Source organism: Grampus griseus, assembly GCF_964374135.1.
Source record: "Grampus griseus genome assembly, chromosome: 19".
In the NCBI taxonomy this organism is placed as follows: domain Eukaryota; kingdom Metazoa; phylum Chordata; class Mammalia; order Artiodactyla; family Delphinidae; genus Grampus; species Grampus griseus.
The window spans coordinates 30948764-31234745 of record NC_139013.1 but is presented as its reverse complement, the minus strand read 5'-3'; the positions used below and the strand labels follow the sequence as shown (position 1 = coordinate 31234745).

The following is a 285982-nucleotide window of genomic DNA, read 5'->3' as shown; positions in this document are numbered from 1 at the left end:
GTTTGATCCCTGGTCGGGGAATTAAGATCCCGCAAGCTGCGCAGGGTGGCCAGAAAGAAAAAGATTAACAAAATTAGATGTTAAAGATATATTAGCACCAAAAAAGTCTTTCTCCTTGGCATAATCAGATTGAAAGTGAAATTAAAAACAAAGGACTCCTAATGAAGCATTTGAAGTATTTGATGACTACCCCTGGGCCATCAAAAATCATCTCACATCCCACACAAAGGTCTTTTCCAGGGGGATGCACTGCCCTCAGATCTTAAAGGGGATTCTTGTCAGTGATCCCCATTCCCCGAGCCTTTGCCACCCCTGTTTGGTACATTCTGGGCTGGGGTGGAGATGGCAATAGATTGAAAGCTGCTCTGGCCTCCACCTCCTGCTGGGGCTGGATGACAGAAGAGAGGGTAAGAAGGGGCAGAAGCGGATGGGGAGGCTGGAAATGGGAGGGGGATACTCAGGCAGGACTGCCTCTCTCAGGATCACTGCTGGGGATGAGAAGCTGTAGATGCTAGTTCTGCTGTTGCCTCTAATTCACTGGGTAAGTCACTGCCCTTTACAAATGAGTAAAACCAGTTGGTGAACAGCCTCTTTGGAAAAATGGTGCAGCCACTTTCAAAAACAGTTCTGTAATGTCTTATAAAGTTAATGATACACATACCACAGGATCCAGAAATTCTACTCCTAGATACATACCCAAGAGAAATAAAAACATGTTCACACAAAAAACCTGCATAGCAGTTTTATTCATAGCCGTCCAAACTGGAAAGAACCCAAATGTTCATCAACCAGTGAAAGGACGAAGAAATTGTGGTATATCAATACAATGGAATACATTTCTCTCTTTTTTTTTTTTTTTTTTTGCGGTATGCGGGCCTCTCACTCTGCTCCGGACGCGCAGGCTCAGCGGCCATGGCTCACGGACCCAGCCGCTCCACGGCATGTGGGATCTTCCCGGACCGGGGCACGAACCCATGTTCCCTGCATCGGCAGGCAGACTCTCAACCACTGCGCCACCAGGGAAGCCCCATGGAATACATTTCTTAATAAAAGGAAACAATCTACCTGTATGCTCATCAACATAGATGTGTCAATGAACAGTTAATTAATAGTCAATCTAAGAAAGAAATAGAAAATTTCATCCAAGCCAATCTGAGGATATAACTAGGCAGATAGCCTTTCCAAAAGCTCTGAGGACTGACTGTTCCACCTGTTAGAGGTCAAAGCAGAGTTATATACATTTTTGAGACAAAGGGTTATGCATCACATTACGTATTGACAGTTTACACAATCGAGATCTGCATGTACAAAGCAAGTAGTGGGTCATTGTGACCCCTTACAAGATTAAGAAGGAATGTTATCTCCTATAGAGGTCTGGTTAATGCAGACACACAATACACATTAAAAGGGAGGGAGGAGAAACATACGAAAAAACATTTTGTATTTAAATTTGTCTTGTCTTGCCATAAAATATGAATAAGTTTCCTCTTGCTGCTGTGACAAATTATCACAAATTCAGTGGTCTAAAACAACACATTTATTCTATTGTAGATCTGGAGTCTAAAATGAGCCTTAAGGGGCTAAATCAAAGTGTCAGCAAGGCTGGTTGCTTCTGGAGGCTTTAGGGAGAATTTGTTCCTTGCCTCTTCCACTTCTAAAAGCTACCGGCATTCCTTGGCTCCTGACTGCATCCTGTCAATCTCTATTTCTGTGCTCACATTACTGTTATCAAATCTCCCTCTGCCTCACTCTTATAAAGACATCTGTAGTTACATTTAGGGCCCACTCAGATAATCCAGGATAATCTCCTCATCTCGAAGTCTTTAATCACATCTGCAAAATCCCTATTTCCATAACAGGTAACGTTCACAGGTTCCAGGGATTAGGATGGAACATCTTGGCCTGCCACAAGTATATCATGTAAGATTCTATATGACATTCGGGAAAAGGCAAAACAACAATGACAGAAAACAGGTCAGCGGTTGCCTGGGGCCAGGGTGGAGGTCACAAAGGAACTTTTTGAGGTGATCAAAATGTTCTATATTTTAATTTTGGTCGTGGTTACATGACTGTCACATTTATCAAAATGCCACAGAGTGGGAGAAACAAAGTAGGAGAAAACAATAGCAACATACAAAAGTGACAATGGGGAGAGGGGATCCAACATATAAAAGGAGCTCCAAAAATTAAAAAACAACAACACAAACTGGGCTGCAACATTGGAGGGAGTACAGTACTCCACAAGACCGCTGTCACTTCTGACACAACTGCAGGGTTCGGGGGAGTCCCAAAACCACCCTCAGGTTCAATAATTCATTAGCTAGAAGGCCTCACAGAATGTGCCGCAAGCTGTTATACTCACAGTTACAGTATGTTACAGATAAAGAACACAGATTAAAATCAGACATGCGGTGATGGAAATGTTCTGGAATTAGACGGTGGTGATGATTCATTATAGGGAATACACTAAAACCACTGAATTGTATACTTTTTTAAAGGGTGATTTTTAAGTTCCAAAAGTGGAATGTCTGTTGTCCTCTCCCCAGGGAGTCACGGACTCCATGCATTACTTTCCCAGCACTGATGTGTGACAGTGTACATGGAGTACTGCCAACCAGGTAAACTCACCAGCTGCCTTGGTGGCCGGAGCCCTCCTTGGGATTTCATCACCTGGCCACGGTTGAGCTCAGTGTCCAACTCCTCCAGGTGGAGCTGCTTGAGCTGATGGACAGTGCCTCCACCCTAAGCAAAGATGTTCCTATCAGGCATGACGGTCCAAAGGTTTAGAGATTACCTCTCAGAAACTGAGGAAAAATGGCCAGACCACCCTTTGGGCAAATTTAATTCTTCACTACTCAAAGGCAAATGATTCAAACCTTAAATTCACAGAAAAGGAAATATGAAAGGCCAATATTCAGCCACACTAGCTAAGTATTAGGAAATACAAATGGAAACAATGAGACTTTTTTTATTTTTTAAGCTCACTACATATGACCATAGGGGCATGCAAATAGTTAAGCTCACTTACTCTTTTTTTTTTTTTTTAATATTTATTTTTTTATTATTTTTGGCTGAGTTGGGTCTTAGTTGTTGTGTACAGGCTTAGTTACCCAACAGCATGTGGGAATCTTAGTTCCCAGACTAGGGTTCAAACCCATATCCCCTGCATTAGAAGGCGGATTCTTAACCACTGGACCACAAGCGAAGTCCCATAAACTCACTTACTCTTAATGAGGATGTCAAAAATATGGTCTTTTGGAGCAATTTGGAAGTATCTCTTTAAAAAAAAAACCTGCAAATACCCTCAATCCAGTGGTTCTGCTTTGAAGACTGGAGTTATGTGTGTACAGAGACGCATAAATAAGAAGGCTTATATAATATTGAAACCTCATAACTCAGATGGGGTTCGAACCCAGCCAAAACTCAGATTAGGACTTGAACCCATGGGCTGGGACTTGAACCTACTGTCTTTTGAGATCACACACCTGGTTTCAGGACTTAACGAAGCTCAGGTTCTTTATGTCTCAGCGCAGAAGGAATTCAGGGAGAGGTGAAGTGATAGGTAAGAAGTGTATTTATTTAGAGAGATACATATTCCATAGACAGAATGCGGTCTGTCTCAAAAGGCAAGAGCAAATATGGAGTGGTTAGTTTTCATGGGCTGTGTAATTTCATAGGCCAACAGGTGGGAGGATTATTCCAACTATTTTGGAGAAGGGGCGGGGATTTCCAGGATTTGGGCCACCTCCCACTTATTGGCCTTTTATGGTTAGCCTCGGAATTGTTCTGGCTCCTGTGGGTGTGTCATTTAGCATACGCTAATGATTATAATGAGTGTATAATGAGGGTCAGGGTCTACTGGAAATCAAATCTTCCGCCATCTTGGGACTAATCAGTTCTAACCAGTTTTTGTCATATCCTCAATGGCTATGTCATTCTTTTAAAGCTTGTGTCCTGCCCCTTTCCTCCTGTTTCAATATTACTTGTAATGAGGAACTGTTGGAAACCACTTACCTTTTTACCAATAAGGGAAGGGATAATGTAATAGCCCTTCCATGAAATATTATACGACATATAAAAAGAATTAGGTCAGTCTTCAGGTGCTGTCATGGAGAAATTTCCAAGATATGTTAAGTGAAAAAATCAAGTTTCAATGTATACAGTATAATCCCATTTTTTTGTAAAAGTGTTTAAAAGTTACAAACAAAGCAAGTCTCTATATTTCAATATATTGTATGGTAGTGAATAACTTTATGTCCCTCCTCAAATACTCCAAAGTCTTTCCTGCCTCAGGGCCTTTGCATGTATGGTAGTTTTCTCAGCCTGGAATGCTCTTTTCCTGTCTGATTCTTAGGCATCCTTCAAGTCTCTGCTTAAATGTTTACACTTTCCCTGACCCAGCTATCTAAACGACACCCCCAAATCTCAATTATTCTTTCCCATGGCATCTTGCTTTTTCTTGTAGTAATATCATCACAATCTGTAATTATCTATTTATCTGTGCATTTGTATATCTAGAGGCGGTCTCCCCCATCAGATTCCTTGAGGGTAGGGTCTCTGCTTGGACGGCTCTCAGGGCTGTCCCCAGTGCCTGGCGCACCTAAGGTGCACACTAAACATCTGCTCAGTGCCAGAACCCCACAGCCTCACCAGTATGCTCCATCCCCACCCCAAGGGACAGCAGGCCCAGTACACAGCAGGGGCTTGGCCAGAGTAGGGAGCCTTCGTAGAATTAAGGAGAGGTGAGACAGGACAGGTGCTGCAGGTGATCTGTGTGGAGATGGCCTGCACAGACCCGAGGAGGGGGGACTAGCTCTGGGAACGGACAGACCCTCTCCTCCTCATCCCCAGCTGGCTCCCCCCCCATCCCAAGAGCCCAGGGTGACAGTGGGAGCTCTGGGTGGGCATCAGGTTCCAGCCTGGGGACAGGTTCCTTCCCACTTTTTCTGACTGGGGACGAGTGAAGTTGGTTTGGAAGAAAAGGTCGAAGGAAAAAACAATACAGTGATTGAGTCTTGCTCGCTGCCATTTGAAAGGAATGAAAGTGGGATTAACCAAAAACACAAAATCCAAACCCAAACCAAAACATCCTACTGTTTTAGAATCTGCCTCAGAAACAATGATCTTACTGTTTTCCGTGACACTGTAAAATTAAGGGTTTACCCAACAGCCTTGCTCTGCACTTGGGCTCACACAGTCTGCAGAGAGGCTGGGCTCTGGGTAATGATTTGGCAGCTGCCAAGAAGCACTCCTCATTCCCTGAGTATCTGCTGGATGTGTGGGGTGGAGAAGAGGGTCTCGGGTGCATTGGGGGTGGGGAGTGGGCGTTGAACCTCCAGCTGAGTAAATATCAAAGGGCACCTTCTCTGAGAGGTCATCTTTGACCACTCTGTCTAAAAGTTGCCTCCTGGTCATCTCTGTCACACTCCTCTGTTTTATTTATTTATTGTTTTATGTTTTGGCCACACCATGTGGCATCTTATTTCAAAGACCAAGGATCGAACCCGCCCCCAGCAGTGAAAGCGCTGAGTCCTAACCACTGGACCGCCAGGGAATTCCCTGTTTTATTTTAGTTACAGGATTTGTCACTACCTGAACTTATTTTTTCTCTCCAGTTTATTGCGTGTTACCCCCAGTAGAAAGCGGGATCCAAGAAGGCCTTGGGTGGTTTTTTGCTTGCTGTATTCACATGGCCTGGGGTAGGGTCTGACATATAGTAAGGTCTCAGCAATCATTGGTTGATGAATAAATGAATCAATTATCTGTGCAGGTCGATATGGCCTGAGGGATGTGTGTGTGTGTGTGTTTCAGGGTGCAAGTGGAGCAACGAAACCGTAAGTCCAACATCATCTCCCACCTTCTGACACCTTCACCGCCATCCCCCACCCCTGGCGTGGCAGGAGCTTTCCGTGCAGTATTTCATTTATTTTGCACAGCGGCTCTGTGGAGTGAGGTCCATTTATATCCCTATTATTGCAGACGAGGAAACTGAGGCTCAGCGATCTTCTAAGTTACTGCTCAATCAGTTCAGAAGAGAAAACCACATCAACTGAGTCATAAAAGGGCCTCCCCCTTCCACGCACACCCACAATTTATCCAGACCCTCCCCTCCAGGATGCTCGGTCACCCGGGACTCCTTGGGAGTCTCTGCACAGGGATGACGATCCCGCTTTACGGGGAGACTTCAGAGAGGGGCAAAGGCTCGCCCAAGGGCACACAGCGCCAGAGAGGCATTCGGCAGGGAGCCGGTAGTTGCCCGCTCTGCTAGCGGCCGCCAGTTTATCCCGAGGCTTGGAAGCCAAGGGTGAGGAGGGAGCGAAGGAGCGGTCAAAGCTGCCGCGAATGCGGGGGATATTGTCAGCAGGCGGCTTTCCCGGGGAGAGAAACTGGAGGCTATCTAGGCTGGTTCTGGTGGGGCCATCTCATTGACCACGGCCTCAGTTTCCGCGTCAAAGAGATGGCGACTTGATGTGGCTCCGGGATGGACCGGCGGGCGGTGTGCGAAGGGTTAAAGGGGAGGGTTTCGTGGAGAGGGCGGGGCCGGGATTCCGGCCGCACCTGGCGGCTCCGGACTGCTCGCCCAGACGCCGCACGTAGCCGCGGGAGCCGAATCGCGAGCGCGAGTCTCCTCGGAGGAGCCGCGCAGAAGCCGGCACCCGCCGCGGGGAGGGGCGGCGACGGCGGCGGGAGCAACCTGTGGAGGCGAGCGGAGCCGCCATGGCTGAATTCCCGTCTAAAGTGAGCACGCGGACCAGCAGCCCGGCGCAGGGAGGCGGCGCCGCGGTTTCGGCGCTGCGCCCAGACCTGGGCTTCGTGCGCTCCAGCCTCGGGGCGCTCATGCTGCTGCAGTTGGTGAGCGCGCGCTTGGGGCCTGGGGTCCGGGGCCGGGGGGTGGCGGGGTGTCCCGGGGGGCCAGGAGGGGTCGGGGGCTCTAGAGCTGCCCTTTTTGCTTGCTTCTCGCACACCCCCAACTCAGGTTCACATGCGCCCCGATGCGCCGTGCCTTCCTCGGGGGCGCCTCTAGGACGGACGCCCCCGAGATCACCCTGGAACCCTCTCACCCCGAGACGTCCTAGTTGCCGTCTCTTCGAGCACACACAAGGTGCACCAATGTCAGAGTGCCCACCTCAGCGCCCCATCACTCCCTCCCAAGTGGTCACCAAGAGCTCACCCACAGAAGCTCTCACAAAAGCCACAATCACTGCGCGCCACTCTCTCTCTCTCTGTTTCCCCGTCTCTGGCTCTCCCTCTGCCAGGACTAAGCCCCCAGCCCTCCAGCACCAGCCTGAGGCAAAGTTCACTCTCATCTGACCCTCTGCCAAGCTCCCAGCGGCTCCCCGTGGCTGCACCCCAGAGCACTCCTCGTCTAACCGAGCGGGCACATCCGGTCCAGCACAGACCCTTCGGCAGGGCCCTATGGGCTCCCGCGCGGGAGCCCGGCCCTTCTGGCTTCCACTGGGTAACCTGCCGGTTTCCGGCCGGTTTGACGGGCCCCTTGGGGCCGAGATACCGCGCCCAACGCTGGGGGAGGGATTTGTGGGAAGCCAGAGGCAGGACACCTCTATATCCAATACCCTTTGTAGACCCCAGCCGAGGCCGATCGATGGGAACACCCCTCCCCCCACACACCAATTTCAGGCTTGAAGGTGTTAGCTTTCTCCCCATGGTACCCTCTGGTGCGAGTCGGGAAGCTGGGGGCTGCCCTGTGGGAGGGGCTTGGTGCGTTTTCAGAGGACACGGGGGGAATTGGAGGTGGGCCAAGATCCATTTTGCATTAGGGCACCTCCTGCTGTCCCACTGCTGGGTCCTAGCTAGGCTGCCAGGTTTAGGACCGAAGGCAGGTTCCGAGACCAAACCTCCCTCCTTACCGCAGGTGAGCATTCTTCCCCCTGGGCCAGGTGTCTCTTTCAGAATTCCTCAAATCTCTTCCTGTGGGGCCCCTCCCCCACCTCAGCCTCAGACTCTCTCGGAGGTTTAAAATGTAGATCTTGGTCCCCACCCCCGGGAAAAATGTGGAATTGGAATCTCAGTCACTACAGCCCAGAAATCTACATTTTTAACTTCTCTCTGAGCAGTCTGGCAGATTCTTTGTGAAGGGGAGGGGCGGGGCGGGGCGGGGGAGAGGTCCCGACTGGGGCCTGATTTAAATCTGCAGGTAGGAAAAGCCTGTCCGGAGCGCTGCTGAGCGCTAGGCTCCCGGGTGGTTGTGAAGGGTACAGCAGCCAAGCAGGAAGGGAGTCCCAGTCCCAGGGGTGGGAAAGGGCAGAGGAGAGGGATGATCAATTCTGAGACCAGGGAGGCTCATGGAGGACAGGTGACTTTTGAGCAGGGACTTCACTGAAATCTGAGGCCGAGGTAGGGAAAGGGTGTTCAAAGGGCGGGCCACTGTGCGGGGCAAGCCTTGGGGCTGGGGAAGTGGAAGGGAAGTGGGGAGAGTAGCCAGCAGGTTGGTTTAGCCAGTGTAGGGGAGGAAGAAATTTTCCTCTACCTGTCTAGTTCTTCCGGCTGGTCTAAGAGTTAAATTGACATGAGAGAGATTAACAGGAGAAAATCAAAGTTTAATCACATGTACACATGGGAAAGACCCAGAAAAACTGAGAAACTCCCCAAATGGCCAAATCCCTCCCCTTAAACACCATCTTCAGCTAAAGACACAAGAGGATGTTGAGGATGGGGAGCGAGTTATGGGAGGTGAGCAGGAAAAGCACAGTAAACAATTGTGATTCAGATTTAAGTCGTTACTTTTTCCAAAGATACGTTTCTAGAGATTTGGTCCACCTCTTGGTACCGTGAGGGAGACACCCTTACAGATGGAGATTTCCCTTACACATGTAAATGTTTCTTACAAAAGGGTGAGAAACCTTGGTTTTCAGTTTTTCCCATGTCTGCTGTTTCTTAGATCAGCAGCTTAAAATTATTATGCCAAGAGATGAATTTTGGGGTGGCAAGTTTTGCTCCCCTACACTGGAGCTGAAGCACTTGTTTCTGGGTGGCCGGCAGCGAAAGGCTTGAATACCTTGCGAGAAGTGGTGACCATGTTCTGTTCACAGCCTTAGGGGGTGTGGAACAGCAGAGGGGTCCCTGCTGGGCTGAGCAGGATGAGGCTCCCTGGTGGGTCCCCAGGGTTAGCTCCCGGTAGACAGGACCTGAGCATCAGCCCCTTTTGCATTTGAACAATGAAACTTGGAATAAGGGGAACTAGAGGAAGGTCCTGCTGTGCCTGCAAGGACTGGGGTAGCTTCCTGTGGCAGAGGCTTGTGTCTCTGATTTGGGGGTCCCCGTGGGCTGAGCATCTGGGTCCCATCGTGCAAATGTAGACACTGAGCTGTCCATGGAATGCAGGACTGGCCTGGAGAGCTGTGGTGGAGCTTGGCACTTAGACTCCCAGGGACTGAGTGTGAGTGGGATGGCCTCCTTCTGCCCTCCCTGCAGTGCTTTTGGGGCCCGGGGAAAGGGGGACAAGGGTCTCCCTTCAGAGTTCTGAAGACCTGCACCTTTTAGTGCCTTCACCAATTGGCTTGTGGGAGAAGCTGCTTCCTGAACTGTTTCTCTGGCAACGGACAGTTCCACTGGGTCTGAGACAAGGAGGGTTCCACTCAACAGGCACCCCGTCTTCTGGGAAGCCATCATAGCTCCCATCACTCAGGTGCAAACTAAGCTCCAGGCCTTCTGGCAAGAGCTTCATATTCTCTTATTCTCCACTTTTCAGGTGAGGAAACTGAGGCTTAGGGGTCAGTTCTCTGCCCAAGAGCTCACAGAGTGATAGAGCTGGGATCTAAGCCCTGAGTGGCCTGACTTTTCTGATCCGTGCTCTATTACCACACTCTTCTGGGCTCCTACTGGGCACTGGGTGTGGTGCTGTTGTGGGAGTGATGGAGACCCCAGGCTCAGGGCCTGCTGTCCAGAAGCTCTTTGTCTGTGAGCTCAAAGGATGAGCTACCTGTGGAGGGATCAGGGAAGGCTGCCTGGAGGAGGCAGTACACGAGAAGGTGAAAGCTAATTCTCCATCAGACCCTTTTGTTTCCCAGGATCTGGTGAAGAGTTCCAGATGTGGGAGGAGGGCGGTGGGAAGGGAAGGAAGAAAGGCCCCAGCTTCTTGAGAAGATGTGTTCTTTGTTTATTTTAGTATTAAATGTGTCCTGAAGAACCAACCTCAGTGTTCACTGATTTATCGCTCCCCCAACCCCATCTAGCTCCAGAAAGAACATGAGATGGAATATGATATCAAGTCACATATGATGGAAGAGTTAACGTAATATATTTTTAAAAGTTGGTGGTGTATGTGTGGGTTGGGTAGGGATTGACTTAAAGAGAGCTAAAAGGAGATCCTGAATCTGTCGCAAGTTTAAGGCTGTCAATTCTTTGTTGAGTTTCCTAGCAGCCTAGGCAAAAAGGGAAACATGAATTTATGCAGATAGCGTCTAAAAATGGAAGCAGGCAAGTTTGATCTAGAGACAGCTCTTGGTCATTAAAAACCTGGAAGCTTTTTTTTTTTTAATACAGCAGGTTCTTATTAGTTATCTATTTTATACATATTAGTGTATATATGTCAATCCCAATCTCCCAATTCATCACATGTGGGAGGTAGGGTGCTTTGGACGGGAAGGAGAGGAAATTCAGGAAGGGGAACTCATCAGGGGCCAGGGCCACTAGGGAAGGCTTCCTAATGGAAGTGGGCCCTGAAGGGTTTAGTTATGTGGAAGGGGTAGTAAGGAGGTGCAGAGCAGATGAACCTTGGAATACCTCGTATAAAGGCCCAGCAGTCAGAAGGCATCCTTGAGGCTCAGGACATAGAAACCATATGAATGGCCTGTGTCGGTAGGGCAGTTGTGTTTGGCACCTTTTATCCTTCCCTCTTGCCCTATCTCCTGGGATTGGGGGTGGTCACATGATTCCCAGTTGGCAGATGAATAAGCAGATCAGAAGCCTCACCTGCCACTTGATCACAGTGATCCGTGGGTGCTGGTGAGAGAATTGGTGGAAGCAGAGAGGCTTGGGTTCAAATCCTGGCTCTGTCATCTTGGGCAAGTTCCCTAATATCCCTGAGCCTCAGTTTCCTTGTCTGTGAAATGGTGATGGTGGGATTGTGAGGAATGTGGAAGCTGATGCCTGCAAAGGGCTTAGCCCTGTATATGTTAGAACGAAGGGCAGTTAGGATTCACAGGGTCATAGAATCCTAGGCCTCTTATACTTGCTCCCAAAGGCCCCTCGGTGTGTCCTCAACATGAGCTTGCATTCTTCCAGGGACAGGGAGCTCAGTCCCTCTAAAGGCTACCTGCTCCATCCTTGTGCACCTGGGAGTGTGAGAAAGTTTTTCCTTGTGGTATTCCTGACTCTCTCCAGCCCCACAAGGCATGGCAGCCCCTTTTCAGGTTGGAGGCAGGGCAGAGGCTGAAAGTCAGCCCTTCAGGTTGGCTAGACAGGGTTGTTGGGATCTGCGAGGTGTGAGCAGAGGTTGGCCATATTGGGATCACAGTGTTGGGGACTCACAGCGTTTTCCATAGCACTGAGTTTCATGGGTTCAGCCTCCTTAGGGCAGCATTCCCCGCCCTGCATGCTACCCACCTTCCTTCCTACTCCACTGTACCCAGCAAAACAATGCCTGTATTGTTAGCTCCGCCTACCCGCCCCACTTTGTGGCTAGGAGAGTGTCGAGTGTTTGGAATCAATTTATAATTATGTAACAATATATGGACACATTATCCTTAAAAAGCAAAAACCTATTACAGGTAAGGCTAAAGTTATTCTTGGATCCCCTACCCCTCTCCCCAAGGGAACTGCTGTGTTGGGGTGTTTCTAGTTCTTTTTCCTGTGCATTTTAAAAAACATTGATGGTTTTATTCTGTATCCTTTGTTCGGTTGCTTTTCTCACACCCAAGGCACCTGCATCTCTTCATGTTATGCAGAGCTGTCTGCCTCCTTCCTGTTTCGGCCTATCCCAGGATGTCACGGTAGGGCCCGAGCTCATTTAGCCATTTCTCTATTGATGGGCCTGTTTTTATTCTTTGAAAAAATTATACAGACATACGGCAAAAATGTGCCAGCAGTCCAAAGCGTTATCAATGAAAATGTAATCTCTCATCCCAGTCGGGACACTCCTCCCATCCCCATCCCCTGCCCTTGCCCGAGGCATCATGGGTGTGGCATTCCAGGGTGAGTCAGTGCAGTTATTTCTACACATGACCCCTATCAAAACACAGGTAGGCGCACTCTGCCTGTGCCCCGCCATGCTTTTACCCCCTTGGCAATACACCTAGGGATGTTCTGTATCATTGCACATAGAGCTACACGTATCTTTCTCTTTTTAATCTTTTATTTCCTTAATTTCTTTAATAGGTAATGTATTTACAACAGTCTAGAATAAGACAGAGTGGGAAAGAACACAGTGAAAAATCTCTGTCCCCTTTGGTTAGAGTTGACCTCCCCCATGCCCATTCTTCTCCGTTTCCTGTGTAGCATTTTAGGCTTTCTTTAAGGAGATCTGCAAATGTGGCTATAGGTCCCCACCTCTCCCCACTTTACTCCAGGGCTGTAGGCTATACACATCCTTCTGCACTTTTCCTTTTTCACTTAAAAGCGTGTCATGGAGGTCCTTTCGTCTCAGTACCTGAAGCGTGATCGCTTCTCTTGTGGCTTCTGTAGCAGCCCATCCCGCAGCTGTGGTGTGAGTTGTGTGGCCCGTCCCTTTGTTGACAGACACTTGGGTTTCCACTCTTGCTGTTCCACACTGTCACGGTGAATGATCTTGCCCAAGCCACTGGGCGCATCTGTATGGTACATTTCTGGAAGGGGGACCGCTGGGTCAGGTTATGTGTGTTAGTGATTTTGTTAGAGATTGTCAGATGCCCTCCATAGGGGTCACATTTGTGCCCCTCAGTGAGCCTTCTCGTAGAGTGCCTGTTCCCTACAGCTCCCATCTGACAGGCGAAATGGCAGGTCAGGGTAGCATTGTTTTGCATTTCTCTTATGAGTTAGGTTAAAGAACCTCACTTTTTTTTTTTTTTTTTTTTTTGCGGTATGCGGGCCTCTCACTGTTGTGGCCTCTCCCGTTGTGGAGCACAGGCTCTGGACGCGCAGGCTCAGCGGCCATGGCTCACGGGCCCAGCCGCTCCGCGGCATGTGGGATCTTCCCGGACCGGGGCATGAACCCGTGTCCCCTGCATCGGCAGGCGGACTCTCAACCACTGCGCCACCAGGGAAGCCTAAGAACCTCACTTTTAAAAATATGTTTAAGAGCCATTTGCATTTCCTTGTATGTTTGCTTCTTTCCACATTCTATTAAGTTGTTGGTCTTTGCCCTGTCAATTGCTAGGAGTGCTAGATGATTTGCAAATATTTTTTCCCTAGTTTGTTTTTTGACTTTGCTCAGGGTATTTTTTTTGTTTGTTTTTTTATGGTGTTTTTTGTTTGCTTGTTTGTCTTGTTTTGTTTTTGCTCAGAAAGACTTATTTTTATGTGGCCGAATTTCTTGTTTTCTTTCCTTTCCCTTTTTTCTTTCTGGCTTCTGGAAACTGTCAGAGTTAGGACTTTCCCACTTCGAGGTAGTAAAGAAAGTCTCCCATGTAGGGCTTGGAAAGTGTTGTATCATCCACAGTCAATCACAGTCCTGGAAGATTGCTGGAGGAGACAGCCTCATCTGGGTGCTAAAGTGTTTTTAGTGCCTTTCCAACACTTTTTAAATTTAAATCTGGAGCTCTGGATCCTGGGAAGACAACTGTATCTATCTGGGATGTATTAATGTTGTTCATTTTTGTTGTATTTAATTTTATAGTTAGCTTCTATTGTGGTAGATAATGCAGGTTTTCTACTTTTTAGTGATTTAAAAGTTTCTTCTTAAAATTCTTATTTGTGTGATAAATCCACATTCATCAATGAGGACTAGTTAAATAAATTATGATACATTTATGCAGTGGCATACGATACAGTTAGTAAAAAGATAACTTCTTACCCCTCAACGAAAACAATAAGGCAGCTCTGTATGTGTGTAATGATGGACAGTCTCCAGGCTGTATGGTTAAGTGCAAAATGCAAGGTGAAGGGCTTCCCTGGTGGCGCAGTGGTTGAGAGTCCGCCTGCCGATGCAGGGGACGTGGGTTCGTGCCCCAGTCCGGGAAGATCCCACATGCCGCGGAGCGGCTGGGCCCGTGAGCCATGGACGCTGGGCCTGCGCGTCCGGAGCCTGTGCTCTGCAACAGGGGAGGCCACGTTGGTGAGAGGCCCGCGTATCGCAAAAAAAAAAAAAAAAAAAAAAATGCAAGGTGAAAACCCGTGTGTGTAGAATACTGTCGTTTGTCTGGAAGAAATACACACAGGCTATATAAATATACACACTCGCCTATCTGAAGTGTATGTGTGTGCATGCATGCCTAGGTAGTCTTCGGCAAGACACTTGAGAAATCACTCTTGGTTGCCCCCAGGGAAGAAATTGAGTATCAGGGGAAGAGGGAGACATGCTAAAAGCACCATTTTGTTACCTATCATGTCATATATATCATGCATTTTAAAAATAGAATAACTTATCAAAAAAATCTTTCAAATAAATGAAAATAGTGGGTAAAACAATAGGACAGGTCATTTATGGGCGCAGCAAAAGCTATGAAAATGGCACTCGAAGTCTCCCTCAGGCCCAAAGAGGGGAAGGCACTTTCCCAGGATCACAGAGCAGCAAGCAATGGCTTTGAGTTCAGCGTTACTGGCTGGGTGACCTTTTCTTAACCATCTGTAAGTGGAAAGAGGTGAGGGCTGCGGAGCTGTCCACGTGTGGTGGATGCTCTCAGTTTCTGTTGGAGTATCAGGGCCAGGTGTTGGTTGCTCCTTTTCAGCTGGTGAGTTGTTTGTGGTGGAACTCAGTGAGGATTATGCCCTGATTTCCTGCTCTTAGATGGTCTGAGGGAGCTGCAGGGGGTCCTGCCCTGGTCCCCGTGGCGATTTGGAACCTGAGTGTTGGGGGAGAGCCTGTTTTCCTTGGCAGTCCAGTGAGCCCAGCCCTGGATATAAACTGGTCCTTTGCTGTTGGGCTGAGTTGGCCCCTCCTGTTTGCCCAAGGGGTGGGAGGACAGGGTGGTACCACAGGGTCTCACGGAGACGTGAGAGCAGGAAGGCCGGGGCTGAAGGTCAGGCAGGGCCCAGCTGCTAGGGAACAGACCTGGGGCTGTTCTGGGATGTTTGAGTTTCATTCAGGTAGGAGCGGAGAGGTCAGATACCAGATGATCTGCCAGCCTGTATGAGATTAGCCAGATGGGGTCACTTGTCTGTCCTCGAAGTTTAGATGGGGTGGGGCTTGCTCAGTGTCACCCCAAACATTAGTGACAGAGTCAGGACTAGAGCTAGTGTCTGAGGAAGGAAGTCCAGGGAATAAGGAAGACCCTCACTTTAGGTGCCCCTCCCCCCAGCCCTGTTCCTCAGCAGGTAGAGAGGCCAGGCCTCATGGGGCTAATGAAGTTCATACGCTCCCCGCAGCCAGCTCTCTCTGGAGGGCCAACGGCCGGACGGGGACCTGCCTGGGGTGCTGAGAACATAAGATTCTGTCATCCCTCTCCACCTAGGGTTCAAGGACTGCCCCTGCCCCTTCTCTGCTCCCGCCTCCGGGGCAGTGATGCTCCCTGCAAACAAATTAGTCTCCAGGGAGTGTCCCTACCTCCTGGAATTTGGAGTTCTGTCCTCTTCTGGGCGTCTCTATCTACTGGGTCACAGAACTGTCCCCACCCTTACAGTGCATGACCTTGGGCCACATCCATCTCTTCCGAGAGCTTTGCTTTCCTCATCTGTGAAATGGGCCAAGTGCTACTTGAGAGAGTTGGGCTTCCTGGGAGTGAAGCGCTGACGGGGGCTGGATTTGGACTTGACCTGGGCTTTCAAGGGGACTAAGGCCTTCCTGGGAAAGCTCTGTGTCGCCGTAAGGGTCTTAGTGCTGGGGAGGCACCGGTTGACTTTCTGGGGAGGACCAGGAGACCCCCAAGGGAGGAAGGTGAGCAGGTCTTAATTTCTGGAACCTCACCCAGGGGGTGCGTTGCTGCTGGCTCTGGGAGCCAGGGAAGGCCTCGCGGATGCCTTGGGGATGCGTCTCTGTCGAGGGGACCTGCTTAGTCTCTGGCCCCAGAGTGCAGAGTGGGAACCAGCAAGGGGGTAGGCAGGAGGCAGCTTGAGCTTCATGTTGGGAAGATTTTTCTGGAACCCTGAGAGAGACCCCAAAGGCAGAGTGGTGGCAGTGGGCTCCTTGACGTGCAGGCTGCACACAGGGGCCGGAGGTCCTCATGAGGGGCTCTGGGGGCGCCGGGGCCATGGGGCCAGAAGTCTCTTTCGTCTCTAGCTCTGAGACTCAGGGACTCAGGAATAACAAGCAGTGTGATAAAGGCTGCATTTGGAAAGCCCTGGAGGTGAACCAGGCCCTGAGCCAGTGTTCCCATCCTCCTCCTCCATGGCAGCCCAGGCTGGGAGCGGGGTGCTCGTGGGTGGGGACCCTGGTTGCCTGGCTCCCTGCTGCACTTCCGGGGCCTATAACAGTGCCTGGCAGAGAGCGGGCCCTCGGGAGAGTTTGTTCAATGACTCGATTTGGTAACTCACGTGCCTGCTTTTCAGGTAACAAAAGGGAGGCTTGGCCGAGTTAAATACCACCCCGGACCGGGTCACTTGGCTCGGGCTGGGTTCTGAATGCCCTCGCACCTCCTGTAGAGCTGGGGTGTGATGGCCTAGGATTCTCGAAAGCTCGTAGTGTACAGAGCGGGAATTCCAAGGAGCCTTTCCCTAGAGCCCAGCCCCTCTGCACAGGGAGGAAGGAGGTGGTGTGTGGAGTTGTTGTGGCCACGCAGGCACCCGGAGCCTCTGTCCCCTGCGCCTTTGTCTCCTGGGACACAATGGGTGGCTTTTTGTCCCCATAAAGTCCCTTTCACTGTAGGGAGAAGGGCCAGGGCGGGGGTGGAGTATGGGCCTGGTCAGGCCAAGTTCTGAGTGTCCTCAGCTGCCCAGATGTGTCCCTGTGAGGGGGAACCCCGGGAAGGGTTCACGTGGTCCCCTGGACCTCAGTTTTCTGGATGGTGCAGTGGGGAGAAGGGAGTCCTGGGGGATCTTGGATGGACCCTGCCCTCAGATTGTTTCTAAAACATTTGGTTTCATCGCCAATGTTTAAAAAGCTGAAGATTTCACGTAGAAATTCGGATTTCTAACGTCTCCTGGAAAATCAGAAGTTCTTGGGACTGCCCTGGTGGTCCAGTGGTTAAGACTCTGAGCTTCCAGTACAGGGGGGCATGTGTTCAATCCCTGGCTGGGGAACTAAGCTCTGGCAGGCTGCTCTCAGCTCCACAGACCTCCCCTGCCCACCTTAGTCACTTCTGTGACCTGTGTGCCTTGACGGCTGCTGAGTTTAAAACCCTAATGTCAGCCTCCAGGCACTGAGGTTTTGTCCCCCGCGTGGACGCTGCGGTGTGGGGTTTACTCCCTCTAAGCTGTCAAACAGCCCTCCTAGCCACTCACAACTTCTACAACTTTTCACTTTTTCCTTTACAGTATTTTACTTGCATGACACACCTATGAGGTGACCAGGAGAGGTGTACTTGTCCAACTGCCTCACGTGTCAGATGAAGAAACAAACCAGAAAGGTTAGGTGCCTCTTCTAAGACCACACGCCAAATCTACAAGGGTCTAACTCAGCCCAGGAGGTGGAGAGGATTAAAAGGAGAGTTGGCGTGACCATCTTTGGGCGGGAGAGGAGTTAGCCAAGTGCTCATGGGATTGGTGGAGTCCCTCCAGTAAGTACAAGGGAGGGAAGGCTGTGGGCCCCCCTGGAGGAGCCCTGTGTTGAGGAGTGTCAGGCCTCAGACTTAGGGGATCCTTGGAGAACACTGAGCAGACCTCCCTGCTCCCATTGTACAGGGGGGAAGACTGAGGTCTAAAGGGGTGAAGTGTTCTGCCCAGGGACCCTTAGCCTGTGAGGAGTGGAGGGAGTGTAGCTGCAGGAGGTGTCCTGGGGGGTGGCTGGACTGGGTTCTGCTCCCTACCACCTGCGCACCTCCCTTTCTTTGGATAAGCCCAGCTGCCTTATCTGGAAGGTGGGCGGGGCCCCACTGGCTGAGGACCCTTATCTGCCAGAAACTGTGCCTGGTGCTTATTAGATGCATTATTTTTCCAAGGCCTCACACCCCTAGGAACTGCACACACTATTACTACTGCAGGAAACCAGCCACAGAGAATGGATCGGGAAACCCACGTTCTAACCTCTCAGAGTGATAACATTAGAGCACGGAGGGTGTTAAGCCTATGTTGGGCATCGGTCTAAGTACCTTACATATATTACTTCATTTACATCTACCCTGTGAGGTAGGCACATTTTGAATATAAGGACACTGAGGCACAGAGTGGTTCAGCAACTTGCCCGAGGTCACACAGCTAGTAAGTTGGCAGGGCCAGAGCTTGAACCCAGGGAGTTAATAGACCACCTTTCCATTAGAGTTAATGCCAACACCCCCCAGTTAAATCAGATCATAACAGCCGTTCGTAGACTCAAAGAGTAGCTAAGAAAGATGTATTCGTTTCCTACAGCTGCCATAACAAAATGCCACAAACTAGGTCGCCTAAAAAACATAACAAGGGGCTTCCCTGGTGGCGCAGTGGTTGAGAGTCCGCTTGCCGATGCAGGGGACACGGGTTCGTGCCCCGGTCCGGGAAGATCCCACATGCTGCGAAGCGGCTGGGCCCGTGAGCCTGTGCTTTGCAACGGGAGAGGCCACAACAGTGAGAGGCCCACGTACCGCAAAAAAAAAAAAACACACAAAAAAACCCCACCAAAAAACAAAGGGACTTCCTTGGCGGTCCAGTGGTTAAAGACTCCATGCTTCCACTGCAGGGGGGCATGGGTTTGATCCCATGTAAGATCCCACATGCCACGTGGTGTGGCTAAAAATAAAACAAGAATTTATTGTCTCACAGTATTAGAAGTTCAAAATCAAGGTGCTGGCAAGGTTGGTTCCTTCTGGAGGCACTGAAGGAGAGTCTGTTCCATGCCTCTCTCCTAGCTTCTGGTGGTTGCCAGCAATCCTTTGTGTTCCTTGGCTTGGAGACACGTCACTCTAATCTCTGCCTCCATCTTCACATGGTGTTCTCCCTCTGTGTCTCTTTGTCCAGTTTCCCTCTTATAAGAACTCCAGTCCCTGGATTGGGGCCCACCCTAACTGAGGAATGCCTCTTGGTCAGGCATTTGTGACTGATTCCTCTCCTCTCTGGCCCTGCAGGTGCTTTTAACAAAAATATCTCTGTTATCCAGTCGTTGAGAAATTTTTGTTTGGAGGTGCAAAGGTCCTGGGGCATGTGTGAATGAGACCTTTTTTTTCTTATATTTCTTGAATGTGACCTTTTTGACAGCCATCATTTAAAGAGAAAACCCCTAATCAGAAATCTTTAGGTTTTCAGGAAGACAGGGTTTGTTTGTTTTTTTCCTTCAAGATTTCCAGACCTTTCTCTTTGTTTATCTGCAGTGCATGCCTGAGGAGGTGTTGCTGGGGCCTCAGAGAGTTTGGAAGGACCAAGGGGATGAGGTTTGGTTCTGTGTATGTGTATGTGTGTGTGTCTGTCTTTAAGAGTAAGACACACAGATATATGTGTAGACCCCCATGGAGAAACATGGGGACAGATGAACACATAGGCAAGAGACAGGGACCCCCGGAGGTAAAGGCACAGAGTTCTGTTCTTCGTCACATGGCTCCCTCCCTTCACCTCTCGCATGCTCACATGTCCTAGTGAGATCTTTCTTGGCCTTATTATCCTTCTCAGCTGGATTTTCCCCCACAGCACATATCCTGCGTTTCCCTCATGTATTGGGTTTTTAGCTGCTACCCGCCCCGCTGTCCCCCGCCAGGAGAGCAGGGCTTTTCATGTTTTGGCTCACACACACAGTGGTAGGTGCTCAACAGATATTTGTTGAATGAGTGAACCCAGAGGGATGCACACGGCAAGGCCTGTGGTCAGAGAGGGTGTCAGAATTGCACGAGGGCCTGGGTGAAGCCCTGTGTGCAGGTGGCAGAGTTGGGGCCTCCTGCCTTGCTCTCCACCCTCGTCACCCTACTGCCCTCCCCCTGCACAGTGGGGTTTACTGTTCTGTACTGGACTATAAGACAAGTCCTCTGGCCTCTTCCAGCTAGACTGTGGGTCCACAGCAGGAGGGAGGGGTCCAGCAGTTCCTGCAGCTTCTGGAGATGAGGCCTGGGCCCAGCTCCCCATGCAGGGCCACCCCGGCCAGCAGAGGGTCAACACATGTAGGGGTGCCCTGTCCTGGGCTGGGGCACTTCCTGTAGATTCTTGGGGCTGGGGTGAGGGGACGGGAAAAACCAGTCTGTCTGGTTGAGGTGGGGGAGGGCAGAAACCAAGGCGGCTCCCTGGGCAGCAAGGCCAGAAGGAACCAGAAATTCCCACTGCTTATGCAGCAGCTTTGTCTCTCAGGCTGCGCTTGCTGATCCGGAAATCAGGGCTGGGCAGGAGGGCGAGGCAGAGACCAGAGAGCTGGATGCCTGCGGGGCCTCCCCCCCGGGAGCCAGCGAAGTGTCCTCATTTTTTATACATCACTAAGTAACTCTCAGTAGCCCAGGGTCCAGAGAACGACAGATCTGGGTTCACTCCTGCCCTGCCCTTTCCCCACGGGTGGCCGTAGATGACTCATTTTCCTCTGAGCTCCTGTTTGGAAAGTGGGGATAATACATAATACTGACTAATGAGAGGGTTTGGGGAAGTCAGTGAAATAAAAGGGAAGGTGCTTACCTGAGGCCTGGCACACAGCTGGAGGGCATTATGTGGTTACTGTGACCAAGCCCATGAGTAATACACCAACAATTGATAAGTGTACATTAGTGTAAACCCAGATCGATCCTTTCTTGATTTTTCAGTTCACCGCATTTTCTAACTTCCTTTCAGATAGTTGGAACCAGGCAACACGATGGCATGGAGGCCTGTAAGGACCCTGCTTTAAGTGAGGAGATAATTGTCTGCCCCTGACACGCTCAGTCCTCCCCTGGGAGGGTCCTGCGTCCTGCTTTGGGAGTGTCTGTCCTCCTTTGTAACAGTGACCCTCCCCCAGCCCTGGGGGCTCTTGCCTGCCGATGTGTCTGTTTCAGGCAGGGTGTCCTAAGGTTGGGTGGTTGGGGGGCTGTGCTGAGACACCCGCACTCTGGGTCCTCATGGGTCAGGGCTGTGCCCCCAGCGGTGTGACTGCCCTCAAGGCCCTGTTACCTGTCCCACCTTCCTCGCCTGCAAACTGGGCCCCATGGGCCACCCAGCCTGTTGGTGGTGGCTAGAGGAGAGCACTAGAGGCTAGAGGTAGGGCAGGGGAGGCTGGCAGGGTGCAGTGTGGGGTGGGCGTCCCTGGGGTCTCACCCCCCCACCCCGGAACGGGAGGAGGAGCAGGTGCAAAAATCTGGAGAGAGGGGGGAGTGGGCGCTTTCCCGAGTCTCCCACTCCCACCCCTGGGTGGAGGGAGGCAGGGCTGGGAGCACATTCACCGATTCACCCCTGCGTCCTCTTGTGACACACAGCACCTGTCGGGGGCAGGGGTCTGACCTCTGTTTCCTGGATAAGGAAACAGAGGCCAGTTACCTCTTGAGCATGTGTTTATCGAGCAGGTCTATGCGCCAGGCACTGCCGGGCACTGGAGACACAGCGATGACCAAAGAAGGATTCCTCGGGGGCCTGCGTTCTAGCAGGCGGACTCGAGTTGCCCTGGTGAGCCGCACAGAGCGGGAAGGCACTTGCCTGGTGTCCCATAGCCCAGGCAGGATGAAATCCCAGCTCCTGACTCCTAAGCCCAGGGCTCCACCTCTCACTTCCAGGTGGTGGGGAGAAAGGAAAGTCGTCACAGGGGCTGCTGGACGCCCGGCCTCAGCTAGGCTTATTCCTGCCCTGACCCCACAGGTGTAGGGGGATCGATACAGAAACTTCCCTTTTGGTCCTTGGCAGGGGTGCTTCGGTGGGGTGCCTGGCAGGCACCCATTCTGGCTGCTCTGGGGTGAGTGACAGCTCTCCCGTGTCTGGTCTAGGAGCTTGTGGCGGGGGGACTTTCTATCCCCCAAACCAGCAGCAGAGGTGGGTTTCGCTCCTGAGCCACTTCCCTGTGATCCAACTGATGGTTGGCTCATCCTTGAGACGGTGGCAAGGTCACTGGGAGCCTTGGTGTCACACACTGTCCATGGGAAGAAGAGTGACAGCTTTCTCTGTCTTCATCAGCAAAGCAGCCTTTCTCCACAGCCCCCCAGTTGATCCTCCCTCCCTCAGCGGCCAGTCCCGAGGCCTGCTGCCGGCCAGGGATTCTGGAGAATGCCCTTGTGGTGAAGGAGGACGTGCTGGCCTGTGGGGTCTCAGCCAGCAGGGAAGGGGCCAGGAGAGGCTTGGGGGAGGCTAGGATGGCCACAAGTGAGGTACCACCCTGCCAAGTTCCCCACGAGGCCATGAGGGGTTCAGCCAACCTACCCGTGTAAAATTCCCTGCAGCACAGCGTCCCCAGCTGGAATTGTTCGTTTATGTATACAAACCCCCATGGGTCCTGAACCTATGAGGTAGGTATGCTCTTTATACTCATGTGACAGGTGATGTGTCCAGAGCACAGAGTGGTTGTGAGCTTACCCAGTGTCACACAGCTGGTAAGGGGAGTGCGTTTTAAATCAGGCAGTTGGCTCCGGAGGCCATGCTGTCAGCCGCTACACACACTACAGGGATGTTGGGGCTCACCCTGCCACATAGGAATGGCGTGATAGGTCCTTTTGCTTTTCTGAGGCCCAGTTTCACCTGTAAGGTGGGGATGGTAACACCTGTATTGAGGTGCAATTAGAGTCGGAGAAGCTGGGGGTGGAAGGGGCTTGGTAGGGCATCAGGCAGAGGTCACCGTACCTCTGGGACTCTGTGCTTGTGTGTCCCTCCTTCAGGGATGTGCTGGTGACTTCATCTTTCTTTCAGAGGCTTTTACTAAGTTCCTGACCAAGCTCGGGTCCTGTACTGGGTGCTGAGATGCACCTATGAATGGGACAGTCATTGTCTTGCCCGTGGGGAACTGGGCAAGCTTGGGACACCACCCCTCCGGGGCTGCAGGGGTCTCACCCTGGAGGCAGCAGGGTGGAAGGCACTGCTGCTGTGGCTTCCAGTCTGGGGAAGGAAATAGAATTACAGTCTTGGGTGGTGGGTGCCTGGGGGGCCATGTGAGCACAGAAGAGAGTTCTGGAACCCAGACTGGAGGAGCAGGGAAGGTGCCCTGGAGCACATAACATTTCAGCTGAGATCTGAAAGGAGTACGTTACCAGGCAAGGGCTTGGTATGTATTGGTATGCAGTAGGAGCCAAATAAATTTTTCTTGGGCAAATGAGAAATGTGTCCTGCAGAGGGCGCCCCATGGCAAAGGCCTGGAAGCCTCTGGTCTGTGGCCTCCAGCCTGAGCGCTGGGGGCTCTGGGAGACGCTGGCCCTGTCTCGCTCCCTCCAGGTGCTGGGGCTGCTGGTGTGGGCCCTGATTGCCGACACCTCGTACCACCTGTACCCGGCCTATGGCTGGGTGATGTTTGTCGCTGTCTTCCTCTGGCTGGTGACAATCGTCTTCTTCATCCTCTACCTGTTTCAGCTGCACATGAAGCTATACATGGTGCCTTGGCCGCTGGTGGTGAGTCTGGGTAGGAACCCTGGGGGTGGGTCCAGGGTGACCCCTCTGCCTCTGGGTGTAGCTGTGACAATGCAGCCTTCCCTAAATGAGAAGTGGCAGGTGGGGGTTGGCTGAAGTCCTCGCTGGCCTGTAGCTCTGGGTCGGGGAGGGAGGATTGGTGGTTCAGGTGTCCAGTTTTTCTGAGCACTGAGAGCCATGAATCCAGGAGGACTTAGGCTTGACTTTCTCCCACGAAGGGAGTAGAAGTGAGGGGCTGTTGAATGGAGAGACTGGAGGCCATTTGGGATCTTGAAAGTATTTTTCCTTTTGGGGGGCAGTGGGGATTTGCATCTGTGGGTTCTGACTGGCAGCCCTGGGCCTGGAGGTTGGGCTGAGCTGGCAGGAATCACCGAGGCTGGGCCCGGTGTGTGCAGGGCTCAACGTGCCATCTCACCCCCCGCACCCCGCTGTCTGCAGGGTGAGGCCCCTGCAGCCTGGCAGAGGATGGTGTCCCGGGTTGCCCGGGTCAGTCTCCTTAGGACACAGAGCTGTGAGTGTCCATAGGAAGTACCCTGGCCAGACACAGAGAAAGCTGCTAGGGCTTTTTTCTCTGACCCGGAAAACCCCTGCAGCTGGGGTCTGAGGCTTTCAGTGAGCAGAGAGAGGCAAGAGAGGCACATGATTGTAAGACAAGCAAAGCTGGGACTAGGCAGCATTGTTTGCAATTCAATGACTTTTGAAGCTGAGGAAACGTGAGTCATCCTCAAGACAGACCGTGTTTGTTAGATCTTGACATCACTGGCAGGAGCCAGGTGGTGTTTGCGGCGGGCACTGGGCTTGGAGGGAAGATCCTGGCATGAGGAGGGGGCGGCCTGACTTCCTGGCTAGGGTCCAGCCCCTGCCTCGTGTCCTAGGAGCCTTGAAGAAAGACATCCCCGGAGATGGAGGGGCCTTGGTGTCTCTTAGCACAGATCTGGGGCCCAGCCACAGCTGCTGATGGAAGGAGGCTCCTTTCCCAGGCCATGATGGCAAGGCAGTGTCTCACCCTCCTAGAGGAGGCTGAATTATGATTGCCAAATTGGGCTTTTCTGGGATAGGGGCTACAAGCCCCCTTCCGGGCACAGGTAAGAGGCGTGGGTCAAATAGGTCAGGAGGGGTTCTGGAGAACCCGCACCCATCTGTCCATAGGAAGCCGCCTCTACTCAGCTCTGTTGTTAGTGGGAGTGCAAGTGCCAAATCTTGATATTTTAAGATTGAAAGTTTTATATGCAATCTTAAAGTTTTCGTATGAAATCAAATTTAAAATGTAATATTTTTAAAAAATCTATGGGATGAGCCAAATATGCCTGAGGGCCACCAGTTTGCGATCTCTGCTAAGTGTCAACTGGCTCCGGGGGCCAAGCGCTGGGGGAATGGGACCTGGGCCTGGTTGTCAGCCCAGGACCCTTCCTTGCCAGCCTGGCTTAGGGGTCCTCACCCTGGCATTTGACATGGGGCCTAGAGCCTAGGATGTGGCCGAAAGGCAGACATAGGTTCTTCCCACTGAGGGCAGAGAGGGACGTGAGGCACCACCACCCACGCCCCCGCCGCACGGGTCAGCCTCAGAGCCAAGTCCTCGGACAACAGGGAGGGCCGGGCCTGGCTGGGAGCCAACACAAGCAGGCCCCGGGTTCAGCTGGTGCACTCAGAGACAGGCTTGGTTTGGTCTCTTGCCATCAGGAATGGGTTTTGCCTTGTGGAACTGTTGCTGTCCTGACCAGGTCACTTTAGCAGCCCCTCCACAACCCGCCCGCCGCCCCCCCCCCCCCCCCGCCATCTCTCGGCCTTCGGTATGTCTACGTTCCCTGCTCATATGGCCTCCAGGCTGACCCTGTGTAGACCGCTGTCTCTTGAGGCCTTTTTAGAGGGAAAGACCCACGTGTCTCCATCCTTGAGCCCCAGCCCCTGTTCTGGCTACTAAAGGGATGTGCTCGTGGGGACCAGGAGGTTCCACAGTTACCGGAAGTGTCTCACGTCTTAAGACTTCTCTCCCCCACCTACCCCCAGTTAATGATATTTAATGTGGGCGCCACCGTTCTCTACATCACGGCCTTCATCACCTGCTCTGCTTCGGTTGAACTGACGTCCCTGAAGGGCACCCGGCAGTACAACCAGCGTGCAGCTGCCTCCGTGAGTATGGTTCCCTGGGGCACCCTCGGCAGTTACAGGGGAGACGGGCCAAAGCAAGGTCTGGGCCCCTGGACTCTCACTGCTCCCTGGTCCCAGGCCAGGCACCTGCCACGTGCTGAATTACCCTCCTCTCAGTGGGCTCAGTTTTCCATAATTAACAGCAAAACCCCGAGGAACCAGAATGCTTGGGAAATACCTGGGTGGCACAAATGAAGTTTGGGTTAATGCTGCTGTAAATCAGTCGTGCTGCAATGATTTAGGGTCATAGGTCCCCTTGGAGAATCTGTTGAAAGCGCTCTATCCTCCCCCCTGGAGAAAGGCACGCACAAAAACCTTTCGGTTTAAACCATCTGGGAGATCCTCAGGCTCTCCCATGCAGCTCAAACTCGGGCTCCACGTCAGGTAGCCAGTGAAGTATGAGTGAGCACGCCTCACCCACGAGCCCCTGCAGGCACTTCCTCACTGTCCTTCCACTCCCTCAGTGGGGAGGGGGACAGGGACTGCCAGTCCTTTCGACAGACCAGGAAACTGAGGCTAAGAGAGGTGAAGGGACACCACTAAACTGAGTCCTGGGTAGGGCGGGAGTTAGACCAGGACTTGGGTCTCCTCATTCTTTCTGGTGAGGATGGTTTTGAAATCTGTGAACTCAGTCACCAGGATAGAGACATGGAAATTCTGAACGTGGCCTTAGGTGCTAGTGTAGGGATACCTATGAATTGATTCCAGAAAAACTCCTAGGGTAGCTGAACATTGCCTTTTTAAAACTAAATCCCTGAAATGTGTCTATAAAGTAGCTCCTACCCCTTGGTGACTCTTAGCACACTGTCCAGTTATCCCTCAATCTAAGACACACCTGGCTTGTGTGGTTAATGGTTCCCCACTAGAATATAAAGTTGGCACCCCAGAACCTGGTACCCATCAGCCCCCACGGTGGTTAAATGGGTGTATGGTTAAGGAGGAGGTGGTGTGGCTCCAGAGCAGCTCATTCTGGTTGAGGGGCCCCGGGTTTCACTGTCTGCATCTACCTTCCTGGTGCTTGTATCACTGTCATAGCCCCCAGCCCCGTGTGCCGTGCTGCAGACAGACTCACCTCTGCTGTCTTCTCTTTCAGTTCTTTTCGTGTTTAGTGATGATTGCCTATGGAGTGAGCGCTTTCTTCAGCTTCCAGGCCTGGCGAGGAGTAGGCAGCAATGCAGCCACCAGTCAGATGGCTGGCGGCTATGCCTAAACCATTGGTGCCATGGGCCACCCTGGGCCTGAAGGCTGTAGCCTGGTCCCTGTGCAGGTGGCCCCGCAAGCCCGAAGCCTGAGCCCTGCATGGAGTCAGCCCGGAAGGGACTACACTTGCTCTTCTCTGCTCATCAGACTCCTTGGGCTCACCCCACACTCCCAAGGAATCAGGATCCTTCCTCTGGCAGGCGCATGGGCTGGAAGAGAGGCCAACAGCCAAGACCTCTCCATCCTCCATATTCAGCAGAAGGTGATGGGGGATACAGGACTCTCTCTGCTTTGTCTTTAGGACTTCGGTGTCCAAGGCTGGGAGCCAGCCTTCTCATTGGCACTAAATACACTAACAATGACTCCAGACTTGCAGCCCACCATAGAATATGCCTAACAAGCAGCAATTATTTATCTCTGTTTTTGTTCTGGGAAGCTGAGCAAATTCATGAAACCGTTCTGATTCCTTAAAACATAATCCTGGCCTGACCCTCCGCCAAGCTAGCACGTCACTTGTAGGGAAACATGTCGAAAGAGGGTTATGATGCTGACAGCATGGTCTTCCTTTCCTACATTTCAGACATACCAGTTATTTTAAACAAATCAGTTTTAAGTGACTTCTCAATGATGAAAAGCTTATCCAGGTTTCCCTCCCTTTCCCAAGCCTTGTTTGTAGTTTTCCCTTTGGGAAAAGCTAACATCAATGCCGACTGCCTCCTTGACACTGTTAATCAGGCACCTGGGACATGAGGGAGGGAGGGAGGTAAAGCAAGGCCTTGCTAGTGAGTTGTCCTGTGCTTGGTGGCGACTTTGTTGTTTTTGTTTTTTTACAAAAATAAAGATGAAAGAACTTATTTGGAAAAGATGTTGGGGAATCACGGTTATAGATGCTTATAAACTCCAGGTAGCTGCAGCATAAGTCAGTACAGTCAGCCCTCCATATCCGTGGGTTTCACATCTGAGGATTCAACCAATCAGTTGATATGCAGGGTCAGCTGTATTCAAAATACTCGCCATTTTACATAAGGGACTTGAGCACAGATGCTCAAGTCCCTTAAGCATCTGTGGGTTTTGGTATCCCCAGCGGTCCTGGAACCAGTGCCCCACGGATACCAAGGGACAACCGTACAAAGGTTCCAAATGCCTATTTAAAGGCAGTTCCAGTCCTGGAGTCCCTCAGCACCACCAGCCACTTCTTTGACCTGAGGTAGGATGACCAACTTCCTGCCTGCTTTGCTGGGACAGCCCCGTTTATGCCGCTTGTCATGGCATAAATTTAATAGCACCCCTTTTTATTTTGAAAAGGGTCTCAGTTTAACAGTAAATCATTTAGTCATCTTGATGAACTTAAGATTGCCATAATGTCACCTACCTTGACAGTTTGTGAACAGTAAATCATTTAGTCATCTTGATGAACTTAAGATTGCCATAATGTCGCCTACCTTGACAGTTTGTGAAGTTCAGAGATCAGATAATCCAAGTGCCTGATGCGCGGAGCTGCTACAGACAGTAGAGAGAGGGGAGAGCAGCAAAGAGGGGGAGTCCTTCTGAACTTATTTTCCCACCACAGCGCAACATGCTCTGAATAATGAGCCACAGGCATTTCTGGGCACCCCTTGGTCCTGTCTTAAAAAACTGGGAACAATTAAAATGTAACTAGATTCAAACAGTTGCAGATGAGCTGCTCCATTGCGAAGGGTGGGGGGGGAGGACTAAGTCTGATACCCATGTCCCATTTGGATCCCAGGCCTAGTTTGTGCCTGTTGTCCTGGTGTGAGTTAATAGCATCCCTTTTTACTCTCCAGTGTCTCAGAGTTTGAATAACAAATTATAGTCATTCTAGAATTAAGCCATAAAAGGATAGTTTTAAGGAAGACCAACCGATTTTCTTTTGAGGCTTAAGAGAAAACAAAACCCTTGGCAAGTCTTACCAGGTTTCTGACACCCTAAAACACAGCCTATTTTGGTGGAGATGTTAACACTCTTTGTCAAACAACTACCTGTTGGTTCAGGCCAATGCATCCCCCAGTCCTTAGCCCCTGGCCCTGCAGTTTGGGTGAACAGTGCTTCCCATGGCTGAGGAGGCCTAAGCAATAGGAGGAGGCAAATGTCTCCTGAGGCTAGGTCTGCACGTGGGGCCTTCTCATCCCAACCATCCCTGAGCCCCTCTGAAGGTGGGACATGATGAGCTAAGTTCCTGAGCAGACCGGAGAGAGTTCTAGTTTGTTTTAAAAAAATCAGAAAGCCTGTTTTCTAATGTGAAGCTACAACAGACGTGCCTGCTTTTTTTCTGAGTGGAAAAGGATGAAAAAGAACCATTTGCCTTTTTTGTTCACTTTTCATAATTTCATCTTTGTCCACCTGCCTTTTCTCAGCCAGACTGAATAGAGGGATTCTTCATCAAGTGCTTCCAACATGCCTGGCCTGCGATGGGCAGTCCCGTTTATAAAAAGAGCAAGAAGGGTAGGCAAGGCCAGGAGACGAAGTGTTTTAAAAGACTTCGTCTTGAAAGACCAAAGTACTGATAACCTGATGGCAGCAGCAATAGTAAAGAAGGGATGACTCATTTAGAATGATGGTTTTTGTTTTTTTCAAAACACCTGAAATTTTACTCATGGTACAAAAGTATTTAATAAGCGCCACGTTGGTACAGAAAAACGCACAGCCTACAGCTAGCTCATCCTTTAAAACCAGAACAGCCAAGTGAAAAGTCAGTAGAGAGTCTTATTTTTACTTTAAAAATAAAAAAAGCAACAAAAAAACAACTAAGGTATACATTGGGAATTGAACTACTATAGTTTTTCTTTCTAGAGAGGTGACATCCATGTTTTCTGGTCAGTAATGTTCTATCAAACATTGTACTAAACCAGTGTACTAAATCCAAGCAGACAGATGACCAGTAAAGCTGTTTGCTATCTCCTACTGAGCTAGACCAGTGGAACACTATCTTGGTAGGATTATTTTGACAGCAAGAAGGAAGTGCACAGCCCCTACCCCAACAGAAAACCTAAGGAGCTGTTCTACATAGAAAGGGTTTTAAGCAAACCTGCACAAATACTAACATGCTCTAAGAAAAGGAAACCTTTTAGACCACTTCCAGCATACATTCATTGGTGCCCAGTAAAACAGGAACACCAACATGGAAAGCACTTTTGCTTTCATAGCACTAACAGCTAAAAAGCACACAGCAATATAATACTTTGATCTTGAAGTGGGTAATCATGGAAGTTCCAAGATTATATCCACTAGGTTAGCCTGAGTATTCATTTATAAAAATGTTTTCAAAAACACATAAATGAGAGTTATAGAAACAATGGGACTACATCAGGACCAGTAGAAGACAGTAAAGTGATACCAGGACTGTACGTGTAAGACTAGGAACTGATTTTCACAAGTACCTTTTTAGGTAAAGGACAACTCTCTAAGTCGATTCCTACCTCCAAGACTAGCTGTGATAGTAGGAGTTTCAGAAATCTTGAGATGGGTACCTAGCTTGAGTTAAACCCTAGATAAATACTCCCAGTCAAAAACCCCACTGAGGCTGCAGGACTGAAACTCTGACCCATATAAAAAGCTGTGAGTGCACAAAAAGCCTGGTGGGAGGGCTTCCCTGGTGGCGCAGTGGTTGAGAGTCCGCCTGCCGATGCAGGGGACACGGGTTCGTGCCCTGGTCCGGGAAGATCCCACATGCTGCGGAGCGGCTGGGCCCATGACCCATGGCCGCTGAGCCTGTGCGTCCGGAGCCTGGGCTCCGCAACGCGAGAGGCCACAGCAGTGAGAGGCCCGCGTACCGCAAAAAAAAAAAAAAAAAAAAAAAAAGCCTGGTGGGACATGCAAGGCCTGCTGGGCCAAGAGAGTTGGTGATGGTGGGTTCTTCCAACAAGGACACACCAACACATATGCTGGGGAAGTGCCCCCCAGGTGGAATGCTGGACTTGGGCTTGGTGCAGGAGCCAGACTCAGAAGCTCCTGAAAGAGGTGTCTACTCAGGGCGGAGTACTAGGGTTACTGAAGACAAGCACGTGTCCCAGGAAGGTCGGGTCATTTTCTTCTGACCCATCAATACTTAACATTAACAAAGAGTTGCAGAACAGAGTCAGTGATTCCAAGATGTATTCTTCAGACAACATCAGCCAAAGCCTCTCCCAGTCTATTGGGCTGGTGATGTCTAGAAAGATCCCATTACCTGGAGGTGGGACCTAGGGCCGCAGATTGTTCTGGGAAGCTGTCATAGAAGATGATTTGCACAATGAAGTCACCACTAAACCGCTGCTTAAGTCCAGTCCCCGGCCTTCTTTTTCCTACATGAGAAGAGAGCAACTTTAAGAGGCAAGAGACAAAAAAAAGTCCTTTCTAGCTCATAACAGGGAAGGAAGTGTTCAGGGTGGGCCACCAGGGAGCACACAGGAAGAGGGAGTGATTTTGCATTTTTATTCAGAGCTGGTCACTCTTTAAAAATGCACCTCTTGGGGACTTCTCTGGCAGTCCAGTGGTTAAGACTCCACGCTTCCACTGCAGGGGGCACGGGTTCGATCCCTGGTCCCTTGGTTGGGGAACTAAGATCCCACATGCCACGAGGCGCAGCCAAAAAAACAAAAAAATGACCTCTCTTCACTGAAAAACATTTCTTTCTCCTATTAAGAACCTGTACTCCAAGAAAAGCAAGGCAATCAGACCTGTTTTTTGGCTTTGTCCTTTTGATTATTTAGGAACCCTATAAGGTGCCTGGGACCTGTTTCACCAAAACCATGAGAATGTAATTCCTTGTTAAGGGTCCCAGGCCCCGGCCAGCAGAGGACAGCAGCTCGCTCTGCTGATACTGGCCAGTCTTACAGAGAGGAGCACAGGGGGTGGTTTGTGCTCGACAGGTCTACTTGGAACTTTCTAAGCAGTTCACTGTGACTAAACAGACAGAGGAACTTACTGCTCTATAGTCCAGAAACATTTCTTTAAAAGCCAGAAAATCTGTAAACGTGAGCAGCATGTCGAAAATGTCACCGGCCACTTCATCTTTATGGTGCCTGCAAAAGAAAAGGGGCTGCTTCATGAATGAATGATGATACAGACTGTCTCTTTGAGATTTCCCTCAAAGGTCTGGAGGGCCTCCCACCCAGGACCTAACCAAGTGCTCTAAAGCTTGATATTCAAGCACTGAGGAAAACAAGGGGGAGTGTGTTCTTTCAGAGTTGAGGGTAAAAAGACGTAAGAAAGCAGAGTCAAGCTCAACTCACTGTAAAGTTGTAGTGAAAGCCGCCATGTTAAATCCAGGAATCCGCTCCAACAGCTGTTCTTCTATATACTTTTCTACCAAAGAAATCTAACAGTGGAAAGGATCTTGGTCAGACTGTGCTTTAAGAAAACAAAGCTTCTCTTCAGAAAGCCTGTCCTCCAGCCCTTTGAAAACATTTCCTAAGAGCCTATTCTGTGTGCCTGGCTCCCCGCGAGTGCTGGGAGAACCCAGAGAACCCAAACCCAAACCCAGCTCCTGTCCTCAGTGAGCACACCCCCTGTGCCCTGGCCCACCCGTGGGAGAGGCATTTGCAGGTAATTACGATGTAACAAGAGGAATGCTCCAAGGTGGGTAGGGATAGGGAGCAGAAGGGCTCCCACTCCCCACGGCGGGAAGGGAGGAGTGAAGTAAGTGGGGGCTTTTCTGCCTGGGTAGACAGAATCTGTGCGGAAAGAACATATAAAAAAGCACACAGTTGGAGGTAATCGCAGGTTCCTTAAAAGCTGAGGCTTGGCTTAAGAAACCTTCTTCGACTCTGCCACACTTCTATGTTAAGGGAAGAAAGTCCTGGAGGCTCAAACCTCTTCTCGGACCGATGAGATCATAACAGGAGGCTGCACGAGGCCTTGGCATAGGGCAAAGACCCAAGGGGTCAAGAGTCGAGGTCCCTGGGTTCTAGTCTTGGTTTTGCCACCAACTACTTAGTGATCTTGGTCTTGGTTTTCACTTTTATCAAACAGTCGTGCATACCTGGCTGGATTATGTAGTAGGAAAAAATAGTGTGTGAAAGCCCAAAAGGTCAAAAGTATGTAAGTGCAAGGTATGGTGAATCCACATACTGTAACTGAAAGCAGGATTATGATAAAGCCAAACATGTTTTAAAACAGAAGACGAAGTCATTAAATATTTGGAAAACAGCCCCAAGAACTGTGCAGAGGAAAACAACAGGAGGTGAAGACTAAATCAGATTCTAATTAGGCTTCCCGGCAGGGTGCTGATGGCAGATTAAGTTGAGCAGATTTCAACATCACTTGATCCTAAATTCATAATTTAAAGAAATCCTAATCTCCAGTAAGAGAAACAGGAATCCACTTACATATTCATTAAAAATAGGTGTGTAGGTGAGCTTATTCTCTTCTGTGTCTTCAAACTCCTGGTAGTACTTGTCCATGAAATTCCTCTGTAATAACTGGAACTCATCATCTGAACCGCAATAGGAAAAATGTACTCTTTTTAGTGGAGACTAAAAACCATTCTGATTTCTAAACAGGCAGGAAGAAATGTCAGCAGAACTGGTTTATGGATGGCCAGTCTCTAGGAGGGGAAAGCTGAAGGTGTTAACCGTACAGTTTCGCGGCATGAAGCGCCTTCACGCTGCTGTGCAACCACCACTATCCTCTAGTCCACTTTAACCAGGGTGGCTTGGGAACTCCACAAAGGGTTGTCTTAATATAATTTCAGCAGCAGTGGTGTAAACAGTGTAGTGATTAAATGCATGGGCTCTGATAGAGGCTAGACTACCTGGGTTCAAATCCCACCTCGGCCACTTACAACTGTGTGACCTTCGGCCTGTTACTTTATTTCTCTAAGCCCCAGTTTCTTCATTGGAAAAATGAGGATGATCAGAGTACCTATCCTGTAAGACTTGCTATGTGGAATTTAGATGAGAATTCATGTATAGAGATTGGTTCATAGCAAACATTAAGGTTTATGGTATTTAGGGTATTTTAACAACCAAACAGAATATAACTTCTAAAAATAAAAGGAAAGCTTCATAAATGACCTAGACTTTGGAATAAATACCCTGGGCTTTCCCACAGCACACAGGTTACTCATAGAGGCCAAAAGAAAGTATTCCTCAGCATTCCCCAGAAATCCTCAGATCCACATGGGATCTTAACAGTGAAACATTTGCATTTAGGAGTTAAGGGTATGAACCTTTACAGGACCCGAAGATATAAAAACTTGGTCAATGATTTTTCACTAAACAAGGCTAAGAAATACAGCTAGTAACACCAAACAACAGTGTTCTTTTCCTAATTCTCAGAAAACTTAAAGTCAACAGACAAGATTTTCTCAAATTTTTCTCTCCCACATACTTGTCTTAAATGGTTGGTGCCTATTACTGCTTATTACTTAGCAGGACTTATGGATGCCAAAATGAATCCACAAATTCGAACTCAGAACCCAGCTGAAGTATGACATCTTGTTCCTCACGAACATGTGTGCTATGGCTATGGTATTTTTAAATTAATTAATTAATTAATTTTCGGCTGCGTTGGGTCTTCGCTGCTGTGTGCAGGCTTTCTCTGGTTGTGGCGAGCTGGGGGCTACTCTTCCTTGAGGTGCACAGGCTTCTCATCGCGGTGGCTTCTCTTGTTGCAGAGCACAGGCTCTAGGGCGCAGGCTTCAGTAGTTGTGGCTCGCGGGCTCAGCAGTTGTGACACACGGGCTTAGTTGCTCTGCAGCATGTGGGATCTTCTTGGACCAGGGCTCGAACCCGTGTTCCATGCACTGGTAGACCAAATTAACCACTGCGCCACCAGGGAAGTCCCAATGGCTATGGTATTACACTGTGATTTATATCACAAAATATTAAAACACAAGACTAAAAATTGATTTTACTCTCTGAAATAAACTAGGTTAATATTTTCTGAAGTTTTGCCAAGAGCCCCATAACTTCAAGGTGCCCCATTACCTGAATAAGTCCCTTCAGGGGACTGAATCTATGGTTACTAGTTACTTAAAGGAGTAGGGGCTGTAGCCTGTAAAGCAAAGCACAATAAGGCTTACTTTGTATTACAGTACGTTACATTAAACATTACATGCAGCTTCATGTTTTCTCTCTTTTTGAAAATTAACTCTCCAAATGGATTTCAATGTCCTTAAAAGCAAGGGCCTAAAACCTAAAAAGCACAGGCAAGGAAGCTTACCCATGATAATGTCTTCTAAATATCCAACCACAGCATCAAATTCTGCATCAGAGGCGGAAGAGCTGAAAAATACGCCTGGATTAGGAGCTGTTTCAGATTAATTCCTCTTTTTTTCAAAATGTATTATGGACATTTTCAAATAAACTTCCCATCAACTAGCTTTAAAAATTAATAATGATTAGTGTCTAATTCAGCAATGCCACACAGAAGAAAACACATTTGACACATCTGTGACATCAAAGTTGAATGCAATGGCTCCACTTTCATAAAACATGATACGACCCAAGGACTTACAACAGGGACAAATAAAAGGGGCAAAGGCTCACAGCGGACATCTTAAGGCTCCTCGCATTTATTTCGTTGGGGTCCTACTCACCGCATTTTCGCTATCACCCCACACCAATCTGCTTGTGGGCGCGCGTAAACTTGGTGCGGTTAAGACACTGGCCGGGAAGGGGGGCAATTAGAACCCCTGGGGGTAGTGGTGGTGGTCTTCTGACCCGTGGTCGGGCCTCTGCAGCTCAAACTCGCCAGGTTTTGCTGACGACCAAGGATTGGAGGCGGGGGGGCATTGTGACAGAGGCGTGTATCATCGCATGACACCGCACTGCACTCCTGTCCTCCAGGGCTGAACCCCGCGGTCGCCGCGGCGGCAGAGCCGGCCGCGGGAACTGGGGCGGAGTCTTCTTGCTCTCCCACCCACACCGGGGATCCTGGTTTCGCAGGGCGGAGGCAGAGGCCGAGGCCAAGCGCCGGCAGCCCCGACCTTCAGCCTCCCGGGCTCGTGCGGCGTCACTCACAAGGACAGCGCGAAGCTCTCTTCCTCTAGAGCGTCCATCGCCGCCGCCGCGTCCATCGCCAACGCCGCATCCACCGCGCGCGGGGCAGCGGGCCCGCCGGGCTTCTACCCCGCCCGAGGCCCGGGAGCAGCCTCCGCTCTGCTCCGCAGAGCCCCAACCGGCATGGGGAAGGCCTCGCAGCCGAGGCCTCGGCCAGTTCACGGCCCAACCGAGTAGCGCCTGCGCACGACACCCCGGCCTCAGGCTCCCTGGCTGCTGCCACGCGCTAGCCGGGCCGCACTTAACTCGCCGCTGTCGCCTAGGGGGTCCCGGCGTCCGTTACCGCGCCCACTCCGCCTTCACCAAGGCCTCCGCGACCCTTCCGCCGCCTCGCGGCTCTCAGCAGCCAATCACAGGCGTGCGTTGCCAAACGCCAGGGGCGGGGCAAAGATAGGGAGAGGAAGTGAGGGAAAGGGATGGAGGGTCGCGAACGGAAGTCGGACCTCTTTGAGCAGGTCAGGGGCTCTCTCACGTATACTCACTCTGTGGGGTGATTAAATCTGACGTCGTCCCCATTTTGAAGAGGAAGGAATCCAAGCCCAGAGAGAGCCTTCATTTCCTCACTTGCAACTTGGAATGAATTACAAGATTTAAGATGAAGCTTCAGGTCGTTTAAAGCGGGTTTTAAGAGCACTGTAAATCGAAAATCTCTTGAGAGCCAATCCCTTAGCTTTTGAGCCAGATAATGAAGACCTCTGATTTGCGAGACAGTTACTCCCTCTCGTGGAAGGATCGCCCCACCGCAAGAAGTGGAGGTATTGTAATTTACATCATAAGTATAATATTCACATCAAAAAGATTATTCGGCACTAACTGGTTTCTTGGGTAATTAGGCAAGATAAAAGTTGACAGAACCACTTTGAGCAACTACATCAGGTGACTTTGCTCCAGGAAAAGTACCCCTCCAAAACTGACGAATTTTGCAAAAGGATACCCTAGATCTGTTTTCTCCTGATTGGATCACTAGACATTGTGTCTCTTCGGTTGCATTTTATTTTTTGGCCAAATGTCTGGTACATGTCTAGAGGAATTTTAGGTATGGCTTAAGTTTGATCTGTGGGTCAGATGGCCAGTCTGAATAAATTGACATTTTTGAATGGACATAAAATAGATATCAGTGGGATGTGGAACTAAAAATGGTTACCATGACACAGTTGTATCCAGAGTGAGATCAATTCTCAGAGGTACTACTTCTGCTTACCACCAAGTAGAAGGCAGGCATCCAGAAAGATTTGCTGAATAACTGGACGGAGTTCTGTAAGTCAAACACTGGTCACACAGCTCAAGGCAAACTCAGCAATTTCCTCATGACCTACTTTCTCTATAAACCACACTTACTTCTGCTGGACTAAATGAACTTGCCCACACGTTCTACTGCTAATACATATATGGGATCAGAGCAGAGAAGGAAACTTGATTTCATCTTTTCTGGTTATCTAATGCTGTTACGCCACCAGAAAACTTATTGGCTAAAAAAACTCAATTATTTTGCTCTCTAGTCTGCAATTTGGACAGGACTTGGTAGGGACAGCTAGTCTCTGTTCCACTTGGCATCAGTTAGGGTAGCTGGAATGGGGCTAGAGAAGCCTCTTCCAAGAAGCTTACTCATGTGGCTGGCAAATCAGTATTGGCTAGGGTAGCTCAGTTGTGGATGTTGAACAGAGGACCTGGGAGGTGGGAGGTGATCACCGTTCCTCTCCACATAGGTCTTCCCATGGATGCTTGGGTTTTCTCACACCATGGCAGCTAGGTCCAAGAGCAAATATTTCAAGAGACGGGACGTGGAAGCTGCCAGTCACTCAATGGCCTGGGACCAGAAACTGGCTCAGTATCCCTTCCACTGCATTCAGTTGTTCAAGCAAACATAGAGCCCACCCAGATTTAAGGGGAGGGGGCAGAAATTTCATTTATAGATGGGAGGAATGTCAAAGAATTTGTGGCCCTCTTTAGTCCACGTCACCATCTCTGGCTCTAAGAACAAGTGGGAATAAAGAATAATAGGTATCCACCTATTCAGGCATGTGCCAGATACTGTGATACACATTTAAAAACACATTGTTTCCTTTTAAAATACTTGAAACCCTATGAGAAAACCCCCCAAAACTCTAAAAAGTATTATCTCCATTTTACATATTAGGAAACTAAGGCCTAGAAGTTAAGTACTTGCATACAGGTAATAGGCGGCATAGCGGGGTTGGAACCTGGGTCCGCCCCACTCCTAAGAGCCTAACCATCAAGTTATGTATGGTCCCAATCCCCGAGTTGTCAAATAATATTCCTGGAAATCAGAACATGATGTTTTTCTGCTGAAAACAGAATGGCGGACTTTTTGTAGAAAAATAGAAAATTCACTTGTATATATGAAATATTTTCCATTAATAATACTTTCTTCATTCATTTTGGGTTGGCATTAAGAATTGTTTTATGTGACTAAATAGCAAGAAAATGGACAATCTTGGAAACTGCTGATCTTAGTTTTCTTGGTTACATAATCAAGATGGTTGAAATTCATGCAAAAGGCATTTTCTGCTAATGAAATTGTTTTGGTTTCTGTGATTGAATCATCATTCCCTGGCATTCTGCAAATGGCACCATGACTTTATCCTGCTCTATCAATATCATTCAAAAAACACAGCAATTATTAAAATCTTTTTGGCTGGAACCCCGGGGTCATTTCCCCAATGACTCATTGCAGAAATTACTACAAATTACCTATTTTTCCATCTACTTTTTTCTCTCTCCACTGAATTTACAGACCACTTTTACCTCTCTGCTGGACTACTTAAAAGTCTCCCTACTGGTCAAATTACTTCCATTTTTTGCTTGTTCTCTATACTGCCCCCCTTCCAACCCCACTCCAATTCCATTCTCCAAATAGAAGCCAGAGCCACCTTTAAAACTTATTTATCAAAGCATACTTACATGCTTAAACTCCTTTGTTTTCTATTGCACTTAGGATAAAATACAAAATCCTGAACATGGCCTTCACGAGCAGTTCCCTGACCTCTCCAACCCTGGAGCATGCTTTTCTACCCACTCAGTTCCTACCTTACTAGTTCAAGGGACTTCCATCTGATCCTGGGGCCTACTGAGCTCCTTTCCTCCTTAGTTAAGGCCTTTGCCTATAATGTGTTCACCTAGCTACCCAGTCCTAGAAGCCTGTCCTCAGTCTCTCTGCCTGGCTATATCCCTAGGTCCTACTTCCTCCTTTAAGTTTCTTTTTTTGTAATGGATTTATGATTTCTTTTTATTTATTTAATTAATTTATTTTTGGCTGCGTTGGGTCTTCCTTGCTGCGCACAGGCTTTCTCTAGTTGCAGCAAGCGGGGGCTACTCTTTGTTGCGGTGCGCGGGCTTCTCATTGCGGTGGCCTCTCTTGTTGTGGCGCACGGGCTTAGTTGCTCCGTGGTATGTGGAATCTTCCCGGACCAGGGCTCGAACCCGTGTCCCCTGCACTGGCAGGCGGATTCTTAACCACTGTGACACCAGGGAAGTCCCTCCTCTAAGTTTTTACCAATATTACTCCTTCAGTGAGTTTTCTCCCTTTCCCCTCATCTAAATTAGGTTCCCCTTGTTCTTTCTCAAAGGCACCCTATTTTCTTTCAGGGCACCAAAAATTTATTACAATAAGGAAAAATATAGTTTTCTCCCCACTACCAGATGTCAGCTCCACGAACAGATCTGTTTTGTATACCGTATAGGTGCAGTGCCCAGAACATATTAGGTGTCCAATAAAGGTTTGCTGGATGAATAAGTGATTAACCTTATTTCTTAATTCTAATACTTGATTCTGTCCTACCCTGGAAAGTATAAACCTGAGAGTATAATATCTTGGAACCTTAGCAGCAGGCACCAATGAAAGTTGTGAAATCTTAGTCAAAAAAGGCAACAAATGTTTTATTTCTTCAATGCAAATTACTGTATTCACCACAAGCTAAAGAAGAGAACATATATATATATATATATATATATATATATTTATATATATTTTTGAATTTACGGAAGACTAAAGACATGGAAAAAATCCAGCACCCCAACAAGTACGGCCAGGAAGGAAATCAGGTCTGTAATAGGACAATTTAATGAACTACAAACAAGAAAGGGTGGCAAAGGAAGAAAAAAATGTGCATTGAATTTAAGACACTGTAAAACTCAGAAGACATATTTACTATTCAAGTATAAACTCAGTAAGGACTTGGCATAAATTGAAAGGCAGCTGCTGAGGTACACCATTATAAAATAAGTTCTATGAATTTACAATTCTACCTTCCAATTTTCTGGGAGAAAAAACCAAACTCTTGAAGGTCTTCACCAGAGACCCTGAGAGGGAATAACACTTTGGATGAAGACATAGTCAACAATCCATGATTGAATTTCCTATTCAAAAACATGTATTTATTTTAAACAATAGGAATACGTGCTCTCAGACTGACCTCTAAGAGTTTTTGAGACTACTGGTTCAAGAGTTGCAAAGTATATTACTTCCCAAAACAATACTGATTAAAAAAAATTTTTTTAAACAAAAAACAGAGAGACCTCATTTGATGGTAGCTTAAAAATACCCTAAATACCAAATTTTCTCCAGTCTAACATTGCGATTAATTTAAGAATTCCTCCTGCGTTGTTAAAACATTTTTTCCTCACAAAATGTGGGTACTGAAATTGGATAAAAACACCATGAATGTGAAAATACCACCAATTTTCTGCAGTTAAAAAAAACTAGAATGTTCTTTGGAATCACTGAAATATCAAAAATTTGGGTTTTTTCCTACAGTCTGTGCACCTTCTTTCAGGCCCTCCATGTTGCTTGTAGTATTGACCTGTGTGATTCTAGTTTCATAGCTTCAAGTCTTGCAATATCCATGCTTAACACACCGGTGGCTCTCTGACCAATGGGAAGTTATGCTTAACCCAGAAACGCTGTCATTTACTTCTCCATAATGACTTCTGCCCAAAATAAAAACTTTAGAATATGAGACAAAACATCCTGTGTTAAACAATCAAATGAACCCAACCTGGAGAAATCCGGTGTGGTTTCAACACTCAGGAGGGCATTGTCTCCTATTGTTTCTCATGGAAGTACTGCAGGCCTAGCTGTTAGCATTCAGCTCTCCTTGGTCTTAAAAGGAATTTCTCAGGGCTGGCAAGTTGGGTTAGATTCTAGGAGAATTTTGTCTTTGACAAACTATCGTTTTTTAGCATAAAATCTGGCCATGGCTATAAGTTTCAATGTGCGTACAACTGATTTGAGAAATTTTTTTTCTTTGTTTTTCTTTTCAACATTGGCTGGAATTGAGTAGAAGTAAGTCCATGATGCCTCTTCACGTGTGTCATGAAATATGAGAAATCTGTCTGACTCTAGACACTATTTCTTTACGACACAATGGGCAGGTCTCCAGTTGCAAGGCACAATCCATGCACAGGTCACTGAGGAGAAAGACATAAACGCCAGTTAGGTCAGTGCTTCAAAAGGTCAGACTGACAATCTGCTGACTCCACCTAAAATGTTAACAAGCATGTTAACTGAAAGGGTAATAATCGCACATGGCTAAAACAAAAAGTAAATATATAAACAGCAAGTCTCTCTTCCATTTCTGATCCTCAATCTTCCTCTTCTGAGGAATAAGTTAAAAGTTCATGTGCATTCTTCCAGAAAGTCTATATGTACATAGCCTATACATACAAATGTGTATATGTAGGTAGAGATACAATGCTATTTTTTCCCAGACAGCTAGCCATCTATCCCAATATCATTTGCTGAATAGTCCTTCTCTCACCACAGATTTGACATGATGCCTTTATCATACGTTAAATTTTTCTTTGTAGTCAGTTCTATTTCTGGGCTTCTGTTCCATTGTTGTGTCATTCTTTTCATATACTGGGGCAAAACTATTAACCTTTCTTTAAGTATAGTTGATTTACATTATTGTATTAGTTTCAGGCGTACAACATAGTGATTAAAATTTTTTATAAATTATACTCCAATTAAAGCTAGGGACTTCCCTGGTGGTCCAGCGGTTAAGAATCTGCCTTCCAGTGCAAGGGACGCAGGTTTGATCCCTGGTCGGGGAACTAAGATCCCACATGCCACGGGGCAACTAAGCCCTAGCGCCGCAACTACTGATCCTGCTCCCCACAACTAGAAAGCCCCTGTACACTGCAACCACAGAGCCCTCACACTCTGGAGCCCGCACGCCACAACTAGAGAGAAGCCTGTGCACCAAAACGAAAGATCCTGCGTGCCTCAATTAAGACCAGACGCAGCCAAAAATAAATAAATAAATACATAAAAAAAAAAGATATTGGCTATCGTCCCTGTGCTGGACAATATATCCTCATAGCTTATTTATTTTATACATAGTAGTTTGGACCTCTTAATCCCCTGCCCCTATCTAGCTCCCGCCCTCTTCCCACTGGTAACTGCTAGTTTGTTCTCTATATCTGTAAGTCTGTTTCTGTTTTGTTATATTCACTCGTTTGTTTTATTTTAGATTCCACATATAAGTGATAATATACAGTATTTGTCTTTCTTTGTCTGACTTATTTCACTAAGCCTAATACCTTCCAGGTCCATCCATGTTGTTGCAAATTTAACATTTATTTTAATATATTTTAAGATGTGGTAGGTAGGGTTGGTCCTCTCCATAACTCTTCTTTTTCAGAATTTTCTTGTCTTAGTATCATAAACTTTTAAGTTAGCATTTCTATTTCCAGAAAAAAAAAAAACAACCCCGAAAACCCATGTTGTCCTTTTTTTTTTTTTTTTTCGGTACGCGGGCCTCTCACTGTTGTGGCCTCTCCCATTGCGGAGCATAGGCTCCGGACGTGCAGGCTCAGCGGCCATGGCTCACAGGCCCAGCCGCTCCGCGGCATGTGGGATCTTCCCAGATCGAGGCACGAACCCGTGTCCCCTGCATTGGCAGGCGGACTCTCAACCAATGCGCCACCAGGGAAGCCCCATGTTGTCCTTTTTATATGGACCAAATTAAACTTAGAGTTTAGGGAAAACTGTCACGTTTACGACACTAAGAGGTCTTCCTATCCAAGACCAGATCCAGTTATTCAAGTCTTCTTTACATTCCTTGGTAGTTTAAAAGTTTTCTTCAGATAGGCACCATATATTTCTTGGAATGTATTCTTAAGCTTTTTTTTTGTCTATTGTAAAAGGGACCTTCAAATATTTGTTCTAATTAGTTGTTATTTATATATAGAAAGCTATTGTTTTAAGTTATTTTTTGTAACCAGCTAGCTTATTCAATTGTCACAATGATTCTAATAGGCTTTTAGTCAATTCTCCTGATATCTACCTATGTAATCTATTATCTCCAAATGATGATTTTGCTCCTTTTTCCAGTTTTAATCCCTTTTCTCTTTCTTGTCTAACTGTTTTAGCTTATACAGTGCAAGTCACAGTGGTGATAGCAGGCATCCTTGTCTTGTCTCCAGCATCTCTTGCAATGCTTCCAGTGTGACACCATTAAAAAGATGCTAGTGTTTGGCTGAGATATATACATCTTTTATATTGCTAAGGAAGTATCCATCCATTCTTATTTTATACGATTTTATTCCCTACATCCATTTCTGTTTTGCAGTATTCCATCCATTTGGGATGGATACTGAATTTTAACAAATACCTTTTCAGCATTTTTGGAGCAAGTGTTAATTCTTTGCTCCACTGTCCCTTGGCCTATTTGGGAAATTATATGAATTGATTTCCTATATTGTACTAACCTTGCATTCCTGAAATAAGCCCCCTTGGTTGTGTTGCTGGGTCCTATTTGGTAATAATTTATTTAGGATTTTTAGGTTTATATTCATAAGTTTTCTTTCCTTTTTTTTTAAGATTTTTTTTTATGTGGACCATTTTTAAAGTCTTTATTGGATCTGTTACAATATTGCTTCTGTCTTACGTTTTGGTTTTTTGGCCGTGAGGCATGTGGGATCTTAGCTTCCGGACCAGGGATCGAACCCGCACCCCCTACATTGGAAGGCAAAGTCTTAACCACTGGACCACGAGGGAAGTCCCACATAAGTTTTCTTTTTTTGTGTGTTTTGTCAGCTTTTCATATGATTACGATGCAGGCTTTGTAAAAAGAATATTGTAGTTTTCCTATTATCTCTGTGGTCTGGAGAAGTTTAAATAGAATCTATCTATTCCCTGAAAGTTTGAAAGAATTCACCTGTGAAACCATCTGGGCTTAGTGCTTTTAGTGGCAGAGGCAAAGGTAGCTTTGATAATCATCTCAATTTCTTTTACGGTAACAGGAATGCTTAGATTTTCAGTCTCTTCTAGGGGTTGGCTCATGTCATTCCATTTAGCCAGATTTCTCTTCTTAACCTCTACCCTTCTAAAATTGTTGTTGTTGCTGAAAGTGGAGCTAAATTTTCTTATAATTCTTTTATTTCCTCTTCCAACTCTGTTTTGGATATATCTAGTAAGGAGACTGGTCATACTTAAGATACCTGGTTCTAAGTTTTTAGATTTCAGCCCTCTTTCATGAGCCCTTATTGTGCACAAAACCACCAAGAAGGGCCAGAAAGCTCAGAGATGAATAAGCCCAGATCCTCAGGCACTCTGGGCTAGAGAGTTGATACAGAGGAATAATCACAGCTGGAGTCACGGTGCCTTTCTTTCAGAAGAGAGACTGGTATAGCTAGTGGTGAAATGAGATAAACTCACTGCATGTATGTCCCTTACCAGACAATTAGATAACAACCCATTTAATAAGATGGCAAATGTACAGAGGCAGAGTCAGGGGCTCAGGCTGAGTCAGACCTGGGGGAGACAAACTGGGGTCCATCACTCCAGGCTCTGGCCCCGTAGGCGACCTGCTGGCTAAAGCTATGTCAAGAATAAGAGCAAGGCAGGGTATGGGATGTGATGAATTACAGGGAGCTGGCCTGGAACATCAGCATAGGTATTGCTCATATACAATCAGCACACAAGCCTGGGCTAGGCCAAGGCCAGCACACTGCCCAACTCCTCTTCCCCTTTCTAACCTTAGTTGGGATGGCCTTTTTAGGGACTGTCTTACTTGCTGCTCTTGCTGATGTCTTAGACACTCTGTTCTATAGGATCCAGGCTGCCCTTGTCTCATACAACTGAAATTTGGTTAGATGGCAGGGAGGTGCTGCCATCTCAATGCTTAGGAGGGTGAATAATAAGTAAATGAGAAGGCTCTAAAACTAAAAGGGATTTCCCAAGAGGCTCATAATTAGCATTAAACCTTTTACATTTTGTGAATAAAAACTGTTTAAACTATAGTGTTGAGTAAATTAAGTAAAACAAAAACAGGCCTTCCATATCAAGCAGCTTCTTCTATTTCAGGTACTTTCTGGAAGACAGCCATGTACTACTTGGCAAACTCTAATTCCTCATTCAGCCCACTTTGGATATTATAAACCTTGATGAACAGCTATGGAACTGGTAACACTGTAAAAAGCAATTCAGGAACAGGATGAAACTTTGTCTAATATAATGTACAAAAGAGGAAATGACCAAACAAACCCTCTTACCTGTGTCCACATGGCTTCAATTGTGTGTCTGCTACCTCATCGCAACACAGGGAGCAGCAGTTTTCCCGGATACTAACTTGCTTCAACAGAGCAAGACGCCTGTGCCTGAGTAGAAAACACAGTTTGAAACTCATTTTGTCAACAAATAAATGGGGCCTGTTAGCAGTGATGCATACGAAGTGCCTTGAAAATGCTCTGCACATGTGAGTCTACCATGTATTCCCTAAGCTTTGTTCAGTAAAGTTTTCACACAAGACATCTCATTTCAATCTTTCAATGATTTTCTAAAATAGAGAATGAAGGAGGCATGGTCATTCCCATTTTACAAAGAAAAGGGCAGGAAATGATTTGCATAAGGTCACAGACAAGGAAATGATTTGTATGGGTCAGACACAGTAAACAGATTCAGGAATCAAATTTAAGTCTTTTGGTTCTAAGTCCAGTGCTTTTTTTATTTTACCAGCAAATTAAAAAAAATTTTTTTGTTTACCTATCTATCTATCATCTATCTATCTATCTTGTCTATCTCGGCTGTGCCGGGTCTTAGTTTCGGCACTCGGAATTCTTGGTTACACCATGCATGCAGGATCTAGTTCCCTGACCAGGGATCGAACCCTGCATTGGGAGTGCGGAATCTTACCCACTGGACCACCAGGGAAGTCCCTACCAGCAAATTTTAACATTTTAAGTCACACACTCTTAAGAGTTTGAGGAAACGCATAGAGCATTTCCCAAGAAAAATGCACACACACAATTTTCAATGTGTTTATGACAGCTCATCATAGCCACCCTGGAAGTCCAGACACCTTGGGTTAGAAGCCTCGCATTATACTTTCACTCAGCTTGGAATGGAAAAGCAGACATGCAGAACTGCTCTGCTGAAGGTACAGCCTGATGGATGGCCAAGAGAAACAGGAAACATTCGTTCAATTCACATAAGGCCTTATTATGTGCCAGGCACTGTTCCAAGCTTTGGAGATTCAGCAGTGAAGAGAGGACTAAAAAAATATCCCTGCCTTCAGAGAGTTTACACTCCAGTGGGGGGAAAACAGACAATAAATCAGATTAAAAAGTAAGATAGGCAGATTTTTAAATGCTAATGAGTAGTGTGAAGAAAAATAAAGCAGGGAGAAGAATAAGGAGTGTGTATGTGAGAGGCAGGGAGTTATAATTTTAAATACGGCAGCTAGGGAAAATCTCACTAAGATGACATTTAAGTGAAGACATGAAGGGAGTGAGAGAGTGAGCTTGCGGGCATCTTGGAGAGAAATTGTGATTTATGATAAAAAATATATTTTGTTTACATCTGCATTCCTGGCACAGATTCCTAAAACCCTCGATGATTCATAAGTTAAGAGAGCTAGAAAGGTCTTTTGTTCTGTTAATGAGGCGGCTTTTAAAAAGCCCGCTAGGTACCTAAGGATGGGACTGGGAACCAACCAGGTGATTAGAAGGTTGGAACTTTTCAGTTCCCTCCTCTCTCCTCTGCCCCACCTCCTGGGATGGGAAGTGGGCTGGAGACTGAGTTCCATCATCAAAGGCCAATGATTTAATGAACCAGCCCTGTGTAATGAAGCCTCCCTACCAACCGAAAAGGACAAGGTTCAAAGAGTTTCAGGGCTGGTGAACAAGTGAGAGGCAGGGAGATTGGCATGCACAGATAGCCTGTTCCTGAGTTATATACTATTCTAATAAACCGGTAACCTAGTAAGAAGTAAACTGCTTTCCTGAGTTCTGTGGTGGCAGCTCTAGCAAATTAATCAAACCCAAGGAGGAGGTCATGGGAGCCTCCAATTTACAGCCACTTGGTCATAACCTGGACTTGTGACTGGCAGCTAAAGTGGGAGAAAAGGGCAGTCTTTGCAGGACTGAGTCCTTCACCAGTGGGATCTGATGCTATCTCCAGTTAGACAGTGTCAGAATTGAGTTAACTGCTCAGTGGTCCTGGAAAACACACATCAGAACATTCTAGTAGCAAGAAGCATTGCGACAGCAGAACATTCTAGTGCAAAGGCCCTGGGGCTACAATAGTAGACCTGGTATGTTTCAGGAGCAGCAAGGAGGCCAGGATGGCTGAAAGAGCAGGAGCATATGGGAGAGGGTCGGAGGTCAGAGAAGTAATGGAGGAGAGGAGGGGACAAATCGTATAGAGGATTTAAGCTTTTACCTTAAGTGAGAGGAAGCCACTAGAGTCTTTTCAGCACAGAAGTGCATGATCTGATTTATGTTGTAACAAAAACATTCTGGAGGCTGTGCTGAATAGACCGAAGGGAGTTAAGGCAGGAACAGGGAGACTACAGTTTAAGGGCAGGGCAAGAACAATCCAGGTGGAAAATGATGGAGGCTTCAACCATGGTGGTAGCAGGGAGAGGGATAAGAAGTAGTTGGATTTGGGATATATTCTGAAGGCACAGCCCACAGGATTTGCTGAGGGATCTGTCGTGGAAATGGCAGAAAATCATTCCCTGCCTTGTCAAGGATACTCTAGGATTACGGCCCGGGAAACTGGAATGACAATGGAGCTATTAACAGAGATGAGGGAAAACTGTAAGAGAAGCAGGTGGTCATGAGTGGATGACTTCTGTAGCTGAGAGGTGGGTACATGGTGCTTTATTGTACTATTCTTTTTTTTCTTTTGTGTGTATCTGAAGTTTTCCATAATAAAAAATTTAAGAAGAAAAAAAAAGAATGAATAGAAGAAGAGATAGAGACAGAGAGGATTTACAATATAGAACAATTTACAAAATGCCAGATAGAAACAGGACCATGATCTCCTACCCTGAAGTCAGAAAAGAATACTATTTCTATGAGTAAAAAAGGACCCCTTCGCATTAAGGAGGCCACTCAGTCTCCAACAACTCCTGTCTTGGTGTCACTGTCACAAAAGCAAAGTCTAGTGTATTATAGGACTGCCCGAGCTTGTAACTGCTGTTCTTATTCAAGGCAGGCTGCACTTTGGGCGCGAAAGTGATGTGGTACCAAGAGAAGCTGCCCATAAAAGACGACTTTCCGACAGTTGGCGCCTACTGCCATCTGACTTTTGGAAAGTTTAATTCTGCAGGGGTGGTTAACTAAATGCTGAAGCACTTTTAACCAAGGCCAGCCTCCAGGGGAACTCTTAGATGGATGGATTGTACCTTTCAGGGCGTGTGTGAGAAGGCAGACTTGTTTATGGGCCGCATCCAAGAAGACAGGCTACATAAAAAAAATGATGGGGCATGACAGATGAGAAAGGTGTTACTTCACACTTCCACTAAGAGGAATCTGAAGTTCAGAATCCCTGTCAGGCACCAAGACAAGGTGAAAGGAAGTTCTAAGAATGAACTTCAGATCTCTGAGCCGGGATACAAGTGGCCCTTCTGTTCCTGAGATATTATGGAGGCTCTGCCACTGCAGGGCTGTCATCACTGTGTGACATTTTCTAGTTCATCTGGAAACTGCTGACTGAGCCACTCTCAAGCCTTGGGACACTGAGTCCAAGGTGAAGTACACTGCAGAAGGGCTCGTTACAAACCTGCGTTTTGAGCCAGAACAGGAGCTAGGATTACAACATTATGTTACAGATACCTTTAAGACCATAAAGGCCCAACACTGGCTATGCCATGGCCAGTGTGGTCTCTTTGACTGCAGATTCCTTACCTAGGCAAAATGATTTTCTCTTCAGCTGTTAGGAAGGCGTAGTCATTAAAAGTGCTAAATTTCACAGATGGTGGATATTTGAATGGTTTTGCTCCAAAATTGAACTCACATTGTTGATATGACATGAAACTAGCTGCAGCAAAAAATCCAGATCTACAAATAAAAATAAACAGAGGTCAAGAGAATTCATAAAGCAAAGTAAAGCTCTTACACAAAGTGGTGTTCAGAAAATGGGAATAAGTCATACCCGAGCAGAAAGAAGGGTGACATTCTGTTTATTAACCTAGACAGGACTGTGAACCAGAGAACATCCTGCTCTTACTTTCCTATATCAAACTCTGGGAGGGTTTTAGGTAAGATCAAATGGGTCTCCAATTACTTGAAATACAGTGATTTCTCATCACAACTGACTACATAAACGGACAAAGTTTTTTTTTTTTTTTTTTTTTTCTGGAGAAAAGTACATTCCATGCATCTGCTCAAATTTTTGACTGAGAGAAGGTACTTACACAGTAGATGAAAAGACTTGCTTCTCAGGAGGCAGCTGGTTGCCATTTAAAAAGAAAATCATTTGCTTTTCATTCAAATCTAACAGAAATCCTACTGTGTCTCCTAGAGGATAAAGTGAAACACTGTTAGGATATGGAGATTCTGCTGTCTCAGGGTTTTAATGTCACTGTATTAAGTCTGTTTTTATAGCCCTGTACTCAACATATTCATCATTTTTGCTTCTTCTGCAACTGATCTGACCCATTTACATCAATATTTGGATGTACCATTAAGAGGAAAATGCTGCCAATTAATCTATGAAAAGTCATCAATTGTAAGATGCATCCCAATTTCAAAGATGTGAAAATGTGGGGAAAATATGCATTTGGGGATCAGTAAAATATGGTGAGATCAAAATCATGAACTTTTTTGCTTCTCTGGTGAGAGTTAAAACTCTCTGAGAGGGAATTCCCCAGCAGTCCAGTGGTTAGGACTCTGTGCTTTCACTGCCGAGGGCAAGGGTTCAATCCCTGGTCTGGGAACTAAGATCCTGCAAGCTGTGAGGCACAGCCAAAAAAACAAAACAAAACTAAACTGTCTGACATAACAACTGCCCCCAAACATGTTTTTTTTTTAAAGCATTCATATTCACTCATAAAGTTTTTGCTTTTTTTTTTTTTTTTGCGGTACATGGGCCTCTCACTGTTGTGGCCTCTCCCGCCGCGGAGCACAGGCTCCGGACGCGCAGTCCCAGCGGCCATGGCTCATGGGTCCAGCCGCTCCGCGGCATGTAGGATCCTCCCGGACCACGGCACGAACCCATGTGCCCTGCATCAGCAGGCGGACTCTCAACCACTGCGCCACCAGGGAAGCCCAAGTTTTTGCTTTTTAAAATGTCAAAGGGACTTCCCTGGTGGCACAGTGGTTAAGAATCTGTCTGCCAACACAGGGGATATGGGTTCGATCCCTGGTTTGGGAACAGCCCACGTGCCACAACTACTGAAGCCTGTACGCCTAGAGCCTTTGCTCTGCAACAGGGAAGCCATCGCAATGAGAAGTGCACGCACCACAATGAAGAGTAGCTCCCGCTCACTGCAACTAGAGAAAGCCCGAACACAACAAAAAAGACCCAATGCAGCCAAAAATAAATAAATAAAAAATAAATTTATAAAAATAAATAAATAGTCAAAGATAAATACATGAAATTATAAAGTAATGACAAGAAAAATTGACCCTCAGTGGTACTGGAGGAAAATCTGGCAATATATGGCAAAAGCCTTGAAATTCTGTATACCCTTTGCCAGAGAAGATTCATTTCTAAGGATTTATCCTGAGAAAATCCAGAATGGTTTATAATTTTTTTATAATAATAATTTTAAAAGGCAAAAAATGTAACTTCCAACCTTGAGGCATTGATTAATATAGTACTATTATATAATGGAATATTGAAAAGCCATTAAAAACAATGTTATTTAATAACCTGGAAAGCTGTTCAAGGCATAGTAAGTGTAACAACAAAAAATATACACCATACACAAAAATAAACTCAAAATGGATTAAAGACCTAAATGTAATGCCGGATACTATAAAACTCTTAGGGGAAAACATGGGCAGAACACTTTTTCACATAAATCGCAGCAAGATCTTTTTTGATCCACCTCCTAGAGTAATGAAAATAAAAACAAACAAATGGGACCTAATTAAACTTAAAAGCTCTTGCACAGCAAAGGAAACCATAAACAAAATGAAAAGACAACCCTCAGAATGGGAGAAAATATTTGCAAACAAAGCAATCAACAAGGGATTAATCTCCGAAATATACAAACAGCTCATGCAGCTCAATATCAAAAAAACAAAACAACCCAATTAAAAAATGGGTGGAAGATCTAAATCGACATTTCTCCAAAGAAGACATACACATGGCTAAAAAGCACATGAAAAGATGCTTTGGGCTTCCCTGGTGGCGCAGTGGTTGAGAGTCCGCCTGCCGATGCAGGGGACACGGGTTTCTGTCCCGGTCCAGGATGATCCCACATACCGCGGAGCGGCTGGGCCCGTTAGCCATGGCTGCTGAGCCTGTGCATCCGGAGCCTGTGCTCCGCAACGGGAGAGGCCACAACAGTGAGAGGCCCGCGTACCGCAAAAAAAAAAAAAAAAAAAAAGCTCAACATCACTAATTATTAGAGAAATGCAAATCAAAACTACAATGAAGTAAGAACTCACACCAGTTAGAACGGCCATCATCAAAAAATATACAAACAATAAGTGTTGGAGAGGGTGGGGAGAAAAGGGAATCTTCCTACACTTTTTGTGGGAATGTAAATTGGTACAGGCACTATGAAGAACGGTATGGAGGTTCTATAAAAAACTAAAACTAGAGCTACCATATGATCCAGCAATCCCACTCCTGGGCATATATCAGGAGAAAACCATAATTTGAGAAGATACATGCATCCCAATGTTCACTGCAGCTCTATTTACAGTAGTCAGGACATGGAAACAACCTAAATGTCCATCAACAGAGGAATGGATAAAAAGGATGTGGTGCATATATACAATGTAATATTATTCAGCCATAAAAAAGAATGAAATAATGCCATTTGCAGCAACATGGATGGACCTAGAGATTGTCATACTGAGTGATGTAAGTCAGACAGAGAAAGACAAATATCACACGATATCGCTTATATGTGGAGTCTAAAGTAAGGGTACAAATGAACTTATCTACAAAACAGAAATAGAGTTATAGATGTAGAAAACAAACTTATGGTTACCAGGGGGTAAGGGCAGGGGAGGGACAAATTGGGAGATTGGGATTGACACATACACACTACTATATATAAAATAGATAACTAATAAGGACCTACTGTATAGCACAGGGAACTCTACTCAGTACTCTCTAATGGCCTATATGGGAAAAGAATCTAAAAAAGAGTGGATATATGTATATGTATAACTGATTTGCTTTGCTGTACATCTGAAACTAACACAACATTGTAAATCAACTATACTCCAATAAAAATTTTAAAAAAATGTTAAAGGTAAATTAATAAAAAAAATACATATCTATATATACACACCAGATTGTGTTTTAAAGAAATCTCTGGATGGAGGAATTACATGAGATTTTGGTTTCATTTGCTTTTTACCCCTATTTTCCAAATTTTATAATAAACTTAAGAAATCTTTTAAAAAATCATTAAAAAAACAAACAAGACAGTCTTTGCAGACAGTACCTCTATCTTAATGCTTTGTTAAATGAAGAAGTGTTGGGACTTCCCTGGTGGCGCAGTGGTTAAGAATCCGCCTGCCAATGCAGGGGACATGGGTTCGATCTCTGGTCAGGGAAGATCCCACATGCTGCAGAGCAACTAAACCAGTGTGCCACAAACTACTGAGTCTGCGGTCTAGAGCCCGCAAGCCACAACTACTGAGCCCACGTGCCACAACTACTGAAGCCCATGTGCTTAGAGCCCGTGCTCCGCAACAAGAGGAGCCACCACAATGAGAAGGCTGCGCGCACTGCAATGAAGAGTAGCCCCCGCTCACCGCAACTAGAGAAAGCCTGTGCGCAGCAACGAAGACCCAACACAGACAAAAATAAATAAATGTATAACGATAACAAAAAAATATCAGAAAAGTATTTTTTTAAAAAATGAAGAAGTGTTATGTTCCTTTAACCTGCAAACCCTTAAAATGAGGGCTTATGTGGGCTTTGCAGGTTTTTTCCTTTCCACACTATTAGTTAATTGAGAAGCTGTCCCCTCACAGCAAGGGTCAAATTCCTGCTCTCTTAGCATGCCTGAAAATTCAGTTTACATCTATAATGCTGATTGTGGCAGGAAACAGAGAGAGGGCAGCTTGGAGAAGAAGCTGGGCTATATCCCCCATCTAGCTCCAATGCTGGGAATAAAATTTTTCCGGAGGTTCCATCCCCTACCATATGACTCTATATCTTCAGAACAAGGCAGTGCACCAGGAGGCCCCTTGAGAATACTACCCTCTGGTGCAGTGGTGCTGAAGCAGGGAAGCCCTGTTTTCACTGTATTTAGTTGGGGGTAAACACTCACCTTAAATTTTTTGGTATAAGTGTTTAACAAATCAACTGTGGCTCTAACTATGCTATTTGAATCTTTCATTAATAAATGTTTTCATGGGTCTAGGGCATTTAATATTGCAAAGCAGTTGGGAAAAAAAACTGAATTGGGCAAAAAAGATCATGCTGTTGATAAGATATATTCTTGCTAAAATCCTAGAGCCTTGATTGAGAGTCCTGGCCCTGCAGCATCCTGAGCCTGATGTCTGGAGAAATGAGGCTGGGCAGAAGTGTTTGAGGCTAACAGTACTCAAGTCATCTTTAAAAGCTGCCCTAGAGAGCCCCGGAATGTGTCCACTGAATAGTGCCAATTCTCTGAAAATAACCTTATTTTATTGGCATTACAATTTCAGTGTCCTCAATATCTCCACGGCTACTTTGATTTAAGACATATACCCAGAGAGGAAACTAGAATTCATATTAATCTTAAAATGATCATTTCCCCACTAAATTAAGAATTTTATAGTCTGAAATGTTTTGCTAAAGGAAGGGCTCCATCAGAGGTGAATATCAGGAGTACGGTTCACATCTATGGTAGGGGATACAAAAGCTAATATCCCTTTTCACATTTACTCTTTTTCCATTAAAAGATTTTAAAGCCTAACATAATAAATGCCTCATCATAACCAGATGTCTTAACCTAATTAATAAATTCATGATGAAGAGGAATGAATACCTTCTTTCCAGCAGGGGTGTTGGTGAGGCTTACTTCTGGCGTTGTACCAAATCAGCTGCCTGCAGCCATCGTATGCACAGGAGTATTCGTCGTCCCCAATGCCGTAGCCTTCCTGGAGGGAGAGAGGGCCCAGAAGATTAGCAAGGTTCTGCCTGCTGTGTTCCATTAACCTGGTGGCTAGAATTCTAAGCTTTTTGGATGAAGGGAGAGAGGCTACAGTTCTTGGAAGATACCAAAATTCTGACATAGAGTCAGAATAGAGTGTGACTTCACCAACAAATTTTTCCCAAGTTTCACATCTGTTAGTTCATTTAATTCTCATGAACCACCTTAAGGCTGGTGGTATTATATTCCATCTTAAGAGGAAATAAGACTCAGAGAAGTCAACCAGCTTGCCCAAGGACATGTTACTAAAAAAGTCAAGTTTGGACCCTGGAATTTTCTGATTCCAAGGCTGGTGTGGGCAAACACCTTTCTTTCATGTAGTACACTTCAAAACACCCACATGCTCAGAGATTTCAAAACTGGAGACAACAGAAGGTTATAGTGGGTAATCAGCTAACAGGTATTCTGAGATATCTGAACATCACACAGGTCCTTGGCAGCTTCTTTTATTAGTTCCTGCCTTTTAATTATTTCACAATTATTTTATTGTTAACATAAAAGGGGAGGTGGGATCTTAAGAAATTATTTTGAGCACTTATAAGAAGAAAATAGAAAATACAGAGGAAACATGCAGATCAGACAACTGCTATCTTTAAGGCTCAATGGTGAAAGATTATAGTGGAGAAAGGCATTGAAAATGTGGGCTGAATCCAAGTAAGATCTCAGATCCTGGTGACGGTCTGCTTATTCTATGCGACAATGCAGTGAGGAGATAGATTGGAAAAAGGGCTCCAAGATGCTTCTTGACTACTCGGACCACAACATACTGAATTCGGATGAGTGTTCTCCAAAGTGAGGCTTCTGAATTAGCTTCTGAATGCACTATTCAGACTACTCAAGAGTTAAATGAGCTTGCATAAGTTCTCAGCCTAAGGCCGAGAAGATATTCACCAGTCTATTAGAAAAAACACCTTGCTATTCCTTTCAAAGCCTGAACAAATAAGTAAAAACTTACTTTTTATTTGTGGAGTGTTGGGGCATAGGCAAAAGGCAAGCAATTCTTTTCTATCTTTCCTTTCTAATGTCCTAGGAAGTCCTCCACTGAACACTTGAAAGAAATTCCTAGAAGATTCCCAGCCACCAAGAATTGGTTAAGAGCAGACTTTACCATGCAATGTCTTCTATGCCTGGATGAATTTCACAGTAATGTGGCATTTGGAGACAGAGGGGAAACTCTAATCGTTTTAACCACAGATCAACTTCTACAGGCTAAGAAGTAGGTGCCTCTGCTAAGCAGAGATACACTTTAAAAAGCCCTTTGAGCTCACATACCAAAGAGCAGTCCAGATGTACTACACCCTCTTTCAACGTGAAAACATTCCCAGCGGAACTATAACTATGGTCTCCATCAGCTGAGGCAGACAAATGAGAGAACAGTGTAGCTAGCTTGGTACTTGGGGTGATTATTTTGATCTGTATGTTCTGGTCACGTATACTTTAGTAATGGCAACATTAATAAAAACAAACAACAAAAAAGCATTTATCCACAGTTTGTTGTTTACAGAATATATTGACTCCTTCCCTATGTGGTGGACACCATCCTTTCTTCTGCTGTCCAGTATCCCTACTACTTCCTGCTATGGGAAATGTAATGAAGATACAATGTCCTGCCTCCTGCTCTGGAGATGGAGGGGTAAGATGTGACCTTGGCCAACCGGACCCTCCCATCAGACACCTAGTGTCTGTGACCCCACATGGAGGAATGGTTAGGACCTTTGTGGCAGCAGTGTTGGCATCCTAGTCCCTAAAACACTGGCTGTTGTACTTCCTGTGTCTTGGCCTCTGATGCTGCCTTGGAGCCTGTCTGGTTCTCAAACCCCTCAATAGTCTGGGAGCTCCCAATAGGCTTCCAAGTCATTCTTTTTCTGTTTAAGATAGCAGAGTCATTTTCTCCATGGCAAGAGGCTTCAACAGGGAAAGAAGCACGGGCTGCCTTGACCAGGGTTTGAATTCTTCGCCAGCAGTTGGAGGCTAGGTGACTTTGGGCAAGTTTCTAAATTAATTTCTTTGAACTTCATTCTCATCTCTAAATGGGAGAATAATACCTTCCCAAACTCTCAAAAAGATTAGAGATGAGTATGTGAAAGACCTGTCACATGGCAGATGCTCATGAAAAGGCAAAAGATATTTTAGATAAGTCAAAATGCACCCTTGGAGACTTGCTCCTCCTAAACCCCCATAAATATATACAAGATAACTATTCTCTAAGTGACCTGAACAAGAACTATCCTTTAGCTTCTCAGATTAATGATCTATGTCCAAGCCCAACACTTTGACCATCTTTTCAAAACCGAAGCCCAAGCAGTAGGAGTTAAAATAAGTCTATGAACAGACTTCAAAGTTTTAGAAACTGCATGTATTCTAGGAATGACTTATTCCATAAAACCACACCCTATCTGTACAGGCAAAAGGATTCAGAATCACCAGAACAATGTCCATGTGAAGCAAAGTTGTAAGTATGGCAACATCATTAAAATCCTACATTTGGGGAAAGATACATCAGACTTCAACAACCAGTACTTGAATCAGGGAAAAATGTTTCATTTTTGTTTTTTAAAGAAAGAAATTAAGTCTATCAAGCAATCTGGAGGGTAGGAAGATAGTATGTTAAGCCTCTTAACTTGAGAAGCCGAAGTTTTTGCAACTATATGGCAGAAATTAGTTTCACCCATCAGATAAAATGATCCAGCTTCATTGGCCACTAAAAAAAAACAATCTGCAACATTCAGTCTCAAATATACTACACTCAGACCTGTAGTGTGCTGCCAAATTAGGAGAGGCACATTTTATATCGAAGCTTTCTCCCGAGAGGATTCCACATTTCTTCTAGTTCCCAAACAAATCTTTACTTCCAAATGAGACTAGCGACTTCTCTGAGACTCTCTCAATTTTCAAATGCAAAGAACACAACTATTGTAGAATAGGAAGGGGACTGAATTCTAGTCCTAGTTTCTTTTTGTCCCAGTCTTAGTCTCAGTTTTCTCATCTGTGAAATGGAAACTGTGACAGTAAAAACTGTTGTGGGAATCGGATGATAGGCTCTAAAATGAAGGTGCTCTGGAAATTAAGATTTTTTTTTTAACTCCTAAAAAATCCTCTTGAGGACATCATTTGGGGCAGGCTGTCAGTGTAACTGATACTGTCTTCTTTAAATTAGTGCCCAAGTTGGGCACTAAAAGACTAACTGGCATCGTTCTCCAGACCCACTTACTTCTGACTACATGGTGTCACAAAAAAGCCCCATTCTTCCAGGTTTTAATTAAGGCCTAGAGGACTAGGAGGCGCCGCATCAGGGAAGGTTCCCAACAAAGCAATGGCAGACTGGGGTCCAGTTTTCCATCCTGGACAAAAATCCAGACCTGACCTCTCCCTGGGCCCTCTTCCTCCAATTTGTCTCTTTCCAGCAAGGAGTTTAGTAAAATGCCATGAACAATTCCAGGATGCTGTACAGCCTTGTTGAAAGGGCACTTTAGAAACTAGCTGTATGGGATGGGAGGCTATTATTTAGATTAACATAAAAAAAAAAATCTAAGGGACTTTTCCCAGCTCAAAGGGTAAAAATCATATGTCCACAAAATATTCCTGATCAAAACTGGATTAATTCCAAACAGCTTATAATATGACTATGAGAGGAAAGCCGATTGGGTTGGGCATTAGAAGGGTATAAAGTGACAAGAAATTAACATTCGTAGGAAAGCGAAGAACCCCAACCTCTCACACCCAGGTAGAGGCAGCCCAATTCTGCTTCCTCTAGTGGACTTAATTTTCCCTTATAAATTACAGCTTTGTCTAGCAAAAGATAAATACTGAATACTGAAAACAAATGTGCCTACTAATTATAAGGTAAAAGTAAGAGGAGTCAAGACAACATTTAGTATTTTATGAAAGGAACAGAATTCCTACGAAGTTTCTAAAGCTTAAACGCAAGGTAAAAACCATCACTGGACCCAATATAAAAACTGAGCCAAACATGTGGCTGGGGCTGGAGCAGAGCCTAAAAAGAAAAAGAGGGGCTTCCCTGGTGGCACAGTGGTCAAGAATCCGCCTGCCAGTGCAGGGGACACGGGTTCAAGCCCTGGTCTGGGAAGATCCCACATGCCGTGGAGCAACTAAGCCTGCGCACCACAGCTACTGAGCCTGCGCTCTACAGCCTGCGAGCCACAACTATTGAAGCCTGTGCGCCACAACTACTGAAGCCCGTGTGCCACAACTACTGAAGCCCACACACCTAGAGCCTGTGCTCCACAGCAAGAGGAGCCACCCCAACGAAGAGTAGCGCCCCCCCGCTGCAACTAGAGAAAAGCCCACGTGCAGCAACAAAGACCCAATGCAGCCAAAAACAAAATTAATTAATTAATTAAAAAAAAAAAGAGGAAAAAGAGCACATCTAAATTCTGGGTGGAAGATTAACATGAACTTAAAACTTGAGGGGAAAAAAACAGCTGACGGGCAATTTCACCTGTGTTTTCCTATTTCTAAATCAGTTTAGAAAACCACTGTTAGGGATTTGGCACCATGTGATTCAGCCCAAGGAACGATTATTGTGCAAAACTATCTGAAAAATGAGTCTCCGCCACCCACTCGCCAAAAAAACTGCTGCTGCTCTCATCCACACAGGTCTCCAAGGTACTCACATGATTGAGAAACTTGCTGTCTCGTGTGGCCCAGCCGATCTGCATGACACCAGAAGTGACCACTGTTACTTCGTAGTACCACACCCCAGCATCCACACAAAAGGTGCAGCGCACACTTTCAAAAGAAGAGGCATCACAGCGAGCCTGGCAAAATCAAAGAGTATGGCAGTCCACCATCAATGCCTGAAGACCACCAGAGATAACCAAAGGCTCAGAAGGTAGAATCTATTCTTCCTCATTAAAGCTCCTGGTGGACTACTGTCTTCTTCCCTGTGCATTCTCAGTGACAAAAAGTATAAAACCGAAGGAAGGACACTCTATTTTATAGTTTAATTTCCAGGGAGTTCCAGATTGAAAGGATTGGAAGACCTCAAAGTAAGAATTAGTGAAGGCTACTGGCTTCATTTTTAAGTACTTACAGAGCTTTGCTCTTATAGTAGAATCTTTTCCAAATGCATAAACATTGTACTTGTTAGGGAGGGAGATGAGGGAGAGAAGGATATTGAAGTGTATTAGATGGAGTACCTAAAAATAATCTGAAGCGGAAAACTACATAAAGCATTTGGCAAAAAGATGTAAGATCAAAGAACCTATTTGCAGCCATTCTTCAACGGCTCTTTAATCTTGACATGTCTAGTGCCTAACGGTACCTTCCTGTATATAAGCAGCTCTTTCATTAACCTTCACCCCCAAATCAGCAACATTTTCAACATAAAGGGAGAAGGTGAAGCTCTAGACTGAATACAATTGGTTATGCAGGGATTTAAAAAAAGGAAGGGCCGGGCTTCCCTGGTGGCGCAGTGGTTGAGAGTTCGCCTGCCGATGCAGGGGACACGGGTTCGTGCCCCGGTCCGGGAAGATCCCACGTGCCACGGAGCGGCTGGGTCCGTGGGCCGTGGCCGCTGGGCCTGTGCGTCCGGAGCCTGTACTCCGCAACGGGAGAGGCCACAACAGTAAGAGGCCCGCATACCGCAAAAAAAAACAACAAAAAAAAACAACAACAAAAAAAGGAAGGGCCTCTTGTAGAAACACTAGTCTTTGTACCTTTAACTGCATAAAATGGCAGAGATGAAAATCAGACATATTTAAACCAGTCAATAAACATTATAGCATGTACTATATGTATAGGACCATGTTAGATATGAAAGAATAAATAATATCCCAAACACGCTCTCTCCCACCACTTCTACCTCTAAACACTCTTTGCGTATGTAGAAAATTTCCATCTATTTTGCAAGGATTGCTTTTGTTCAGAACCAGGGCAGGAAAATGAGGACAAGATTTTCTCCCCAGAATGGTCCATCTATGGAAGCTTTACCTCCAAGCCATGAGGCGAGATCTTCAGGTACTCACTGACATCGTTGCTATTTAGCATGGCCTTAATGCTATTCAAGTCCACTTTCTCATAGGTCAGCTGCCTACCTTCTTTTAAAACTGCAAAAGAAAAAGTGGGCACATTTCTAAGGCAGGCTGTTGTGGAGAAAAAAGCTACTGTCATCGCTAGTTGCCATTCTAGTTAAGAAGTGGAGGTGCTCATAAATGGCAGAATTGATAGACTTATAACCTTAACTTTGCTGCTACACTGCCATATGAAGATTAATTAAGCAAATGCTAGTAAAAGCAGCACTGCTAGGTTTATATTTCTGTTCCCTATAGTCATTATTTTGCATGCAGCAAAATCCAAATGGTACTTTTTCAGAATTATTCTTTAACTGGCACTACACAGGCTGGGCACTGAGTTACTCCATAATGCTGCAGTGGGAGCAGAGGGGTCACATGTCCAACTGTGCTTTCGCACAGTGCTACCTGTGGAAGGGGGAGTGAGGATAGAGCAGTAATATAGTTTTAGTTCTTGCAGCTCTTGGAGGAGAAAAAGAAAAGTTGGGAGCAACTCTCACGGTATAGGTAAGACATGACTTGAGTTTTGAAGAGCAAAGTTGGGACAAAGAGAAGAGTAAAGAGGGAATTCCAAGTGAGGGGAACATGCCCAGGGGTAGGAATGATTGGGAACTGCTTGTAGGACAGTGAGAAGAGTTTGTGTTGGAAAGAGTTGATTAGACAGTAGCATCTGATTAATGGCCTAGATGCAGGAGGAAACAGGGGACCAGTAAAAGCTTTTGAACAGGAGAGTGCTGCAATTAGAAGCATTCCATCTAATAGTCTGAAGAGTCCCTAGACTCTTTACTTTACTGCTAGAATATAGCCAACCCACCAGTAGAGGACCTTATATGGAAAAACTCACACTCACTGTCACAAAATAAAGACCTGTGATCCTATTTAAGAAGTGGATTTGGAAATGAAAACAGGCATTTTAATACAGGACAACTCCTACTTACAGAGATTGTCTAAGCTCCACTGGGCACAGAAACCAACTTGACGTTTCAGATAATCAGGATCATCAGCCCAGGACTCTAACGTGACAAGCCGCTCACTAATACTGGATTCAGATATAGTCAATTTATTTTCACCTGTTGGGAAGACATAAACCTTAAATTAACCATGAAAGAGTAGGATGATTTGCTGGGTAGATTAATGGAGGGAAAGAGTGAGGAGAGACAATTAGAGAACCTGGAAACTATACTAATGACAAAGCCCAAGAGCTCTATTTTCTAGAAAGTAGCAATATGATCACTAAATTTTTAGCTATAAAAAGTGGGTAATCACGGTCACCAAGTTTTGATTCTTTATATATATATATATATATATATATTTCTTTTTTAACATCTTTATTGGAGTATAATTGCTTTACAATGGTGTGTCAGTTTCTGCTGTATAACAAAGTGAATCAGCTATATGTATACATATATCCCCATATCCCCTCCCTCTTGCGTCTCCCTCCCACCCTCCCTATCCCACCCCTCTAGGTGGTCACAAAGCATCAAGCTGATCTCCCTGTGTTACGTGGCTGCTTCCCACTAGCTATCTGTTTTACATTTGGTAGTGTATATATGTCCATGCCACTCTCTCACTTCGTCCCAGCTTACCCTTCCCCCTCCCCGTGTCCTCAAGTCCATTCTCTACATCTGCGTCTTTATTCCTGTCCTGCCCCGAGGTTCTTCAGAACCATTAAGTTTTGATTCTTTAGGTGAGAAAACTCTTGCCTTTGTCACTATTACATCTTACTGGCTTTGAGATGTTTACCCAGACAAATCAGAACGTATGCATGCTTCTTATCTATTTATTTGGCTGTGCCACACGGCTTGAGGGATCTTAGTTCCCCAACCGGGGACTGAACCTGGGGCCACGGCAGTGAACGCCCAGAATCCTAACCACCAGGCCACCAGGGAATTCCCCAGAATGTATGCATGTTTGATGGGGTTCAAAAGCATCAGCTCATCCAGTAACTATGAAAAATAAGATTTTTAACAAGCGATATAGATCATTAATGTAAGAAGTCACTATACCTACTTGTCTGTGCAAACTTTTCCAGTGCGATAAGTGCAAAAAGCATGACTGTGGGGTGGGACTGTAATTTCTGAAAGACAACAAAAGGTAAAAAAAAAAAAAAAAAATCATTGCCCTGCAGAGATGGCAAGTTATCAATTTCCTCTTCTGACCCAATGTGTGCTAGATTTTTTTTTTGGAGCAGTAGGAGAAGTTTTACTCATTCAAGTCCATGATTATCCATTTGCTAATATTGTTAGTAATAAACCAAGATAGAGTCTCTTAAAACTTATATTATTTTCTTGAAGTTACCGTGTTCATTTATAGATATGGAAATTTCAAAAGTATCTTATTAAATGTACTATGTTATTTTACTTAGTATCATTTATATATTAAAGCTTTGTTAAATAAAATCATGCTGATTCTTATATTCCTTTAAGCAAGCCAAACAGAAGCCCAGAAATATAGCTAAAAATGGCTTTTTATTCAGAACCCTAAAAGGAGCCATTCATCACTACCAAGTTCCAAATTTATAAATAATGAAATTTACAACTTATGGCTTCATTTTCAACCTGTTCTCTGAAAGGAATTCTACAAATGCTGACGGTAGGTGGGATAGAGCAACAAGTGAGCTCTTTCAGTTACATTTAAGTTCATGTCACATGTGTTCACATTTGAAGGAAGGTCTAACTGCTTAACATCATATCTTCTCACAGCCATCCTTCCCCACAGCTATGCTAGGTGCCTGCAAAAGAGCTCTAGAACAACAGATGATTTCCACTCACTTTTCTGGTGCCCAACTGGGTTCTGCAGAGCTCATGTAACCATTGCCCTTCCCTGCTGCAAAGCCTGTTTAGCACCCTGCTTCTTGCCACATCCATCCTCATTCCCTCTGTCTGGTTTTTCAGGCCCTGAGCCCTCCCCACCTGGCTACTAAGTCTATGTCCTCCTGTCTCTGAACACTGTCTTCTGATCAGATAATTCTCTGTAATATGCTGGGAACATGGCCATTTCTGGCTCTGGGCTTCTGCCGGTGATGTGCCCTTAGCTAAGAAACCCATTTCTTCCTCCTGTGTGCACAAACAAATCCTAGCCCTGTGGTGTGACCCAGCTGAGGTCCCACCTTCATCAGGAAGTCTGCCTCCCATGACTCCCAGCCCCCTCCACCCGTTTCTCCCACCTCCCAACCACCTTCTCAGAACCCTTGGCACTTGGTCCGAAGGAAGCTATTTTGCCCTTGATCGTATCCTGTCATAAAATGGAGGCTAATTATCTTGTCTGAGTAGTTTTGTTCCCCTAACCAGGAAACTGCTTGAGGGCAAAGGACTGTTAGACTACTTCTGTATCCCTACAGTGCTTACTTAGCATAGTGTTAAGTGTTTTAAGTACATATCATATAGGTCCTGAAAAAAAGGGTCTTTCAGATTTTGAAATAAGGCCAACGCACAGTAGGCCTGAAAAATAACTTTAAAAAACATAGACCAGTCAAGACTGCAGTCAAGCAGTGTGAGAGATCCGATAGCACAGCCTTGGCAAACCACAAGCTTCACAGACGATATATCAAATACTCAACAATAGTTTTAAGAGCAGTAATGGTGGGAGGGATGGAGGAACAGAGATTTATATACACTGGGAATCTGACCTCACAGTTTCCTGTTGGAATGCCGTGTAATTTTGTTTCCACTGCGGAGGTTCCTACTACCATTTGGCAGACTCTAAGGACGCACACAAAAAAAGCCAATCATAGCACCTATCTTATGACTAAATTTAAAACCAGACCAACTCAGCTGTTTTTGCTTGCAATAAATTCCTATCCTGCCCTTACTTTTTTTTAAACACAGGAAGGAATAGATAAACACTCAGGAAACACCTGCAAATAAAATTTATAGCTGATTCCATTCTCTGTGCCAGTGGCTAAGGGGGCAATTTTAGAAAAATGCACAATTCTAGATGACTAAGAATAACTAGCTTTGATGTCTCACTTACCAGACACTGTAGCAAATATTCCAGTATTCCTGGGCTAAGTAAACCTATACTTGCAGGACCTAGATGAATACAACAAACACTGGATATAATTAAATGTGTTACATTATTTTGAATTTGTAACTAATACCAATAAAATTGTAGAGCTCTTTTACAAAGTACTCTCATGTGCATTATCTTATTCAAACCTCCTGCTTAAGGCAGGGAATAGTACTATCCCCATTTCACAATTGAGCAACTGAGCCCACTCCTGAGACACACTCCTGAAGTGACTTACTCCAGGGCACTTGGGGAGCACATGGTAGAGGTTGAACCAATACCCATGTTTTGATTTCTAATCCATTGTTTCTTCCACCATAAATGATGCAACTAGCTGGGTTATTCACCTATACTTTGATGTTAACTTTCGTAAAATGGGTAACATTCACAGACAAGTAAAAAATCTGCTTGTCTTCTCAGGAATTGCTCCAATTTAAAGTTCCTTTTCTTCCTCCCCTACCAAATATGTCTCTATTGCCTAGCTAAACTTTATAAAGTGTGTGTATATGTATATTACATATTACATACAATCTTTATCATATGAGCTTAGCCTTTTCTCTTATTTTAAAGCAAATAAGGAAAACTTTTTCTTTTAAATTTCCCTCTGAAAGTCCTCAAAGCTAAATTAGTTTGCATTTACCTCTGTGGCCTTGAGTAATTTTTTTCCAGTTAGACCCTGCTGCTCAATTTTATTTTATTTTTTTTAGAGACACGTCTTTGTGGTAAAGCAGGTTTGATCAAAGACCTGCAGTGCCATCTTCCCCTTGATGTTAAACAACTTAAGATCTTCCTTGATGGAGCTTCCCAGAGTTACCTGCTAGTTTCTCAGCCAAGCAGCCTAGGACTGCAGATGTGTTCCTGTGTTTGGCAGGATGACCTGAGTCCTGGCAAGCTACTTCTCCATTTAAGTTGAGAATTTCAGTCAATTTCTGGAGTGCATCCTAAAAACAAAAATGTACAAATGGATTTGATAAATGTATTACTTAGGTTTTTTTTCCTCAAGGTAATTCTTTGACACAAAAGCAATAACCATGTGTTAAATCAACTCAGAATGACCATACAAAAATGATACAAAATAGTCACAGGATACCATTATTTTTTTAATTTTTATTTTATTTATTTATTTACTTATTTATTTTTGTTTTTTGCGGTACACGGGCCTCTCACTGTGTGGCCTCTCCTGTTGTGGAGCACAGGCTCTGGACACACAGGCTCCGCGGCCAAGGCTCACAGGCCTAGCCGCTCCGCGGTATGTGGGATCCTCCCAGACCGGGGCACGAACCTGTGTCCCCTGCATCGGCAGGCGGACTCTCAACCACTGCACCACCAGGGAAGCCCAGGATACCATTATTGATGAGAAATATTATTTGATCAACCTGAAAGTTTTCTTAAATGAATTGCTAGATTCCATTTCATTCAAAATGTATCAGTTGTATCAAATATATGCTATATACGCGAGTCGTTAAACAGACTAAGTCCACCCAAATGTCAGTATGATTGATAACAATAGGGCCTAGTGATACTAAAGTAAAAAGTTTCTTACAAAATTTTTTTTTATCAATCAAGAACAAATATCACCAGAATTTTAAAGGCAAAGACTTTAAAAGACTAGGCAAAGGTCAATTCACCAGTGACAAGGCCAAAGACTTTTCCCTCTGTCCATGTTTTCCATGTTAGGCCCAAATGTCTGAGGCTTTAAACAAATGAAAGATGCCAGAATCCAAAATTTTAAAAAAAGGATTCCATAGACCATATGGAATAAGGCAATGAAAGTTAGATACTTTCAGTCTACATAAGGGATAATCAAAGTTATGCTGATATTTAATATGTTTAAGACTCAAAAGTACTTTTGGTATAACAGTGTTTTCTCTTAATAGAAAATGTTTAAAAAACTTTTGTTATGAGGAAATTGTCTGGAGAGAGAGAAGAAAATCAGCTCAGCAACTGAACATTCTTTTCTAGTTTCAAAGATTGCCATTTCAGATATAAATGCTTCCAATTTTAACATTTTTAAAATTTTAAACTAAAGTTTTAGAGTAAGCTATTGACAGAAAGAGGATGTAGCAATTTATTAGTAATAAAAAACAAGTTTACATAATGAAATTAACATTAAATAAAACAGACCCAAAATATATAAAAAGAAATGCATTATATCAAATGTTCTTTGTGGTCATTCATCCTGTGTTTAAGCGGAGATGTCAGTTTCATAAAAGATAAGTATTAACTTACTTTAGTGGGCAATGGACATTCATCTAGTAATAATGTTATAACAGCTGGTCCCAGTGGATCTTCCAATGGAATAACTCTAATTAAAGACTGGACAACGTCCAACCATCCTTCATCTAGGAGCAAATCAAGAAGATTATACGATGGAGCCATATTTTAAAAATGTGAATATATAACTTACAACACAAGATGACTTCACATTAAAATAGAAACACTCTTGGAAAACGGAAACATCCTATAGCTTTTAAGCAGCTAGTATTTGGCATGGACATGGTCATCAACTGCTAGTCATCACAGTAGAGACAAAGAATCCTAACTTACAGGAGTCTGGTGATTTGGGGGTATCTTTATTTGAACAACATTTAAGCTATGGTTCTGGGTTCTCAAATTATGATTAAATAGTTTCCAGCATCTTATTTATGACATAGGAGTTAACTGAGAAGATTAAGTATCTGAAACAGTTGGCTCTATTTTCAGAATGACATTTAGGAAATTGAGGGACAAAAAAATTATCCTCCCCATTCTAGAAGAGTTATAGTCGAAGATCTGTCAATGCCAAAAATAATTTTATTTTAATAATTTTAGTGAGATAAAACCATTACTGAAATATGCAGCATATACTCAGGATATAATACAGTGCTTATTAATTATTGTCCTTATACAAGAAAATTTCCATAGACTAGGGGTTTTTTTCTTCATCATATGTGTTAAGTATTTTTGAAGTCTTTTATTAAAAAAAAAAAAGTGGCTACACTTCTTCATGATCATTAATTAGGAAGTATTTTAAAAAACTTTAAAAATACCTGTTTCTGCCATTTCGTGCAATGTAATCATTGAATAGGGAGGTTCCTGATCACTGAAAAACAAACATTCAAGACATCAAACTTGAAGAAATGAGACATGACAATTTCAAATAAAAGTTCAAACTGGAAGTGTGGGGGTAGGAAGAGAAAGAAATGTACATTAGTGAGCGTAGAGAAAGAGATGGAGGAGACAACCAGAGCTATAATCTATAAGGACAAACGCACACCACGTGTGCTCATTTCCAAGGTTACTATCTATGATGGCCCACAAATAAAATGGGCAAAAGGGCACATGAAAGGACCACCATGTAGCCTGAAGTCAAAGCATGGGACTAATACTGGAGCCCAGAGCCCACTTTCAGCTTTACCTCTAGTGGCCCAATGCCAATAGAGACAAGCCAGGGAGGACAACATCATCTTCCTCACATGTACCTCAAAGAATCACCAGGAATGGAGATGACAATCCCAAATGAGGACTTACAGAAGCAAGGGCCTATGTAACATCTTCATTTTTAAGTGTTCTTCTGGTAAATATCACTATGTGCTTAAACTTCATAAAATGGTGTTAGAAGAAAAAGAAACCAAACTTAAGCTACTTAATCTTCTAGTCACTGCTCTAAAATGGCATTTTCCCCTTAATTCAGTGGACTTTCAAACTGTGATCTCAGGAATCCAAAGAGGTGCTTTAGGGGAACCTTTTTTTTTTTTTTTTTGCTGTATGTGGGCCTCTTACTGTTGTGGCCTCTCCTATTGCGGAACACAGGCTCCGGACACGCAGGCTCAGCGGCCATGGCTAACGGGCCCAGCCGCTCCGCGGCATGTGGGATCTTCCCAGACCAGACCAGGGCACGAACCCGTGTCCCCTACATTGTCAGGCGGACTCTCATCCACTGCGCCACCAGGGCCCCTAGGGGAACTTTTAATAATGAATGAAATATTTCCCATCAAACAATGATAATCTAATTATTTAAGGAGTATATTCACTGCTTATTTGTTTACATATCGTGGCTCTCTGTTTCACTGTGAAAAAAAACAAAAACAAAAACGATTGTCTTCAATCTTTTAATCCTCAGAATAACCTTGCAATATGCGAATTACTAAATTCATTTCAGGTACTCATTAGGTGCCTGTGTTTGACACATCCTGTGCCTTTTCATAATAAGGGAAAATTCTTATTTAAAAGAATTGTCTTAAATGATATAACTAACGGATACAAACGTTGCTCTGGGGCAATCTGGCAATAATGAAATTAAGTATGCATATACTCAACAATGCTAGAGAAGTTATTACACAGGTGCATATGAGGTTATTTGCTGCAATGCTATTTGTAGGATCAAAAAATTTAGAAGTAGTGACCTAAGTGACTGTCACCAGATTATATGATAACAAAATATAGTACTTTTGAGCATACAAAGGAATACTCTGTAGCAGTCAGAAGCAGTTGTAGCTTTATATACAGCAACATAGGTCTCAAATATAATGTTGAGAGAAGTTAAAACCAAACAGACTTCTCTGTTATGTAAAATTTAAAAATCATACACAAAACAATATTTATAAACTTCCTATACAGACATAAACAAACATATGCCAGGCATATTGGAAGAACATACCTTAAATTCAGTAGAATGATTACCTACTGATATTTGGAGGTGGGTGGTAAAAAGGACAATGGGATTAGGGAAGAAGGGCAAACGAATAAAAATATGACAAGATCAGTGACCAATAACGAATATGAGCACCTGAATTCTATACAGACACACTTACAGGACATACACATCTCTACATTCAAAAAAACAAGATAAAATTCTTTGTGGAACAGAAATAGAGCAGAAACTTCTGGTGGAAGACAAAAGCTAAAGTCATAAGACTACTGGGCTCTGGGTCAAGAACTAGACAGAGGTCCAGGAGCTTTATGCCTGCAAGGCAGGTAATGGGGACCAAAACCCCACCTGTGCAAGTGATGGAGCAGACTCACCAAATAAAGTGGGAACAGGGTACTGCTCTCAGTGAAAGGAGTTGCAGAGCTCTGAATGATAATCTGAGCTGCAACCGGTATAAACCTGCAAGTCTCTGGTGACAGAAAAAGGCAGAGAAAGCCATGCAGCAGGACCTGGGCTTCTTACAGTAGGATGGGAACTCAGAACCACCACTTTTAGGTTCAGCTGTGGACTGAAGGTCCCTGAGACCCAGATGGAGACAACAAAGGTGACAGAGAGAAAGGGAGAAAAAGACAGGGAACACACACACACACACACACACACACACACACACACACACACACAGAGTGAGGAAAAAAACTTCCATCAGGAGGAGCCTGCAAATTAAAATTCCAAAGTCATGTGAATAACATTAATACCATTAGCAATCTGAGGGTAAAGTTACTACCAAAAAAAAAAAAGCAAATAATCAAACTTCAAAATGATTTTAAAATAAGTGTATTTCAAGTGTATTTCCTATAGCAGGTCTCTCACTATGCCATTAAGAACTGTACTGTCCTCTCAAATCAAGGTCATCCTCTCCTAAGTAACAACGAGAGAGGAGAACAATAAATATAGGTCATTTTATAATTGTGATATCTGCATACACCCTTTTACATATATTCTTACTAAGCCCATCTGTCCTGTCTTTTATGTTTAGTTTTAATAGCCTTATAAACTTCGCAGGTTAAGAAATTCTTTTCTTTAGCAGTTTTAAAAAAATAAGCTATGTAACTATGTTTACAAACTGTCTGAACCCCGTTTTGCCATTATATTTTCCAACATGTCCCTTCATACTTGCTCTGCATCTGCCTAATTTTTCCATTCTCAGAAGAGTTTTAACTATAATTCAGTACAAACAGGTTTAAGGTAAAAGTTAGGCTGTTATTCAAGTGTACACTACTTGCCTCACATAAGTGGATTACGTGCTTTAGCAACAAGTTTTCTTATAATTTGTAATATTTTCCTGAAGCTTGGAATTAAAGCTCCTCCTGCTTTGCCCCCACACTCTCTTAATCACCCTTTTAAAAAATACAGCAAAGTCTATTCTGTACCTGTTTTTCCAATGGGCTTAAGTAACACTGCTGTGGTTTACTTCCTTACTTGGGAAGGACAACTTTTCATTACAATTTCACAGCACGTTTTAAATGTCACTGTGAAGAAACTTTACATAACAGCTTCTAGACCCTTGCTTGAATTTAGAGGATGTAAATGGCATAGATTTATATTCAACAGATATTTCCCACAAACATATAAAGATTACATTAAATTAATTCAGGTACCAGAACTACTTCAAAGGCAGGTTTTAGTAAACTTAGGGAGGCCTTTCTGAATTGGTTATGGTGAATATTTGTAAGAACTACCTTCCCCCAGCATGCTCTATGGCAGATAGAAAAATATGCAATATAAATTTATTTCTATGAGGAAAAAAAAATACCTCAGAATAATATGCACAGGTATACCTTGCTTTATGCTATACTTTCTCAGGAATAAACAAAACTGTGTTTTTATAAATGTGATTATCAAATACTTAGATACTTAAATATATACTAGCTGACCCTGAAGCAAAAAGAACCCAGATAGAACTTTTAAAAAAATACTGTCTTCTATTGAGCAATTGTTACATGCAAGGCACCGTACTAGATGCTTTATATATATTTTATCATGATAATCCTTGTAAGAAAGGTATTATTCTCCTTTTATAGATGAGGAATCTGAGGCTTAAAAGAAGTAATTTACTCAATGTCATGTAGCTAGTTAAGGGGCTGGCCTAGAATTTGAACCTGTGTCCACCATGCTTCTAAAACTTACTCCTAACTACTGTGCTATAGGGTTAAGTTAAAATATTTTTTTCAACTTGAACAATGCCCTTTAATTTCACTGTTATTCAATCTGGGATTTCGTACTTAGACAAAGCAGAGGGGAAAACAAAACGGGTACAGGTGTGTCCTGCAGTTTCTTTTAATTTACAAGCTTCCCAAATGGATCTAAGAGGGCCAACTGAGGGATAAAAAAGAGGGAGAAGGATGAAAACTCTCCTTGACTTAAGTCCTTCCATTGCCAACGGAAGTTGCATGCAGCTATGCTCTTGGTAAAACAACTCATCTTGAATCCCTGGTCAGTGGAGTAGTCAAGCAAGATAAGAGTGAGTCTTCGTGAAACCATTACCTCTTGTAACTTCAACACAAACTCACTCCATACTGACTACGTTCCCTAATAAAGATCATAGCTTTAAATAGTGTTTTCTGCTACAGAAATGTTTACACATTTCCCGACAGATGTACATGTTAGCAAGTAAAAACATCAAACCTTATAATTTACTCTGCCATCAGAGGAGAAATAAAATATTCTCCCCTTGCCCTATGAGCAACAAGGCTTGGTGAATATATCCTAATGAACGGAAGAAGTCCAAAAGTTATGGTTCCTGGCAGAAGGCTTTTCATTAGATAGGAGGTGACTGTGAGCCAGATACTTACTTATCTACAAGAGTCCGTATGACTGCCAGTGTGTCCAGCACTAGTCCGTCTACATTTTGTTTCTTTCTCCTTGGCTCGTGAGGTCCTCGGCCCCTCCTTGGTGGCCGAACAGGGTCCCGGGGTTGGCTCCTCATGTCAGCAGTGGGTACTGCACTGTCGGCCTGCTGCTGCTGGGTGTCAACGCTGTCTTCTGCTCCACTGTCGTCTCGGCAGATACAGGAATTACCCATGGTAGCAGTGGCACCTCTAGTCCCCAGGAAGCGGGCTATGTGCTCCTCAAGAGTCAACAGCAGACCCTGGCCAAGGCTTCTGCTCGCTAAGAACACAGCCCAACCAAAGATAATCATTTAGATAGTTTTCAGTTTTCCAAGTACTGTTGTCATAATCTGGATTTGAGGAACCTGCATCCTATTTGTTTTTAACAACTGAATGCTGAAGAAAGTTGCAGAGTTGATCTCCAACATTATCAATTACAAGGAATCCTGGTCATCCAGTGGCAGTTCTAAAAGAAAAAATGAAAAGGAAAATGAATAAAAGATTCTCGCCTACTCAATTACTCAAACTTTCCTACTTTGATATTATAGATATTAGGATTACAGTGAAGAATCATCTTTGGTTTTTTTATAGGTTTCTGACGCAAAGAGGTGTCTTTATATAAGAATTAACAACCAGTGGTTCCTTTCTATCATTGTAGTATAAAGATGATTGCTAAACTATATCCTTGTAAACCACAGGAGTTACCATAGATTAAAAAAAAAAAATCTCTATCGATACAGAAATACAAGAGAAGAATGTGTTCAACTGTTTTAAGGGCTCCTTTTGTGGATTAAAAAAAAGTCTCCTTTCTTAATTTAAGTGTATGAGAAATTTTAATATGTTTCAAATAAAAATATCTAATTACAGATGTTTGTCTATATGGGGAAGGATGGCTACATGTATATGTATGGCTGAGTCACTTTGCTGTACACCTGAAACTGTAACAATGTTGTTGATCTGCTATACTCCAATATAAAATAAAGTTTAAAAAAAGGACAGAAAAAAGTTATGATACCAACGTGATAGCACCCACTTTATAACAAGAATAATAAAAGGACAGAGTGTTCTGTTTTTTTTTTTTTTTGCGGTACACGGGCCTCTCACTGTTGTGGCCTCTCCCGTTGCGGAGCACAGGCTCCGGACACGCAGGCTTAGCAGCCAAGGCTCACGGGCCCAGCCGCTCCGTGGCACGTGGGATCTTCCCGGACCGGGGCACAAACCCGTGTCCCCTGCATCGGCAGGCGGACTCTCAACCACTGCGCCACCAGGGAAGCCCAGAGTGTTCTGTTTAAATTGCCCAAACTGCATAGATTTCCCATTTGGAGACACTCTTGAGAATTTACAGAAATCATATAAGTAGTTACAAAGTTTTTCTGTTATGTAAGCAAGACTCTGTTTTGGGGAAGGTAAATATATATCACAAGGTTACATTTTCACAATGATAAGTTTGTTGCACACAACTGCTACAAAGTTAAGAACAGGGATGCACCAATGATTTTTGTCTGAGCACCTCATATCGGGCACCAGGCTGGCACTGGGAGAATAAAGATGAACAAGATACAGTCCCCACCCTCCAGGAATTTATGGATGGCCATTCTCATCCCACACAGCATGTTTATCATAAAAAAAAAAAAAAAGCCTAATGATAGAGCCAGCTCTTCATTAAGCTGAGGAAATCTGGTTACATGTAAAAAGAAGTAAAGATTTGGAAGCAGGAGACTAACGTGGGGCTGGTAGCAAAAAGTAAAAAATCATGCTGAGACCTGAAGACTAGGACCCATAAGGACACAAACAGACACATAAGGATTAGAGACTGGTAGTCTCTACTCAACATTTGGCTATTTATAATTACATCCTCATATCTTGAGCACTGGCTCAGAAATAGATATAAATAAAATAATTTAGTGGGATCAGAAACAAGAGAAAACTTATTTCTGTTATTTTGGACAGATTTGTAGTAAATTCTTTTAAATATTTGCCCAGTCTAATTACTGCTCATAGGGGAAAAATGGAAGGGAAAAAATATATATATAATATTTAATCTAATCTAATATGTAGAGAGGGGGAGGGACAGGGTAAGGAAGGGAGGGAAGAAGAGGAGAGAGGAGAGGCAATGGATAGACATTATCTCCCTCCAGACTACCAAGACAGCAATGGCTGAGCCAAGCAATATGACAGATGTTCCTGGTTCTCCCAACATAGTCAGGCTGTGTTCAAAATTTGGAGGTTGTACTTTAAAGGATGTGACTGAAGTATAGGTAGGAATATGATGCAGGGATTCAGCTGAAAATAACCTTTTAAAAGAGAACACAGTGGAAATTCCCTGGTGGTCTAGTGGTTAGGATTCGGCGCTTTCACTGCTGTGGCCCAGGTTCAATCCCTGGTTGGGGGACTGAGATCCTGCAAGCCGTGTGGCACAGCCAAAAATAAATTAAAAATAAATAAATAAATGAAAGAGAACACATTCTAAAACAGCAAAGAGTGGAAGTAATACCATACCATTCCCATCACTGCAGGGGCCAGGGTATATAATTCCCTCCAGAGGGTAGATAACCAAGAGATTTCAATGCTTAAAAGGAGACAGAAATCAGAAATAACTCTTTTAAAGGGTCCTTGGTATAAATTTCTGTTGATCTTATAAATTATGCTGGTTTCTGAGAAAGACCAAAAAGCAACATTTAAGAAGTGATGCTTTGGAACTTCCCTGGTGGTACAGTGGATAAGACTCCGTGCTCCCAATGCAAGGGGCTCGGGTTCAATCTCTGGTCAGGGAACTAGATCCCACATGCATGCTGCAACTAAGAGTTCGCATGCCACAACTAAGGAGCCTGAGAGCTGCAACTAAGACCCAGCACAACCAAATAAAATTAAAAAAAAAAAGTGGTAAAATCTCAGACAGCAAACATTAGGTTAAAAAAAAAAAGTGATGCGTTGGCCCTTCTCACAAGAAAGTTCACAGAGGAGGCACTGCTAGAACAATTTGGATGACAGGAGGTAAGAATCCAAGGTTTCTGGCAGGCCTGCCACTGGGCAGTAGCTTAGCTAATGTCACTTCCTTGAAATCTTAAATTATTAGATTAAAATTTTTTCATCCATTGATTTTTTAAAATTAATTTTTATTGGAGTATAGTTGCTTTACAACATCCATTGATTTTTTTAAACATCTTTATTGGAGTATAATTGCTTTACAATGGTGTTAGTTTCTGCTTTATAACAAAGTGAATCAGCTATACATATACATATATCCCCCTATCTCCTCCCTCTTGCGTCTCCCTCCCACCCTCCCTATCCCACCTCTAGGTGGTTACAAAGCACTTAGCTGATCTCCCTGTGCTACGCGGCTGCTTCCCACTAGCTATTTTACATTTGGTGATTTTTAAAAAATAAAAAGTGAGAGGGAATTCGCTGGTGGTCCAGTGGCTAAGACTCTGTGCTTCCACTGCAGGGGGCACAGGTTCAATCTCTGGTCAGCGAACTAAGACCCCACATGCCGAAATGCGGCCCGAACAAGTAAACAAAACCAAAAAACATAAAAAGTGAATACATGTTCGTTTTATAGACCTAAATGCTGCAAAGGTCTTTTGCTCTTTTCTGAAAGGCTTTCTTCATAGCCCATTCCCTTCCTGGAGGTAACCCCTGCTAAAAGCTTCATGAATCTGTTTCCACACCTATTATTATGTACTTACGAACTGGCTTTAAAAAAATTAATTAGAACATCACCATATTTTCTATGATTTGCTTTTCCCCCCTTAACATCTTTCTATACCAGTATATATAAAACGACCTCATTCCGTTTAAGGCTGTACAGAAATCCATACTCTGGATTAACATAGTTTCTTAACCAATAGTCTATAAACGTCTGTGGCTAAGCCAGCTAATACTTTGCGGATGGCAGAATGTAGTGGTCCAAGATTTGATACAAGGGAACTCTACTTGGGAATGAACGCTCTATCTTCTGGGGAGGTGCTCTCAATGTTATCAGAGCAGGAGGGAATTCCACTGGCTTCTCTAAAGCTCCAGAACCTTTCCATGCAATCAGTATGGAAGTTGGGATGGACATGACATGCAAACAGTAGATTCAATCCAACATGACACATTAAATTGGAGAAGGCATACCTGAGGAAGGGAGACAAATCAGGTACTAAAAATATCGGCAATGATTTGAGGATGTCAAGGTGAGATCAAGTCTCAGAAAACAAAGCCCTGAAGGGGAGAGAACAGGGGATCCTATAAAGTTACAGTTTAATGCTAACACTTGTAGAGCTATTTAGAATAACTAACAAGAAACAATGTTGGGAGTGATTGTGAGGAAAACAGTGGGTTAAAAATAAGTTTACAGACATTGAAAAACCAGTGGAAAAGTGTGAGTCATGATATATACATGATCTGTTAGGATACAACTAACTATCCATGTAAGGGGAATGAGATTCGTATCATAAGCCATATTTGAAAATTCCAAATGGATGAAATTTTTTAATTAAAAAATAAATGCATAAGAAAGAAAGAAAGGAAGGAAGGAAGGAAGTTTGTTGGATCTCAAATTCTTTTTTTTTTAAACATCTTTATTGGAGTATAATTGCTTTACAATGGTATGTTAGTTTCTGCTGTATAACAAAGTGAATCAGCTATATGTGTACATATATCCCCGTATCTCCTCCCTCTTGCGTGTCCCTCCCACCCATCCCTATCCCACCCCTCTAGGTGGTCACAAAGCACCGAGCTGATCTCCCTGTGCTATGCAGCTGCTTCCCACTAGCTATCTGTTTTACACTTGGTAGTGTATATATGTCCATGCCACTCTCTCACTTCGTCCCAGCTTACCCTTCCCCCCTCCCCGTGTCCTCATCAAATTCTTAAACTTTATTCTATCCAAATATTTTTGCTAAGGCTTATTTAAACTGAATGTAGAATAATTAAATCCATGCAGATTTCCATTTAGTATATTTCAAAGCAAATGGAAGATATCCAATAATACAGGTATTTCTAAAAATCTGACTAATTTGGAGGTGAGGAGAATTAAATGTAGTGGGAGTTTGTTTTGTTTTGTTTTTGTTTTTTTTCTATTTCCAAATTGAACTCAAGTATAGTTCAGGTCAATTTTTTCCAAAAGAGTCATTTTCCTTAAATGACCTAGAAAATGATGTCAACTACAAAATTTGTCAGAGAAGGAAATGGAGTAAAAAAATACAAGTATTTTCAATATTTTAAAACCAAAGACTCTTTTGTAAGGACTATCTGTAAAGACCAGGTATAAATAAGTTAATTAGGGGGGAGAAGCCAGGAGGCATTTCAAAGCAAAGACTATGAAACATACAAGGAAAAAATAAGAGCTGTTATCTTTAATTTTTTTCTGAGGGTTACAGCCAAAAGCAGGACAAATAAGTGAACAAAGTGTATGATCTTTCAGATTTATTCAGCACTAAAAAATGTATAGCTTTTCATCTGGAAATGGCTGTCACTTATGACACTTCTCAGAGACTAAATTGTGAATACCTTAGGCAAAAGACTGGGTAGTGAAGCTAAACAATTACACTTTAGACAGCTTCATTTTATCTCATTCCAAAAAGCATTATGTGGCCCACTTTCCAAAGACCATTGTTTTAAGACAGGAACATTCAATGTACAGATCTTGTACAGGATGCCAGAGGCCACCTACAGTACAAGGGCACTGGCTTTGCAGTCACACAGTTTGGGCACAGGTCTCAGCCCTGCAATATTTCCAAATATGCATTCTAATTATCCTGACTACTGACACACTTTAAAACATGGAGGGCTTCCCTGGTGACACAGTGGTTAAGAATCCGCCTGCCAACGCAGGGGACATGGGTTCGAGCCCTGGTCCATGAAGATCCCACATGCCGCGGAGCAACTAAGCCTGTGCGCCACAACTACTAAAGCCTGTGCACCTAGAGCCTGAGCTCTGCAACAAGCACTGCAATGCGAAGCCCACGCACCACAATGAAGAGCAGCCCCTGCTCACCACAACTAGAGAAAGCCCGCACACAGTAACGAAGACCCAACACAGGCAAAAATAAATAAATAAATAAATTAAAAAAACAAAACAAAAAACATGGAGATAGTAATAGTTCTTACACCTCATAGTAGTTCTATGAGGATTAAATGAAATAGTACATGTAAAATACATGGCACAGTGCCCAACATGTAAAATGGATCCCAAAATGCAATATATTATAAAATGAGCAGGTAGCTAATCAGAAGTAACCAGATAACCTGGGAGGTGGGGGCTCTGGAATCAGATCTGTCTTAATTAAGAGCACTAAGATAACTAACAAACTCATCTTTTATAGAACTCATCTACCCTGTACTGAAATAATTATTACTTATCTATACTTTTAGACAAAGAACCTTGGAAAAGATTGTAGCTTAATAATTCCAAAGGTGATGGGCATTAGAGTCACTTAGGTACTTCTTAAAATCCAAATTCCTCGTTCTACTCCAAATAGCCAGCATCTGAATTTCTAGGATGTGGCCCAAGCAAGTGTTTCCTTAAAAGCTCCCCAGGTGATTCTGATGGTGGCCAGGTCTGGAAATCACTGTGCTATAGAACCCAACACAGAAACTGGCACCGTAGGCAGGACTTCCTGACTGAACGAAGGGACAAATTGAAATACTAAAGGGTGATTCTTCTGGGGTCTAAAAAGTTAATCTCCTTTTCCAGAAAAATGAACTGAGACTATCTTTGAACATAGTCTTTTGGTGAGGTTAGCCAAAATAACCATTAGGAAACAGTTACATCCATTAGTGATCATGTACAGTACATACTAACACAATGAAACAGCTCCCTGTATTTCCCACCACATCCATCCTATGAAGCATCATACTGGACCTAGACAGTACCCTGCTTATGGGTAATGTTATCCAAGGGTTGACAGACTGAATGGAATGGAAAATGAGTAAGACTAGAGATTATGTAAAGGCAACACATTTGTAATACCTATATACTTCACCTTAAGTTTGAAGACTACTTAGCATTAGATGGTCAAGTCAGTTTTGAAACCAAAAAAAAAAGCTAGTCACGTAATTTAAATATATACAATTATCAGATTTGCAGCTGTGGCAATCATCAACTGATTTCATGATAGTGATACCACTGGATGCCATTGCTTAGTAGAAATATTTTTCTTGGGCTTCCCAGGTGGCACAGTGGTTAAGAATCCACCTGCCAATGCAGGGGACAAGGGTTCGAGCCCTGGTCCACGAAGATCCCACATGCTACAGAGTAACTAAGCTCGTGCGCCACAACTACTGAGCCTGCGTTCTAGAGCCCGCGAGCCACAACTACTGAAGCCTGGGCGCCTAGAGCCTGTGCTCCTCAACGAGAAGCCGCGCCCCGCAACGAAGAGTAGCACCTGCTCGCCGCAACTAGAGAAAGCCTGCAGGCAGCAACGAAGACCCAACACAGCCAAAAATAATAAATAAATAAAAATAAATAAATTTATTTAAAAAAAAGAAATACTTTTCTTACCATCTAAATGGTAATGCTTTTTAAATCATTACACTGTTCATGACTATTTTGCTAAAAGGGCATAATTACAAACCTTTCCTTTGCAAATCTACTTCTCTGAAGTGTAGTAATATTTATTTTTATCCTCCCCCTTTGAAAAAAGAAAGTAAAGACTATTCTTTCCATTTCTATATCATTTATGATTTATTAATTTTACATTTTATATGTTTTAAAGCCGCTCTGAGAGGGGGAAAAAACAAACTTGGGCTCTCAGTAAGTTTAGTGTTAAAGGAGTGAGGTCTGGTTCAAAAAACACAGACCTCTACCATCATAAACAGCTCACCACAGAGACATCTGCCAAATGGCCTAACCCTCTCTAACAAATGGTCCAGGAATCAATGATTCATCTCTTCAAATATTTGCTTGCATTCAACCATAATACAGCTCAGTGACTTTAAGAATACTTTCTTTTCTCTGAAAATAAGACTTCAGGATTGTGCTGCCGAGACAGGAGAGGCTGGTTAAATGAATGACCATAGGAAGAAAAACCAAACTTTGGGCATAAAATTACTATTGCTGTCATCTTTACCTCATTGTTCCAAAACAGTGGATGCAGGACTTTTTTCCAATCCACCACTCAAAGGCTAAATTGTATAGCATGAACAATAACAATATATAATACACTGGAAATATTAATGATTTTCTCTCCTTAGAAAATGTTTTGGATTTTTCCCCTAAGACAGTGAATGCATTACAAGTGATAGCTTCTAGTGTTCACTATGCCCCTCGGACATTTTATTATGAAAAATTTCAAACATATAGCAAAGGTGAATTTTACAGTGAACACCTATATACCCAGCACCTAGATTCTACCATTTACATTTTACTATACTTGCTTTATCACATCTCTACACATCTCTATCCATCATCAATCCACCTATTTTTTTGATGCATTTCAAAGGCATCAGTATACTTCCCCCTAAAAAATTCAGTATGCATATCACTAACTGGACTTCAATATGTTTTGAGGTTACATTTATATGTAATGAAATGTACAGGTCTTAAGCATGTATGTGCTGAACTTTGTCTAGTGCGTATACCTGTATAACTCAAACCCTATCAAGATAGGGAAACTCACCCAGAAATATGTTTGCTTTTAAAATATCCTGCAGGACGCCCCAATGACCACAATTTTCTTGTATTTAAATGGGGAAAACTTGGAGGGCAACAAGATTCTTTGGTAGCAAAGTAGATAAGAACGGTGTATTGTATATCAAGACTACACTTGCCAGTTGAAACAGAAACCACCTAAAGACATTTTAACAAGAGCATTTTTTGTCTCTAGACTCTAAGGTATCTGATATTCAGGGGAAAGGGAAGTGAAAGATTGTGAAATATTTGGTTGGAACTTCACTTTTCCCCCAAAAGGAAAGGCAGCTCTGATAAGATATTTTTACATGTCGTCCAGGTGTCCAAAACTGTCTGCAGTGGCACTGGGCACTTGAGGTTTAAGTCACATAGAGTATTCTTATCCCCTGCATTGTAACCTTCAAGTTGTCTGGGAAAAGCACTGAATGATTCTGATATTTCTCTTATGCACTGAGGTTAGTTTAAGAAAGTACATCTTTGAGGTAAAAGTAGATAATTTTTCTGGTTGAACTGTTAGAGGAGTATTTATGGCTAGGACAGAGTAAGGGATTTCCAGAAGCAAATAACAGTAAAAAAGAGAGGGAAAAAAAAAAAAGAGAGAAATGAATAATCCCTGTCTGGTCTCAAAGTTTGAAAAATTTGCCTTGGACCCAAAAAGGAAATGCTAAGAAAGAAATGAGGTAAGTGCTAATGATGGCTACCACACAGAGGAGAAAAACAAATGTAATACTCCATGCTGTTTGGGATTTTCACCTCCAGGAGACCAAACAACAGGAAATAATATAGATGTGTCATTCAAACACATACATGATTAACAAATCTGAAGGAAAAGGACTTTTCTGTTATAGGAAACTCTTTGCTATTAAGAAAAGCAAACAAAATGTGTAAACAGTATGAATAGCAACATTTTCCTTAATGAGATCCACTTAAAGTGGTGTCTGAAAACACTCAATTGCACTCTCAACTGTATACCTACCAGAACCTAACAGGTATTCAATAAGCATTTTAAGTGAGTTTATTCTAAAATCTGTAAAGGGGATATATGTATATGTATAACTGATTCAGTCTGTTATAAAGCAGAAACTAACACACCGTTGTAAAGCAATTATACTCCAATAAAAATGTTAAAAAAATCTGTAAAAAAATATTTATCTCTTTGAGAAGCTGAGACAACATCACTCAATAAATATGAATCTAATGCTTATATGCCAGGCACAGAGCAAAGATGAAAAAAGGTCCCTCGTGCTCTTCTTAAAGGGATGAAGGACAGACAACACAGAGTGCCCAACCCATAATATAGCACCTGCCACAGAAGCCCATGCATATAGTGTCAGGTTCACTAGGAGGAGGCCTCTCGCTCCCCCATTCTTCCAGTGGAAAAGGAACTTAGTAACATTCAAGTATCTCCACAGGAGCAAGTTTTTAGGTGACTGTATAAATCAGCATTAGCAAAAGAGGAATGAAGGATTTATATTTGCACTGCAACACATTCATGTCTTAAATAAGCCAAAATATTGTTGGTACAAATATCCCTGACCACACAGTGAAAGGTTAACTGAAAGTCCATAAATTAAATTGCTAAAGATGAAGCTAACAGTAACTCTAATGAAAAATAAAGAGGAAACACGATGAAAAACCGAGATCAATTTGAGACAATACTGATGATGCATCCCAAATAAGCATCATCCCTTCCTGAATATTGTAGGAATCCCCATTCTGCATATGACATGTAAGAAGCTTTGCATTGGTGCCAAGTTTCCCATGACAGTACTTCCTGGAAGAAAAAGGTATTAGAGATAACAGTAAACTCAAATGTTGTGCCAGTTTTAGTTTATGAATATTATGTTTTAGTAATCCTCAATAATTTACTTGGCAGGTTATTAATAAGTAGCCTTTAGGCATAGGTAGGTATGAACAACTATGAAGCAATAAGAATTGAAAAAAAGGAGAGGGGCCAGGTAGGAGCCATACTTTGAGAATCATTGCATTAAAGGAGCACAGATGAGGAAACTTAATTCTTCAGGAGGTAGAAGGGGTAAGGAAAAAAAACTAACACTGAAACATTAAGCTGAGGTAATAATAAACCTGCCAAGTAAGGTATTTCAAAACCTTCTACTTGATGTATATATACATACATGAAATTATGCTTGGAAACTATAATTTCAAGCAATAAGAAAGCTACATACAGGGTTCATTCCTTAACAAACTTAAGGAGTGCATCAATCCTTTGCTGTCTCAAGTGCATTCTTAGTTTTCAAAAGCTTAGGGAGGGAGAAAGGGGAATATTCTCTAAGAGCTTATCACTATTAGATAACTTTATCTCATTTAGCCTTGTATATATCATAGTTATCTACAGTTAAACATGCTTTCACATACTGAACCAGCAAGCATTCCCTTTTGGAATGGACACTGAGAGTAAAATATAACAAATATGTACCTTTTTCTAATCATAAAGGTTGGCAAGAAAACTATATCAAAAGCCAACTTATTGAACAGATAAACCAAAGGGCACATATTCACTTTTTTGCATTCCTAAAAGTTGTGAAAGTCTCCTCCTAAGCTGGTGGCCCAAGTTATGGCATTTATTACTTCATAACTGTTCTGTTCTTTAATTTTCTAACTTGCATACCAGGAAAAAACTATCCAAATTCAATGGTAAATGCCTTGAAAAATGCCCAAGTATTTGAAGAGAAGCTAAATAGATACTTTACTACCCACCCTTCCCCGGCCATAACTCTTTTGAAATAGATTACCGTTGTTCTACCGTGGTTCCTGTCTGTGATGCCTAATGACTTTTCACTTACTTTTGCAACCCTGTGACGGTCACATCCTACTTTACAAGAATCCCACCACAAACCAGAAAATTTCCAATTTAAAGTAGCGTAATAGTGAGACTTCCCTGTGCAGTGGTTAAGAATCCACCTGCGGATGCAGGGGACACAGGTTCGATCCCTGGTCCGGGAAGATCCCACATGCCGCGGAGCAACTAAGCCTGCGTGCCACAACTACTGAGCCTGTGCTCTAGAGCCCGTGTGCCACAACTACTGAAGCCCGCGTGCCTAGAGCCTGTGCTCCACAGCAAGAGAAGCCACCTCAATGAGAAGCCCACACCCTGCAACAAAGAGTAGCCCCCGCTTGCCGCAATTAAGAGAGAAAAGACTGCACGCAGCAACGAAAACCCAACAACAGCCAAAAAAAATATTAATTTAAAAAAACAGTAGCGTGATAGTGATTACCATCTCAAGAATTCCTAATAATTTTCAAACTATATGGGTACTAGATTGTCCAAGAGAGTTGTATTTTAAAGAATTCAAAATGACTTCTCATTTCATTATAACAAATTACTTCATTATTAGGAAAAGCATAGGCAATTCCTGATAGACCGAATTAAGCTCATGAGTTGAAACAGACTGTAATAAATTCACTTTAGGAACACACAATGATTTTTTTTTTATTATACTCTTGCCAAAACATACTTCAAAGTTGTTGTTTTCCCCTATTCACTACAGAATAACATACTACTACATAAAATGCTAAGTTTTTATTTTCTCTTGATTCTTGGCCAATTTACTAACTGGAAAGTTATTTTGCTGACAAAGCAGAAAAAGTCCACATAGAGTATGCTGGAACACTTCCTACAGTCAATAACGTAAAAATAATCATGGAGCACAGAAATAATGAAAACAGCAAAAGCAGGACACAGACCTTAAGCAGTAGATCTGGACGACATATACCCTGGGAACCAGAAAGCTCACAAAATCACCACAGTGATTTTTTCAAAAAAGACTCATGGAACATAAGATTAGAAAAACAGGAAGTTCAAGTCGGCTTTTTGTTTTTAAAAAAAAAACTTCAAAAATCACAAATTACTAAATATTTGTTAAACCAGCTCTAACAAATGCAACTAAACAAAAATTAGGAAAATGTCAGACATGGGCACAGTATGTATACCCTCACAGAGGGAGCTACAAGGCAAGATGTCACCCCAGGAAATGCAAACTATATATGGTGAAAAGTAGAAAAAACCACTGTGGAAGAGAAATATAAAAGCAATAGCTAATGCGCCTCATAATCTATAGTTTGGGGCTACTACAGGAAGGCATAGTATTCATGGAAAAAAGAGGAGGTCTCATTTATAAAATCACAACTGAGGGAGGAAACATGATATTCACTACCTGTAGACATCCAAAGGCCACAAATACATATATATGGGGAAAGGGGAGGTAGTTTACAATATTGAGATCAAATTACCTACAAGAAAATTTCAGCTGTCAGAAAAAAAAACTCCCGAAGGAAAAGATTATATCATAGGGTTATCTTCTGCCAGTACCATCAGAAGTTCAAAGTAAATTAAAACTCTGGGAGCAAAACTGGAAATCCCTCTACCCCCATCTAAGCAGGGGTTGAAATCATGGGTTTAAAATTATATGACCTACAAAGCTGTAAACCTTGAAGCTTTCGGTACAATATGACTTCCAGCACTCCATAGGTGATCAACAAGTGTATTAAATGCTAATCCCTTACATCTACATACTGCTTTACAGTTTAGAAAGTGCCTTCACTTTCATTTCTCAACAGCAACCCCTTCGATGGTAGAATCACAATACTTTACTTCCACACAGCTTGTAGTCTGTAAAGTACTTTCACACACTGTGTTATTTTACAGAAGAGACCCAAGGAGGTTAAGGAGGAGGAGATGGTAGGTAAGGGGCCTGGACAACCAAGGGACTCTATTCAGTCAGTTAAATAGACACTTCTAACCTTTAGAAGTTCAAAGTACAACACTCCAGGGGGAGCAACCTCATTCAGACAGCTATACAGGATAGAACGCCAGAGTCTCAGTGGACTATTTCTGCCTCTACCACCGCCCCCCAAAGACAGGGAAACTGAGGTAGCAGGTAGAACAAAAGCCTGATCTAGAGTCACGCAGGGCGTGTTGGTGGGACAGACTTCCCCCACTCCACCTGCACTATACCCAGAAGCGGCTGAATCCTGTGTTTGAGAGGAAAACGCTTGCCATTCCCGCTTCCCTCTCACTATTCCCCACCCAGGCTTTCCTATGGATGGGGGTCTTCTCTTCCCGGAATCGCGCAGCAAATCCCCTCTCTCCAGGCCCTTACCCATTTGTCACATGGGGCCTCCGAGGTAGAACCCGCTAGCTCTGGCTCCCAACTCCTAGCCTCTCTCTCTGAGGCGTCTCTTGACCCTAAGGCACGTCTAAGCTTCCCCGGCTATGGTCTACCTCCCACTCGTGCCACCTAAACCTCAAACTCCACAAAAGGAAACCCTCCCCAAGCGTCCTCCCACCTACCTCCTCCACCCTGGGCACCCCTGAGGAGCACTCCTAAATATCAGCAGCCTCCCAGGAGCTACCTGCTTCTCACCTGGGCCCCTTTAGCCGCGGCCTCCTCAGAAAGGCGATCCCCAACAACCTCCTCGGTCAAGAACCCCCTAAAGGGGGAACACCCTCTTCCAGAAACCTCTCCGAGCGTCTTCAGCACGGGCCTCGCTGGAGGACCTCTGGGCTGTTTCCTGGGCTCTGCCCAACGCCACCCCCTCCCAGGCCCCTTCTCGGAACCTCCCCCGGCCCCAGTCCGGTCTCTCCGCCGCAGACTCGGGCGGCTGTTCCCCTCCCTCACGGACGTCTCCAGCCCTGGGATTCCCCCCGCTCCGCGTCCCCAGGGGCTTCCCGGAGCAGCGTGACTGGGCTGCGGCACTGACTTTCTCCAGCTCCCGGGCCCACCCGAGGGAGGAGGCGGCGGCGGCGACGGCGCAACTCCTTTGTGACAGGTCCGAGAGAGCGGTAAAGATGGACGCGAGGCCAAGGCGCTGCCATTACGTGCTGGGCCCACCCCCGCTTCGTACCGCCCAGGCCCTCCCTCAGTCCCCTAGGAAACGCCCCTTCCTCGGTGGCAATCCCTCTTCCTGAAAGCCAATCAGCTTTCAGGTAACACGTCACGTGACATCGCCACTCGGCCCGCCCCCCTGGAGGGAGCTGGCCAATCCCCTTGCTGACGTGTGAATGGCCCAATCAAGTCTCTTCCGCTAGCTTTCTAAGGACCGGATTTCCATCTGTCTCCTGCGGAGGAGGAGAGGTGCGGATTGGGTTACGCTGCCGGAAGGGGGGCGGAGCTCTGTTGTGGCGGTGAGGAAAAGGAAGCTCGGCGGGGTCGAAAGAAATATAAAAGCAAAGGCTATTTTCGTTCTTTCTTTCTGTTTTTACTTTCTTTCTGTTTCTTTTTCCTGAAGAGCGAGCGGCCCTTGCGGTGGCGTTTTGGGGTGGGCGCCGCCGAGGTGAGGGGGTCTCGCCTCCCGCACGCTGGTAGGTGAGTGCGGCCTGGGCCCTGGCCAGGCAGCGAGACCTGGGCTCCGGCTTCCTCGCTCCGGAGGTGAGGGGCTGCGTTTGATGGGAGGTTTAGGGCCAGGTCTGCCCTCAGTCCGCTCTCTCGCCCAGTGTTCTGAGTAACCGGGGACTGGGGCTTGCGGGGCCCAGCCTGAGGGAAGCCGAGGGAGCCCGCGAGAATGCCTTCAGGTCCTGTGGAGGAGGATGCCGACCCTTTCAAGGGGTCCTGGGACTTTGGGCCTCTAGTCGGCTCCCCTCTACCTTTTCTGTCAGGTGGGGCCACCCAGGCTCCAGGTGAGGAGCGGGCTCTATCCCAAACGTCTTGGAACGGCTCCAGGCTACTCGGGAGATGTGGGGGGTGCCTGGTTGGAAATGATTGAGTCACAGAATTAGTGCAGGAGGAGAAACATTTATTATGTACCATGTACCAGTAGATGTGCTCAGTGCATTTTCTTCTAATGGAAAACAAACCGGTGTGCTCATTTTGCAGAAAACTTAGGAAACTAAGACCGCGCGGGTTGAAGCGTCTTGTTTGAGAGTTGCTGGCCCAGGTGAATGTCAGTGCGCATGGCGGGAAAGGGGGAGTGCGCGTTCAGAGCACTGGTTCTTAAACTAGTAGAAAACAAGAGCTTCTGCGGCCCTTTTAAAATGCATATTCTCGGACCCCACCCTAGATAGTCGGACTGGGGTGTTGGGTGGGACCCAGGAAGCCAAGTGCGGGTCTGGTGGTCAGAATTCCCAATGACCTATTGTGTACCAGCTGTTGGGTAAGATTTGTTGATAATTCTTTCAGCTGTGTGCCTTATTGCTTTGTTAACAAGGACCCCGTTAAATGGTTTGGAAGGCACTGCTTTTGAAACACTTGAGAGGAATTAGTGTGTAGGCCCCTTTTTGATAACAAGCAATTGAGCTGAGGTAAAGGCAGCTTGTACAGTCTTTCAAATAGAGCTCGAGGTTAACAATTTGTAAGGGTCTGAAAGCAGAGGCTACCCAATTATCTTTCTCACCTGAGGTCTTGGTGCCTCAGGTGAGAAATTCTTCGTGGTTGTAAGAAAGGAAGAATTATGTCAATACCATTTACTTGGTTAACAGTGTTTAGCTTCTAAGAATCTTGCTGTTTTGGTTAGAATCAAGCTGCTGCTTCAGAAATTGAAAACCACGTATCTGGTAAATGAAGTAATTTAAGTGCATGGTTTAGCCATAGACTCAGTTGTGTGTAATTATGTCTTCGTGGCAGCTAAATTAAACAATTTCAGTGTGCTCACTGTTAATCACCTTTTGTACATGCTTTGTCTTAATTCTCAAATATGATCTGTGTCACTTTTTACTATAGAATGTGTTTTACAGATTATTTTGTCCTTGTCTTTGGTTTTCTGCATTTTCATTATGATGTATGCAACTATGGATTTGTTTTTGTTCAGTTTGGTGTTTATTACACTTACTAATTTGTGGATTGGTGTCTTTCATTAGTTCTGTAAAATTCTCAGCCATTTTATATTCATGTATTGCTTCTGCCCCGTTGTTTATCTTCCTTCTTTATTGATTTAACATAGACCTTTTCACTCTCTTCTTTATGCCTCTTACTCTTTTTATTTTTCTGTACTATATTCTGGATAATTTCTTCTTTATTAATTCTTTCATAGGTTACTTCTAACCTGTTATTAAACTCATCTGTTGCAATCTTAAATTCAGTTATTGCATGTTTTAGTTACTGAAGTTTTATTTTTCTTTTCTTTTCAAATGTGCCATGCCACTGTCTTACAGTTTCTTATTCTCTGCTATTAATTTTGAGGCTTGGTTTTTATTTCTTTAAACATGGTAAGCATAGTTGTTTTGTAATCTATATGTGTAAATTCCTTTGGGAATGTGAATTTCCTTTGAGTCTGTTTCTGTTACCCATTATTCTTGCTTTTTTTCTTACCAGTTCACCTTTACCTTCATGGTGTAGTTCTTTGGGGTACCAGATTAAGATGGAGAAAGAGGTGGTTGGTTATCAGACTCTGCACACCCTGGGTGGGCTCCCTGCTTTTGAGTTTTGCTTCGCAAGGGCACCAAAACAGTAACTTTCAATTTTCAAGATCAGAGAAATCCTTGGGATGAAAACCAGTTTGAATATTGGACTTAATCTGGTTTTCACCTTGTCTTGGATTTTTGGCCAAGTTCTTTACCATCTTGTTAGCTTTTCTATTTGTTTAAAAATTATTTTAAAAAATTCTTCCAGTTTTACTAATCATAGAGGTAGGGGATTGGTCTCAATTACCTAGCCCACTATTTCTGGAAATGAAGGCCCCCTTTGATTTTGATTTTAGAGTGTGAAATATGTCATTTCAGGCAAACTTGAGTTAAAGATTATTTTTCTTAATATATGTAAAACTTCCACCACTTTTCACTGTGCAGTGTCATAGCTGCAAAATTAAGCTTCCCCTGTGCTTTTTTCCTAGTCTTCCTTATCTAACTTCCATTCTCTGAGACCATTTAACCTCATTCTATACTTCCTTAAATTGCTCATGTACCAACCTTCTCTCTTTTATTGAGTGCAAGTTCCTCACTTGCTAAAAAGTAGTGCCAGTTTACTACCTAGCACTGTGCCTTGCACATAATAGGTTCCCTGTAAAGATTTAGTTCAAAAATACAGCTGAAGGAGTTAGTGGGCCTTGTATGATTGGTGTAATGTAAAACCTTTTTTTTTCTTTTTTAAATTTGGCCTTAGGAGATACATAAAGCCTGGAGGGTGGGGGTGGGAAGGAGTATGATTTAATGCGGGTTAGGTTCCAGAGTTAGCCCAGATCGTAAAATAGTGTGTAATCAAAGCTATCCTCGAAAAACTTTTAGGGAGGCACCATGTTGGATGTAGGTATACCAGTGCAGCAAAATTCCAGCATGGCCAGATTTTCCTCCGGCTTTGAAACAGATGCTGTTTTTCTTCCTTTGAGTCCCAGGTGAAGTAGTTGGTTTGCATTTAGGAATCACAATGTGTAAAAAAAATATAACTAATACTAGAATCACACGTAGTGAGGGAAGTGTTTACACTCTGAGAGGCACACATGAATTGCGGAGCTGAGAATCAGCTAAGGGAACCAATATTTAAGTTCTCTCTTTTTTTCTTCCAGTGGATATAGATGAATTCAGGGTAAATGCACATATGATATTTTGTTCTTGTGCTGTGGAAAGATAAATGTATATTTAGGTTTTTTTTTAACTTTTAACTTCATGTGTTTTTTAGATGCCTAGACAACCAGAAGTTTACTTCAAATTGCTCTTTATAGTAAACATTCTAAATATGAATTACACTGCTTATGGTGTACCCTCATTTTGAGATTCTTTTGTCTCCTTTGCTAGTGGAGTAGGTTAAATAAGCCTCAGTGTTAGAACAGTGACTAAGGATTACTTTGTCTAATAATAAGTGCTGACAAAGTGTTCTCTGTTAGTAGTTGTCATTCTCTGAAGTTTTATTTATTTATTTATTTATTTTTGGCTGAGTTGGGTCTTCGTTGCTGCCTGTGGGCTTTCTCTAGTTGCCGTGAGTGGGGGCTACTCTTGGTTGCGGTGCGCGGGCTTCTCACTGCTGTGGCTTCTCTGGTTGCAGAGCACGGGCTTTAGGCACGCGGGCTTCAGTAGTTGTGGCACGTGGGCTTAGTTGCTCCGTGGCATGTGGGATCTTCCCAGACCAGGGATAGAACCGTGTCCCCTGCCTTGGCAGGCGGATTCTTAACCACTGCACCACCAGGGAAGTCCCTGAAGTTTTATAATACAGGGAAAGTTGGCTTGATCTAAACTGCTGTAGCTTGGTAGAAGTGTCTCCTGGCCAGAAAGCAGTCTTTATTTGGAATATTTTTGAGTTTGCCAGATGGCAAATTCCTTTTAGTTGCTGTCCTGCATTTTGAAATCCCGTGTGACTTGAACATCAGGATAAAAATGTTGGAAGAGCAGTACTTAAATATATTTACTGACAGAAAGAAAGTGGATAGGCCTATCGTTTTTGCTCCCCAAAGGGAAGCCTTAGAACACTGTAACACAGAGATCTGATCCTCCCTGGTGTATTTTTACACGTACAGTGTATCTAATGTTAGAAATTAGGAGGGTATGGTGGCTAGTGATGTAAACACTTAGGTAGTCTGCCATCACAAAATTCAGTTCCATAGGAAACCAGATCTCATTAATTTGTATCATGGCACGAGCTAAATGGAATAATTTTCAGGTCAGCAATGGCAATTATTTTGGGAGCAGCAATGTAAGTTTTGTTTTTTAAAACTTGTATAGCATGGTATGTATGAGTCCATGCTGTCCCACCAACCTGGAAATTAAATACTACAGTCTCCAGTACAAATACAGTAGTGCAGTGTTTAACATTTACTTCAGCTTGAAATATAAGAACTTTGTTTCTTTGGCTGTCAAGCAAATTTGAAAACTCTTTGCATCAGTTTGAAACTTTTAAGTTGGGACAAAGTGATTTTGGCATGGTTTTGGTTTTCCATGAATTCCCTATTTGAAGAACTTAAATAATCCTTTTAAAAATAATGTAATGTTTAATTTGATAATTAAACTTGAGTCGCCATGCAGAAAAGCTATGTGGGTAAAGGAAAGTTGGCAGCATTTATTCTTTCTAAAATTAAACACAGTAAGGACAAAATAAGCATTCTCAATGTAAATCCTCTTCATCCCTAAATGAATTTTTATAATTAGATCCCCGGACCCCTGGGCTTTTGTTTGTTTGTGTTTTGTTTTAAATTATTTTAGCAAACAAAAGAGGAAAATAAGAGACTTGTGAAAATTTAGATAGGCTGTAGGAATTTGAAATAGACACTTTAATTTCTGGTTTCTCTGTCCACTTCCAGAAGAAGGTAAGTTGTGGGTACTCATCACCTTTCTAATGCAGAATAAACAGTCAGTGAATGTTGGACTCTTCAGAGAAAAATGCTTTGTGTGGGAAATATTTATTGCTTAGTGTGAGAGCATTTTTTTAGTCAGTTGAAATTAAAGGAAAGTAGCAAGAGTTGTTTTTTTTCCAAAAATAAATTATTTATTTATTTTTGGCTGCGTTGGGTCGTCATCGCTGCGCACGGGCTTTCTGTAGTTGCAACGAGCAGGGGCTACTCTTCCTTGCGGTGCACGGGCTTCTCATTGTGGTGGCTTCTCTTGTTGAGGAGCACGGGCTCTAGGCACACGGGCTTCAGTAGTTGTGGCATGTGGGCTCAGTAGTTGTGGCTCGTGGGCTCTAGAGTGCAGGCTCAGTAGTTGTGGTGTTTGGACTTAGTTGCTCCGTGGCATGTGGGATCTTCCCAGATAAGGGCCCAAACCCATGTCCCCTGCATCGGCAGGCAGATTCTTAACCACTGCACCACCAGGGAAGTCCCACAAGAGTTATTCTTAAAGAAGACGTCAGTTATCTAATATAGTAACGTGATGTAATCTTTGGTCTTGTGTTTCCTATTGCACAAGTTGTATAGTGTTTGAATAGAATTCCCTATGGGACAAAGACGCTTTGGTGAATATTTGTTTAATGACTACCATTTTCTATAATTTCCATTGGACAGTATCTAAGAATATTCATGTGAGAGCATTCCCCCCTGCTCAGATTCTTCAAATCCTCTCCATGGTTGGTTTATTCAATAAGTATGTCTTTATATTTCATGTATGGCAGACACTGTGCTAATAAGCACTGTGAGTAAAAAGAGCTGTTGGAATAGTCATAAATGGTAAAACACAATGGGTAAGTGCTATAGTAGAGTAATAAATAGCTGGAATAGGGACCAGAGGAGAAACAGGGAGACTAATGGAATGCTCTTGCAGTAGTTTATGCAAGATGAGGCCCTGCAAAGAAGAGATTAGAAAGGAAAGGACTCTTAAAGGAGAGGATGAATTAGAAAGAGATCATTATGAGGTAGAAATAACAGAACTTAGAGACTGGTGGCATGTAAGGGAAAAAGGAAAAAGGAGTCTAGATATATGCCCAGGTTTTCAGCCTGGGAAACTTGATTGATCCATATTTGTGCCCTTCATTACTGCCTCCTACCTGTACTGTTCACTTTGGTAATTCATTACATACACTATTGGTATTAACTAGTGCAAGAGTACTAACTCTTAAAGTTTATTTTCTTTATCACCCCATAGAATTTGGCACAGTGCTGGACACAGTTCAGCATTCAGCACAATGTTGAGTTTATTTAAATTGAATTAATAATAAACAGTAAAAGAGAGAACCACAGTAAAGGGGAAATATAGAATTACCAAATATGTATACATGTACATTTTCCCTAATTTCTGTTGTGGTCCCTTTCCCACTTCACATATCATGGTTGTTTATGTCACTGATTTATTTCTCCTGCACTCCTTGAGTGCAGACAGTATTTCTCTCACTCCCATAACCAGAGCTTAGCATAGCACTTTGTAGTAATGGCAAACCTTTCAAAGCATTTTTAAGCAGGTGCCAAACACTGTGCTAAGTGCTTTACGTGAATTCTCTTGTTATCCTCACAAAAGCTTTATAAGTTGTGCAGTACTATTTTAATCCCCATTGGTGAGTGCAATCTGTGGATTGGGAAACTAAGGCTCAGAGGAATTAAGTGACTTGTCCAGGATCATACAACTTGTAAGTGGCAGAACCGAGGTCTCTTGATCTCAGAGTCTATAGTCTTCATCATTACCTGTATCATTACCTCTTGTAAGGAGACTGCAACAGAAGGTATTTGTTATATATTGGTTGAATTAGATTAGGTTGTAGTGAAAGGTGTCTTGAAGTTAAGCTGACTTCTTGGCAATATTTATTGACAGTGAAGTTTTGAATTCTGAAAAGACAATATTTCTGGAGAAGAAATATTCTGAATATTATCCAGAATACTCAGGAGTATGACCACTTATTCATGAATATTTTCTGTACTTTAACCTCTCCTAATATAAAAATTAATTAGCCAGAGGGCCACTGGTGGCATTGAAGGCAAGAAGGGAACAACAGTAGTTGAAGTGCCAGGAAATGAGGACCTACAGAAGATGTGCAAATTGAAGAAAGAGACAGATAAAGCAGTCTATGGTTTAGTCTTGGCCCTTTTAAACTTACAGAAATTTATTATAATTAGGTGTGTCCATCTAGTTTTATTTTGGGAATGAGGGAATGTCAGGATTATATTAGCTTTAAAGAATAGAGTTTTGGACTTCCCTGGTGGCGCAGTGGTTAAGAACCCGCCTGCCAATGCAGGGGACACCGGTTTGAGCCCTGCTCTGGGAAGATCCCACATGCCACGGAGCAGCTAAGCCTGTGCGCCACAACTATTGAGCCTGTGCTCTGGAGCCCACAAGCTACTAACTAACTAAATAAATTTATTTAAAAAACAAAATAAAGAACAGATTTTTTACAAGTGTTGATTAGTTTTTACTGTGTGAGTGTTTTCTCAGGAAGTCAACCCTTTGAGAGAAGTAGAGTTTCTCTGTCAAATTCTAAATCCATTGTCTTTAAATTTCCTTTTTTTGGTGTGTTTCTGCCTTGTTTTCATTTTCATTAGCCAGCGGTGATCCTTGATTTTGTCCTTATTTATGAAAGATGGGGAAATAGCACAGGCTAAACTCTTTGGGTAGAAATTGAATTCTAACACTTTTTTTAAAAATCTCTTTATTTATTTATTTATTGGCTGCGTTGGGTCTTTGTTGCTGTGCGCAGGCTTTCTCTAGTTGCGGTGAGTAGGGGCTACTCTTCGTTGAGGTGTGCGGGCTTCTCATTGCAGTGGCTTCTCTTGTTGTAGAGCACGGGCTCTAGGCGTGCGGACTTCAGTAGTTGTGGCATTTGGGCTCAGTAGTTATGGCACACGGACTTAGTTGCTCCATGGCATGTGGGATCTTCCGGAACCAGGGATCGGACCCGTGTCCCCTGCCTTGGCAGGCGGATTCTTAACCACTGCGCCACCAGGGAAGTCCCGAATTCTAACACTTTTGAGAAAAAGATTGATGAAAAGGAGAGTAAGAATGTCTTGGAATCCCATAAATTTGTCTTTTCCCAAAAGTAATTGATAAATGTTGGGAAGATTCTTATTTTTCTAGAGTTTCCATTTCAAATCCAAACCCTTGTTTACATGTATCCTAAAGGCTTGTTTACATGTATCCTAAAGGCTCTGTCCCTTGAGTTTCAGGGATCTTTGTTAAAGTTAAGTGAACGTAGGTTCTTCTTTTTCCAAAAAGTCAACAGGCTATGAAAATTAAATGGTTTTACTTCCTTAATTTTACATTATAAGAATAATCTTAAGAGTCTGAATTCTTATTTAGATTGAAGCATGTAAGATTCTAGGTTTTTATTTTGGCCTTTTAGAAGAGTTCTTTCAGTATTAATATTTTCATTTTTTAAGTGTAACGAGAGTGAAGAGATGCATTTAATGGCATACCAGTTGCGTTACCATATCCTAAAATTTATTTACCAGGTTTAAATCATATGCAATTCGTTAAGTTCACTGCTTTGAGACACTTTTTTCTCTATTTTATAAGATTAAAGGAACTAGAAATGTTTGACTTAGAAAAGCGACAAATTAGGAGGAAAATGGGAGTTGTCTTCAAACAACTGCAGCATTGTCATGTTGAAAAAGGGATTTGGCTCCTTTTGTGTAGTCCCAGTGGATTGAACCTGTGTGTGGAATTTATAGGGAGACAGATTTCAGTTCAGTTTAAGGAAGAACTATCCTACCAGTCAGATCTGCTCAGAGTCAGCTGCCTGGAAGGGAGTACAGTTTTAAAGTATGGGTTGGATGAAAATCTCCTGGGTATGGATGGTGGGTTCTGCTGTCAGATGGAGAATTGTTTGAGGTGGACTATAAGGACCCGTTGCACTCTGAATTATTTACCAGGAAATAAGGGTGAGAGGACAGCCAATTTAGGGTGAGAAAGGAGAGCTACAGCTAAGAGAGGGGACATTGAGGGCCCAATATGTCTCTCCCATCCATTAGAGTTCTACATAGTTGATGTTTCCTCTGCCAGAGAGATTTAAGAAAATGTTGGCTCTTGTTCCATAAGAGGTCATTATGCAGAACTTGAGGAATTTTTGGCATGGTCACAGAGACAGAACAATTCTGTCTGTAATGCTAAATCAAATGCTAAGTAATGCTAAATCAAAAGTGTCCAGGTTGTGGGCTTTAGGTGGGAACAACAGCTTCTGTCAATTGATTTGGTTTTCTTTCTAGTAAATTTAAAAATTTTCTCATTGTTTCGTTGAACTAAACTTCAACAGTAGGATTTAGGCGGAGACTATTCTTTTGTTCTGCATGTTTGGATTTATTTTCTCAGTTTCCATTTTCGTCTTTACTAGAGAAAAATGTTTCATGAACATTCTCAGCACTGGAATTTGATGTAGGAAGAAAGCTGAAATTGACATGTCCTTCTTCTCAAGGAGGATCCCTGGTTTCTGGGAAGGGGTATGGTGAAGTGGGTAAGAGTATGAATTTTTGCTCTCAGGCCTGGATTTGATTCTCAGCTCCACCATTCACCACCTTTATCACCTTAGACAAGTGACCTAACTTCTCTGGGCCTAAAGTGCGTAAAATGGTTGAGGTCATTGTGGGAATGAGAAAAAAGAAGGATGGAGGATAGAATCTTAAGTGGGGCAGATTTGGAGTTTACAGGGAGGAAGGTCAGGAAGAGATGAAAGAGGAGTCATTTTAGTAGAGTACAGAGGACATGGAACCTGAAGTGGGGAGATCTGGGTTCTTCTAGTCTTACTTTCTCCACTTGTGGTCTGTGTGCCTCTAGGCATATCACTTCTCTGCTGAACGGACTAGACTCATCTCTAAGGCTCCTTGAATATCCGAGTTTCTCCTTTTGGAATCTACTTGGAAATAAAAACAGGTGAATCAAGGTGGTGTAATATCCCTGAAACAGGAATTTCGAGAAGGAACAATGTCAGGGTGCCCAGGAGGCCAATTTGTCTATATTAGAGGGACAGAGACAAATCTGGAATGTAAGATTTACTGTGGCATATCATGAGAATTATTCCAGGTCCTCTGCTGAGTTTGTAGATAACATAGATGTTGATAAAACTACTTGATACATTAGGAAAATGTAATCATGTGCTTTCATCAATGACCTGTAAATTAAACTGCTTGAGGATTTCTCAATTCAAGGTTGAAAGGAGTTTTGAGGTAGTCTATTGCTGGGGGAGACAGAGCTCAATCTTCTTGTTTCTCTTTAGAATTTTAATTGCAGTTCTCACTCGAAATGGTTTTTTGTTTTTTGGTTTTTTTTGTAGACTGATTGTTCCATTATGGATGGAGGGGATGATGGTAACCTTGTTATCAAAAAGAGGTTTGTGTCTGAGGCAGAATTAGATGAACGGCGCAAAAGGAGGCAAGAAGAATGGGAGAAAGTTCGAAAACCTGAAGATCCAGAAGGTATAGAGGCTTGTAGACCTTTAATCCTTACAACCCTGCGAAGTGGGTATTAATGTCTTCGCTTTAGAGTGGAGAAAATGAGGCTCAAGGGAGCTATGTAAGGCCTCCATAGCTGGGAGCAGAACCAGGGTCCTCACATCTTTGCCCTTTCCACTCTGCGACACTGTCTTCCAGGAGATTCTGCTAGTCTATTCCATCTATTCAGGTGGATCCAGGATCTGAACAGCTGAGAATGCTGCTACCATGCAGGGTTTGGGTGGATCCCTCATCCAGTTAACTGTCTCAAGCCATGGGCCCTATTAACATTGATAGTTGGCTTTGAGAACTGCTGGCCCCTCTCTGAGGTCCAAAGGGAAGCTGTGGACTTTGTACTATTTTTGTGTTATCTTTGCCCTCAGATCATGCAGAGACTTGACTTTATCTTTAAAATCCTTTGTGATTCCAAAATAATATGAAAGGATTCTAAAGTATGTATTTTTCCCCTCCCTTTCTTTCAGAATGCCCAGAGGAGGTTTATGACCCTCGGTCTCTATATGAAAGGCTGCAGGAACAGAAAGATAGGAAGCAGCAGGAGTATGAAGAACAGTTCAAATTCAGTAAGCTTCAGAAAACACAGTGTCCAAGGGACTCTGCAGGGCCTTTTTGGTGCACTTTTGCCCTGTGAACACTTTTACTAACCAGCCATGAAATTGTCTTGATTATCTTTAGATAAAATTGTCTGTAGATGCTCATTTGGTGGAAAAGAGACAACTTTCTACCATCTAGACCACATTGAACATTTTTGTTTAGAACTCAAGATACCCATTTTAATTTATGCTAATATCTAGTAATGGGAGAGATGCCTTGGTTTTATGTCATGTTATCTATCCAAAAGCTTTGGTGTTTACAAATTCTTTCTTCTAATCCCCTGAAGTATCTGCTATTTATTTAAAAATAGGACAAGGAAAATTCTTATTTGACTATATTTTTCCTTTAGCCTGTTAAGTGTTCCTTGTTTAATTATTTCCTCAGAAAACATGGTAAGAGGCTTAGACGAAGATGAGACCAACTTCCTTGATGAGGTTTCTCGGCAGCAGGAACTAATAGAAAAGCAGCGAAGAGAAGAAGAACTGAAAGAACTGAAGGAATACAGAATATCCTTTGTACTTTGTTAGGAATGTATAAGGTGTCAGTTTCTCATCAACATCTATGCATTTTAGTTTCTTCATAAGTAGAATGAGGGTCTTCTGCCTGGTGATCTCTAGTTCCCTTTCAACACTGATGTTCCTAGGACCCTGAATAACTGGTAGTGATATGTAGAGTTATGTTGCGTGCAGGAATCTCTTGCAATCAAAAGTCCAGATCCTTTAGGATTAACTAAAGGCCTAAATCCTAATAGTCAGTACCAGGTTATTCTTGCCTTGTGATATTAGACTCTGAAACAGGTGGACGATGCAGTGAACCTCATCCAGGGGAGAAACTGGCTTCTACGTTTTAAAAGGAAATGTTTAGCAGCCCTCCTGTGTCCTTAGTAAGACCTTCCCTACAGATACAGCCTGGTTTGTCCCCATAGGTGGGTAGAGAAAGCATCCAAGAGAACTTTGCTTTGGTTCACTATTGCCTTTTTGGCATCCACTTGAATGTCTTAATAGACATGCCAAATGTAACTTGGCTGAATCAAAATTCTCAATTCCGTGCCTCATTACCCCGACCCTCATCACACCACCTCCCTCCCCACCCCCCCCAACTCCTAATCTCTTCTTTTTCTGGTCTTCCCAATCTCAGTAATGGTACTCCTATACCCCCAGGTGCCTGGGCCAAAAACTACCTCCAAAATGTACTCCAAATCCTGCATTTCTTGCTTTCTCTGCTGCCACTGCAGTCGTCGTAGACCTTCTCTGGGCTACTGTGACCATCTAATTGTCTCTGCTTCTGCTCTCCTCCCCCACAATCCATTCTCTAGACAATAGTCTGGGGAACTTTTGAAAACATACGTGGGATCATATCACTTTCCTGTTTGAAACACTAGTGGCTTCCTGTTGCATTTAGTCTTAAGTCTACATTCTTTACCAGGTCCTACAAGGCTCTGCATGATTTCGGCCAACCCACCACCCTGTTGTATCTTGAACTACTCTTCCTCCTGTTTACTATACTCCAGCCTACTGGCCTGCCTTATGTTCCTCTCATACTGAGCTCTGTGAGGCATTTGCTATTTCCTCAGCCTGGAATGCTCTGCCCTCAGAGTTTACAAGGCTGGCATTTCATGACACTTGGGTCTCAGCTCCATTACTCATAGAGCACCCCATCTAAAATTGTACCCACCCCCATCACTGACTATAATGTCATTTTTTTTTTTGCGGTACGCGGGCCTCTCACTGTTGTGGCCTCTCCCGTTGCGGAGCACAGGCTCCGGATGCACAGGCTCAGCGGCCATGGCTCACGGGCCCAGCCGCTCCGCGGCATGTGGGATCTTCCCGGACTGGGACACGAACCCGTGTCCCCTGCATTGGCAGGCGGACTCTCAACCACTGCGCCACCAGGGAAGCCCTATAATGTCATTTTTTTAATGGTCTCTGTCACTACCTGAAAATCTTAATTTATATGCTTACTGGTTTGTGTTGTTCTTTATTGCTGGAATATAAAGTAAGCTCCATAAGAACAAGGACTTGATCACCACTGAATTCTCCAGTGCATGGCATATAATAAGTTCTTAGTATATGTGAATATATTAATGAATGACTCATAGGAGAGGTTAAAAGGGCCACCTTAGCTTTTTCCTTCTGTGAGAAAGCTAATTTGAGTATTTCATGCTTGTATGTTGAATAACCTCACTAGTGTGACTGAGCAGGCTTTACCTCTAAGATTGATAATATGACTGAGTGTATGTGCTAATTGGTATTTGTTGCAGAGAGTGTGCAGTAGGTTCCATTAAAAAGTTATGTAGGAAAAAATGTGGACAGATTCCCAGGGATTTGGTTTAAGACAAATTTGGTTTAAGGTGACTGACGGTGATCGAGATAAGGTGGCAGCGCGGTGCCGCAAAACCTGCTCTGAACTGGTAGCGAAAGACCTGGCTTCAAGTCCCAGTTCTTCTAGTGGAATTCTGGTATAACACTAAGTAAGATAGGAGTTGATGGAAAGTCACACCTCCATCCCAACTATAGGATTGAGCTTGATTTTTCTGAAGCTTCCCTCCCGAACTCTGTTCCGTGGTGACCCCAGGATGATATTATGCATTGATATATCTGAGATGGGCAGATATATGTATTGCATTGTTTCAGGCACCTGGCTTTTTCCTCTAAAGAAAAATATATTAATTACACTCTCATTTGAATTATGTCTTGTTTTATGTGCTTAATTTGGTAGGCAAGCAAATAAGACAGAGTGTCTCCCAAAGCAGCATTTTGGAGAGTATTGTTGGTGTGGTATGAGTGTGAGAGGCCTTTCGGTTTTCAATTCAAAGAGAAGAATGAACAGGGCAGCCATGAGGCAAAAGATACTTTTCTGTCCTGGTAACATTACAGCACAATATTGAAGAGGCTTCAGGGGTATTAGCTTTTTTTATGTATGTATATAAATTTATTTTGTTTATTTTTATCTTTGGCTGTGTTGGGTCTTCGTTGCTGTGCGCGGGCTTTCTCTAGTTGCAGAGATTGGGGGCTTCTCATCGCCATGGCTTCTCTTGTTGTGGAGCACGGGCTCTAGGTGCACAGGCTCAGTAGTTGTGGCGCACGGGCTTAGTTGCTTCGCGGCATGTGGGATCTTCCCGGACCAGAACTCGAATCCATGTCCCCTGCATTGGCAGGCGGATTCTTAACCACTGAGCCACCAGGGAAGCCCAGGGTATTGGTTTTTATTGGAAACTTGGAACGTTCTGACTGTCTAGAAAAACTGAAGCAAAGCAAGCCTTCCAACCCACTGACGTGCTAATCCCAAGCATGCATGTAGCCAGAGTCATGTTGAAATAGGAGTTGAAGGATTAGACATTTGTTTATTGAAGCTCTAAATCAGGAGCTGGTTCTTGGCTTTGCTTGGTTGCTATAAAATGATACATTTTGTAATGTGATACTTGTGAATACGAATAAGCTATGGTTTGTGCCAGTACAAACAACAGAACTCTTGTTTCTTTCAGGTTAGAGCAGCATTTATTAATATTATGTGTGTTGTAAAACAATGTGATTTTTAAAAAATGCTCATCTAATGCATTCTATGAGGTTTTTGAGATGTGTTTGTGTATTTAAAGCATTTTAGGGGGAGAGGGACTCGGGAAAAAAGGGCTTATGCTTTGGATATGGATCAAAAATATAACGACCACTTTGCTTCCTGCCCACCAAAAAAGAAGAGGTTGAGGGCTTCTCTTCACTTCAAAAGAATAGAAAGTTAAGTGTTGGTTTTTGTCTTTGTCTTGGTATTATAAATGTGTGGTTTTGTTATATTTTTTCCATTTTTGTTTTATTTTTCAATATTTAATATTAATTTTCTTTGAGAGTTTCTATCCTTTAGTGATAGAGTTGTAGGTTACAATCACAGCATGCTCATTGTTTTTGGTATTCTGTACTAGAAAGATGAAATTTCTGTTTCTTTCATTTTTATTCTAAAAAATGAACATTTAGTATTATCAGTTTCCATGATGACCTTAAAAACATTAAATTGATGAAACTCAGAATAGTACTGAGCATTATGCATAATCTGTATTGAATATTAAAAATGTTTAAGATAGGGCTTCCCTGGTGGCGCAGTGGTTGAGAGTCCGCCTGCCGATGCAGGGGACACGGGTTCGTGCCCCGGTCTGGGAAGATCCCACATGCCGCAGAGCGGCTAGGCCCGTGAGCCATGGCCACTGAGCCTGCGCGTCCGGAGCCTGTGCTCTGCAATGGGAGAGGCCACAACAGTGAGAGGCTCGCATACCGCAAAAAAAAAAAAAAAAAAAAAAAGTTTAAGATAACTGGTGCCCATAAGAATCGAGTTAGTGTCTGAAGAGTGATCAGAATTAGAATTTCCTAATTTCTGGTACCCAATTTCTCCATTATTCAAAGATACAGGAATAGCTTAGACCATATACCCCTACCCCCACCCCTTTGGGCTGATAATACATACTTAGATATCTTGGGCACTAGATGTCACTATTGTTCCAGCAAGGCATTACTGCATCTTAAGATGTTCCAATACATGTTTCAGTACTTATCTGTTGATTGATATGTTGTGGGAGAGCATGAAAAGGAAGGAGGGGAGGGGATTGGTGGAGAGAACAAAAGAAACTGGCAAAGCTTGAGGGCCAGAGATTGACATCAAGCATGAAAAAAGTATGTTACAAGTGAACTGGTTGCTTTATGCTTTTAAAACAACTTTTCATCCTGTGTTGTGTTGCATATGCACAGGGGTTTCTCATTAAATCACCTTGAGAGTGTTTAAAACAGGTTCCTGGGCCTCTGGAGGTCCTTATTCAGTAGGTTTGGGACAGGGGAGGGACTCTGTCTTTTAATGAGCCTTAAGGTGATTCTGATGTTGTCTTGCACCAGCAGAGTAGGAGTTAGTCTTCATGATGTCTAAAATTGAATGCCACTGGTAGTCATAGGACACTCCGCAAAATTTGATTTTTACCCTTGGGGGAAAAAGCAAATATTTTTATGTTTTCAGGGAAGCTACATTTTTTCTGTTGCATTCTTCAAGATCTTTGTTTTCTCCAGCAAGCATGATATTGGCCATGTCTTTGATAATAGCAGGTTTTCTGGCCGTACTCAGATTTTCATTGAGAATCAAAAGGAAAAAGTTTGCTTCTCTGTATTATTTTGGGCTTGATTTGCTGTTTGATTGCTAGTCACCTTTATTTATTTTTAAAATATATATATATATTTTTGGCTGTGCCGGGTCTTAGTTGCGGCATGCAGGATCTGGTTCCCTGACGAGGGATCGAACCCGGGTCCCCTGCATTGGGAGTGCAGAGTCTTAACCACTGGACCATCAGGGAAGTCCCTTCATTTCTTTTTAAATCAGCTGGATTTGACTGGCAGAATAAGGAGGGGAGGGCATTTTTAAAATAAGTAGGTTGAACATTCCATGGCAGAGCTGAAGTGCTCACGGGTTATATCTGCCTTCCATCTCTTGATTTATCATTGTCCTGCTGTAGCTCTTCTTTTTGCTTAGTTTGACCCTTAACCTGTAACCCACAGTAATCTCAGCAAGGTTGGAATTTCTCAAGAAAACAAGAAGGAAGTGGAGAAGAAAGTGGCTGTGAAACCCACAGAAACCAAGACCAAGTTCTCCCAGGCAAAGCTGTTGGCAGGAGCTGTGAAGCATAAGAGGTCAGCCCGAATTCACACAACTTTAATCTCCTTCTGACTGTGTGCTTTGAAATGCCAGATTAATGGTAGCCAGAACAAAAGGTTACCTAAGCATAGGTCTTGGTGAAGTTCCTTTGGTGGTCTTACCTCTCTCTCCCCTACCAGATTTGGTGTCTTCTATAGCCTTTGACCCTTGTCTCTCTGTTCATTAAACATAATAGCTACTCTTCATTGGATGCCTGCCATGTGCCAGGCATTGTGTTAAGTACTTTCCATACATGATTTCTTTTATTTCTCTCAACAACTCTGTGAAGTACAGGTTCTTATTATCAGATGAAGAGACTGAGAATCTCAGAGGTTGAGAACCTTTGTCCAAGGTCACAAAGTAGTAGGAGAGGTGGAGTTCAGTACTTGAGCATCTGTTTCTAGGCAAACAAGGTAGCAAGTTCTATGGAAGGATTTATATAGGGTGTACTTAGATCATGGAGGAGGAATAACTGCCTGGAGGTGGATATATGTGCTCATGTTGGGGAAGTTAAGGCCTTAGAAAGAAGAGATTGACTAGGTAAGACAACTAGGGCTTTGACGGGCAGACGGGGAGAGCAGAACATCCCAGGAAGAGAGAAGAGCTGGGGCAAGGGCACAATGATCTATAAGAACATGGCAGCTGTGACAGGGTTACACACCTGGCTGGGGCTCTGCTTGTTTGGTGTGGGGTGGCAGCACTGCCTTGTTTGCTCCTCTCTTTTCAAGTCTTGAAATGGCACCAAAGTAATTAAATCTGGTCATTTCAATTTGACCAACTGTACCACAGGCAAAAGGATGTTAAGCTTAAGTGCAGACTATTAGGAAAATCAATATAGTATATTGGCAACCAGCCACGTATTTTGAAGAAAGTGTGTTGATGCAGTTTTGTGGTTTGGCACACCTGTGTGCTGATGTTCCCAGGAACATTGCTAGGACTGTTGCTTACATGTAAAAATGTCATCGTGGTATAGCAGCCAAGGGGAGGAATATCAATAGCCTGAAAAGGGCCAGTTACCCCAGCCATGAATTATTCCTTTCAAGTTTTCATATAAGCTTTCTTGCTGGCCTAGTGTCTTTGAGGATTTGGATGTGGGTCAGTTGTACTGGGCTATACCAAGAAAGGGCTCTCTAGGCGGTCAGTTAGTTACCTCTCAGCAGTGTCTTGCTTCTAGCAGAATGTGTGTTGTAAGTAGCTCTCCGAGTCCTTAGATCAACTTTTATTAGATCATCCTTTATTGTTGTTTTGTGTAGCAAGGTGATAAATTAGTCTCCTGGGGCAGGAGTTCCTAATCTACCCAGCCTTGGGTTTATTAGAGTCACCTGGGAGTTTGTTAATACTGTAGATTGCGTCACACTAATTCTGTCTGGCTCAGTAAGTTTGGAGTGAGGTCTGGAAGTCTAATTTTTAAAGTTCCATGGATAATTCCGATGCTTGGTGAAAGTCTGATGCCTGATATATGTTATGAAGCATAGTAATAAAACAAGCCCCCCTGAACCCATCACCCAACTTAAGACCTAGAGCATTATCAACAATATGAGTCTGCCTCTGTGCTCCTCCCCATTCTGTCTCTGTGCCTTGACATCCTCACACCACTTTCCTATATCTAGTTTACCATTCTTTTGCCTCTCTCTTTTTTTTTTTAAGACGATGTTGGGGGTAGGAGTTTATTAATTAATTAATTTATTTTTGCTGTGTTGGGTCTTCGTTTCTGTGCGAGGGCTTTCTCTAGTTGTGGCAGGCAGGGGCCACTCTTCATTGCGGTGTGTGGGCCTCTTTTGTTGCGGAGCACAGGCTCCAGACGCACAGGCTCAGTAGTTGTGGCTCACGGGCCTAGTTGCTCCGCGGCATGTGGGATCCTCCCAGACCAGGGCCCAAACCTGTGTCCCCTGCATTAGCAGGTAGATTCTCAACCACTGTGCCACCAAGGAAGCCCACCTTTCTTTACTCTTAGTAGTTTTGGGGTTTTTTTTGTTTTTTGCTACCTATATAGGTACCCATGAATAATATAATAGCTTGCTTGTTTTGAACTTTATAAAAAATGATTTCATGGGCTTCGCTGGTGGCTCAGTGGTTGGGGGTCTGCCTGCCGATGCAGGGGGCACGGGTTCGTGTCCCGGTCCAGGGAGGATCCCGCGTGCTGCGGAGCGACTGGGCCCGTGAGCCATGGCCGCTGGGCCTGCGCATCCGGAGCCTGTGCTCCACGACGGGAGGGGTCATAGCGGTGAGAGGCCCGCATACCGCAAAAAAAAAAAAAAAAAAAAGATTTCATTATATACACACCACCTTCTGTGAATTTGGTTTTTCAATCAAATTGTTTCTCTGATTGAAACAGTTTTGTGTGTGTGTATGTATGTGTATGTATAGCTATAATTCATTCACTTTCACTGCTGTATAATAGTGCATTATTTGAGATTCCGAAATTTGTTCATTCTCCTGTGAATGAATGTTTGAATTATGACAAACGGTGCTGACAGGTCAAGGACATGCTTTGTTACATACGTACATCTGTTTCTCTAGAGCTGTGTGTCCAATATGTTAGTCCCTGGGCACCTGTGGCTATCTAAATTAATGAAAACTAAATGAAATTTAAAATCCAGTTCCCTAGCCACACTAGTCACATTTTATTTATTTATTTATTTATATTATTTTTGGCTGTGTTGGGTCTTCATTTCTGTTCGAGGGCTTTCTCCAGTTGTGGCGAGCGGGGGCCACTCTTCATCGCGGTGCGCGGGTCTCTCACTGTTGCGGCCTCTCTTGTTGCAGAGCACAGGCTCCAGACGCACGCCTGCGCGTCAGTAGTTGTGGCTCACGGGTCTAGTTGCTCCGCGGCATGTGGGATCTTCCCAGACCAGGGCTCAAACCCATGTCCCCTGCATTGGCAGGCAGACTCTCAACCACTGCGCCACCAGGGAAGCCCCACACTAGTCACATTTTAAGTGTTAAATAGTTACATGTGGCTTGTTGCTGCCCTACTGGACAGCACAAATACAGCAATAAAGTGATTTATAAACTAGTATCTCCTTATGGTCTTAATTTGCATTCCCCTGTTAACAAATGTAGTTGACATATCATATGTTGATTTGCCATTCATGTGTCCTGTTGTGTGGAAAGTCTGTTCATTTATATTGCCATTTTTCTACTGCGTTATTTGTATTCTTCTTATTGATTCATAGGTTTTGTTTGTTTGTTTTTAAACGTAGTCTTGATATTTTTTTTCTCCAGTTTATAGCTTATCTTTTTACTTTAAAGTGGTCAAATATATTTAATTTTAAGGTGGTCAGTTTTTAAAAATTGAGATATAATTGACATATAACACATTAATTTCAAGTGTACAACATAATGATTTGATAATATGAGATATATATATATATAGTGAAATGATCCCCATAGTAAGTCTAGTTGACATCCATCACCACACATAGTTACACATTTTTTTTTCTTGTGATGAGAACTTCTAAGATCTGTTTTCTTAGCAACTTTCAAATATACAATATAACATCATTAACTATAGTCACCATGATGTACACTACATCCTCAGTACTTATTTATTTTATAACTGGAAGTTTGTACCTTTTGAAGGTGGTCCATTTTAAGGTGGTCAAATCCATTAATATTTTCTTTTTATGGTTAGAGCCTTTTATATTTTGTTCAAGAAATTCTTTCTACTCTGAGGTCGTAATATAGTTTTTCTTGTAAAAGTTTTAGAATTTTTGTCTTTCACATGTTAGTCTTTAAATCTGGAATTTTTCTTTTTTACTGTTACAGTGAAAAAATAAAGATTTTTCTAATGTTTCATTCCTGGTGATAAACCCAACTTGTCGTGATGTATTTTCTTTTCTTTCTTTTTTTTTCTTTTAAACTCTGCTGGATTTGGTTTGCTAATGTTTTGTATAGATTGTTGCATCTGGAATCATGATGGAGACTGGCCTGTATTTTTTTTTCCCCCTACTTTATCTGATTTTGATGTGTAGATTAAGCCTAGCTTCACAGAATGATTTAGGGAGTGTTCCTTCTTTTTCTGTTTTCTGGAGGAGTTTGTATAGGATAGTAGTGTTAATTTGTGGCAGTTTGGTAGAACTCTGTAAAATCACTTTGGTCCCTGTTTTTTTTTTTTGTTTTTTTTTTTTTGAGGTACGCGGGCCTCTCACTGTTGTGGCCTCTCCTCTCCCGTTGCAGAGCACAGGCTCCGGACGCGCAGGCTCAGCGGCCATGGCTCACGGGCCCAGCCACTCCGTGGCATGTGGGATCTTCCCGGACCAGGGCACGAACCCGTGTCCGCTGCATCGGCAGGCGGACTATCAACCACTGCGCCACCAGGGAAGCCCGGTCCCTGTTCTTTTAACTTGTGATTATAGGACTATCTATGTTTTTCCATGTCTTTTTGAGTCAGTTTTATTATATTTTCTGGGAATTTGCTCATTTTGTCTTTTTTCAAGTGTGTTAGCTAAATTGTCAGTATTCCTTAGTTTTCTGATTGCTGTTCTGTCTGTAATTGTCCTTTTTTCATCCCAAATATTGATGAATTATACTTTTATTCTTATTTTCACTATTTTCATGAGAGGGTAGTCTCAGTTTTATTAGTCTTTTCAAAGATCTTTTGGGTTGGGCTTCACTGGTGGCGCAGTGGTTGAGAGTTCACCTGCCGATGCAGGGAACACGGGTTCGTGCCCCGGTCCAGGAAGATCCCATATGCCGCGGAGTGGCTAGGCCCGTGAGCCATGGCCACTGAGCCTGTGCGTCCAGAGCCTGTGCTCCGCAACGGGAGAGGCCACAACACTGAGAGCCCCGCATACCGCAAAAAAATAAAAATAAAATAAAATAAAAAAATAAAAGATCTTTTGGATTTACTCCTTATTTTTTCTGTTTTATTAATTTTTGCTCTTTAATATCTTCTGCCTTCTTTGGAATATTCTTTACTTTCTTCAAACTTATACTTTTATTATTTCTGTTATAAATAACTGTCAGATACCATGCTAATTAATTTTCAGCTCATTTCAGTTATAAGCATCTAAAGCTATAATTTTTCCTCAGCTTTCATTGTATACAATTTTGTATTTCCAACTAAGTACTTTTAAATATCCATTATGATTTCTTTGTTGACTCATGAATTAGAAACATTTTTTTAAATTTCCAAACATATTGAGGTAACTTAACCATATTTCACTGGTTCTAAGATGAACCTGTTTCTCCCTCACATTTTAATACCTTATAATCAGTGGTGTCTTAGAGTCTATGAAATATAATCTTTATCTTTTGTTATCAATTTCTCCCTTAACTGCATTATGGTTTACATGTGCTGATTCTTTTGAAATTGCTTTAGACTAGGTTTGTGACCTATTCCTGAGATTAATTTTTGTGAATGTTCCAAGTTGAGGAAAATCTGTGTTTTGTAATTGTTCTGGGTTCTATGTAGGTACAACAAAACAAACTAATTGATTGTATTGTTCAAATCATCCGTTTCTTTACATATTTGTCTGCTTGTTCTATCAGTACTTGAGGGGAGTTTTTGAAATCTCCCACTATAGTAATGATTTCTTGATCTTTTTTCAGTCTGTTGAACATAGTATATTTTTAAGCTCTTTTAGAAGCATAGATGTTCAGGATTGTTCTTTCTTCATAGTGAATTAAACTTTGTTTCCTTATAAACTAACTTCCTTTATCCCTTATAATACTTTTGGTTTTAAAGTCTATTTCCTTAATATTAATATAGATACCCCAGTCTTCTTTGGGTTAGTGTTTGCCGTGGTTAACTCTTTTTCCATTCCTTTACTTTCAGTCTTTCTGGGTCTTAAGTTGTTTGTTTTGCTTCTAAATTTTTAGGTGTGTCTCATGAATAGCTGATTTAAAATTTAGTCTGTTAAACTCTCTTTATAGGTAGGCTTGGATTTATTAGGATTTTTTATACAATTTCTGCTTTTTTTTAAAAATTAATTAATTAATTTTTGGGCCATGCCACATGGCTTACGGGATCTCAGTTCCCCAACCAAGGATTGAACCTGGGCCGTGGCAGTGAAAGCCTAGAATCCTAACCATTAGGTCACCAGGGGACTCCCCAGGTTCTACTATCTTAATGTTATTTGTCTTTTTACTTAAAAATTTTTTTCCATGTATTCTTTTTATAAAAATTGATTACCATTTTAAAATCTTTTATTCATTTTCTTTTCTTTCTACTTGTTTGGATTTTTGTATTCTATTTCTATTCGTTTGGTGGCTTACCTTGCAATTTATCAAGAATACTTAGTAAAACCTAAAGTAAATAGCTATCTTACTTCCCTGCAAAATTATCCATGGACCTTAGAACTTTTAGCTACAGTCACGTTCTTCCTTCCTTACATGCTGTCCAGGACTTTAGCATGGTCATGTTTAACACCACAAATTAGATGCTGTTTTTTTATATAGACTGTTTGTTTAGATTTGTATTTACAAGTTTCTTTGTTCACCATCCCTTCCTTCTGGGATTAAGGCCTTCCTCCTGGGACCATTTCCTTCCTCTTTGGAGTGCTTTCTTTGTTCTTTTTTTTTTGACTGTCCTAAATTTTTTATTTAGTAAGAATTTACAAACATTACTTAATATTAGTGGTAACAGTGGAGCTGGAGAGCATTGCGTCTTCTAGCTGCATGGCGAGAGAAGTACATTCTCTAGATATTCTTTTAGTGAAGGTCTTTTGGGTGACTTTCAGAATCTCTAGCCTGTCACTAAAGATATTTCCTTCAATCTTTAATAACTTAACTAAATTTTTGTCATATATAAATATGTCCAGGTATTCTTGAAGTCCATGTGTGGTTCTAACCAAGATGAATGATGACAACAAAGAATCTGATGTTTTGGTGATGCTTGAAGCTGTAATGCTTTACCCCTTGAATTGGTCAGAGGTTTAAATTATATTTATAACAATAATATAGCTGGAAGGAGATTAAGAACCTGAAATGAAGACTTTTCATTTCAGATCATCTCAGCTCCTTGAGGCTGCCTAAGACCCATATAAATAGTTATTGGAGCTCCTGATTCCCAAAGTTTGATCCCCAAGATTGGACCTAGCTCAAATCACCATATTTTTTTGTTACAGCTCAGAGAGTGGCAACAGTGTGAAAAGACTGAAATCGGACTCTGACCCAGATGACAAGAATCAAGGTGGGTGGCAGCTTTCATTTCGTTCTTCACTCATCATATACGTGAACCATGGTAAAAGGCTGGAATGCATTGTATCTGTGGAGGAATGCATGCATCTCTAAGCAAACCTACCTAAACTTACCAAACCGTTTTAGGCTGTGCAGGATTTAAACCTAGCAATATGTCAGCTGCCCTGCAAAGTAATATGTTAGAAACCAGTGGAACTGATAAGTGACAATTGTGTTGTCCCAGGAGCGCTTACAAAGCCAAAGCCCTGGTCATATCACCTCTACTCACAAAGTTTTTCTCTGTCTCCCTTAAATGTCAAGTTTCTTCATTTCACCTGGCTGGCTACCAGTGAGAGGTAGAATGCCTGGCTCCTGCTGTTGGTTGGATTGGATTGAACCGAGAGGCTACTAAATACAGTTTCCAGGAGTACACTTTCTTTGGTGGTTCCTTTTATGTGATCAAATCTGCTACTGTATTAAGTGGCACAAAGTTATAAGTGAAAGTGAGTGTTACTCAGGACTGAATCAAGGATAAGAAATTCAAGAGTGTTTTCAGTTCTTCTACTCCTGACTCCCTGTGGAATTGAGACTCTGAGCTGAACTCAAAGGGTCATCGATAAAACAGGGCTTACATTTATTTCTGTGTCACACACAAAAATGGATATTTTAAAATATATTTTTTCTTTCAAAAAAATGATTATTTAAAAAAGTATATCCACTGAACTCCAGTAATGGTGAGCTGTTGCTGATATCTTTTTCTCTAGAATTTACTTTTGAAAAAGATATTAAGCGAAGAGCCTCCCTTCTACCTGTATGTCCTCTTCCATCCAATTCTCCTTCCCAGTGGGAAATAGTATTATACATTTTTAATGTATATATGTATATATCCAGAGCTATTCTATGTATGTATAAGCAATTACACATATTCTCTTTTTTTAAAGTGTTTTATTATAGATAACTTAAAACATATTCAAATATTGAGATGAAAGTATAATGAACCCCATCATGTACCTTCAACAGTTTTTTAAAAATTAATTTATTTATTTTTGGCTGTGTTGGATCTTTGTTGCTACGCACGGGCTTTCTCTAGTTGCGGTGAGCGGGGGCTACTCTTCGTTGCAGTGCACGGGCTTCTCATTGCGGTGGCTTCTCTTGCTGTGGAGCATGGGCTCTAGGCACACAGGCTTCAGTAACTGTGGCACACAGGCTCAGTAGTTGTGGTTCACGGGCTTAGTTGCTCCATGGCATGTGGGATCTTCCCAAACCAGGGCTCGAACCCTTGTCCCCTGCATTGGCAGATGGATTCTTAACCACTGCGCCACCAGGGAAGTCCCAACAATTTTAAACACATGTTCAATCTTCTTTTTTTTAAAGAAAGTTTTATTTATTATTATTATTATTTTTTGGCTGCGCTGCACAGCTTGTGGGTTCTTAGTTCCCCAACCAGGGATTGAACCCAGGCCATGGCAGTGAAAGTGCTGAGTCCTAACCACTGGACCGCCAGGGAATTCCCCGTCCAATCCTATTTCATTTAAATCTCCCAACTGTAGTATTTTGAGGCAAATCTCAGACATCAGATTATTTCATCTATAATTCTTCTGTATGTATCCCTAAAAAAATAAGGATTCTTTGTTTTTTTTAACATAATTGCACTACTATTATCACACCTGAAATAATTATAATAATTACTAAATGTTATCAAGTATCAGATTAGTATTCATTTTCCTCAGTTTTCCCATACATTTTTTTTCTTAACAGTTGATTTTTGTTTTTAAGATTCAAATGCAACACTGTGATCACTTAATTGTTTTTTTAAATTGTATTGAAGTATAGTTGATTTATAATATTGTGTTAATTTCTTCTGTACAGCAAAGTGACTCAGTTATACATATATATTTATCATATTCTTTTCCATTATGGTTGGTCACAGGATATTGAATATAGTTCCCTGTACTATATAATAGGACCTTGTTGTTTATCCATGCTACATATTAATAGTTTGCCTCTGCTAATCCCAAACTCCCAATCCGTCCCTCCCCTATCCCGCCTTACCCTTGGCAACCACAAATCTGTTCTCTATATCTGAGTCTGTTGTTGTTTCATAGTTATGCTGATGTGTGCCATATCTTAGATTCCACATATAAGTAATATCATGTGGTGTTTGTCTTTCCCTTTCTGACTTACTTCACTTAGTACGATAATCTCTGGGTTCACCCATGTTGCTGCAAATGGCTTTATTTCATCTTTTTTTACGGCCAAGTAATATTCCATTGCGTGTGTGTGTGCGCGTGAGCACACACGCACCACCATACTGTTTCCCATAGTGGCTGTACCAGTTTACATTCCCACCAACAGTGTAGGAAGGTTCCCTCTTCTCCACACCCTCTCCACCATTTGTTATTTGTAGACTTTTTTTTTTTTTTTTTTTTTTTTTTTTTGCAGTACGCGGGCCCCTCCCTGCTGTGGCCTCTCCCGTTGTGGAGCACAGGCTCTGGACGCGTAGGCTCAGCGGCCATGGCTCACGGGCCCAGCTGCTCCGTGGCATGTGAGATCTTCCCGGACCGGGGCATGATCTCGTGTCCCCTGCATCAGCAGGCAGACTCTCAACCACTGTGCCACCAGAGAAGCCCTGTTATTTGTAGACTTTTTAATGATGGCTACTCTGACCAGTGTGAGGTGGTAACTAATTGTAGGTTTGATTTGTATTTCTCTAATAATTAGTGCTGTTGAGCATCTTTTCATGTCTGTATGTCTTCTTTGGAGAAATGTCTGTTTAAGTCTTCTGCCCATTTTTGGATTGGGTTGTTTTGTTGTTTGGTTGTGTGAGCTGTTTGTATATTTTGGTAATTAAGCCCTTGTCCGTCACATCATTTGCAAATATTTTCTCCCAGTCCATAGGTTGTCTTTTCGTTTTATTTATGGTTTCCTTTGCTGTGCAAAAGCTTATAAGTTTGATTAGGTCCCATTTTTTAATTTTTGCTTTTATTTCTATTGCCTTGGGAGACTGACCTAAGAAAACATTGGTACGATTTATGTCAGAGAGTGTTTTGCCTGTGTTTTCTTCTAAGAGCTTTATGGTGTCTTGTCTTATATTTAATTCTTTAAGCCATTTTGAGTTTATTTTTGTGTATGGTGTGAGGGTGTGTTCTAACTTCGTTGGCTCTAGGCATGCGGGCTTCAGTAGTTGTGATGCACAGGCTCAGTAGTTGTGGCGTGTGGGTTTAGTTGCTCTGCAGCATGTGGGATCTTCCCGGACCAGGGCTCGAACCTGTGTCCCCTGCATTGGCAGGCGGATTCTCAACCACTGCACCACCAGCGAAGTCCCACATACTGATTTGAGTATGTTGAACCATCCCTGTGACCCTGGGATGAATCCAACTTGGTCGTGGTGTATGACCTTTTTTATGTGTTTTTGGATTTGGTTTGCTAATATTTTGTTGAGAATTTTTGTGTCTATATTCATCAAAGATATTCGCCTGGGGGCTTCCCTGGTGGTGCAGTGGTTGAGAATCTGCCTGCTAATGCAGGGGACACGGGTTCGAGCCCTGGTCTGGGAGGATCCCACATGCTGCGGAGCAACTAAGCCCGTGAGCCACAGCTACTCAGCCTGCGCATCTGGAGCCTGTGCTCCGCAAGAGGAGAGGCCGCGATAGTGAGAGGCCCGCGCACTGTGATGAAGAGTGGCCCCCACTTGCCACAACTGGAGAAAGCCCTCGCACAGAAATGAAGACCCAACACAGCCCCAAATAAATAAATAAATAAAAATTTTTAAAAAATCAGAGAGAACATTTCCCAAAAAAAAGATATTCGCCTGTAATTTTCTTTTTTTGTAGTGTCTTTGTCTGGTTTTGGTATCCAGGTGACGGTGGCTTCATAGAATGTCACCTCATTGGGAGTGTTCCTTCCTCTTCAGTTTTTTGGGAGAGTTTGAGAATGATTGCTATAAGTTCTTTGTATGTTTGGTAGAATTTCCCAGTGCAGCCATCTGGTCCTGGACTTTTGTTTGTAGGGATTTTTTCTTTATTACAGATTTTATTTCATTTCTAGTGACTGGTCTGCTCAAGTTATCTGTTTCTTCTTGATTCAGTTTTGGTGGCCTGTATGTTTGTAGGAAAGTTGAACATTTCTTCAAGGTTGTCAAATTTGTTGGCATATAATTGTTCACAGTATTCTCTTATGGTTTGTTGCACTTCTGTGATATCTGTTGTGATTTCTCTGCTTTCACTTCTTATTTTGTTTATTTGGGTCTTCTCTCTTTTCTTCTTGTCGAGTGTGACCAGAGGTTTGTCAATTTTGTTTACCCGTTCAAAGAACCAGCTCTTGGTTTTATTGATTTTTTTCTATTGTTTTTTTAAGTTCTATTTTATTTATTTCCTCTCTGATCTTTCTTATCTCCTTCCTTCTGCTGACTTTAGGTTTTGTTTGTTCTTCTTTTTTTTCTAATTCTTTTAGGTGGTGGACTATGGTGTTTATTTGAGATTTTTCTTGTTTCCTAAAGAAGGCCCCTATATTGCTATGAACTTCCTTCTGAGAACTGCTTTTGCTGCATCCCATGGATTTTGTATGGTTGTGTTTTCATTGTCATTTGCCTCAAGGTATTGTTAAATTTCTTCTTTGCTTTCATTGTCATTTGCCTCAAGGTATTGTTAAATTTCTTCTTTTCTTTCATTGTTGATCCATTGGTTTTTTTAGTAGCATGTTGTTTAGTCTCCACATAATTGTTTTTTTGTTTTGTTTTGTTTTTGTTTCTTTTTCAGTGGTTGATTTTTGGTTTCATGCTATTGTGGTCAGAAAAGATGCTTGAAATAATTTCTGTACTCTTAAATTTGTTTAGGCTTGTTTTGTGCCCAAGTCAACCCTAGAGAATGTTCCATGTGCACTTCAAAAGAATGTGTGTTCTGCTTTTTTGGGATGTAATGTCCTGAATATATCAATTAAGTCTAACTGTTCTATCATTTAGGATCTCTGTTGTTTTATTGATTTTTTTGTCTTGAAGATCTGTCCATTGATATGAGTGGGGTGTTAAAGTCTCCTACTATTGTTGTATTCCTGTCAGTTTCTCCCTTTATGTCTGTTAGTATATGTATTTTGGTGCTCCTATGTTGGGTACATATATTTTGAAAAGTATAATATCCTCTCCTTTTATTGATCCTTTTATCATTATGTAGTGTCCTTCTTTATCTTTGTCTTAAAGTCTATTTTGTCTGAGTATTGTGACCCCCGCTATCTCGTCATTTCTGTTTGCACAAAAGATGTTTTTCCATGCCCTCACTTTTAATCTGTGTGTGTCCTTTGCCCTGAAGTGTGTCCCTTGTAAGCAGCATATTGTAGGCTCTTGGTTTTTTTATCCAATCTGCCACTCTGTGCCTTTTTAAAAAATTTTTTTAAATTTAATTTATATTTTTATACAGCAGTTTCTTATTAGTCATCAGTTTCATACACATCAGTATATACATGTCAGTCCCAATCACCCAATTCATCACACCACCATTCTGACCCCCCTGCGGCTTTCCCCCCTTGGTGTCCATACGTTAGTTCTCTACATCTGTGTCACAACTTCTGCCCTGCAAACCGGTTCATCTGTACCATTTTTCTAGGTTCCACATACATGCGTTAATATACGATATTTGTTTTTCTCTTTCTGACTTACTTCACTGTGTATGACAGTCTCCAGGTCCATCCACGTCTCAACAAATGACCCAATTTCGTTCCTTTTTATGGCTGAGTAATATTCCATTGTATATATGTGCCACATCTTCTTTATCCATTTGTCTGTCGATGGGCATTTAGGTTGCTTCCATGACCTGGCTACTGTAAATAGTGCTGCAATGAACATTGGGGTGCATGTGTCTTTTTGAATTATAGTTTTCTCTGGGTATATGCCCAGTAGTGGGATTGCTGGATCATATGGTAATTCTATTTTTAGTTTTTTAAGGAACCTCCATACTGTTCTCCATAGTGGCTGTATCAATTTACATTCCCACCAACAGTGCAAGAGGGTTCCTTTTTCTCCACACCCTCTCCAGCATTTGTTGTTTGTAGATTTTCTGATGATATCCATTCTACCCATGCTTTTGCTGCATCCCATAGGTTTTGGATCGTCGTGTTTTCATTGTCATTTGTCTCTAGGTATTTTTTGATTTCCTCTTTGATTTCTACAGTGATCTCTTGGTTATTTAGTAACGTATTGTTTAGCCTCCATGTGTTTGTGTTTTTTATGGTTTTTTCCCTGTAATTCATTTCTAATCTCATAGCGTTGTGGTCAGAAAAGATGGTTGATATGATTTCAATTTTCTTAAATTTACTGAGGCTTGATTTGTGACCCAAGATGTGATCTATCCTGGAGAATGTTCTGTGTGCACTTGAGAAGAAAGTGTAATCTGCTGTTTTTGGATGGAATGTTCTATAAATATCAATTAAACCTATCTGGTCTATTGTGTCATTTAAAGCTTCTGTTTCCTTATTTTCATTTTGAATGATCTGTCCATTGGTATAAGTAAGGTGTTAAAAGTCCCCCACCGTTATTGTGTTACTGTTGATTTCCTCTTTTACAGCCGTTAGCAGTTGCCTTATATATTGAGGTGCTCCTATGTTGGGTGCATATATATTTATAATTGTTATATCTTCTTTTTGGATTGATCCCTTGATCATTACGCAGTGTCCTTCCTTGTCTCTTGTAACATTCTTTATTTTAAAGTCTATTTTATCCGACGAGTATTGCTACTCCAGCTTTCTTTTGATTTCCATTTGCATGGAATATCTTTTTCCATCCCCTCACTTTCAGTCTGTATGTGTCCCTAAGTCTGAAGTAGGTCTCTTGTAGACAGCATATATATGGGTCTTGTTTTTGTATCCATTCAGCAAATCTGTCTTTTGGTGGGAGCATTTAATCCTTTCACGTTTAAGGTAATTATTGATATGTATGTTCCTATGACCATTTTCTTAATTGTTTTGGTTTGTGTGTGTGTGTGTGTGGTATGCGGGCCTTTCACTGTTGTGGCCTCTCCCACTGCAGAGCACAGGCTCCAGACACGCAGGCCCAGTGGCCATGGCTCATGGGCCCAGCCGCTCCGTGGCACATGGGATCCTCCCGGACAGGGGCACGAACCTGTGTCCCCTGCATCGGCAGGCAGACTCTCAACCACCGTGCCACCAGGGAAGCGCCTTGGGTTAGTTTTATAGGTCCTTTTCTTCTCTTGTGTTTCCCACTTACAGAAGTTCCTTTAGCATTTGTTGTAGAGCTGGTTTGGTGGTGCTGAATTCTCTTAACTTTCGCTTGTCTGTAAAGCTTTTGATTTCTCCATCGAATCTGAATGAGATCCTTGCTGGCTAGAGTAATCTTGGTTGTAGGTTCTTTCCTTTCATCACTTTAAGTATATCATGCCACTCCCTTCTGGCTTGTAGAGTTTCTGTTGCGAAATCACCTGTTAACGTTTTGGGAGTTCCCTTGTATGTTATTTGTCGTTTTTCCCTAGCTGTTTTCAATAATTTTTCTTCGTCTTTAATTTTTGCCAATTTGATTACTGTGTGTCTCGGCATGTTTGTCCTTGGATTTATTCTGTATGGGACTCGCTGCACTTCCTGGACTTGGGTGGCTATTTCCTTTCCCGTGTTAGGGAAGTTTTCGACTATAATCTCTTCAGATATTTTCTCAGGTCCTTTCTCTCTCTCTTCTCCTTCTGGGACCCCTGTAATGCGAATGTTGTTACGTTTAATGTTGTCCCAGAGGTCTCTTGGCTGTCTTCATTTCTTTTCATTCTTTTTTCTTTATTCTGTTCCGCAGCAGTGAGTTCCACCATTCTGTCTTCCAGGTCACTTATCCGTTCTTCTGCCTCAGTTATTCTGCTATTGATTCCTTCTAGTGTAGTTTTCATTTCAGTTATTGTATTGTTCATCTCTGTTTGTTTGTTCTTTAATTCTTCTAGGTGTTTGTTAAACATTTCTTGCATCTTCTTGATCTTTGCCTCCATTGTTTTTCCGAGGTCCTGGATCATCTTCACTATCATTATTCTGAATTCTTTTTCTGGAAGGTTGCCTATCTCCACTTCATTTAGTTGTTTTCCTGGGGTTTTATCTTGTTCCTTCATCTGGTACATAGCCCTCTGCCTTTTCATCTTGTCTATCTTTCTGTGAATGTGGTTTTTGTTCCACAGGCTGCAGGATTGTAGTTCTTCTTGTTTCTGCTGTCTGCCCTCTGGTGGATGAGGCTATCTGAGAGGCTTGTGCAGGTTTCCTGATGGGAGGGACTGGTGGTGGGTAGAGCTGACTGTTGCTCTGGTGGGCAGAGCTCAGTAAAACTTTAATCTGCTTGACTGCTGATGGGTGGGGCTGGGTTCCCTCCCTGTTGGTTGTTTGGCCTGAGGCAACCCAGCACTGGAGCCTACCTGGGCTCTTTGGTGGGGATAATGGCCGACTCTGGGAGGGCTCACGCCAAGGAGTACTTCCCAGAACTTCTGCTGCCAGTATTCTTGTCCCCGTGGTGAGCCACAGCCACCCCCCGCCTCTGCAGGAGACCCTCCAACACTAGCAGGTGGGTCTGGTTCATTCTCCCCTGGGTTCACTGCTCCTTCCCCTACTACTTTGTGTGTGCCCTCGAAGAGTGGAGTCTCTGTTTCCCCCAGTCGTGTCCAAGTCCTGCAATCAAATCCCACTGGCCTTCAAAGTCTGATTCTCTAGGAATTCCTTCTCCCGTTGCTGGCCCCCCAGGTTGGGAAGTCTGACGTGGGGCTCAGAACCTTCACTCCAGTGGGTGGACTTCTGTGGTATAAGTGTTCTCCAGTCTGTGAGTCACCCACCTAGCAGTTATGGGATTTGATTTTACTGTGATTGCGCCCCTCCTCCCATCTCATTGTGGCTTCTCCTTTGTCTTTGGATATGGGGTATCTTTTTTGGTGAGTTCCAGTGTCTTCCTGTCGATGATTGTCCAGCAGTTAGTTGTGATTCTGGTGTTCTCACAAGAGAGAGTGAGCGCATGTCCTTCTATTCTGCCATCTTGGTTCAGGCTCCCTTATTTATTTTCAGTTTGGATGATCACTGTGTCTTTTGATTGGAGAATTTAGTCCATTGACATTTAAGATAATTAATGATAGATATGTATTCATTGCCATTTTAAACCTTGTCTTCCTGTTGATTTTAAAATTCTTCTTTGTCTCTTTTTGTTTTTCCTTTTGTGGTTTGGTGATTTTCTTTCGTATTATGCTTCTGTTCTTTTTGGTTTTTGTGAATCTATTGTATGTTTTTGATTTGTGGTTGCCCTGTTTTTCAAGTATGTTAACCCCTTCGTATGTCTACTTGCTTTAGACCGGTAGATAGGCCCAAACACATTCTAGAAAAAAAAAAAAATCTACATTTTCTTACTCTCCTCCCCCACATATTATGATTTTAATGTCCCCTTTTGCATCTTCATGTTCATCCTTTTGCTGTTCATTGTGGTTATCATCACTTTCACAGAAATTTTTTGTTTTTTTTTTTTAATCTGTGTACTGTCTTATTTATGTGATTTACTTTCCAATTGTGATTTTCTCTTTCCTATAGATTCTTACTACTTTCTATTTAGAGAAGATCTTTCAATATTTCCTTTAGGATAATGTCAGTATTGCTGTATTCTTTTAGTTTTTACTTGTCTGGGAAATTCTTTGTCTCTCCCTCTGTTCTAAATGATAATCTTTCTGGGTAGAGTATCCTAGGTTGCAGATTTTTCCCTTTCAGGGCTTTGAATATATCTTGCCATTCCCTTCTGGCCTGCAATGTTTCTGTAGAGAAATCAGCTGGTACCCTTATGGGTGTTCCCTTGTGATTCTTTGTTTTTCTCTTGCTGCCTTTAGAATCATCTCTTTAACTTTTGCCATTTTTATTACAATACATCTTGGTGTAGGTCTGTTTGGGTTTACCTTGTTCAGGATCCTCTATGCTTTCTGTATCTGGATATCTGTTTCCTTCTTCAGGTTTGGGAAGTTTTCAGCTGTAATTTCTTCATTTTCAATCCCCTTTTCTGTTTCTTCTTCTTATGGGATCCCTATTATGCATAGATTGACATGCTTTATATTATCCCATAGGTCTCTTATATTGCTTTCATTTTTTTTCATTTGGGTTTTTGTCTGCTGTTCTAATTAGGTGATTTCCGTTATTCTGTCTTCTAGATCACTTATTCGTTCTTCTGCATTATTCATTCTACTATTCATAGCCTTTCAGCTTTCATCTCTTCAAATGAATTCTCTGATTTTTCTTGGCTTCTCCTTATAGTTTCTAGTTCCTTTTTACAGTAATCTACATTTCTATTGATAGCCTTTCTTAATTCCTTCAGTATTTTCATTATCTTCTTTTTGAACTTGGTGTGTATTAGACTGAAGATGTCTGTTTAATTGTTTATTCTTTCATGGGAATTCTCTTGATCTTTTAATTGGGAGTGGTTCCCCTGCTTCTTCATTTTACTTATATTTCTCTTGCTCTATGAGTTTAGGAGAAACAATTATCTACTGTGGTCTTAGAGGGCTATTTTTAAGTGGGAACATCCCCGTATAGCCTCTGTGGGTTTAATATTTTTTGGTGTGAGGGCTGCTTTTAGTATGGATGCTTGCCACCTCTTTTCTCAGTGTATGCAGGCCATTATCCCCTTGCTAGGAGGTGTGACTGATGCTGTGGTAATTAGAGCCTGCACTGGCTATTGAGCGGGCCTCCTCTTTGCTCTGTGGTTGTCACTGCCCTGTCCAGGGTAGGGCCTGCTCCCTAGTTGTTGGAGTAGAAGCCCCCAGCTCCATTTCTGAGCTGTGTTTCTGATCTGTGGTGTGAGGTAGGCGGGATTGGAGTGCTTCCACTGGGAGAGGAACCACTGAGTATTCCTCCGCTGGAGCCGTTCACCTGTGAGTGTGCTCTGTTTTGTCACCTTTCATCCGTTGTGTGGGCTCACAGAGTACACTGTTGTTGGCACTGCCCTAGGCCCCACCTCAGTTGTGGGTATGCCGGCAGTTGGCCCTGGTGCCTCTCAGACTTTGTTTTCACAAGACCACTAGTGCAGATCCACTGAAGTCGTGTCCCAGGACTGCAGTAGTTGCACGCCTTGACCTGCTGTGGGAGCTATGGAGGCAGCTCAGACCCCTGTGTGTACGCGCCCTCAAAGCCCATAGCTGCTAAGGCCAGACCTGTCCCAGCCACAGGAGCACCAGCTGTCCGTTCAGATGTTCCGCAGGCACTGAATTCACAAAGCCGGCAGTGTAGGTGTAAATCTGCGGTTTGCACGGCCGTGGGGAGAGATTTCAGCTCTGCTTCCTAAGTTGCACGACCCCTGGGGCTCAGCTGTAATTTCAGCCCCACCTCTGCGTGTGGGCAACCCACTGGCATCTGTTCCCAAGACCACTGAGGCAGCGGCCGGAGCTTGCAAGCCTGCTCTGGTGGGAGGGGGCCGGAGCAGCTTTAATGCCTGAGCTGGCCTGGGGTGGGGCCCCGCATGGAGCCCAAGGAAGCAGCAGATGGCAGGTGGGGAAAGAGGCTGCAATGTTGGCCCCACCCCTTCCTTTTGCATGCCACATAACAATCGCGCTTCGCTTCTCTGGCAGCCCAGGGTTCTGCCACCAACACTCCTGGTTGCAACACCCCACACTCCAGCCCCTTCAGGCTGTCTCCACACAGCCAACAGCAGTCTTCTCCCCAGGTCTGTCCTCTAAACCCCGTGTTCCAGCACCCATCCCCTGCCCATACCAGTGGACATGACTTTCAGGCTGGGGTGTGCAGAGTGGTGACACAGACTGTGTAGGTCTCTCTCTGTCCTGCCTGCCACTAACTAGTTGTTGCGCTCTCCTTCTGAGCCTCTGAAGCTTCTTTTTTGTCCCAGCTGATCTCCCCACCCGTGAGGGGACTTCCCAGGGTGTGGGAACCTCTACTTTCCTTCAGCTCCCTCCCAGGGGTGCCAGACCCGTCGTACTCTCTCTCTCTCTCTTTTTTTTTCCTTTTGTCCTACCTGGTTACATGGAGATCTTTTTTGTCCTTTCAGGTGTTTGAGGTCTTCTGCTAGTGTTCAGTAGGTGATCTATGAGAATTGTTCCATTTGTAGATGTATTCTTGATATATTTGCAGGAAGAGCTTGAGTTCTACATCCTGCTACTCCACCATTTTTATTCCAATCCGACAATTGGTTTTTTTTAAAAGTAGTATCCAAGGAAGGATTAGACATTGTATTTGGCTTATATGGCTTAAAAAAAAAGATTGAGATATAATCCACATACCATAAAATTCACCCTTTTAAAGGATGCAGTTCAGTGGTTTTTAATATGTTCAGAAGAATGTGTATTTATCACCACTATCTAATTCCAGAACATTTTCATCACTGCAAAAAGAAGCTCCGTGACCATTAGCAGTTATTCCCCATTCTTCCCCATTCTTCCCTCTCCACAGCCACTAGCAACCACCAGTCAACTTCTGTCTCTATGGATTTGCCTTTTCTGGACATTTTTTATAAATGAAATCATGCAATATAGGGCCTTTTGTGTCTGACTTCTTTTCACGTAACATAATGTTTTCATAGTTCATGTTGTGGCATGTATCAGTGCTTTTTACAGCTGAATAATATCCCATTTTATGGTATGCTACCTTTTTGTCCACTCATCAGTTGATGAACATTTGGGTTGTTTCCACATTTGGGCTGTTACAAACCATGCTGCTGTGAACATTCATGTCCAAGTTTTTGTGTTAAAAACTGTTTTCAGTTCTCTTGGGTATATACCTAAGAGTGGAATTGCTGGGTCATACAGTAAATCTATGTTTAACTTTTTGAGGAACAGCCACACTGTTTTCCACTGTAGCTGCACCATTTTTATATTCTACCAGCAGTATATGAGGGTTTCAGTTTCTTTACATCCTTATCAACAGTTGTTACTGTGTTTTTTATATCCATCCATTGGGTGTGAAGTGATACTTTATTGTGGTTCTGATTGGGGTTTCCCTAATGACTAATGATGTTGGCATTGTGTACTTAATGGCCATTTTTTTTATCTTCTTTAGAGAAATATCTACTCATATCCTGAGCCTATTTTAAAATTGGGTTATTTGTCTTTTTAGTTTTGAGTTGTAAGTGTTCTTTATATGTTCTGGATGCTAGACACTTGTCAGATGATTTATAAATATTGTCTCTCTGTGGGTTGTACTTTCACTTTCTTGATAGTGTTCTTTGGAGCACAAAAGTTTTACATTTTGATGACATCAATTTATTTTTTCTTTGGTTGCTTGTACTTTAAATGTCATATCTAAGAAACAGTTGCCTAATTCATGGTCATGAAGATTTACGCTTACATTTTTTTCAAAGAGTTTTATAGTTTTAACTCTTACATTTTGATCTTTGACCCATTTTGTGTTAATTTTTTGACTCAATAATTTGTTGAAAGGACTGTATTTTCTCCCACTGAATTGTCATGACACTTTGTTGAAAATCAGTTGAACAGCATGTTTGGATTTATTTCTGGACTAACTTTTCTCTTCCATTGATTTGTATGTCTATCCTTATGCCATCACCACACAGTTTTGTTTTTGTTTGTTTTTGTTTTGTTTTATTTTTGGGCCATACTGCACGGCTTGTGGGATCTTAGTTCCCTGACCAGAGATTGAACCCAGGCCCTGGGCAGTGAGAGCATGGAGTCCTAACCACGGGACTGCCAGGGAATTCCCTACCACACAGTTTTGATCATTCTAGCTTTGTAGTAAGTTTTGAAACCAGGAAGTATCAGTCCTCCAAGTTTGTTCTTTTTCAATATTGTTTTGCTATTTGAGGTCCCTTGCATTTCCATATGAATTTTGGGATGAACTTGTCAATTCAGGCAGCTGGGATTTTGATAGGGATTGCTTGAATCTGTAGATCAGTTTGGGAATATTGCCATTTTATGGCATCTTAACAGTAGGCTAATCTGCCTTTTCAGTCTCATCTAACCTATGGGTTCTTCCTCTTTCTTAATTTATTTTTTGTTTCATGTATATTTTACTTGTGAAGAAACTGGGCCTCTGCCCTGTGGAGTTTCCTGCACTCTAGATTTTGCTAATTGCATCCCCATGGGATTCCTTTATATCCTGTGTTTCCTATAAAATGGTAATTAGGTCTAGAGCTTGGTCAATTCACGTTGATTTTTTGGCAAGATTTACTTAATATGTTGTTTTGCATTTCCTATCATCATTTTTTTTTTTTTTTTTTTTTTTTTTTTTTTGCGGTACACGGGCCTCTCACTATTGTGGCCTCTCCCGTTGCGGAGCACAGGCTCCAGACACACAGGCTCAGCGGCCATGGCTCATGGGCCTAGCTGCTCCGCGGCATGTGGGATCTTCCCGGACCCGGGCATGAACCCGTGTCCCCTGCATCGGCAGGTGGACTCTCAACCGCTGTGCCACCATGGAAGCCCCATCATCATTATTTTAATTAACATACTCTTCTGTTCATTGCTTACTTACCTTGGGAATCATAGCATACCTGTGCATAAAGAGCTTCTTCATTCCTTTTTAAGGCTGTGTAGTAATCCATTGTATGGTTGTACCATAGTATATTTATTTTGTTTTTTATTGATGAACATTTAGATTGTTTCCATTCTTTCTCTATTATGATGTTTCATTAAATAACCCTGTACATGGATCACTGTTCACATTTGTAATATGTCAGGTTAAATACTTAGAAGGAGAATTATTGAGTCAGATATACATTTGTAACTTAGAAAAATATTGCCAAATTTGCCTCCTACGCTGGAAGGCAAAGTCTTAACCACTGGACTGCCAGGGAAGTCCCAGTTAACTGCTTTTGGAATGAAATTTGTTTGAGTTGCAATCTCTTTTCTTTCTTGAAACTTCCTAGATAATTGGGAGATTTGGTCCTTTTGCTTAAACTCTGCTAATGCTCCTGTTGTCCAGATTCCTTGGGTTACATTTCTGTGGCTGGCTTCCATCCTTCCCTTAGGCCGGCTCTAGTCCTCCAGAGGTACTCAGAACTTGATCTTTCTTTTCTAAGATAGACCCTAAAATTCAATTCACCCTTGAAGTACTTAATAAAAGGACACATTTCACTGAGTAACTTCACATAAATAACTTTTCCGAGTAACTGATTCATACCCTTATGATATCGGGTTTTTTTGTTTTTTTTTTTAAACAACCCGATTTTTCTCACAGAATACTGAAAGTATCCTTGTATGTGTGAAAATAGTAATACAATGAATGTTCAGGTAAATGAATGGTTTTTAATTTGATGTTATGTCCCAAATTTTCACATTTCCCCCACCCCCACTCCCACCCCTAAAATTTAGCCATTTGCAGTGAAACTCTGTTATGCATTTTCCTGCATTCTCACACATTGTGAATGTTGGCCTGCTCTGTGCCAGGCCGTCTGCTCTATGCCCAGGGGATGGGATAGAGAAGAAGGAGCCCTTGTCCTCCAGAGACTTACAGTCTGAGGAGAATATGGATAAGGAGAAGATAGCCATTAGGACTGTCAGTCTTCTACAGCCTTCCTGGCTATAATACAGGGATTACAGAGGTAAGAGGGGCTGGTCCTTCTGAATTGAATGTCCTAGGATACTCTTTGAATTGTGGCATTTGGCTTTCTTAACAGTTGTCTAAATAGGTAGTTATATGTACCTAATAGTAAATTGAAAAGGGACACAAGAGTGTGGAATAAAAAGTTAAGTTTTCCCTGGTCCTCAGCCACTCAGTTGCTCTCCCCAGAGCAGCCACTGTTACCAGTTTTTAATGTATTTTTTCATACATTATCATGCATATTTAATGTCCCCCCCCAGATTATAACTTGTACTCACCCTTGCCTTTTTCATTTAACACATGGTATCTTAGAGATCATTCAATACCATTACACACAGAGATGCTTTATTCTTCTTAATGGCTGAATACTAGTCCATTACACTGGTCCTCTATTAATGAACCTTTTGGTTTCTACTGTCAACAGTGCTGCATGAACATCATTTAAGTGTGAAGGACTTAGCCGAATTATCCTACGTTCCCTCAGCAACATATATAGATGCCTACTCCTCCTTATATTGTTTATTCTTCTATGTTTAAAAGTCATTTGTTTCTTTTTCTGTGAACTATTCGTGTCTTCTGTCTACTTTTCTGTTCAGTTGTTGGTTTGTTATTGGTTTTGGAAGAACTCTTTACATCGTAAAGAAATTAGCTTTTGTGATACTTATTGTAAATATTTGCCTGTTTTCTTGTAGCCTTGTTACCTCTTGTAGCCTCTGCAATCATTGTGAGCTCTCACTTTCCTACATCTCCATGTTTTCACATTACTTATCTATAGCAGCTTCCTTCCCTTATTAGTACTTCCTGTATAAGCAAATGAACTACGTATACTGGCTGTTGGAGATCTCTCTTTGCTTCTCAGTGATATTTTTTGCTTACTCCTGATTTCATATACTTGGAACCATGTATCCTTTTCACATTTACATGAAGTGTTAGGGGTTTGTTAAGGCAAAACCCTAGAAGGTAATATGCTTGTCAGCCTGATACAGTGTTTGAACTCCAACCCTTACTCTGTGGTGAGCTCTGGGATCATTTTAATACATTATCTTTTGATTCAAATTTAGTTTAATGTTTTCTACTCTAAGTGGCCTTTAACCTTAGCTGGGTTTTGGACCTCCCTCATCAGCAAAATGGGGGATATCTATATACCAGGTTGTTGTAGTGATTAAATGAGGCTGGAAACAGGGAAGAAAAAGTGGTGGAGGAGAGTTCTTAACTTTTCCTCTAACCTTCAAGTCCTGTGTTTTCTAGGTTGAGGCTTTCTGCATGGAGGTGCTGCTGTGACTCTGGGTTTTCTGGGGCAAAAAGAGCCCCAGCTACTTGGTGATATTCTGCATGGTCTTAAAATGTTCTCTGCTGTGGCTTCAGTTTTCTCAGTTGTAAACGAGGAACATTAATATGAGGATGGCAGGGCTTCCCTGATGGCACAGTGGTTGAGAGTCCGCCTGCCCATGCAGGGGACACGGGTTCGTGCCCCGGTCTGGGAAGATCCCACGTGCCCCGGAGCGGCTGGGCCCGTGAGCCATGGCCGCTAAGCCTGCGTGTCCGGAGCCTGTGCTCCACAATGGGAGAGGCCACAGCAGTGAGAGGCCCGCGTACCACAAAAAAAAAAAAAAAAATGAGGATGGCGATAGTGTTGACTACATAGGGTTGTTTTGAGGCTTCCAACATAAAGCCCTCTACACATGGAAAGCACACCATCACCTTTGGAAAAGGGTGATGAAGTAACAGTCCTGCCTCCTTTTTTGCAGAAGCCCCTTCCTGCGTGTCTCTTGGAAGCACATCTCTGAGTGGTCCCTCCATCCACTGCCCCTCCGCTGCCGTCTGTATCGGCATCCTCCCAGGTTTGGGTGCCTACTCTGGGAGCAGCGACTCTGAGTCCAGCTCAGACAGCGAAGGCACCATCAACGCCACTGGCAAGATCGTCTCCTCCATCTTCCGAACCAACACCTTCCTCGAGGCCCCCTAGTTCCTCTGTTCTTACCGCAGGGAGCTCCTCCCCAAGAATAGACTGGACAGTTTATTCTGCCTACAGGCATTACCTCCCACAGAAAAGTCCTTTGCCTGCTCCCTGTGCACACCGTGACATTTTTAACCTCATCTAAAAATGTGCCAGAATCCACTTGTGGCCCGACTTGTGTTTGTTTTCTCTTTCTACTCCAGTATGGATGCCCAAACCTGTCCCACAGCCTCTGTCCTCACTGTTGTAGTAGGGCAGAGGTCAGGGCCCAGCAGAAATTCCACTAAGAATGCCCTGGGAAGATAGGTACCAAGCGGCTTGCAAAGGGTTTGGGTTCTGTTGCTTTCTTGTTTTTTGTTTCTTTTTTTTTTTCTTTCCCAACGCCACAAAGAAGCAAGGACAGTTATTGAACAGGTATCATTTAAAACATTCTATTCTAGACGAAGGCGCCGTTTGACTATACTGTGTTGTGGAGTGTGCAGGGGGGAGAGAAGGTCCCAGGTGATGGAATGGCGCACTGCCCTGGAACTAACCTATTCTTGATGTTGTGTGACTAAGTAAAGGTTCTAAACTACATCTGCAGGGGGTGTCACTTAACACTCATGGTTTATTGTGAAGTTTTCCCTTACCCTTGGCTATTCCATCTCCCTCCACCTAATCCCATTTAAGACTCTAAACCTTAGAGAAACAAACATAGGCCTTATTTTGTTGTAGCCAGAGATCAGAAGTGCTGGTAGGTGTGTGGATGAGGTGACTTATTTCTGGCAGCTCCTGGAATTCTAATATGGCAAGCCAGGGGGACCCACCTGCATATTCTGGCTCTAACCTGTTGAGGCCCCTCTCTGTTGGCTACATTTCTAGTTGTGGCCTCTAACTATGGAAGCTGTTTCTAGACTAAAGGTGCTACGCTTGTCCTTTCCTCTGCTTTGACCTGCTGCCCTTCCTGCTCTTCCCTTCCCATACAGAGCAGCCAAGACCCAGACATGCTGCTCCACCTCCATCCCCTAAAGGGAGGCAGGGAAGGGCAGGGGGAGACAAGGTGTGGAGGCCCTGAGGACAGAGGTAGGCCATGAGCTTTTAACAACAACAAAAAGCTGTAGGCTCCCCTGCTTCAGAAGAGTGAGCCTGTATGGTTCTTTCCTCCGCTGGGTTCCTACGTCAATTGTTTCTACTTCCTTGGGTGTGAGACGGAGAGACACACACAGAATGTGTTGACACTGTGATGCTGGCAGGCAGAGAAGCTACTCAGTTTTAACGTGGGCACAGAGGCCCCTGGATCTCCTCCAAACCCACTCCTTTTCCCTCCCAAAGCAGTGACACTCTGGTGCCCGCTGGCAGATGGTGACTTCCCTTCACCCATAACCGATGGCTTGTGAATTCTTTTTCCTTTTCAGAGCTACTCTGTGCTAATTGTTCCTGACTGTCAGTACAGGCACATCAGCTCCATCCTTACAAACAAGACGTTGAGGTAAAACTGTGTAGGCACCTTCTGCTCCTCTGCTTCGTTGTTCTGCAATTGTGCTGTTGCTATTACAGCCCGTACCCAGAGCAACGTCAGATCATTTCAGGAGGCAGACCGAGGAACCAAAGTCACCATCTTTATGTGGTTTGACTTTTGGGTTTCTTTTGGCCGCACCATACAGCATGCGGGATCTTAGTTCCCTGACCCCAGGGATCGAACTCATGCCCCCTGCAGTGGGAGCGCAGAGTCTTAACAACTGGGCCGCCAGGGAAGTCGCTGGTTTGACTTTTAAGAGGCCATTACTATACCTCATTGCCTCTGTCGATGTTGGGGGAAGTTGACAAAGGGTTGCAGGGATTAAAAACCTATATTAATTTGAAAGCTAATAAACCTGTCAGAGAATAAGATCTTGCTTTTCTTATACGGGATCTTGTGCTCCCACCTCCGTCCCCATCTACTGTAACAGCTAGATTGTGTCAAGGAGGTTGAGACTCATCAGACTGAGATTTCTGCTCTTGGTATCTCAGAAAAAGTTGAGAATCACCAGTGATCATTTCATCTTTCACCGTACCTGTTAGCAGAGAGCCCTAGAGCTGAGGCACAGGTTCTGTAGAAACCATGAACAGCAAAGCAGGTCTCCCAGTGGAGGAAGTCTGGTCTCCCAGTAGAAGAAGTCACCTTGGAAAACATCTAGTGTAGACTGTGTGTTTCAAACCCAAAGAAGAATAGGAAAACCTGGGATGGAAGGAAACACTGCTTTAAATCACAAGATGCAGCTCTCCTGCCTTAATAGATAATTGGGATTTTATAACTAGGTAATAAGGGATAAAAACAAGGTTTGGGGTGGTTTCTTAAAACCTGCTTGCGTTGTCCTGAGTGGTAGTCTTCTTACAACTTTGAACCGTGTGAGGGAGAAAGCTTGTCTCTGAGGAATCCTATTGCCAGCTCTATCTGGATTATCTAGCTTGTGTCATACCACGGCCTCTCTCTCAAGCACTTCCTGCTAGCATCTACCTTTGGCCCTGTCACCCACCTGGGTGGGGAGGAAGGGAGCATGAAATCCACAGCATCTGTTTTTCCATCTATAAAAAGCAGGGAGGGCAATGTGACTGGACCCACAGAGCTGGCTGGTGACCTGTTTATGTCTGCCTTCCCTGGGCCCAGACCCAGGAGGAGAGAAAGCTGGCTTCTCAAACACAGAGTTGGGAAGGCATTCTAGACTTTTTCAGGAGCATTCTAGACTGAAAGCCCCTAACTAGGAGTGGTTTAGGCTAGTCTCTTGGGTCCTCATTTCTTTCTATCTCGTGGGTTCTTCCCTTCTGGCTACCCCTCAGGAATCTCAACTCGGTTCCCCCTTCTGTGGCTACACCACAGTGGCTATGAGCTTGGAGCCAGACATTTACTAGCTGGATCACTTGGGCAAAGTCCTTAACCTCTCCAGGCCTCTGTTTCCTCCTCAGTAGATAGGAATCAGGACACCAACTTCCTAGTGAGGGTGAAAGAGGATCTATAAGAGCTACTTGATGTGGTATCTGATGCTCAGAAAATGGTAACCATCCTCATTAGTACTGTTACCCTCAGCCTCCCCCATTTCTGGGTAGATCGTCTAGAGCTTCTGTGGTGTTTATGGCAGGTTTATCCATCCTACTGGCATTTCTCAGTTGCAGGTAGAACACTGACATGATGATGGGTTGGATCTGGTCATCAGAGCTCCAACCACCAGCTTCTGCTGTGTGCTTCCCTCTTAGCTAAATGTTAATTGCTCAGGCACACCCAGTTCCTTGGCTCGGGTGTCCTAACCGTGGGTATGTAGCTCAGCTGTCGTCTTAAGCCCCTCCAGAAAAACAAAAAGGAGAGAGAGCTCAGCGGCAGTGCACCATCACTTGGACTTGGATCTTTCTTGATTTCTTGGCGTGCCCAGCCCACTTACACGTAACAGTATGGAATGCAAGTTCTGCTTGGTGGGAGGCTAGATCTTGGCAACACTTTCATAGTGTTGAACACAAGAAGCCAGTTGCCCATTTATGCCTTAGTGATGCTGGCAAGGGCTGATATTTTGCTCCCTTACCTGCTGGAGCAATGGTTTAGGGAAAGAGGGAGCGTCATAGCACTAATAGGCAGAAGGTGGCCCAGCATCAGTTTCACAGAGCCGTGGGCAGCACAACCCAGAGACAACCTCCACTGTGAGCTTTAGCCATCAGCTGGGCATCTACCTCACTGTTTCAGACATGGTCATGCACATCATTATCCCTTATGTCGGTTTGTTTATCGGTGAGCATTTACTGAGGGCCCACTATGGACGAGCCAGGCACTGTTTGAGATGTTTGCAGACTGTAGTGTCTTTCATCCTGAAAAAAAGTCCTGTGAAACAGCCCTTCTCTACATTTTATAGAGGAAACCAAAATTCACAGTGATTCACTGACTTGCCCAAGGTCACACAGGTAAGTATCAGAACCAGAATTTTAATTTGAGCCTTTATTTCTAAGTCGGGTTTTCTGTGGTTTCAATGAAACTTTAAAACAAATGCCGGTGCCCACGCCTCAGTGGAGGTGATTCACGGGTAAAGGAGCCTTTTAGTCAGATTTCCAAGTTCACTTTTCATCCTACTGTCCATGTGCAAGAACCAAATAGCAGCACCAAGGCTTGGTTTGTTTTTATTGAAATACAGTTGACATATAACGTTAGTTTCAGGTGTACAATGTAATTATTAAATAATTGTATATATTGTGAAATGATCCATCACCACACATAGTTACCAAAACATATTTTTCTTATGAAAAATTTTGAGATCTACTCAGCAACTTTCAAATATACAATCTGCTATTATTAACTATAGTCACCATGCTGCACATTACATCCCCAGGATTTAACTTATCTTGGTTTGTTTTTTAAGTGGTGGTTTGCCTGGTCAGGAGTTCAGGACATTCCTTTCCCTGGTGAACTCAAACCAGCTGGGAGTAGAAGGCTTGTTTGACTGATCCACCCAACCTCAGGCAGAGAAGGGGGAAGAAAGATGGCTGGGTCTGCTCCCTCATGCAGCTGTGAAGTGGGGGCTGCCGGCACCACACTGAGGTAGGTGGTCCATAGGAGTTGGAGCATTTATGATGGGCCCTGATGCAAGGCAGGGAGTCTACCTTAACCCGGCCCAGTAGATGTCAGTCTCCATAGCTTCACCAATCTGGTAAATTATTCCCATGGGGGGGTGTAAGGGAGAGGTCTGCATCAGGTGTCGCCCCAATACACCCATCCCCTGAGGGGCTAAGGAGGGGATGTGGGGCTGGGAGGAGAAGGCTGTTCCACTATAGAGGCCTCTGGTCGATCAGAACTTGACAGATTCCCCCAGGCTGAGTTGGATACAAACTTCCCTGGATCTGACATCCAGCTAGACACTTCAGCTACGAAACGGGAGGGTAAAGGAAGCAGTCACGTGTTATTTCAACCATCACGCAGTCTTGCAGCTATCCTGAGCAAGGGCTGGGTGTGAACCAGAGGAGGCAGACGCGCTGGTCCTGGGTTTCTACCCACAGTGCCGAGCTGGCCTCTGGGCTTCTGTGCTGTGATTTCCCAAAGGTCCCTGAGGAAATCACGGCTCCCTGCAGTCCTGCAGCCCTCTCAGGAGAAGTGAAGGTGTCCCTCGAGGATATTTCAGCTGGCTTTTGGTGGCCACGGAATCAGAAGAGGATTGGAAGCCTAGGATACAGATGTCCCTCGCTTGCTCCCACCAGATAAACACCGACTCCTGAGCTTACCAGGCACCTGGAGCTAGGAACTTCCCTGGCGCACCAGCCAGGTCTAGCAGACCACTGGTAAGAATTGCTGACCTGGGAGAGTAGGTCGAGATGTCTGACTGCCCAGTTTCATTGGAGGGGAAGGACAAAGTCAGCAGCAGGTTGAGCAGAAGACTCCCCCATAGTCACGGGAAGACATTCAGTGCAGTAGAACAAGTGTGGGCTCTGTGGAGTTGGCCAGACATGGAGCTGAGTTCTGGCTCTGCCTCTAATAGATTCAGTTAGCCTCTCTGCTTGTTTCCTCATCTCTGAAATGGTCACAGGCAGGGGCTGGTGGAAAGGTTCAAGATTATGCCTGTAATGTGCTTATTAATATGAATGTGAGTTGTTGGTTGCACATGAGCCTGTGGCAAAGGGGCTGACTGGAGCTCTGAGGAGGAAGTAGACAAAAGAGAAAGATGTGTTCTTTGGAGGAGAGAAGGGAACAGGCCAGACGGCTGGGGTTTCAGAGCTACGTCACCTAGCTGGTTTCGTGAGGTTGGGCCCAAGCCCAGGGTGGGGTGTGTGATAGAAACCAACGGCTGCTGCAGCAGGGACAGAAGCAGCCCTGTTTAGCATCCTAAAGCCAAAGAGGCTTTCACATGCTGCAGACCACAGGGTGTACTCCAGTGCCTGAGAGACCTGCAGGAGGAGCACATGGGTGGCAGCGACTGCCACTGCTGTGGTGGAGTGGGGTACATAAGACAGCGTGGACCACGAGGAAGAAGGGTGGGGCACCGTGTGCTGTTGGCTGGGCCAGCATGGGCTCTGCTGGGGCCTAGAAGGCTGGGGAGGGACCGTGCATTTCATTGCCCCACAGATATTTATTGAGCAAGTATGATGTGCCAAATTCTGTGCCAGTTTAACAGCTGCATTACTGTTTGTGTGGAATGCATGTCCCCAAGTAGAAGTGATTATACCAATTTCACAGGCTTGCTGGGGGGAAGGGGTTTTCATGTTTCCTTTCCCAGATCAGTGAGCCCATCAGGTCCCAGCTGAGGAAGGAGCTGACACAGGGACATCTGAAACTCCTTTATTACCCTGAGTATAACAAGTAGAACACGATCACAGTATTAAAAAACAGAGTAGGAATTAGGTGCAGGCTACCACACAGCATGCACCAGGGGGACACATTCCTTTGAGTCTGCAGCTAGTTACTTGGAAAAAGCCAGTTATGATTGTAAAAATTTTATTCTCTTTAATAACAATTCCACTAAAATTATACAAAGTACATTCAATACTTAAGAGTGGCAAGGGTGGGGAGAGGAGGAGAGGAAGCCGGTTTGGCCTGGAAGTATCATCAATCGACTCCAATAAAGGAAGCCCAGCTGGGCTGCAGGAAGTTGGGGGTGTGGAGGTCCAGTTGTAGAAAATAAAAATGTGGATCAGTTTAAAAGAAAAAAAAAAAAGGCCACCCACAAGGAAGCAGGGTGAGCGTGCATGTTCCTGGGGAGGGTGGGAGGCCCAGCCGGCATGCTGCTGCTGGGTGGGGGCTGGCACTCAGGCAGGCTCCGAGTTGGTGGGGGGCAGGTTTTTATGCTTGAAATACTGAACAACTTGTTGGGGCAGCTCTGCCAGCACAGCTTTCGCCAAGGTCTCTTTTGCCGCCTGCAGGGTAGGGTGGAGAGAGGAGAGAGAAAGGATCACTGGATGAAGTGGTGAGGGGCACCATGCCCAGGGAGCTGGTATAGAAGGTGTCCCTGGAGGGCTTCCCTGGTGGCGCAGCGGTTGAGAGTCCGCCTGCCGATGCAGGGGACACGGGTTCGTGCCCCGGTCCGGGAGGATCCCACATGCCGCGGAGCGGCTGCGCCCGTGAGCCATGGCCGCTGAGCCTGCGCGTCCGGAGCCTGTGCTCCGCAACGGGAGAGGCCACAACAGTGAGAGGCCCGCGTACCGAAGGAAAAAAAAAAAAAAGAAGGTGTCCCTGGAGGACAAAACCAGAGCAGAGGACCAGAGCTGTCTAAAACTAGCGTTCCTCAGCCCAGCCCAGGCCTAAAATCCCACCCTTAGCAGTGCTCTCCTTCACATTAAGTGCAGCTCTTACCTGAGCACTCGAGGTGCCTAGGAGTAACGTTTCAGGATGAATCTGTCTATGGGAGGCTTTTGGGGGAAAGAGATGGTGGAGGTGAGCTGCACGGCCTACTCATCCGGCAAACATTTCCTGAGCACCTTCTTGGCTGGTATTAAGGGGTTGTGACTATCTGATTCACTGCTCGGCACCCAGTCACAGGCTGGGCACACCAGGAGCTCGTTCAGTGTCCATGCAGTGCCTGGGTGGCCAACACCCAGCATTTGTCCTCAGGAAGCTCACGTTCGAGAGGAAGGAACTGAACTAGCTCAGGCAAGCCCAGAGGGTACTGGGCAGAGATGTGAGCACCAGTGGTTACAAATCGGAGTGGCCAGTTCTTGCTGGGACTGGCTCCCAGGACCTGAGCCACAGCACCCTGAGGCTTACAGCTGAGGCAGCCGAGGCCAGGAGGAAAGGTCACGGACTTGCCCGAGGCTATACAGTGTGCCTCTGGTCAAATGAAAGCTAGGCGCCAGGCTGGCATCTGACAGACTGATCCCTCTGGGGCTGCCTGCGGGCCCAGCTGCAAGGACAGCAACCAGGGAGCTAATGCCAGCCTCCTTGTAAGCAGACCTGGGTCACCTGCAGATAGGACCAGAGCCACCTCCAGGAGCAAGGGAGGCCACCAGTTCCTCCTAGAGCGGCCCTCAGGGAGAGGAGGCCATCCTAAGATGGGCCCTGTTTTCCACCTGAAGAGGCGGCTGGCGAGGTTTGATTTCCTGGAAAGCCCCTCACGCCTCTGGGCCTTACTCTCATCTCTTTCTACTGGAGTGCTTTCCCCCGCATGGATGACGCCGACTTCTGATTCAGGTTTAGAGGGCAGGTCCTCCGGGAACCCCTGTCCTGGAGCCCCAGTCTGGACTGGGCACTACTCCCTTGAGTTCTGTCAGCTTGCTGAAGCAAGTGCTCATGCAACTGTCATATGGCCTCACCTGGGGGCAGGGCCTTGCATGGTGCCAGGCGGGTAGTAGGCTCTCAGGAGGTACGTAGTCAACAGAGCTGAGGGTAGAGGAGCCTAGGATTGGGCAGACAATCCCAGCGCCTTCATTCTGGATTATTAACTATGGTTGCTGGGGTCCTGTAACCGCCTCCTCCCCAGCCCGGGCCCACACTCACGTTGCGGAATTCTCGAAAGGGCACGAACTGCACGATATCGCGAGCTGCCTCCTCCCCTGTGTGGGAGCGCAGCATGCGGTTGTCCCCGTCCAGGAACTCCATGGCAGCGAAGTCGGCGTTACCCACGCCCACGATGATGATGGACATGGGCAGCTTGGAGGCCTGCACCACGGCGTGCCGCGTCTCCTCCATGTCGCTGATGACACCGTCCGTGATGATAAGGAGGATGAAGTATTGCTGTGGAGGGGGTCAACAGGCGCTCAGCACAGCCCTCGGCCCCTGGCCACCCTTCCCCTCCATCCTTTCCCAATCTCCCCAAACCCTCTGACCCCTGGGAGGAAGGTGGCTCGTCTCCCCGAGCTGTTGCTGAACCCTAGCCACCTCCCTAGGCAGCCACCTCTCAGTGCTTGGGCCCTGTAGGCCTCTCCTCCGTCACAGCTGGAAGCACAAACTGCTCTCTTCCTCCTGCCCTGTGTAATGTCAGACTCCCCAGCTTGGGGGTTTGAGAGCCCCAGACTCCAGGCCTGGCTCTGACAGTGGCTACACCGTGGGACTCTGGGCAACTGAGTCAACTCGCCGTGCCTCAGTTCCTTCGTCTGCAAAGTGGGAATTCCTGCACCTCTCAGAGAGACCACGCTGGCTCGGTAATCGACAGCTGCATCTGTGGCAGAGTGAGGCCCACCGCTGGTGAGGAATATGCATTCTGGCTTGTGGACTCTGGGAGCAGCCTCCCCTTCTCTGCTCCACCTTCACGTGAACACCTGTGATGCTGCTCGTTCCCCATTACCACAGCCGGCCTCAGAGACCCCTTGCAGGAGCTAAGCAGATCATCTAGGTCAGTGCTTCTGGGATTGTGGGACTCTGCTGGCAACAAGCAGACCTGGAGGCACACCCCAGACACAGCATCAGTCACAGTGGAAAGGGTATTGGTTTTTTTTTTTTTTTAAAGAAGATGTTGGGGCTAGGAGTTTATTTACTTATTTATTTTTGCTGTGTTGGGTCTTCGTTTCTGTGTGAGAGCTTTCTCTAGTTGCAGCGAGCGGGGGCCACTCTTCATTACGGTGCGCGGGCCTCTCACTGTCGCGGCCTCTCTTGTTGCAGAGCACAGGCTCCAGATGCGCAAGTTCAGTAATTGTGGCTCACGGGCCCAGCTGCTCCATGGCATGTGGGGTCTTCCCGGACCAGGGCTCGAACCCGTGTCCCCTGCATTAGCAGGCAGATTCTCAAACACTACGCCACCAGGGAAGCCCAGGGTATTGGTTTTGCAGTGGTCTTTGAATTCTACAAACTGCACCCAGGAGGCAGTCTCAGTTTGGTGCTTATGTGTCCCTCTTGCTAACCTTCCTTATTAAAAAAAGAGAGAAAAGGCAGGAAGCTCAGAGCTCCAGGGACAGCAGTCTCTAGGTAGACTTCGACACCACTCTGCAGCCTGGTGTATTTATTTTTACTGTTACTCTCTATGGCAAGTGGTAAGTAACTTTTCCCTTAGAGTGGGTTATAGTTTCTTTATAAAATTATTTACATGAAAAAAATATGAATAATTAGTGTAGGTGACAGGTGGCCATAGCATAGACTGGAGGTGGGGAGTGAGTGAATGAAGTTCAGGAAATCTCACTGGATGATCTCACTGGAAGCCCCAGCATTCCTAGCTGCCTAAGACCTCATTTTCAACTCGGCTCTGTGCTTAGCATCCTCTGGCCCCTTTTGGGGAACTCAGTTTTCCCCATACATAAGATGAACAGAAAAGCCCTTGTGGCCCTAATGTTCTCTGTTTGGGGCTTCTGCCTTCTCTTCTGACCCTTCTGATTCTCAGGAGAGGAAACGGGGACCCAGACTAGTCAACGTCATGGAGCTAAAAAGGGGAGAACCAAGCTAGCCCCCAAGTCATCATTTGGCCACCTTCTCACCCAGCAAAGCCATTTGCTCCCTGGGAAACATACAGAGACCACATGTTCAGCCATCGAGGATGCCTAGCTCTCCTGCCTATCCCCCAAGCACAACCTGAAAGGAATGAACCATGTGGAGGTACGAATGCCACCATCCTAACCCCCAACCCTCGACAGCAGTAGTCCAACTCCTCCTGAACAGTACCTTTAAGAGGCCGAAAGCTTGGCTGGGGATGGATACCTGTTGCTATGGAGATGGCAGCCTGAATTCCTGTAGTGGAGGGCTGCTGCTGCCAGTCCCCATTCCTGGGGTTGAGGGGCACCTCATAAGCTCATCCAGACCCTTGTCCCCTCATAGCCCACCATCATTCTAGCCAGCACCCCCTCCTTAAGTGGCCCTCTAACCCCACTTCCATCCCACCAAAAATAGTCCATGGCAGTATTTCTGGGGCACCTAGGCTGGCAGGAGGGAAGAAGGCATTGAGAGGCCTAGCAATGAGGACAGAAAAGAATACTTGGCCTTGGGTGACAGGCCTCACCACTCGGGGTGGGACTGGTCTCCAAGCCCCCTCCAGCTCCGATGGCTGTCTCCCACCCTCCTCCCCACATGGCCCTCTTGGCTCTCCCTTTCCACCAGCCACGTGTCTACATTAGGAGACTTGGAGCACGCAGGCCGAGGCCTCCCTCACAGCCTTGGAGCCTTCTTCCCCACGGCCTGGGTTCCTGCAGAACAGTAGGCACCAACTGAAAAGGTGAGTCACGGTGGTGGTGACTACACATGCTCCGTGTCATCCTCACGCTGGGATTCTCCTTTTGGAGGTTGGGGAGACAGGCTTAGGCTGAGAGAGGTTCAGTGACTTGCTCAAGGACTCACAGCCAGGAATGGCACAGCTGAGATTCAAGCCCAAGCCTTAACTCCAAAGTTAGGGCTCTTTCCACAATGGCAGCAGTGGCCAGTAGCTGTCTCTCCAATAGTGGGGCCTGGCAGGGAGAAGCGAAGTGCCACTGACCAGTCCTAGGCTTCATGCCCATCCCAGGCAAAAATGAGGTTGTCCAGTAGCCTCTAAGGTCTACTGCAACCCTAGGGGTCCATGATCCCATCCCCAAGACAGAGGGGAGGTGGCGGTGGGGGGGGGGCTGTGGAAGGGGAGAAAAGGGTGGAATCAGGCAGGAGGAGGTGGGAAGAGCCTCTGCTGTCCCCATGCATAGTCCTGGTCTACCCTACCCCAAGCTTTCCCACCTCCATGCCTTTCCTGGTTTACTTTCTTCTGCCTGGCGTACCCTCCCCAGCCACAGCTCCAAGACCTCTCTGAGCGTCTACTCCTCCATCCCGAGTGGATGTGAGGGCTCCCCCAAGCCCTGAGCTCTGCTTTCGCTGCCAGCGATTACTCCTTGGGGCAGGCTTCTCTGGATACTCCTCTCCCCCCATGCCCTTAGAGCTCCTCAGGGCAGCCCCTCCCCTCACACCTCTGCATCTCAGGGGCCTGGCACCCTGTGCGGGCTCCATAAACACAGCCAACTGCTGCCAGGTCGAACCCAAACCCCAAATTTCCAACACATTTCAAGGACAGAGTATCTCTAGCATTTACCCAAGAGGTTCTTCAGGCTTCCAGGGCTGTAAATAGCCACTTCCCCTAATGCATTTAACATGTGATTTGATTTATAAGAAACTGACTTGACCACAACAGTTCCAGGCAGAGTCCGGGGAAGCTGCACTCATCCCTAGCTTACTTCTGAGAAGTTGGCTGCTGAGGGCCTTGGGGAGTGGAGGGAAATTTCCAGGGTGCTGGCTGCTTCCCAGTTCCCCCTCCACTATGGCACCAGGTGCCTAGGTAGCCAACTATCAATGGGCCATGGATGGGAAGGCCCAAGTCACATGGGTCAGAGCAGAGGGAAGGATGAGGCCCCACAGTAGGAGTCCCCTGGTACCACCCAACCTCTTAATACCTTTCAGTGACTCCCCACTGCCCTTAAGAGAAAATCCAGATTCCTTACTGGCTTCAAAGGCATTTGTGGGAGCTGGCCTACCTTCTCAACCTCATCCACCCCCACCCACCCCTCTTATATCACACTCCTTCCCTTAGTTACACCACACACCATGCCTTCAAGTCTTTGCCTATGCTGTTCCCTCTGCCCGGGACACTCCACACATGCACACGCACACACATACACACCCTTTATGAGACTAACTCTTAAGCATCCTCCAAGTCTCAGCTTGGACATCACTTTTCCAGGAAGCCTGCCCTGAGCCCTCTGTCGGGTTAGATGCCACCTTCATAATCCTATAATTCTGTCATCACAGTTTTAATTGGCTGGCATCACAGCTGCTGTTCCTGGCCTGGCTCCCCACAAGACCACAGGTCCTGGAAGGGCAGAGGCTCTGGCTTGCGCATCATGGTCTCCCCAGTGCCGCAGAGAAACATACGCGGTAGAGATGAGCTGCGTGAATGAATGGGAGAACACAGGCCTGCCTAGAGAGATGCTTCCACCATCTGCTCTTGATTTCCTGTGCGTGGGTGTGCATGCATGCTCGTGTGTGGGGGACAGGGAGGATGAAGCCACACAAGCAGCTGTATGAAAGCATCAGGTAATGCACAATTTCCTTTTGCCTTAGGCCTACATGGGCTCAGCATCACCAAATGCCGGCCCAAGAGGTGTCCTAAGAAGATTCATCCGCTCACGTTTATTAGGTGCTATTGTGTGCCAGGCACTGTGCTGAGCAATTTGGATGCTGAGCTGGTTGAATCCTTGCAATGCTTCTATTAGGCAGGTACTGTGTTCCATCATCCTCATTGTACAGGTGAGAAAACTGAAGTTCAGAGAGCTTAATAAGCAACCTGCTCTGGGTCACACAGGAAGTGCGGGAGCTGGGGTCTGAACCAGGTCGATGGGCCTCCAAACATTGAGGCATCCCCACCTTCAGTGCACGGTGAGATGGACGGAGTAAAGGCAGGAGGTAGAGAATTATCTGTATCTTCTTGGACATCAGAGTAGGAGAGGCTAGTAGAGACCCCTGGCTCGCCTCCTGCAGCCCAGAGATGCTGGCCGAAAGTCACACAGCTGGGGTGGGTAACAGTGCTTCCCCAGTGTGAGGGAGCCAGGGAAGGCTGCCTCCTCAGGTTGGGAGGACCTGGTCATGACGAAAGCGGCTGGGGTACTGTGAGGATTAGGACTTGTTCACAGAAAGGGCCCAGTTCTTCCCTCTAGAGGGCCCTCAGCAGCTGTTCCCCAGAATGCAAAGACACCTTCCTGGTGGTCCCCAGGGCCCAAGCCCCTCCCCTAGGATCCAGCAGACACAGGCCCCTTCTCCCCAGGACCTCATCTCCTGCCCAGTCCTGCCCCTGCCTGGCAGGTGAAAGAGCCTGAGAGGAACACTGGCCTTCATTCCTGCTCCGCCCCTTTTTTTTTCCCTTAAACAAGAATGCAGGCCTTTCTTCCATCCCTCTGAAAGCTGGTTCAGGCAGATAAGTCTGGGCGGGACAATGGCCTGGCTGGCTTAGGCATCCAAAGGGTGTGCAAGCTGAGGGGCTACCCCTCACTCTGCCCCCTCCATCCAGCTCTAGCCCAGCACCCCAGGAATTTAAAAACACCACTCCCAGGTCCTCCCCACTTGTCCCAGTTCATAAAGGAAATAGGCTCAGGGCAGGAAGGGACTTGTCTCAGGCCCTCAGCTGCCATCACCAAGACCAGGACTAGAGCAAGTCACACTCCCTGAAGCAGAAACGACCAGGACCATCTTCAGTCTGACATCGTGCACTGACCTCCATCACTAGCATCTGCCATCCCCTCTGCCTGGAGGGCTCTTCCCAGAATGCTCTGCCACCTGTCCTTCCTCATCCTCAGGTCTCTTTGGGTGCCAGCTGTTGTGTTATCACATTTAATCCTAACACCACCTCCTTAAGGTAGGTCCTATTAGTATTCCTATGGTACAAACAAGGCTCAGAGAGGGTAAGTTTACCCAGGTCACCCAGTGAGGGATGGGCAGGGGCTGGATTCAAACCCTGGCAGGCTGACCCCAGGACCCCCTTTCCCACAGACCCTCTGCTGCCTCCCAGACAGACCACACATACTGCTGTCCTGCCCTCCCCAGGCTGGCCCTGGTGTCCTCCTCTCTTTCTCATAACCTCCCCTTCTTTTATCTTTGCCTCCATCTTCGGGAAGGCAACCTCTACCTCAGTGACTGAGCAGGTGCCTCCCTCCTCTGGGCAGTCCCAATGGGACCAGGTTCCTTTCCTTCTGAGAGAGGCCCTGGCTGAGTCACCTCTTCCCAGCTCCTCGCACAGTGCACAGCACACAAAAGGGGCCAACTTAAATCCATCCGTTCCCAGAACATGAGCGTCTGCCACAGCATGGGCCACCAAGTAGATGACGGACAACACTGTGGGGCTGAGAGGCCAACCAGGGAGACACCCAGTAGACAGAAACGTGGAGTATGTGAAGGAGATGTTGCCACCGTCATCAGAGTCCAGACGGGAATAAACAGAGAAGGCAGGAGATAGGTTTCAGGTGGGTGGGCAAGGAAGGCTGCAGGGAGGTGGCGTTTGAGGGACACTGAGGGATGGGACAGAGCAAGCCAGGGAGAGAGGAGAAGAACCTCCAAGCAGAAGAGACGGCAGAACAAAGGATCTGCTGGGAGACAAGCTTGGTGTCTTTGAGGAATAGGAACAAGGTCAGTGGTGGAATGGTCACAAGTAAAGGAAGGGGTGTGGGGTTGCGGGAAGGAGAGGCCAGGAGGGGGTAGGATCTGATGTGCACAGCTAAAGGACCCTCTAGCAGGAGCATGGATAGGAGGGGCAAGAGGGGTGAGGGGACGGCCGTGGTGTCCAATGAGAGATGACAGTGGCCGTGGTAATGGGGAAGCGAGCGAGTTGAGGATAGTATTTTGGAGGCAGAGTGAAAAGGACAGTCAGGAAAGGACTTCAGCACTTGTGCAGCAACCCTTTCCTTCCAGGGGAGGAGGAAGCCCACACAGGGGCAGAGGCTGTGGCGGTGGCTCGGGGGCCTGGTCAGGTGGGAGTTGGACCCACGTCCCAGCCCGGGCTCCACCACCCTAGGGCCGGGTGCTGGGTTCCCAGACTTGGCTCAGCTCCTCGGGGCCGTAGCCCTGGGGCAGGGGCTGGTGGATGGCAGGCGAGGTGGGCAAGGTGACCCTTGGTGACTCCAGCACTGGGCCTGGAGCTAGGTGCAGGGAGAGGACCTGGGATGCAGCTGCCCAGGATGGCCGTTTGCCATATATTCCAGATGCCACACAGCAGCCCTGGCAGCCTCAGGCTTGAGCCTCGTCACTGAGCGCCGGACCCGGGCCAGACGGTTCCAAACTCTTCAGCGTGAGGTGGCGGCTGCTCTAATGGGAACTGGGTGGCCCAGAGGGTCAGCCTGAGGGCTGCAGGGACTACAGTCTCCGGGTTTCCCTCTGCCTGGAGGCACTTCCCATTAATCACAGCCCCTATTTCCTACTAAGCACCGAACGGATGGAATTGCTGTCTGTCCTGGAGTCTGTGCTCCAGGAATCCAGAACCAGTCAAGTTGAGCTGCTTTCAACCCCCTTCCCATCCCTGCTAGTAAACTAAGGTGGAGAGGCCGGGGCTCACCTAGGATTTTAGAACAAGGGGAGGCAGAACATCCAGCTCGCCAGCCAGCCCCACGGGTGGGTAGGGTAGGAAGGACAGACCTCCATCTGGCAGGGAAGGCCCAGCCTGTGCCAGCCCTATCCTGCACGTCCACGCCAGTGATCACCTACTCACCATGGCTGTCTGCTGCTGCGTGGCTTGGGCCGCAAACCGGGCCACGTGGTTGACGATAGGAGAGAAATTGGTGGGACCGTAGAAGCGGATGTGGGGCAGGCAAGCCGAATATGCCTGGGCGATGCCGTCCACGCCTGCCTCGGGGAGAAGACTCTGGATCAGCCAGGTCCTCCCTGACCCTGCACCCACTCTCATCCCAATTGCTGCCCACCCCAAATGCCCCCTGCCGTGGCCAGTCTGGGCCCTGTGGTACTGGAAGCTCCGGAGGGCAGGGCCAGAGTGGTGTAAAGAGCCCTGAACGTGGAGTCTGACCTTAGTTCCAATTCCTGCCTTTACCACTTCTTAGCTGTGGGATCTGGGGGAAGTTATTTAAGCCTGTTTCCTTGTCTGTCAAGGAGACTAGTAATCTACACCCTCGGGAAGCTGGCAGGAGGGTGTCCAGCAGGCTCCTCCCAGCGAAGGCACAGGCAGAACCTGCGGTAATACTTTGGGGTCACAGGGAGCCACCTGGAGGTCCATTCTGGACACGCTATGGCTTCTCAGGGTTGCTGGGGGAACTGAGATGCTTGCACAGCTCTGCAGACAGTAGGTGCTCTGTAAATAGCCACCATTACAAGGCTAAGAATACCCCCCTGCTCTGCTGTCCTGTCCAGAAGGCCTCTGGCCAGAGATGAGGTTGACCAATCTGAACTTGGATAAAACATCTCGGCAGACCTACTCCAAACCAGACAGGCCCCAGCAGGAGGACAGGGCCACGCTTTCAGCCAACAGAGGCCCATGGCTTCTGAGTTACAGCATCATCCCCATCGTGGTGACTTGATGCATTTCCCTTCCAAGTACAAACCTGACCCAGCTTCAGGGATTCCCAGGGAAGGTAGATGCTACGCCCAAGGGAAGTCCTAGGCTGAAAGCTCTCATGGTGTCAGGAACCACCCTCTTCCATACCCACCTGGGAGCCCCTTCTCTTTCACTGTTTCTTAACTGACTCTGGGAGGCTCAGAAGTCCTCTTAGGCCTGGGGCAGGGAAAGCACAGACACCACGTACGCTGCCTGCCCCTCCCTCTTGCCCAGCACCCCCGCCCAGGCCATGCTCAATCCTTAGGTGCCAAGGCTCCCTGTGGAAGGTGGGGAAACAGTGGGGCAGGACAAGAATGGGCCCTCCCAGTGAGGGCAGAAGGGAGGTGAGAGGCAGGTGTGTCATTTGCTGCTCTCACCTCCTCCTGGTCTACACAGGGCTTTATGCCAGCACTTCCCTTAATTCTCACCTGACCACCCAGTGAGGTGAGCTACCCTGGTATCACACCTCCTTGAGGGAGGTGAGGAGGCAGAGGCCCAGTGGGGTGCAGTGATCTCTCCGAGGTCACACAGCCAGAAAAGGGCAGCAGCTGGCCTTGAATCCAGGGCCACCTGACTCCAAATTCCAGCTTCTCCCCATCTGCCACACTGAGCAAGTGCAAGGGGAGGGGAGAGAAAAGAACAGAAACCACTACTCCTCCCCCGCATCTGCCCAGGGAGATGGCCAGGCCTGGCGTAAACCCAGGGCAGATGCAGGTGGGCTTGACACTCACCTGAGCAGAAGGGGTTGGTGGGGTTAAAGTTGATGGCAAACTCATGGGAGACCTGAAATGCAGAGAAAATGATGAGCTGAAAGCCTCCTGGCCCAAACCTGGGCCCAGGCCCACCTGCTGCCAGGCAAGGCTCCCTCTGAGGGAACCTGGCTCTTTGCCACCCTGACCCCAGGTCAAGGCTACTGATACCCCTGCATCTGCTTTCACCTCCACTGCTGGGTCTGACCCACAGACAGGCCTAACCACCCTCAGTAACAGAAGAAACAGAAACTTCCACACCACCCCAATCTCTTCCGGGGGGTCAGGGCTGTCTATGCCTCCTCGCCCCCACTATAAGAGTCCCTAGGGACTTCCCTGGTGGTGCGGTGGTTGAGAATCCGCCTGCCAATGCAGGGGACTCGGGTTCAAGCCCTGGTCCGGGAAGATCCCACATTCCGCGGAGCAACTAAGCCCCTGAGCCACAACTACTGAGCCTGCGCTCTAGAGCCCGAAAGCCACAACTATTGAGCCCACGTGCCACAACTACTGAAGCCCGCACGCCTAGAGCTCAACAAGAGAAGCCACTGCAACGAGAAGCATGCGCACTGCAACAAAGAGTAGTCCCCACTCACCGCAACTAGAGAAAGCCCACAGGCAGCAACGAAGACCCAAAGCAGCCGGGGGGAAAAGAAAGAGTCCTTGAGTAGGGTGGAGATGCATCTGAGGGTGGCGGGTTCAAGGAGCAGTTGGAGTGCTCCCTCATCACCTGCTTTTTCTGTGGTGGGGCTATAACTAGAGTTCCACTTCTTCAGGCTTTGAGTGCTTTCCCCCACCCTACTAATAAGCACGAGTGCTTGGAAGGGAGCCCACCTTATGCCAGCGAGCCAAACTGGGGCTTAGCTGACAACCCACTTACAGCTGGACTGGGGGATCAGGAAGCATAATGGGGCCAGAAGGGCAGGGAATAGAGAGCCCTGTCCCAGTTCCTACAGACCCAGCCCCTAGCCCGGGGGCATCATCAGAGGCTGACCCTGCACACTCCCGGATGCCGCTGGCCTACAGAGGGACTGATAACTAGACCCCATTCAGGACTGTGGGTCAGACTTCAGTGGCTGCAGAACCCAGGGCCTCAGGAGAGGCCAGAGCTCAGATGGTAGGACCATCCTCCCTCCCTCCCCTGCTGCCTCCGTCAAAACCCCCACTCGGCCCCTTCCCTGTGAACCGTGTGCCACAGTCTACGTTCAGGGCTTTGCTAGCATCCCCTCACTCCTTCTTTGCAACAATCCAACAGACAAAGGCCTGGTATTACTCCCTTTTTCTGATGTAAAACCAAGACAGAATGGACCAGAATGTTTCCCCATTTACTGAAGGGGAGAGTTGGGACTAGAACTGAAATCAGGCTGCCTCCTGAGCTCACAATCCATAAACCCACTAACCTGAGAAGGTGTTCCTCCCCTGAGGAGTTTAAATGGGAGGGTCAAGAGATGTCCAGGGGGGAGGGACCTCCACCCTCGGAGGCTGGAGGAGCGCTCCAGTCCAGGCGCAAATCCCAGGCAGACGCTTTAGCTCCGAGACACTGCAGAGGGGTGCTGGGAGGCCCTACCGAGCCCGACATCCGCATTTTACAAGTAAACTGACTGAGGCCCAGAGAGGGGAAGTCAGGTGCTGAGGCCACACAGAAGAACAGACCTGAGGCCCAGGTCCCTCAAACCTGGTAAAGGGGTTGGGCCGCTGACCTTGGGGAGCCCTTCTGGGCCAAGACGGGAAGGACTCAGCAGAGGAATTCACCCCATCACTGCCCTGTGCCTGGCAGCCTGAGGAGAAGACCCCTACCTGTTCAGGGGAATGGGCTTTTCTGTTCTTTGCTCCCTCAGCCCTAAGTGCTTGACATGGAGCCATTCCCCTGATGCCCCTCTTGGGCCCTGTTCCTACCCAGGGGCCCTCTTCACCCTGTCCCCAGCCCAGGCTCCAGGTGTGGGGGCTGGAGGTCCTTGTTGCCATGGAAACTTCATGAGCCTCTATAGTGACTAAGAGGGGGGCTTGTACAGAGGGGGCTGAGAGAGGAAAATGGTTGCCAGGGAAACAGGCCTCCCTTGGGCCAACAACTTCCTGCAAAATCAGATTTTAGGAGATTTTACAGACCAAGGGGGAAAAGCCCCCTCCTGATAGGGATGGATTAATATTCTGTTTTCTCAGCCACCCAAATTCTAACTTCTCCATTTTTTTTCCTCTATTAAGGGGAGAGTGGGGCCTGGTGGTCAAGTGGGTGGGGCTGTGGGAGGTTACCCATCTACCCTGGAGGCCTCCCAAGTCATCTACTCCACCCAGCAGCTCCACTTCACAGGTGGAAAAACTGAGGTTCAGAGGGGGCCAAGGAATGCCCAGGTCACTCGAGTGAGCCACAGCAGAGCCGGGACCAGATCTGGGGGACAGGAGTTCACGTTGTCTGTAGCAGCCCAGCCCCCTCCCACACTTGCTGCCCTAGTTTGCCCGAGAAATGCCAGCAAACACGACAAGCTTCCTGGAGGCCACCCCAAGCCGATTAGGGGCCCCTGGGGACTGGCCAGCCACAGGTCTTTGCCCTGGGACTCCCTGCTGCCTTCTGACGATCAATGGTCCCGTTCACCCCACCTGGCCAGGCCCAGCCCATGGTCTTGAGTTACTTAAGAGGCTGTTCCCTCTGGTCCTGGCAGGGCAGTAGATGGTGGCATGGAGAGAGTCGAAGGGATCTCAGAGTGACCATCCTCTCTGAGCCTCAGTTTTCCCATCTATAAAGTGGGGAGAGTCATAAACTGTGCTCCTCTCCACCCCAGACCTTGTGCAGGCCTGTCCTTCAGCCTGATCCCTCTCTTCATCTGACCAATTCTGGCTCATTTTGAAAGGCCAATGTTTCCTGAGTCCCTCAGCCACTACCCAGGTCAGGGGTCCTCTTGGGGCTCACCTGGACCAGGCCCAGGGAGGGACTGAGGTCCTGAGGGCAGGCAGCTGAGTGGCACGCTCCTTCCAACTTCCCACACTCAGAGAAACAACACCTCTGCCTGCTCAGGCCCCTGGGCCCCAAATTTACTGTCAACAATCACGTACTGCATGCCTGGAGCCAGACACAGCAAGAAGGAGACCAAGTGCCCTCCCTGAGACAATGAGCAAATCAACACATACAAAGTGACCACAAAATTCCGAGGCAGGGAGGAGGGGCCCCATGTGCGCACGCTCAAGGTAGTCCTTCTAGAGGAAATGATCTCTCGGCTAAGCAGCAGCAATGGGAAGTCAGTGAAAGGGGGCAAAAGGCCAGGGGAAGACCACATGCAAAGACCCTGAGGTAGGAACGAACAGAAGAAGGTTCATGTGGCACGGCAAGGTGAGTTAGAATGAGAGGGAAGGTGAGGGGCCAGGTCTGGCCAGCTCCAGCAGCAGGGGGAGGTGGGATAGAGCATCTGCCCTTTCCAAGCCTCGTTCCAGCATCCCTCCTGGCACCACCGGGCACTCCAGCCTGGCCAAGCCCCAGCCTCCCCAGAATTGCCCTGTGACATTTCCAAGGAGGCTTTTGCACAAGAAAACATCTCATTCAGCCAGAGTTCTTTGGAAGCTGGCTGGTGTCCTAGCAACGAGATAGTGCTGGGCCTGGCTGCACCAGCCCGCCCTGCCCCCAGTGGCATCACCGTGTCTGCCCAGAGGCCCAGCTGTGGTCCCACAGGGTCCTGCCCCCTACCATACAATGGCCAGCAGGCCACAGAGCCACTCCCTGAAATTCTAGGTGAAAACTGCCCTCTCCGGAGAGGATGTGAGGGGAACGCTCACTCTGGAAACAGCATGTGGTACAGCAGGGCAGACAAGAGGGGCCGCTGGCTGACATACATGTAGATTGAGGAGTCCTCTATGCCCACAGCCCCAGGCTTCTCATCAGAAGGGTAGCACATTCTGAGAACAGACATGGGAGTCCACCTGCCCAGATGGAATTCAGGCTCCCTGTTTTGAACGTAACCTTGGACAAGTCATTGAGCCTCTGTTTCTTCACCTGTAATGGACATTGTCCCTTCTCTCCATCCCTCCATCTTGCCCACCATCACCCCAGCCAGTCCCCACTCAGCAGCCAGAGTGAGCCTTCAAAAATGCCAATAACACCCCATGTAGACCCACCCACTGCTTGCTGCACGGCTGGCTCCCCACCTCTCCAGCCACATCTCTCCCCATCCCGCCCATCTTTCATGGAGAGTTCATCACGCCCACCTTCTTTCAGTTCTTCCAAATACCCTGCTCCCTCTGCCTCCCAGACTTTGCACAGGCTATTCTCTCTGCCCTGAACTCTACCTGCCACATCACCACCTCAAGTCATTCTGCGAACTCCTACTCTCCTTTACCCTCTTGGCTTAGACCTGACCTCCTCCAGGAAGCCTTCCTGATACCCCCAGGCCAGGTTGGGGCCCTCCTCTAGGGACTGCTGCCCCGTTCAGCACTGATGGCACTGCCTGTCTTTAGGGCTGCCAGACAGTATACAGGATGCCCAGTTAAATTTGAATTTCAGATAAATAATGGATAATTTTTTAGTTTAAGTATGTCCCAGGCACTATTTAGGACATACTTAAACAACTTGTTTATATGAAATTCAAACTTAACTGGGTATCCTGTATTTTTATTTGCTAAATCTAGCATCTTCCCCACCTGACTGGGGTACCAGGGGACAGATATCATAACTTATTCCTTGTTCTAGCCCCACTGCCTGCACGAGGTTCAGGCTGAGAAATGCGTGTGGGTTTGGGGTAAACGCAGAGAAGGCAGGGCAGCTGGGCCATAGCCCAACCTTTCCAAAGCAGATCCCAGAGAGGCCATACGTGCAAATCCCATCTCAGCCAAAAGGAAAACAGTCTGGCTTCACTTACCTTCCAGTCTGGGGGTAACTGCGCCCCAAAGCCAAGAGCTGGAAACATCTTATCACTAATCAGAGAAAGGAGAAAAAAATACTATGAGACAACCAGACGCTACCCACGCTCACCCTCCCAACCCCCTACCCAGGGCTGGGCCCACTCTGCCTTGCATACCTCCACAGACAAAAAGAAAAAGCTCACCACCTCTAGAAAAAGCTCTGTTTGAATGATCTATTGAGCCCAAACCCACTTCTGGGTATCTGGTGAATAAAAGGCTTGACACCTATGGCAGACATTGCTAATCAACCACAGCACTCCTAACCATGGGCCTGAGTACAGCTTCTAGATCCTTCTCAAACGGGGACCTTGGCAATCACTAAACCACAGTCATGATGCAAGTGAAATGTACTGGCTGTTTCTTGACGTCCCTTTTATGGCTGGGAAAAATTCTAAAATGAGAACACTGGCTTGGCGTTCAAGACCCTTCATCATCTAGCCCAAGAGCCTAGTCTCATTTTCTACCTGCCCTCCCTCATTCCCCACTCCCCCAGCCCTGGCCACTGGCTACTCACTGTTCCCCAAACACACAGGGCATCTTCACGCTCCAACTTCAATCCTACTGCACCCCTTCTTGAACTACCTCTCCCAATCTGTTCCCTGTGGCAAACTCCTACTCATCCTCTAAGGCCCAATTCAAATGGCCCATTCTCTGTGGGTTTCCCTGAGACCCCAGGATGCCTCTCTCTTTGGTGCTCCCATAGCTCCTGTCTCACATGTAAACTGGTCTCTTGGAACCCCACTGATTTCTTCCCTATCTTCCTCCTCGAATGGGATCTCCCTGAGGGCAGGGACTGTATCTCATTTGTTCATTCATTCAACATGTATTTATTGAAGAATCCTCTGGCTGCTGTGTGGAGGACAAACTGTCAGGGACTAGGGCAGAAGCAGGAAGACCAGTGAGAAGGTTACTGAACCGCTCTGGGCAGGAGGTGATGGTGGCTCAAACAGGCTGGTAGCAGTAGGGGTGGGAGAAGAGGCTGGATTCAAGCATATTTTGAAAGGATTTCCTGAAGGAATGATGGGGGAGATGAGGGAAAGAAAGGAAGTGAAGGGTTTTCAGTGAGTGGTAGTGCCTCTCCCTGAGATGGGGAAGAGGGTAAGAGGGGTAGGGGTGGAGCAAGTGTCCAGTAACGCCTGAATGCCCATGAGAAGGCTCAGCAAAGGGGCTGAGTGGGTAGCTGGGTACAAGGGTCTCTGGAGCAGTAACAGCAGGCTCCTCCACCCGACCACGCAGGTGGGGACTTCCACCTCCCCTGCTCTGCATGCCGTACCTCTCTTAATGTGGCCTGGGGTCACAGCCACCCCTTAGGCCCTGAGCCCCCTGGGAGTCAGAAGCTGCACCTTAGGCTGCCTCTCTCAAGGAGGCTGAAGTGCACACAGGATTCCTGAGCCTGCTCTTGTTCCTACCAAATTTGTGGGACCTGCTCCTTTCTCCCCTGCTCCCCATGTGTCCTCCTGGTCATTCCACACTCTGATCTGCAGGTCCAAACAAGCATCATCTGTGACAATGACATCACAACCCTCATGTGACTTCTGGATCCTCCAAGGCCCTCTTGACTTTGCATCTGGCCCAGCCTGTTGGTGGCCACACCCTCTACACAGCTTTCCCTGACTCTCCACTGTCCCCACCCCACCCAAAGATCTCCAGGAAGCGTGGTCATGGGAAGAGGATCCACACATGCTGGCTGCTCCTCTGAAGTTCCCAACAGGAGTGAGACTGTTAGACCATTAGGTGGCGGGTACAGGAATCAAAATGTCTGAGTTCCAGTTCCTTGATCTGGGTGACTTTGGATAAATTCTCTATCTACATCCTAGGCCTGTTTTCCCCCAGCTCTAATAGTGGAGGTTGCAGCAATAGCAAACAAATTTCATTTTCTATCCTGACTCATTTTCTTACTCGGTGTACCGTGTGGAGAAGGATCTCAGTATGGATCTGGGCTCAGTAAGTCAGAGATCAGCAGTTGATTAGCAATGTCTGCCACAGGTATGCACAGGTAACTGCATGCATGTCCTATGCTACTCATTCCTAGGTTTGATGATCTCTGGGTCCCTTCTAGCTTTGAAAAGCTGAACTTCCCAGGATGGATGGAGCCCAAGCTGACTAGTCAGAGTCCCTCCCCAAGCTTACCTGTCATAGTCCTGAATGATCTGCCCAACAGCCCAGATGGCTGACAAATATTCATTGGTGCCCATGGGGTTGATATAGTGCAAAGAGGAAGGGTCGAGGGGATTTCCATTGGAGGCTGTGAAGTCTATCCCAACCTGCAGAGTGGGGGAAAAGGCCACCCAGTGTGGTCAGAGACTCCAGCTCCCTATCTCACCTCCAGGGAACAGACAGGCTGATGGGACACAGGAAGCCCACTTCATCTCCCAGCCCTGGCCCACCCTTCCAAAAGATGGTCCAAAACCTGGAAACTGTCTGACTGTATTACTCCTCTGGCTCTAATGCCGTCTGTGGCTCCCTGTTGCCCAAGCATAGTCTATTGCCCAGATGTGACACAAAGCCAACTTACAGCCCCAAATTCCTTTTCCCCCCTCACTGTCCCAACCCACACACTCATCTACTCCCATTTCGAGGCCTTTTTTCACTCTCTGCAGGGGAGGGGGGCTGTGGTGACCAGTGGGGTTACAGGTCAACAAGGCCAATCCTCTGCACCTCCTTATAGTCCTGCAGATGACTTCCAGCCCCCATGGGATCAGAAGCAGTGATAGACAGCAGGGAGGCTAGGTGGGAGGTGGGCAGAGTATGGGACCCTGGCAGGAGTTCTCCTCTGGGCTTGAGGCCCCCCTTCGGGTGAGGAACGGGAGAAGTCTATGGGGCATACACTCCAGGCCACCGGCAGAGTGACAATTCATTCTTCCAATGAGCATATACTGAGCAGGTGCTATGTGCCGGGCACTGAGTGATACACCGAGGGTGGAGGGAAAAAAAAAAAACAGTGGCCCCGCACTCAGGACACTCACAGTCACTAGTTGCTAGTGGGACAGGGACAAGTGAAAAATACTTAAGAAGATTCAGAGTGGCGAGTGCCCTGAAGATAATAAAACAGGAGAAGTGACGAGGAACAGGAGGCATCAGGGGGAGGTGACCTCTGTGTCACAGCCTGCAGGATGGCAGGGCAGCAGCCGAGAAGGTTCTGGGGAAGAGCATTCCAGGCAGTGGGAACAGCAAATGCAAAGCCCCAAGACAGAGCAGAGCTTAGTGTGTTGGGGGAGGATCAGTGTGGACGGAGCTGAGTGAGCAAGGATGAGGGCATAGCAGATGAGGCAGGAAGGGAAGTGGGGAGGAATTTGGCTTTTTTTCCTTCTGAGGAAGTGTAACCAGTGACATTCTGAGGGCTGGGCAGCCAGGCCCTGACCTGCAGCTAAGCCCTGACTCAGGCCCATCCACCTATACCCTCTCCTCTGGCCAGACACACCCCTTGCCCTGGGGAGGATCCTTCCTGAAGTTTATCCCAAGTCCCTCCTGCTGCAATCATGGCCCAAGCCCTTAGGGAGGATCCTCACTGGGGTGGGCTGGGATGGGGGAGAGCCTTACAGTGAACATGAGCTGGCAGCCTCCCAGGATGTAGTCCAGGAAGGAGTAGTCCCGGTTTATCTGGAAGAAATCAGAGGGGTGAGTGGGCCCCTGCCCTGTACCTGAGGGCTCGCCTTCACTTGGCCACACTCCACAGATGACCTTTGGGGAGTTGTTGCTCTGTGCCCTGACAGGGGTCAAGGAGGCGGAAAAAGGCAGATGGACCTGATCTGATTAAAACAAAACCCAAAGCACTCAGAGCAATGGTTACCAATAGGTGGGACACACACACACGCATGATGAGTCCAGGCAGTGTCTCTCTCACACACACACACGCATGATGAGTCCAGGCAGTGTCTCTCTCTCTCTCTCACACACACACACACGAATGAGTCCAGGCAGTCTCACACACACTCTCTCACACACACACACACACGCATGATGAGTCCAGGCAGTGTCTCTCTCTCTCACACACACACACACACACACACGCACGATGAGTCCAGGCAGTGTCTCTCTCACACACACACACGCATGATGAGTCCAGGCAGTGTGTCTCTCACACACACACACACACACACACACACACACACGATGAGTCCAGGCAGTGTCTCACACACACACGCATGATGAGTCCAGGCAGTGTCTCTCTCTCTCTCACATACACACACGCATGATGAGTCCAGGCAGTGTGTCTCTCACACACACACACACACACACACACACACACACACGATGAGTCCAGGCAGTGTCTCACACACACACGCATGATGAGTCCAGGCAGTGTCTCTCTCTCTCTCACATACACACACACGCATGATGAGTCCAGGCAGTGTCTCTCTCTCACACACACACACACACACACACACGCATGAGTCCAGGCAGTGTCTCTCACACACACACACACACACACACACGATGAGTCCAGGCAGTGTCACACACACACACACACACACGCGCGCACGTGATGAGTCCAGGCAGTGTCACACACACACACACACACACACACACACGCGCGCGCGTGATGAGTCCAGGCAGTGTCCCAGGGCCCAGTGTAGCCCTTACCAACCTCAACTTTGAACAGAGAGATGCCAGGCCTCTGGCTCAAGGCCTTCTGCTATAAATTAATAATTAATAAAGCTGCTGAAACATGGTTTGTTTGGATGGTCTTTGCCTCCTTTTGGCAAAGGATACTGGCCTTCCAATTTTGGTGGCGTTAGAAAGGTTCCTTTCAAAATAAATGTATTTAAGTAAAAAAAGACACCAAAATGGGGGGAGGAGGGGCTGAATACAAAACATAATAAGGCAGGTGGAAAAAATCATGAAGAGGGATGTGAATGACCCAAGTTTCAGAAATAAGGACCCGAAATCATGATGCTGCAACCTGTCAGCTTAACTTCTACAGGGCACTGCTACGTTGTGACCTCACTGAATGCTCACGTAAATCCTAGTCTCCAGACAAGGAAACTGAGGCCTGGGGTTGGCCAGCTGGTAGAGAGAGTGCCAGGACTTGGAACCTTCAGGCCCAGCATCCAGGGTCCTTGCTGCTCTGGCCTGGGCTGCCTTCCTTAACGTTCTACCTGATTCCAGCAGATACGTGGCCACCAGATATCCAGGGGGGCCTGGCCCCTGACCTCAGCCTGGCCACTGCCGGTGCAAACTTCATTGTCTTTGTGGACTTCAGTGGCCCCAGTTACACCACGGGCCAGTAACCTCAGCCCTCACTAGTGTCACTGCCAGAGCACAGGTCACCCTGGCCTGATATCCTCTGCCCCTCTGATGCTGAACATGCAATGGGCAAGCCTGGGAAGCAGTAACTCCCTATAGTTATGCTCCAACAAGGAAACCCTGGAAGGTCATCGCATGCCCTCCTTGACTTCCACAAAGGAATGTGATATGAGACTAACACTTTACATGCTTATCTTGTTAACCTTCCCATTCTATAGATGAGGAGACTGAGGCCCAGAGAGGTTAAGCTCAGGTCACAGTGCCAGGACATGGCAGAACCAGGATTTGAACCCAGGCCTTGCCGGCTCCAAACCCAACGCTCTGTCTCTTGTGCAGCGATATACCTCTGTGTGACCCCCAAACCGGGACTGTGCCCCATGCCCACCCATGCTGGCTCACCTTGCAGGAACGCAGGATAATGATGCCCGAGTTTTTATAGTTCTTCTTCTTCTTCTGCTTCTTGGGGTTGATACACTCAAACTCCCGCTGGGCAACACAGAAGAAAGAGGAGCTCAGCTTGGGGCTTCTGTGGGGACTGACCCTCTCCTGGGCCCCAGAATCTACTCCACAGGGGCAGCATGCCTCCTCCAGGAAGCCCCCCACCCCAGAAATGTTTCCTGCCACCTTAGGCTCATGCCAAGCTATATCTGCCCAAGGTCAGAAGATGTGCATCTGCCCTCCATCCCCAGACAACTCATCCATGTCATGTCCACTCATGCACCCAGAACTGTTGCCCAGAGCCTGGCTTCTCAGAGTTAAATAGACAGCTCCCCTGAGTACTCACTATGCACTAAGTACTTTACCTGTTTAATCTCATTTAATTCCCACTCTACTCTTCTGCCTCCACTTGACAGATGGGGAAACTGAGGCTCAGAGAGATTAAATGTCTTGCTCAAGGTCATAAGGCAGAGAGGTGGGATCTGGGCCCCAGTCTGCCTGATTCAAAAACCTGTGCCCCTTCCCCATCCCCTGCCGAGGTCCTGGGGTCACGCACATGTGCACATCTTACCGGGATGCCGTCACGAGCCTCACACATCTGTGACACCGAGGTCTGGAACTCACCGATGAAGTCATGGCCCCCGTCGTTGTCATAGTCATAGCACATAACCTGGAGTGGGTCCAGCGAGTCACCCCAGAGCTGCCCCACAGGAGGCACTCGCCAGCTCCTCTCAGCTCCCTGAGCAAATCCCATGCCTTTTTTGGGGGGTGGTACCTCCCTCTCTCCTCCAGATCTGACTAGCTGGCTTGGGATGATGCCGGTAGCTCCTGAACCGCCTCCTGCAGGAAGCCTTCCATGATTGCCGGGAAAAGGAGAAAGGGTGCCCGCTCTAGTAATGGAGGCCATTCCCTCTGGAGCAGGAAGCTGCACACCTCACACACCTGACACTGGGCTGCTAATCTATCTTGGGTGGTGGCCCACCTGGCCTCATGGGCCATGGTCTGGAGTCCTCCCTAGACTGCTATTTTTTTCCTGAGATGGGCACAAAAAGTCCCAGCTTGATATGCTCTCTAACTTAGCTGCCATGACACTCCTAGAAGGAAGGCAGGAATTGTTGTACCCATTGTACTGATGGGTAAACTGAGGCCTTGAGTGGGAAGCACTTGCCCAAAGTCTCACAGTGGCAGTAGTAGACCCAGAACTAGACCCCAAGTTTCCTGGTGCCCTGCCTGGGGATCCCTACATGGTCTCAGGGCCTCGCCCCACCTCGTCTGCTCTCAGACACGGCCCCTGAGGACTTAGGGCTTTCAGAGACTAGTAATCATCACCTTCATCACAGCAACAACACTTGGCTGTTTCCAAGGTGATTCTGCATTCATTATCCTAGCTAGCAGCACACAGCCCTCCGGAAAAAAAGAGCAGTCACTCTGTTCCCATTTGAGACAAGGGAATCACAGAGATGAGGGCCCTGCCCAGATCACTCAGAGGGTCAGGCAGACCTGGGACAAGGACTCAGGTCTCCTGCCCCTCCCCCCACAAGGGTTCTTTTTCCAGAGCTTTGCCAAGGCACCCCCAGGAAGCCTCAGGTAACCAGGAGGCCAGAGCTGGTAGGGTGGGCAGCAGGGTTCCCATAGCCCCCCTCACCTGAATGGGCTTCTCCACGTCCCCATCACACAGGGACACCAATGGCACAGTGAATGGCTTCCACACAGGGTCCAGAGTGTACTTGATCACCTGCAGGACAGTGAGAGGCAAGGGTGAACTCAGGCCCAGGGCCAGTACAGCTCTGGGGTGGGGCCAGCCCAATGGGACAGGGAGTGGCAAGGTGGAGAGACCCACAGCCATGCCTCTGGGGATGGAAGTGAGCATCCCTGTGATGGGGAGGGAACAAGTCCTTTAGGGGCCAGTTTGGGTTTTCCTGTGTACCGCAGGGCTGTGACTGCCTAGCCCCGTCCTGAGCTGTTGGGTGTGGCTGGACTACAGACCCACTGGCTCAGAGACCCCTGGAGCCCAACACACCCACCTCAGTCCTGTGGACCAGCATCCACTTGCCATCACCTCCTGGTTTATAAAACTCGAGAAATGGGTCTGACTTCCCAAAGAGGTCCTGGAGGAAGCGGGAGGATGTGGGTGAGGAAGGCATAATTCCACCGGATTCAGATGGGGTGGGGGTGTGGCCCCACTGCCTCCCACACCTGGCGTCAGGAGTGAGGGCTGTGGGCAGAGCCAGCCTGGCCCCTCTCCCCTCAGCCTCTGCAGGGCTCAGCAGACGCCCAGGGCAGTTGCAGCCCCCTGGGACCAAGCAGCAGCCCCGGGAGAAACTGCCCCATCCTGGGGTTACCAGAGCTTGGGCTCAGAGACCCTAAGACCTGGAGCCTGTAGACGTTACAATTCCAGCATCTTCAGTGGGGCAGGACGTCAAGAGGGAGATTGTTCCCAGGGCAGAGGGAGGCACCCAGCAGGATGGGATTTTAATTCATTTTAGTGGGATTCTGAAAAACTGAAACTATCCTAGCAGAAGAGTCCTTTAAAACTCCATTTATTTAAGCAAACATGGACTCTAAAGAGGCTATATTCAAGAGGGGGAGACATAAAATAAATGAGTAAGTAATACACAAGAGGCAGCAATTAGTGTTAAGGAGACAAATAAAGGAGGAGGGGGCGGGATATCAGGGACCACTGCAATTTCAGGGAAGGCCTCACTAGGAGGTGACATGGAGGTGAGAGAGGGGCCTGTCATGAGAATATTCAGGGTAAAGAACATCCCAGGCAGAAAAGACAGCAAGTGCAAAGGTCCTGAGGCAGGACGGTGCCTGGTTTAATCCTAGGACAATGAAGAGGCTGATTTGGCTAAAACAGAATGAAAGTAGGGAATGCAGAAGGGGTGAGGTCAGGGAGTCGGGGGGAGCTGAGGACACATCAGGTGGGGTCCTGTAGGTTACTGTAAGGACCCTAGCATTTACACTACGTGGGATGGGGAGCCCCAACGAGTGGGTTTCCAGCCATGTCTTGAATATCTCTAAGTGATAGGAAACTCACTACCTCAGTGGTGAAGCAGTCCTAATTTGGGGTGGCAGGAGGGCCGTGTGCTATGGACTTGTCCCTGGAGGGGCAATGAAGGTGGTGGCCAGAACCCCCAGGCCACACAACCCCAGGGCTGGGGGAGGGTTCCTGCTCCTTGATGGAAAGCCCCCTCCCTTGCCTGCCTCACCTTCTTGTCCAGCTTCCTGCCCACCAGGCTCAGCGTGATGACCCGATTGTCTGAAAGCTCCTGGGCAGCAATCTGTAAGGCCAGAGGAACGTCGGGGGTCGGGGTCTGTCCTGAGACTCCCTCTGGCCTCCGTTCAGGCAGGCTGGACACAGGTTGCCCCAGGAGTCAATTCTCCAGGGCTAGGAGGGGAGTGGTGGGGAAGAGTAGTGCCAGGTGACCTGGGACGAGTCTCTCGTCTTCCTCAAACCTCAGTTTCCATCTTCTGGAAGATGGGGGTAATAACCCTTCTGGATATGAGGAATCAGAAAGTGACCCCAATGTGGCTCAAGAGATGGGCCATGAGATGGGGGGGGGGGGATGAAGCAGGGACCAAACATGGAGGGTGGTCTTGAGCCCTAGAGAGAGGCTCTGGGCCAGCGAGCAGCCTGACAGACCCTCTCATGTCCCCACTGCAGATCCAGGGAGCACACACAACCACCTCAAAACACCAAGGTGTCGGAAATTCTAACAACTGCACTGTGCAGCCAGGGAAACTGAGGCCCAGGGCAGGCAAGGGACCACCCGAGCTCTTCTCTGCTGTCTCATCAGCTCACACCACTCATCTATCCTCCATGCCCTCCCCATCAGCCATGGCCCTCTGCCCCAGGCCAGCCAGTGATGCACCACCTGGGTGACCTCGAGGCTGCCATCTACCCTCTCTGGGCCTCTTCCTCTCACCTCCCCAGAGTGGCAGGGAAGGCCCTCTGGCCAACAGCAACCCAAGTGGGCAGGGCTCTCCCTCGGCTAGGACTTCCTCTGCTCCCACACCTCTGGGATGGCCTCACCTAACGAACTATTTGACCCTGAGAACCACAGACAGAGGCCAGGCTAGAGGCCCCTTCTCCCCTTCCCCTTCCCCCCCTCCAGCTGAGACCTGCTCAACAACCCCATAGGGTAGGCCCTATTACTGCCCCCATTTCACAGGAGGACAGAACCCAGGTCTGGAGGTGAACTGCTGGAAATGCTGGAGGTTGGCATACCCACTGGGTTGGGTCCTTCTGGGCTGGCTTCCACGTGGAGGGCAGCTGGCTTGTGAAGGCATTTAGATGGGGAGGTTTTAAACCCCAAGAGATGGGGGAGGCTGGGAGGGGACATTCCAGGTGGCAGGAACAGTGGATGAGGGCCTGGGGTAAGTGCAGGGTATGCTAAGAATTCAGTTTGCCTTGAACACAGGCCATGGACATGAACGGGGTAAAAAACAGCTGCGACTGCTGGGTCCCTCCCAGCCTGGAATGCATGGCTCCACAGGCAGTGGGAAGCCAGGAAGGCTCCAGGGCAGGGGAGTAAGGCCTGTGAACACACACAGGTACAGCCCTCCTCCCTCCAGAACCCCTGGCGTCACACAGGCTCTGAAGAGGGACAATCTAGGAGCGAACCTCACTAGCTGAACCGCCCAAGGGCACTTCCTCTCTGGGATTCAGTTCCCTCATCTGTAAAACCAGGTTTCCCCGCCTTCCGGAATTCTAATGACCGAAGAGCTCAGCCGCTCGAAGGGCCTGCGCATCGCAAGAATCACTGCGCTTCACAGGGATCACTGCGCATCGCAGGTATCATTGCGCATTGCAGCCACAAGCAGAGTTCCGGTGGGCAAGGCTCTGAAACGCCTGAAAGTCGCCCAAGAGGCCAGTGCTGGAAGTGGATGCAGGGAGGGCTCTGGAGGCCTCCAGGGAGGAGGAGTAGCGCCCCTGCCTGGGGAGCCACCGTGGGCACCCCTGGCAATGCCCCCCACTCCCTGGTTTGGCAGCCCCAACACATCATATGTGGAGCCAGGAGCCCGTTGCTAAGAGACCTGTTGCTAAGTTGTAAGTTGGGCCTTTTTACTCCAAACAAAGCTGGTGATTATCTGCCAGTGAAGTGGCCCATTGATGGGGGAGGGCAGTGGGCAGTGTGTGGGGTGCAGAGAGCAGAGAGCGGGGAGCGGGGCTGGTACCGTAATCAAGCCCTTCCCCGCAGGCTTGTCATTCATCAGCAGCAGAGGCTGAGTGATCTTCTTGCTGGAGACGATCTGGAGGGAGAGAGGAGAGGCACTCACTCTGAGGGCTGGGGAAGAGACCCAGGGAGGAAAAAATCCTCAACAGGCACTGCTCACAGCACGATGCTCCATGCCAGGCGCTGGCTAAACCTCCCCCTGCGTGATCCCCGCCATGGGAGGCAGACAGCAACCACTGCTAACCCCACCGGGCAGCTGAGGAAACTGAGGCCCAGAGAGGTTAAGACACTTGCCCGAGGTCCCACAGCTGGGACAGAATCCCAGCAGTCGGATTCTGCTGACCTGGATGTCCCCAGGAAAAGGCTCTTGTAAGGCTCACTTTCTGGAGACTGCTGAAGGGAGGTTAGCCACGTAACTGCCTCCTCCAGAGTCATCCAGAGACCCCCACCCTCCCTCAGGGTGTGACCCCTGATGGAGAGGATCAAACCCTGACGACTCCTATGTATTTTCATTGCTTTGAATAGTGAATACATTCACACAGAGTTCAAGGATCAATACAATATAGAAAGGACAAGTGGAACACATTGTAAGTCTCCCTCCCACCCGTCTCTGTACACCCCATTCCCACACCCTCCTTGTGCCACCACAGTTCTGTTTCTTGGGGAAAAGGCCAGTGTTTCTTTGTGCCAATGTGAGCATGTTCCTAGTCTCCCTGTGCTACTTTTTCTCCCTAGGTCCACTCTCTGCCCTTCTCCACCTTCTCTATGCCACTGCGGACTGCATCACCTGGCTCCCCTGTCTTACAGCTTGTTGGGGTCCAGCCAACGGGGGTGCCAGCAGGAGCTAGGAGAGCAGGAGGGGAGAAGGGCTGGGCGGAGCCTTGGCGGAAGCTTTGTTGCTCTTCATCGGCCTCGGCTCCAGTCCAGAGGCCTCCCCGTGGTGGCCACAGCTCTCCCCAGGACCTGGCGACACCACTTCCTGCCCCGCCCCTCCCTCCAGGCTAGGGGTGGCTGGGCTTCTGACAGGTGTCAGTCCTGTAAAGGTTTCCTCACCCCTTGTCGGTTCCTGCCCCTGCCCACTGGTCCTAAAGCTCTCTCCTCAGTTACCCTTTGAGGGTGTAGACACATGGCGGGGACCCTGAGAGACACACCCCACTTCTTACGTAACTGCTGGGCCCTTGCTTTTTTCATTGAACATCATCTCCTGGAAGGCCCAGGGCCTTTCAGTCTCCACTAGAACCTCTCGAAGCATTTTCCATTTTATTCACCCACCATCCCTATAGACTGGGCAGAGAGCTCATCACTATCCCCAAGTAAAATATGGGGAAAGTGAGGCTCAGAAGGGTGTGGGGCTCGCTCTAGGGCACACAGCCATTAACAATGATCGGAACTTGTATCAGGAGCTCTTAGCCCTGCAACCTCCATAAGCTCACCAAGGAGTGAGCTGGAGGGGGAAATGTGGCCCACAGAGGGAAAGGAAGATGCCCAAGGTCACACAGTGAGCCAGCCATCAAGTGGGACTATCGTGGGTGTCTTGGTTGCTGGTCAGATGCTCCCATCCCAGGAAGTCAAGACCACACTTGCTTACTTCTACCACTGAGCAGCTCTGGCCACAGGGCGCCCCACTCCTGTGTGGCACTGTGCTCAGTGTCTTCCGAGGGGAACACTTCAGCCTGGCCCCAACCGCACCTGCCTACTTCCCCCTTTCTGTGCCTGCTGGCCCCCAAGGCTGTCCACATTTGTGATGCCACCTCGGGAACCAGGCGGGAAAACAGGACCAGGGAAAGCAGGCAGCAGCAGACTCTCCAGGGGGCTGCCCCATCCTTGGGAGCTAGGTGACTTATGGCGGCACTGCACTGACCCCGCCCTCCTGGAGGAGCCCGGCTCACCGTGCCCAGGCTGCAGGAGAACTGGCCCAGGAAATCATGCTCCTCGAGCTGCGTGCTGGACTTGTCCTGGTCAAACAGGGCAAACTTGAGCTTCTGCACCTCCTCAAAATGGTAGTCAAGGACGAACTTCTTGGAGAAAGCGGGGTTGAGGTTGTTGACTGCAGTTTCTGTCCTGTCATACTGGCAGAGGGCAGGGAAACAGTTGTCAGAGTCAAGTAGCTGTTTCAACCCTTCTTGGGCTACAGGGAATCATGGTGCTTACTTGCTAAACACCCAATTCTGTGCCAGGCACTCATGGCCAGTTACCCAGATGGCTGAAACAATCATTACTCCCAGCTCACAGATAAGGACACTGAAGCACAGAGAGGTTAAGTGACTCACCCAAGGTCGAACAGCTAGAGGGCAGGGCCAAGATTTGAACCCAGTCCTGACTCTACCATTCACACTTTTTTTTTTTTTTTTTGCAGTATGTGGGCCTGTCACTGTGTGGCCTCTCCCATTGTGGAGCACAGGCTCCGGACGCACAGGCTCAGTGGCCATGGCTCACGGGCCCAGCCGCTCTGCAGCATGTGGGATCTTCTCGGACTGGGGCACGAACCCGTGTCCCCTGCATCAGCAGGCGGACTCTCAACCACTGCGTCACCAGGGAAGCCCACCATTCATACTTTTAACACACTGGTCCTGATTCCATACCCAGGTTCCAAGGTAAGAGGTCGGACCCTGTCCCTGCCTAGGTTAAGTGACAGAGGGAGTCCCTTTTCCCATCTGGACCTCAGTTTCCCCTTCTGTAAAATGAAAGGATTTGACACCTGTGGCTTTCATCCTTTATATTTGGGGAGAACCCTTTTTTCAAACCACATTTTACATGGAAGCTGAGAGAAGAAACAGAGAGAAGGAGGGGTACTTAGTGGGGAGGTGAGGTCAGGGGTTCCCCATCTCCCCGGAGGCAGGTGTCTGTACCTTCCTCAAACCATGGAATGTCAAAACCAGGAACCGAGCGTCCCCTACCTAGTGTGGAGACCGAGGCCTGGGGAAGGGCAGGGCCTTGCACTGTGGGTCTCTGGTGGGGCTGGGACAGGAACCCCGCCTCCCGGTCTCTCTGCACTGAGGCCCCAAACCGCGGAATCTGGGTGACAGTCTATTTTAGGGCCTGGGCTGTGTTGATTTTTCCTCCCACCCATCCCATTTCCAAGGGCCAGAGAGCAGCAGGGACGGAAGAGGTCTTGGCCCTGAGTTATTTTTAGCCAGGGTGTCTGGCCTGGGTGGGAGCGAGATTGTCAGGGAGGGTGGGGGGCATGTCATGAGTGGGGGTGGGTGCAGTGGGGGAGGACATCACTCCCCGAGGGGCAGGGGCGGGGGGAGTTCCGGAGACCTGTCAGAGGGGACTCTGGACATGCTGGCCTCAGGCCTGGGGCTTCCCCCAGCAATCCTCGGCTGACCTCATGCCCCACCTCCCACTTCTGGCTGTACCACCAACGTGCTCGGTGAAACAGGTAAGTCCCTCCCCGCTCTGGGCCCCAGTTCTCCTCTGTAAAATGGGTCAACAATCCCAGCCCATTTCCTTGGCATCACAAGAAGGAGCCAACATCTGTGGAAATTCTTTGTAAACCACAGTATGTTCTGTGGGACGCCCACCGAGGCCTCATTAAATAACTATGAAAAATAGAAACATATTTTGGAAAATTTATATGCATGTAAAACTGTCTGGAAGGCTGGATACCAAACCATTAACAGTTGGTTCTCCCTGACAGGCGGGTTCCCAACCATTTTGATTTTCTTCTCTAGGTCTACCTGGATTTTCTAAATTTACTGCAATGAATATAGACCCCTTTCGGAATAGGAAACAAAGCCATTTTTAAACGTTGAAAGTCTTAACAGTTTGGATTTCTTAATATCCTTCCTTAAGCTGCATCTTTCCCCAGCCCTCAGGCAAAAGTCTTCCAGCTCAGAAGTCGTTGGCTGTGGCACCATCAACATCCCCAGCTCTGGGACTCTCCAAGGTAGGCAGGGAAAGAAAATCCTCATTTCACAGATGAGGAGACAGGCTCAGAGAGGGATAGCCACCTGCCCAAGCCCACACAGCAGGGAGTGACAGAGCTGGGTCTTGGTCCAGCTCTGGGACCAAAGCCTGAGTTCCCTATTTCTCTGTTTGCTCCTCACTGACTGTGCTCATTTAGGAATAAGAGGAGAAAGTTATTTTAAAAATGAAAGCAAGCATTTGGCAAAACTCTAAGGTTTTAACTATATATTATAGTAACTTAAAATATTATAGAACACTAAATATAAAATTATATAAATATAAATCTATGAATTATAATAAACACAAATATAATTATTTTAAGTACTGTTATAAACATTTTAAATAAAATTTGATTTTCAGAATAACAATTTTCTAAGTAACCCCCGGCCCACACTGCAAGTACTTCCAAGGGCCTGACCCCAGGTCCCTGGGATACAGTGAGAGCCCCTCCCCAGCGACCGAGCCACCCTCCACCCATTGCAGCTGCACACAGAGGGGCCTCACCTCGCTCCACCTGCCATTATTCTCTGTGAAGAGGACACAGAAGGGGTCAGACTTAGAGGTGACGTCCCGGTCCAGCAGGTTCTGGCCGCTCACTGACAACTCCACCTTGCACACGCAGTACTGGGAGCCCACGGGGGCCACCCCCGGTGCTGGGGCACCTCCACCCGGCATGTAGGCCATGGGGGTCGGCAACGGCGGCAGCAGCTCCTCGCAGTCTGAGGGGACAGCATTGGGGGGTCAGAGAGGGGACAGACATCTGCTGCGCCACTCCACCCTGGGGAGGCGTCACCACCTGACCCTCAAGGTGTGGTTAAAGATGGAAGAAAAGGAGTGTGTGTGGGGCAGGGTGGCAGTGGGGAGGATGACATGGGCAAAAGCTTGGAGAAAGAATGCAGGAAATGCGTGAAAAAGGAGTCTCCGGTAGGTGTGTTTAGTTTGTCTTTAAAGTCATTCTCTGCTTTGGTCCGTCTTTACCTGTGAGATACACCCAGGTCCAAGCTGCCCCTGTCAGATCAGCAACAAATCACAGTGGACACAGGCATCCCAATCATTTTGCCAGGAAAACCTGGGCTTCTCCTGAGCAACTGACATATCGGCATCTTGCGGCTACGACAGAGCTTGTAATTGCTCAGGTTTCCCTCAGTGCTTTGGCCGCTAGGAAGCTACCTTCTGGTCACTTATACAAAACTTGACTTTGTTCATTATCTGTCTTGTTCATCCTGTATCACCAGCCTAAGCACAGTGACCGGTCCATAGGAGGCACTCAGTTTACATTTGTTGAATAAAAAAAAAGGTACGTGTATAAATCAACGAATGCACAAACGCTCCGTATCGCTCAGATCTTGCCTGAGTTGGTCCTTATCCTCAGCTCTCTGTGCCTCAGTTTCCTCATGTGCTAACGACACATCATGACACAGTCCTACGAGGTGTGGTCAGATCTTATTTCCACTTGCACATCTGAAGTTCACCCAGGCCCGCCTTCCAGCATCAGCCACCCGGCAAGATGTCCATTTTGGACATCCCTATTCCCCGCTCCCCGCGGCGGGTCACAGGTTTGCTCATCCCTCCCTGACTCGGCACGGCCACCCTGCGGCACACACGCAGCTCTCCAGCCCCTCCGATGGAAACTAGTTTTTACACGACAAGAATAAATACTGCAGGCAAACTGCAGTGCTGTGCTGATGCTCTGGGCTCGTGTGACTATAATGAGGTTCTGTTCTAGGGACAGACGGTGGGAGGGAGGAGGCTGAGCACCGGCTTTGTCACTGTCCAGGTCCTCTCCCTGTCAGGTATGCCCAGGGCGCTGTGTCTGGAGCGGAAGAGGGGACCGCGCTCGCGCAGGCCTCCTGCAGACCGGGGCTGCGTGTGCCCAGCGAGGGGCTGGGGTCAGAGGGAGAGGGAGCGGGCCCAGCAATGCCACTGTGGCTCGGTCCTTCCCGCTTGGATCACAGCCACCTCCTCGCCAGTCTCCCTGCTGCCTCTCCTTAGTCTAACCACCCCTTGTCCCCACAGGAACTAGAGTGAGCTTTGAAAAACACAAATTGGACCATGACACCTCTCTGCTTAAAACCCTCCAAGAAAAAAAAAAAAAAAAAAAAAAACCCTCCAAGACTTCCATCGCTCTCCGAATAAAGCCCCAGCTCCCTCTGGGAGCCTGGAGCCCGCAGGACCTGGCTGCCCTCTGCAGCTCTCAGCCAGCCTGGAACATGAGGTCCTAGAGGGCTGGAGCTGGGTAGTCTTCTTACCACAGGATCCCAGCTCTGGCACAGGTCTTGGGACTTGGCAGACACTCAGTCAACACTCTAGAGTGAATGAACGAGTCTCAGTGTCCCCCGCTGGAGGGTGAGGCAATTTTAGGAACTGCCCCGCCAGAGTGAATAAGGATCAGAGACATCATGCGGGTGAAGTGCTCAGCTTGTAGTCAGGGCTGGTCAGCATGGTCAGGTGGGTTCATGCTCTCAGAAGGAATGGCCTCCTCTCACCTCCCTCCTCTGGGGCAGCGCAGGGCCAGTTACCCACTCGACAGTCAGGGGATAAGATACTAGTCAAGGAGTTGGAACCTGGCCTTTGTGGGTAAGTATTTGGGGGCTGACTCGTCCACACAGAAGCTGAGAGAACACCTGTTTATGCTTACAACTACCTGGGGTGGGGTGGGGGGCACAAGAGTCACCCCCATTTTGCAGATAAGGAAACTGAGGCTCAGAGTAGAAGTCACCTGTACAATGTCACACAGTCAGGAAACAGAGGCAGGCTGTGAACCAATTTTCCAGACTCCCAGGCCAACGTACGGCCTTCTGGCCAGGGCCAGGGGACTGCTGGGCATGGTGGGGACCTAGAACCAGGTGGGGGCACCTGGGGAGTCAGCCAGGCCAAAGGGAGCCTGAGGCTAAGAAAACCCCGGCGCCCCCAAGGTCACCAGTTCCTCTGGCGTTACCCTGCCCGCACCCCTGTCTCTCCCATCATCACTAATGGGGTGGATTCCAGCTCACCCACCCCTCTCCACCTCACAGGCCCCCTTCATGACATGCTAGATGCCATTTGGGCCACCATCCCCCATACTGCCAAGTCAGACACCTCTGTTTTCATCCCGTACCTGAGGGGTATCAGGTACACACACCCAGGTTCCCACATTTCCTTGTGCACGTCACACCGATACGCACGCGCACACATGCCCGCAGGCTAACAGATGCAAAGGCAAGCGCTGGTATGGACACTCTGGGGCCACTTCTCCCCCGCCCTCCCCCTGGTCTGAGCTACCATCATCCCTCGCCTAGGTTACTGCACTTCCTCCTACCCCTCACTGGCTCCAGCCTGGCTGAGGGTGTGGCCAGGAGGGCCAGGCCCAGGGGACAGTCCTCAGAGCCCACTGTGGCCCCACCTGGATCAGCCTGCAGGCCCCAGAGAGAGTGAGTGATGAGTGGGCGGGGAAGGGGGCACTCCTCCCCCAGCTAGGGGCAGGTCCCCCATCCCCAACTCACCCTCTGCTTGGAAGCTTCTGGATCCCCGAAACGGGGAGCACATGATGTCTGGAGTTGGGGCAGGCGGGGGTCAGAGTGGGCCCCTCTGTGCCAGCCGGCAGCGGGCGGGCAGGCCAGACCCTGAGGCCTGACGCAATGGAAAAAGAAACCACGGCTTAGGCTGGGCCGGGCCCCCTCCCCTCCTACTCCAGCAGGAGGGCAGGCAGGCAAGGTGTCATTAAGGGAGAGTTGGGCCTGCCATGCGCATCTAGGCAAGATGGAAACGCTCCCTGGTGCATCACCGCAGTACAGGTAATTTGGGGTTGCAGGCTGGAGAGGGGGCCTGGGGAGCTGGGGCCTGCTCGTGGATGGTCCTGACTCCTGGCCCAGATGGACACAGGCCTTCTGGGGTGACCAGAGCCCCGGGGAAGGAACTGGAAGGCGGGGATACAAAACTAGCAGTCCCTTTTACAGATGGGTTAACTGAGGCAAAGAGCGGGCAGGGCTTGGGAATTCCCATTCATTCATTCAGCAAACATTCCTTGAGCACCCTCGGGCTTCAACAATGAACAAGACGGAGGCTTAAGCTCCCACAGGGTCCGCTGGCCCGGCTCCTAAGACATCTTACCCTTTAGGCAGAAGAACAGGATTTGGAGACTCTGGTGCTGAGTCACAGGTCTAGAACATTCCAGTTTTAGCCAGAAACCTAGGAACCCATCCTCCTTGACCTCTCTCTTTCCTTCACCCCCCATATCCTACTGCTGCTGTCGGTTCCACCGCCAAGATGCGTCCAGCATCGACCCCATCTCCCCGTTTCCACTTCCCTGGCCCATGTCAGGTCTCCCTGAGCAACCCCAGCCCCCAGACTCTCTCTTTTCCATGCCCCGCCAGAGCCAGAGGGAGTCTTTAAACATGCAAATCAGATGCTACCACAGCTCTTGCGGAAAATCTCCCAGTGGCTGCCCTTCCTTGTCACACAATCTGAATCCTCCCCAGGCCTACAGGGCCTGACCTGACCCCACCTTATGCCACACTCTCCGTCACTCCCTGTGCCCCAGCTGCACTGGCCTCCTTCTGCTCTGCAAATATGCTAACCTCTCTCCTGCCTCAGGGCCTTTGCACTTGCTCTTTCCCCAGCCAGAAATGCTTTTCTTCACGTGGCAGGTCTTTTTTTTTTTTTTTTAATTGATTTATTTGGCTGTGTCAGGTCTTAGTTACAGCATGCAGGATCTTTCGTCGCGGCACGCGGGCTTACTTTCCCCACGTCATGTGGGATCTTAGCTCCCCGACCAGGGATCGAACCTGTGTCCCCTGCACTGGAAGGCAGATTCTTAACCACCGAACCACCAGGGAAGCCCCATCACATGACAGGTCTTAGTTGTCAGCTTCACGTCACCTCCTCAGAAGCCTTCCTTGGTCACTCAAGCTAATGCAATCTCAGCCCCACACTGGTTCCTTCACAGATCAATGCAATCTACAACCATTTTTACTAATTTGTCTATTTGCCTTGTGTACTGTCTGGAATGTAAATTCCACAAGGGAGGGATCACTGTTTCCCCAAGCACCTAGAGCAGCACCTACACTGTGGCAAACGAATGAGGAAGGGAGCCCCTCAGGCAGGCTCTTTAATCTGCAGCCCCAGAGGAATCACAACCACCTCCTGGCTACACACAGCACTTGAGGGATCATGAAGCCCCTTCTCAGTCCCGGAACCATCATAACTGCTCCAAGAGGCCAGCACTAGAGGGGTTCATGTCCCATTTCACAGAGGTGGAAACCAAGGCCCAAGAAGGGGGCAGTGGTGCTTCTAAGCCAGGGAAGAATGGTGCTGAGGCTAAGAGCTAGGGCTGCCCTACTCCAACTTCCCCGCCCATCACTGGCCCCAGCAGCTCAGGACCCAGGAGCCCGGCTCTGCATCCCACCCACTGTGGAGAAGAGACACCAAGGTGGCCTGCAGGGGGGGCCCCAGTTCAGAGACGGGCAGTGACAGGAGACACCGAGAGAGGCAGGTGCAGGGAGAGAGCCGGTAGGGAGCGGGGGAGGCAGCGGCTGAGGTGGAGACCTGGAGGCCCAGATGGGGAAAAGGGACACGGGAGGGGCAAGGCCGAGGTGCCCCCCACTGCAGGGGCAAGTGCAACAGCGGGATGGCCTGTCAGAACTGGGGGGCATCCTGGGCCCTCTGAAAAAGCATGCTCAACCAGATACCTGAAAAATGAAATTCTGTTTTCAGTGCCAACTGCAGCAAGTAATGCTCTACAGTCTTGTTGGCAGCAGTTATGAGGACAGGGGTGCGGTCCTCTGGTCGGTACTGTGCTGAGGGTAAGAGCACTGACTCTGGACTCAGACTGCTGGGCTTGAATCCCTGGTTCTGTCATTTACCTGCTGTGTGATCTCAGGCAAGTTACTTAACCTCTCTGGTCTTTGTTCCCCTTCTATAAAAACAGGAACAGCAAAAGTGCTTTCATCAGGTATTGATGTCGAGGATTAAATGAGGTAAAGCATTTAGAAGGACACCATGCAGCTTGTGCTATTATCAGCGATTCTTGATGACTGGGGGCAGGGGGAGAGGTGTGTGAAGTTTACGGTGTATGTAAAGGGGACCAGGAGTGAAAACTCGTTGAGGATATCGTTCTAGGCTCCCTTTCTCAGCTGGAAGACACAGCTCAGAGATGCCAAGGGAGACCAAGGTGGTAGATAGGGGGCCAGGGAGGGAATAACAGACTCAGACCCCACACCCACACACACTTCAAGGTGCTACTCTCCTGGGCTGAGGGCTCCTGGGTCTTCATCATGCAGCAAATCCTGCTCAGTGGGGTCTAATCTGTGACAACAGAGGATCCTGGGGTCGCCTCAGGCTCTCTCCGCTCCAAGGGTGGTTCCCGGATGGGCCTCCTCAGCATCTCCTGGGAGCTCGTTAGAAAGGCAGGTTCCTGGGCCCCAAACAGACCTGCTCAGAGTCCCCAGAATGGCATCTGTGCTTTAACAAGCCCTCCTCGTAACACACAAATCCCAGAGGGGTGGGTAGGTGAGGCAGATTCTGATGCAGCAGGTCTGGGGAAGGACCCGAGAGTCTGCATTTCTAACAAGCTTCCTGGCGCTGCTGAGGCGGCCCATCTGAGACCACACTTTGAACACCAAGCTCCTAGGCGGGAGGCTGCTACACGGCCCACCAGTGGCTGACCATTCCCCAGGGATGGCTCTGGTTTAGCCCGCTCTTGGCCTAATTAGGCAGATGTCATGCTTGGTCCCCGTACAAGCCCTGCCAACTTCACACGCTGAGTTCCCGCGAGGTCTCGGCAGACGTCTGAGTTTGCAGCCTCTGGTCTAGATGGTGACACTCTGGTAACTGGAACTCTCGGCTAACCAGATGCCTGGTCCCCACTGGCCCTGATGGCTGCATTTACTGAACTTACAGGGTCAGAAGATGCCTTGAACGCATCCAGATCTAAGTTGCCTCCTTCACCCCATCTCTCAGATGAGAAAGATCCAGGAAGACAAATGGCAACTGTATTAGGGTTCTCCAGAGAAAACAGAACCAATAGGATATCTACATATATATAGAGAGATTTCTTTTAAGGAACCGACTCATGAGCTTGTTGGAGAAGACAAGTCTGAAATCTGCGGGGCAAAACTGAAGGCTGCAAATTCAGGTTAGAGTTGACATTGCAGTCTTCAGTCCGAGATCCACAGGGCAAGACAAGCAGGTTGGAAACTAGGCAAGGTTTCTATGTTGCAGTCTTGGGGCTGAATTCCTTCTTCTGGGAGAAACCTTAGTCTTTGCTTTTAAGGCCTTTGATTGGATGTGGCCCACCCACGTAACGGAGGATAATCTGCTTTAATAAAAGTCCACTGATTTAAATGTTAATCGCATCTAAAAAAATACCTACACAGCAACATCAGACTAGTGTTTAACTGAACAACTGGTCACGATAGCCTAGCCAAGGTGATACATAAGATTAACCACCGTAGCAACCTTCAGGTCCTAGAAGACCTGCCGTGGGGCAGGAAAATAGGGTGCTGAGGCTAGAGTTCTCTGCCAGCCCTTCCTAACTGTGGGAGCCAGGAGAGCCCACTCCCACCCTGTCAGCTGGCAGGGAAGAGAGGGGGTGGTATGGCTGTGGTGATGGAGACAGGATATAAAATGAGAGTAATAATAACGCCTGCCCCAGGCCCTGTGCCCAGTGTGTTATGGACTTTAACTTCTATAGCTTCACAACATCCTTGAGCGAGGTGTTATCACCACTCCCATTCTCCAGAAGAGCAAACTGAGGCTTGGAAGGATGTGCATTCCAGAGCCTCTGCTAATACGACTCAGGACAAGTCATTTGGTCTTTCTGAGTCTCAGTTTAGTTTTCTTATGCATCAAGTGTAAATTACAGGGGCTTCCCTGGTGGCGCAGTGGTTGAGAGTCCGCCTGCCGATGCAGGGGACACGGGTTCCTGCCCCGGTCCGGGAAGATCCCACATACCGCGGAGCAGCTAGGCCCGTGAGCCATGGCCGCTGAGCCTACGTGTCTGGAGCCTGTGCTCCGCAATGGGAGAGGCCACAACAGTGAGAGGCCCGCGTACCACCAAAAAAAAAAACGTAAATTACAAAATGCCTGACACACTGCAGGTACTCGCTCAAATGAGAAAATCCTCTCCGGGACTCCCTACTGTTCTCAGGACAATGTCCAAACACCCTGATAGCTGCCGCCCCCCGCCCACCCCCCCCACCGACTGCCTCAACACATTTCTGGCTCTAGCTATGCTGTTTACTACACAGAGTTCCAACAGTACTTTTTCATGCCTCTGTAATTTTGCACATGCTGTTCCATCTGCCTGGCATGCCCTTCCCTCTTCTTCACTTAGCTCTGTCATTCTTCAAACTCAGCTCAGCAAAACCAAATGAAATCAATGCCACTATGCCTTCCTGCCCCCACCCCCAGGATAAAAGTTAAAAAGCTGGCGATACCAAGTGTTGACAAGGATGTGGAGCAACTGGAACTCTCACATGTCACCAACAGGAGTGTAGATTGGTACAACCGCTTTGGAGAAATGTTTGGCAGCGACTACGAAGCTAAATAAATGCATCCCTTATGATGACCCAGCAACGCCCAGCAGAAACATGCAATATGTTCACCAAAAGACACACCGGAGAACTTTCAGAGCAGCACTATTTGTAATAGCCCCAGGCCGGGAGTCCCCTAAATGCCTATCATCTGGAAAAGGGATAAATAAATGGTGAACGTGCACACGGTGGACCACACTGCCACGAGCATGAAGGAAGCACGAGGACAGCCACAACATGAATAGGTCTTATGAACATACTGAATGCAGGAAGCCAGACGCAAAGGGGCGTGTCATCCTGTATAATCTCATTACGTGAAGTTAAACCCAGGCAAAACAAGTCTATGCTGCTGGAGGGGCACTGCAAGATAGTGGGGCAGGGTGTGAGTAACCGGACGGGGCTACCAGGGGGCTTCAGTGAGGGTCACGTTTGTTTCTCAATCTAGGGGCTGCTAACACGGATGTTTTGGGTTTGTGAACAGTCATTGAGCAGGAAGTCTGCTCTATTTTGTATATTATACTTCAAGAAAACGTTTTTTAAAAAAACACAAACTGGGGACTGCTCTACAAAGTGCCCCCTGAGCCCCTGGCCCTGGAGAGGGAAGCACTTACATTGTTACCATATTGCAACCACCGGCTTAGGAAATGTCACCCTCACTTGAGCTTAAAGATGGGACCAGATCTTATTTTCATCTCTGCTGTTTCCAGAGCAGAGAGGCATAGAACGGGAGCTTGACAAACGTTTGCTGAAAGTTGAAGGAAGAGTGAAGGTGAAGGGAAGAGGATCTGCGGCATCTTGGAATTGCAGAAGCCTACAGATTCACAGAATCCCAGGGTTTGGGAATTCTAGGATTTCGGAAATCAGGAGTTCTCTGAATCTCTGAGCTGAAAGGCTTTACAGTTTATCTGGTACCACCTTCTAGCCGCAGCCCTACCACCCCAATGTTCCACAGCGCTGGTTCTCTGAAATGGGGGGGGTCCATCCCCAAGCTGCTAATACTCCCTGGGGCCCTCCCTGCACACCCACTGCTGCACTGGCTCCTGCCATGTGGTGCACAGCCCCTCAGAGAGCAGACTGGTGCTCCCATCAAGGTGGGGGGTGGGCAGCATCTTGACACAAATCACTTCCCTATCTTAGCTAAAGCTGCTGAGCTCTGAAGACGATGCACTCCCAAAAGGCAGCCAGGCCGACATGGGGATAAATATAGATACAGACAGCATGGGGAGGAGGCTGCTGCAGGGGTCAGCCCTGACACCCCCCACCCCCAGCTCTCCTGAGGCTCCCAGCTGTGGCCAGACCACACCCAGAGGGAGGCTATTCTCTTTAGCCACCACCAAATGGGCTTGATCCTGGGGCATCTCCAGCCTGTTGCCCCAGGGGCTGGTCCAGCAGGCTGAGAGGCAGCCTCCACACTACCGCCCAAGGAGTCCAGGCACTGGGTTCTGCCCGCTTCTGCCACCCCTTCCCTCTAGGTCTCAGCTCCTTCATCTGCAAAGTGGGGCTGGCGACGCCCTGCCCTCTTGCCTCCCAGCAAGTGCTACAGGGGATGGGCGTGGATGGACTCTGGGATGCAGGAAGTACTTCGGGGACCTCGGGGTGAACCTGGCCAGGCTCAGAGAGGGGGGACCAAGCTAATGGAGGGAGGAGGGCATGGTGACAATGACCACCAGCTGAAGTCATTCCAAAGTAGCTTCATTTGAAGGGGACTGTGGGGCAGCCTCAGGGACTGGGACCCAGTCCTGGGGCCCTACCCCCTGGCATCCACACCCACCCAGGGGCCTACCATGGGGAGACTAGGAGACAGGGGCTCCCAACTCTCTATGTGAACTCCCCACAAGTCCCTTCCTCTCTCTGCCTCAGTTTCCCTGCCTGTCAGGGTTCAGGCCCCTTCTGGCTTTGGGGAGTTTACATATGCCCCTCAGTCTTTGCTGGGCTGCTCTGGGATTCTAGCCCCAAGCTCCCGCCCAGGAACTCCAGGCTGATTGGGCCTGAAAGGTCATCTGGGCTTACTCAGTACCCGAATCCCCCTGTGGGCACCTACAGTGGCTGGACACCCTCTGCTCACATCCCTCTGCAGACTGAGCTCCCCACCTTCTGTTAATGGCTTTCACCCCGCCACACTGAAGAGGCGCCCACCTGCCCCTTCTCATCCAGACAGCGGGGAGGGGCCTCTCTGAGCCTCCGCATCCCAGGCAAGAGGCCCACAGCCCAGCCCCAGGCCCTCCTCAGTAAGTCCTCCTGGCCAAGGACATTGCCAGCTGCTCCCAGGAAACCTTCACTGATAAGATGGAAATAACAGCATTGACTGTGTGCTTCCTGAGTGCCTGGCCCTGTCCACAGGTTCTCACCATTCTGTGTAGGCTATCCTGCAACCCCAGCAGAGGAGCCCTATTATTACCACCCCATTTCATAGAACAGAGAACTGAGGCACAAAGAGGTTATGTAACCTGCCTATTAGAGGTTGAACTGTGTCCCCCAGAAGAGGTGTTAAAATCCTAACCCCTAAGATCAGCATGTGATCATATTTGGAAACAGGTAGCTGCAGATGTAAAGAGTTAAGATGAGGACATGCTGGAGTACGGTGGGCCCTTATTCCCACATGACTGGTGTCCTTAAGCGCACAGAGGGAAGGCAGCCACGGGAAGGAGGCAGAGACTGGAGTGACGTCACCACAAGGCAAGGGATGCCTGCAGCTACCAGGAGCTGGATGAGGCAAGAAGGCACCCTCCCCTAGAAACTTTAGAGGGAGCGTGGCCCTGCCAACACCTTGAATTTGGACTTCTAGCCTCCAGAACTGTGAGAGAATACATTTCTGTAGTTTGAAGCCACCCAGTTTGTGGTGGCTTCACAGCAGCCCTTGGAAACTAATACACTGCCCAAGGTCACTTAGCCAGTCAGTGGCAAACCAGAGTTTGAAATGAGATGGGGTCCACTGTGCTCTTGCCCAGCACAGCCCTCAGACTCGGAAAGATTGTTGGGGGCCCAAAGGAGGGAGAGGTTGGATAGCATCATCTGCTGGGAGCTGAGCATGCACTCTCCTCCTGTGTCATGGGGCAGGGACAGCCAGAGCACAGAAGGAGGCCAGATGCCCCTAGCTCCTGACGAGACAAGGGCCACCAAAGGAGACACAGAGCTGCGTGGTGGAGAGAAAGGGCTCTTGGAATACACTGAGCATGTTCCCACCTCAGGGCCCTCGCACGTGTTCCCTCCTCTGCTTTGGGCACTCCTCCCTCCTTCATTCATTCAAAAATATCCATGGAGCATATCCAGGAAGTATCCTAGTTCCTGCTGGGATACAGCCATGAATGTCATGCCACAGATTAACATCTCAGCTTAAGTGTCACACCTCCTCCTCCAGACGTCTCCCTGATGTCCCCACTCCGCATCCCGCCAATCGCAATTACTTCACCCTGCTTCATTCTCTTTATGGCATTTCCACCACCTTAAGTTTTCCTGTCTCTTTGTCATTTGCTTGCCTCACTCTATCCCCCCAACTCCATTCAGAGCTCTGTAGCTGTACCCCAGCTTCGGCACAGTCCACAGGAGGAGCTGTTCAAAAAACATTTGCTGAGGAGCCTGCCCAGACAAGATGGTGGAGTAGAAGGACCTGAGCTCACCTTCTCTCCTGAAAACACCAAAATCACAACCAGCTGCTGAAGAACCACTGACAAAAAAGGATTGGAACCTACCAAAAGATATTGTACTTCCAAAGACAAAGAAGCAGCCACAACGAGATGGGGGCAGACACCAGAAGCAAGAGGAACTATAACCCTGCAGCCTGTGGGACTGCAAACACAGAAAGTTAGACAAAATGAGATGGCAGAGGAATATGTTCCAGATGAAAGAACAAGACAGAAACCCAGAAGAACAAGTCTGTGAAGTGGAGATAGGCAATCTACCTGAAAAAGAATTCAGAGTAATGACAGTGAAGATATCCAAGATCATGGAAAAAGAATGGAGGCACAGACCAAGAAGATATAAGAAATGTTTAACAAGGAGCTAGAAAATTTCAAGAAAAACAAACAGAGATGAACAATACAATAACTGAAATTAAAAATACACTAGCAGGGGGCTTCCCTGGTGGCACAGTGGTTAAGAATCCGCCTGCCAATGCAGGGGACGCAGGTTCGAGCCCTGGTCCGGGAAGATCCCACATGCCACGGAGCAACTAAGCCTGTGCGCCACAACTACTGAGACTGCACCCTAGAGCCCATGCTCCACAACAAGAGAGGCCACCGCAGTGAGAAGCCCACGCACCACAACAAAGAGTAGCCCCCACTCACCGCAACTAGAGAAAGCCCACAAGCAGCAATGAAGACCCAACACAGCCAATAAATAAATGAATAGATTAAACAACAACAACAACACTAGCAGAAATCAACAGCAGAATAAATGAGGCAGAAGAATGGATAAGTGAGCTGGAAGACAGAATGGTGGAAATCACTTCTGTGGAACAGAATAAAGAAAAAAGAATGAAAAGAAATGAGGACAGTTTAAGAGACCTCTGGGACAACATTAAAAGCACCAACATTCGCATTATAGGGTTCCCAGAAGGAGAAGAGAGAGAGAAACAGCTTGAGAAAATATGTGAAGAGGTAATAGCTGAAAACATCCCTCACATGGGAAAGGAAACAGTCACCCAAGTCTGGGATGTGCAGAGTACACCATACAGGATAAACCCAAGGAGGAGCATGCCGAGACACACATCAATCAAGCTGACAAAAACGAAAGACAAAGAGAAAATAGTAAAAGCAACAAGGGGAAAGCAACAAATAACATACAAGGGAATCCCCATAAGGTTATCGGCTGACTTTTCTCTGTAGGCCAGAACGGAGTGGCATGATATACTTAAAGTGATGAAAGGGAAAAACCTACAACCAAGCAAGGCTCTACCCAACACGTCTCTCATTCAGATTTGATGGAGAAATCAAAAGCTTTAGAGACAAGCAAAAGCTAAGAGAATTCAGCACCACCAAACCAGCTTTACAAGTCTAGGCAGAAAAGAGAAGCCCACAACTAGCAACGAGGAAATTATGAATGGGAAAGCTCACTGGTAAAGGTAAACATATAGTAAAGGTAGGAAATCATCCACACACAAATACGATATCAAAACCAGCAATCATGAGAAGAGGAGAATACAAATGCAGGATACTGGAAATGCATTTGAAATTAAGAGACCAGCAACTTAAAATCATCTTCTATATACACAGACAGCTATATCAAAACCTCATGGTAGGGCTTCCCTGGTGGCGCAGTGGTTGAGAGTCCGCCTGCCAATGCAGGGCACGCGGGTTCGTGCCCCGGTCCAGGAAGATCCCACATGCCGCGGAGCGGCTGGGCCCGTGCCTGCGCGTCCGGAGCCTGTGCTGTGCAACGGGAGAGGCCACAACAGTGAGAGGCCAGCGTACCACCAAAAAAAAAACAAAAAACAAAACCTCATGGTAACCACAAACCAAAAATCTACAGTAGATATACATACAAAAAAGAAATCCAAACACAACACTAAAGATAGTCATCAAATCACAAGAGAACAAAAGAGGAAGGAAAGAAAAAAGACCTACAAAAACAATCCCAGGGGCTTCCCTGGTGACGAAGTGGTTAAGAATCTGCCTGCCAATGCAGGGGACATGGGTTCGAGCCCTGGTCCGGGAAGATCCCACATGCCGTGGAGCAACTAAGCCTGTGCACCACAACTACTGAGCCTGCATTCTAGAGCCCGCGAGCCACAACTACTGAATTCCGCACACGTAGAGCCCATGCTCCGCAACAAGAGAAGCCACCGCAGTGAGAAGCCTGCACATGACAACAAAGAGTAGCCACTGCTCAGCAATGAAGACCCAATGCAGCCAAAAATAAAATAAAATAATTAATTAAAATAAAATCAATTATAAGAAAAAAACTGTAAAAAACACAGACACATGAAGGCTAAACAATATGCTACTAAACAACCAATGGATCACTGAAGAAATCAAGGAGGAAATTAAAAAATAGCTAGAGACAAATGAAAACAAAAACACAATGATACAAAACCTATGGGACTCAGCAAAAGCAGTTCTAAGAGGGAATTTTATAGCAATACAATCTTATCTCAGGAAACAAGAAAAATCCCAAATAACCAACCTAAACTTACACCTAAAGCAACTAGAGAAAGAAGAACAAGCAACACCCAAAGTTGGAAGGAAAGAAATCACAAAGATCAGAGCAGAAATAAATGAAATAGAGATGAAGAAAACAATAGAAAAGATCAGCGAAACTAAAAGCTGGTTCTTTGAAAAGATAAACAAAATTGAAAAACCTTTAGCCAGACTCATTAAGAAAAAAAAGGGAGAGGGCTCAAATCAATAAAGTTAGAAATGAAAAAGGAGAAGTTACAACGGATGCCAAAGAAATACAAAGGATCGTAAGAGACTACTACAAGCAACTATATGCCAATAAAATGGACAGCTTAGAAGAAATGGACAAATTCTTAGAAAGGTACAAAACTGAACCAGGAAGAAATAGAAAATATGAACAGACCAATCACAGGTACTTAAATTGAAAAAGTGATTTAAAAACTGTGATTTAGGGCTTCCCTGGTGGCTCAGTGGTTGAGAGTCCGCCTGCCGATGCAGGGGACACGGGTTCGTGCCCCGGTCCGGGAAGATCCCACATGCCATGGAGCGGCTGGGCCCGTGAGCCATGGCCGCTGGGCCTGCGCATCTGGAGCCTGTGCTCCGCAACGGGAGAGGCCACAACGGTGAGAGGCCCGCGTACCGCAAAAAAAAAAAAAAAAAAAAAAAAAAAACTGTGATTTAAAAACTCCCAACAAACAAAAGTCCAGGGCCAGATGGCTTCACAGGCAAATTCTATCAAACGTTTAGCAAAGAGTTAACACCTATCCTTCTGAAACTATTTCAAAAAATTGCAGAGGAAGGAACACTCCCAAACTCATTCTATGAGGCCGGTACACCCTAATACCAAAATCAGACAAAGATACCACAAAAAAAGAAAATTACAGGCCAATATCACTGATGAAGAAGATAGACACAAAAATCCTCAACAAAATACTAGCGAACCAAATCCAACAATACATTAAAAGGTCCATACACCATGATCAAGTGGGATTTATCTCAGGGATGCAAGGATTTTTCAATATCTGCAAATCAATCAGTGTGATACACCACATTAACAAACTGAAGAATAAAAATCATATGATCATCTCAATAGATGCAGAAAAAGCTTTTGACAAAATTCAACACCCGTTTATGATAAAAAATAAAAACTCTCCAGAAACTGGGCATAGAGAGAACATACTTCAACATAATAAATGCCATATATGACAAACTCACAGCTAACATCATACTCAACGATGAAAAGCTGAAAGCATTTCCTCTAAGATCAGGAACAGGACAAGGATTCCACTCTCACCACTTTTACTGAACATAGTATTGGAAGTCCTAGCCACGGTAATCAGAGAAGAAACAGAAAGAAAAGGAATCCAAATTGGAAAAGAAGTAAAACTGTCACTGTTTGCAGATGACACGTTACTATACATAGAAAATCCTAAAGAAGCTACCAGAAAACTACTAGAGCTTGTCAGTGAATTCAGTAAAGTTGCAGGATACAAAATTAATACACAGAAATCTGTTGCATTTCTATACACTAACAATGAAAGATCAGAAAGAGAAATTAAGGAAACAATCCCATTTACCATCGTGTCAAAGAATAAAATACCTAGGAATAAACCTACCTAAGGAGGCAAAAGACCTGTACTCCAAAAACCATAAGATGCTGATGAAAAATATCAAAGATGACACAAACAGATGGAAAGATATATACCATGTTCTTGGATTGGAAGAATCAATATTATCAAAATGACTCTACTGCCCAAGGTAATCTACAGATTGAATATAATCCCTATCAAATTACCAATGGCATTTTTCGTAGATCTAGAACAAAAAATCTTAAATTTTCTATGGAAACACGCAAGACCCCGAATAGCCAAAGCAATCTTAAGAAAAATGGCGCTGGAGCAACCAGGCTCCCTGACTTCAGACTATACCATAAAGCTACAGTAAGCAAAACAGTATATTACCGGGACTTCCCCGGTGGTCCAGTGGCTAAGACTCCATGCTCCCAGTGCAGGGGGCCTGGGTTCGCTCCCCGGTCAGGGAAAAAGATCCCACATGCTGCAACTAAAGATCCTGCATGCCACAACTAAAAGATCCCTCATGCCACATCTAAAAAGATCCCGCATGCCGCAACTAAAGATCCTGCATGCCACAACTAAAAGATCCCGTGTGACACAACTAAGACCCGGCGCAGCCAAATAAATAAATAAATATTTTAAAAAAACCACAACAGTATGTTACTGGCACAAAGACAGACTTATAGATCAATGGAACTGGATGGAAAGCCCAGAAATAAACCCACGCAGCTATGGTCAATTAATCTACAACAAAGGAGGCAAGAATACATAATGGGGAAAAGACAGTCTCTTCAATAAGTGGTGCAGTGGTTTAGAATCCTCCTACCAATGCAGGGGACAGGGGTTCAAGCCCTGGTCCAGGGAGATCCCACATGCTGCAGAGCAACTAAGCTGCCCATGTGCCACAACTACTGAGCTTGCGCTCTAGAGCCCATATGATCCACAAATCCCACTCCTGGGCACATAACCAGAGAAAACTTTGAAAAGATACATGCACCTCAGTGTTAATTGCAGCACTATTTACAACAGCCAAGACATGGAAGCAACTTAAATGTCCATCAACAGAGGAATGGATTAAGAAGATGTGGTACATATATACAATGGAATATTACTGAGCCATAAAAAGGAATGAAATAATGCCATTTGCAGCAACATGGATGGACCTAGAGATTATCATACTAAATGAAGTAAGTCAGAGAAAGACAAGTATTATATTATATCACTTACATGTGGAATATAAAAAAATGATACAAATAAACTTATTTACAAAACAGAAACAGACTCACTTATTTACAAAACAGAAAGAGACTTTGAAATCAAACTTATGGTTACCAAACTTATGGTTATATATATACTACTATATATAATATAAAACAGATAATCAACAAGGACCTACTGTATAGCACAGGGAACTCAATATTCTGTAATAATCTATATGAGAAAAGAATCTGAGAAAGAATGGATACATGGGACTTCCCTGGTGGAGCAGTGGTTAAGGATCCACCTGCCAATGCAGGGGACACAGGTTCGAGTTCTGGTCTGGGAAGATCCCACATGTCGCGGAGCAACTAAGCCCATACGCCACAACTACTGAACCTGCGCTCTAGAGCCTGTGAGCCACAACTACTGAGCCCACGTGCCACAACTACTGAAGCCCGCGTGCCTAGAGCCCACGCTCCGCAACAAGAGAAGCCACTGCAATGAGAAGCACACGCACCGCAAAAGAGCAGCCCCCGCTCGCCACAACTAAAGAAAGCCCGCGCACAGCAACAAAGACCCAACACAGCCAAAAATAAATAAATAAGATAAATAAACTTATTTTAAAAAATAGAATGGATATTTGTATATGTATAACTGAATCATTTTGCTATACACCTGAAACTAACACAAACTGTAAATCAACTATAATATAAGGTAAAAAATTTTAAGCCTATGAATAAACAAATCTGTGGCTCTACCTAAAATAGTAAATAAACCCTTGATATATTACGCTATTAAAACAAAACAAAACAAAACACATTTGTTCGGTGACGAAGAGATGGTTGCATGGTGAGGGAAACCTTTCTGGAAGGCAGGGACCCGAAGCCACAGGCGGAAGAGGTATCACGCCAACTGGGCAAAGTCCTCTTTGGTTTACAACCCCTTTCACAGCTGCCTTAAGAACCACATGAAAGGGGCTTCCCTGGTGGCGCAGTGGTTAAGAATCCGCCTGCCACTGCAGGGGACACGGGTTCGAGCCCTGGTCTGGGAAGATCCCACATGCCGCGGAGCAACTAAGCCTGTGCACCACAACTACTGAGCCTGCGCTCTAGAGCCCGTGAGTCCCAACTACTGAATCCATGTGTCACAACTACTGAAGCCCACGTGCCTAGAGCCCGTGCTCCGCAACAAGAGAAGCCACGGCAATGAGAAGCCCGCGCACCGCAACGAAGAGTAGCCACCGCTCACCGCAACTAGAGAAAGCCCGTGCTCAGCAACGAAGACCCAACTCAGCCAAAAATAAATACATAAAAATAAATAAATTTTAAAAAAAAGAACCACATGAAGAAAGCAAGGGAACAGCTAGCTTCTGGTCTAAAGCTCCCCATTTTCTAGATGAAGAAACCGAGGTCCAAGAGGTTAAGAGACTTGGCCCAGGTCACCTGGGGGATGGGTAACTCTCCCCAGCACACCCCAGACCTCTGGTCCTGCAGGCAACGGCAGCAGGTGACACCCCAACCAGGTCAGCAGCCACCATGACCACCTCCCCCAGAGCTTCAGTGCTGGGAGAATCCCACTTTGTCCCAGACTCACAACTTTCCCTTCTCCCAGGCCAGCACTTGCCCCTCCTCCATCGTTGCGCTCTGACAGTGCCCCAGCACTCAGTATGGTGAGACAGAGATTCCTCCGGAAACCCCAAAGGGTGAGCGCATGACTCTTCTAGGCTCCATCACCCAACATCACAGACCCATTCAACAGGAGGCTACAAGGAGGGGCGGACTCAGCCATTAAGCCAGTCAGTGCAGGGAAAGAGCCCTGAACAAGATGGACACAGGATGCCCTTGCCATTCCTGGAGCTGACCCCCTGGGGAGGAGGGCAGAGAACAAACTGACACATACTTGAATGAATCAGATGATGGGAGAGAGCGGCTAATGCCTTGAGAAAAATTAAGCAAGGTGATGTGATAGCGAGCGAGGGATCAGCGTCTAGTCTAGTTTCATCTCAGGCTCTGGAGGCACATGTGGACAAGGCTAGTGGAGAAACACTCCAGGACATGGGCCAGCAACAGCCCTCTTGACGCCACCACAGAGCAGAGGCCAGGTGGCCCAAGGAAGGGAGAGGACACCTGGCTAGGAGCCAGGAGGTGCCTCGGACCCCCGCTCATTCCTCAGGCCCTGTAGGACCTCAGGAAGCCATGAATCCCCTTGGGACCCCATACCCTATTTCTGGACAGCATGGGTGGGGCATGATCGTCTTCTCCAGTTGCTGCCTGCCAAGACCCTACGGTGACCTGGCCTCCTGGCTTCCAAGGAGCCCACCCTGTGTCCTGCAGGGGACCTGGCAGGAGGGGAGGAATCCTGCCCCCTCTCTGAGGCCATATTCTCCCAGCTGGAGGGAGATGGATTCCTGAAGTGACTGCCCTGACTCAGCAGCCCCTGCAAGGGTTAGAGGAGAGGAGAGCATCAGGCAGATGGGACCCCGGCCCTGGCTGAGGGCTTCACAGTAGGGGACCTTGCCTGGCAACCTTGCTCCTGCGGGAATTCCTAGAGAATGCTCTTCTGTTTTCCATCACCCCTTAGAGCCCTGCGAGGTCAGCCCAAGGTGGGGGAAATGGGACCACCCCACTGGATCTACCATCCCCCATGGTGTTCTCTTCAGCCTACTGGCACCTTCCTGTTCAGGACCCTGCCTGCCCCGGAACAGCCCAGAAGTCCAACATTTGGATTCTGAGGCTCCTCTCTCCAGGAAGGAAGTGGGAGAGAGAGAAGCGAGCTTGCCTGAGGAAATCCCAGAAGGAATCCTAAATCAGTGACCCACATCAGGCTTACTAATATTCTCATGAATAATGATAACGATGGTTAACATTAACTGAGCGCTTATCGGGCACCAGTCACAGCGCTGGTGCACAAGCCCTTTGTTGTCTAATTTAATCCTCACAACTACCTTTAAAGAACTACACAACTACCCTAAAAGATTATAAAGATGTACAGAGTATTGCTCTTACTACTTTACAGGTACAGAAACTGAGGCTCTAGCTCCGACCCTCTTCTTACGTCCCTGGATTTTTAATTCTTGTGGCCTCTGGGAGGGAGGTCCCATGACCACCAGTGCACCCAACTTTGCAGAACACCTGCCCCCTGGCCCAGGTTCCAGTCTCCCAGCAGTCCTGTAAACTGGATTGTGTCAAATTTTGCTTCATTTTACCAATGGAAACGCTCTTAAGCCCTAGGAGTGACAAGGCACCCAAACAGGACACGGCAGAGGGCCAGGAGAACTCAAGTGTCCACATTCTTAGCCCACAGTTCTTTCCATGGAGAAAACTGCCTGGGTGACCCCTCCCACTCCAGCCAGCTATGTCACATGCCTGGGACAGTCCCAGCGCTCACTGGGCTCCATACCAGAGGAACTGCAATAAAACCACTTTTTATGTTTGCACCCAGCCTCCATATGCACAGGCCCTGGACAATGAGCCCATTTTACAGATGAGGACCTGGGCTCGGAGGGGAGGAAGGTCTAGGCCAGGGGCCCACTGCTGGGTAGGCGTTCAGACCCAGGTCTCCCAAGCTCTCCATTAGGGCTGTGCAGCTGCCGAAGGTTACAGCTTGGCTCCTCTCCCCAATTACTGAAGCTGTGGGTGCTCCAAGAAACAGAAACAGCCCCCCATCCCTCAGTGACAGCCCACACCCCTAGGGGAGCAAACACTAAGGGCAGACAGACAAAGGGCCACTCAGCTAATTCTCCCAGATCCTTTGCCCTTGTCACTTCACCCAGTACATAACAGGGCTGGGGGAGTCCCAGACAGTAAGAAGAACTTGCACCTGGCTAACAGAGCCCTGGGTTCCAGTGCCACCTGTCACCTTGGGCAAACCACAGCCCCTTCCCCAAAGGGGCTTGTCCAACAAGGCTGGGGGATGACATGGGAAGAGGAAAGTAAGAACCCTCTATTTTTCAGAGAAGCAGCTCTGCGGGGTAACGAGGAACGGGAAGGAAGAAAGGGCCTTGCTCTCTCTCTCGCCATGCTTCCCCCTCCCCGCCCCCACCCAAAACACACAGGTGCCAGATAGCGTTTGAGAAAAAACTAGTTTGCAAACACACTCCGACTTCTGGGAAGCTGCCCAGTTCCACTCCCTCTCTTTGCTCCCCCTTCGCCCGCAGGGAGCTGACTCTCTAGCAGTTCTCTGGGGCCGGGGACGGAGGGGGGTTGGGGGGCTGGGAGTAGGGCACGGGGGGCGAGGAGCGGGCCCCGCGCCTGCCCAGAGCCAGCCCGAACTCAGCACTTCCGTAGCTGCGATGGTGGCGGGGCTCCACCTTCCTGACGCCCCCAGGCGCCTCCGGGAAGGTAGGAGGGTCCCTAAACCGCTGGGCTCGGACCCCGGGCGGCGCCACCGTCCTCTCGGCACCCTGCCCTCTGTTCCCCCGCGGTCGGGGCGAAGACGGAGCGCCCCCGCGTGGCCGGGTCGGAATTCAGTCACCCAAACGCCGGGGTCCGGGTGAGCGCGGGTGGAGGGATGGGGCTTGGGGTTCCGCAGTCCCCCGAAGCGGAACCCAGCTTCCTTACAAGCCGCCACTGGCACCAGAAGCCGAGCCCCAAGGCCGAACTTGAGCCCTCCCGCCAGGGCGCCCCGCCCGCCCCTTTGGGGCCCCACTCACCTCGGGTCCCGCTACCCTCACCGCGCGGCTGCCGCTCCCCGCACTCCGGGCCACCGGGGCATCCCCGGGAGCTCCCCTGCTCGGCTGGGCCCGCGGGCGCGGGACAGGCTCAGGGCGCTGCCCCCGCAGCCATGGCCAGCTCGCGTGCGCCCGCAGCTGCTCGAGGTCCAGTCCTCCTCCCCGGCCGGGCGGGTAGTGGCGGCGGCTGCTGCTCGGGCTCCTCCCTCGGCCGAGGGCGGGGGCGGGCGTGGGGCGGGAAGTGGGAGGCGAGGCGGGCGCTTCCTGGAGGGGCGAGCGCTCCCACGGGCGGAGCGGGGACGATATCCTGCCCGCCCGCCGCCCGCGGCTGGCGCGCCCAGGCACACCGGGTTGTCAGTGCCTCGGGGCCCCGAATGTTCGAGGCCGGGATCCGAGTGTCCGAACGTTCGAGGCCGGGATCCGAGGATCTGAACGTTCCAGGCTAGGATTCCGCGGATCGGAACGCAGCTGGTTCGCACTCGCCCCAGGCTGGCCTCGCCCGAGCCGCTGGCACCTCCGAGTTGCCCGCACTGTGCGCTCAGGGCTGCCGACGCGGGATCCGAGGGGTGGGGTCGGCCCGGACCTGCCAGGCCCTAGGGCGCCCTCTGCAGCCTCGACCCCAAGGGCTGTTCGGCTCAACGCTGCGCCCTCGGGGGATATACCACGGGGTTTGGTTCTGGGCTGTATCGGGCAGCACTAGGATCGCTGTGTTTTCTTCTTTTTTTTTTTTTTTCCGATAGTAAAAGAGCTCGGCGTTTTCTTGTTACCGCCAGGGACTGGGAAGATGACACAAGCGTTATTTCTCTGACAGAGACGATAAGATAAACAGTTCGAACAGTGCCTGGGGCTAGTCAGCGGGAGGGCGTCTAGCGGGTCCTTGAGACCTTAGCGCACCGAGTCCGCCCTTCGGCGGTGGCCTTCTTTTCCCTAGAAGAGGCACCAATTCTTAAGAAATTCGTCTGTCGCTGGGCGCTCGTGCTGCAGGCCACTCGGCAGTATTTATGTGCTCGCTCCCCCCGCCCCTCTCCCCTATCCAGTGCCTCAGACAAAGGAGCCTCATTTAACCAGATTGTGGGGGACAGAGCTGGCTCGGGGATCTCAAGACCACGTCCACAGCCCTTGGCCCCGGGGCTCACAGACTGGGAATCTGGGAGTTAACGCAGAACACTTGGGTTGTGGGTTTTCCATTCTAGGCAGGTGAGGGTTAACTGGGAGACTCACGCTGCATCCTGCGAACCTCCCTCCACGTCTGAGTCACAGGCACTTTGCAGCCTTAGAGGGCGGCTGCTAAACAGCCCCAGGGCTCTGGGCTTTGTTCTCTGCCTGCCTCCCCCCCACCCCCACCCCGACCTCCATCCATCCTTCTTTTCTCCAAACTCTCATCTTGCTTCCAATCAAAGTCCTCAAAGCCCTCAGCCCAGCTGTGGGGCAAACCAATCTAGAGGTGTTCTTAGACGCAGCTGTAGCCCCTCTTCCTCCAGGAAGCCTTTTCTGATTGATCTGGCCCCCAGAATCCCTCTCCTCTCCTGGCTCCAGAGCAGGAGAGCCAGGCACTGGGATGGACAGTGGTGAACCCAAGCAGAGAGTGCCTCCCCTCACGCTGCTCACCTCTTGGGGGCAAGACCACGGCCCAGGCAATCATATTACTGTATGAAAAGTGCAAAGGTTTGAGGCAGGGTTGTTCAGAAGACCCAACTCAGCCAGAGGAGTCAGCGAGTAGTTGGGCCTGCTGAGCGGGGTGGGGGGTGGGGGGGGAAGATACCTGATCCCTGGCCACGGGCGGAGTACAAAGGCCACAGGTCATAGCAATTCCACTCCTAGGAAAGGGAAATGAAAACATACATCCATACAAAAACTTGTACATGAATGTTCATTGCAACATGATTCAGAATAGCCAAAAAGTGGAAACAACCCAAAGGTCCATCAACTGATGAAGGATAAACAAAATATGGTCTCTCCATACAACAGAATATTATTCAGCCGCAGAAAGGCATGATGTATATACAACATGGATGAGCTTTGAGAACATTGTGTTAAGTGAAAGAAGCCAGTCACAAAAGACCACATATTGTATGGTTCCATGCATATGATATGCATATGACATGTGCATGGTTCCATGCATATGATATGCATATGACATGTTCCATGCATATGACATGTCCAGACAGAGCCATAGAGAAAGAAAGCAATGATTTTAAATGTTTTAAAATTATAGTGATAGTTACACAACTGTAGATAAAACCATTGATTGTATACTTTAAAGAGGTGAAGGCTGTAGTATGTGAATTATATCTCAATAAAGCTTTTTAAAAAAATGTCAGGGCTCAGGAGAGCCCAGAGGTCAGTTGTTTAAGGCCAAGTGTCCATCGTGGGTTGATTCTGCAGTCTGTCTTTAATCCACACACAATACAAGGCTGTTACTACAAAATGCTGAAGTCTTTCCTTGCCCTGATAGAGACTTCTCTGTGCACGATTGGGAGGCCTCAATTTCCCTAAATAGGCTGATAGTAGGGTACGTGCACACATGCGCATATGGCTTGTGAATTAGTGACTTGAAATAGCACCACCTGCGTAGCAGGCCCTGGCTGGACTCAGGTGTATGTGAGCTGGGAGAGGATGGAGGGTGTCCCAGTTATCTATGCTACATCTCAAATCACCCCAAGCATTATCATCTCTCATGGCTCTGGGGGGCCTCTGGGCTCAGCTAGGGCAGTTCTTGTTCAGGATTTCTCAAACAGTTGCAGTCAGACCATGACAGGGCCTGGAGTTACCTAGAAGGCTTTCACACACATTTGTCTGGAAATTGATGCTGGCTGTCAGCTGGGACCTCAGTTGGAACACCTACCCGTGACGTTCCATGTGGCCTGGGCTTCCTGGCAGCATGGTGGCTGGGTTCCAAGAATGAGTATCCCAAGGGAACCAGGTGGAAGCCTCATTATCTTTTACTGGACTTTGGAATTCATATAATGTCACTTCTGCCGTAGTCACTGGCTCTCTCCATAGACCCCGCCCCTAGGTGAGAGGAGTGTCATTGTCATTTGTAGGAAGAGCACGTGGGCAGGGAGAGGTTACAGTGGCCATCTTTGGAAAATACCATCTGCCCACAAAGGGGGTTGATGTGGAGACGCATCAGCGGTGGAGACATCCCCTCCGGGATCTCACGGAGAGAGGTGGGTGTGGCTCACCGCACTCCTACATCTCAGGCCTAGAGTCATGGCCCCGGCTTTGAATCTCAGCCTGTCCAGTTACTGCCTGGGTGACATCACTCAATGCTCTGGGCTTCAGTTTCCTCCTGTGTAAAATGTAAGGATGGATTTAGTATCTGGTGTCTAGCCTGGTACCAGGCATGCCTAGACCCCAGGGCTAGCATGTCGTTATTGCTACTTTTAAGATCCAGGGTTCTGGTCACTCTAATGCAGGGATATCCCCTTCCAGGGTCAGGATGCCCATGCCTCCCTCCACCTCCCCAGGCCCTCCAGTCAGCCCCAGACACCTCCATCAGCCCCAGTCTTGCACTATACTATGCATGTGCGTGCAGGGGCGGGGCCTATGGGCACAGCCCAGGAGACTGATACTTCTGGCTTAAGACACTCAACCTGGGGACCCCAGTTGGCCTCTGTTCTCTTGCAAAAGTTCCTCTTCTGTCACCTCCTCCTCAGGGCAAAGGTTGATTTCTGGGCAGCCAGGGCAGGGTTGGGGCTTGTGTGGGATGAGCAATAAGGTGTGGATTCCAAGGGCTGAAGGGGAGGGAGGACTCCAGCTCTGGGGGGCTTCGAGACACACTGGGGTGGTGGGGTGCTGTACTGGCGTGGCTGGGGGTTGGGAGGAAGACCAGCTGTCCCTGGGCCCAATCCTGGGAGGATCTATACCAAACCAGCCACTGCAAGGTCTTTTCTCGGAAGCTCCGGATATGTCCAGGGGGCATACAGAGCTCTGGCTGGGGCCACCGCCCTCAGGCCTGGCCTTGGCCAGGGAAGGGAGGGGCTGGGGGCCAGAGGCAAGGTCAGGAAGGTCATATGGCCCTCTCGCCTTCCTGGGGACCCTTCTCTTTGAACATACAGACCCACAGACCAGTTAAGTCCCCAGCCAGGATCACCCCAACGTCCTATCTCCCTTAGTGTTCCAGAGTTGGAATCTGAGCTCCACTGAATACTTGCTGTGGAATCTTGGGCAAATCTTGTTTCTCTCTGGGCCTTATTCGTAAAATGGAGGACATTGTTATTGAGGTTGTGGCTATGTGTCTAGAGGAGGTCCCAGAGGGTGAAGCCCTAAAGAACTGTAACCAGGTGAGGCAGGAGACAGAGGATTCAGATCCCACCTGAGGGTGTGTAGAGATGAAGCATAAAGTCATCTTTGCAGCTGGAGAAAGTAGGTCCTTGTGCTCTGACTCATTTTGCTTGTGCCCTCACTATACAGATGAGGAAACTGGGGCAGCACCTGTGGGATTAAGAGTCACAAAATTTGAAAGTTGTTGAGAGAGTAGATCCTAAGAGTTCTCAAGAAAAAAACTTTTTTTTCTTTTATTTGTATCTTATAGGACATGATGGATGTTAATAAACTTATCATAGTAATCATTTCACAATATATGTAAATCAAGTCATATCACACACCTTAAACTTATACAGTGCTGTATGTCAATTATATCTCAATAAAACTGGAAAGAAAAAAAGTTTTAAAAAAAAAGGTTGTGAAGACCCAGGTTCAATTCCTGGTGCTACCCCTTACTAGTTTTCACTTACTATACTTACTAGCTTACCTTTGGGCAAGTTAGGAAAAATCTCTGGGTCTCGGTGTCCTCATCTGAGAAAGGAGGGTCACCAGGATCTACCAGGACAAAAAATAAGGTAGGTGCAAAGGGTTACCTCGCCTCTCTGAGGGGCAGCATACTCCAGACTAGTGGGTCTCCAATGCTGGCTGCACGTCAGAACCACCTGCAGAGCTTTCTAAATACCACTCTAGTCTTAGAAAGGCAGCTTTAAAAGCTCCCCAGGTGATTCTAATGTGCAGTCAGGATTGAGATCTACTCACCGGTCTGCACTTTCACTAAGTGTGGGCCAGCAGCATTACTTGGGGGCTTCTTAGAAATGCAGAATCCCAGGCTCTGTCCCAGACCCGCTGAATCAGAATTTGCAAATTAACGAGATCCACAGATGATTCAATGCATGTTGCAGTGTCTGTAACTATGATTTTTCAGTTCGAGAGGTACTGGCCTGGACAGTGGATTTCAGACACGTGTATGTTTAGGGGAAGGACACAGGGGGCAATTTGGGAGGATTTGAGACCGGAGCGGGTGGGAAGGAAGATTCTGTGACTCCCATCAGAAAGGTGGATATTCAATCTGTAAAACCATAGGTTGGAGGCCAAGTGACAAAGCAGCAAAATGAGCTGATCCCAGCCTGGCAGTTAGACATGGGAACTTACCAGCCCGATTACCTTCTTAGCGGGAAGACTCACGTGTAGAAACAGGGAGCGCCATTTTGATTACACTGCTTACTGGCCCAGAGCCTTACTTTTCTTCGAATTTTATCTGTTTTCATAGATCTGTTTAAACTGAGCTTACTCTGGGGAGGAAAGGGGCAGGGAGACCTCATCAGCATGGGGTAGAAAAATAGTCCAGGCCTCCAAACAAGTAGGTGGCAGGAGAGGAAGTTTCTTAATGAAATGAGCATGGTGACCGCACCTGACTTGGACCCAGGCGGCTCTGCGGTGCTGACAGTACTGTGGTGTATTTCAGGACAGCTGCTGCAAGTTTCTTGGCGTTTAGAACTTGGGCAGAGCTAAAGGGGAAAGAAGAAGGGAAAAGGAAAACAAATAAGCAGCAAATGAAGTGTCTCTGAGCTCTGGGCTCTGCGTGGTGTGCGGTTCACCTGGGCTGGAGCTTCTGGTCGGTGCTCTGTTCCTTCCTCATCTGTGACCTTCCCGGTCAAAGGCTCCTCAGGCTTTGTGGAATTCATACTCCAGTCTTAGGCAAGGGGAGGAAGCAGTACAACCCTCCTTGGCGTGAAGGTGCACCCTGATGGCCTTGGCATCCTTTCCCAGACGGGAAAGACTGAATTGGGACTCAAGGTTTCCAGGTAAACTTCTTGGATCCTCTACCTGCCCATCCCCTCCCCCAGGACCAGGCTGATGGCCCCACTTGATGCCAGGTGTGCCCTGATCCTGGCCCGATAAAGAGTGTCCCTGTGTGGGGTGTGGGTATTTGGCACTTGGCTGGAGGACTTTCTCCTCATGCTTGGTGCGGGATCGAGGACAAAATGGAGGGTGGCAAAGGTCAAGGCCAAGCCATCCAGGTGAGCCACAAGCCGGCTGGGACATCCCAGGTTCCCAAGCCAGGTGGGAACAGCCTCTAGCATCACTTCCTAACTTCATTCTGGGTACAGTGGTGAAGTTATCTCAGGACTCGCCAGTGGGCCAGCCTGCCCTCCAGTGGTGCTCAGTAGTAACTGCACCCTCCCTGCTCCACTTTTTACAGTGGAGTGCAGCTCTGGAGGAAGGCTCCCCAGATATGGACTTGTTCAACCCACAGGTAGGTGATGGAGAGGCAGTGCTGTTCTCCTGCCATTTCAAACACCTCTTCACTTCATACGACATTCAGCCCTAAAAGGGAAGAGAACGAGCATGTAACCAGTACCTACTTCTTCATACTAGGGACTTTGTACACTTTGCTTCCCTGCCCCCTCTGAAAGTCCTGGGGGCCAGGGGTGTTACTAACATGTACAGAAACAGTTCCTGGCCTTGAGGACAGGCAGCAAGGGGTCAAGTCACGTTCCATTCCGTGCCCGTCTGACTTGCAAAGCCATGTTCTTGATGTACCACCTGCCTGTGGAAATCCTTTAGCCAGGAGTTCCCAGGCTCTCACAAGGACCAGGCAAGCAGCAATAGTGAGAGGGGATACACTGGGGAGTGGTGGGGACTGCGGCAAACTGACGGATGTCCGCCACATCTAAAGGACACAGTCATACGTCCCCAGCAGATTACTCTTGAGTGGGAATGCTGGACTAGCACCTACGAGAAGCTGAAAATCTGAATTTGGGGTCAAAGTTCCCAATTTAAAATACTGACAGTCAAATCAGAAAAGAGTGTAAATATAATGCAAGCCAAACAAAGACTGTTTCTAACACCATGAACTTCTACAATCCCCTCATGGTGCAGGTGAGCTCTGGAGAGAGGTCGTCACTTGCCTACCATCACATGACCACATATAGAGACAGAGTCTGGACTTGACCCCATGCCTCCTGACTCCCAGGCCAGTGTTCCTCTCAGCATTTCTCTCTGTAGTCTGCCCTGCTCTCCAGTCCCCAGGGCAGGGGGTGAACCACTTCTGACTTTGGTGAGGTGGTGGGACACATCAGACTCAGGCTAGAGGCTGGAAGATCACCCACATTTATTGGTCAAACCTGGCTTACAGTGTAGCAGGGCCACCCTTTGGCCCTCTTGGAAGTAATGAGAACACTGTGTAACACATGCAGCCCCTGGGAGCTCACTCAGATTCTGCTGAGGTAGTGGCTTGATCCAGTGGCCTCACCTGAATATTTTGGCAGTCCCCACCCCCTGCACCCTTAGGGCATAGCTTCGTCCCTTACACAGCACGGACTGGGCCTGTCCAAGGTCAGGCTGGCTCTACCTGGACCTGGGCCTAAAGTCCCTGGAAACTAAGGGAGAGTGGGTGATCCAATTCACAGATGGGAAAACTGAGGCTTGAGGCAGGAGGATACTCATCTGGAAGCCTCATGGCTAAATCCCTGGCTTGGCCCACGGCCTTGGCCCTCGGGCCACTGGGCTGGTCAGTGATGGGATGCTCTCCCCATCCCATTCTGGGCGGAAGACATTTTCTGGCTTAGCTGCTCTGGAAATGCAATTTATAAATACACACTTGGTTTAAAAAAGTAATAAATTAGATCTTGGACCTGCCTGAGGGCATCCGGCCAGCCACATGGCATGGACATTTGTCATGTCTTATATATTACATGTAGTGCTAAGACCCATGACATTAACCCACAGGCCACACTGCAGGTTTCATGCAATGTCACATGGAATGCTGTCACGTGTGACCTTCTGTGTCACGCATCACACCATGACATGCTCATTGTTACATGTTTCTGGCTGGTCATGCATGTCCCTTGGGATGTAGGGTAGTCTATTGGCTATACTAGGTCCTTTGTTGCCAAAAAAGTCCTCCCCGAAGACTGTTGCAGGAAAAACCTGTCTCCCCTTCGTGGGGCAGGGTACAGGGACAGCCAGCTGAGGCTCTTTTCCTGAGTCCTCTATCCCGGTGGGTGGAAGTTGGCATCACTCGGCTGCATTTGAAAAGTCTCAAGGGGCCATCAAGTGCCGTGAGGGACCTGTGGCTGGTTGTCGAAGAAAGCGAAGTCCAGCCTGGGCTCCTGGCTCTGCAGACGCTGGGCCATGTCCGGGGGGATGGGGTTATTCCAGAGGCTGTGGGGCACAGAGGCAGACTCTTCTCAGCACTGGGAGCTGCTCACTTATTGTCTTGTCTCTGCCCTCTGCCCAACCTACAGATGGGGAAACCAAGGCCCCAAAGGCTAAGAGCTGTTTCCAGAGTTACCTGGTAGGCAGCAGCAGGTATTAGGCCAACATGGCTACCTTAGGGAGATGGTATCCCCCATGCCCACCCGGACTTCTTCCACTCAATCTTTTTTTTTTTTTTTGGCTACAACGCACGGCATACCGGATCTTAGTTCCCTGATTGGGGATTGAACCCATGCCCCCTGCAGAGGAAGCGTGGAGTCTTAACCACTGGATCGCCAGGGAAGTCCCCTCCACTCAGTCTTCTTCCCCGGGAGCTAGCTTCTTCCCCAGGCCATGCTCATATGACACATTGGACAAATAAGGAAAAAGCTCCCTTTCTTTAGGACACTTTACTTCCATCGTCTGAAATTGTCATAATATATTGTTTTATAGAGCGAGGCGCTTCACTACTACTAGAAACCTAACACGTCTACTATGTGAGTGGTGTCCCTTAGATGCAATACCCTGATGTTCAGTGCACCACCTGTACAACTGGATGTGGTGGTCCTGATGACAGCTACCATTTTAAGTGCTTACTATGTGCCCGGCATTACGCTCAGTGCTTTATATAATCATTTACTCTGCAGAGCACCTCTCTGAGGTAGATACTATCACTACCTCCATTTTACAAAGGAGGAAACTGAGGTTCAGAGAGCTTGAGTTACTGATGCAAAGTCACGCAATCGGCAACTGGCAGCGCTGGGATTTGATCCAGGCCGGCTTGCTGCCAAATCCCTGAGGGTGCGGTCCAAGTCTCTTTGGATAATTCCCGACCCAGGTCCTGCCTTCTCCTATAGGAGGTGCCTTTACATTGTAGAGGTTGGTGTGCTCACCCCAGCCCCAACCATCCCTGCCCCTGCAAGTCCTGTTACCGAATGACTTGGATGCCAGACCCCTGCGCCAGCCCTTCAGCCAGAAGCCAGGCTCCATAAGCTGTGATCCGATTCTTCTCCAGGCTTCCCGACGGATGGCGGAGGAAGGGGAAAGAGACTGACGTGAGATGGTGAGATGGGGAGGAGGCGGCCGGAGGGGTGATTCCCTGTGTCCCTTCCCTGTGCCAAGTTGGGCGGGGGGAACAGAGGCTCCCCACACATGTGCTTAGAGAACTCAACATTCAGCAGTGCAGCGGGAAGGCGGAAGGCTGGGACCCAGGGAGAGCTAAGCTTGACAGGGGCTTGGAGTGCACCGGAGTGAGCAAATCCAGGAGGGCTTCCTGGGAGTTAGAGGCCTGACCCAGTGGACTCTTGGCTTTCCCCAGGACACGGGTCCCCCTCTGGTCCTCCCCACCCCCTTCTGGCTTCCCCGGATGTGCCCCTCATACTCCATTCTCTTCAGCCGGCCCATCTGCGGCAGGACCCGGGCCAGTTCAGCAGCTGCCTCATCCCCGAGCAGATTCCAGGACAGCCTGCAGGGTAGGGGTGCCAATGTCAGTGGCAGGAGAGCAGTGAGGGTAGAGACAGGGGGCAGGTGGGGAGGGCTGGGGGCCACGGGGATGGGGGAGCGCCACGGGGTCCTGCGGGCCCTCCCTGAAGGCTTTACAAGGCACGGGAGGCTCCTTCCTACCTCCCCACCCCATTCCCGAGCCGGTCATCCCTCAGAACCCAGAGAGCTTAGGAGCTGGCTGTCCTGAGAGTTCAGAACACGAGGTCTGTGGAAACATCATGATCCAAACTTCCACCGTGCGTACGCCTCCATCCTGACTTTGCTACATCCATGTACCGCCTGTATTATTTGTTTCATATTTTTCTTCAAATCAGTCCTCTGTCCCCTCTTTTTTTTTCACTTTAAGAAACTGATCTTAGGAAACATTTATCACTGCTATCAATGAAAGACTTGTGTTAAGGACCCTAAGTAGAAGGTAGTTACAAGGATAAATACAGTGCAAACAATGGTATTAACTTCTAGCTGGAACCTGCGTCCTTCCTAAGGCGCTAACCCTGTGGTCTGCCCCCTGCTGGCTAAAAAGGGATAATCACCAGTGTTTGGTGAGTTAGCCCTGATCTGAGACTTTCTCTTTGGTGTAAAGTAATGAGAAGAATTAAAATCTTCAGGATGCAAACCTAAAATCTTGTAATCCCTTGTGTCCTGGACTTAAGGAAATCCCATTTTCTTCCATCATGCTCAGGGTCCCAGGCTAGTCCTGGCAATCTAGTTTATCCCTGAGGCAGTACTGCCAGGCCCCAAGGTCTGAGCACCTCTGATGGCCAAGAGGGAGGTGGGCCTGGCCAGTGGGCAGGTCAGGGGGCCTGCTGCTTTCAGCCGCTCCTCACTACCAACAGCTGGTTCGTAAATCAAGGCTCCATAAACCCAGTGAGGTAGTCTATCCAGACGCTTCCCAAAGGGACAATGGGGAAATGGTCCTAACCATCTCCATCTGGTCCACTGCCCCTCTCACCCTCCACAGATGGGGAAATGGGCAGGAAAGGGTGAATGGCTTAGACAAACAACACTCGCAGCTCACGTGTTAAAACTTCCTCGAGAGGAGCTTGGAGAAGGAATGACCTTCCCTGTACAAGATGGGAAGACCTCCAGGGAGGAAGGAACCAGGCCCCCAGGTGCCCACTTTGCCCAGCTCAGGGCTCTCCCAGGCACTCACATGATTTCTTCCAGGGCCGGGCAGAGGATGAAGCTGGCAGTGAGGGGCTTGGCAGTCTGGTTGTCAATCTCACACGACACCAGGCTGGAGATGGAGACGGAGAAGGGGATGGGAGGGAGAAGGGGATGGGAGGGAGGTATCTGAGTCAGGGGCACCCTCAGCCTAGTGGCCCTCTCCCCACCCTGCAATCACAGCAGGAGGAAGCAGAGTGGTCAGCATCTGGGGCAGGCTGGGAGTCTTAGGAAAGTGCCCCCTCTTTTTTTAGTTCCAGGCTCCCCCCATACCTGAGGCCTCTGTCACTTCAAAAGCCTTCCCAGGTATCAGGCTCAGCCAGAGAAGGACTGCCCCCTACAGCACCCCAGCTCCCCGGGGAGTCAGAGGAGGCTACTTACTCGATCTGCCGGAGCAGTGGGAGCCCCAGACGGAAATGTGGGACCCCTCCGGCCAGGTTGTTCTCTGCCAAGCTGCAGGGCAGGGGAGACACCTGTGAGAGGAACACCAGACCACCCCCTGGGCCTGGCCCCCTGCCCAGGCTCTGCGGCCTCTACTCACCTGATCTCTTCCATGTGTGGGCATCCATCCAGGGCCTGGCCCAGGCTCAGTGCTCCCTCTGGGCCAAGATGGCTGGATGTCAGGCTGAGGAAAGGGAAGGGGTGAGGGGAGCCTGGGGGACCAGGTATGGGAACTGGGGGGGCTAGATCCCCCCACCCTGAGCCTTGTCTCAGGCTGCACTGCCAGACCTTTGACAGTCTCTGGGTAACTGCCACCCTAACCCCTCTCCCCCCCAACATAGGACCTGGGTGGGTATCAAGGGCCCTGGCTTTGGGGTCTGAGATCCCAAGTTCGAGGCCTGGCTCCTTGATGTATTCATAGGGTAAGCTTTCCACACCTCTCCGGGCTTTAGTTCCCTTGCCTGGAAAATGGAGCAAGTAGAAATCCCGGCCTCACAGGGCTCAGATGAGACCATGGACATAAACTGTAAAGTGGCAGGTCGCTTTTCTCCTGCATAGCCCTTTGCTGACACTTCCTCACTCCCCCTCGGAGACTGGCTCACAGGGTACGCTGAGCTATGAGGAAACTGAGACTCAGAAGGGGCAGGGGCTTGGCCAAGGGCCCACAGGGGGCTGGTGGCAGAGCCAGGACGAGGCTGGGTCTCCTGATCTCCCTGCCCCAGGCTCCAGAGGCAGGGGAGAAGCAGGTGGGGGAGGGGCAGCCAGCCCCAGCACACGCCACGGTTTCCCCTAAGGCAGGGCAGCTCAGCCGATGGGAGTCTCGGTCCCCTAGTGCTCCTTGGGGAACCCCTCCCGCTAACCCTGCACACACCGCGGGCAGGGGGCCACTCACTGCAGGACCCTCAGGTGCTGGGGCAGGCCCCTGGCCAGCCCCAGGGCTGTGGGGTCTCCCAGGGCGTTGTAGCCGAGCCTGGAAGAGGAGAAGGGATGAAATTGAGCACCAGGCTGGCCTGCTCCATACCCCTGCCCTGTGCCCACTGGGGGACCCAAGGGCCAGGTGGCCTGTGGGGACACAGTGGGCAGCCCACCTGGGCAGACACTCACATCAGCTCCTCTAGGTGCCTGCAAAGCAGGAGACACTCCGCCAACCGTGCTCCCCCTGCCGGGCCGATGCCATTCGCTGAGAGGCTGAGGAGGGGCAGACGTCAGACCCTTGACTCCCCCGTCCCCCGCCAACCCCACCACATCTGCTAGGGCCCTAAGAGACAGCATTCTCGCCACACGCTGTCCCAGCCTGATGGGACGGAGAGGCCCAGGGAAGAGCAGGGGCTGGGCTGGCTCAAGGTCCCCAGATCAACAGTTCCAGGAGGTAACCAGCCCCAGGGCCTGGACACTGAGGTTGGCGGGGGGGAGCCAGAGTCTCCCTGGACCGTGGTGTAGCTGCTGAGGACCCGTCAGGAGGGCTGGCCACTCACTCTAGCTTCCTGAGCTCAGGCAGTCCCGGCAAGACAGCAGCTAAGTTCTGGGCACCGGTGTCTCCAATCTGGTTGTGGCTCAAGCTTGGGGAGAGAACAGCAGGGGAATTGCAACCATCAGCCTGCCACCCATCTCATCTTGTGTGTGTCCTCATCCCAGAAGAGGAGGCCAACGTCTAGAGAAAGGCCTCAGCCACAGTGATAAAGTCCTCTCGCCCTATGTTGGGTGAGGACTCCAAACTCTTGTCTTCTGTTTAGGATGTTCTCCCTGGTGTCTGACCTGAATCCTTCTTGCTGCAATCAACACTCTCATATCCTGTCTTTGGGTTTCCCGAGGTTCTGGGTCTGGGGTGATGCAGTATATAAGTGGGTGAAGGTGACGACACTAGGAAGTGAGGAGTGTCCTCCAGGAGCCCCTTGCTTCTGTCACCTTCCCCTGCCAAAGCTGTCTTGGGTCTGGGGGAGGGACAGGCAACTCACCCTAGCTCCTCTAAGCTGGTGGCAGCTCTCAGACTGGAGAAGCAGGGCCAAGAAGCCTTAGTCAGGAGTAAAGGCATTTGCAAGTGCAGTGCTAAGAACTCCACAGTTTGCAAAGCCTTTACATTTCCAGGAACTCATATGTCAGTCACAAAACGTCCGAGGGAGGGGGATGGGCAAGGTGGGCAGACTGTACCTAATACCCAGAGGAGAATTCGGAGGCCCAGGGAGGAGGTGATGGGCCAAAGACCCCCAGGGCCTCACAGGCAAGGTGGAAATGAAAGGCCAGAGCCATTGGCCTGGAGCAGTGGCCACATTTTTTTGGTTCGGCCAGGCTTTGCCTCTGCCCCTATGTCAGGGATCTTCAGGCCAGCCCGGCTGAATGTCAGTTTCATGTGTCTCTCACAACTCATCCTGTTCTAATCTATAAAAATAGTGGGCTTTTCCTTAAACCCAGTCTATTTATGGTCTTTTCTGCACTTGACCACACCCTGCCTCTGTGAATGGGGGGAAGAGACAAACGAAACAGAACAGCTGATGCAGAGGTATTAGTCTGAGGGTTGTTTGTTTTGTTGCCTTACGTTTTGCAAATTAATTTTTAGGGAACTGCCTTTCGGTAAATTAATTTGGGGTGAAATGAGCTGGTCCCCCAAACTCTCTGAGCTCATCTCCTACATGCTCTACCCTGCCAGAGTGGGGGGCGGGGACTTGGATAAAAACAAAACAATGCTTTGTGTCATTGCTTACGTTTGTTTAGAGTCACAATATTTCATATTTTGAAAAATCACATGAAAAGAACGTGTGCTATTTGTTTCTCAAAGTGGCCAGGGGCACAAGGGCAGAATATCAAGGTCATCAGCTCTGAGGCTGGACCATCGCTACTCAAAGTGTGGTCTGTGGCCCCCAGAACTGGCATCACCTGGGAGCTTGAAATGCAGAATCTAGGCAACCCACAACCGTGAATCAGAAACATGAACAAGAACAGAGGATGAATTTGTGCACACGAAGGGTTGTCCTAGGACTTGGGCTCAGCTCCTTCAGGTCACTTGTGTAGCGCAGAGGAAGCTGGTGGCAGTAAAAGGCAAGAGCTGTGACACCGACCTGGGAGGGTTATAGGAAGGTGCCGAGGACAGGAGCCACAGAGGGTTCTCAGGGAGGTGCCCCAGTGTTTCCCTAGATGGGTGGTCCCAGCAGAACTTGGAAGTACTCCTATGGGGTCACTTGGTTACTCACCGGAGGCTCTGCAGGAGGGTCATGTGGCTTAGTCCTTGAGTGAGTGCAGCCAGGGTAGAGGCGCCCAGCGGGAGGTGGCTGAGGCTGAAGGAGACGAGGCCACAGGAGGACTTGGCATACTGGGCTTGGGTCCCTGACGCAGACCTTGAGCGCTCAGCAATGCCCAGTGATCTCCAAGACAGCCACTTACATCCACACAGTGTAAAAAAAAAACCCCAAAACGGTACAAACAAAACTGCACTGGGAAATCCAAATGCTGTTTTCTCTGTAAGAATGATTACAGCCATCCAGGCAGCAGTTCTGTATTCTGAATCACACTAGACCCAGACTACTGATCAGTCATCATAGCGACCACATACCAAGCACATGCTAAGGGCCATTTAGAGATGATATGTTATAGTTATCCCCATTTTACAGATGAGGCACACTGAGGCCCAGCAGTCACACACAGAAAGTGGCAGCATCAGGAACAGAACCCAAGGCTGTAGGATTCCCATTCCTGGGCCCAACCATGTGTTACCCATGGACCATGCTCCTTATGGCCCCACCTTGGGCAGGAGAGAGGAATAATAATAATAACAGTAATAATAATAACAGCAGCCAATACTTGTAGAGTGTGAATTCTGTACCAGGCTCTGTTCTGAGTGCTTCATGTGTGTGATCTCATTTAATCCTCACAGTCACTGAGGGGGTAGGTCCAGCTGTTATCCCCAGAGTTAAGATGAGGAAGAAGACAGAGAGAGGTTGAGTACCTCGCCTAAGCTCATACACTGAGGTACAACCCAGAGGTGACAACCGTCCTGGTTTGCCCGGAACTGAGGAGATTTCCAGGATGCGGGACTTTCTGTCCCAGCTCAACTGGGACAGTTGGTTACTGTGCCAGGAGTTGAACCCAGGTGGTGTGGCTGTTAACTAGCACCTACACCCCTAACCATTTCACCCAGAGGGACAGGTGGGAAAAGTTGGCTGGATCTGAGGGGAGCTGCTTGTTGGAGAGGAGACACTCAGAAACGACAGATCTGAAACTGGAAGAGGCCTCTGGGGAGTGAAGATCCATCCCTTTCCTTCAGACAGAAAGGAATCATTGGGACTTCCCTGGCGGTCCAGTGGTTAGGACTCTGTGCTCCCAATGCGGGGGGCATGGGTTCGATCCCTGGTCAGGGAACTAAGATCCCGCATGTCCTGTTCTCTGAAGCACTTCCAGCTCCTGGCTCTGGCCTGGGTGCCCAGGTGAACACACATATATGTTAAATGCGTGAATGAGCCAATGGATGACCTCATTGGGCCTCCAACTCCACCCCAAATAAAAGCTTCCAGAAGAAAGGGAGGCTGAGCAGAGGTGCAGGCACATGGGGGGAAGCCAAAGAAACATCTCAGTGGGAAGACAGTGGACCCTCTGGTCAAAGGTCTCCCTAATACCACCCCCTGACCCCTGCCAGGATATGCAAAGAGGGACGAAGTGGTAGAATTTCATTCATTGTTAAGGGGCAAAAAGTCAGAGAGCTGCTTTTAAACTGTATTCAAAAATGTGTCCAGGGCTTCCCTGGTGGCGCAGTGGTTGAGAGTCCGCCTGTCGATGCAGGGGACGCGGGTTCGTGCCCTGGTCCGGGAAGATCCCACATGCCGCGGAGCGGCTGAGCCCGTGAGCCATGGCCGCTGAGCCTGCGCGTCCGGAGCCTGTGCTCCGCAACGGGAGAGGCCACAACGGTGAGAGGCCAGCGTACCGCAAAAAAAAAAAAAAAAAAAAAAAAATGTGTCCAAAAAATCTGGAGGAAAACTCACAAACTGCTCATTTACAGAAGTTTTCCCAGGGGGTGTCATTGCCAGGGATTTCATGTTCGTTGTTACATATTTCTATGATGATGGAACTTTTTATAATTCGTGTGTATTTTGGGTCAACGGATAAACTTAGAGATTAAAAGCAGAAGATGCCTTGTCAAGTGTTCTGTCTCGATACTGTCGCGTCTGTGCAGGATGGGGACCCGTCCTTTAGACTGAGGCTGTTTCCACCGTTTCTGAGAATTTGGTGACTCCAAATTATAGGTGAGAGTAAAAGTTGCCAGTTACTAAGGAAACGATTGTAGGCACATGGCAGTGGTCATCCATGGGTATTTTTTCTGCCCAGAGTTTGTCTCCCTGTCTTGTGTTAATAGTCCCCTGAAATACCACCCCTGACTCAGTCCAGATAATTGGATGGGCATGTGACCCAGATCTGGCCAATCAGATTATCATGTGCTTAGAGCCACAGTGATTGGTTTAGGGGTGGGCATGTGACCTGGGCTAGTCCAGTGAGACTTATTCTAGGGACTTGTGTTGTAGGTACAGGGAAAAAGGTGCTGGTAGAAAGTGAACCTGCAGCTGCAGGAAGAGCCTGCCTGAGGATGAAGTAAAGAGATGGGGGGTGGGGAGGAGAGAGGGAGGGGAAGGGAGGGAGAGAGAGGGAGGGAAGGAGGGAGGAGGGGGAACAAATAGAGAACCTGGATCCAGCCAAGCCTGAAATCAGTTGCCTTATTATTTTCTGTGACACGAGTTAATACATTTCTGGGTTGGGTTGCTTTGACTGAGTATTCTGTTTCTTATGATCAAGCATTTTGATAACACCCAGAGCCAGGTAAGGAAGGAAAAGGGAGGGCATTCAGCTCACCTGAGTCCATCCAGGAGATTGACAGTGGTGTTCACTAGAGATGCAAAGGTTCTCAGACATGCCCCCAACTCCCCCGCTCTCACCCCCATTAACCACCACCACTTACTCAAGCCTCTTCAGCCGGCGCTTGCCCTCAAGGGCCCCCGTCAGCACCTTGGTACCCTCCTCGCCAAGTTGATTGTTCGACAAGCTGGAGGGGACCAAGCATGAGGTGAGGGTTAGACAAGCCTGCCCAGCCCCTGGAGCTGAGCTGTCAAATCAGCCCCCCTTACCACCCCAGTTCCCCCCAGGAGGCTGGCTCTGGGTCCACAGATCCCAGACCACCCTTCCTATCCAGGCTGCACAGGGACATTCCTGGCCCCAAGGGTCAGGCTCTGTGGTCCCCGAGGAGGTGGGCACTGCAGTCACAGCTGACCCAGCTGAGAAAGGATGCCCTGGATGAGGGCTGCACCAGAGGAAGCCAGGGACGACACACACACACACACACACACACACACACACACACACACACACACACGCAATGATCCCTTCTGCCCCTTAGCTCTCTCTCTACCCAACACCCAGAGCCGCTCTAGGCAGAGAAGGACGATGAGCCCCATTTTACAGATGAGGCTGTCCAAGTCTAGAGAGGCACAGTTATTCGCCCAAGGTCACTCTGAGTGAGTGATAAAGTTGGGACCAAGAACCCAGTGGTCAGCCTTCCCCAAGCCACACCCAGAGTTGCTGGGCTTCATCAGGGAGAAAAGCGATAGGCTGAAGTCCCACCACCTACTTTAACCAAAGGCACAACTGTCCTCCCCACCCTTTGCCTTTGCTGGGCCATCCCCTCCCGGACCCTTCCACCCCACAACTCACTCCAGTTCCTCCAGGTGGTGACAGTGGCTTAGACCAGATGTCAGGTGGGCTAGCGCACTGGAGCTCACACAGCTGGAGGTCAGCCTGGTAGGGGTCAAAGGGCCAAAGGGAGGCAGGTCAGGTAGGAGCTCTGGGTCTTGGGAGCTCTGGATGCTGATGGCAGAGGGCAAGGAGGTGGGGTGGGGAATGGTTCCTGGGGGACAGTGGGAGGGGACCTTCCTTCCCTTCATAAATCTCTCCCATCAGGGAATCTTTAAGTCAAGACATAGCTTGGAGGCAGGAACATGGACTAGTTGAATACTTGTTTAAACCACAATCATTCAGGTAGCAACTTCTCAATGTCTGTCATAATCAGGCATCACTGTGAAGTCTAGCTAGTTACTGTCATTTACCATGAGCTCTGCATCTTTATTTAAACAGAAAATGTAGCAAGTATTGGAGAGGGTGTTAAAGATATATTAGTACCAAAAGGAGACCTTCCCCCTGATGTGATCGGTTGAATTAAAAGAGAACTGAGAGTTACAAAATCTCCACTTTGCAACCATCATCCTTGATATTTGATTCAGGCAAGAATTATCAATGGATGCTAAAATTCGTGGGTGAAAGTTTGAGGAAGACTGGGATATTTACATCATCTTAAGGTATCTTCCTACCAGATAACTGGTTAATTACAAAGGGAAAAACAGTAGCTTTGCAAGTGAAGAAACCTGGCAGACACCACCTTAACCAGGAGATCACAGTTAACATCCCCAGTAAGGGGACAAGTAGGCATCATGTGCCTCCCGATGTGACACACTGAGATGAACACAGCAGCACCTCTGTGATATTCCTGCCCCAAATGCAGAACCTAAATCTAAGCATGAGGAAACAGCAGAGAAAGCCAAGCAGAAGGGCATTCTACAAATCAGCTGCCATGTAAATGTCATGACAGTGTGAAACACAAAGAGAGGCTGAGGACACATTCCAAACTGAAGGAGACTAAACAGAGATGACAGCTGAACACAGTGTGTGATCCTGGATGGAATCCAGGACTGAAAAAAAAATGCAATAAACATTATTGGGACAATTGGCAAAATTGGAATATAAACGGTAGCTTAGATAATAGTAGGATATCAATGTTAAATTGCCTGAATTTCATACTTTTACTGGATTAGGGGAGAGAATGTTCTTGTTCTTAGGAAATTCACTGAAATATTAAGGGGTGAAGGGGCATAATTATACAACTTACTTTCAAATGGTTCAGAACAAGAAAGGGGGGGGTGGAGAAGAGAGGGGAGGGGTGAGGAAGGAGGAAGGGAAGAAAAGAGCAAATGTGAAAAAATAATGACAAAGGGTTAATCTGGGAAAATGGCATATGGAGGTTCTCAGTCTTCTCGTAACTTTTCTATTAGTTTGCAATTATTTCCAAATAATAAAGAGAAGAAAAAGAAAGACCATTCAAAAGGGAATCACCTTCATGCCACATGGCCATGTAGATGACCGTGAACCCTGGCATCATCTCCAGGGTCATGTGTGGTCCCAGCCCATGGGATGGGGACACAGAGCTCCTTTGAGCGCAGGGTTGGGGAGAACAGGAAGTGTGGGGGCGGGGCTGAGCTGCAGGGGGCGGGGAGGGCGGGGGAGGCCCTGAGTGAAAGTCTTGTCTGCATACCGGAAGTGCTTCAGTTCAGAGAGGGACAGCAGGAGGCTTTGTAGCAGCAGAGCACTGGCTTCGCAGAGGTTCACCTGGGACAAGCTGAAAAGGCCCAAGCATATTCCAGAGGATTTCAGGCTGGACACACCTCAGGGATCAAACAGCACACAAAAATCGGGAGGCCAAGAAAGGGGAAAGGCCCACCCAAGAGCTCCCAGTGGGGCAGGGCTCCCCTCTGCCACCCTGGGGCTCTCCCCCACTGGCCAGGTGTGATTCTCTCCTGCAGAGGGAAGCAAGAGTGCTGGAACAGCCCCACGCTCTGCTCATCTCCATCCTGCACTGGCCAGCCTCTCACCTATGGCCTGGAGCGGGCACTGGGGTCAATCAGAGAACTCAGGGCCCCAGACAGCGTTTCAGGGTGCTGACCTGAGCTGCCGCAGCCGGGCGCAGGTCTCCATCAGCTGCCTGGCAAGAAGGCTGTGGTGGGTCCCAAGGTCACAGTGAGCCAGCCTGGAGGTGGAGAGGGAGGCAGCAGCTTCTAAACACCTGGCTCAGTACCAGGGACTCAGTCCCTACCTGCAAGGAGCGTTTCTTACGGTGGTAAATAAATGCTAATCAAATAAAGTCCACCAATTTACTAATCAATCATGGGAAGTACTGTGAAGGAGAGGTCAGGATGGGGCAGCTGGTATGGCTGTGCAGGTTGTTCACTGCACAAGGAGACCCAGCCAAGGAAGTGATTTGGGGTTGAGATCCAGGTATGGTCTAGTCCTCACAATGTATACTTGCAGGGCTGCATTCCCCCAAAGAGGTGACATGTTAATTTCCAGAAACGTGCTATATGGATTAGAGGAGCTGTGACCCCAGGCATCTGTAAGAATGGATGATGGGAGGACTTGACTAAGTCTGGGTGGGTTGGAGGGGCCTCCCTGAGATGGTGGCATTTAAACTGAGACCTGAAGGATGAGGTCGAGTTAGCCAGGTGAAGAAGGATGAAGAAGGAAAGGGAGGAGAGAATATTCTGGGCAGGAAACAGCCTGTGCAAAGGCCCTGAGGTCAAAGAGAGCAAGGTGGTGTTTAAGGTACTGGAAGCTTAGCTGGAACCTAGACTGGGGTTTGGGGTAGGGATAGATAGCATGAAGAGGTAGGTTGGGCTAGATCTCACAGGCCATGTAGAGACTTTGGGCATCAAAGGACTCTGAGCAGGGGCATGAGAATTATTGGTCAGAAGCAGCAGTACCCCCTCTCCCCCTCCCTCCATCACCAGCCTCTCTCTTGGGGCCCCAGGTACTGGGTCTCACCTGAGGGTCATGGCTTCTGGGTTCTCCTGATGGGGAAATTCCAGCTGGATACAGAGCTGCTGCTGGGTCTCGGAGATGCTGAGGAGGGAAGAGGTAGCCAGCGTGAGGCCCACAGCAGCTTTCCCGTATCGGCTGTGCTGGGACTGGGGCTGCTCAGCCGACTGAGCTCCCAGACCCAGTGGGGATCTGGACGTAGGTCAGTGAGACACCAGCGCCTTTGCTCTTAGCTAGTCCATGGGATCCTGGCACCTCTGGTCACAGAGCCATGGTGTGCGTTACTGTCACCAGGGGCCCCTTCCAGACAACCAGCATGGACTTCCAGCGGTGTCTGTCTGGGATCTAACAGCTCTTTGTCTTGAACCTGGGGCTGCCTCCCTCTCTCTGGTCCTGCGGCTTGCCTACTGCACAAGTCCCAACAAGTCTGTGTAGTCCCTCACATATGCCCCAGGAGCTCCTGCCATCTTGGGGACCCAGAGAACTCACTAGGGATGCAGCTATTACCCCACAGGACAAGAGACCAATGTCTAGATGATGGATGGTCCCAACGGTCATGAAAAGATGAAGAACTTGAGGGGCCTCCTCCCTGGACTTACCTTATTTCAGTGATGTTGCCTGAGGCTTGGGCACAGACTTCTAGCAGCGTGAGCACCCCGGCTTTGCCCACCCACGGCTCCTCCACCCTGTCACAGAGGTGGACACAGACGAAGGTCGCCTAGGGTTAGTGGGGGCGGGGAGGAAAGTGCCAAGGGGGCTGCCTAGAGGCTTTCTGGGTTTTGCTGATTTTAAAAACAATAAAATTTAAAATTAGGCATAAGCATAAAACAGAAAATTAACATCATCCTTGTTCTAACAGTTATGCAACCATCCAAAGGGAAAATATTATTTTTTTAAACAATATTTTTAGGTTTAAGGAAAGGTCTACATAACGTCACGTTGCAAAGATAAGGAAATAAAACTGTATATGAAACATGATCCCAATTTTGTATTTAAAAAAGGAAAAAATATATATGGAAAGGGAAAAACACATATGGTGAGGAACAGGGAGACAGAGCTGTGAGAAAAATATATTAAATGTTAATGGTGATTGTTTCAATTGTAGAATTCTCTTGAAGTGTTTTTATTTTATTTCTTCTTTAGTTTTCAGTATTTTCTGAACTTTCTACAATGTGTATGCATTAATTTAAAGATTTTTTTGGATGTGAACCATTATTTAAAAGTCTTTATTGAATTTATTACAATATTGCTTCTGTTTATGTTCTGTTTTTTTGGCCACAAGGCACGTGGGATCTTAACTCCCCGACCAGGGATTGAACCCACGCCCCATGCATTGGAAGGCGAAGTCTTAACCACTGGACTGCCAGGGAAGTCCCTGTATGAATTAATTTAGAAGCAGGAAAAAAGAGAGCTGTTTAAAACATTGCTGCTTCTAAAGTTATGTTGAATTTTTTTTTCAAAGTACTATTTTCTTCTTACGTTCTTCTGGGTTTTCCACAAATTTCTACGAAGAGTACACATTATTTTTAGAGTAAGACAAGTTTTATTTTAAAATGCTATTTGGGGTGATCTAGCGATTCTACACCAAAGAATTGAAAGCTGAGATATAGAGATATTTGTACACCTATGTTCGTAGCAGCATTATTCAAAATAGCCAAAAGGTGGAAGCAACCCAAATGTCCACTGATGGATGAATGGCTAAAGAAAATGTGGTGTGTACACACAGTGCAATATCATTCAGCCTTAAGTAGGAAGGGAAATTCTATAACATGGTACAACAAGGATGAACCCCGAGAATATTATGCTGAGTGAAATAAGCCCATCACAAAAAGACAAATACTGTATGATTCCACTTGTAGGAGGCACCTAGAGGAGTGAGATCCACAGAAACAGAGTAGAAAGGTGAGTAGAAAGCCAGGGACCGGGGGGAGGGGAAAACGGGGGGGCGGTTAACGGGTACTGAGTTTCAGTTTTGCGTGAAAAGTTTCGGTTACACAGCAATGTGAATGTACTTAACACTACTGAACTGTGCACTTAAAAATGGTTAAGATGGTAAATCTTATGTTATGTGTATTCTACCACAATTTTTAAAAATGTCATGTTGGGGAACAACCAGACTCTATGTGCCTCATCGTGGGCTGGGTTGAAAAGTGCACAGTATTGGCCATGAAGTAGGTATTTTTAGACACAAATCCCATGGAGCCTTTCCAGTTCCAGGAGAGTCAGGGGTTAGAGGAACAAACTCAATGACATCACAAGGAAGCACCAGACAGAGCTAGAAAGTGGGACGGTCTACAGCACAGGGGACCGATTTTGTCCACGGTTCACCCATTAAGAGTCTGAAGAGCCATCACCACTCCATGCAAATGGGGACCTTGACGGGGTCCTGGATCCAAAGAGCCAGCGTCCCATCTGGGGAGAGCGGGGAATTTTAGATTGGACTGGGTAATACCTGACACTAAGGAATTGCTACTGATTTTTGTAGGTGTCCTAATTCAACTGTGATTGTGTAGAAAATGTCCTTATTTTTTAAAGACTTGTGGTGAAATATTTTGGAGTGATATTTTATGAGATCTATAACTTTCTTTAAGACACTTCAGCTAAAAAGTAAAAATTCGAGGCAAATATGGAAAACCAGGAACAACTGTCAGAACTAGGTGATGAGAAAATGAGTTTTCAGAATTGTTTTTCTACTTTTTGGAATTTTCTGTTTTTCTCAAAGTTTTAAAATGATCGCAGTGAACATACAAACATGATATTTGTTACATGTTATTTCTGACCTCAGCTCGGTGTCCTTTTCAGTTTCCTCTTTTTCTGAAGTCTCCAAACATAGGCCCCACCTTGGGGAGGGAGGCTTCTCTGTGCCTGAGCGGGTTTCTGGGACTAATGGGCAGGGTGGTCCTACAGGCAGGTGGCAGGGCTCTGGACGCAGGAAACGGCTAAGACCATGACCTCGGGGGGACCCATACTTCAGAGCCCACCTCTGCCCCCCATTCCCACCACGGCCCCCTCCCAGGGTCACGGGCAGGCGATACCTGAGAGTGAGAAGCCCTGCCGGCCACTTTAGCAGACCCAGGAGGATGGTTAGCTGCTCCAGGCCCAGGAAGCACTGGGTCAGCCTGCAGACAGAGGTCAGTTACCAGAGAGGTTCTGGCAGGGACTCTCCACCCCTCAGCTGCCCCCACGGGCGGGGCCTGGTCACTCACGTGAGCTCCGTCAGCCACAGGGCCTGGCTCAGGCCAGTGGCCAGTCTGGGCACGTGCTCTGGCCCGAAGCTGCACTCGCTCAGCCTGAGGGCAGAGGGCAAGGGTCAGAGTTTGGGCGAGGCCTGTTGGGACTGCCAGGACACATGGGGGAGCCTCCACTGAGTGCGAAGGCCTGAGAAAAGGCCAAAGATGCAACCCCTGCTCTGGGAGCTTCTCTTCTCTTTGGAAAGACACCTCCCAAGAAGGTGCGAGGAGTCAGTCATTTACTGAGCCCTGACTATACGGCAGGCCCTGGGCCAGCCTCTGGGTGCGCCATGTGAGCACGCAGGAGTGCCTGCCTTACATGTAGTATCTCACTGAACCCCAAAAGCATCACCTACAGACGGAGAAAGTGGCCAACCCGAGGACACACAGCTGGTAAGAAGTAGGGACAGATTCGGGTTTCAATCCAAGTCAGCCTGACTCCACACCCCAAACCCATGACCGCTTCCCTAGTCTCCAGTACCACCCTAGTTCAGGCTCCCTCGGGGGCAGGAGGGACTGGGATTCTTGCTGTGGCCCTGCCCTCCCACTGCCTGGCCCCGTGTGGCCGGCAGACAGGCCTCGGGACACTGTCTCACAGACAGACGGGCTGAGAAGAGGGCCCAGCACAGCACCACGGGGCCGCTCCCTCTCATAGGACAGGGGCCACCAGAGGTGTCCAGGAGGGGCTGACATTTGAGCTGGGTCTTAAAGGATTAGGAGAATTTGATCTCAGAAAAGGTAGGGAAGAAAACGTCAGGCTGAGTGCGCAGAAGCAGGGAAGCTTCATCAGGCAGTGCGTGTTTGGTGAACAAAGATCCCTTGTGGCTGGATTTGTGCGCACGTGTGCTGTGTGTGTGGGTGGGTGGTATGTGGTGTGTATATACTTGGTGTGAGGGTGGTGTGTGTGTGGAGTGGGGTGGGGGGAGTGAGGAGGAATATGGCGGGAGGTGACAGCCAGATCAGACTCTGAGGGAGAAGACCAGGCCAAGGAATTTGGACTTTATCCTGAGGGTAACTGGGAGCCCCCGAAGGGCTTTGAGCAACGGAGTACCACATTCAGATGTGTGTGTTGGGAAGACCCCTCCAGGTGCTGTGGGATGATTGGAGGAGGCCTAGCCAGAGGCAGTGGACCGATTCAGAGGCCACGACCAAAGGTGAAGTAAGACATGTAGAGGAACTAACCCAAGGCTGAGAGAGACAGACAGAGCTCAAGGCTACCGGGGGGATAATAATAACAGTAATAATAAACAACTGATACAACACTCAAATAAGCCAGGGCCTTCCCAAGCACTTTATATATATTAACTCATTCAATCCTCACAATAACCCTAAAGGGTAGGTCTCACTATTATTCCCATTTTACAGATGAGGAATTGAAACACAGAGAGGTTAAGTCACTTGTCCAAGGTCACACAGCTGCTAAGTGGTAGAACTAAGATTTATCCCAAGTGGCTCCAGAGTCTGATCTCTTAACTCAGAAGCCTCCAGACTTATAGTTAGGACGTGGCTAAGGGGCACAAATACCACTCAAAGGCCCAGCCCAGGGGCTGGAGGCAAGGGGAGATTGGGGGCAGATGTGGGGGAGAGGCAAACCCAGGCAGTAGCTTGAAGCAGGGTGTGTGAAGGAGGAGAGGACCCAGAGAGGAAGGAGCCATGGAGGCCACCACAGGGTCAACCTCCTCTCCCTTGTCCCCCCCTTCCCGTCCCCCCAGACCAGAAATTACCTCAGTGTCTTCCTAGCCTCTTCCTGTCGGGAGAAGTGAACCCGGAAGCTCTGCTTGGAGCCCAGGCTGCAGAGAGAGGGGTGTATGGAAGCCGAGGGCCCAGCTTCGCCGGCATCCTTGGGACCCAGGCACCAGGGGGTGCGGGAGGGAAGGGGGCTGGGTCTTCAGGGGCAAGGGCGGGTGGAAGCCACGGAAGAGACCCTTGACGACCAGAGGAGAGACCCGTGCCGACCCGAGGAGACTCCCACCTCCTTCTTCAAGGACCCCAAACCTGGTGTTCCCTAACCCGTGGCCTCCCTAGGCCCTGTGGCACACGGGCCTCAGAGGATGGAAACTATGATCCCACGTTCAGTGAACCCTGAGACTCAGAGAGGGCGGAGGTTGCCCAAGTCACACAGATGGAGGGCCACTGAGTGTGCGAGTCTTGCTTCCCCACCAACGTGGCACCAACGTCGCCTTACTTCACTGAGGCCTCCCGGATACGTGGGCAGGAGGGGAGAGTCTCCACCAGGCACAGGACACTTTCCTGAGAGATACCGTTGTGGCTTAGACTAGAAGAGAAAAGAGGTTCAGGATCGGGGGGTGGGGGAAGCACCTCAGTGGAGCCCTGCCCAGCCCCCCTCGTCTCTTCCCTTCCAGCTGTCATCTCCCAGAGGAGCGTCCTCAATGTCCGAGTGTCCGTTCTCCAGGTGGAGACACTGAGGTCCAGAGAGAGGCCAGAGGGGCGCTATCCCCACACGGGGCAGGTCAGGCACCAGACTGTGAGTCTTTGAGAGCTGCCCCTGTGGTCTGAGACTGCGTGATGATGAGGCCAGGCTGGCAACTCCAGCCCCACAGGGGTCAGGGATGCCCAGAGCACAAGGCCCAGCTGCTTAGCAACGGGTTGTATCCTGGCTCTGGCCGCCAGTCTCCCAGGTCACTGGGGCGACTGAGTGAGTGAGGATGACTTCCTAGGGACCCTCCCTGCTGTGGCGACATCCGCAAATCCGTGTCCCATAGATTTGGTCAGAGGAGCTTCAGGGATGGGATGGACCAAGAGCCAGGACAACTGAGACCCAGCAGCTGGTTAGAGATGAACTGTTGCTCCCTACCCGGAGTCAACTTGGATCACCAAGCTTTAGTCACAGCCTCTCCTGGGTGTCTGGTGGGAGCTCTGCCCATAGTGGGCAATGAGGGAAGGAAGAAAGGACCCAAGGTAGGCAGGGGTCAAGGTAAGAATCAGCCCTTTCCCCTCCCCAGCCCTTGTCCTCTGCAGTTCTCTAGGGATGACTCAAAAGAAGCCCACTAATGTTCTTGGCCCTGGGGAGTCTTCCTCCTTGCTGTCTTTGAAGCTGCTCGACACTTACTCAAGTGAACCGGAGATGGGCACCTGAGGGAGACATTCCAGGAGGCACCTGAGCCCGGCATCACCCAGCAGGTTTGCTGAAAGGCTGCAAGAGGTACGAGGAGGTTGTTGGTGCTCAGACGTGCCTTCTCTCCAGTTACCATCACTGCTACTCTACCCACTCAGCACTGCCATGATCCCCTCCACCACTCTGCACTACTTCTGTTCCAACAGCACCGTCATCACCACCAGCACCATCCCATCACTGCTACTAGGCATCACCACTAGAATTATCACCACCATCCCCCTCACCAGCACCACAGTTAACCAGGCCTCATCTTCCCGTTCAGTATCTGGTGACCACTCCCAGGACTCAAGTGCCTCCAGCAGGCTTTCAGGGGTTAGAGAAAAACCAATTAGCTTTTACCATGCACTTGGCCTGCATCCGTTGGGAGCCATAATTTTTGAACAAGAGTAAATTCAGGAAAAAGAAAGATATTTGGAGGATGTATTTATCCATCATATTTCTTCTTTTAATTTGAGAATGCAATATCTGAAATTGCACCGGAAGACTTTCTTATTTCCCTTCATTGTAGCATTCTATGGTTTTAGCTACAGTTTCAGAAACAATATAATCAGCATGTCCGGGAATATCTGATTTTTGTCCTGCATCTTTGAACTCATTTTGCCCCTGATTATGACACTTTTTTTTTTGTTTTTTGCGGTACGCGGGCCTCTCACTGTTGTGGCCTCTCCCATTGCGGAGCACAGGCTCCGGACGCGCAGGCTCAGCGGCCATGGCTCACGGGCCCAGCCGCTCCGCGGCATGTGGGATCTTCCCAGACCGGGGCACGAACCCGTGTCCCCTGCATCAGCAGGCGGACTCTCAACCACTGCGCCACCAGGGAAGCCCCTGATTATGACACTTTTAAGCCTTGTTTATTTTGTCTTTTCCTGAGAAATTTTAAAAATGAAAAACTAGTTTGTCTCAGGAAGACACTTAATAAGTAATCTTTAAAATAAGCAAAAGTTCCCTCTATAATGAAAAAACAGGAAAACTTAAAGACATCTTGCTTATTCATCTTTCTTTAAAATACATGATTTTCATCAGCCGCATTTCTCTCCTTGGCCACATCACAACAGGAACTTAAATTGTGTTTTTTCGGGTAGACAGCTCTCTTTACATCCTGCTTGTCCTAAGCTGGACTCCTAACAGTTTTGAGCAAAGACTGCATCGTACTAGTTGTGTGACTTAGGGCAGGTTCTTAAACTCTCTGTACCTCAGTTCTCTCATCTATAAAATGGGGATAATAGTACTTAGGGTTGTTGGAAGGATAAAAAGAATATGTAAAGCACTTAGGACAGTGGAGAAACTACTCAATACGTATTAGCTTTGTTTCACCTACCCATGCGGGCTGCACTATTTGGGCACCCAAGACAGGCCACTTCTCATCCATACGACAGCCCACAAATCCCCACCCTCCAGGGCCCTCCGCAGGCTGAGGCATTTGTTGCTCTTAACCACCTGCCAGGCCAACCAACGGATCCCTTCTTTCAGGCCCCACCAGCCAGCAGCGCTCCAGTGCCCTGATCAACATGAGGCCAAGGGGCTCCTGTGGCCCTTTGTGAAGGGCTCCCCAAATTAGATCAAGGGCATACCCTGAATTAGCTCCACCATGGTGGCAGTGGGGAATGGTAGGGATAAAATGGGGACAGAGAAACCACGTGGACGTGACTGAGTCCCAGGCATCCCATGCCCTGTTAGCTGGTCCTGAGAGGTGCTGAGTGCACACACACACGCATGCACACACACCCCGTCGGTGCCACCCAGGCACACGCTCCCGGGCTCCTCTCCCCCCTCCTGCCCGACTTACTCCAGCTGACTGAGGTCTTCACACTTGCTCAGCAACCAGCAGAGCGGCTCCACATGCTCCTGGCTGAGGCCGCAGCCTGTGAATCTGCTGCAGGAAGGGGTGCAAACCGGGGATGGGGCCACTCAGACCCTCTGCCCTGGCTAGTCCTGGGTGTGGCCTCTGAGTTTCAGCGGGGCCTCACCCAAGCTTGGATTCTCTGGAAACATCCAGCATCCACCACTCCCACCTCCCTCCACAGCAGATCCCACCAACATTCTCCCTCTGGGGAGGTGGTTCTCAAAGTGTGGTCCCCAACCACCCCCACCAGCATCCCTTGGGAACTTGGTGAGAGGCATGTTCTGGGAATGCAACCCAAATGCGCTGAATTAAAAGCTCTAGGAACAAGGCTCTCCAGACTGATTCTGATTCAAGGTGAACTACAGCTCTTGGCGGTCACTTTAATCGACAGACATGAGGGTGGAGTGGAGGAGACTAAGGGTGATGTCTGCTCCTGCAGAGGGTTATTGATGCTGGAATCAAAAGTAATAGTAAGTGTCTTTGAGAGGCCTACACCGAGACTACACAATAAGGTAAATGAACAGCTTACGGCCAGCCAGCAACTTAAAAAATAAATCTTAAAATGAGAAAGTACCTAAAACCAGTATCTAAAATTTTTATCATTGTTACTCTCCTTCATGATTTTTTCCATAGTCCTAAATTCCCTATCACCCTACTGTTTACTTCATATTTTTATTTTTTTTAAATTTTTTTTTTTTTGCGGTACGCAGGCCTCTCGCTGTTGTGGCCTCTCCCGCTGCGGAGCACAGGCTCCGGACGCGCAGGCTCAGTGGCCATGGCTCACGGGCCCAGCCGCTCCGCGGCATGTGGGATCCTCCCGGACCGGGGCACGAACCCGTGTCCCCTGCATCGGCAGGCAGACTCCCAACCACTGCGCCACCAGGGAAGCCCTACTTCATATTTTTAAATCAGCTCATTCTTTTTATTTAATGCATTTATTGGAAAAGGAAACCCTGTATCACTCACTCCAATGGAAAACTGGGATTGCCTGCCCCAAACAGACCATAAGCATAAGGATACAGGAAACAGGAGCAAAATATCATCATTAAATTCGAGCCAGACACTGGCACCTGCTGAGAGCTCTCTCTTTATTTAAAGGGGAGCTTAGCAAATGTTAAGAGGTGTTGTAGACACACTAACACCTAACTGAGGCTTCCTCTTGGCCTTAATCAGAGAATTGAAAAGGGAGGAATTCAATGAAGCTGAAGTACTCTACCATCGGCCCAACCTCCTAAAAATCATCCCACCCTGGTCTTTGTCCTACATTTTAGAAATCACAGACTTGGAAACTATGAAGGTATTCTAGAAGTCACGATAGTGTTGGGTTAAGACAGGAATTGGAAAGTCTACAGCCCAAGACCGCCTGCTTTATAAGACCTGCACACTAAGAATAGTCTTTCCATTTTCAAACAGTTGAGAAAAAAATCAAAAGGAGAGTAACATTTCATGACACACAAACATTACATGAAATTCATGTCTCAGTGTCCATAACTCCAGTTTTACTGGCACACAGACACACGCCTTCATTTACATATTGTCTGTGTTGCTTTCAAGCTAAAACGGCAGGGTTGAAGAGCTGTGATAGAGACCCTATGGCCTGGAAAACCCCAAATATTTACAATCTAACCCTTTACAGAAGAAGTTTGCGGCCCCTGGGCCAGGAGCGCTATAAGACTCCCTGGATTCAAGTCCCAGCTGTACCCCTTCCTGCTGCATGACCACAGCTGTGAGGCTTATAGGACGTAATCTGCATGAGGCTCTTAGAATGGTGCCCTACAGATGCTCAGCAAACATCAGCTCTTTATTTATTGTTATTTCGCAGCTGAGGAGGCTGAGACGCAGAGAGAAGGGTCTGGTCCAAGGTCACTCGGTGAGCCAGTGGCATCAAATAGCTACCAGAAACGTCATCTCTGTACTTAGAGGTTATTCTCTGGCCCCATTATCCTGTGCAATGCTGGCTCCCCTGTCACCAAGGCAACCACAGAGCACTGGTCCAAGAGTCAGCGGTGTGGCGCAGGGGGACACTCGTAACTGTGAGTGCCTCTCGTGCTTTACACATTGCCTCAATTCCTCTTTGCCAACGGCCTGAAATATAGCGTCTCCCTTCTCCAGCTGCGGGAGCTGAGGATTGGAGAGGTTAAGGAACTTGCCCAAGGTGCCAGGCCCTTGTGGGGCTGGTATTTAAAGCTTTTCCTCAGACCAGGCCCCTGAGCTCTAATCCTGTCTGCTGTGGACTCCTTGTTTGCCCGTGACGGAGCCCAGCCCTCTCAGTCTGTCTTCTGCTCTGGATACCCAGGAGGCAAGTCTGCCCGTCCTCAACCCCCACGGGCTGCTCGGGCACGGTTCCGGGGGACTTACCCACAGCACCCGCCTTCCTGCTCCTCGCTAGACCTGAAGTGCAGGGTCGCGTGATGCAGGGACCTGGAGCAGACAGCACCTGGGTCAGCCACCCTTGACCACAGCCTCAGCATGCCCCCAGGGGGCAGGCCCCCCTCCTCCAGCAGCTGAGTCTCTGATTTGGGTCCCACTATCTCCATCCTAGCCCCTCACATCCAATAGGCTCCAGGCACCACCCTCCTAGGTTCTGGTTGTCCCAGGGCAATGCTCACCTGAGATCCACCTTCTGAACCCGCGGGCACAGGCTGAAGATGTCAGCCAGCAGGAGGGGGCTCCTTGGGGACAGTTCCATCTGGGTCAGCCTGAGTAGGAAAGGGGCGGGGCCCTATGTGAGCAAGTCGGAACCAAGCAAGATCAGTGGGCAAGAAACCTGGACAGGCTGGAGGCGAATGAAAAGGATGGGGGGCTGGTGGGTCAGCCAGGCATTAAGGAAGGAGACAGGAACTCAAGAGCCAGAAATAGGAGCTTGAGGTCAAGTGGACTGAGGTTTGAGTCCTAGTTCTGCTTACTGGCTGTGTGTCCTTGGATAAGTAGTTTAACCTCTCTGAACCTCAGTTTCCTTATCTGAAAAACGGAACTACTTATACACCTTCCTCTAGGGTGCACTGCCAGCACGATACCCATGCTTATTGTTATTATTATATTGTTTTTATCCTAAGCACTCACAGGTGAGTCCTTGCTGACAAGGAGCGGGAAGCTTTAGGTCCTTAAGAGTTTCTCAAGCTCAGCATTACAGAGATAATTCTTTGGATCTGGGGGCTGTCCTGTAAGAAGTTTACCAGCATCCCAGACCTCTACTCACTAGAGGCCAGCAGTAGCATGACCTCCCACCCACCTCTGCCATCACGATAACAAAAATGTCTCTGTTGCCGAATGTGTCCTGAAGGGCAAAATCACCCTCCAGCTGTGAACCACTGCCTTAGAGAAAGTGAGATGCTTCCATCTTGCCCTTGGAGGCATCCTTGGGGTCTCCATTTCCCTCGCTCCATAAACCCTCCATCAGCTTGTCTTGTTAGTTACACCCCCAAGATCCACCCTGAATCTACCTACTTCCCTCTCTCCCCACCAATTCCCAGCCCCCATCATCTCTTCCCCTGGCTGTACAACCCCCTCCCTGCTCTTGCTTCCACGCTTGTCCCGGTCCCTTCTCTACCCAGCAGCCAGACTAAGGTTTTGAAAAGACAAATCGTTCCTCTGCCTTGGGCAAAATCCCAAACTCCTCGCCACAGCTACCAGGCCCTGTGTGACCCGGCCCAGGTTCATTTCTCTACCTTCTCTCCTACAACTCTGCCGGCCACTGTGCTCTGGCCACACTGGCCTTTCTGACTGTTCCTCGAGCCCATTGAGTTCAATCCTGCTTCAGGGCCTCATGCATGCTGTTCCATCTCCTTGGAATGCTGTTCCCTGCTTTTCAAAAGGCTGGCTCCCTCTCTTCCTTCAGGTAGCACCCCAGTGTCCCTCCTCAGAGGCGTTCCCTGACCACCCCTGCCATTGTCTAAATCACCTCCACAATCACTCCTTACCACATTCTCTAGAAAAATACTTTATCACTCTCTGAATTCATCTTATTTGCTTTCACTTTGCTTGTTGACCAGCTCCCTCTACTACACGGTAAGCTCCAAGAAGATAAGGACCTCGTCTTTTTTTTTTCCTCTCTCAGCTGTGTCTCCAGCACCCCAAGCAGTGCCTGGTCCACAGCAGTGCACAAACAGTATGGACTGAATAATACTGGGTTGGCCAAAAAGTTTGTTTGGGTTTTTCAGTAAGATACTATAGAAAAACTCGAATGAATTTTTTGACCAACCCAATACAAAGCTTAAGCACTGGTGACCGTCAGGCCGGCTACCTCATTCCAAAGACGGATGAGGAGCTGGGGGCTGACGCTGTGTGACTTGGGCATAGAGAAGTCCCTCTCTGGTCTGAGGTTTCCTATCTATTCATGTTAGCCCACAACTTCTGTGTCCAAAGGAACCCTTCCTGATCCGTCCTTTCCTGTCAGGGTGGGACCATAGTGGATTCTGTAGTTTGACATGGGCTCTGCCACACTTGCCCACCTCTGGGAAGTCACACATCTCCTCCCTCCCCTCCCAAAAGGACTCAGGGATAAGTGAGATCCTGGATGTGATGTCGGCTGTCTCAGGTGTCCCAGAGATCCTTAGCAGGAGTACTTATATTGCTGTTTTTAATGGTATGATTTAATTTTCTGTTGTATTTTTCCATATCAGCTGTAGCTGCTCTTGCCCCGTTGGAAAAATATTTAAAGTAAATCCTTTTTTAAATTCTAACCAGTCTGAGCTGAAATTAGAAAATAGAGTTTTAAATACTTTGGGGATGCTGCTTAAATTCCCCTTTTACAGAATTAGATGGTGACCTTTAAAAACTGGTGAGTGGGGACTTCCCTGGTGGTGCAGTGGCTAAGAATCTGCCTGCCAATGCAGGCGACACGGGTTCGAGCCCTGGTCTGGGAAGATCCCACATGCTGTGGAGCAACTAATCCCGTGCGCCACAACTACTGAGCCTGTGCTCTAGAGCCTGCGAGCCACGACTACTGAGCCTGTGCTCTAGAGCCCGCGTGCCATGACTACTGAAGCCCATGTGCCTAGAGCCCGTGCTCCGCAACGAGAGAAGCCACCGCAGTGAGAAGCCCGTGCGCCCCAATGAAGAGCAGTCCCCACTTGCCACAACTAGAGAAAGCCCGTGCTCAGCAATGAAGACCCAATGCAGCCAAAAAAAAAAAAAAAATATATATATATATATATATAAATTACAAAAAAACCCCCAACTGGTGTGTGATATATACATGACCTACAACTATAGTCTCTTTATAGGAGTAGGTGACCTTTCCGTGGGTGGAGAGAAGAATGATGGCCCGTTTGTCACAGGCCTTCCATTCTTCAAGGTGCTTTTAGAGCAACTATCTTGTTTGAATCCCAACCCTGGGGGAAGGGTTGAAGAATATTAGTCCCATTTGTCAGATAAGGAAACTGAGGCCTAGAGGGGTCAAATAACTCCCCCCTGAGGTTGACAAGGTATTAGGGAAGAGCTGGAAGCAGACTTGAGCTCCCAGTTGTGCCAGGTAAAATGATGAAACAGCCCAAGAGAAGCGGGGAGGGTGCAGAAGGGGATGGCGTTGCAATGCAAGAGCCTCAGCCCTGCACAGTGAAATGGGGAAACCAGTCTTACTGCAGCAGGCTTAGCTCAGGGAGCCGGGGTAGGTGGTGCAGCAGGGTCTCCAGGCTCTGGTCACTCAGGACCTTGCAGGACAATCTGTGAAACAAAGCATCTGAATGAGGTGGGGAAATCTTGGGAAAAGCTAGATGGGTCCTAAGCCAGGATTGCCCAAAACACCCCCTCTGAACACTGGGGTCCTTGAGTTATCATTGAGGCTGGAGGAAAGGGAAGGTCATATATATGCTTGGAAAATGCTGGGTTAAGCTCCATTAGTTTTCTTTGCTGCAGGACTTCTCAGAGCCTTTAATCTGCCCTTGTGCATTGTGAATTTCTAAAGGGCTATAGTAGACATTTTTCCCCCAAAAGGCATGGACTAGTAGGATTATCATTTTGAGGGCCATGAAGACTGGTACCCTGGAGAACACACCTGTTAAGAAGAGAATGCCGCCTTAACCCAAAGTAGTGAACATAATGGTGGCAATTCAGGCACGTTAACAGGTCAGCAAAGGAGAGATGCAGGGTAGCTCGGGTCCCTGACTGCCCATCAAAACCAGACCAACCAGCTGATCACTTGTCTAGATAATTCATCAGAAGCCAGTCCACTTAGGAGAAACTCCTGATATCCATCCTTTGGTCTCTGCTCTGGCTGGAGGACTGGGTCAACCAGAGTCTCTAAGCACCTTGGGGCTTACATACAGCCCTCCCTGCGAGTCTAGAGCCACTTCCTGACCCCCAGAGGTGTTTGGACAGTATTTTCCTTCTGCCTTTCTCCCCTTTTGCTGCCCCTTCTCTCTGTCCCTGTTTCTTTGTCCCCTGCAGGCTGCCCTTTCCCCTCACTGGGGCTGCCAGGAGCCTGGCCCATCTCCATCGCATTACTGTCTGGCTGAAGGGGGACCCAGCTTCACCTTGTGGGGAACAGTAAAAGGGGCCACCTATGGTTCTGGAACTGGAAGCGAGGAGCCTCTGCCAGGGCCCAGGCTGTAGGCTCAGCACTACTCGCTCTGTCCCGGGATTGGGCCTGGGGCTCTGAGCACAGGCAGAGCAGAGGCGTTCACTGAGGGATGGTCTGACCACAAACACCAGTGGCTTTCCACTGGATCCCAAATACACACAGTGCTACGGCCTCTGCTTGGGATCAATGTGGGGTTTACACACTGTTTTTGTTTTTTTTTTTAAGCAACAGAACCTTTACCTTTATTTTTGCATTTGGAATGCCAAAATGTACACATCATGTACCATGGTGATGAGTGGTATTAAAAACCAGGGGCAAGTGTGGGGGGAACTCTCTGCACTAGTTTTGCAACTTTTCTGAAAGCAAGCCTTAAACTATTCTAAAATAAATGGTTTATTTGCAAATTCATTGGTTCCACACATCCTGATATTCTAGGAAAGCCACAATGTTCTATTATGAGACAAAAGTTCACTGCAAATCTTAAGATCCTGTATCCGTTAACATCAAAACCACCTTCCTCCATATCCATAAGTGTTTGAACATGGGGAGAGGTATGGAAGGACACACCCCAGTTGTCAACATGGATAATGAGCTTGTTGCAAGGACCAGAGGGCAATTGAGGCGGAAGCCAGAAAGCAAGAAAAAAAAAAAAAAAACTGTAGCAAAATGGAAAACCACATATGGGGCGATGTAAAGTGAAACTGCAGAACGCAGCTGGCCTGTGATTTCGAACAGGAAAAAACTTGTATATGCAAATGGAGAAGGTCACCAGGACAAATGACAACACTGAGTTGATGAGGGACGGGGTTATTTAGATGAGGGAGGTTTGTCTTGGGTTTCTTTAAGGTAATTATTGTAATAAAATTACAACGAGGATGAGGGAAGGAAAGTCTGACCGACCACTTTGCAGATGACGAAGCTGAGGCCTGAGGGGTTAAAGCCATTTGCCCAAAGTTACCCAGCTTGTTGGTGGCTGAGCCAGGACTCCTGATTCTAAGCCCAGTCTCTGGTCACAGACCCAGGCGTTCTGGGGTGAGCTGGTAACCCTGGCTGGGGGATGCCCTGAGGAGGGGCCTTCAGAATGACAGGCTCCAGCCACAGAGGCAGTCCCAGCTGAGTGCCAGGGTGGGGCTCCAGGGGTGGAGGGGGGCAGACTGGGGCTCCCAGGTGCCCTGAGTTGAGCCGATGGGGAGATGAAGCCCTGGGCCCGGCACGGCCTCTCTCAGTGGGAGGGATGAGCTGTCTGAAGCTGGGGCCATTGGGAGGCAAGGAGCCTTCCACCAATGGGTTAGGGAACTCCCATGGCGTAGGGCTACAGGGTCTGGCAGGAAGGGACCAGGAGGGACTCATCTGGTCTCTAACCAGGACACCCCACCCCAGGTCACTGGGCAGGTGCCCACGTTGTGCCCCTGCGGCTGTGTCCTCCGTACTTACTTGACTTCCAGAGGCCCCGGGCACTTCTCCAGAGTCTCACAGAGGCGGGAGAGGCTCAAGGGTTCCAGCTGACATTCCCTGAGGCTGAAAAGGGGCAGCGGGCAGGGCGAGGGGGTCAGGGAGGGCTCAGGGTCCCTGTCCAACCCCAAGGGCTCTCCGCTTCTCCCAACAACTCTCCTCCCCAACCTGCAGGCCGCCAGCCCCTGCAGTGCCAACAGGGCACACTCTCCACCCCTTACAGCCCCCAGTCCCCCCACTCCGACAGAAAAAGTCAAGGACCCTGAGCGCCCAGCTGCCCTCGTCCAGTCCCAAGTCCTCCCCACTGCCCCTGCCTACATCCAGTCTATCTTTGTCCCTCACCTGGGCCACTTGAACACCCCCTGGGTTCCCCCTCTTGCCTCCCTGCAATCCTCCACCCTGCCGGTGTCTTAGCTTTAACAAATACAAACCTGGCCAGCCTCTCCTGTGCTGAAAACCCTCTGTGGCCCCCCATTATCCTTAGGCTAAAAGCAAAACGCCTTTCCCATGTCTCCACTCGCCTCCACTCTCCCTGTATAATAAGCTCTAGCCACACAGAAATGCTTCCCCAGAGCCAAGGCTTCACTCCCCTGGGCCTCTGCACGATCTGTCCCGCCTGCCTGGGATCCTGCCCACCCCGTCCCCAGAGAACCCTGTTCAGGCCCCAGCTAACGTGTCTCTCTTCTTAGGTGAGGAAATCAAGCCCCAGAGGGGGAGGGGCCCAGCCAGGGTCTCACAGCCCCTCATGGCAGAGCTGGGAAGTCTTCAGAGAAAACAACGCAGAATCTTCTCTACAGGGAACGCCGGAGCCAGCAGCCCCGTCACCAGCCCTAACACTTCTTCCCCTTCTCTCAAACTCTCTTTCCCCTGTCTCCCAACCCCCAGGCTCTCCACTCCCTCACCCCTTACCCCATTGTGGTTACCCCTAAACAAGAAGTGGGTAAGATGGTACCAGAAGCTCCTGGAGATGCGGCGCTGACCGAACCCCAAGAACTGGGCTCCAGCTTGGAACTCTGGCAACGATCCAGTAGGCAACAGATCCCTAGGAGTGGGGAAATGGCTTTGAAAGGAAAGTTCAAAGCATCCACATTGGAAGGCTAGACTCATTAGTCGGGGCTGGAAGGGGCCCGCGGGACAGTCAAGCCCCTCCCTGTACGGATGGGGCAACTGAGGCCCAGGGAAGGGAAGCCAGAGTGAGGATGCCAGCAGCTTATACCTGTCCAGGTGGGCAGCACCTGAGCAGGTCGAGGGGAGCTAGGACAGAGCCCCCTCCTCTTTCTGACCACTGCAGTAGGTATCATCCACCTATCTGTGCCTCAATTCTTTTGGCTTCAAGAACCCAGAGAGTTCCCAGAAATGGAGACCCTAGCTCGGCAAGCAATACCACCCCGGCTTCAGGCAGCCCACCTGCTACAGCAGTGTTTTTCTCTAACACATTAGCTGGAAATGCACTCTGCCCAGCTGGCCCCGCTTCAGGAGCCCTGTGCTTTTGCGCAGGTGAAACCAGGGTGCCGGGCTCCACTAGGGGGCAGCCGGGAACACCTGCGGAGAGCTAGTTTACCGCAAAGATGTGGAAACTTTTTCAGAGCACCAACGGTTCTTGGCTTCTCTAATGTGATACTCAGAGTGTGAAAGGGCAGGGATTCATATGAAGTCAGGACGCTGCAAAGTGCTGCAAAGGTCCTCAGTGGCAGAAACACAGCGGCTCCCCTCTACCCTCCCACACAACCGCTCTCCTAACACCTGCTCTGCTGCAGCATCACCCGTCAGCCCCTCCCTCCCATGTGCCCTCCTTCTTAGAAAAGATTGAAAGCAGCTGATTACTGCAAATTTACATGGGGGAGGGGTTACAGAAGTGATTAATTCCAGCCTGCCAGACCTGGGCTAACAGTCAGCATGGGTCTGGGGGTTGGGGGCACCTATAAGAAATGGGGACCAGAGAGAGAGAGGGGAGGCCCCCCAACCTCAGAGCTTTCCCTCCTTACCTGTCTCTTCCATCACCCCTCAGGATGACGCGTTGGCTCTCAGAGCTGCAGGCAGAGAGGAGGTGGCAGCCTGAGAAAGGGCCAAGGGGCCCCTTCCCAGGCAGCAGCAAGAGACCAGACAGGCTGGGTCCAGCAAGACCTGGATGGTGGCCTGTTTTCTCAGCAAATAGGACAATAAATATACATACAAAGCACACCACCGATATGATTTCCTTTGATTCTCACAATAAAATTGTGAGGTAAGGAAGTGGGGTTTTTTTTAACATCTTTATTGGAGTATAATTGCTTTACAATGGTGTGTCAGTTTCTGCTGTATAACAAAGTGAATCAGCTATATGTATACATATATCCCCATATCCCCTCCCTCTTGAACCTTCCTCCCACCCTCCCTACCCCACCCCTCTAGGTGGACACAAAGCACCGAGCTGATCTCCCTGTGCTACGTGGCTGCTTCCCACTAGCTAGCTATTTTACATTTGGTAGTGTGTATATGTCCATGCCTCTCTCTCACTTCGTCCCAGCTTACCCTTCCCAGGCCCTGTGTCCTCAAGTCCAATTCTCTACATCTGCGTCTTTATTCCTGTCCTGCCCCTAGGTACTTCAGAACCTTTTTTTTTTTTTTTAAGATTCCATATATATATATATATGTTAGCATACGGTATTTTTCTCTTTCTGACTTACTTCACTATGTATGACAGTCTCTAGGTCCATCCACCTCATTACAAATAACTGAATTTCGTTTCTTTTTATGGCTGAGTAATATTCCCTTGTATATATGTGCCACATCTTCTTTATCCATTCACCTGTTGATGGACACTTAGGTTGCTTCCATGTCCTGGCTATTGTAAATAGAGCTGCAATGAACCTTGTGGTATATGACTCTTTTTGAATTATGGTTTCTCAGGGTATATGCCCAGTAGTGGGATTGCTGGGTCATATGGTAGTTCTATTTGTAGTTTTTTAAGGAACCTCCATACTGTTCTCCATAGTGGCTGTATCAATTTACATTCCCACCAACAGTGCAAGAGGGTACCCTCTTCTCCACACCCTCTCCAGCACTTATTGTTTGTAGATTTTCTGATGATGGCCATTCTGACCGTTGTGAGGTGATACCTCATTGTAGTTTTGATTTGCATTTCTCTAATTATTAGTGACGTTGAGCATCCTTTCATGTGTTCGTTGGCAATCTGTATACCTTCTTTGGAGAAATGTCTATTTAGGTCTTCTGCCCATTTTTGGATTGGGTTGTTTGGTTTTTTGATATTGAGCTGCATGAGCTGCTTATAAATTTTGGAGATAAATCCTTTGTCAGTTGCTTTGTTTGCAAATATTTTCTCCCATTCTGATCTGAGGGTTGTCTTTCCATCTTGTTTATGGTTTTAAGGAAGTATTCTTACCCCTGCTTCACAGATCAGGAAACTGAGCTATCAAGAGATGCAGTGACGTGCTCAAAGCGGCACAGCAGGTAGGTGGTGAGCCTGTGTTTGAACGTGGTCTGTCTGCTACCGTAACACCCGTTCTTGGAAGCAGGGAGGGGAGGACTAGGTGGACTTCACCTGAAACCATGGCTGATCTGCTTTGCCTTGGCCAGGGCCACTTGGCTGGCTGCCTTCCCTTCTACACTCTCATCAGCTCCAGAGACCCCACAATTCAGGCGGGTCCCTAAGAACTCAAGCTCCCACCAGGGAGCTCCCAGTTTCCTTAAAAGTCTCCCAGGGCAATCCAGAGATTAACTACAGAAGAGTCGATGGATTGTGCCCCGCGGTGAATCTGGAGAAATTTGAGTGTCCCTGGAGCTATATTTCACTCATTCATCTATTCATTCATTTCACAGACACTCATTGAATGTTCACTGGACCTGGTATCATACCAGGGCCCTGAGGATGCTATATCGTGAATGGGACAGATGAGGGGCAGAGTGGGGTCCCAGGGACACTCTCACCTGAAGTCCAAGTGCAAAAGCCACGGCAGAGTAGAGAAGCACTGGGTCAAACAGAACACAGCATCCAGGGACAGATCGTTCTCACTGAGGCTGGAGAATCAGAGGGATCATGCTGACAGAAGTCACTCAGGACTCAAAAACACCCTTTTTGGGGTCAGAGCACAGGGCAGGGGAGGGCTGTCCCTCCCTGTTCCAGACAATGGAACACACTGAACCCCGGATGGTCAGAGCACCTCTGCCAACTCCCCATTGCACAGATGGGGAAACTGAGGTCCAGAGAGCAGCAAGGTCTTGCCCAAGATTATGAGACATGTTGGTGACAGAGCTGAGATTGGAACTCCAATTTGCATAAAATTTGCCTGCAATGGCAGCAAGGCCTTCCCAACCCCCCCTGCCCCCCCCCCCCCGCCCCCTGCAGGCCCCGAACAGGAACAGAAGCAACCTCCTCTGGTCCCAGCTTCCCAATGAAAGGTGGCCTGAGCAGGCAGTGCCCACAGGCCACAGCACTGGTTACAGCGAAAACCATAGCCACTGCCTCCAGAGTTTATGTGTTAACTGACTGGGAACCAGGGGCTCAGAGAAGGTGATGTAATTTGTCCAGGGACACTGAGAACCTGGGGTCTGTGACCAGGTTCCTGCGGCCAGGAAGCCTCTCCCTTGGGCCTAGAAGAGCCGGGGGTGGGGGGGGCATGTGAGCTAGGAGCACAGGGAGCTTTAAGGGCCTAGAAACTCTGGCTGGCTGCAGGCTAAGTCTGGGGGTTCACGGCCTCCTTCCAGGGCCTCCCTCCCATAGTGCACATCTCCCCCATCTCTGCCAGGTGCTCAGGGCTCTCAAATCTCCCCGGGCACCCTTCCTGGGTATCTCCTCTAGTCCAAACCCTCCCTGCCTACCTGGCCAGGGCCCCCCAATCAAACGGCCCTCCTCCCCACCCCCCACCCCCACCCCCACCCCCACCCCCACCCCCTCAACCCCACCCCCCACCCTCCCACCCCCACCCCACCCCCCACCCCCGCCCCAGGGCCAGAATGGCTGCCAGCTGTTATATTAATCAGGTAATACTTCCCAGCCCTGCCTGCCTGGGCCTCCCAGAGAGCCTGTGCAGAGACAGGGAGACAAGCTTGAGAAACGAAGGCTTAACTCAGCAGCTGGATCGCTGAGTCACAGAGACCAGTGTCTATTTTAGTGAGAAACGCAGTAGTAACTACCCTGTCCTGGGCACTGGCCACGTGTCAGGGACTGGCCCCGGTGGCTGACATGCATTGTCTGATGTAACCTTTATGATAACCTCAGGAGGGAGTGAGATGGGACACAGAATATCCCCCCCTCCCCCCCTCCCACACACATGCTCTCATCCAGAGATCAAACCTCAGAGGCTTTGCCCAGAGGGCTACTCACTTCAAGGACTGCAGAGCGCCCAGCCCTGGAAGCAGCTGAGCCAGCAGGGCCGCACCTTTGTCCCCGAGAGCATTGCCTGATAAGCTGGGAGGGGCACGCGGAGAGGACAGGTCAGCAGAGGGCGGGGGTGGAGACAGCAGGAGCTCACCTCTCCACCCCAGTCACTCAGCTTCTCCTGAAACTGGGATACGGTCCTGGGCTGCCAGGCCGGATCTCAGCACATGGCACTGGATCAGCTGGGGTCTCCCAGCATGTGGATGTGGGATCTTAGTTCCCCAATCAGGGATTCAACCCGCGCCCCCTGCATTGCAAGCATGGAGTCTTAACCACTGGACCTCCAGGGAAGTCCCTCCTCTTGGGTTCTCATCCTCAGGTTTGTGACCCTTGAGGGGTTAGGCTTGGGCTTCAGAGAGTGTCAAATATGGGGGAACCTGTATTTTAGGGGGAAGAGTCACAACTTTCACCAGGTTCTCTAAGGGGTTCCTGATTGCAGCGGGGAAAGAATAGATGACCCTAAATCTTAAAACACAGAACAAAACACAACACACTAACACCTACCCCCTAATGGGCCCCACCACCCCGCCTTCCAGCAACCACTCACTCGAGGTGACAGAGGCAGCAACTTCCTCCCAGTGCTTTGCAGAGGTGCTCTAGGTGCTGGGCTTGCAAGGCGCAGTGTGTCAGACTAGGGAGGGTAGGACCACAACCCTGCAGCGCCTGCCCAGCTCAACAGAGGCGAGCGGGGCTCCCCACCCCCAGATAACGCAGGCAGAGAGGCTTGTGGAAAGGGGACTGGGATGCATCGGGCACCCGGACAGGCAAAGAGGGACCGACACACAGCACACGTGAGGTGTCACATGGGCAGAGAAGAGCCAGAGAGAGTCAGAGACACAGAGAGAGGCAGACCAAGATGGAGAGACACCGAGATAAGAGAGGGAGGGAAGGAGACAGACGCAGAAAGAGACTGAGAGAAACTGAGTGCCAGAGGAGAACAGACAGACAGGGAGGGGTATTCAGATGGACAGAATCAGAGAGGAGGCTGGAAGAGTTGTGATGGGAGCCCTGTGGAGGTTGAGCTGAGTCCCCAGGCCTAGGCCCCAGGATCAGGAACGAAGGGGCCGCGTGCTCCCCATTTCCTCCGTCCACAGTTCCCACAACCCCTCAGCTACTGGAGGATGGGGGAGTTAAGGGGGGTGGGAACCGTGGGCAGGGAAGGTGACTGGGGGTCTGCCGTGTGAGCCCCTTCTGGGGTGGGCTGGGCAGGGGAGATGGGAGGCAGGGAAACCAGGACATGACAGCAGGTTGTGTCCTCCAGGGGGCACCTGGCACTGGGGACCCGGGACAGGCTCTGTGCCCAGGAAGGGGGGAGGCGGGAACCATGCTCGGGGCCCGCAGGCCATCACGGTACCTGATCCTTGGGGCGCACGGGAGCGGATCAGAGGGCATCTGGAACGTAAGGCTGCCAGGAAACGCAGCCCTGGAGGGACACACACCAAGGCCATGCTGAGCAGATACCTCAGCCACTGCCTCAGACTCCAGCCTTAGACTCACTTCCCACCATTCCATCCCTATATGAGACCTGGGGACAGTCAGACCTTGGTTCCAACTGGGCTTCTCGGCTTCCTGGCTGTGTGACCTGGGACAAATCACCTAGCCTGGTACTGGGAGAACATAGGTGAATTGTCTTAGTTTGCTGCCTGGTGCATAGTAAGTGCTCAGTTAACCCTGGCTCTTAGGATCATTAATCTCATCACCAGCAGTGCCTTCAAAAATGTCAGCTGCAAGCAAGCCTTCTAAAGCTCAGACCCTACAGAAGACATCGTAGGTGCACACTGAGGGGCAAAGAGCTGAGTCTCTGCTCAGGTGCTGGCCTGGGGCAATCCAGGAAGGCACCCTGGTGGAGGCAAACACCCTCTAAAGGGTCCTTGTGCCAAAGGGAGCCAGAAGTTCTGACCAGAATCAGAGCTACACGCCAGGCTATCCTCTGGGTTTAGGCTGAAGGGCCTCCGTCTCCCACGCGTAGCTCTCTGGCTACCCCACCCCTGCCCCAGTCTGCTGTCTGCATCTGGCATCCCAGGGCTCTCTTCAGGTACCACTTGGGAAATGGGGAGGCAGTTTGTCCTTTGAGCCTCCCCTTAGGGCTTCATCCCCAGCCAAGCCTGCTGGCTTCTTGTGCCTTTGTGAATTTGTCAAGGTCCCCCCGGCTGTTGAGTTACACTGTCCAGCGGTGGCGGTCAAGGAGAGGACGGTCCTGGCCCTACCTTTTCTGGGTCACCTTCTGCTCCTCCGGCTCTGGGGCAAACTTGAGGACCACAGTTTTGTGCAGCAGGCTGCAGACAGGAGAGGAGGGAGGAGGCAGCTGCTGGGGGGCCCAGCTGCTGCTACGTCTTATTTCTAGCCTGGCCTCCAGGGACCTCTAAGGTGTTTGCACAGTCACGTGATTTCTTCATTATAAATTCCTAGAAGTGAATGGAGTGTCATTTGGAATGCCCTAGGGGCCTTTACTGAATCATTACATACAGTGAACCAAGGGCCCTAGTACCACCGCGTGGGTGAATCTGGTCTCTCTTTCCTCCTTTAAGGGGTGTTTAAAGCAGGAGAGCCCCTATGGGTGGGGACTGTGTTGACATTAATTAGCATCTGTCCTCAGCTGCCCAGACTGAATGCGGAGACTTACAGAAATAAGGTTGGGCCCTGTCTGAGGTCGGGTTCCCTTAGAAGCAGAGTCACTTGGTCACTGTGTACATGATGTACTGAGGGTCTGATCTCAGGGACCGAGGGAAGCAGAACAGGGCAGGTCCTCAGCCTGATCCCCCAGGAAGCATGAATGCAACACAGAAGAGCCAAATCTGACTACCTGTTGGAACTGTTTCTTTTACTTTAACCTTTGCTTCCCGTTGCTTTTGTTCACTAAAAGGATACTGTCTGTACATAGTGGCCTGCCTTGGAGAACCCTGCCCCTCTGCCTGAATGTTAAACCAAAGTGCCTTTGTTCAGGGAAGCATCCTGACCCCGCCCACCTGTGGCTGGCTGCAAGAAAGAAGAAATTAACACACCCCCTCCCCAAGGCTGGCCATTCCAGGGGATATTTGCAAAACTTATGGCCCTTTTACTTCCTCATCTCCTCCCCCTCTCTGTGCTATAAAAGAAACTGGCATCCAAACCCCAATAAGATGGTTTCTAGGAGACACTAGTCTGCCATCTTCTCCGTCTGCCTCAACATCTTGTCTCTGATTCATTGGCCTGTCGAGCGGCGAGCAGAGTGAGCTTGGACTTGGTAACGTCAATAGCACTAAAAGTTTGTCTCACCGGACGTAAGGGGGCCAGAGGGTTACACCTCTGCCTCTGTCACTGGCCACTCCTGGCTGGGAGGATAAGGGGGTGTGTAACCTCCCAGGCATCACTGGCTCTTAGCGGCCCAGGGCATTTCTCTGGAGGAGGTATAAGCTGTGCGCAGCCAACACCCACAGCAGCTGGGAACGGGGTACCCAGCTGTAAAGGGGGTCTGGGCGGGGCACTAGCATCTTCTACAGGTCTCAAAGGCCTGGGGCCAGAAAGAATTCCAAGGACTTAGAGAGAACGACAGGAGAGCCTAAGAGCTCCACGCTAGAGGTGAGAGTGGGTGATGGTGGTCCACTGGGAGTCCCTACCTGACGTGTAACTCTGCCAGGGTCCGGCACATGCTCACTGCACTCAGCACACGGCACACCCCGGCCAGAGAAAGCCCATTGCTGCTGAGGCTGCGGAGAGGAGGAGGGAGACGGCCATGAGCAGGCGGCTGGAGTCCCCAGCGCCACACAGCTCCAGCCGCCTCCTCCTGGCTCAGCAGCTGGCTGGCTGTCACTCGTGGAATGTCCTGGGTCTTTAACCAGGGCGTCTTAAAGGGTGAGCCATGAAGCATATGACCTCTTGCCCCACACAGAGAATAAGGTCCTCCAGCTGGAGCAGTAAGAGCTGACTCACTGTTTTTGCTTCTCTGATCCTCAGTTTTCTGGTCTGAAAAAAACTCACCATTTTAATCCCATTTTACCAATGGGGAACCTGAGGCCAAGAGATAGGAAGTTACCTCCCCAGGGTCACAAAGCTACTGAGTGACAGAGCCAGGGTCTAAATGCAAAGCCAAGACTCCAAACCACTGATACCCTAAGCTCAACACTCCCCCACTCCCACTCCCACTTGACGCTAAGACCCCAACATATCCCCCCCGCCCAATAGCACCCCTAGCCCACACCGTGCAACACCACAGCACACCCAATAGCCTACTACCCTTTCTTCTCATTCCACCACCACAACGACTCACCCCTTCACCCCAAAACCATATCCCACCGTACCACTTCCCACTCCAACAGCCCAGCACCCATCCACCCAATACCCTAGCGCTGCCCCAGTGCAACTCCGCATCCCACCCCACCCCGGGGCCGTTGTCAGGACAAACTGGAATACCAGCTACTGATGTACGGTGAACACGTTCTACATGTTCAAGGGATTTTAATAACTGGAACGAAGTAGCTCATGCCAGAGGCATGCAAGGCATGGTTGAACCACTCCGCCTGCGCTGGGGCTGGGAGAGAAAGCAGAGCTGGCCGGTGAAGCAGCACTGTTTCTGGTGACTGTGGGCACGGGGACCAGGGGTGGCGGGGACCAGCTGGGGCTCTCCTGGGCCCTCCCTGGTAGTCGACAGCGGGGTGGGCGACTCACTCCAGCTTCCTGGCGATGCGCAGCTGGGGTGCAGCCTCCGCCATCAGTTGACAGCCTTCATCTTCCAGCTGGTTCCCTGAGAGGCTGAGACAGAGGGGTCTGATGTCCTGTGCTGCCCCTCAACCCTCAGCGTTCACACAGTCAAAGCATCCCTCCAACAAATGAGACTCAATTATAATGAACGTTGAAAGATTGTGTACCACATGCCTGGCACTGTCCTAGATGCTCTTACAATTATTGGATATTTAATCCTCATAACAACCCTGTGAAGTAGGCACTATTATTATCCTCATTTTACTGATGAGTTAACCGATGGTTAAAACACTTGCTCAAAGTTGGGCCTGGGATTTGAACTCCGGCAGCCTGACTTCAAGGCCCCATCCTCAACAGTTTCTTTACGCTGCAACCTACATAATTACTTCTAGTGGTGAGCTCCACGCTTATCGGGAAATCTGATCTAGTCTGGGGACCAGGAAAGGCTTGCCTGATGTTTGAGCTACTTGCTAGAAAAACTAGGAGTTCAATAGGTAAGGGGTGGGAGAGAGATGGGGGAAGGGTGTTCCTGGCAGTAGGAACAGCACAGTCAAAGATCCCATGACATAGCACATTAGAGGACTTGAAAAAGAGCAGGTATGTCTGCATTAAAGATGGAGTGGGAGGGTGGGGTCAGATGGGGCTTGTGGGGTTGGGGGCATGGTTCTGGATCACACAGCATTTTAGGATTTGGGCTTATCCTGAGCACTGGGAAGGGGGCAGGCAGTAAAAGGCAGTTCACTGCCAGGTGGAGGTTGCCAGGATGGAAGCCTAGTGAGGAGGTATCCAAGTGAAAGATGAGAGTGGTCTGGACTAGGGAGGTGGATGAAGAGGATGGAGAAAAGAGAACTTTTTTTTTTCTTTTTGCAGCGCTGCACGGCATGCAGGATCTTAGTCCCAGACCATGTGTGGTCTTAGTTCCCTGACCAGGGATCGAACCCATGCCCCCTCCAGTGGAAGCGCAGAGTCTTAACCACTGGACTGCCAGGGAAGTCCCCAAGAGAACGGTTTTGAGAACTCTATAGGGGGTAGGTCGACTCAGGATGGACTGGCTATAGGAGGAGGGCAAGGGAGCTGAGAGGTGTCTGGTCTGTGTAACCAGGTGGGTGATGGGCACACCTGCTGGTGAGAAAACTGGGGGAGGGACAGGCCTGGTGGTGGCGAGGTGGGTGGAAGTATGTGAGTTGGGTAAAAACCACCTTCTAATCCTGTCTTGGTTCTCCCAATGGGACAAGGTCAAGGCTCAAGCTTTGGTCACCAAGGCAACCCTCACCCCGTCCATCTTGCCCTAGGGTGGGGCCACTCAAAATACATGATGGCATTTCATCACCCCACCTTCATGCCCATTTGACTTCCTCGGATGACCGTGGCAGGGGTCCCTTCCCGGTGACATGACAGGACCTCCACCAATCCCCAAACCCCACTCTCAAAGGCTCTGCTCAGGAGCTGGACATCATGGGAATTTCTCCAGCCCAAAAAGAGAAGGTCATCTCATGTTACTCTGGGAGGAAGACAGCGTGAGGGGACCCTGAGGGCTGTGGTCTGGAAGACAAGACTACACGTGATGAGGTTTCTGCTTCGCAGATCTCAGTGAGGATGAGGCCAAGAGCCAGCCTGTCTGAGCCTGAACCCTGGCCTAGACTCTTCCTAGCCTTGTGACCTTGAGCAAATTTACCCTTCCGTGGCTTAGTTTCCTCCACTATAAAATGCACATAGTAACAGTACTTCCATCATAGAGATACAAGGATTAAACGAGAGGATGTATGTGAAAGCACCTGGGACAGGACGGGTGCTAAATAATGGGAGCTGCTAGGATGATCTGATTCCCCCAAATTCTTAATGAAGCAGCATGCCCTTCCCCACACCGCCCACCCAAAGCTGAGGCCTTGCCTACGCTGCCCTGCCCTCCCTTTCTGTCTCCTGTCCCAGCGCTCCCCATCATACTCACTCCACTTCATCCAGGTGTGGACCTTCCCGGAGCTGGGCTAGGAGCACTTCCACATCACGGACCCCGAGCTGACACTTCTGGAGCCTGCGGCGGGAGTAGGGCCGAGAGGCTCAAGGTAAGAAGCTACGCTATGCCTCCTGAAGCTCTGAGTGCATCTACCAGGAAGGAGCTGCAGCAGCCAGGGGGTCGGCAGACCTGGGTCTCATCTTGGCCTTGTTTTTCAGTAGCTGGGTGACCTGCGATAAGGCACCTAACCTATCTGAGACCCAGTTTTCTCCTCTATCGAATGGGACTAATAACGTGTACTTTGCAGGGTTTTCAAAAGAATCACAGTGAGGCAATGGATAGAAAATACTACAGTGCCAAGCACAGAGCAAGGGCCCATTAAATCACAGCTATTATTGTTGTTATGACAAGTGTTCCTTGCTCAGGCAGGGATGGGTTACTCATGTCCTTTCCCCGCTCCACATCTGCTGCTCCCTTTATCCTCCCTGCCCCTGCCGTGCCTCCTCTGGGAAGGGACCCTCCCCCCATATCATATCCCTCCCCTCAAAGCAATGGATCCCATCCCACTGAGGTACCTGAGTGCCAGGCTTCTCCTCTGAGCCTCTTTCCTCTGGTTGGCATTGCCCCATAGGTCTGGGTCTCTGGCAAGAACAAATCCAACACTGGCCTGGGCTCAAGAGTCCAGGGCCTGATGGACCAAACCTCTTCCCTTGGTTTCTAGGAACTGAAGACCCTACAGCATGACCCACAGTGAGTGAATAACAAAGATGGTTGCCTGAAGGTACTAAAGGTGCTACTCAGCAAAGCAGCAGGAAAAAAGGTTTAAGGTCAATTGGGACCTTTATTCAAATTCTGGCTCTGCCATATATAGCTGTATGGCCTTGGGTAAGTCACTTCACCCATCTGAGCCCCAGTTTTCTCTTTTCTAAAGTGGGATGACAACATCCAACACATAGTGACCGAAGGACTGAATGAGACGATGTATGGTCAAGTGCCCAGCATAGGCAAGCTTAGCAAAGTGCAGGCTTAGTGAAAAGAAGCTGCTGTTGTCTAAGATGCCATAGTCTCCATTTGTAGATGTACCACCTGTGGTTCAGAAGGCCAGGAGTATGGACCGCATGTGGGTGCCGGCTGTGGGAAGCCAAGGCACCACCAAGTGTTCTCTCCAACTGGGCCAGGGGAGGACCGGGGTCTGCAGGGATGCTGGAACATCATGGATTTTCATAGACTTCTAGATCAGTGCTGTCCAAAAGAACTCTCCGCAAGGATGGAAATGTTTTGTATTTGTTCCATCCACTATGGGAGCCACTAGCCAACTGTGGCCATTGAGCACTTGAAATGTGGCTAAAGTGGCTGATAAACTGAAATGATCACTTTATTCAATTTTAATTAATATAGAATTAAATAGCCACATGGGCTAGTAGTTACCGTATTGGGCATCATAGCTCTCTGCAGTCAGAGGGTAAAAAGACATTGGTCCTCCCAGATCCCTGTATGGGTGAGGAAACTGAGGCTCAGAGCAGGGAAAGGACTTGCATGAGGACATACAACTTCATGTGTTTCTGAGTCTCACAGGGAGGGATGTGAGGGAAACACAGAAAGTTCTGTAATGGAAAGGCAACTTCCCTATTTCTGCCCAGTAAGGACTGGCCAAGCTGGAATCCATGCACAGCTGGAACAGCTAGCACTTGAATGGCAACTGGATGCCAGCAGTGCTCTAGGCACTTTAAATGTGTTAATTCATTTAATTCTCAGAACAGGTCTAAGATGTTGGTACCATAATTGCCTTCCTCCTTTTTTAATTGGAAGAGTTTTCCCTGCATAGTATCGCCAGTCTCACCATATCTTCATGTCCTCCCTAAGGGTCTGATTCACTCTGAGACTTCTGGTGATGCCCGCTCATCACAGGAGCTGGATGTGGTCCAGAGACACTAGAGGAAGCTAAGACCTTGGCCAACTCTGAGAAGTAAGTCATTTCCCAGGGGAGCAGTAGCAAGAAAAATCCCCGCATTCCAGCTCTTCCTAAACTCTTTTTGCCACTTTTCCCCACAACTACCTAAGCCCAGATTGCTTCTCAGAATGAGCCCAAGCCCACCCCATCCCTAGCTTCTTACCCTTGTAGCTCTGTAGCCATCTCTGTGGGTGGGGATAGAAGGAAGATGAGGTCCGCCTTCCTGCAGGGTCAGACACTGAGCCGTGAAACCAGTACACCAGCCCTACCTGTGCACCCTGTGCTGCCCCAAACATCCAGAGAAAGCTGATTTTGTAATCGACACAGAAACAGAACTGGCATAAGTGCTCAATATCAGACATGTAGAATTGTGACTATGTCGTTGCGAGACGAACCCTGAGTGTTTTAAAAAGTCAGGAAAACAATTTTTGCTAGAAAAATTATAAAAGTTAGGAATGCTGAGAGTTTCTATAGGAGCCGCAGCGTTGGGATTAAGAGGCGTTACACTCCATCTACCCTGCGACCCCAACTGGCTAGTTCAGCACCACGGAGAGCAACACGGGACTCAGGATTCCCTCCGCTCTGCCTATTGTTCCTAGATTTGTTGATTCATTCCCTCAACCACCCATCCACCCGTCTATCCATTTATCTTTCCACTCATTCATTATTTATTGAGTACGAGGTGCCAGGACTGAGCTGGGCTCTGGAGATACTGATGTGAGTAAAACAAGACTCATGCACGCACACGTAGGTCTTGCAGACCAGTGGCCTCCTCCTTTTCCCATCCCCACTTTCTCCTCCCCTTTTCTCAAGACCCTGAAGGCCAGGACCCCATTCCCCCTGCTCACCTGACCTGCAGCATCCTGACAGTGGGGCACGTGACTGCCACATTCGTCAAGGAGAGGAGGGTTGACACGGAGACCTTGCTGAGGCTCAGGCTGCATGATTGTGGCAAAGGTGTCAGGAGTGAATCCCCCATCCCATCCACCCCAGACTCTCTCTGCTCTCCAAGGGAGGAGGGGGAGGTCACTCAGGCAGGGGTGGTGGAAAGACAGCTTACTCAAGCTTCCGGAGCCGCGGCAGGCAAGGCAGTACCTCCACGATGCTCAGCACGTCCCAGTCCTTGAGCTGGTTGTCCCGAAAACTGTAGGGAGACCGAGGCCCAGTCCCTCAGCCTTGGGGTTGAGAGACTTGGGAGCCCCAGGTGGCAGGCAACAGGCGTGGCCATCTTCATGCAGGAGACACAAGATAGGGGCCTACGAGAAGTTCGTGGTATCCAGCAGGCCCAGCTAGGAGGAAAGGCCCTCTGCTGGCCTCACTTCCATCCCAGTTCAGTCCCTCTGGGAGAGTTTCTGCCTGGTGGCCCAAGGGATCCAGATGATGGACTGTGAAGGCCTCATGAGGTGGGAGGAGGGGACCCAGCGCCCTGCTCTCTAGGCTCTGTCTGGGATGTGCCTGAGGCCTGAGTTCAGCCGGGCCTCTTGGTTCCCAGGTGATAGGCAGACTGGGATGCAGGAGAAGCTGCTTGCAGCCTCACCTCTGGCCCTGATTCACCCGAAGCCCTAGGCCAAGCACTTTCCTTTCTGACCTCACATTCCCCACCTGTCAAATGGGGTCCACAAACAGCCCTGCCTGGGTTCCTAGCTAGAGGGACAAAACAGCTGAAGAGTAAAAGGGTGCCTCTGCGTGTAATCACTTGGTCAGGACAAAGGACCAGAAATCGTGAACTTGTTGACATTTACTTTTCCTTCTTAATTATTGAGAGTGACCTTAATCTTTTCCCCCATCACCCAGAGTGATCATGAACAAAGACACCCAGCAGAGGGGACAGAGCAGAGCTCTGGCCCAGCTAATGCTCCACTCGACAAGCAGTGCACCCTACTGCTGGGCTGCATCTGCCTGGATGAAGGAGAGTCCCCTCTAAATCTCATAAAGGTGCCATATTAGGCAGCAGTGGTCCTGCCGGACAGATGCTAAGGAGGATCCCTGGTCCCACCCTTCTTAGGCCACTCGTCACAGACACAGGGCAGGAGTATATTCATACATACGTGCTTAGACGTGTATGTGGATCTAAGTGTGCAGGCATGTGTGTGCTGCACACGTGCATGTATGTGTGGCATATACTTAAGTGAGCAGGCAAGTGCAAGTGTGTGTGCACACATGTGCATGAATGTGGACGTATGTGTGTGTTTCACGCCTTTATGTGTACCCACACAGCACCTGCCTTCTCTCAGGGTCACAGAAAGAAGGGAGGGACCCTCAAAACTCAAGCTCCTTCAAGATGTCCCAAAATATTAGCACTTCTCTGGGGTCTCTGGGAGCCTTGTGTTTGGATCCAGTCCCACCCAGTTCTTGGATTGATGCCTCTCCTCTCTGGGTCTCACTGAAAAAGTAGTGGCCAGACCCTAATGGAATATACAGGACCCAGTCCAGGCTCAAGGGGGGCCCTGGGACCTGGACAGTGAATCCTCCCCTCAGCCAGCGAGCCCTCCTGGAGATCACTCACCTGATCTCTTCCAGCTGTGGACAGAGGGGCAGAGCCTGCACCAGGTGGCTGATGCCTTGAGCAGTGATCTTACTTCCTGCTAACCTACAGGGTAAGCAAAGATAGTGGGAAGAATGGGGATGGGAAAGGGGACAGACCAGGAATCTGCCCTGTGCAGGGTTGAGGGGTGGGAGGAGAGTTCCAAGCATCGCCGGCTGAGGATCCATCTCGGTCCCAAGCCCTGACTCACCCCAGCTTCTTCAGGCTCCCCATTGTCGGCAAGCACCTGGAGAGGGCTTCGGCAAAGGCGTCCCCACACTTCCTGCTCTTAAAGCTGCCACGGGAAGAGGCGAAGTGGCAGAAGATCAACGGTGGGCAGGGCTTAGAGTTCATCACCCATTCCCTCCTCTGAGAGATGGAATTTAATCCAGTAATGGCAATAGTAGTAGTTGTTGCTGTAATTGTTGTAGTAGTAACAAATACATATTATGGCAGACACTGCTAATCGTCTACCAAAACCCATTCTCCGCTGTAGCTATCACTGGGAACATGGTTTCCCAGCCTCCCCTGCAGCTCAGTGTGACCATACGACTCCGACTATGTTGTCACCACTGGAATGTGAATGGAAAGGATGTGCTCTATTTCCAGGACTGAGCTTTAACCCATTGGGCATGTCTAATCCGTGTTCTCTCTTTACTTTCCCCCAAGCCAGAGCACAGATGTGTCTGTGACCCAGCTCTGACCCTGCAGATCAAGATGCCCAAGGAGATGATGCTGCAACCATGGAAGGGACCTGGGTCTCTTCATGGCCATGTGGAGCTGAGCCATCCCACTGACCTGGACCACTTACCTCTGAGTCTTCCATAAGAGTGAAAAAAAAACAAAAACAAAAACCACCACATTATTTAATCCACTGTATATGGAGGGGGAGGGATTCTTTGTTATTGCAGCCTAAACTTTTCTCTAGCTACTACACATATCGAGCCTTTACTCTGTGCCAGGAACTGTGCCATGAAGTGTTTTTCATGCATTATTTCATCTCATTCTCCCAACAACCCTATCAAGGAGGTATTATTACTGATTCATTTTAGGCATAAAGAGACTCGGGCTGAGAGGTTAAATACCCTGTCCAAAGCAAAGAGGCTCTAATAGCACAGCCTGGATCAGATGCTCCAGCCCATGACTGAGAGAAAAAGAGGGAAAGACTGAATCCAGAAACCATAACTAGAGGAGATCTAACTGGACCCCAGAGTTCCTGGAGAGGCAAGGAGCTTCCTCACCGTGTCACAGGCTAAGGGGCAGTAAGGAAGGACCTATCTGTTCTGATATTCAAGATTCTTCCTCAGTTTTCCTCAGCTGGGTTCTGCCGAGACTGGCTGGCCTCCATTCTCCCAAAAGTCCAGTTCTCTCCCAGGGATGTTCCCAGGTACCCCCCAGAGCTCCCCTGTCCTTATTCTCACCTGAGATTCTCTACCTGCCCACAGCCTGCCAGGGCTTCAGGGCAGCGGGGCTCCAGGGGGCAGCCCTCAAAATCCAGGTGGATGGGGGCATCCCTGTGCCCTAGGATGTTGGTCAGGGCAGCCAGGTCGGCGTAGGTCAGCAGGAAGTTGTGGAAGGGCATTTGACGGGGGAGGCTCTGGGCTATGAAGCCAGCCAGCTCAGGCACCTGTGTTTCACCCACACAGTGACACAGCTCTACAACTTTTGGTCCCGTGAGCCTGCGGGTGGCCAACTTCCTCAGTGCTTGCACCACTGCTGCCTGCTTGGTACCCACCCAGGCCTCGTCCTGCCGTGCCAGGAGGCTGAGGAAGGGGCGGCAGGCACAGGATGCCAGGCCCGCCAGAAAGGTGGGGAGGTGGTCTGTGAGGCCCAGTCTAGCTTTGCTTCGCTGTACCCAGCGAGAAGTGAGGGTGACATGTTGGGAGAGTGTATCTTTGTCCACCTGGGGGCTGGCCATCAGGTGCAGGGCAGCAAAAAACTCCTGCAGGCTTAGGTGGGTGAAGGCATAGCCTGTCTCCTGGTGCCCGGGCCCCGTGCACACACAGAAGGAGGTCATCAGGCCGAGGGCAGCCCCGAAGGCCATCACGGGTGGAGGGATGTCACCTGCAGAGAAGATGACCTTCCCTGTCTCCAGGCCCCGCAGGGCCACCTCCCCGAGACCCAGCAGGGACTCGGCAGGCAGGAACCCTTGGGGGCTGAGGGTTAGTACCATCTGCACGTAGTTCTGGGTCATGGTGGGCAGGAGGGCCGCAGACTGGCCTGGAGAGCTGCCTGGGAGCAGATGGTAGAGGCAGAGGCAGGCGACTCGGCACAGAGCGGGCAGGGCACACATGCTCCAGAGACGTCTGTCTGCCCGCAGCTCTGCTAGGGCTGCCTCCTGGGATGGCTGGTCGCTGAAGAAGTGGCTCACGTACTCCTCCACCCGTGGTCCGTCAAAGCCCCACATGTGGACCGTGGCCACCTCGGTGGGCAGGCAGGCGGGCAGCTTCCCTGGACGGGAGGTGGCCATTACCCAGCAGCCCGGCAGGAGGGTCCCACGGCAGAGGCGGGAGAAGAGGGTGAGGGCTGATGCTGGGTCCTCAGGGCCTGCAGTCTCCTTGCTGGAGCAGGGGTGGAAGACCTCGTCCAGCCCATCAAAGATCAGCAGGGTTCCATTAGCATTCTCCTGCAGGTACTCGAAGACGGCCTCGGGGCCAGCCTCAGGCCTCAGGTACAGATCAAAAAGGAGCTGGGGTAGCGTCAAGAAACCTGTGATCACGTTGAGCTGGCGGAATTCGAACAGGAACAGGGCCTGGAAGCGGTCCAGCTGCCCATCAGCCCACTTCTGGCAGAGCCGGTGGGCCAGCGTGGTCTTGCCCATGCCCGACTTCCCCAGAAGCACTGTCACTCTTGGGCCCCTGTTGGCCTTGGTATTGAAGAGGTCCCGAATGTTCACGTCGGTGCCATCTTCTGCCTTGGGGTCCCCTCTAACGGCCCCCTCCTGAGCGTCGAAGGGTGCTGAGGCCCGGCTCCATTGCAAGATTGGAGGGATGTAGACTTGGGGGAAGGCAAGCGGCTGCCCTGGCCTGGGGGTCCTGTCGGCATAGCGCTGCTGGGCAGAAGTCCTAAGCAGCTGCAGGTACCTCTTGGCCAGCTCTGCAGGGGACAGGGAGATTGCATGAGAGCCGGGGGCCTCCCCGCGCCACTCACCACAGTATCAGGTTGTTGGGAGCCTGTAGCCTTGGCCATGTACGTATGGGGATGGGGGACAGCAAGAGCACACAGGTGCTCTTATGCCCCCCAAATTCCTAGAATTAATTGGCTCTACAGAAGCACAGGCTCTGACAGCCGTTTACACAGGGAAGTAGGAATGGGGAAGTGTGGACCACGGCTCTATTTGTTTTGTAACAATGTAAGTGGTGTAAAGTTTTCAATGAGATGGGGGAGGGGAAAGGGGGCACTTCCTTTGCAGTATCTTATTGGAACAAGCTTTCACTGTGATATCGAAGTAACCTGCCTGCGGCCCCCATCCCCACAGTGTTTCAGCTGTGTGATGCCCACGATGACCACTAACACGCTGTGGGCCCAGGCACTGGACAATCGGAACTGCGGAAGCTGGTCAATAGTCAAAACCTACATTGTCGGGTGTTGACTTTAATTGCTGGGTCATTTGGGAGATCTTGGGTGGCCCAGGGGAGGGCCCGGGGCCACTGTTGGGGGACACTGGATACCCCTGCTGGGGGGGCGCCTGACATAGTGTCCTATTTTATACAGATATGAATCCTCTGACCAGCTGTGAATCCTCTGGCTATGCCCCATGGGGCTGGGTTTCCCAGCTGGTGGGACAACTGGTGGAGAATGACAGAAGTTTCTGTCCCGGCCTGACCGGTCCACAGCAGCCCCCATGTCTTCCCAGGGGCCCCCAAGGCTTCTGCCTTGCTATCCAGCTCAGCCCTAAACTGGCCAATGGGAGCCCAGTTCTGAGGTCATGCTGTTTACATCCCTGGAGCTCCCTCAACCCTGAGGACATGGGAGTATCCCGGGGAAAGCCTGGATGGTGAAGCTGCGACCTGCTGGGATGCTTTGAGCTCCTTCAGCTGAGCCGTCTCTGGAGAAGCCCCGCTGTGGCCCACTGGGCAAGGTGCTTCCTTACCAGACCTAGCTCTCTCCTCTGCCCACCCAGGACCTCCTCTTCTTCCCTCCTGGGAGCTTGGAAGACAAGAGTCAGGGGGCCCATGACTGGAAGCCTGTTATCAGGGGACAGAGTCCAGGATCTGTGTCCTTGCCCCAAGGCAATCCAATCCAGTGTTCGGACCCCCCCCCCCCCCCCCGCCGCCACCTTGGTACCCACCTTGCTCCTGCTTCTTGAACTGCTTTGGGCGAGGTGAGGACCCACAGCTCTGATGAGGCCGCTTGAGTCCTGGAAAGCATGAAGGAAGGAGTAAGGGGTGAGGTCTGGGGGCCTGGGCTGAAGGGTAGCCAGCACCTTCAGGGAGCTCCATTCCACAGACAGGCAGCAGCCAGACAAGTACATCCATGCGCAGGGACTGAGTGAAGGCAGACGGCAGGCAAAGGCTGCACCAGCATCAGTTCCTGTTTGCAGAGGGGTCCCAGGCCCAAGTGAGAGGGCTGGAGGCTCTGGGCCTGGGCATCTCCCAGCCCAGAATGCAGGAAGCAGGGCCCACAGCCAACAGCCTCAAGCACCAAATGGCTTGGAAAGCACCCAGCTCTGGGCACTGCTGCTTGGAAAAGTGGAGCTTCCACGAGGCTTCGTCAGGCCTGTGCCCTCCCTCCTGTACCGGTGTGTTTTATCCCCTTTTTCCCACATCTTCCAAACTTCCTCACTTCTCTTACTAGTTTCATGAGTTCTTGTCTGGTTGCATGGATTTTCAAGAGTCACTTGAATACCTTTCAGAAGAGGTTGGGAAAGGAAGAAGGAGAACAAGAAGGAAGGGGAGACAGAAAGGAGGGGAGGAAGAAAGAAAGAGGGCTATGGAAGAATTTTAAGAAGTAAAGCAGGACACTCCTACAGCCAGGCACTGGTGATCAATCAGAACGGCCGCTGGAGCAGGTCTCTTGTCCCGCCAGGTGTTAAACTTTTAGATGCTGGTCTGCAGGGAAACCCAGGGGTCCCGAAGAGGGGCTGGAATCAGTGTAAGATATATTGGGGGGCACTGAGCGGCTTGCAGGATCTTAGTTCCCCGACCAGGGATTGGACCTGGGCCCTCGGCAGTGACAGCACTGAGTCCTAACCACTGGAACACCAAGGAATTCCCTTGTATTTCAATATTTTAACGAGTCTTTTATTAATAACGGACTCACTAGCTAAATATCAACCAGGCCTGGTCACAGCCAGGTGACAAGTATTCCAGCTCAGTGATAAGGGACAGAGGGACCAGGTATCAAACAGTTTTGATTTATTGGGGAGCTAGGATTACGGGATGGATGTTTTCTGTTATAGCCATGCACAGATATAAGTAAAAAGTCAATATTTCTATAGAAATAAAGGTTCTGAAACCACAGCAAACATCATACTTAATGGTCAAAGACGGAAAGCTTTTCCTCTAAGATCAGGAACAAGGGAAGGATGCCTGCATTCACCACTTCAACTCAACACAGAACTGGCAGCTCTAGCCAGAGCAATTACGCCAGAAAAAGAAATAAAAGGCAGCCAAACTGGAAAAAAGAAGTCAACTTATCTCTGTTTGCAGATGATCAGATCTTATATGCAGAAAACCCCAAAGACAGCCACAAAAAAGCTGTTAAAACTAATAAATGAATTCAGCAAAGTAGCAGGATATAAAGTCAACACACAAAAGTCAGTTACCCCCAATAAAGATGTTAAAAAAAAAAAAGTCAGTTACATTTCTATACATGAACAATGAACAATCTGAAAAGAAAATGACCAAACTAATTCCATCTACAGTAGTATCAAAAAGAACAAAATACTTAGGAATTAACTTAACCAAGGACGTGAAAGATTTGTACAATGAAAACTACAGAATGTTGCTGAAAGAAATTAAAGAAGACATAAATGAAACACATGTTCGTGAATTGGAAGACTTAATAATGTTGAAAATTTCAGTATTACCCAAAGGGATCTACAGATTCAATGCAATCTCTATTACAATCCCAATGCCTTTTTTTGCAGAAATAGAGCCCATCCTAAAATTCATGTGGAATCTCAAGGGACCCCAAATGGTCAAAACAATCCCGAAAAGGAACAAAACTGGAGGATTCACACTTCCTGATTTCAAAACTTACTACAAAGCTACAATAATCAAAAACAGTGTGGTATCGGCATAAAGACAGACATAAAGACTAATGGAATAGAATAGACAGCCCAGAAATAAACCCTCACCTATATGGTCAAGTGATTTTCGAGAAGGGTGCCAAGACCATTCAGTGGGGGAAAGGACAGTCTTTTAAACAAATGGTGCTGGGAAAACTGGATATCCACATGCAAAGGAATTAAGTTGGACTCTTACCTAACACCAAATACAAAACCTAACTCCAAGTGGATCAAGGGCCTAAATGTAAGACCTAAAACAATAAAACTCTTAGAAGCAAACATAAGATGAAAGTGTACGACACCGGGACTGGCAATGATTTCTTGGAGATGACACCAAAGGCACAGACATCAAAAGAATAAATAGAAAAATTGGACTTCATAAAAATTTTTAAAATCATACATCACAAGACCCTACCCACAGAGTAAAAAGGCAACCCACAGAATAGGAGAAAATATTTGCAAACCATATATCTGATAAGGGATTAATATCCATAATATAGACAGAACTCCTAAAACTCCACAACAAAAAACCAAAGAAGCCAATTCAAAATGGGCAAAGGACTTGAACAGACATTTCTCCAAAAAAGATATATGAACGGCCAATAAGCACATGAAAAGGCGCTCAACATCACTAATCATTGGGACTTCCCTGGTGGGCCAGTGGGTAAGGCTCCGTACTCCCAATGCAGGGAGCCCGGTTTCGATCCCTGGTCGGGGAACTATGTCTCGCATGCCACAACTAAGAGTCCGCACACCACAACTAAAGACCCTGCACGCTGCAACTAAAGATCCCGCATACCGCAACTAAGACCCAGTGCAACATAAATAAATAAATAAATTTTAAAAGATCACTAATCATTAGGGAAATGCTAATCAAAACTACAATGAGATACCACCTCACACCCATTAGGATGGCAACTATCAAAAAAACAGAAAACAAAAAGTGTTGGTGAGGATGTGGAGAAACTGGAACCCTTGTGCACTGTTGGTAGGAAAGTAAAATGGTGACGCTTCTGTGGAAAACACTGTGGAGGTGTCTCAAAAAATTAAAAATAGAGTTGACATATGACCCTGGATCCTGGATATATATTCAAAAGAATTGAAGCAGGGTCTTGAAGAGATATTTGTTTACCCATATTCATAGCAGCATTATTCACAATAGCTAAGATATGGAAACAACCCAAGAGTCCACCGAAGGATGAATGGATAAGCAAAATGTGATTTACACATACAGTGGAATATTAGCCTTAAAAAGGAAGGAGATTCTGACACTTGCTACAACGTGGATGAACCTTGAGGACATTATGCTAAGCGAAATAAGCCCGTCAAAAAGGACAAATATTGTATGATTCCACTTATACAACGTACTTAGAGTAGCTAAAGTCATAGAGAGAGAAAGTAAATGGTGGTTACCAGGGGCTGGGGGAGGGCTGAATGGAGAGCTATTGTTTAATGGGTAGAGTTTGCTTTACAAGATGAAAAGAATTATGGAGATGGATGGTGGTGGTGGCATGATGATGTGAGTGTATTTAATACACTGAACTGTACACTCAAAAGTAGTCATGATGGTAAATTTGGTTCCATGTAATTTACCACAGTAAAAAGAAAAACAAAAGAAAGATTCTGAACAGAGCGTGGCCTATGAATCAGTGAGGCGGACCATCTGATCGCTGAGCTCGCTGCGCTCCGTCAGAAAATCAGTCAGAGGCTCCCTGGGTGTGGACGGCAGTTTGTGGGTTAGTGTCAGGCCTGCGGGTGTCTGAATGGTGAGGGGCCTGAGTCTGTGGGGCTGGAGCACGAGGCCCTGAGGCTTGGGGACAGGGAAGTGAGAACGGGCTTCCCCTAGTGAAACCAGGGAGGGGATTCTGGCCGTGGTCAAGGGCTGACAACTTCAGACTCTCCCAGGAGGCTCCAGGTTAGACTCCTGGGAACATGTATCAGGACAGGCCAAAGCCTTGAGGGGCAGAGAGGGGGTGCGGGTGAGTCTGGAAGTCGTGGTGAGGGACCTGGGAAGCGTGCAGATGGGTCCAAGGATGAGGAGGCTGGTTTATGGGAAATGGCTGTGACCAGCCACCACCAGCCTGCTCTGGGTTTGAGGTGGACTTCGCGTGCTCACCCCCACTCCCACTCCCCAGCCCCGGGCCTTACCAGGGTGGAGCTGAGAGTCTGGTTGGCTTTCCTCGCCAATGTCCAGCTGCCTGGGGAAGCCTGGAAGAGGGGAGGAGATAATATGCTATGGGCATGTGCTAGGATGCCCTGGGACCAGCTCTGGCCCCATGTCTGGCTCTGGGCTCATCCCTCAGGCTGGGTTCCCAGCAAGGGAGAAATCTACACTCAGTGATCTGTGGAGGGCACAGCTGGTGGTGAGCCTTGAAGGCAGCTGGGGGCAGACACGTGTGCATTTCTAAAGGTTTGTGCACATACAGGTATGCGTGTGCACGCACACGCGTTTATGCCTGCTTGTGCACATGCACGTACGTGTGTATCCATGCGTGTGTACACTGTGCCTCCCCGCCTGCCCTGCACTCTGCCTTGTAGAGTTCTTGAGTAAGTTCTCACTTTCTCTCCAAGAACACCGTCACCCCTCAATGTTCTGTGCTTCCCCACGGTGCCGTGTAAATAGAAAGAGCCCAAGAAACGTTCGCTGGACAGAACAGAGTTCAGTCAGCCTGCGCAGAAGCAGTAGTCCGAGGGCTCTCTCTCTGACTTTCTGACTGCACTGCGAAAAGAAAACTCTTGGGTGTTACAGGCTATTTGGAATTTCCTGGCAGGAAGAAGTCACCTGGTCCTTTCTCTCTGTGCATTCTGCCTTTCTGGGCAACTGGGGTGGTACAAGGTGGAAGGAGGAGTCTTCCAGGTCCCCAGTGGATTTGGTGGTGTTAGGGCATTTGCTCCGGCAGGTGCGCAGAAACATGGAATTTTGTTCCTGGTTTGGCCATGCTGTCTCTGAGCCAGACAGGTCCTGGCCTCGCCTGGGCCTCTCTGGCTCCCCACTTCTCACGGCCACTCTTACCATCTCTGTGGCCCCAAATGCTCAGCAACGGCACCTCCAGCTCCAGTGGTACGTCCAGCTCCATGCACACGCAGTGGATGAACTCCTGCCAGGTGCTCTGACCCTGGGTGTGCAGTTTGCTGAGTTGTTGGATGACCCTCTGTGTGGGGTCTGGGGACTGGTCCCCGGAGCCCAGGTCCAGGTTGGGGAGGAAGAACTTCACCTTGGCGCTCAGCCATTCTGGGTCTTTGCTGAGCAGCCTCACGAGACATCCACACATGTTCTCGGTGCCCAGCTGGAGGCTGATGGGGTCCGTGAGCAGCCCGGCCCTGCAGGGACCAGGTAGGCAGGTGAGCTGGGGGACAACTCAGCTGGGGGGAAGCCAAGAGGGGAAGTCACAAACCACCCCCTACATCTGAGGGGAAGAGAAGAGACAGACACAGAAGACAAAGAAGTGTCCTCTCCGTGGAGTCTCAATGCCGTTGCCCAGAGCTCGGTCCCAGAAATTAATCTCCTTCTTCTGCATCCTTTGCAAAATTAATCTGTGCCTATGTATTGGCTCTGGAATGGTCTAGTTCATCCCCCGTGGATAATGCCCTGATGATGCTTTAATTCATTCTTGTTTCCATGGACCCATTTGTGCTGCTCTCTGTGTGAGCTAAGCTCATGGCAGAGACAACTAGCTGTCCCCCAAAATCTGTTCTTCCCTTCTTCCTTAGTACTAGAACCCCTGAATATTCCCTGGTCATATGGAATAGACTATATTTCTCAGCCTCCCTTGTAGTTAGATGTATCCATGTAATTAAATTTGGGCCAATGGGATGTAGGCGGAAATGTTGTATATCATTCTTTGTTTCTTCCTGTTGGGTGGAATGCCGATGTGATGACTGAAACTTGGGCAGCCATGTTGGATTATGAGGTAGAAGCCAGTACTGAGGAAGACGGAGGGTAAAGCTTTCCTGCCCTGGACTCTCTGACTTTGAATTTCTATTACATGACAAGGAAATACATTTCTATTCTGTGTAAACCCCTGTTGCTTGGGCCTTTCTGCTATTCACAGTGAAATATAATCCTAGCTAATACAGACCATCTCCTCTCTCTCTCTAAGCAAATTCTCCCCTTCTAAACTGGAACTCTCAAACAACCTGCTGGTAGGAGTACTAATATAAGGCAAGGGACACATGTAGTGAAAGCCTAAAAAGTCTGTAGGCCCTTTGATTCAGCAATTCCATTTCTAACACTCTAGCCTTAGGAAACAATCATGGAGGTACACAGAATTTTTAGTTACAAAGCTGTGCACTGCAGGATTATTTTTAATAGTTAAAAATTGGAAGCATAAATAAATAAATAAATAAAAGGGCTTCCCTGGTGGCGCAGTGGTTGAGAGTCCGCCTGCCAATGCAGGGGACACGGGGTTCGTGCCCCGGTCCGGGAAGATCCCACATGCCGCGGAGCGGCTGGGCCCGTGAGCCATGGCCGCTGAGCCTGCGCGTCCGGAGCCTGTGCTCCGCAACGGGAGAGGCCACAACAGTGAGAGGCCCGCGTACCGAAAAAAATAAAATAAAATAAAATAAAAGAATAAAAAAAATAAAAAATTGGAAGCAACCTAAATATCCAACAGTGAGAGATTAATTAACTGGTTATCCATAATACAGTGGAATATACTATAACATTTCCAAATGTACTTTCTGGTACTATTTCCTTAATAATAGAGGCAAACACTCAGAAAGCACTTACTATGTGTTAGGCACTGTTATACGAGCTTTATGTGTCTCATCTAATTATCACAACTCCAGAGACTCCACTTCTAACTCTGAAAAAGGTAGGAGGCCTGCCCAGGGGCCAGCCATACCAACTCCCAGAGGCTGGGGCAAAGACCATGTGTCCTGGGGTTCAGACCCCAGCTTCTCCCTTGACCCTCGGCAGAGGCCTACTGGGCACATGTCCCCAGCCCCTCTGGTCATCCTTCCCCAACTAAACTAATAGCAACAAGTCCTTGCTCAGGCACAGGGCTTTCGAATTCATGAAACATGCTCACATCTATGGCATGGGCAGGGATCGCCATCCCCACTGAAGAGATGGAAAGACTAGGCCAAGGAAGGGTAAAGGACATGCCCAAGGTCATCACACAAGTCCATGGCAGGGCCAGGCTCAGAACTGAGGTTTCTTACCTCTCAGGCCAGTAAATTTCCAAGGCTTGAGATCCCTAGGTGGCACCAGACAAGGGCTAATCCCTGCCCTTTGTGTGATCTTGGCACAAGGATGTGAACATGGCCTAGGGCACAGTTTCTTTTCTGGGCTATAATGTCCAAAATCATATGGCCCATAAAGAAATCATCCAGGGCAGCAAGGTGCCAGGCGGAAGTGAGGAGTGCCTGGATGGTATAATTTCTGGGAAAGTCCTTCAAATTCAAATTTCCCCTCTAGACAGTCTAACATGATGCCATTGTTTCCACCATGAGTGCTCTATCCCCTGGGGGTAAGACCTTAAGCTCTTTAAAAATAACCATCCCTGGAAGAAAAAGCACATTATATTATTATTGGTCATTGTGAAAGTCTGTGGGAAATACCCTTGGAGACAGAGGTTCATAGTAGAAAGAGCGTCAGCCCCAGAGTTAGGAGACGGGTGTGCCTGTCCCAGCTCTGTAACTAATTCTCTGTTCACAGAATTAGGGCTGTTCACAGATACTCTCTTTCTAGGCCTTTGGTTGGATTGCATCTCCCTGCCCCTTTGAAACTGGGAATGGCCACGAAACTTGCTTTGGCAATGAAAATATGCTAAAGAATGACCCACGTCATGTCTGTGCAGAAGTTCACCTTGTTCTCTCTTTTCCTCTAACACAGCGGCCAGCAGTTCCAGATCTCGGCTGTTCCTTTAGCCTGGGTCCGGGAAAGAGGATAATGTGGACTAGAGGCCCCAGTCAATTCATATTAGACAAGAACTGAGACCAGGAAATAACTTATGTTGTCATAAGCCACGGGGACTTTGGAGGTTGTTTGTTACTGCAGCATACACTAGCTTATCTTAACTGATACACTCTTTTTTTTTTTTTTTTGCGGTACGCGGGCCTCTCACTGTTGCGGCCTCTCCCGTTGCGGAGCACAGGCTCCGGACGCGCAGGCCCAGCGGCCATGGCTCACGGGCCCAGCCGCTCCGCGGCACGTGGGATCTTCCCCGACCGGGGCACGAACCCGTGTCCCCTGCATCGGCAGGCGGACCCTCAACCACTGCGCCACCAGGGAAGCCCTGATACACTCTTAATATGAGCAAATCTCTTCTCTGCCAGGGCCTTGGTCACACCATCCATGGAAAGGGTAGAGGCTGACGCAGGTCCTTGCTGACGTTCTGTGTCTGATGATTCTCACGCTCATGCTGAAGGGTGACTAAGGGTAACTTTGCTATATTGGGGGCAGTCCAGGGAGCAGTAGGGTGCAGTCTCGGCAGTAGGAGGGTGGGGGATGAAGGAGTGGATGGGAGGGAAAGAGAGGAGGCAAAGGGGAACGATCACCTACCTGGCTTCCTGGTTCATCATAGATGTTCTAGGATGTCCACAGAGAGGGTCTCATGGGTTCCTGGGCCGAGTCCCTGAGCTGGATTTTCAGGTTCTTTCCATAGGACAGGCCCCTAAGAGAGAGGAGACAGTGCACTCTCCCCATCATTATTCCAAGTTCCAAGAGGAATTCTGTAAAGAAGGCACTGACCCCTATACCCCTGACATCGCTGAGGACAGAGACCCAGAAACAGTCTCCTCGTCTTCAGGTACAGATCTTCTTCTTCCCCAACCAAGATTCTTTTTGTCCCTGGACTGTTCACAGCCCAGCCCTCCCTGGTGTCACCTCCCGCCGTATCTGGCCCAGAGGATGCCCCTCTTCCTCTTCCAACTTGAACATTCTCCTTACAGTGACTAGTGACGTCACTGCAGCCTCCTCAAATTCAGCAGACTTATTACAGCTAATTTATTGGATGAAAATGGAATAATCCTTACCACAGATGTCAGCTTCCTTTCCTAATAAAACTCCAAAGAGGTTAGCATGTGCAGTCTTCTCTCTTAATACGTCATGAAGAAGTTTTTAAATAATCAAGAGCAAACATTCTTCTTAATGAGAAAACCCAGAGGCATCCATCACTATCTCACCAAGAGGACAACAAAATGATGCTCTGATATTTTATAATAACTATGAATGGAGTATAACCTTTAAAAATTGTGACTCATGATGTTGTACACAGGTAACTTACATAACATAGTACATCAACTATATCCCAATAAAAAATAAAATAAAATGATGCTCTGGCACAGATGCCTACGTAATACAGCTTTAGAGATCTCATCTAACAATAAGGAACAGAGAAGAAAAAAGATGGCTAAAAAGTACACGGAAGAACGGAAGAAAGGCAAAAGATGAGAGTAGTGTGCACGGATTATCTCCGAAGTATGAGGAATGTAACAACAAAGTGCCAGACTTTAGATCAATCCACACCAAGAGGGCACATTCTATAGAGAGCCCAGAAATAAACCCACACACCTATGGTCAATTCATCTTTGACAAAGGAGGCAAAAATATACAATGGGGAAAAGATGGTCTCTTCAGCAAGTGGTGCTGGGAAAGTTGGACAGCTGCATGTAAATCAATGAAGTTAGAACACACCCTCACGCCATACACAACAATAAACTCAATGGCTTAAAGACTTAAATATAAGACATGACACCATAAAACTCTTAGAAGAAAATATAGGCAAAACACTCTCTGACATAAATCGTACCAATGTTCTTAGGTCAGTCTCCCAAGGCAAGAGAAATAAAAGCAAAAATAAACAAACGGGACCTAATCAAACTTACAAGCTTTTGTACTGCAAAGGAAACTGTAAACAAAACGAAAAGACAACCTAAGGACTGGGAGAAAATATTTGCAAATAATGTGACGGACAAGGGCTTAATTTCCAAAACATACAAATATCTCACACAACTCAATAACAAAAAAATGAAAAATGCAATCAAAAAAATGGGCAGAAGGGCTTCCCTGGTGGCGCAGTGGTTGAGAGTCCGCCTGCCGATGCAGGGGACGCGGGTTCGTGCCCCGGTCCGGGAAGATCCCACATGCCGCGGAGCGGCTGGGCCCGTGAGCCATGGCCACTGAGGCTGCGCGTCCGGAGCCTGTGCTCCGCAATGGGAGAGGCCACAACAGTGAGAGGCCCGCGTACCGCAAAAAAAAAAAAACAAAAAACTGGGCAGAAGACCTAAATAGACATTTCTCCAAATAAGATACACAGATGGCCAATAGGCACATGAAAAGATGCTCAACATTGTTAATTATTAGAGAAATGCAAATCAAAACTACAGTGAGGTACCACCTCACATCGGTCAGCATGGCCGGCATTAAAAAGTCTATGAATGCTGGAGAGGGTGTGGAGAAAAGGGAACCCGCCTACACTGTTGTAAACTGGTGCAGCCACTATGGAGAACAATATGGAGGTTCCTCAAAAAACTAAAAATAGACTTGCCATATGATCCAGCAATCCCACTCCTAGGCATATACCCAGACAAAACTATAATTCAGAAAGATGCACGCACCCCTATGTTCATAGCAGCACTATTCACAATAGCCAAGACATGGAAACAACCTAAATGTCCATCGACAGATGAATGGATAAGGAAGATGTGGTGTATATATATATATATATATATATATATATATATATATATATATATATATATATATATATATACACACACACACATATATGTATATACACACACACATATATGTATATATTCATGTATACACACACACACACACACACACACACACTGGAATACTACACAGCCATAAAAGAGAATGAAACGGTGCCATGTGCAGTAACATGGATGCAACTAGAGATTATCATACTAAGTGAAGTAGGTCAGAAAGAGGAAGACAAATACCATATGATATCACTTCTATGTGGAATCTAAAATATGACTCAGATGAACTTATCTACAAAACAGACTCACAGAGAACAGACTTGTGTTTGTCAAGGGGCAGGGGTGGTGGGGGAGGGATGGACTGGGAGTTTGGGATTAGCAGATGCAAACTATTAGTATAGAGTGGATAAACAACAAGGTCCTACTGTATAGCACAGGGAACTATATTCAATATCCTATAATAAGCCATAATGGAAAATTATAGGAAAAAGACCATATATATATATATATATATATATATATATGTATGTATAACTGAATCACTTTGCCATATAGCAGAAATTAACACAACATTGTAAATCAACTACATTTCATAAAATAAATTTTTAAAAAGGAGAGCATATTCTAATATAACAGAGAAAAGTACTGTAGTTAGAAACAAGGAAAAAAAAACACAGCCTGTTGAAGAGCTACTGAGGTAATAATGGCTTTTTTAAAAAGAAAACTGTCAAATTCTAACAGAAGAAATGGAGAGAAGCATGAGCAAACTGAAATAAAGCCTTGCTATGGACTGAATGTTTGTGTTCCCCCAGACTTATATGACGAAGCTTAAATCTGCAGTGTGACGGTATTTGGAGATGGAGCCTTTGAGAGGTAATTAGGTCATGAGGATGCAGCCCTCATGATGGGTTTAGTGCCCTTATAAGGAAAGGCAGGAGAGATGTGCTTCCTCTCTCTGCTCACTGCCACCTGAGGAGGATAAAGGGAGGAAGCAGCCATCTGCAAATCAAGAAGAGGGTTCTCACTGGGCACCGGATCTGCTGGCTCCTTGATCTTGGACTTCCCAGCCTCCAGAACTGTGAGAAATAAATGTGTGTTGTGTAAGCCACCCAGTCTATGGTATTCTGTTATGACTGCCAGAACCGCTATAACAGACTAAGACAAGCCTGCCTGTGACTACAGAAAGTGAAAGGAAAAAACCCTCTAAGTTAATAGACATATTTAAGGCAATGCCTTAAATATATTACAGTAGGATACTTCTGAGAACTTGGTAAAATTATAATTATGGTCTTTTAGACAAAAAATGACAGATATGACAAGTGTTTGTATGCCTTAACTATTTCATAATAAACATTTTGAATTAGAATTAGATAAAAAGAAAAAAACCGAAGGCAATTATATCAAAGACTACTCATTGGGAGAGGCAGGCAATAATGGAGAGGCTTCCAAACAAAGGCATTTTATAAAGTAACCGTCATTAAAACCTTATGGTACCAGGCGCTTCCCTGGTGGTGCAGTGGTTAAGAATCCACCTGCCAATGCAGGGGACATGGGTTTGAACCCTGGTCCGGGAAAATCCCACATGCTGCAGAGCAACTAAGCCCGTGCGCCACAACTACTGAGCCTGCATTCTAGAGCCCACGAGCCACAACTACTGACCCCTTGTGCCACAACTACTGACGCTGGCGCCTAGAGCCCGTGCTCCGCAACAAGAGAAGCCACCGCAATGAGAAGCCCGCGCACTGCAACAAAGAGTAGCCCCTGCTCGCCGCAACTAGAGAAAGCCTGCAGGCAGCAACGAAGACCCAACACAGCTAAAAATAATAAATAAAAAAAAATAAATTTATAAAAAAATACTATACAAAAAAAAAAAAGAATCCACCTGCCAATGCAGGGGACACGGGTTCGAGCCATGGTCCGGGAAGATCCCACATGCTGTGGAGCAACTAAGCCCATGTGCCACAACTACTGAGCCCGTGTGCCCTACAGCCTGTGCACCGCAACTACTGAAGCCTGCGCACCCTAGGGCCCGTATGCCACAACTACTGAGCCCGCGTGCGGCAACTACTGAAGCCCGTGTGCCTATAGCCTGTGCTCCGCAACTGAGAAGCCACCACAATAAAAAGTCCGCTCACCACAATGAAGAGTAGCCCCCACTTGCCACAACTAGAGAAAGCCCGCGCGCAGTAACGAAGATCCAATGTAGCCAAAAACAAACAAACAAAACACAGCATGTATATAACCTATAATGGTATAATGGAAGAGATTATTAAAAAAAGAATATATATATGTATATATATGTATGTGTAACTGAATCACTTTGCTGTATACCTGAAACTGACACAACATTGTATGTAAATCAACTATATAAAAAACACATAGTAATACAAGTGTTTTAAATGGAAAGAATTATTATTATTATTGTTATTGGCTGTGCTGCGCCCCTTGTGGGATCTTAGTTCCCTGACCAGGGATTGAACCTGGGCCCTTGGCAGTGAGAGCACGGAGTCCTAACCACTGGACCGCCAGGGGATTTCCTTTTTTTTTTAAGAATTATTTTTTAGTTACATAATTAAATTAAATTTTTCTGTATGGGCAAATTTAAACCACAACCAGATACCATTTCACACCCCCATCGAATGTCTGTAATGAAAGAGAAGATAATACAAGTGTTGATGAGGATGTGGAGAAACAGGAGCTCTTATATACTGCTGGTGGGAATGCAAAATGGTGCAGCCACTTTGAAAAAGTTTGGCAATTCCTTAAAATGTTAAACAGAGAGTTATAACCCAGCGATTTTCTACTCCTAGGTTTATATCCTAGAGAAATGAAAATATACATCTACATGAAAACATGCACACAGATGTTTATCATCCCTAATAGCTAAAAAGTGAAAACAGTCCAAATGTCCAAAAACTCACAAATGAATAAGCAAAATATGGTGTATCTATCCATACAATAGAACATTATTTAGCAACAAAAAGGAACAAAGTAACAATACATACTGCAACATGGATGAACAGCAAAAACATGCTAAGTGAAAAAAGCTCCAAAGTATACTAGTAAGTGAATTCAACTTTTAAAAGCTGTGGCACATGTGTTTTAAATGTGCTGTGTGCATGTGCATACATAGAGACCAACTCTAGGGCTACACAAGTAACTGGTGACAGCATTGTGTCTGGGGAGGGAACCTGGGGGACCCAGGCAAAGGAGGGCCCTTTACACTGTGCAGTTCGCTCTGTATCTGTGGGTTCTGCATCTGTGGATTTGAATCCTCAAACGTGGAACCCGCGGATACGGAGGGCCAACTGTACTACGCCATGTTATGTAAGGGACTTGAGCAACTGAGGATAGGGATATGGAAGGACGACCGTTCTCTTCTGAACCACCTCGTACCATTAAAACTTTTCAACGGGTGCATTTCAATTTTTTTTTCAAAGCCATAAAACGTTCACATTAAAAACTAGAATAGACATTTCCCCAATGTGTAAGGAAGAGAAATTCACAGTGCTGAGTAAGCACAGGAAACCATCAGTGCTGCTCACATGAATGGAAGTTCCCTACAGAACGTGAAACACTAAAACGAATACAGAATTAGGAAGGCAATAAGTGAGGATAAATATCTGCATTAAGTATGACAGATAGAGACTGAAAATTCAAATTAAAAAGTAATTCATACACACCGAGGAAATACTTTATTCTACATTTTTTTTTTCCGGTACGTGGGCCTCTCACTGTTGTGGCCTCTCCTGTGGCGGAGCACAGGCTCTGGACGCGCAGGCTCAGCGGCCATGGCTCACGGGCCCAGCCGCTCCGCGGCATGTGGGATCTTCCCGGACCGGGGCACGAACCTGTGTCCCGTGCATCGGCAGGTGGACTCTCAACCACTGTGCCACCAGGGAAGCCCCTATTCTACTTTCTGTTTAATGTTTCTGTGTGTGTTATAGGGACAAACCTACATTTTCACTGGGAAAGTGTTGAAAAAGTTGAACAGATAATGTAATGAATATTTGCTAAATGCCAGGCAAGTGCCTTTAGGCTTCATCTATTTTAATTCTCACAGCTACTCCTCTTGGATGCCTCCTATGCATTTAAAAATTTCCGGGGACTTCCCTGGCCGTCCAGTGGTTAAGACTCCATGCTTCGACTGCAGGGGGCACAGGTTCGATCCCTGGTTGGGGAGCTAAGATCCTGCATGTCATGCTGCAGGGTGTGGCCAAAAAAAAAAAAAAAAAAAAAACTTTCCCAGTCCAAAGCTGAGCTCCTGATCTCCCCTTCCCAACTGCCCCTTCCACCCACCCCCTTCCCCATTCCAGTGAAGGGCGGCCTCAAGCTTCCTCAAGCTCAGGCCAAAGGTGGCTTAAGTTTGCCAAGCATATCACAGAATCTTACTTCCTCCACTGCTACCTAGACCTGGCACCATCATTTCTTACCTGGATTCCTGCACCAGGAGGCCTACCCCCAACATCCTTCACAGAGAGACAGATGGTCAAGTTAAAACATGGCCCACACCACATACATTTGCCCCTTCCTATCGCACCCTGAGGAAAAGCCAAAGTTCTCAACACCATCAAGTGGTTTGAACAGTTAAAAGAAAAATCAAATGTGATAACTTTAACATTCCCCTTACTGTGTTGGTTGTTTTCCACTTATTTTTAAATTAACTTTTGGTAGTTTATGGTTTTTTTCTGAGAAATTTTCTTAGTTCGTCAAGAATGTTCAAACTTAGTATGCAGCACACAGTTGTGTATAATATTTTTTTTTGTCCTTTTTTTTTTTTTTTGGTCGAATCACGCAGCTTGCAGGATCTCAGTTCCCCGACCAGGGACTGAACCCAGCCATCAGCAGCGAAAGCGCGGAGCCCTAACCGCTGGACCAACAGGGAATTCCCTCTTGTACTTTTAAATTTCACATTTTTGTACTTAATTTAGTTTCTCTTACTTTGTCTTTCTTTCCTTATTAAATTTGCCAGCAGTTGGTACCTCTTATGTTTAAAAACAAACTTTTGTTTTCTTTTATCAGTTCTGTAGAATTTTCCCTTCTCTAGTTTTATAATTTTTGTTTTTATTGTCTTATTTCTTTCCCCTGATTTACTGAGACTGTTATTCTTTAAACTTCTGAACTTTACGCCTTAGGCCATTTTGAGTTTTTTCCTTTTAAAAGAACTTTTGGCCAATTCCCATAAATTTATATTGTTTATAGCAAATTTATATTGGATTACTAGTAGATTATAATTTTGAACTGAGTCATTTAATAGAGGGGTGAGCTCTTTTAAAAATCTTGGTCATTAATTTTTTGCTTTACTATACTGTACAAAGAATAATTCCTATCTAATTTCTGCTTTCGGGAATATGTTGAGAGTTCCCTTTTTGGCTTGGTATATGAGAAATTTAAAAATACTCCTTGAACATTTAAAAGATACTCTTTTTCAACAAAGATGGATTTCTGTCTCACAAATTATACCAAAATAAAGTCTACTTGGAGTCAAAATTTAAATGTAAAAAGTTAAACCATGAAAGTACTAGAAGAACAGATAAACAACAAGGTCCTGGGAATTCCTTGGGGGTCCAGTGGTTAGGACTCCACGCTTTCACTGCTGAGGGCACAGGTTCAAACCCTGGTTGGGGAACTAAGATCCCGCAGGCCAAGCCGCCAAAAAAAGAGAAAAACTGTGGCACATTCATGCAATGAAATCTTATGCAGCCATTAAAAAGAAAGAGGCAGAACTATGTGGAATGATATGGAACAAGATACATCACATTTTCAAAAAGGTCAAGGGCAGAATAGGGTACCTATGCCGCATTCGTGTAAAGAAAAAAAATGTTTATGTTTCTAAATACATGAATATTTCTGGAAGAAACTCATAATAGTAATTGTCCCCAGGGAGGGGAACTTTTAGAATTTTATGTTGGGGCTTCCCTGGTGGCGCAGTGGTTGAGAGTCCGCCTGCCGATGCAGGGGACACCGGGTTCGTGCCCCGGTCCGGGAAAATCCCACATGCCGCGGAGCGGCTGGGCCCGTGAGCCATGGTTGCTGAGCCTGCGTGTCCGGAGCCTGTGCTCCGCAACGGGAGAGGCCACAACAGTGAGAGAGGCCCGCATACCACCAAAAAAAAAAAAAAAAAAAAAAAGAATTTTATGTTGTATGCATGTATTACCTAAACAAGATTAATTTTTAAAAAATCGAATATATCTATTACCTCACCCATACTGGTTGTCCTTCACGTCTCCTATGGTGGTATCTATGTGGTTTGGGGTAGCCATCAAAGAATGAGAGAGACATTCTTAGTCACTGTGCTTCTATCAATTTCTCCATGCATGGCTAGCAGTTTTTAAATTTAAATATGAATTTAAATAACAAATTTTAAATGATGTTAAGTTTATGGGTTCATGTTACCCAAATGCATAAAATTTTATTACTGCTCTACAGAAAGCAAGATAGCAGAGCGCTGCTAATAGAACAAAGAAAATAAACTCTCAAGCCTTCATATTTGCATTTTTAGCACCGGGATCTCCGGCTAAAAAAAAGTGTTACTTCTAAGAGTCACCAATGCATCCCTGGGATAGGGCGATCAAACATGGGGCTCAGAGAGAGGCAGTGAAACGCCCAGCATCACACAATCAGAAACAGTCAGCACACCAAGGGAATCCAGGCGTGTGGGTTTGCAGTCCGGTGCTCCTGCCACTCCAGGTCCAGACAGCAAGAGGGAAAAGGGCAGGGGACCTTGCTGGGGTGCTAGTCTCACTGAGGGGTGGGCATGGAAAGATCACTCCATCCCGGCTTCAATTTTAAGCAGAGAGCCCCTTCCGTTGCCTGCATCGCTGTGCCCTTGGGGAATCTCCTGCCATCCAGGAAACGCCACTGCTGTGGAGGTTAGGCGGTGGAGTGGAGAAATCACTGCTAGTTCTTTTGCCCCAGTCCCAGGGCCTTTGCCCTGGCTGCTCTCTGCACCTGGAGACACCCCCCACCTCCAGTCCACAGGCATGCACACGTGCACGCACGCCAGCACACATGCCTCTGGCCAGAGTTGTCTCTAAAACTCAGTTCTGGGGCTTCCCTGGTGGCGCAGTGGTTGGGAGTCCGCCTGCCGATGCAGGGGACACGGGTTCGTGTCCCGGTTCGGGAAGATCCCACATGCCGCGGAGCTTCTGGGCCCGTGAGTCATGGCCGCTGAGCCTGCGCGTCCGGAGCCTGTGCTCCTCAACGGGAGAGGCCACAACAGTGAGAGGCCCGCGTACCGCAAAAAAAAACCAAACAAACAACTCAGCTCTGGTCTGGCCTCATTTCTGTCTAAACCTCTTGTAGTTTCCCACCACCTGCAAGACGAAGTGGCACCACGTTAGCATGACTTCCACAAAGCCGGTCCACCTCAGGTGCCGAAGAAAGGCTCAAAGGATGAATAAACGAATGGTCCTTCACCGTCTGGGTCCTGGCCATCTCCGGGCCCCCTCACACCACCTGCGCTGCCCTGCCATGTGACCATGCTACCATGGGTGTGATCTTCCCATGCCCACCCCGCATCCTCTTTCACAACCCCTTGCCTTGCACACATGCCCTGCTCTGCCTTGAACGCCCTGCCCTTTTTTTCCATCTTGCAAACTCTTCCTTCTCCTCTGGACCCAGCTCCAATCGACTTTTGCTCCCTTCTCAGGGAAGTCTTCCCAGCTGCCTTCCCAGACCGAGTGGCACCCCCAGTATTGGGCTTCCCTCCCTAGCACTCTCTCCTTTCTCCTCCACAGCAGGGCTTGTCACTCTGCATCATCATTTCCTCTTGGCCCGCCCTTCCTTCAGCAGCTGGGTACACCTCCAGGGCAGGGACACCGCCTGATTGTGGATAAGGGCAAATGCCTTGGCACCAGGGCCCTGGATGTGAGTCTCTACTACACAGTTACCAGCTGTGTGGCTATGGTCTGGTTACTCCATGGCTTGGTACCTCAGCGTCCTCATCTGTAAAATGGGGATGTTCTAGGTCAGGCTGCTAAAAGCAGAGCCCAAGACAGGGGTGTCTGTCCAAGTTACTTATTAAGGTGGGAAGGGAAGCAGGATGGGGTTGGGGGAGAAGTGAAGCACAGATGTGGTTTCAGGAGCAGTCTAGCTTTAGCCTGACCACAGGGAACTCTGGGAATGTGAACAACACTCCAGAGTTTGTCCTGCCAAGAGGCAAGGGGGCGGCGCTGTTCCCCCGCCCATATCCGTCACATCTGCCACTCATTGGCTACGGGCCATGCCTATGGGGTGGAGGAGGGGCATTCCTATCAGACACGGGCAGTCCTTCAGGGCGGGGTGCAGGTGTTAGTGGGCCTACACCCACAATGGGTGGGGGAAGGGGGACTGGCCTATGAGGGGGTCCAGGAGACTGGTGAGAGGGAACCCCAGCCGGGTCAGCCTTGGGGGTATTAATAGCTACCTGGCAAGGTCGCTGGGAGATGAAGCAGGCAAAACCCCTGACACGGCATCTGGCCCATTAGCTATTATTACCAGTGTTGTCGTTCTTGTTATTTCCTGTGTAGCCCCAGCCCCTAGCACAGGGTAGAAGGAAGGGAGGGCGGGAGGGAGGAGAGGATGTGGTTTGAGTCACATACTTCCGGCTGCTGTCCTTTTGCTTCTTCCCTCTCCCTGCTTGGATGGAGAGGAAACCCCCCTGAGGCTGGGGCTCAGGAGTAACAGGTGCTGGCAGCACCCCTCCCACTTGCTGGGATCTGTTTCCTCATCTCTACAAGGGGGACACCACCTGCTGTCCCTGTTCCCGGGGCTGTCTGGGAGGGTCAGGCCGAGGATCAGGGTCTGGGGGAGGCTGGAAGCCCTGTCCCTCCCCGGGCACTGGCAGACCTCGGGGTTCTGCCCCAGCTCCTGGGTTCGGGTGGGGAGAAAAGAGGACAGAAGGGGGCGACTGAGGCCAGGCAGCGGGAAGAGAGGGACAGAACTAAGAAGGCTGCCAATGCTAACGGCAGGGTCAGGAAGGATGCCGTTGGCGGGGTCAGTACCCCCGGCCACGACATCCACTCAAGACATTTGGACCAAAATATCACCGAAATTGAGAAAAGAAAGTGCTACTGAAGTTGGTTTCTCAGGACTGAGTGGACAGGTCAGGCCTGGGGACCCCAGGGTGGACCAGAGTCCACAGAGGCCCTCCAGCCCTCTGGGAAGCCTCCACGCCAAGCCCTGCAGGGCTGATGACCGGGAACCCAGGGCCTCTGCTTCCCCCAGGGCGGCTGATCGTAGTCCGAGGCTTCAGAGGATGCCTGAGCCCAGATGCAAAGGGGAAGAGAGCTGGAAGAATCCTGGCAGTGGGGTCCATGCCAGGCCCATTTTACAGATTGGGAAACAGAGGTCCCGAGAAAGGAAGGCCTTGCTGACACTCACAGCAAATAAGAAGCAGAAGTGGGACCAGACTGACCCAGTGGGCTCTTTCTGGGGGACTGATACAGCCCCACCCCAGGAATCACCCTCTTCTCATGAGGCCCCATGGGAGTTATCTTCAGGGGGACGTCAGCGGCCATCTCCTCCCTCACCCACAAAAGCTGGCATAGCAGGCAAGAGGGGTCCTTGACACAGCATATTTCCATGGGGTGATGATGACATAGGAGAATACTGTTCCTTTGAAAACACTCATCTTTATTGTCCCTCACAATGACAAGGTCCTGCAGGACTTAAAATGCAGTCACATGCTTTACCAAAGCACAAACCGAGGCTCCCAGCAGGGAGGGGGCCTCCCCAGGTCACTAGCTAGACAGTCGCAGAGCTGACAGTTGAACAAACATCTTCTTGCCTCAAAGCCCTTGTGGAGGTGGCACAAGCCTGCACTCTGGGCCTCAGGCCTGTGCCTGGGAGGTCCCTGTTCCAAATCCAACAAGGCTTCTCTCTCCTTGTCACTGGAAACCAGGAAGCTGGTTTCCAGTGACAAGGAGGGGATGAAGAAGGCTCGGGATGTAAAGGAGAGAAGTTAGATCCTGAGGTTCGAATCACAGCCTGGAAATTGGTCTGCCCGCTTTCAAAGGCAAATTGGCAATGATTTCTAAAACTTAAAATGTGTCCGGCCTTTGGGCTTCCTTGGTGGTGCAGTGGTTAAGAATCCGCCTGCCAATGCAGGGAACACGGGTTCGAGCCCTGGTCCGGGAAGATCCCACATGCCGCGGAGCAACTAAGCCCGTTGCAACAACTACTGAGCCTGCGCTCTAGAGCCTGAGAGCCACAAGTACTGAAGCCCGCGTGTCACAACTACTCGGCCTGTGAGCCACAACTACTGAAGCCCGCACGCCTCAAGCCCGTGCTCCACAAAAAGAGAAGCCACCCAATGAGAAGCCCGCACACCACAACGAAGAGTAGCCCCCGCTCGCCGCAACTAGAGAAAGCCCGTGTGCAGCAATGAAGACCCAACACAGCCAAAAAAAAAAAAAATGTGCCCGCCCTTTGACTCTACAACCAAACTGCTTGGCAGAAATCTACAGGGAGAGCCACACGGCCTGCAAGGCACAGAGTGCACTACATAAGAAAATCCTGCAGCTGCGTTTGAACAACTCATAACCTAATATAGTTTGGTTTACCACGCCTCTGGGTTACGGGCATGAAGGCCACTGATGCGGCTGGATCCTCCATATGTATTACTGAATAGACAAGACACACGTATAATGATATGCATGATATGACATCATTTGTCTGAAGAATACATATAAAACAAAACACCAATACTCCAGTTCTATAATAACATGTTTTTATAACTTAGAGGGTAAGAGCATGAATTTTGGAGCCAGGCTGTCTAGGTTTGGGACTAAACTTTTCACCATTTTCAGGCTGTGAGGCTTCAGGCAGGTTGTATAGCTTCTCTGAGCCTCAATGTTCTCATCTATAAAACAAGGATAATAACAGTACCTTCCTCACGGGGTTGTGAATGAGTTAATACACATAAAGCACTTGAAACAGGGCCTTGCAGTGAGTGAGCCCAATTTAACTGTTTTGGGGTTTTGGTTTTTTTTTTCTGGCCGCGCAGCACAGCTTGTGGGATCTTAGTCCCCCGACGGCAGTGAGAGTGCAGAGTCCTAAGCACTGGACCGCCAGGGAATTACCTTGCTTGTTTTCTTTAATGCGAAGGCTTAGATAAAGTTCTGGAAGGCAACACACCCAACTGGTTACCTCAAACTGGGAGAGGACAGACCTGGGGCGGGAAGCAGTGAGTAATGGAGATTTTAGCATGATGTATAAGGTGTTTAGCTTTCTGCAAAGAGAATTTAGTCATGTATTACCTGTATGGTTTAAACTGAATACAGTTTTTTGAAAGTGAAAGAAGACCGAAGATCAGTGACCAGAAAGCTGGACACTTTGAAGTTAGAAGAGGAATTCTGCTTCCGGGACGGATCATCTGACCGATGTTGTCCCATGCCAGCCGACAGTGACCAGACACACAAAACACGGGTAGGAGAAAGGCTTGGGGCTGGGACTGGGGGTTAGGGGATTGGTTGGTTGGAGCCTCAGTTCTGAGCCCCACTGCCCCAAACTGACTTGTTAGGTGACAGCAGGCAAGTCCCTGCCCTCTCTGGACCATGGTTCGCTTGTATGTCAAGCAGGGTTAATATCAGCCCATCTCACAGGGGTCTGTGGAGCTGATAAAAGAGCCTTTGGGGTCAGGAGGCTTGGGTGCAAATCCGGTTTTCAACATGTTGTGCTGCCCAAGCTAGGGCAAGTTCCTAACATCTCTGTACCACATGTTCCTCATCTGCAAATGCGGTGATGATTTTGCATCCTCTTCACAGGGTCATTCTGAGGATGGCGGACAATACTTCATACAAAGATTATAGCACAGTGAGGGGACTGCCCACCCGCAGCTGATGCTAGTTGATGCTAATCTCATATATTGGGTTCTCAGCACAGGTTGGGCATCATGCTACAGTATTCCACCTGAATTTCCTCAGTGGATCCTCAGTCAACCTTTCAAGGCAGATATTGGCTTCACTTTACAGATGAAGAAATGGACTCTGGGAAGTCAAGAAGCAAAGAGTGGATTTAAAACCTCTGCTGAACCCAGAGGTGCTTTCCTAACTGAAGCACCATACTACCTTCAACCAACGACTTCTTTCCAAACGAAATGATCATTCCCATAGCTCTTGATTATTTTTCTGCTATAAAATATAATCTGCACTCATTTGAAAAGTTCTAATCATTGCGGAAATATATAACGTGAACTTTCCACAATCTTACCCTTTAGGGATAGAAATACAATTTCCAAGACTTTTTTACCCATGTTGGAGGACATTTTTGCCTTATCTGAGAATCTGAGTAGCGTTTCCTTAAAAATTTTCTAGAAATCATTTCACTTTGAACTTGATTTTCTAAAGTATCATTTGCCCTGCATGGAAGGTAACCCCTAAAAGAGAAACCCAAGGGAAACAAAACCAAAATGATGCCCGTTGAACAGGACCTGGGCGTGGCTGCCTATGGCCTGAGGCCTGGCCTCGCAGTGTGGAAAAGGTGATCAGGAATGTAAGAGGCCTTACAGACATTAGCAGCCAACTGAGACTTTCTCCTTGACTCAACAGGAAGGATTAAAGAGAAGTGCAAAGAGGACAGCTGCTCTCACTTTATGATTCAGCCCACTGCCTCGTCCATGCACCTCCTAAACATCATCCTGCTGACTCTACCGTGTAAGTCTCTAACGAGGCAAACCTTTACCTGCCCATTTCAAGAAGAGAATTCTGAGGCTGAGAAATGCACAGGACACCTTCAAGAACTTAGGGAAAAGACTACTGTGAGACCAATAAAACGGCACGCTATTTCTCTCTTCAAACAAGATGCAGTGACAAGATCTGAATACCTCAGAGTACCAGCTCACCATGATTTGAGTCCTCCCTCCATTTGGCATGAGGGGCAGAAGGAACCGCCCTGGCAAGGGGTTGATGGGGGTTTGGGGTTTCGTGATGGTACAAGCTCCATCCCTCCCCACAGGAGATGGGTGTTGAGGGATCAGGCAGTTTTCCAGCTGCCTGAAACCTCTATATCCACACAGTCTTCTAGGAGAGAAATTCAGCAACACGGTCTCAAACATTTTGAAAATAATGGTTCCAGTGAGGATTCGGGGAAGATGGCAGAGTAGGAAGCACCAGGAATCTGTCTCCTCACTTAGACAAAAATCATACGAGCAGAATCTGGTATAACTGTTTTGGAACTCCGGAGTCTGTTGAAAGCTTACGGCTTCCAGGGTTAATCTGGACTCTTAAATTTCGGTTAATTTTAAATTGGGAGATTAGGTTTGACATAAATACAATACCATGTGTAAAATAGACAGCTAGTGTATAGCACAGGGAGCTCAGCTTGGTGCTCTGTGATGACCTAGATGGGTTGGATGGGAGGGTGGGAGGGAGGTCCAAGAGGGAGGGGATATAGGTACACATATAGCTGATTCACTTCATTGTACAGCAGAAACTAACACAACATTGTAAAGCAACTTTACTCCAATAAAAAAAATTGGGGGGGTTCATTTTGGTCAATTTCAGCTCTTAGTACAGTAGTAGGTAGCCACCCCCCACCCCTTGGTCTTGTGGCAGCCAGCTGTGCACATGTTCCTTAAGCAGCTTGCACGCAGTTTGCAGGAGCGAGGGTGGGTAAAAAGGACCCTGTCCTCCAGATCCCGGAGATTTGTACCATAATTGTTGACTGCTGTTTCTGATCTCAGAGGTGCAGACAGAAGCAGGCAGCCGTTGTCACTCCACCACCCGCTCTGTGGTGGCAAGCCCCTCCCCTTCCAGCTGAACTGACCTCCGGGCGATTTAAAGGGCCTGTGCCTTTTGTTCCCTCCTTCAATTTTGCTTTTCCCCTTTTGGAAGCCAGACATTAAAGACTAGGACATTCAGAAACAACTGCACATATGAGGAACATTACAAAGTGACTGCACATGCCCAAGGAAAGGCTCAGCAAAGACATAAGGAGATGAAAAGACATAAGAAGGCATTAAGTTAACACCTCAGGTTGATCTTGGGCACAGAGACAGTTCACAACGATACAAAAAACCAAAAATGATAAACAAAAACCCAAAACCAAAAAACAGCAACCCTGGCAAGGGGGAGAATCTGATTTCCAGAGTTACCACATTATTAGATTCAAATGTCCAGTGTTCAGCAACAACAACAGAAAAATCACAAAGCATACAAAACAAACAATGGCCCACTGAAAGGAAAAGATCAATTCAAAAGACTCTGTCTCTTAAAAAACTGTAACGACAGATATATTAAAGACTTTGAAACAACTGCCTTAAAGATGCCTAAAGAACTAAGAAAGTCAAAAAAATTATGTGTTAACAAAATGCAAATATCAATAAAGAGATAGAAAACCTAAAAAGAAACCAAAAAGAGATTCTGGAGCTGAAAAAATGCAGTATCTAAAATGAAAAATTCATAGAGGGATTCAAAGGCAGATCTAAGCAGGGAGAAGAAAGAAACAGGGAACTTCAGGATAGGACAAAGGAAATTATCGAGGCTGAGAAACAGAAAGAAAAGGAATGAAGAAAAGTGAACAGAGCTTAAGGGATGTGTGAGACATGATTAAGTGGACCACCATACACATTATGGGAGCCCCAGAAGAAGAGACAGAAAAGGACAGAGAGAAAAATTGAAGAAATAATGGCTAAAAACTTCCCAAATTTGATGAAAAAGCTGAATATAAACATTCAAGAAGCTCAATAAATTCCAAGTAAAATTAACTCAAAGAGACCCACACCAAGACACATTATGAGCAGACTTTCAAAAACCAAAGACAATGGGTGAGTCTTGAAAGCAGCAAGAGAGAAGTGAATCATCAAATACAAGGGCTCCTCAATAAGACTATCTGCAAATTTCTCCTCAGAAACTTTGGAGGCCTGAGGACAGTAGGTCCGTACATTCAAAGTGCAAAAAGAAAATAACTGTCAACCAAGAATGCTATATCCGGCAAAAGTGTCCTTCAAAAGTAAGGGAGAGGGAATTCCCTGGTGCTCCAGTGGTAAAGAATCCACCTTACAATACAGGGGACATGGGTTAGATCCCTGGTCAGGGAACTAAGATCCCACATGCCGTGGGGCAACTAAGCCTGCATGCCACAACTACTGAGCTCGTGTGCCTCAACTAGAGCCCACGTGCTGCAAACTACAGAGCCCACCCACTCTTGAACCTGCCTGCCACAACTACAGAGCCCACACGCCCTGAAGCCTGTGTGCCACAACCAGAGAGGAGAAAGAAAACAAACCTGCACACCACAACTAGAGAGAAGCCCACACGCTGCAACAAAGAGCCTGCTCACCACAACGAAAGATGCCGTATGCCTCAAAGAAGATCCTGCGTGCCGCGACTAAGACCTGATACAGCCAAAAAAAAAAAAAAAAAAAAAAACCCAAAAGGAGAAATCAAGACATTCCCAGATAAACAAAAGCTGAGGGAATTCATGACCACTAGACCACTAGATGTGCCCAGCAAGAAATGCTCAAGGGAGTCCTGCAGGGTGAAATGAAAGGATACTAGACAGTACCTCAATGTCATAAGGAAAAATAAAGCTATAAATAACGGTAAGTACATGGACAATTATAAAAGCTAGTATTATTGTAGCAATAGTTTGTAACTGTACTTTTGGTTTTCTACAGGATTTAAGAGACTATTACATGTAAAGAAAAACAATTATTAGTGTAAAGGCTAGTATACAGTACTGTAACTTTGGTTTGTAATTCCAAATCTTGCTTTCTACATAAACTGGGAGACTAATGTGTTTTTTAAAAATTATTATTTTATATTTGGGGCACATAATGTATAAAGATGTAATTTTGTAACATCAGCAACAGAAAGCAGTGGGGATGGAGCTGTAAAGTAGCAGAGTTTTCGTATGTTATTGAAGTTAAGCCACTATATTCATATCAGAGTGTTATAACTTTAAGATGTTAAATGTAATCCCCATGTTAACCACAAAGAAAACAGCCATAGAATATACACAAAATTAAGAAAGAATTTAAACATTTCACTACACAAAGTTAACTAAACACAAAAAAAGAGAGGAATGCAAAAAATACAGCACGAAAAAGCTATAGGGCATATAAAAAACAAACAGCAAAATGACAGAAATAAGTCTCTCCTTATCAGTAATAACCTAAATGTAAATGGATTAAACTCTCCAATCAAAAGACAGAGATTGGCTGGATAAAAACACATGATCTAACTATATGCTGTCTACAAGAGACTCACTTGAGATTCAAGGACAAAAACAGATTGAAAGTAAGGGGATGGAAAAAGATATTCCATGAAAATAGTAACCAAAGGAGAGCAGGAGTGGTTGTACTAATATAAGATAAAGTAGGCTTTAAATCAAAAAAAGTTTACAAGAGGCAAAGAAGGACTTTATATGTTAATAAAAAGTTAAATTCAGCAAGAAGATATACCAATTATAAACATTTACATACCTAATGACAGACCACCAAAACATACAAGGCAAAAACTGACAGAACTGAAGGGAGAAATAGGCAGTTTAACAATAATAGTTGGAGACTTTAATACCCACTCACAATAATGGATAGAATAATCAAGCAGAAGATAAGTGAGGAAATAGAGGACTTAAACAATACAATAAATCAATAAGATCTGACAGATACATTCAGAATACTCCCCCCAATGACAACAGAATACACATTCTTGATTGCACACGGGATATTTCCCATGATAGACCATATGTAGGGCACAAATTCTCAATAGATTTTAAAAAATAGATAGCATACAAAGTATAGGCTCTGACCACAATGGTGTTAGAAATCAATAACATAAAGAAAACTGGAAAATTCACAAAATTGTGGAAACAAAACAGCCCACATTTAAACAACCAATGGATCAAAGAAGAAATCACAACGGAAATTAGAAAATGCTTAGAGATGAATGGAAACAAAAACACGACATACCAAACCTTATGGGACACAGCAAAAGCAGTGCTAAGGGGAAATATTATAGCTATAAATGTTACATTAAAAAACAAGAGAGGGCTTCCCCGGTGGTGCAGTGGTTGGGAGTCTGCCTGCCAGCGCAGGGGACACGGGTTCGTGCCCCGGTCCGGGAGGGTCCCGCATGCCGCGGAGCGGCTGCGCCCGTGAGCCATGGCCGCTGGGCCTGCGCGTCTGGAGCCTGGGCTCCGCAGCGGGAGAGGCCACAGCAGTGAGAGGCCCGCATACCGCAAAAAAAAAACAAGAGAGATCTCAAATCAACAACCTAACTTTACAACCTAAGGAACTAGAAAAGAAAAGCAAATTAAACTCAAAGTTAACAGAAGAAAGGAAATAATAACAATTAGAGTGTAGATAAAGGAACAGGAGAACTGAAAAATAATAGAGAATACCAATAAAATCAAAAGTTGGTTCTTCAAAAAGTCAACGAAATTGACAAGCCTTTGGACTAAGGAAAAAAGAAGAATCAAATTACTAAAATCAGAAAGTGGGGACATCACTACCAATTCTAAAGAAATGAAGAGAATTGTAAGAGAATACTACGAACAATTGTATGTCAACAAACTGGATAACCTAGATGAAATGGACAAATTCCTAGGAACACAAAGTCTTCCAACATTAAATCACAAAGAAGTAGAAAATCTGAATAGACCTATAACTAGTCAGGAGATATATCAGCAATAAAACAAATCTCCCAACAAAGAGAAGTCTTGGAGCTGACGGCTTCACTGGTGAATTCTACCAGAAAGTTAGAAAAGAACTAATACCAATCCTTGTCAAACTTTTCCCAAAAGTTTTCCCAAAAACTGATGAGGAAGAACACTTCCTACCTCATTCTAGGAGGCCAGCACTGCCCTGATACCAAAGCCAGACAAAGACACTAAAAGAAAACTCGAGACTAATATCCCTTATGGACAATGATGCAAATATCCCCAACAAAATACTAGCAAACCAAATTCAGCACGTCAAATTTAAAAGATTATACACCATGACCAAGTGAGCTTTATTCCTGGAATGCAAGGATGGTTCAACATATGAAAATTGATCAATGTAATATGCCACATCAACAAAATGAAGGGAGGGCTTCCCTGGTGGCGCAGTGGTTGAGAGTCCGCCTGCTGATGCAGGGGACACGGGTTCATGCCCTGGTCCGGGAAGATCCCACATGCCGTGGAGCTGCTGGGCCCGTGAGCCATGGCCGCTGAGCCTGTGCATCCGGAGTCTGTGCTCCGCAATGGGAGAGGCCACAACAGTGAGAGGCCCGCGTACCGCAAAAAAACCCAAAAACCAAAAACAAAAACAAAATGAAGGGAAAAAACCCACACAATCATTTCAATTGATGCAGAAAAAACCATTTGACAAAATTATACACCCTTTTACGATAAAAAAAAAATTCAACAAACCAGGAATAGAAGGAAACTACTCCACATAATAAAAGTCATATATGAAAAACCCATAGCAAACATCATACTCAATGTTGAAAGACTGAAAGCTTTTGCTTTAAGATCAGGAAAAGGCAAGGATGCCTGCTTTCACCACTTCTATTCAACACAGAACTGGCAGTTCTAGTCAGATCAATTAGGCAAGAAAAAGAAATAAAAGACATCCAAATTGCAAAGGAAGAAGTAAAATAATCTGTTTGCAGATGACAGGATCTTCTACGTAGAAAACCCTAATGACTCCACAAAAAACCTGTTAGAACTAATAAATGAATTCAGCAAGGCAGCAGGATACAAAGTCAACACAAACAAATCAGTTGTGTTTCTAAATATGAAAGATAACAATCTGAAAAGGAAATAACCAAAACAATTCCATTTATAATAGCATAAAAAGAATAAAATACTTAGAAGTTAACTTAACCAAGGAGGTGGAAGATCTGTACAATGTAAGTACAAAATGTTGCTGAAAGAAATTAAATAAGACATAAATAAATGGAAACATATCCCATGTTTATGGATTGGAAGACTCACTATTGTTAAAACGTCAATATTGGGACTTCCCTGGTGGCGCAGTGGTTAAGACTCCATGCTCCCAATGCAGGGGGCCCAGGTTCAATCCCTGGTCAGGGAATTAGATCCCACATGCATGCCACAACTGAGAGTTCGTATGCCACAACTAAGGAGTCCGCATACTGCAACTAGGGAGCTGGCGAGCTGCAACTAAGGAGCTGGTGAGCTGCAACTAAGGAGGCTGCCTGCCGCAACTAGGGAGCCCACGTGCCACAACTAAGGAGCTGGAGAGCTGCAACTAAGACCTGGAGCAACCAAATAAATAAGTAAATATTATAAAACTAAAATTAAAAATGTATTTTCCTTAAAAAAAGAAGTCAATATTACCCAAAGTGATCTACAGATTCGATGCAATTCCTATCAAAATCCCAATGACTTCTTTTTTGCAGAGATTAAAGAACACATCCTAAAATTCATATGGAATCTCAAGGGACCCCAAATAGTCAAAACAATCCTGAAAAAAAAATAAAACTGGAGGACTCACATTTCCTGATTTCAAAACTTGCTACAGTAATCAGAACAGTGTGGTATTGGCATAAAGGCAGACATACAGACCAATGGAACAGAATAGGGAGCCCAGAAATAAACCCTCACATATATAGTCAAATGATTTTTGACAAGAATGCCAAGACCATTCAATGGGGAAAGGACAGTCTTTTCAACAAATGGTACTGGGAAAACTGGATATCCACATGCAAAGGAATGAGGTTGGACCCTTACCTCACACCATATATAAAAACTAAATCAAAGTGGATCAAGGGAGACTTCCCTGGTGGCACAGTGGTTAAGAATCTGCCTTTCAATACAGGGGGCACGGGTTCAATCCCTGGTCTGGGAAGATCCCACATGCTGCGGAGCAACTAAGCCCATGCACCACAACTACTGAGCCTGTGTTCTAGAGCCCATGAGCCACAACTACTGAGCCCAAGTGCCACAACTACTGAAGCCCACGCGCCTAGAGAAGGCGGGCTCCACAACAAGAGAAGCCACCACAATGAGAAGCCTGCTCACCGCAACTAGAGAAAGCCCACATGCAGCAATGAAGACCCAACGTTGCCAAAAATAAATGAATAAATAAAAATTTAAACAAACAAACAAAAAACAAAAATGGATCAAGGCCCCAAATGTAAGACTTAAAATAATAAAACTATTAGAAGCAAACACAGGATGAAAGCTGTGACACTGGGTTTGGCAGTGATTCCTTGGAGATGACACCAAAGGCACAGACATCAAAAGAATAAACAGAAAAATTGGACTTCATGAAAATTTTAAAAATCATACATCAAAAGACTCTACCCACAGAGTAAAACGGCAACCCATAGAATGGGAAAAAATATTTGCAAAACATAAATCTGATAAGAATTAATATCCAGAATATAGAGAGAACTCCTAAAACTCAACAACAACAAAACAATCTAATTCAAAAATGGGAAAAGGACTTGAACAGACATTTCTCCAAAGATATACAAATGGCCAATAAGCACATGAAAAGATGCTCAACGTCACTAATCATTAGGGAAATGCTAATCAAAACTATGAGATGCCACCTCGCACCCATTAGGTTGGCAACTATCAAAAAACCAGAAAACAAAAAGTGTTGGTGAGGATGTGGAGAAACTGGAACCCTTGTACACTTTTCGTAGGAATGTAAAATGGTGTAGGTGCTGTGGAAAACAGTATGGAGGTGCTTCAAAAAATTCAAAATAGAATTATCCTATGACCCTGGATCCTGGATATATATTCAAGAAAATTAAAAGCAGGGCCTTGAAGAGATATTTGTACACCCATGTTCATAGCAGCATTGATCATAATAGGTAAAACATGGAAGCAACCCAGTGTCCATTGATGGGTGAATGAATAAGCAAAATGTGATTATACACACAATGGAATATTATTCAGTGTTTCAAAGGAAGGAAATTCTGCAGTATAGATGAACCTTGAGGACATCTAAGCTAAGTGAAATAAGCCAGTCCCCCAAAGACAAATAATGTATGATTCCACCTATAGGAGATACTTAGAGTAGTCAAATCCATAGAGATAGATAGTAGAATGATGGTTGCTAGGGGCTGGGGGGAGGGAAGAATGGGGAGTTACTGGGTAATGGGCATAGGATTTCAGTTTTACAAGATGAAAAGAGTCATGGGGATGGACGGTGGTGATGGAGTCACAACAACGTAAATGTCCTTAAAAGCACTGAACTGTAGTACACTTAAAAATGGTTAAGATAGGAAATTTTATGTGTATTTTAACACAATAAAAAAAATAAAAATAAAACTAAAGTCCATATATCGCTTTAGAATATGGGAGTGGAGCTGAAGGAAACCATCCAGACTGCGAGCAGAGCTCTGGTCACCAGGATGTTCACCGCAAGGCTGGACGTCAACCTGGGCAGTCCCATCTTTCCTGCTACAGATGAACTGGCTCAGACAGCCACCTGAAATACCATGGCCTGGGGCAGCTTACGGCCTCCCCACAGGGCTCCTGATCCAGGTCCAGCCCTTTGTTAAATTACAGGTAAAAAATTCACTCATAAGAGGCTTAAACAACTGTGAGTTTAACAACTCCTCCTTCCCTTCCCTCCTCCCCTCCCTTCTCCACTCCAGGAACCATCATGGTTCACGACTCCTTGCCTCACTCCCCTCAATTGTCCCAAGAGCCCCTTATGAAAAGGTCATGACTGGCCTCTCTGTTCCAAACACAACCCTCCCTCTGCCCCCAGCATGCCTGCCCCTTCGCTTGCCTTGTCTTCCTGCACCATAGTCACCACTACCTGATGTCTACCGCACATCTTTGTGTACTTGTGTACTGTCTGTTTCTACTGGCACATCAGCTCCCCGGGGCAGGGACTCTGTTGTACTCCTAGCTGTAGCCCAGTACCTAGTGCAGGGCCTGGCATGTAGAAACTCAGCAAATGTGTGCTGAGCGGGTTAATGGTTGCAGAATGGAGCCTGTGCTGGAGTCTGTGCTGTCAGTTACCCACCTCACAGGAAGTAGGGGCATCACCCTAGCGAAAATGCCCTTTGGCTATCCTATCCCCAAGAAGTTTCTGGGGGTCTTCTTCCTGTGTGGCCTACCTTCTCTCCACCTTCTCCTCATCCTCCCTTCTCTCCTCTCTCCTTCTTCCTTCTTTTCAGGGGCAAATATTGCACTCCCAACACATACACATGCTCCATGCCACGAGTCTGCCCTGCCCCGACATGTCCCGGTCCCTGCTGACCTCTTTGCACACAGGCCCCACCCACCCCAATCCTATCAAGGTATTTTTCCAGAAATACTTCCTTCCCTGAGAGGAATTCTGGGAAGGGCTATGGAAAGAATTAAAATGTTACGTCTTGTTTTTTTTATATAAAACAGAGGAAACAGTCCATATGTAGTAGGAGAAAACAAGAGCCAATTAAATGTTTAACAAAGATTACGGTTCAGCCATTCTTTGGACAACTATGCAGCCACTTAAGATGACAGTATACTCATACTACAAAGAGCTAATTTCCTTAATATGTAAAGTGCTTTTACAGCTCAATAGGAAAAACACCAACAACTCAATGGAAAAGTATGCAAAGGATATGAACAGTTTATGGAAAAGGAACTATAAGTGAGCCTTAAATATTTGAAAGGATGCCCCAAATCATTCATAATAAGAGAAATGAAAAAAAATAGGACACCATTACTTGTCTACCAGATCTGCAAATATGGAGAAGTTTGATAACATGTGTTGGGGAATGGGTGGGAAGCTGGCCTCCTCATACATGTTGGTGGGAGTGAAAATTAGTACAACACTTAAGGAGGGTAATTTGCCAGATTTATCAAAGTTCAAACTGCATATTTTCCCCTTGACCTCGCAAACACACTCCTGGATGTTTTCCCTAAAGATTTATTCTCACATAGGCAAAAACGATGCTTGAACAAGGATATTTGTTACAGCACTGATTGAAATAACAAGAGATGAGAAACAACCTAAATGCCCAACAACAGTTATATCAATTATGCCACGCACTGAAATACTATGTAGCTGTTAAAAAGAAAAAGAAAAAAGGCAGATTTTTTTGTTTTGATGTGGAAAGATTTCCAAATTACATTAAATTAAAAAAAACAAGATAAAAAACACTACATACAGTATACTACCACTTGTGAGAAGGGGATATGTGTGTGTGTGTGTGTGTGTGTGTGTGTATATATACACACACACACACACATATATGTATATATATATATATATATCTCCATGTGCCCACCTGGACTGTGTTTGGAAGGAGACATAAGAACCTGATAACATTGGTTGTTTTCAGGAAGGGTTATCAGGTGTCCAGGAGACTGGGGAGGGAGGGAGACTTACTTTTCATTACATACCTTTTTATTTGTTTTATATTATTGTACTATGTGAATGTACTAGCTACTAAAAACTAAACAATTAAAAAAAGGATATCATAGCATTTAATCTTCCTTTAATACATAATTCCATGTTATTTAAAAAGTGTTAATTCCATTTTGGTTTTTATGTTATGAGTCCACTAAAAAAGATAGGAATATACACATATAGGAATATACACATATAGAAAAAAGTCTGGAAGGAAGAAAAGCAAACTGAGAATAGAGGTCATCTGAGTGTGAACTCAACGTTCCCTCAAGTTCATTGAGGTTCTCCTTTGCCAAATGTCAGAGGCATCCCAGCCAGAAGGGCTGCTAAATACCTTTCTGGGAAAGACTCCTGTGTCTGGGAATTTATCAGAAGACTTTGGAGTGACTCACAGGATGTAGCAGGAGTCCCATCACAGAGAATCAGGGTTGAAACAGGCAGGGCAAACGAGTGAACTCAGGTTTCCGCAGGTCTCCCATCTTTTCACCCCAGGAAACCTACTGGTTTCATGCCCTGCTCTACTAGTGAGAGAGGATGACTGCAGAGCAGAAGAAGAGTCTGGGGTCAGAGATGGCCAGAAGCACTACTCTGACATTCATCTCCACCTTCCAGATCCACAGAGAGCTTGAAAATACTGAGGGCCCCCCAAAGGAGCATAATGGGGGTTCATGGCAATTTCACCCAGCACTCAAGGATCTAGGAAACCCCAGATGGCATACAGGTTACATAAGCATGCTTATTTTATGGGTAACAAGTCCCACATATAACCAAGTGCTTGCCTGCCTCACCACTTCCTCCTGGTTTTAAGGGCAGTGGATGACAGAGATATGATCTTCAGGGTGGTCTGAGGGACCAAAAGCCTTCCCTTCTCCAGACAGCCTGCACTAACCATCAGACTGATCAGTTTTTCACTTTTTGTTTGTTTGTTTCCTTCTCAAATCATTTGGGTGTTTGCCTTGCAGACTGAGTTTCATCTAAGATAGACTTTGGGCTACCAGCAACACTCAAAAAATAGATCCGGTAAAGAAAACCTGTAGTTTACATCCTTAGAAGGCCTCCAAAAAGTTTTTACAAAGTATTTGCACCTGTATTTAATTTGCTTAATCCTTAGTGGGACTCTGTGGAAAGCAGAGGAGAGATTCTGGGATGGCAAATTAGTTTCCTAGCTTTGCTACAAAGAACCACAAACTGGGTGGATTAAAATGTAAGAAACTTATACTCTCACAGTTCTGGAGGCCAGAAGCCTGAAACCAAGGTGTGGGCAGGGCCATGCTCCCTCTGGAGCCTCTAGGGGTGGGCCCTGCCATGCCTCTTTTAGCTTCTGGTGGTTTCTGGGCAGTTCTTGGACCTGCTTAATTTGTAGATACCTCATTCCAATCTCTGCCTGTGTCACATGGCTGTCTTCTCTCCGTGTATCTCGATTTTCCTATGCTGGCCTCCTCTCTTATAAGGACACCATTCATACTGAATTAAGGACCCACCTACTGTAGTATGACCTCATCTTAATTAATTACATCTGCTACGACCTTTGTTTGAAATAAAGCCACATTCTGAGGTAGAGGGGTTAGGACTTCAAGTATCCTTTTCAGGGACACAATTCAATCCGTAACAGACAGGGGAAGACATACTAAGTAATTTGGCTGAATTTTTCTCAGAGGGGAGGTGGGTATATGTGTTGGGCGTAAGGAGACTGACTTGGCCCTACAAACATCCAGGCACCTCTGTATCTGGTGGAGGAATACGGCCAAGCGTATTGGGAAACTCTTCCAAGGAACTTTCCCTTCCGCTTGTCTGCTTTCATCAAGGACCCATCACTCCTCATGCTGGTGTGGTACGTTGAAGGACATGTTATCATCCCCATTTTACAGATGAGAAACCAAGGTTATGAGAGATAAAATAGTCCATGGTCACCAAGCAAATTCAAGGTGCTGAGAGCCCTGGTCCTTCTGCCTCCCATGCCAGGCTCCAATCTAGCTGGTGCTGTGCTTTGTTTTTTTGTTTCTGTTTCTGTTTTTGGCAGCGTTGGGTCTTCGTTGCTGCGCAGGCTTTCTCTAGTTGCGGCGAGCGGGGGCTACTCTTCGTTGGGGTGCGTGGACTTCTCACTGTGGTGGCTTCTCTTGTTGCGGAGCACGGGCTCTGGAACACAGGCTCAGTAGCTGTGGTACACAGGCTTAGTTGCTCCGTGGCAGGCGGGATCTTCCCGGACCAGGGATCAAACCCGTGTCCCCTGCATTGGTAGGCGGATTCTTAACCACTGTGCCACCAGGGAAGTCCTGGTGCTGTGCTTTGGAGGGGAGGCAGGTGGGCATAATCAATGACCACTCGGTGCTATCGGTAAGTTTTGAGGAAAGCACGCTGGATGGGGGACCTGCATGCACCATGAAATCATCAGATTCACCCCTGCTCTGTTCTCTGGTAAGAGACCAAGCCTAGTGCTTTCCGAGCTTACTGCTTCTTAGAAAGAAAAGCAATTTGGAGGGATGGGGCTCCATGTACTGGCCCCGGGTACACCCTACCTCCTGCCATCCCCAGGTTTGGGAGGCTTGGAAGTGCTGGGTTTCAAACTGCTTTTGAAGCCTGCAGAACCCCCAACCTCTTAAAAAGGAAACATAAGAACCCCAACGTATAAAATGGATGCAAACGGTGCTGAAGGTGGGGGGCCTCCCTGCACCTCCCCAAATGGCCATCCCAGCAAACTCCAGGTCCTGGCCCCCTGGGTGAGAAAATGGCTGAAAACGACTTGGAAACGCAAAAAGCAAGTAGCAAAACGACACCCATGTAAACAAAAGGGCACCCATGTGTTCACCTATTACTTATGAGGTTAAAACGCTCATCAGGAATAGCCTGTGGAGATTTGACATTAAGGAATTACTGTTAAAATGTTTAAAGTTATGCTGATGGTATTGTGGTTATGTCTTTTTAAAATCTCCTTACTTTAGTACATTGTGGGAAAGTTCAGTTGAGATGCTGCTGTGTCTGTTTGCCATTTGTTTCAAAATGAAGTGTGGTAGGGACGAAACTGGGCTGGTCTGGGGTGATGACTGTTGAAGCCTAAGTGGCGGTTACGTGGGGCTTGGTTATATCAAAACTGACATATTTGTACAGCTCAACCTAATTCTATTCCTTCTACTTTTATTTATTATTTTTATTTATTTATTTATTTTGGCTGCGTTTGTTGCTGCACGCGGGCTTTCTCTAGTTGCGGTGAGTGGGGGCTACTCTTCGTTGCGGTGCATGGGCTTCTCACTGCGGTGGCTTCTCTTGTTGCGGAGCACGGGCTCTAGAGCACAAGCTCAGTAGTTGTGGTGCACGGGCTTAGTTGCTCCACCGCATGTGGGATCCTCCCCGACCAGGGCTCGTACCCGTGTCCCCTGCATTGGCAGGCGGATTCTTAACCACTGCGCCTCCAGGGAGCCCCTATTCCTTCTACTTTTGCACATGTTTGGAACTGTCCATCATAAAAAGCTCTTTTAGGCTAAAAAGTCCCACTCAATGAGCAGCGGGGACTTCTGAATTCTTTAAAAGACAATTAGAAGGTGAAGCTCCAGGAGGTGACAGGAGCGGTGCGAAGGTGGGGAGGAATGGGAGGGAGCGGGAACGCAGCCGCGTCCCGAAACCCAACCCGGGTAACCCAGACCTGCTTTCCTCTGCGGCTCGAAACTCATCCCCCAAACTCTGCAGGGTGGCAGGCTGAGCGCTCCCCCGCCATCGGCGCCCCATCTGCCCACCCGTTCATCAGTCCAGCCGTCCGTCGGCCCGACCAACCATCAGGTCAGCTACCTGGCCATGGGTACGTCCAGCTCCAGAGTCCTCTGGCATACCCTCCTCCCCGCGGCGTCTGCACCCCGAACCTCCCTGCGCAGCTCGCCCCAGCCGAGTCCCGCTGCCCCGCGAAGTGGTGGGCACTCACCGGCTGCGCTCCCGGCTGCGCTCCCAGCTGCGCTCCCGGCTTCGCCCACGCTGAGCACGAAACTGAAAGTAGGCGCGGAGAGCAGCCTGGCGACGGGCGCGGGGAGCCGGCTGCCTCTGCCGGGAAATCACGTGGGTTCTCGGTACCCCGGCGAGGGCGCGAGCGCGGGATGGGCGGGGGCAGCACACGCCCTCCTGCAGGGCCCGCGTCCCGCGCCTCTTGGAGCTCAGCCACCTGTACGGAGGACACCCAGAGACCGCACCAAGGGACGCGGGGAGCGCTCGCCCCTTTCCTGGATGCGATACTGAGGCGAAGGGATCAGGGTTGGCACACCCGGGTCGCGCCAGTAGACCCCGGGCTGAGTTCGGGCTGCCTCTCTGGAGACTAAGACGGTATGGAACAGGATAGGAAGGAGATGCTCTCTGTGCAGGAGGAGACTTAGAACCCAGGGGGTCCAGCCTCCTTTTCTTCAGTGCTCTCCAGGATGGAGGGGAGAAAAGAAAAATGACCATAATTGCCCTTACTGAGCCCTTGGCCCTTTGGATGGTGTTAAACGCTATGAATTTAGGACAGAGGTGAAGGAACTTGTCCAAGTCACACAAGGGACACAGGCAGAGATGAGGAAGAGATGGGACAAAGAGGACAGGAGAAGCAGAAGGAGGGTGAGAAGCCTCCCCCAGGCGGGGGTCAGCAGCAGTCCTGAGTGGCCACTAGTCCACTACCCTTTCAGAGCTGACTACAACCTCCCTGGCTTTTTGCATTCCTCCGGGGACAGGAGCTCCTGTCCTGCAGAGGATACATCCATCCCCGTGGACAGGTCTGCCCTCTAGGAAGATCATCCGCCCACCTTCCCACGACATCCCCACAGTGCAGCAGCTTCCACTCCCAGCTCTTCTATCCCCCTGCCTCTCAAGCCAGCCGGGTGTGTGTGAGTGTGGGTGAGGGCACTGCATGGTGATGGTCACAGGCACCACCATCAGTGTCAGACACCCCTGGCTTCAAGTCCTCCTCTTCAACTTACTGGCCAAATGCCTTTACTTCGCTGAGCCTGAAGTTTGCCATCTGTGGGATAAGAACCCCTCCACGCAGAGAGGTCACGAGAATCTGATGACCTAAAGTTCAGGCTAATGTAGGCTGTGCCTGAAGCCAATAGGTGTCCTTGTATTTTTGTCTCCTTCTGCTGGTCCCACGTCCCTGTGAGAAGGGAAACTGCTCCCCTTCCAGCACCAACTCTGATATCCAGAAATCACGTGACAGCACCGATTTTGCAGCCAAGTGCTTGTGGGTGATGACCAGCTCCACCATTTCAGGTAAATGCCCTGACTTCCCCAGGTCTCAGTTTCCTCATCTGCTAAATGGGGTATTCCAAGCTTCCCCAGGCCACTGCGGGGCATGGTGGGGAATGGATGAGAATGCGAATGTGGCTGTGACTGGGTGCACAGGAGGGATTATGCCCCAAGATCAGGATGTGCACTGCAGTTCAGCTCATGTTCACTGAACACCTGCTCCCTATCCAGGCTGAGAAGAGCAGATGGACACGTGGACAAATAACCACAATCCTGAGAGACAAAGGCAGACCATTTTCAGATGCATTTAGTTTTGGACAGCCCCTTGAGGATGGCAGAAGACAAGTTATCCCATTAGGCAGATGAGGAAGCTGAGATCCAGACAGGTCAAGTGAGTTGCTGAAAGTCACACAGCAATCAGGAGCAGAGCTGGGTCTTAAACCCAATACCCTTTCCAGCCTGGAGATACCTGGCCTGCTGAGGTGGTTATCACTGAAGCACTCTGGGAGAGCTACCTTCCCAAATGCTCCCTACCCCCAGCCCGGCCTGTGGCCTGGAGTCCACCATCAGCACATTGCTCCTTTGGCTGAAGGCGTGCATATGCTCCTCTGGTATACGTTAAATGGCCATCCATCATTTACACTTGAGTGTGAACAAGCTAATAAGATTTTATTGGTGGGAGATCAAAGGGAATCTTGGGTGTTTGGATTTGGGGGTAGGAAACACAAGATGTGAGAGTCACGGGGACCAGAGGATGGAGCCCACATTTACTGGGCACCTCTGTGTGCCAAGTACCATCTCTGTGGAGTATAGCCAATAGGTGGCATTTGTGAGCACTGAGGACATACTAGAGAGTGTTCTGGGTACATGGGCTTGCTCCTTTAATCCTCATGGCAGCCCTTTTATCTCCATTTTTACAGGTGAAACAGAGACAGAGAGGGTAACATGCCGAGATTACACAGCTAGCAGCACAGGAGCCGGGATTTGGACCCAGGCAGGGCAGCTCCAGAACCCCTGCTCTTGGTCACCATGTGATACTCCCTCTAGGCTAACACAGTTCTTACCAGAACCCTATGTGGAAGGTA

General features: G+C 47.5%; 6 protein-coding genes across 13 annotated transcripts; 2 read left to right on the top strand and 4 right to left on the bottom strand.

The window, feature by feature from the left end:
* Window positions 1-6614: 6614 nt before the first annotated feature.
* Window positions 6615-27842, top strand: PLLP (plasmolipin). The gene is made up of 4 exons (XM_082677058.1): window positions 6615-6852; window positions 23446-23619; window positions 25645-25767; window positions 26879-27842. The coding sequence occupies exons 1-4, from the start codon at window positions 6718-6720 to the stop codon at window positions 26993-26995; spliced, it is 549 nt and encodes a 182-aa protein (XP_082533184.1). The 5' UTR covers window positions 6615-6717; the 3' UTR covers window positions 26996-27842.
* A 1730-nt stretch (window positions 27843-29572) lies between these two features.
* Window positions 29573-36305, bottom strand: ARL2BP (ARF like GTPase 2 binding protein). The gene is made up of 6 exons (XM_082676944.1): window positions 35949-36305; window positions 35149-35210; window positions 33312-33418; window positions 32217-32302; window positions 31910-32006; window positions 29573-31286 (listed from the first exon to the last, which is right to left on the bottom strand). The coding sequence occupies exons 1-6, from the start codon at window positions 36002-36004 to the stop codon at window positions 31185-31187; spliced, it is 510 nt and encodes a 169-aa protein (XP_082533070.1). The 5' UTR covers window positions 36005-36305; the 3' UTR covers window positions 29573-31184.
* A 3613-nt stretch (window positions 36306-39918) lies between these two features.
* On the bottom strand, window positions 39919-86586 carry RSPRY1 (ring finger and SPRY domain containing 1). Of its 2 annotated transcripts, none has more exons than XM_082676365.1 (15): window positions 86462-86586; window positions 72091-72592; window positions 67638-67690; window positions 66838-66950; window positions 65423-65549; window positions 64573-64631; window positions 62611-62677; window positions 61539-61670; window positions 60521-60636; window positions 59203-59346; window positions 54404-54515; window positions 49652-49754; window positions 49143-49295; window positions 45504-45608; window positions 39919-41414 (listed from the first exon to the last, which is right to left on the bottom strand). In XM_082676365.1, exons 2-15 carry the CDS (start codon window positions 72435-72437, stop codon window positions 41318-41320), a joined length of 1728 nt encoding a protein of 575 aa, XP_082532491.1. In that variant the 5' UTR covers window positions 72438-72592; window positions 86462-86586; the 3' UTR covers window positions 39919-41317. The 2 variants fall into 2 exon arrangements, with proteins under 2 accessions (XP_082532491.1, XP_082532492.1); XM_082676366.1 differs by having other exon boundaries at window positions 86484-86567.
* A 259-nt stretch (window positions 86587-86845) lies between these two features.
* On the top strand, window positions 86846-132761 carry PSME3IP1 (proteasome activator subunit 3 interacting protein 1). Of its 7 annotated transcripts, none has more exons than XM_082676643.1 (8): window positions 86862-86885; window positions 86990-87066; window positions 97300-97441; window positions 97939-98037; window positions 98453-98575; window positions 103590-103722; window positions 110797-110861; window positions 128089-128851. In XM_082676643.1, the coding sequence occupies exons 3-8, from the start codon at window positions 97315-97317 to the stop codon at window positions 128304-128306; spliced, it is 765 nt and encodes a 254-aa protein (XP_082532769.1). In that variant the 5' UTR covers window positions 86862-86885; window positions 86990-87066; window positions 97300-97314; the 3' UTR covers window positions 128307-128851. The 7 variants fall into 7 exon arrangements, 6 of the variants coding, with proteins under 6 accessions (XP_082532771.1, XP_082532769.1, XP_082532767.1 ...); XR_014298166.1 differs by adding an exon at window positions 132653-132761 and having other exon boundaries at window positions 86864-87066; window positions 128089-128711; XM_082676645.1 differs by lacking the exon at window positions 86990-87066 and having other exon boundaries at window positions 86846-86885; window positions 128089-128852.
* Window positions 132762-134579: 1818 nt separating this feature from the next.
* Window positions 134580-187805, bottom strand: CPNE2 (copine 2). Its single transcript, XM_082677512.1, has 16 exons — window positions 187630-187805; window positions 166086-166300; window positions 163562-163741; window positions 161674-161748; window positions 159705-159776; window positions 158517-158600; window positions 158138-158227; window positions 157064-157162; window positions 156454-156540; window positions 154348-154407; window positions 152938-153071; window positions 150765-150819; window positions 145909-145960; window positions 144341-144474; window positions 136711-136947; window positions 134580-135134 (listed from the first exon to the last, which is right to left on the bottom strand). Exons 2-16 carry the CDS (start codon window positions 166263-166265, stop codon window positions 135027-135029), a joined length of 1647 nt encoding a protein of 548 aa, XP_082533638.1. The 5' UTR covers window positions 166266-166300; window positions 187630-187805; the 3' UTR covers window positions 134580-135026.
* Window positions 187806-195030: 7225 nt separating this feature from the next.
* NLRC5 (NLR family CARD domain containing 5) lies at window positions 195031-284916 on the bottom strand (the record flags this gene model as incomplete). The annotated part of the gene is made up of 49 exons (XM_082677813.1): window positions 195031-196083; window positions 197049-197132; window positions 197498-197581; window positions 198773-198856; window positions 199165-199236; window positions 199325-199408; window positions 200117-200194; window positions 200329-200412; window positions 200700-200783; window positions 202410-202493; window positions 205160-205243; window positions 205909-205992; window positions 207560-207643; window positions 207968-208051; window positions 208843-208920; window positions 209436-209522; window positions 211872-211955; window positions 212043-212126; window positions 213791-213856; window positions 214252-214341; window positions 215137-215220; window positions 216989-217075; window positions 219404-219466; window positions 219655-219744; window positions 222626-222709; window positions 225000-225083; window positions 225970-226059; window positions 227003-227047; window positions 228945-229034; window positions 230341-230424; window positions 230942-231025; window positions 231749-231817; window positions 231936-232001; window positions 232602-232670; window positions 233991-234080; window positions 235039-235122; window positions 237020-237103; window positions 237601-237666; window positions 239140-239199; window positions 239825-239914; window positions 240037-240120; window positions 241483-241566; window positions 241712-241795; window positions 242922-244596; window positions 245792-245860; window positions 249881-249940; window positions 250746-251053; window positions 283612-283845; window positions 284843-284916. 49 exons carry the CDS (start codon window positions 284914-284916, stop codon window positions 195972-195974), a joined length of 5910 nt encoding a protein of 1969 aa, XP_082533939.1. The 3' UTR covers window positions 195031-195971.
* Window positions 284917-285982: the final 1066 nt, after the last annotated feature.

Excerpts from the sequence above, each read along its gene's own strand:
- PLLP (XM_082677058.1), top strand. The coding sequence starts at position 6,718 with ATGGCTGAATTCCCGTCTAAAGTGAGCACGCGGACCAGCAGCCCGGCG. Across the intron at positions 6,853-23,445 it reads CGCTCATGCTGCTGCAGTTG|GTGCTGGGGCTGCTGGTGTG; the intron begins GTGAGCGCGCGC and ends CGCTCCCTCCAG. Across the intron at positions 23,620-25,644 it reads TGGTGCCTTGGCCGCTGGTG|TTAATGATATTTAATGTGGG; the intron begins GTGAGTCTGGGT and ends ACCTACCCCCAG.
- ARL2BP (XM_082676944.1), bottom strand. The coding sequence starts at position 36,004 with ATGGACGCGGCGGCGGCGATGGACGCTCTAGAGGAAGAGAGCTTCGCG. Across the intron at positions 35,211-35,948 it reads GAGAGCTTCGCGCTGTCCTT|CTCTTCCGCCTCTGATGCAG; the intron begins GTGAGTGACGCC and ends CGTATTTTTCAG. Across the intron at positions 32,007-32,216 it reads GCTTTCACTACAACTTTACA|GCACCATAAAGATGAAGTGG; the intron begins GTGAGTTGAGCT and ends TTTCTTTTGCAG.
- RSPRY1 (XM_082676365.1), bottom strand. The coding sequence starts at position 72,437 with ATGATTATCTTTGGTTGGGCTGTGTTCTTAGCGAGCAGAAGCCTTGGC. Across the intron at positions 62,678-64,572 it reads AATATTTGCTACAGTGTCTG|AAATTACAGTCCCACCCCAC; the intron begins GTAAGTGAGACA and ends GTTGTCTTTCAG. Across the intron at positions 49,755-54,403 it reads ACACCCCTGCTGGAAAGAAG|GAGACACAGTAGGATTTCTG; the intron begins GTATTCATTCCT and ends TTTATCCTCTAG.
- PSME3IP1 (XM_082676645.1), top strand. The coding sequence starts at position 97,315 with ATGGATGGAGGGGATGATGGTAACCTTGTTATCAAAAAGAGGTTTGTG. Across the intron at positions 98,576-103,589 it reads AGAACTGAAGGAATACAGAA|GTAATCTCAGCAAGGTTGGA; the intron begins TATCCTTTGTAC and ends CTGTAACCCACA. Across the intron at positions 110,862-128,088 it reads CCCAGATGACAAGAATCAAG|AAGCCCCTTCCTGCGTGTCT; the intron begins GTGGGTGGCAGC and ends CCTTTTTTGCAG.
- CPNE2 (XM_082677512.1), bottom strand. The coding sequence starts at position 166,265 with ATGGCCTACATGCCGGGTGGAGGTGCCCCAGCACCGGGGGTGGCCCCC. Across the intron at positions 157,163-158,137 it reads ACGTGGAGAAGCCCATTCAG|GTTATGTGCTATGACTATGA; the intron begins GTGAGGGGGGCT and ends GACCCACTCCAG. Across the intron at positions 153,072-154,347 it reads GCTGCCAGCTCATGTTCACT|GTTGGGATAGACTTCACAGC; the intron begins GTAAGGCTCTCC and ends CCCACTCTGCAG.